The sequence below is a fragment of the Urocampus carinirostris genome, chromosome 2, assembly GCF_059441175.1.
Source record: "Urocampus carinirostris isolate Australia breed hairy pipefish chromosome 2, RoL_Ucar_1.0, whole genome shotgun sequence".
NCBI classification, from domain to species: domain Eukaryota; kingdom Metazoa; phylum Chordata; class Actinopteri; order Syngnathiformes; family Syngnathidae; genus Urocampus; species Urocampus carinirostris.
In genome coordinates, this window is record NC_142350.1 from 40,611,999 (window position 1) to 40,867,500 (window position 255,502).

Consider the following 255,502-nt stretch of genomic DNA (forward strand, 5'->3'; position numbering starts at 1 on the left):
TATTACATGTTTTTTGCATACAATTTTTATATATTTCAGCGGTATATTCCAATTATTTTCCAGAGATAATGCAGTTTAAAGACAGCCTGTCCTATCCTTGACTTCCTGAACTGTGACATCATGTGAGGAACACGCCGACCGCGTGCGTCGCCATTGGCGATCGTCGTTTATCTTTTGGCGTCAGGTGTGTCGGGGAACTTTTAGGAGGAAAATGGCGCAACTGCCGCCGAGAATCAAACATTTTTGATCATTTTGGCGCTCGATTGCCAAATTCTTCAAGTGTCTGGGCCAGGATTGGCCCAGACCTTCATGGGGCCCTAAGCAAAATTAGATCATTAGAACTCATTCCATATACTACTCTAAGGGTGGGCAACTATTTGGGGTCAGGAGCCGCATGTTACATGTTATAAGCTACTGCTTTTTAAATGGATTAGTTTCATTAAATTGGTTTTGAAACAACCTCAATTCGAGCAAAATACTTTATTAGGTCCCTGTTTTAAGCTCTTAATTTGTTATTTGGTTTTTAAGTATTACTGTGGGTTTTATTTTAGTTTTTTTTATATATTTCTGAAGTCTGATTTGTATGTACTTGGTTTTATGTTTGTACTATTTTTGTGGTATTTCTGAAGTAATTTTTATTTAGTATTTCCATATGAGTGCACTGCAGGAAAGGGGTCTAAACCTAGTGGAACCTAGAGCTCTTGTTGATGATAGGAATGAGTGGAGAAGTGTTGTAAAAGGATAGTGGGATGTTTGGACGTGTTTTAAGGGATGGGCAGGGCACCTGTATGATGCAGCAGGGGTAAACCAGTGAAAGCTGTTGGGCCCTGCTGTTGAACAGAAGAGTGTGTTGTGTCACCCTGACCCGAGTGATATGGCCGCTTTCTTGTGTCCCGTTTCATCTGGAGGGACAAAAGCATGACCAACTTAGGTGCCGAGGTGCCTAACTTGTTTTTGGGCATTTGGGTTGGCCATGGTCCAAACTGTTTGCGAGTGTTTGTTGCTATTTTTTTCCCTTTTTTATTTTCTTTGTTATTATATGTGTTTGTCTTGCTGTCAGTCACCCCTCTTGAGGGGTATAACCAAGGTAGATAGATAGATAGATAGATAGATAGATAGATAGATAGATAGATAGATAGATAGATAGATAGATAGATAGATAGATAGATAGATAGATAGATAGATAGATAGATAGATAGATAGATAGATAGATAGATAGATAGATAGATAGATAGATAGATAGATAGATAGATAGATAGATAGATAGATAGATAGATAGATAGATAGATAGATAGATAGATAGATAGATAGATAGATAGATTTCCATATGAGTAGTTTTTAAGTAAATCTGTAGTATTTTTTCTTGTATTCTCATCTCATCAGCTACACCGCTTATCCTCAGTAGGGTCGCGGTGGTGCTGGAGCCCATCCCAGCAATCATCGGGCAGTGGGCAGGGGACACCCTGAACTGGTTGCCAGCCAATCGCAGGGCACACGGGGACAGACAACTTTTTCTTGTATTTTGAAAGTAAATTTTTTGTTGTATATCTAGTATTTTTGTAGTAATTTTGTATTACTACAGTAAACATGACTTGACTTGACTAGTTTTATAATTATAGTATTTTTGGAGTATTACTGTAGTATTATTGTTTTAGTATTTTTGTACTATCTCTGTTGTATTTTGTAGTATTTCCATATAAGAATTTTTGTTGTATATCTCTAGTATTTTTGTAGTACAGTGTTATTGTAGTTTTATTTTTGTAGTATTTTTGTTAAGTCAAGTCATGTTTATTTGTATAGCCCTTAATCACAAAGAGTCTCAAAGGGATGCACAGATCAAAGACCACCGCAAACTATTATTACAAACCATTAACCAACATGAGGGCAAATGATACACATATTATCAACATAGAGTATAGGTTATTCATATGCTAAAGCATTTTTCACAAATCAGGCAGTTAGCAACCAGGCTAACGGGCAACCAAAATCAAAAAGCTACTACAGCGATAAACCAAAAGAATCCAGGAAAAACTGGACCAAGCTGGCTCGCCGGCCAACAACACTGTGTGTAGCTAGCGGGGGCTAACCAGGACTGATCAGTGAAAAACGGCCACAGGCTCGGTGGAAAAACACGAGGACCAAAAAGTACGCAGTGAGGAGCCAAGCTTACCAGGAACCAAGAACTGAAATGCGGTAACGAAATTGGGGTTCGGTCCAGTATATATAGGACACAAATTTAACTACACTTTACAGTCAAACCAGCTGTAAATTGCTGGAATATATTTCATGTGAAAGCTATTTTCATTGTTGAGACACTTTAGAATTAAAAGCCTCAAATCAAACGTTAACCCAACAAAAATGTAATACCCAGAAGCTCGAGGAAAGCACCTAGAGCAATTTGATTGGTTGAGTTGTAGGAATGTACTAAGCTATACACAGGACAGGACGCGCATACTCTCGCCCAGCGGCGTCTGCACTGAAAGTAAATACGAATCCTTGTTAGAACTTTGTTTGCACCTTATTTTGAAATCATTATTTAGGACAAAAATGAGCGTTAACACTCTTAGGTAACCGTGGGAGGGTAATTGGTATATTTATATTCATATTGGAAACAGGCTCTGGCATGATTATCATTTCAAAGATTTGATCAAATCAACAAACATCACACGGTGAAATGCTGAAAAATGAGCTTTTGTCTGGAGAGCGCGTTTGGCAGTTTTTTTTTAATTTTGTCTTAAAATATATGGTGTGGCTCTCTCAAGAAAAAAAATTATATTGGCTTTTATGGCTCTTTGGGTCAAAAAGGTTCCCGTCCCCTCCACTATAAAGGTTCAGTTTTTGTTCTAAACAAATGCCCCAATATTTGGGGTTATATTAAATTTGACCTACTTTGAGGAGTTGTTTGTATTAAATGAGCCAATTATGGACAAATGAGTCACCCTAGTTAGCTTATTTTTTACCAAACTGGTGTAGAAGTTTTGTAAGGTAGGTTTTTGAAATGAGGCCTGAAAAAAAGAATATGCAGTTCCTGCGGAAGTTTTCTTTACAGAATATTCCGGTCATAAATCAGCGTCAGGCAATTGCTGTAGGGATTCACAAATGAAAAGGCTGACGTGGTTTACCATCTTTCTTCGGCAAAAATATGTGCAGTCTATAAACTGATTATACCCTATTTGAGAATCACTGATTCCCCCACTTTTAATAATAATAATAATAATAATTTCCTTGTATTGTCATTCTGTGTAACAATGTACACAGAACGAAATGTCGATTGCACCTGACTCGTTGTAGCGAGCCGATTCAGCCGCAGCCAACAGAGGGCGCCGCCGACCACTTTTTAAGTCTTAGGAATGACTCGGCCGGGGCGCGAACCACCGACCTCCCAGTCTCAAAGTGGGCGCCTTACCATCTAGGCTACTATACGTTTATGTATATTTTCTTGATTGTGGCATTTTTATATAGGCAAAAATATAACAACATCAAGCACTAATTGATATAGGGAAACAATACAATATTTGCACAAAAGAGTTGTAGCTTACCATGATATAATTCATAAACTTGTGCCCAAAGGGGAGTAGGCTGAACTTCCTTAACATAATAATCATCTATGTGACTTTTAACCGTCCCAGGGCGCACTCTTTTCTTATTTTCTGCTTGTTTTTCTTACAAAAATGTTCACACAATGGCATAAAATTCCTGGGGATCGGGTCAAGAGCTTATTACTGAGGTCAGCAAATGCCCTGTGGTTAAGTGTGATCCACAAAACAAACTCTTGGTGAAACATCATCGATGGGAACTTTCTGTTCTTTGCCTTCAAGTCGCAAAGGGGAGTCGAAATGATCACTTTTTGCTTTCACTGGGAAACAAGACAAAGCTCCTTTTATGGAAATCAACTGAATTTTCAAATCGAAAACAAACACAAGGGAATTTTAAACATGAAATCCACTGATTGAGACTGCAATAACAAGAGTGAGTTTGTAGGAAATGCCACCGTTTATTACTTACACTTTGTCAAACATGACATCAATAACAAGATCTGGAACTTTTAAGACAAGGATGCTGCAATCCATTCTGGTAAGAACAAAGAACACTTTACAAATCACAGGGAATATAAGTCTTCAATATGTACAGCTATTTTCTAAGCAAACCAAAAATCCAACATAGGATCTTCATTTTGGGTTCGAAAATGGAGAGTGCGTTTGTGGACAACTTGTTTACTCGACAGCCTTTACATTGAGGCACCACCTTCCCAAACATGTGTTGTGTGGATTTTAACATTACTGTGCATGAGTTTCAGGATTAGAAAAACATGCAGTATCATACATGAACACAGAAAACAGGCCACAAGAACTTCTGAGCACTAATCTAAGACCGCTTACAAGCTCTACTTAGTGGAGAAGTTCACTCGAACAGGAGTGAGCACATACTTGTATACTTAATAAATATATAAAAACATTTTTTTACAATAACAACTTTCTACATGCCTTCATGTGTTTTTTTAAGTTCTAGTCTTTTGTTTGAAGCTTGATCGCTATAAATAAATACTACATTCACCAACATCAGATTCCACTATACGCTCTCACAGGGAATTAGCACACAAATTTACGCAAAACGGTACATCTTCAACCAAGTGTTCATGTTGTTATAATACAATAATTGTTCCAGAACACGACATTTTTTTTAATTATTAGTTGTTTTCATTAACTAATAACAATTTTAACAGGAAATAATTTACTGCACCAAGAAAATTAGCCCAAACGTAAATGCTAAACAAAGTTGTACTCAGATGGCAGCGGGAGAGCATTATTTAAAGGGACACTGTAATATTCGACCAATAGATGTTGCTGTATTGTCTAGTGTAACCGAAAATAAGTGCTACGAAGCACAAGGTAGAATACATACTATGAAGACACAAAATGACCAAACCGCACATTTTTGTACTTATTTTTTCACAAAGATTTTGTTTTTTCGAGTACTATTAGCGGCAAGATGGCAGAAAAGACTTTTGGCTCCTTCTAGGTACACCTTATGTAATGGAAAATTGAGTATTTTTTAAAAGGCATGTTTGTATTAGTGTTGATGTATTTTTTCCTAACATTCAAATCAACGTGTTTTTTTGTATGAGGGAATACTTTTTTATTTATTCTAGGAGGCGCTAGATAATACACAATCGCACAACTCTTTAAAAATCAATGCTAAAGAGAAAGAGAGAGTCGTTGTATTGGTTAATCTAATGTTGGTAATGGCCATATTTAATAGAAAGTATCGCAGATAAATTGGGTTTGAGATCCCTAATGTACACGACTACTGCTTAGGCACCCTCTAATTTGCTAGCAACCAAGTGAAGTGGAGTACAAACTCTTTAGAGAATAAAATATTGGATTGGGTAATTCTCCTGATCAAAATCAGGTAGGGAAGACTGGTCCTTGAGAGCTTTGTTCCCCCCATGTTCGATGTTGGCCTGCAACGGCTGATTCGATGAACAGAATCGTTCTCAGACTTCTACAGAGCTTCTTGATGAGCTGATTAACAGAGTTAGCTGTGTTAGAGGAGAGAGACATTGAAAACAGACACGCATGTGCCACTTCAAAGGTACAGTGTGTATTCTTTTATCAATAAATGTCACTTTATCAGGTAGGCAAAACGAGTGCTAATGAACACAAGGAAGAATACAAACAGGAGACTCAAAGTGACCAAACCACACAATTTTTCTTTTTTTCAAAGATTTTGCTGCGTTTTGGGTTTCCTGCGTACCTGTCTAAGCAAGAGGGTGGAACATTGTGTTGACTCCATTTTTGATGTAAAATAAATGTAAATTTCTCAACCTATGAGTATTTAAAAAAAATTCACGTTTGATGGTTGTCGGTTTTTTTAATTATAAATCAATGTTGCTGTTTTTTATAGGACCAAGTTTTTTTTTCCTAAAAGGGGGGGCTAAATAATACACACTGTCCCTTAAAATTGTGTTTTTCTTATTCAACAAGTTGTTTAGGGAAAAACATTGTTAAAATAAGGCAAGTCATAAGAAAAAGAATCATGTTCAATTGACTGATCATAATTCAAAATGTAGCGTAATTCCCGCACTACCCCCAGAAAACAATTATTACATTTTTCATACACATCAGACTGTAATGTGGATGAAATTGAGAGTAAAGTGGAGATCGAGCCTAAAGAAATCAATTCAGACCCAATAAACTTGATTTGAGGGACTGATTGACAAGTAAAAACTGAATTTCGGCGCCGTGCAGACTTCGGCACAGAATTGCCTACTTTGGCTGAAGTACGCACTGCGCCGAAATGCAGAGCCAAGGTGCAGCTTCATGTTTATTTCTGGCGCGGTCCCTTAAATGCACACTTCCGCCCCAAAGTGCGCCCTTTGACTACAAAGCGCCAAAGTGTGTTACTCAAGTAAAAGTACAGTTACTTCAGAATAGTATCACTTAGGTAGATGTAAAAAGTAGTCATCCGAATAATTTTTTGAGTAAAAGTAAGTGCATGCTGTGCAGATCCTCCACCAAGAAAAACTAAAACTTTGAGAGAGAAGACCAGCCTGGCACTAAATTTGGGCCAGTTTAGGGTCCAGGCCCAAGATCTCACTTTTAGACAGTAAGGGCCACTGTGATAATTGTTGGGCTCTTTATACTCTTAATATATATATGCAGACGCTCACCTACTTACGACCATTCGACTTATGTAAAACGATAGATACGAACATTATTTTCGGGATGTCAAAAAATCCCCGTACGTTAGATTTTGTATTGTGAGCACCTTTCTCCCAGTAGAGGACATAACTGTAGCGCTCCTTTTCGCCGCTGCCGGCATGTGGTGGCCCTGTAAAAGGTCACCCAGCATCCACCCCGAAGAAGAAATATGCTTCCTCTTCCTAGTTCGTGTGTAAACATGCTATATTGTATCTCCAGCACGCTAAGAACTTTGACATATTTATTGGTTGATACCTCATGCATCCATTCAATCTGGTTGAGGCAATAAAGAAGAGGCAAGCCGTTTCTTTTGAAATGAAAGTGGAATGAGAAAGCCTGATGCTGTTAAGAAAATGGTTGAATCGCTTCTTTTGGCCACTTTTTACCATGGAGGAAGTTACTTTACTCTTGAAGCTCATCTTCCAAAAGTAAGTTAAACTTAACTTTATCTTTCTAGAGCATATTATTTTATCAAACATTAATTTTTTAGTTTCAAAACAATACAGGTTACTTATACTTTACAAGCCTTAAACATACTTATATAAACCTTACACATACAAAATATAGCACTGAAGCAACTTACAAATAAATTCAACTTACGAACGATCGTCCGTAAGTCTGCAGTGTCTGTAATAGCTCAATGATTAATCAGTCGATAAACATCAGTGAATTAAACCGCAGAATGTCGTTTGCATCGGGATTTCAAACCGGACCATGGCGGTGGGGGCGCTAACACTACTACCTGATCATCAGTGGAACTGAGAAGATACAAGAAGGCTTATCTCATTATTACACTATTTTTACAGTGCCGGAAACACTGATTCGCATAGTGCAATCTGATAGTCATGTCATGCTTTATGTTTTTTTTGTATTGTCCTTTATCATGAACAGTCTCAAAGGACTGCACAGACTACCATTAAAAAAAAAACTCTGATTTGAAACCTACACAAAAGCCACAAAAATAACCTCGTGGTTAAATGTGTATACGTAGGTAAAAGAGCTTGTCTAGTATTTTACTGTAAGACTTAGTTTTCTGTTTCTGTTTTTCGCAACGTTGCAAACCCGTGTTTCTGGCACCTTGAGTAAAAATAGTGTGATAATTAGATAATCATTTCATGCCTTTTCAAACGAATTTTGATCACCTGGTGATCTAATGGTAAAACACAAAGATTTGGGCCAGTAACGGTCATTGATTGATCAAGTATTGCTCAACAAGAGTTGCTATTAGTTAAATCTCTTTTTTTTTTCATTAAATACCATATTTTCTGCACTGTAAGTCACACCTAAAATAACCCAAATTGCCCAGAAATTTTAAAGCGAGGCTTACAACCTGGTGCGCCTTATATACCGGAAAATACGATGGCTAAAATTGGAAAAGCAAAGCTAAAATAAAAAAATAAATAAATACTGCTTACGGTAACTGCTCTGCCGTTAAGACACCTATAGGTGTCCCTCTTCTGGATAACTTGTTAATTGTTTGTTACTAATAGGAAACAAGATAAGAGCAGAACTATGACAGCAAGTCAACGTTCATTGCAAATCCTTGTTTGTCGTCGATTTGGACAATATTGTCCCTAAGTATAAAAAGTATTGAGATTACTTGACTGAAGGTTTTTGTTTACGGTAACATTTTGTATAAAATGATGTACTCTTGTTTGAATTGTTGTAAAATTATACTGCATACGGTAACTGTTCTGCCTTTGGGAAACACAGAGTGGTCTTCGAGTGCCCTCTTTGTGGATAACATGCTAATTCTTTGTTGCAAAACTTAATATTAGTGGTGAAACCAGATGTCATAATAATAAGTTATGAACTATGAAAAGATTGTTATTTAATTTTATTAATTTATCTTCTGTGCAGCCCTAAATCCTGTTATTTTAATTCCATGTGCATTATAATCCAGTCCACAGAGAGAGAGAGAGAGAGAGAGAGAGAGAGAGAGTCTCCATACTGGTTAGTCTGTATGGTAATAAATATTAGTTTTCTATTTAATATTAAGAGGTGGCAGCAGCGTAGTTAGCATGTCCGCGGCACAGTTCTGAGGTCATGGGTTCAAATCCAGCTACCAGCCTTCCTGTGCGGAGTTTGCATGTTATCCCCGTGCTTGTGTGGGTTTCCTCCAGGAACTCTGGTTTCCTTCCACATTCCAAAAACATGCGTGTCAGGTTAATTAGCCAGTCCAAATTGTCCCTAGATGTGAATAAGCGAGTGAATTGTGTGCCCTGCGCCTGGCTGGAAACCAGTAAAGGATGTCCCCTGGCCCCTGCCCGAATATAGCTAGGATTGGCTCCATCCCCCCCACGACCCTACTAAAGATAATCGGTGCAAATAATGGATGGAGGTGCTTAATAATACGCAATGTCCCTTTAACCTTTAAAAACCATTGAACAGTTCTTCATGTACAAAGAATGTTTGAAAGGTTTCCTTAGCCTTTGTATCATTGTTCAAAATGGGAACGATCATACAATACAAAATGTCATTTGAAAGCATTCAATAGTTTGTGCAAATAATTTCAAACTCCCAGCACGTACTCGGATCAGCCGTGGCATCATCGACCTAATTTTTCCAATCACGGCTTGCTAGCGTGTCCTAGAATTAAAAATCAGACGCTGGTGCAGTTTGTGGAAGGCGGCGCGTCGGCCTTGCTGCGGATCTCTTTGATCTCGTTGAAGGGAACGTCTTCGGGTCCGATCTGGCACTTGAAGACCTGCTTGTAAGCCTTGCGGAAGTTTTCCGACAGGAAGGCGTAGATGACGGGGTTGACGGAGGAGTTGCTGTAGGCCAGGCAGTGTGCGGCGATCCGCAGCAAAAAGGAAGCCTGATTGAGAGGGAAATGCCCGAACTCCACCCACAGGTGAACGACGTGATGGGGGAGCCACGAGAGGCAGAAGACAACCACCACCACCAGCACCGTCTGAGCCGTCTGAGAACCAACACATGCAAATACAAGAACATCAAATTTTGTTTATTGGTTTGCCCTGCACAACTAAGGTACCAGAGGTGGGCCGCGAGGGCCTGCAAGGCCTTCTCTGCTAACCTAAAAAAAACATCTGAATCATGAGATGTTAACTATATTTTGTCCATCAATACAAATTGCCTATCAGCTTTCACATAATGTTGCCGATATCATTTATAATTTTCTTGTTATATATAAAACAAAAGACAAAAGATTAAAAATTGCTTACATTTTTTGTGAAGTACTTGTAAGTGCCTGAAATTGTTGCCATGTTTCAAGTCTGCTCTTTGCTGGCTTTTTCATGGAAACAACTTCCTGCAACTAATATACTTATACTTTTTACGATTCACCTGTGCTCTAAAAAGCATGTCTTGAAAAATGCAAACGTAGGATTAACATTCGCATATATATGTGTGACACTGAAAATACATGTATCAAACCCAACTTTCATCTTTTAATGGTACTAGAGAGATTGTAAAACGGCTTTGGAAGTCCTCAGAAAGTGCTTGTAATTGGGCTTGAAAACGGGAAACCCAGATATAGTAAAATCCAATATATCTGCTAAAATAATCAATAATAATATATAATAATAATAATATATCTTCTTAAATAATGAAATGAGTAACCTGTCTTACCTCCTGAGCCACAGTCACCAGAAATAAGATTTTTTTTAAATAAAAACATGAAACTAGTGCCAGGAATTATTTTTCAAATACCTATTAGGGATTTCTGAATGAAAAAAAAAATTGTGCATTGGCTCAAAAAAGGTTGAAAAAAAACTCATTTATCAGATATTACATTGTTAAGCTCATTTTGGGTATTTTTTCCTGATCTTGGTAGAAACAATTTCTTAAAATCTTAAAATTATATTCACGTTGGTCCATAGGATAATTAATCTTAATGATTTTTCAAATTGTTTCTGAGAAACAAAATGAATAATCTTAAAATAAAAAGTTTTTTTTAACTTTGCGTCAATTTCTGTCAGAATTTATTTTGCAGGGCAAGATTGTAGTGAATCTGTCCGAAAATGTGTTCGCTTTGAATTAGAGGTAAGATCTTGGACCGGGGCCCGACCCGAACCTGGAATTCAGGCATGGTTAAGGGCTGAAAATGTCAGTCACAAAGTTGGGCTTCTTTCGCAGTTATTTTATTACTTTTTTTTTCCTTTTCTTGGAGGGTCAACAAACATTGCACTTACTTTTACTCAAGTAATTATTTAGATGAAGAAATGCTTGCCAAATTCAGTTTATCAGTTATTTCAAAATCACTAAATCCAAAGAATTTTTCATCCTCTGTGTTGGGGTAAAAGACACGTGGCTTCCTCCTTCTACCTCCCTCACATCAGATGTCATGTCTGCTTCTTGCCAATAGCTTAAAAGCTTTTCAAACTTTCTTTTTGCCTTTTGGCTAAATATTTTACTATTTGCAGCTTGTAATCTGCAGAATTTGATTTTCCTTTCAGTGCCATTTTGTTCACTTTTGTATGCTGCACATCGCCAAGATGCGCACTTCAGCGCCAAACTGTTCATTAAGGCGCTGCACTTGCAGTGCACACTTGATTTAAGGGACCGAAACGCACAGTTTGGCGCTGAAGTGCGCACCGCCGGAGTAAAGCTTCGCTTTTCTTTTGGCGGCAAATTAAAGCTTTGGGTTTATTTCGGGCTCACTTATCAAATCAAGTTACCGTAAATTCCGGACTATAAGCCGCTACTTTTTTCCCAAATGTTCAGCCCTGCGGCTTATTCAGTGAAGCGGCTAATTTATGGAAATTTTCTAACGGCCACCAGCGGCGCTGGAGTATAAAAGGTAAGATTAGGACCAGTAGAATATGTGCGCCAAGAAAGACTGCAGTCTTTAGGTTTTAGCATATATTTTCTGTAAAGTTAAGGTACGTTCCGATACTGAGGTATATGCCTTTGATGGCGATAGTTATCAGAGGGAAGTTGTAAACGATCTACCGTTAAATTCACATTTACGGGATGCTTTTTCTTCTCAGGTATGTTTGATACAGTGCGAGCGTGATCCTACTAGCGTGTTGGTACCTATCAAAGGCACGGTTTGGGATGAAAGTTATATTGTTATCATTAAAGCTTTGAAAACTCTCTCGGTGTACCGTCTTTCTTCGTAAATATGTGTAACCATGTATAATATGTATTTGCAACTGGATATTTTTGTAAGGTATTTATTTTAGAGATTTATTCTGTTATGTGTTCTACGAACGAATCAAAAATAAGGGGCGGAGCAAACGCGGGCTGATGGGAAATGTGGTAGAGCTGAGTTACCGGTAGATCTGTCTGTTGTCACAGCGGACAATAGTGGATATATATTTTTTCCCACCCTTAACTTTGGAAATATACATTTTGTTTCCTTGAATTACTTTCAACGGGACCCGAAATGTTCAAGTCTGCATCATACGTTAATTACGGGCATCATTTTCCATTTGTGATGTCACTGTATTTCAGAATTTGTGTTACAACTGTGAAACTCACAGCCTGGCTTGGGTTAAACTTGTGAATGTGTCGCAAGCTGTACAGCAGGTGCACGCGGCTTATACTTGGGTGCGGCTTGTGTAAGTACAAAAGTGGCAAATCATTCCAAAAATAGTGGGTGCAGCTTATAATCAGATGCGCTTTGTAGTTTGGAATTTACGGTAATCCGTTGGCTTTGGGCTGTTTCGGGTTTTATACCCACGGTCCAGTCGGACTACATTTTTTTTAGGGCAGATATTACCGTTAATTTGAATCGACACTGTGTTATATTTGACACTATAGATGTATTGCTGTATTTTTAGAGCAAGTCAAAACAAGAGCTACAAAGAAAAACTAAGATTGAAAACTACCGAGACTCAAAGTGAGCAAACCGCACCATTTTCTTCTAATTTTCTTTACGCAAGACACCTTTCTAATGACAAAATTAAAGCACTTTTTAGGGACTTTCAAAGCCAATTTTCCAATTATCTAGTACCAGTAAAAGGATAACTCCAATGTGAATTATATATTTTGCCACAAATAAATCAGTGATTTTTGCATAATTTTTTATCTTTTGTGTGCATTTTAGGTCAATCGGGAATACATTTGTTTTTGAGAAAAATCTTTCTCCCATATAGGCAATGGTTTTCAAGCATACTTGTTGAGAGACATGACAACAATTTTAAACATTAAAGAGCACTTCACCCAAAATTCAAGGGCTTTTCACTCCTTGAAAACACAACATTGAAATTCAAGCATTTTTAAGAATTTCAAGCACACGTACAAACCAAGGTTATTGTTTCTTGGGGGTACCCTCAGCGGTAAGATGGCGGACAATCATGTCAAGTCAAGTCATGTTTATTTGTATAGCCCTTCATCACAAGGAGTCTCTAAGGGCTGCACAGACTACAGATTATTGCAAACCACAGACTATTATTACACCATCCCCAATCTAAAACCTACATAAGGGCGAGGTAAACTCAAAAACCTCAAGATGAGGAAAATGAAGAAACCTTGAGAAGGGACCGCACATCAGGTAATCCCCCTTCCAGGATGACCTTGGAGCAACGGATGTTGCAATAACAAATAATACCTAGATATTGTCATTCATAAGCTATAGAATAGAAGTGTGTTGTAACCATAGATTTAGAGTTGTTTATGCAATTTTTAATTGATTAGCACGTTTTTACGAGAGTGCATGGATTTTTGATCTTTTTTTTTTTTTTTTACATAACATAAGGCTAACCTACAGGGCGCTGACATAATTGTACGCCATCTTGCTGCAACAGGTACCCAAAATTTAAATAAAAGGGAGAGAAGGTGCCGCTTGGTCACTCTGAATCAGACCCTAGCTTTGGCGGCCCCTAGGTAAATTGAGTTTGAGACTCCTGCTCTAGGCAATGCAATTTCTTGGAATTGGAAAGTGATCCTTTACTGCCAAGTCCTCCAGGTTGACATGTTTGAAACCGTTTTCTTTGACAACTTTTACAAATAAACATCGTTGCTATTTTTATCTAATACCAAAAAAGCACTGGTAAGGCTCTGGAGAGATATCCAAACAAACAATAAGAGCAAGAACTCAAGCTCATAAGAGGTTTAACATAACTAAGCAAAGCAAGTTTGCAAACAGAACTAAAACAGAGTTCTTGTGGGAAGAGTGGAGGAATGTGAAACAGCAGAATATGCTTTATGCGGCCTCTTTTTATTAAGCAGATCAGTGGTCTAGCCTAGCTGGCAAAGTTTTAGAGTCGTGGGTGACATTGGGTTAAAGAAATTGGCAAAAGGGGCAGGATTGAATGAAAGGCACATCTTTTATTAAACATACTGAAAAATAGAGGTAAGATCGGGGATAAAATATCCAGCCCGACCAGACCCAGCCCAAGGGTATGCAGTAAAAGCCCAAACTTGCCCGACCAATTATCTTAATATGAGGGACCGAGCCCAAAGAAAACCCGAATTATCAATTTTTTTTTGTGAGTACTCAGGTGGAGAAAGGGTGATATGGGTCCGTCGCCCCGCTGAACGCCTGCTTCTCCATGTCCGACAGTAAAGGTGAGCGCACACACCGACGAAAGCGCATGCTGCATTGCGCTAATCATCCACAGAGAAAAATAAAAACAGAACAAATTACGGGTGCATAATTTAAAGAAGGTCAGAGAGGAGCCCACCCGGGATGAACTCGACATCATGATTGACATGCTGGGCTTTGGCCTAAGACAGACCTGGGCACTCCGGTCCTGGAGGGCCGCACGTTCTGCCAGATTTTGAAGTTTGCTCTTCTTTAACTCAGGTGATACAAATTATAACCTCGTTAGCAAGCTAGCAAGTGCTCGTTAACGATACTGGTGATTGGAATCACCTGTATTGGATCAGAGAAACCTCAAAAATCATGCAGAACATGCGGCCCTCCAGGACCGGAGTGCCCAGGTCTGGCCTAAGAGCTTACCTCAACGGCGGATCATTAAATAAAAAGGCCAAAAAACAATCAGGCACAGTGCTTGGTCAGTGGAAACATTTATCCATGTATGTACCTCTGTCCATTTTTAAAGGAAGGCAAAAACATATTAATTAAATCAAGTAAACCCTGTAAACCAAGAAAAGGCTCATTTGCAACAGTACAACAGTATGTAAATAAAATATTGTGTCGATTTTGTGAAGTACATTCAGTGGCCAACTGCAAAATCTGTGACAAATGATTTACGACCGTTTAAACAAACTAGTTCAACAACTGACGTTTGCCTTTTTTTGTAACATTTTAAACAACTGACGTTTGTTTTTTGGACTGCCTGCATGTAATTTCAAATATGTTTTTCCAGGCAAAGTCTATTTCATAGCGAATTACAGTATACGCATATAAAAGTAAAAACCATTTTGGCATGACTGTTACTTTAATTTTACCAAGACGAGCCGGACTCCGTTTCGTTCAACTGTCCGACCTGATCTCTATGGCAAGCGTTCGTGTGTCACTGAGCTACCGCCCTGATACTCAATGTCTGCTTTGCAAACGTTTCAAGTATTCTTTATATTTGCCGTATCCAGGCTGAAATGCTCCATAACTACGTACTTGATTTTGACGCCGCCATTTCTGTAAGTTATGGTACATCCAGGGACGCTATTGCACATAGGTGACTTTCAGCAGAGACTATATTCATGTAGAGATGCCTCGTTTTTGGAGAAATGTGTGTGGCAAAAATAGTCCACAATAGAATTAATGGTTGACGAAGTCTATTCAAGTTTTTTTTGTCGGCAGCATTGACTGCAGCCTTAACCTGTACACGGCTGTAGCCGTTTTCACGAGATCGGAGTCATCGCTGTTTGGAGCACAAATATGTGCTGGCATTCTAAACGACGCGTGATTAGAGCAAAACACTACTTTGTGTTTTTAGAGAGGCATCCATTTTGGCACTTTTAATTATGCTTTTTCGAAAAAAGACAAAACTATATATCCCTTAATTGGGATGGCACCATCAGAAAAAAAACCTTTTTTTAAAGTTCAGAAATGTGATCTTAGAAAGGAAATGTCAAAGGTGTAAAAAAGAAAGGTTACCTGTGTTCTGTCCAGCCAACTCCCAATTACTATATGAAGAAATGTTTAAAAAATGCTAGAAATACGTTGAAAAAAAATGAATGTACTGTATTTGGAGTTGGGCATTTTAAAAGGACGTGTTTAAATATAACCTAAAAGGTATAAACTAGCCCTGCGATTGGCTGGCAACCAGTTCAGGGTGTCCCCTGCCCGATGTTTGCTGGGATGGGCTCCAGCACCCCCGCGACCCTACTGAAGGATAAGCGGTGCAGCTGATGAGATGAGATGAGGTATAAACTATAACTATAAGAATGTTAGTCAGGCAGCTGCAATTTGTCATTTATTTGAAAATAAGAAGCAGCCGTTTCAACGATCTACATTGCATATGCATATTACATATACTGTAACATCTCTTCTCATCTGAACTAGCCACAACTAGTTTTAATCCAGAACTAGCTGTTTCGATGGGGTTCAAGATGAAGTACACTTGCAAAAGTTTTATTTTCCAAAAAGGTTTTTACCGGCCAAATCTCATCCCAAAGGGCTCTGAAATGAAACAACAAATCATGTTATGCAATGACTGCTAAGTTTAGTCGACACTCAAAATAGGGGGAGAAAACTGGCAAGTAGAACAGGGGAGGCCGAACCTCTAATAAGAAATTCCAACCTGTTCTAAAGGCCCCTTTCTTTTTCTTAATTCTCCTAGGTTACAAAAGAAGATCTTCCCTAACGGGGTATGGATATCAAAGAACAGAAACATGATTGGCCAACAGTGACAATAATGTTAACAGTGCGTAACAGTCAAAACAAAAACGACACTGGGCAACAATAGTCGAAATACCAAACGAAAGAAATTTACGGCGGTTCAGATTAACACATCCGACAGGCACAATCCAGCCCGCAGAACGTATGTCTGACATTGTCTGTCCTATGCAATCACGTAACCATGTGTGCAATATTAAAAAGAGAAAAAAACTTACCAATTGAAATACGATAAAAAATAGTTGATACGTTTAAAGTTTAGTAGACACTCAAAATAAGGAATAAAGACATCAATGGATTTTGAACTTGCAATGAGACCAGGAAAGTGAGCCCAAACCAGGGATAAGAAATTCTAAACAGAGCTCTTTCTTTTTAATAAATCACCTAGGTTATATAAGCAGATCCTCCATAAAGGGTGTGAGCATCAAAGAACCGCAACATGATTTGCCGATAGTTAAGATGATATGAAGCATTCACAATAGTCAATAACCAAAAACGACAATGCGCATTTATAGTCAAAATGACAAACTTGAGACGTGCTTTTTTTGGGACATACTCAGAGATGTATGGCAGGTCGGATTAACTCATCCAACAGGCACAATCTGGCCCGCAGAGCATACGTCTGACATTGACATGCAATTCCCTTCCCATGTCTGCCATATTAAAAACGGACAAAATTGAAATACAATCAAATCTAGTTGATATGTTTAAAGTTTAGTAGACATTCAAAATAAGGAAAGAAAAAGATCAATTGATTATAAACTTGCAAGGAAACCAGGGGAGTGAGCCCAGACCTCAGATAAGAAATTCTAAACTGTTCTAAAGGCCGCTTCCCTGAGCGCTTCTTTTCATGAAATCTCCTAGGTTATAAAAGCAGGTGTGGAATTCAAAGAACAGCAACATGATTGGCCCAGAGTTACAATGGGGGTAAACAATTGTCATGATTACCGATGGGAATCACCTGTGCCCGCTCGTTAGGCGCCAACTGCCTCGGACACTGATTTGGCTCCCTGTTCCTATTTATACCCATTCCTATCTGTCTCCTTTTGTCAGTCCGTCTGCAAACCTCAGTTTACACTAGGCAAGCCTTTTCCGACCCTGACTCCCACCTGTTTTTGCTCCCGTCTGTCCCCCGGCTTCGACCCGTTTTTGATCCTGACCACGTCTACTATACCGTCCCGGCTTTCGACCTCCTTTGTGCTCAACCACGTCTACTCTCCTTTCCTGGCTTAAGACTCACTTCCGACCCCGACCACATTTTTGCTCTCCTGTCCTGGCTACTGACCCGTTTTTTTTGTTCCCGACCCCGCCATCGCTCGCCACGGAAGATCCACTTCTGCGTTCGAAGCGACCTGCTCCCGCGTCCAGCAATCCCCGGATCGTGGGCGCAACCCTTTCCCTTTCTTCTAACAAAACGTGTGAGAAACCTAACGCAAGTGGGTCCTGTCTCCGTTCTGGTCCTGACAACAATGGATAATAGTCAAAATAACGAGCTGGCATCCTATGCCATCTTCTGTGACCAAACCAGACCGTGTTTCTTCTCATTTTTTGCCCAGTCTTTTCACAAGGTTTTTTGATTTTTTGGGTACCTATAGCAACAAGATGGCAGACAATCATGTTAGGTAAAATAACAACGAATTTCTCAACATACGAGTATTCTAAAAAGTGTAAATTTATACGATACTTTATGTATTTTGGTTTTCCAGAAATTATTTATCCGATTGTGTGTTTCTTCATTTGAAATAAGCACCCTAAGACTGATTAAGCAAAATAGGAGGTTTCTGGTTTGAGTCAATATCGTCCCAATATTCTTTTCGAACCGCAACACTCGAACACCCACAGTTTGAGGAAGTTAAAATCAATGCTTTGTTTAAGCAGCCTCATAAAATTTTCAAAGCTTTACCAACCCCTTGCAGAGGTAGAAAGCACAGATGTGTGCAAGAACTTCATTCATCAAATGAAGACGCTGCACCAACACTATGGAGTGGATTTTGTTCATTGGCCGCCATATTCCCCCTTTTAATTATGGGCAAAAGACTGATTGTTTTCTCCTGAGAATATTTCAATTCATATTACAAATAGTAATATACATTTTTACATTAACAACCAGCAAGTGCGTGGTGTCATTATGTTGTTCCCAAGAGCTTTTTAAAACAACAAATAAAAGAGAAGAAAATGAAACATGAAGACAAATGTTATCACTAAATGTGGAAACAATACAAACATCTGCTTTATGAATAAAATATTGCTTGAATTAATGTTTTTCTAGCCATTGGGGAGGCAGATTTGTGTTTGAGTAACATGATGCTTTGATTCGTTTGTAGGATTTTTTTTTCATGCATATATTTTTCAGATGTCACAACCAAAACAGAGTTAGGACCCAGATGCGTAACGTTAACCACAAGTTTATTGAGAGAAAGAGGAAAGGCAGCGCCCGCGATCCGGTGCTCGCTGAACGCGGGAGGCAAGCCGCTCACAGGTCTATAGCCGGCACAGGAGAGCAAAAACATGGTCGGGATCAAAAACGGGTCGTAAGCCGGGACGTGAGAGCAAACGTGTTCGGGGTCAAAAACAGGTATTGGCTCGAGACAAACGGGGAAATCGGGAACGGACAGGTAGAAAAACAGGTGCAAAAAGCGGGACTGACAGGAGTCAGAGTCAATTTGCTTGCCTTGTAGAAACAGAAGTTCGCTGATGGACTGACAACAGGCGAGTGAGAGGTCTAGAGGACTGAGCTTAAAAAAGGACGAGGAACCAATCAGGTAGCCCGCAGCGGTTGGCGCCAAACAAGCGGGCACAGGTGATACTAATCAGTCATCATGACATCAGATTACTTTATTTATTTGTGTAAGACGCGCATTTTTTTACCCAAAAAATAACTAAAAGTTTTGGCGCACGTTATACACGGGGATTTTCTGCACAGATTTTCAGTCGAAAATATCGCTGACCACAACTACAGATGAAACGGGAATTGAATCCAGGTTGGGAAAGCTAGGGCACCAAAATCCTAACCAGTAGACCACCATTAATGATGCAGGTGACATAAAAAAAAGCATTAGACTTTCTCTCATTAGCACACATTTTCTTTTCCTATTTTTACGACGCCATTCGTCACTGTTACCGTAAAAATAGTGACATGATGGGATGAAATCTGATACCTTTTCATGTGTCATGCTCATTACTAGCTGTCCAGTGGTTAGGATTTGGTGTGCTCGCCACCATGATCTGGATTCGATTCCGAAACAAATTTTAAATGGAGAAAAAGTAAAACAATTTATAAATTTTAATGAAAAATAGAGGTGTGTGTTAACATAAAGAAATACGGTACATCAAGTGTACAACTTTTCATGCAGGTCGTTGTATTAGCAGCATTTAGATTTAAATGATAATTATAATAGATGTAAAAAAAAATCTGGTTTGTAAGAACAGAGCTGAGGGGATCCTGCCACGGCTGTTGCTTTCTTGATTCAAGAGTCCTCGCTCGAGGAGGGTTGCTACCATTATTGTTTCGCCTGCAACAGTGTGCTGCAGATGGCTGTGTTGCCTACTGGCAACGAAAGTATGAAGCTACCTCTGCCAGGTTCTTGCAGCAACACAGTTCGGTTGATTGCTTATTGTGATATAGTAAGGAAGGGAGTGCCGGGTGCTTGATTGAGAGTGCGTTGTAGTTAAATGACTTGGCTGACGATAGGTGTGTTGATCGCGAGCCTTTCTGGAAGTGTTTCTAAGGATAGGTCTATAGTAATCAAGACTTGGTTTTGTCTGTTTTATTCTACTGGTCTGCTGTGGTAAGATCAGTGTCTGTTCGACTGATCCATCTGTTCAAACAGCCATACTGTGACCTCCATGTCATTTATCAGGTTTAACCCTTTTGAGTATGCTGTGGCCATGTTCGCTACTCATTCGCTGACCATTTGAATGTACTGTAATGGCATTTTCACCTGGATGTTGTTCGAATATCCAAACAGTGTAGATTAATGGATCTTACCCAAAGAATAAATTGTGTATTTTTGTGCCTGTTGTTATATATATGCCATGTTTTTAAGTAGTCAACCAAATGCGCGCCACTAGTGAGGCCTTCTTGATACCAGAAATGGTTATAGCACATATTTACTGGCTCTTCCCACTCAGTTTCGTATTTGAGGTCTGTATAACAGAGTGTAAATGGTGTTCTTAAAATAGATGATGGTAGTGGTCCCTGGTAAGGCTTTTTGCTCAGTCAGCGCTATCATATTCGATATTGTGTATCTTGTATTGGTATGTGTGAATGGCTTGTTTAGTATTCTAGAGTGCCCAAAGCAACAGGTTCTCCTCTGATCATTTTAAACAACCTCAAAAGGGATGAGTTGACAAAAATATGAGGAACCCAAGATAGCAGCCATGTTTGACTGTCGTAGCTTCTGAAAATAATCGGGGCAGCAAACCGATGAGACTCTCTGTATTTACATTCAATGAATAATTGACTAATCATACGAATATTGCAGATACTTGAATTATTTAAGGCCATGTAAATGCACACAGAAATCCAAATATCCTCTGATTCAGATTGCGAATGGTTAAAAGAAGCCAGTTTGGCTAGTCCATTCATATTAGGATTACTCCTTCACATGTACCGATTTGATAAGTCCGACTCCTTGTCTGCATTGCTGCGCATGTTCACCTTCTTGTTCTTCTGGGTTTTTTTCATGGGTTATCTACAAATTCTGATCTCAATTTATCGATGCACATAAACATAGCCTTTGGCTGTAGGGACAGCGCTTACGGTCATGCATTTTCAAGTATTGCCTTGCATAGAATGACATCAGCTAGCGGTCAAATCCGATTTGTGGTAGTTATGGTTAAGACTGGAGATGAGCAGCCCTAACCAAAGAGGTTGGCTGAGCACCCTGTTATTCACACTGTACACCTCAAAAAAAACGAACTGTTTCCAAACCCATCCCAAAACCACAATTGTGAAGTTCACTGACGACACCCCCTTGATCGGACTCGTCTCTGATGATGATAAGGCGGCATGCAGGAAGGAGGTGGAGACACCTACAATGCGTTGTTTGAAAAATGAACTAATAATGAACACAATGAAATCCAAACAAGTCATACTCGATTTTCGGAAGGGCAAGCACAGACGCAGATCCACTCATCATAAATAAAGAGTGAGTAGAGAGAGTTCTCTCCTTCAAACTCCTTACGATCTCTCCTAGACTGCCAACACCATGGGTTTGGTGGGGAAGGCCCAGCAAAGACTTCACTTCCTTGGAGTGCCCAGAAAGAACAAATTAGAATGGAAGCTGCTGGTGTCCTTCTACAAAGTCACAGTGGAGAGCATTCTCGCTGTGTGGTATGCTGGGAGCATGACAGCAGACAGCGCAAACTCCAGATTCATTGACAAAGCCCAGAAATTCATTGGCTGCTCACTGCACAGTTTGAAGACATTGTCGACGTTACTACAGCAGAGCCACTGGCGCTACTATGGATTACTTTAGGCGCCTTGAGTGACTCAACGACGACGACGACAGCAGAGCCATAATATAAAGGACTCTTCTCAACACAAACACCTCTTTGAACTGTTGCTCTTATAGTAGGGGCTAATAGTCCCTTAAAACGAGGACTAACAGGCTAAGAGTCAGTCCACACTATACAATCGCACAAAACTGTGAAAAATGTGTATCTTGCTAGATGGGAATTTTCGTTCCTGCTAAATATTATTGCCATTTTTTTCAATTACTACAACTTGGGCAAGTCTCCAAGCACTACTTTTTAAAAAAAATTGGACTATTTATCCAGACATTTATTTATCTTATTTTTCTCCTTTAAGTCTTTTCTATATGTTTATCCTGGAATGCCAAGTGTAATCTTGTTCCAAACACTGTTTACTATGTAATCAATGGCAATAAAGACAATTCCATTCAAATTGGATATGAAACTTCTTTCAGCATGTGGTTTCAATGAAATTCTCCCAAGTTGGACTTCATGTGCTTTGTGACATTTGAGACTGCAAAGTATATATCCTGACACACTCTGCACGAGCTAAAAATAGGATTTATAAACACAGGCCATGTGTCTCTGCGCCTGTCTTAAGTTATATCATGTCACCGTGTGTCTTATTCTTACCCAATGTCTTAGCTCCACCAGCCTCTCGTGCTTACCCCAAGAGTATAGGTAGCTTGCCATTTGCTTAATGCCTGTGTCAGGTAGGGGTGGGTGGATCAATTCAATATATCAATATTATTGAGACTAAGAAGGTACTTCATCATATTGTGCTTGGATCACTATTTTGATCTTCTACCAATGTCCTCAAATCTTCTCTACGCTGGTAGCACACACCCATCTTTCTCTTCCGGTCCCCTCTGCTGCACTCTGAGTCTATGCCTGAGTAGGTGACTGACAGGCACAATTTTAGCCACCTGGCCACAGGCTGGCCTGCAGTATTGTGCCTAAAAGCCAGAGAGGGGAGCGACGGGACAGTGACCAAGCTGCCAGACCTAGACTCTGCACCCCTACCAGAAGCTAAAAATGACATCAGCAAACAGGAAACTCAGCGTGATGCAGACTTTCAATGTGATCCGCTGCAGTGGCAACACCACAAATTTACATGAATACATATGAAGTTCACCCTACAGGGAGCGACAAAGCTTTAACCACAAATGTGAATATGTTCTATATATGTTCTTGAACAAAAACTTGTTAATCTGTTGATACGATGGCAACAGAACCAAAAGTGCTTCTTCCAGGGAGCATAATACCATCCTTGGGATGAGATACAATTTAAACTTTCTTTGCATTACTGGTATTATTTTCAAAATATTGAGCAAAATATTTGCGTTGTCTTGTTAACATTGTTTTACAGTTTTGGTATTTTTGTTACATTGCTTTTTTGTGGTTTGACTCTTGAATTTTGTTCTGAAACAGCTGGAATCGGAATTATTATTGTATTTGTATTTATAATTTTTATATACTTAAATAGAAAACCTTAAAAAAACTGTGCGCATAAGATAGTTGTGCTTTATCGTAATTATAACTCTTGGCGGAGGGGTTTATTTATTCAATGATCATGACACATCACATTACTGACCTAAAACACTATAAGCAACAAAAACTTGATAGCGTTTGAGTCATAGTCATATGGACATAAAGAAGAGTGAAGTAAGTGTGGGCAATATTAAGATTTTTGGTATCGATCCAAGTAAATACATAGTACTATCAAGCGATACAGAGTCGATACCGATACCTTTTGCCTGGAAATTCAATGTTCATTGAATAACTCAACCCTTCCCCCTTGAGTTAGTTTATAATTACAATATACAAAGCACAACATTTTTAGGCATCAAAATGTTTCATTTTAATATTAAATAACTGAAAAATTTAATAGTATGAACATAATTGAAATATTCTCATTACAATGGTTTCAGAACAAAAGCCAAGAGTCAAACTAAAAAAAGCAGCAATGCAATGAAAATATAAATACTGTATAGCAATGTAATCTATAGAACCTTCCTCTGCACAATATTTTGAAAATAAAGTCATTAATGCAGATACTTTGCCAACTGACTCTCATTGGCTCTGTTGCCATAGTGAGAATGGATTTACAGGTTTTTGTTCAGGAACAGCAACATGTTTACATTTTGGTTGCTGCACATTGCTTTCTGCAGGGTAAACTTTTTTTCATGTGTTTATTTGAGTTTATAGCAGACCACTTTACGATAGAGAGGGCACCTGGCATTGTCCTTTTTTGTAATAAAAAACCAAATCCACACCGTGTTGCGCTTCGTGTTTGTTGTTAATTTTTAGCTCCTGGTTAGGGGTGTAGGCACAGATTTAGTGTTCTCTTTTGCCTGTCAGACAGGATGCAACAGCAGGCCAGGTAAGCAAAGGTGCTAAAAAGTAGCCGGTCAGATACACACTCAGGCATACACTTAAAGCGGGGGTCAGTAACCCACGGCTCAGGAGCCGCATCCGGCTCTTAAGGGCTGCCGAGTCTCTCCCTGACGCCTAAAAAAAAAAAAAAAATTGAAAAAAATTGGGGAGGAAATGTATTTTTCTTTTAATATGTTTTCAGTAGGAGGAGACAAAAACTTGTAATATTTTCAACTCTTGTAAAAAATTGTAGAATAAACACAGGATTACATTTCACCTACTTTGGTACATTTTTCCTGTGCTTGTTTTCCTTTCTCTCTTGTTTCCTATTGCGTCTTATCCATGCACTGACTTGTTTAACACTTGCACAGATATTAAGCTTGAATTGTTCTAATTTGATTGTATTTAGCATTTCAAAGGCTGCTGTTTTATCTTTAGGAATGCATGACATAAAAATTGTATCACTTCATTGTATTTCCTTTATTTTATCAAAGCAATAAAATTGTAATTCATCAATACTGTAATGAAGTTAAACTTGAGGAGGTATCCTACAAGAGGGTAGCCACATGGTACATCATTCTCCACAGGATGTGATGCACCCAACTGAGTCATTCTGATAGTAGGCTAATATAGCTAGTATAGATACAAGAGGATGTGTTGCATTCATCATACGGCTTTTATTTTTTTGTGGCTCCAGAAATGTTCGTTTTTTTGCTTTTTTTATCCAGTATGGCTCTTTCAACATTTCGGGTTGCCCACCCCTGACTTAGAGAGTGGTTGAAGATAAGAGAGTTAAGGGCTGCTCTTTCTACGCTTTGCGGAAGCATATTGAGGACCACAGTATCGATCCCAGGACAATAGTATCGATCCGACCCGTGTTGATAATATCGATATTTGGATCCATCCACACACCACTACAGAAACCTAATCTCTCTGTTCAATTTACATTTTGAAAGTACTAGATGTGAGCGTCTAACATAAATTTGCTGAGCAAACAGCCTTTCACAGCAATGCTGAGAATTACCTTGCTCCGTCCTGCTGTTACTATTAAGTCAAGACAAATCTGACTGTAACAACTACAGCATACAAGCTTATCAAAACATTTGTAAATAATCCGATTAAACGGAGATGTAGCTTGACACTCGAGCAACATTTCTATACCATATATGAAGTATTTCTAACAGCTATAGACCACCAATTAAGGATCGCTGATACCCAGCTTCTAAACATGTCAGTCAACAGGTTGCTCCCAAGGACATGCCTAGCCATAGCCTGAGCTAAAAATATCTCACCGGTTCAAGGGACATTGTGATTTTCTCAGGATGGTGTGGAAGTGATAATTGGAAAATGTCAGCATTCCAGTCATACATCGCAAGTGGTTGAATGTGTTGACTTAAATACGTAGCTGTTGCTCACTCCTCAGTTTTTATCATTGAACAGTTGTGCTGATGATGTAACCAAGAGAACAGATGTTATTTCATGTTATTCTATATTGAGCATGCCAATTAAAAAATGACACATTGTAGAAGAAATCCAATTCAACATGATTGCTATAACTATGATTGACATGTAGTAATAAATGGGTAAAGAGAAATAGAGTCCACACCAAGATAAATCTACAAGGCTGGGATTTGGGGTAAGAAATAGAATAATCGATATCGAATGAAATTTCCTTTCTATAATACTACTGTATATTGACTCATCAAATTATGATTTGATATTTGTTGTCTAGCTATTCATTCATTTATAAGCACAGTATGTATTATTTAGCACCTCTGGCGGTGAAATCTTATTTTTTTTCATTAAATTACTATACTGATTTAAATAATAATTCAAAAAAGTGTTAAGTATTATATATACGGGCATTTTTTTAAATACTCGTAGGCTGAGAAAAAAGCATTAATTTTTTACAGTGGTGGGCCATTATGGCCTACAAGGTCTCCTATGCTGGCCTAAAAAAACATTTTTCTTATTTATTTTGCCTTCCCTCATGGACACGCGCCTGGCTATTAATGCCTACAGTTGTCGGGAATTTGTTGACCTGGGACTGAGGCTGGATTTGAACTTTTTTGATGATTACAATTACTACACCCACGAAATAACAGGGGATATTGGGAGGACCCTGGGATCTCCAGTTGCCGAACCACCAAGAAAGCAACAAAGACAGCGGAAGGAGCGAAAGCAGAAGCGAGGCTGCCATTCAGGCCTGGATGCTGGGCTTAGAAAGCTACCGCACAGACTGCCCCTCCCGAGCATCTTCCTGACCATCGCCATATCCATCACCCACAAAATGGATGAATTGGAGATACGTGTCGCCACAAAACAGTTTGTCCGGGAACGTCATTGTCATCACAGAAACGTGGTTTCACCCCCGAACTCAAATGCTGCATTCCAGCTAGTGGATCACACGTTACATTGCCGGGACTGTACCAATGAGCAAAACAAAAGGGATTGGGACCAAGTGTTTGCGTGTATAAAGAGTGGTGTAATACCAGGAGGATTGTTGACTTTCTTTGCTCTCCCTATATAGAAGCTCTAGCTGTATCTTGTAGACCTCTTCTATCTCCCGGGAGAAATTAAAAGTGGTCCTCTTGACAGCTGTTTAATTTCCTCTGGATTCTATCACTAGCACAGGGCTACATTTCCTGCTTGCTGCTTGCACACCCAGGCAGTGCTTTTATCAGCCCCGGCAACTTGATTTAGGCATGCTTAAAGACTGTCTCCTAAGTTTGTTCGATATGTGGATTGCGTAACTAATGGAAATAAACTTTGGACGATGTGTATGGTAATATGAAAGCTACACACAGAGCTGGTCCTATCCCTCAGCTGATGGATCCGACTATTCTTGCATTCGTCCAAAGTATAAGCCTTTAAGGTGAAGGACAAAGCCAATGACAAAGAACATTCTGACATGGCCTAAGGGCACTCTCTCTCAACTGCAGGACTGTTTTAACAAACGTGCTGGGAGGTTTTTGAAAGTCATGACCTGCAGGTAAACACTGATCCTGTTTTATCTTACATCAAAACAAGCATGGAAAATGTCACAAAAATCAAAGGAATCAGGGTCTTTCCTTACCAAAACCCGTTGATGATTAGCGAACTTCGAGCTCTCATCAGACAAACGTAACACCACCTACACGTCAGACAAGGCATTAGGGATACCAAGGTGGCCTATGCGATGAGGATTTAGGAACACTTTGCCGCAAATGTGTCCAGGACTAGAAATGATCACAAACATCAGTGGCCACAAACTGGTGATTGTTGAGGCTGATGATTCACTGGCAGAGGATTTAAAAATGTATTTGCTTGTTTTGATGTTGGCAAGCCGCCAGCAGCCGCACAACAGCCATTAGGAGCCACAAGCTGCAAACTATTACTTCAGGAGCATGAAGTGAGACGTATGCTTAGAACTGCAAATTCCAGGAAGGCAGGTGGCCCAGATGGAGAACTATGGAGGGGGCTGAAGAACTGCGCAGACCAGCTGGCTTGGGTCTTCGTCAACATCTTTTACCGGTCCCTGTCACAATCTACACTTCCTCCCTGCCTCAAGAACTCCAACAGCTTCCCCTTCCCTAAAAAGTCATCAATGGTCAGCCTTAATGACTACAGGCCGGTCACACGTATTCCTGCTGTCATGACGTGCTTTGAGAGGTTGGTGTTCCAGCACATCAAAGGTTCCTCACTCCCCACGTTAGTTTGACTACAGGACAAACTGCTCAATTGATGATGCGATGTACACCGCTTTTGTTGCTGAGCTGAGCCATTTTGAAAAACGCAGGAGATATGGCAGAATGCTCTTCCTGGACTTCACCGCTGCATTCAACATCATCGTCCCAGAGATCCTGTTAAAGAAACACTCCCAACTGGGGCTCTCCTTCTCCATCTGCAGCTGTTTTATGGATTTTCTCGCCATTCTCCCACAGGCTATAAAACTCAGCCTACACGACTCTTCCAACCTGGCGCACCGATTTCCCCCAAGGTTGTGTTCTGAGCCCTCTACTGTTCACCCTGTATACCTCGGAGTGTTTAATAACCCACTCAACAAACACAATTGCGAAGTTCCTTGACAACACATCAGCTGCTCTCTGCACAGTATAGAGGATATTGCCTCCTTTCGATATCGTGGCAGAGCCATTAACATTCTAAATGATAATTCTCACCCTGGCCACCACCTCTTTGAGCGGTTGCCCTCTGGTAGGCACTACAGATCCCACAAAACTAGAACAAACACGCTCAAAGACAGCTTCTTCCCCAAGGCCATCACAACCCTAAAGGAACACACAAAATGTGAAAACACATCTTATTTGTTTTTTTCCCTTTTTGTTGTTGTTGTTAAATAAAACTGTGAAAATATATAGTTTTTGCATAAAACTGTGAAAATATGTAACTTGTGCCTTTTTGGGGGCTTTTTAATTGTTGCTGCTAAATGTTATTGCACTTCTTTCCATTGCACTATTGTTACGATGCACTATTCTTATCATTACACTATTTTTATAACGCAGGCCAATTTTCTGAGCACTACATTATAATTATTGTTTGCCTATTTATCCTGATAGTCTTTTATCATTTTTCTCTACTACCCTGGAGTGACGCTTCTAACCTTGTTGCAAACAGTGTTTCGCAAAGTTGATATCAATCATAATAAAGACAATTCAGTTAAACTTTTCTGTCATCTTCCAAATATTGCTTTTCCCCTTTTCCAGATGTTTCATCTCATCCCATCTCATTAGCTGCACCGCTTATCCTCAGTAGGGTCGCAGTGGTGCTGGAGCCCATCCCAGCCATCTTTGGGCAGTGGGCAGGGGACACCCTGAACTGGTTGCCAGCCAATCGCAGGGCACACAGAGACAGACAACTCGCTCGCTCATTCACACCTAGGGACAATTTGGACCGGCCAATCCAACTTATATGCATGTTTTTGGAATGTGGGAGGAAACCGGAGTGCCTTGAGGAAACCCATGCAAGCACGGGGAGAACATACAAACTTCGCACAGTAGGTCCAGTAGCTGGATTTGAACCCACACAGGAGGTTCCCAAGACCTTAGAACTGTAACACACACGCGCTAACCACTGCGCCCTTTTCCAGATGTGTGCTTTCATATTTAAGCATCTAACCACATTTTAGCCATTAGTTGTTGCCCGGCTCAGAAATCTAGGCCTTTACAATCATACATATTAAGAAATTTACTGTGAGCCGGATAAAAAATTCCAACAAGCCAGATCTGGCCCGGGGGCTGTGTTTTTGACATATGTGACTGAAAGGTAGCTGAAATAACTGTCCGCCATCTAGCTGCTACAGGTAGCCAGAAAAACCCAAAAACTTTACAAAAAGCTTGGCAAAAAAAAAGAAAAGGAAAATGGTGCAGTTTGGTCACTTTGAGTCTCAGTAGTTTATAGTATTCCTTGTGATTGTTTTAGGTCAAATAACAAACACTGTCCCTTTAAAATAAATAATGATCCACTGCGTTATTAAATTATCGGATTTTCTGGATTATCAGGCGCACCTAAAAACACAAAACTTCTCACAAATTCAAAAGTGGGCCCTATGCGTCTTATAGGCTGGAAAATAAGATACATAAAATAGAAAATGCATCATGAATTGCTTTTACACACATATACCATTCATGAATTTATTCAATTAATTTTAGTAATACCATAGTTTCATAGTAATTATGCTCTATGAAATCTTATTTTTATAATAGTGTGGTGTTTGATGCATACGCCTTATAGTCCGGTGCGCCTTGTATATGAAAAATCTATCTTGTAAAAATACTGTTTTAGATGGTGCGCCATATACTCCATAAAATACAGTAATGTTCCATGAAAGTAATATTAAATCATCATGCCATGCTTACACTAGCAATGTGTGTCATGATTACCGTAAATTCCGGACAATAAGACGCTACTTTTTTCCCAAACTTTCAACCCTGCGGCTTATTCAGTGATGCGGCCAATTTATGTAATTTTTCTAACGGCCGCCAGCGGCACTCGAGTACAAGAGGTAAGATTTAGACTGCAACTTTTTAGTTTGTGCACAAACTAATTTAGCGTAGACATATCCTCATCATGCAAATTTCAAAGAGAAAGGCACATTACGCAACTTTCATGCTAAACGCAATCGAGCAGTCCGATATAGAAGGAAACAGAGCTACCGCACGTTAACTTTACTTTGCGTGCGTGATGCTAGCGTGTTATCGAATGAGGGAGCGTGAGATGACGTCTATATGACAAAGTCTCCTTCCCACTCTGAGGGAAGACGACTTTGATGACCTCAAGTATAAGGAGGAAGATAAGGACGGTTATCCGTGCTTGTTACAAGTACGGTATGTTTTCTTAACGGAGCTGTTTACTGTGTTGCGAGCGTGTTGCTAGTAGCGTTTTGCTACCCTTCACAGGCACGGCTTAGGATGAAAGTTATAATATTATTATTAAAAGCTTTGAAAACTCTCTCGGTGTACCATCTTTCTTTGTAAATATGTGTAACCGTGTATAATATGTATTTGCAACTGTATATTTTTGTAATGTATTTATTTTAGAAACTTATTCTGATATGTTTTGTACGAGCAAATGAGAAAGAAGGGGCGGGGCAAACGCGGGCTGACGGGAAGTGGAGTAAAGGTGAGACGTGTTTGTGGATTACTTTCAACAGGCACCTGGACTCTGCAGGTCTGCATTAAATTTTAAATACCGGGATCATTTTCCATTCATTTTGCCGGCTGTGTTTTTTGGACTGTATCGGGTATGGGTTAATTTTTTGTTTGTATTGCGTTTTTTCAATGTGGGCGCATGCGGCCAATACAGGTGCGGCTTGTGTATGTACAAAAATGGTTTTCCTCCCGAAATGTGATGGGTGCGGCTTATAATCAGGTGAGCTCTATAGTCCGGAATTTACGGTACTCATTGCACTCACCTGTGCCGCTTGTTTGGCGCCAGCTGCTGCCGGTTCCCCCTCCTATTTGAGCTCAGTACTTTCACTCGCCCTTTGTCAGTCCGTCAGCGATCCTCTGTTTTCACAAGGCAAGCATTTTGGACTCTGACTCCCGTCGGTCCCGTTTTGTCATCTGTTTTCCACTTGTCCGTTCCTGATTTCCCCGTTTGTCTCCTGCTACGACCCGTTTTTTGACCCCGACCACTTTTGATCATCCCGTCCCGGCTAACGACCCGTTTTTGACCCCGACCACGTTCTGATCTCCTGTCCCGGCTAACGACCTGTTTTTACGTCTAACTACGCTAAAATCTCCCGCTCCGGAAGATCCACTTCCGCATTCAGAACACGCTCCGATCCCGCGAGCGGCTTGCTTCCCGCGTCCAGCAAGCACCGGATCGCTGGCGCTGCCTTTCCTCTATATTTTAATAAACTTGTGAGTAACGTTACGCATCTGGGTCCTACTTCTGTTCTGGTCATGACAATGTGCATAAATAACGTTTGATTCCAACCCCCCCAAAAAATCAGTGTGTGCATTTCATGTTCTAATGCTGTACAGGACAGTCTCATTTGTTCTCAACCTTAAAATGTTGATTATAGTAGGGAGTTATTTTGAAATTACCTTTTTCTTTGATGCCTCAGACTTTTTGGACATATTTCTCAGCTTTTTGTGCAGATGCTTTAAAACCTGCAAGCAGGTAACATCATTGAGATAAATCCATGGTGACAATCATAAATGCATACCTGTCAACTTATATGTTTCCCCTGTATTTTATACATTTTTTGATCGTTTTAAAGTATATCCGCAATTTTGTAGGTTCAATTCTTTAACAATACATTTGAAAAACTCATTCTTTTTGTTAGACTGATCTTGTCTTGCCCATTTCCGGATTGTCTAGGTTACTGGCAGCAGATGACAACATCATTGTAGATTGTAAACGTTCTTGCTGTATACTAACAGATCCTGGAACACAATTACTTTTCTCAGTAACGAGTACTGTAACGCGTTATTAATAAAGCTTACTCTACTGTTGTTAAAATATGGTGCGTTACTCCGCTACTTTTTAAAAGCAGATCACGGATCATAATGATTTCCTTCTTCGCTCTTGAAGTAGCATATGACCCCCAATGCGCCAGCAACACAACGCTTGTCTCAACATTTTAAAAGGGTGGGCGTGTTTATATGTAGGTACTTAATACAACTAAATACAGTTATGGTGGTGTTGTTTCAAGCACAGACTACGAGGTCATTTAATTTCTCCCTACTTACATTGTGATAGTCTCTCTACCGCACGGACTAGCATCCAAGCCATATCCACTACTATAAATAAAATACTGAAATCAGGGGTCAGTTTATATGAATATATTTGGTTGTGTCATCAGTAGCGCAGGGTCGGCAGCGAGTTGGTAGGGAGCATGGCTTATACAGAAACAACAAAATCAATGGGGAAAACGTGAGGACTGTAAAAAAAAAGTGCAGAATTTTGTTCTTTTTAGTTGTAATATTATTTAATTCCAGGAGAGAAAGGAAAGTATTTGGAGAGTACTGAAAAATGAAGATCTTTAACTGGTTTAAAGCATAGAAACAAAATGGATATGGAGTGTCTCGGCTGTGTTGGATTGCAAACTCTCAAGGTTGCACAAGCCAAGAAATATAAAGGGTACACTGCTTTACAGGTTGTACGTGTTTTCTACTATTTTGAAGCAGATTTAGGGGGTCAGCCTCGTTGCGAATAAATACGGTAATTTGTAACTAGATAGTTACTTTCAGAGTAACGCTCTACTTTTTGGTGTCAGTAATCAGAGGGGAACGCAATTACTCTTTAAATGAAGTAACAAGTAACTGTAACTAAGTCCCTCCTTTTTTTCACCCAGTAACCTGACTAACACTGTCTAGATCAGGGGTGTCAAGCTCATTTTAACTCGAGGGCCACACATTGGACAAACATTCTCTCAGGGGCCGGATTAGTAGATTAGAGAGAAATAAAGAGAAAGAGAAAGAAACGAGAGAAAGAGAGGGAGAGAAAAAGAGAGAGGGTAGGACAAAAAAAGAGAGAAAAAGAGAGAAAAAAAAAGAAAAAAAGGAGAGAAAAGAGAGAGATGAGAAACAAAAGAGATTAAAAAGAGAACTAATGAGAGAGGGGGAAAGAAAGAGAAAGAAAGAAATTCAAAGATAAATACAAAGAGAGAAACCGAGGAGAGAAAAGAGAAGGAGAGAAAGAGAGAAAGGGAGAAAGAGAGAAGGGGAAAGCAAGAGAGAGAAAGAGAGAGAAAAGGGAAAAGGGAAGAGAGAGCAAAAGAAGGTAAAATGACAGAGAGAGAAAGAGACAAGGAGGAACAAAGAAGGAGAAAAAGAGACACAGAGAGTGAGAGAAAAAGGGTGGAAGAGAGAGAGAGAGAGAGAGAGAGAGAGAGAGAGAGAGAGAGAGAGAGAGAGAGAGAGAGAGAGAGAGAGAGAGAGAGAGAGAGAGAGAGAGAGAGAGAGAGAGAAGGAAATACAAGTAAAGCGTCTTTCTAAGAGGCACCTGGCTTTAGGAACATCAAGAGGACATATATCCACCTGCAGCTCATTTTTCTCTTGCGCTTCTCTGAGCATTGTCTCAATCCCTTAGTTCGGCGGGCCGCCTGTTTGACACCCCTGGTCTAGATCAAGAATTTATTTTTTAAATAAAATAAACTTGTTTTACACATATTATCTTTGTTTTCATTCTATAGAGTCTGTCTTACTGTGACTTACGTGCTGTATTGTCATTGAAGGATTTTTATAAGGTTTATAATAAGGGGAATTGCAATCATTAATAAGGGTAACAATTGTCTTAGGTTGACAGGTATGTAAATGGAAAATGACAAACGGGAATTTGCTTACCTTGGAATAGCAAAAAGAGATGAGCAGCAGGGGCAAAACATAACCAAAAACAAATGTGCAAACCACATAGACTTTCTTCTGGTTTTGATCCGGCCACACTTCCCAGCAAAACGTCAGATTGTCTCCCCCGTGAAAAATGTTCTGATAATGCATAATTGGCGCTGCCATGACCAAGGAGAGAATCCAAATAACAACCACACCGATAAAAGCGTGTTTTGCCACCCTTATAACGGAACTCTTTCTGGAGTGCACGATGGCAACGTACCGGTCCACGGACATAGCCGAGAGCGTAAAAATGCTCACCAGCATGGACACCGTGAAGAAATAATGGATAAATTTACAAATAAACGCACCTAGCACCCACGAAGGCATTATGTACACTGTGGACTGGAAGGGCACGCAAAAAAGCAGATAGAACAAGTCTGCGATGCTCAAATTAAGGATGAAAATGTTGGTGGTGCTGCGCGGTTTTCCAGGTTTGCTTTGCGCCAGCACGGTAATCACCAGACTGTTTCCCAGTACGCCCAGTACGAAAATGAGGCAAAAAACCACCAACGTGATCAGGTTATCCGTGCCGATCACGAATAAAAGTTTGTCTTCCTCTGTCGCGTTCGGAGTCCACAAATCCTCCATGATCCACAACGAGTCAGTGAAATTCATCATTTGATTGAGAACTTGCCGGAGGAATCGATCTTGAGGTGTTTCTGCGCCTCCAATTTTGTGCGTCACGAGAGATCCGACAAAAAAAGGAGTCGTAAAGATTAATTAAGTTGTAGAAATCCAAAGATGGGCATTTTGAGTTGCATTTTGACATTGGATTGTTGCAGAAAATGTTGGAGAATCGTCAAAATGTGAGTCGAGCACCAAACGCCAGCGAAGCGCACGCGACCGACCACTCTGGGTTTCTTTAAGAGCGCCTGCACTTTTCCCACCCTCATGATATACCAGGGGAGGGTCTGAGTTTCTACGTCATTAATTAGGATTCGGGTTTTTTTTGCATAGAAGTCGTGGATTCCCGTCATCAGCCTGTTTTTGGTGGTTTCCAACATATTGCCCCCTAAGAACACCCGAGTAGCCCACAGACAGCTTCTGAAAATAGCTCACCAGTGGGTCATTGTGAGTTCCAGGGAAATTTGATTTCTGCATGATTTAGTGGGTGACTGAGCCTATTTTAAAGCAAATTCTAATAAATACGACCTGGTAATAACATAATAATAACGTGATACGTTGTCATTTTTTAAAATGCATGTCAAACTGGTAGCCCTATGTGATTATCATTTAAAAAAGTATTTCTATCAGCTTCAAAAAGGGTTCATGACCCCTAGTTTTGTACAACAACATCAGCAAGACAATTTGTGAACAGAACCAAACACTAACTTAACTTTTAAAAGTCCGTATTGCATCTCCACCCAAGCCCCAGGGACAATTTTAGGGTCAGAGATTTGGGGGTACTGCGCACCCAGACTGTTTGTTACATTTTTTTGTTTACATTTCACGTCAAGTGATTTAGGATCATTCAATACTGTTCAGGAGTGTCACTTCGCATATGTGAACATCACTTACCCCTTTGTGGTTAGCAGAAACACTACTACAACGCCATGCCCAGTTTTTACTTATTGACTGTATTTCTCATGGGGGACATATACACATAAAGAAGAAGAACAATGGAATTCATTAGACAATGATGGAATCTGTTCAACACTTAATACTTTCACTCTAAACTTTACGGATTAAGATCAATGTTCCCTCTAAGTTTCCACGGGTCTGAGCGTTCACACAAAGTCGGTGAGCAGCGCTTGAAACAACAGTGAGCAACCATAATCCCAAGTGTGGCAGGATAATTAATTATCAAACATGTCCAAAACTTGACATCAAGTTACATTTTGCTGAGTTTCCGGATTTTGAGTTGGCAAAGTGACAGCCCTCTTGAAGGTCTCGTCAAATGTCAGCTAGGGGGCGATAATGCACCAAAGTCTATATTACGATAGCTTTTGCTTTTTACTCTACAGTGAACATTTAAATAATTAAAGCTTTGAGCTTTTTTATACTAAGCAACTTCAATGTCAAACAAATCCGAATCTCTGCAAAACACAAACAAAATGTTAATTAAAAGTATTGACTTTTAACACATCAACCCTCCTTTTAGTCATATCCTTCCGATCTCCTCTTTCTTCCACTCAGTCGCTTTACTTCCGCATCCTCTCACATTTAGTGACCCTATATCTAGGGTTTGCGAGGTGTCCCGCCCCCGTTTCTTTGCCTTGCTGTCTCTCAGGGAGTAGAGATAGAGAGGAGAGGATCCCCAGTCCCCTCGCTCCGTCCACTTTAGTCGCCTCTTACGACACGCAGCGGACCACAGAGGGAGAATTCACACACCTCCCAGAGGGAGAGGGACCCTCAGCACAGGACACGTCTCGAGTGACATAGTCCCTTTCTTGTGTCCCGTTTCATCCGGAGGGACGAAAGCATGACCAACTTGGGTGCCGATGTGCTTAACTTGTTTGGGTATTTTGGCTGGCCATGGTCAAATTTTTGGTGTTTTTGTTACATTTTCTTTTCTTTGTTTTTGTGTACGTGTTTGTCTTGCTGTCGGTCACCCTTCTCGAGGGATATGACCAGGGTAGGTAGGTAGGTAGGTCGGTTCCATAGAAAGATAAATAGATAGATTGACTTTTAAGCGCAACAAAAGATAAACTATGAAATACAAGAATACTGTAAACTTTACATTTGTCATGTAAAATACGTTATCCCTGAAAAATGCAGGAAAAATAGACAGATAGATAGATAAAATACCAAACAATGTGCACCTTTTTATACTCAGCAATCTTAAAGTCAACAACATAGAATCCTTAAAAAAACAACACATATTGACCAATCACAAGCAAAAGCAGCGTCTCAAAGAGAAATGACTCTTCATTGAAGGGGAGCCGGCTCTCATCATTCTCTTCCTAGAGCCGGCTCATTCACAAACGACACATCACTTGGGGCCATCACTGAAGGCCTAGGTGTGTAATGCACAATATCCTACTGGTATTTCTGCATGGTGGCTCACAAGGCAGCTTGCCATACTCTGTCAAATCCCTTCCTGAAATCCACAAAGACGGGATAGCAGTTTCTCTGGTGTTGTTGAAACTTCTCGCATAGGATGCGCAGTTTAAATATCAGTTCTGTGGTGCTTGCGCCTTCTCTCTCTGAAACCTGCCTGTTCTTCAGTCGGGTGCTTTCAGTCTGTTGTTTGATTCTGTTCAGTAGGACCTTTGGCATAACTCTCTTTGCATGGCTGATGTAAATGACGGTTCTGAAGTCGGAGCATAGTTGCAGGTTTGCTTTCTTTTGTAGTATAATTACTAGCAAATGTGTCCATGCAGAGGGCCACCGTCTTGTTTGCCAGATCCTTTGGAGAAATGTTGTCAAGATGTCTATGATTAGTTCATAACCATTTCGTATGATTCCTTAACGGATGTTGTCGACTCTCAGAGACTTTCCGGAAGTCAAATGGACAGAGGGCCAAATAAAGACAATGGCTAAAAGCCAAGGGCCAGACTCATCATATGTTGAACATTTTCAAAATGACTCATGGTAAAATGTAAACGATTTATGGCAATTTGATGCTGTCATTTCTTGAAGGATTTATTGGTTCTTGGCCCATTAAGGTTTTTTTAATGTAACCAGGCCTTGTTTTTTTAAACACATTCCCTCTCTCCAGACAGCAATACGAAATCATATGGACAAAAGTAGTCCCTTTAACCATCACCATTTGCTTAATGCAAAGCCATATACTCCCTTTTTTTTTTTAAAATATGTTGACTATTCACTAGTGCAGCATGGCAGCGCAGTGGTTAGCGCGTGTGCAGCACAGTGTCAGACGGGACGAAAGGAAGACTGAGATCACTTGCGCTCGTTTCTTGGTTTTATTGAAAGGAAAGAAATGACAAGGTGGGATTCTTCGATCCGTTGGTTGGCGGATAGACGGAACTTGACAGGCGGGTGAAGGCTTGGCGGGAATGGTCGCGGACAGGCGTAATCGTAGTGTTGTTGGCCGGGGCTGGAGAAGAAGGGCGTCGTAGTATACGGAAAAGAGTTCAGGAGTCAGACGGGCAGGGCAGGTCATAGGCAATTACAGAAACGGGTCGGCAATTTTATTGAAAGGAAGGAAATGACAAGGTGGGATTCTTCGATCCGTTGGTTGGCGGATAGACGGAACTTGACAGGCGGGTGAAGGCTTGGCGGGAATCGTCGCGGACAGGCGTAATCGTAGTGTTGTTGGCCGGGGCTGGAGAAGAAGAGCGTCGTAGTATACGGAAAAGAGTTCAGGAGTCAGACGTAGGCAATTACAGAAACGGGTCGGCAACGGAGATCAATCAGAAGAAAACAGGGAGCAGGCAAAGAGTCAGAGGTACGGGCTTACTGAGCTGAAGGCAACAGGTAGCGTGAGTACAATCAGACAAAGTGTTACCGGAAGCTGGGGATTTAAATGTACTGGGTGCACCAATCAGCTGTCCTGGCTGTTGGCGCCAAATCCTGAACACAGGTGTTCCCGATCCGGGTGATTGTGACACACAGTTCTGGGGTCATGAGATCAAACCTTTCTTTGTGGAGTTTACATGTTCTCCCCGTGCTTGCGTGGGTTTCCTCCGGCCACTCCGGTTTCCTCCCACATTCCAAAAACATGCATGTCAGGTTAATTGGCCGGTCCAAATTGTCACTAGGTGTCGGTCCCTGTGACTGCGACTGGCTGGCAACCAGTTCAGGGTGTCCCCAGCCCACTGCCCGAAGATAGCTGGGATTGGCTCAAGCACCCCCGCCACCCTACTGAGGATAAGTGGTGCCGATACTGGCTGGATGGACTATTCACTATTTATCTTTATATAACTTGGAATTATCGGAGAATAGAAAAATACAGGTCATCGTAGCATTTATTTACCAATATTATTTGTTTTTAAATCTCCAAAATAAAGTATTTTTGGGCTCTTTTTCATGCCCATTTCGTTCAAGCTTTTAAAAATATCCCTATTTCACAAGGTGAAGACAGATATACTTGAAACCTCCTTCCAAAAACCTTATCATGGGGTATTGATTCAAAACAATCCCAAACCTAACTCTTCTGAAGTCACTGCTTTTATGTTGAAGTGTCCTTGGGCAAGACACTGAACTTCTAATGCCCCAATTGAGCAGGTAGGGCCTTGCATGGCTGACTCCGGTGTGTTAGTTTGTGTAAAGTACATTGTAAAGTGCTTTGGAAGGTCTTCCGTGACTGGTTAAAGCAGTCCATTTACCATTTACATGTAGTCTAGTGAACTGAATTGAACCTTCTGAAAAGCTTAAAAAAACATACATTGCAAGATGTTCAGATAGACAAAGAAATATTTTCTTATGGCTCTGACAGTCATCTTTAGTTTTCAACAGGGAAAAAAATACATTCATTCAAAGTGGCCGATAGTTTCTGTTTTAGCAAAAATGGGCTGAATTTACTTCCAAAAAAAAAATTGATGAGAGAAGTTTTCCATTGTTCACTCAACTGAAATACGTTTTAAAACATAATTGGATTGAAAAATCTTTTGACCAAAACCAAGAATTTCCGTAATGAAAAGTAAAAGTACAGAAAGAAAAAATATGCAACGATTCTTAGGGTAAACTAAAATAGTGAATGAAGATCATATAAGGGAATGTAAAAAACCTGTTTATGGGGCGCGTTTGGCCCCTGACCCTTAAGTTGACATGATGCTCATTTGAAGTATCTATTTCTTGCTTTACTTTATTATTTTACAAAAAAAAAAATCTGAAACAGTTCATAATAGTACCTGATCAGTGTAATATTTGACCCTGAGATGTCACTGTATTGTGTAGTGTAACTGAAAATGAGTGCTACAAAGTACAAGGAAGATTACAAACTACAGATAATTAAGTGACCAAACCGCACTAGGAGGGGTGCGTCATTTGAGGTGTCTTTAAAAACTTTGGTGAACCCCGTATTATTTAAATTAAATCCAAATATCATGATCTGTCAGAACCAGAACAGGAGGAGGACCCAGATGCGTAACGTTTCTCACACAAGCTTTATTTTACGGGAATGGGGCAGTCTTGCACTTTAACACAAACGCCAGTGATTCGGCGATCGCTGGGCAGAAGAAGTAAGGCAGAAATCTGGCATGGAACAACAGGAAGCCAAAGGCTGACGAGATCGTTAGCAGACACTGGAGACTAGAGACAGATATCAAACAGGACGAGATAGACGGGAACGATACCCGATACTGGAGATTGTAGCAAGGTATCAGACAGGACGAGACAGACGGGATCAATACCAAACACTGGAGAATGGAGTCAGATATCAAACAGGGTGAGACAGACGGGATCGCTACCGAACAGGATACACAAGCAGGATACCGGACAGAGTCAGAACACACGTCTTGCGGGTGCAGAGGTTCGTTGACGGACTGACAAAGGGTGAATGAGAGCAGTGAGCTCAAACAGGAGGGAAGCCAATCAGTCAACTAGCCGCAGCTGGCGCAAAACGGGCTAATTGGGGACAATGGGCAAACGTGACAATGATCTACTTGTACTTAAAAATAAAAGCATGTTTATTTGATAGTTAATGTATTTGTGCTTAGTATTCAAATCAAATTTGGGTAGTTATTTTAATGAATGAAGTTTAGGTAGGTGAACTAAAAATGTGCCTGTCGGCATAAACTTGGCCGAGGGCACTGGGTGAGACAGAAGGACTGCGCTATCTACCTATAGAAGGACTGAGGAAATTGGCGGAGAGGGGAAGCATTGACCCCAGGACAATAGTGTCAATTTGATCCATGTATTTTTCTAGTATCGATTATATGAATATTCAATCCACCCACCCCTAATAACAATAAGGAGACTTGGAATGAGTAAATTTATCTACCACCTTTAAAGAACATTTTACAAGAGGATTATATCATTCAGGGGCAGCCGAGTGGTTAGCACTTGTGCGGCACAGTTCTGAGGTCATCCGATTGAACCTTCCTATGCGGAGTTTGCATGATCTCCCCGTGCTTGCGTGGGTTTCCTCCCACATTCCAAAAACATGCATATCAGGTTGATTGGCCAGTCCTAATTGTCCCTAGGTGTGAATGAGCAAGTGAGTTGTCTGTCCCTGTGTGCCTTGCGACTGGCTGGAAACCAGTTCAGGGTGTCCCCTGCCCACTTCCCGAAGATAGCTGGTATGGGCTCCAGCTCCCCTGTGACCCTACTGAGGATAATCAGTGCAGATAATGGATGGATGGATTATATCAATTAATCTACTTTATGACATTATTTTCTTAATATTTGTGTACAAAATGTTTAATGGTAATTTTTAAATATATTTTTTTTTTCAAATAGTTAAAAGAAGATTAACACAACTGCAACACAGATATCCTGAACATTTTAAAAGTACTAGTTTTGTATTGTATTAAGCAAATAGTCTACCTGAAAATGTTTTACAGTGGTTATTTACATTAGAATTGTACCGTAAGGGCAATACTTTTATATTTATGTTGTTTTTAAAGAACTGTTTGAAGTGTGCATGCTACTTCATGAATGCTCTTTATCTCCAGCAGGGTCACCAATAACTGTCCTTTATTGATTCCATTCAGCCACGTTTCTTGAAAAGTGGCAGCCGCTTTTTTCTTCCTTGTGGATCTTATCGTCCTCATCTGTCCTCTTTCCACGAGATGAAACTCAAAAAGAGGAAACGAAAACATGCTTAATATCCAAAAGCTTCCAAAGTAATCAGGCAAATGTGTTCGGATGAGGTAAAATGTCCTGAGAAGACCTCTGCAGTACAATAAATGGTAGGGGTGGATGTCTGCTTTTGGCGTTCATTACGCAAAAGATCTTTTGTGATTAAATCAAAAGAAAAGCAAGATGGTATTTTACAATTGTATTAGTCAACTTTTTAAATCAGATTTTGCGGATAATAAGGATGAGTCATGATGACAAGTTCCGCTCAACCTGCCACTTCTTTAACAACCAGCTTAGGCTTAAAACCGGACATAGACAGTAGGTGGTGCAAGAGCTTTTGCCCATTTATCTATTATCTGCACCGCTTATCCTCAGTAGGGTCGCGGGGGTGCAAGAGCCCATCCCGGCTATCTTCCTTCAGCCGTGCTGCCCGAGCTTTTGCCCCTCTTTTGGAAATCTGTGATTCAGATACGGCCCTTCATATTATCTCGGTTTGTTATTAAATCATACATCAGCAATTATATGGGGTTTTTTGTTTGTTTTTTTTACTGTTGATTACGTCTCCTTCTGATAAGTTTATTTCGTTTTTTATATTGGACACCTTCAAAGGTAGAATGCATAGGATGCCAGTTTGTTATTTTGGCTATTATTGTGCAAGGGTGTTTTTTGTTTAAACTATTATGAACTGTTTACAGTGCTGTTCAAAATAATAGCAGTGCAATGTAAGTCACACAAATATCCCTGGTTTTTAGTATATGTTTTTATTGTTACGTGCCAGACAAGTTACCAGTAGGTGCAGTAGATTCTCAGAAAACAAACAAGACCCAGCATTCATAATAGGCACGCTTCGAAGGCTGTGCAATTTGACAAATCATTCAAATTGAGGTGTTAAAAAAAATAGTAGTGCGGCAACCAATCTCTGAGTTCATTCATTTTGAGGAAGAAAAAAACAACAAAAACTGGTGTGAATCAGGTGGGACCTATATAAGGATGATGAAGCCAGTCTAAATTGAAGATGCATTTGAGGAAAATGGGTCGTTCAAGATACTACACCCTCTGTAAAAAAACAACAACAAAAGCACATGCAAAAGAGGTTACTATTCTGGCCTAAAGAAAAATGGATGAACATTTTGTGGACTGATATAAGTAAAATTGTTCTTTTGGGGTCCTGGGGCCAAAGACTGTATGAGACGAACCCCAGACTCTGAATTTAAACCTCAGTAAACATTCAGACAGTAAAGCATGGTGGTGCAAGTATCATGGTGTGGGCGTCTTTTTTCCTACACTGCTGTTAGGCCCCCTTTATCGCATACCGGGGATCATGGATCAGTTTGTGTATGTCAAGATACTTTAAGAGGTTACGTTGCCTTATGCTGAAGAGGACATTCCCCTTGAAATGGGTGTTTCAACAAGACAATGATCCCCTACAGACCAGTAGACAAGCAAAGTCTTGGTTCCAAATCAATAAATCGAATGTTATGAAGTGGCCAGACTAATCCACGGATTTCAATCTAGTTGAGAACTTGTGGGGTGATATCAGAAATGTTGTTTATGAAGAAAAAACAAGAGATGTAAATACATTGTGAAATGTTGTCAAGCAATCATGGGGTGAAATAACTGAAAGGTGCCACAAGTTGTTTGACTCTATGCCACACAGATGTGAAGCAGTTATACAAACTGTGGTCATGCAACTAACTATAGGATTGCGAAGTCCTTTTTTTTTTTTAATTTATTCTTAAATTTTTTTTTTTTTTTAGAACGGATTTGGGAATGTGGTATTGTGAGAGTTTTTTCTATTGTCTTCTTATGTTCTTATTGCAACAGCAAAATTAATTGACGTCTTCTCTGCTTTTTTCAGTTTCTACTTAACTATAAACTTAACATTTGGTCTTTCGGGCCAGATCTAATTTTGTTTTGAAAAATATTTAAGTTGAGCGAATAATAGAAGTTTGCTACTACTATCATGTTTTTCTTTGAAGACCATTTAGAAACTTCCGGCTACTGATGGTGCCTGAGTAATAGCAGCTTCTTTTATTTAAGATTTATGTTATAGGGATTTTTATATACAATAAATTTGTCTTTCGTGCCCGTTGAAAATTCAAAGATTACCTACAGTGGCATTGGAAAATGTTTGCTTTATTTATGTGATCATATTACAGTGTATGTGTTAGCTTTTCAGTAGGTTCACTAGACTGTTTGCATCATTTAAAAAAAATATCAACATTCAGTCTTGGCTTTAGTTCATAGCTCATTTTTTTATTTGGCGCACCGTCCATTTAACTTTGACACTCCCATGTAATTCCTATTCATTTTTTCACAATTGTTATTTGTTTGACAGAGCCTTGAAATCACTGTCAGGGTCTTTTTAATTAGACGCATCATTTACAACTGAGGGAAATAGCACGGCGGCGCAGTGGTTAGCGCTTGTGCGGCACAGTTCATGTCATGGGAACCTGTCGTGGGTTCAAATCCAGCTCCAGACTTCCTGTGCGGAGTTTGTATGTTCTCCCCGTGCTTGCGTGGGTTTCCTCCGGGCACTCCGGTTTCCTCCCACATCCCAAAAACATGCATTTCAGGTGAATTGGCCGGTCCAAATTGTCCCTAGGTGTGAATGAGCGAATGAGTTGTCTGTCCCTGTGTGCCCTGCGATTGGCTGGCAACCAGTTCAGGGTGTCCCCTGCCCACTGCCCGGAGATGGCTGGGATGGGCTCCAGCCCCCCCGCGACCCTAATGAGGATAAGCGGTACGGCTGATGAGATGAGATGAGATGAGATTTACAACTAAGCAGAATTTCTATTTTGATTCATTTTTTTATTCACATCTAGAAAAGAAAAAACACTCAGAAGCTGAAATTTCCTACACTATTGTGAAAAGTACTGATGCTTAAGCTGCATAGAATCCCATTGTAATTCTAATTTGGTGGTAAATTTGTGTATAATTTTGAAAGGTCTACAATTAAACATGAAATTGCTCCAACATCTGAGCATATATAAAAATGTATTTATTGTGGTTGTCATTAACTCACTTGTGATGGTATTCCTTTTCAAGGGCAGAGTTCTGTACGGGGAAAGGCAGGCAGCAAGGTAACAGTATCCAGAGCACCAGAGGCAAACAAACACTAGCCATTACACAAGTGAAAGGTTCAGTGATCCAGTATGTCCAAAAAACATGTCAACAGCCCATTAGTTCATCAGGTGGTACCCAGAGTCCAGTAAGGCAGGCTGGGATTTTTGTACACTGTGACAGTGGTGCTTGGAATGAATGAATAAATGAACGAATGAATGAATGAGAGAGAGAGAGAGAGAGAGAGAGAGAGAGAGAGAGAGAGAGAGAGCGAGAAAGAGAGAGAGAGAAGCAGAACTCAGTGTGCAAGTTTGTGATGGTCAGGGCTCCAGGGTTCGTTCAGTCCCCAGGAGTTTAGTCGGTTTGAATCTAGCTTTGTCCTTTTGTTCTTTCTGCTGTGTCCTTGGGCAAGACTTTTCCCCTTGCTTCCAGTGACACTCGAATGAAAGGAGCGTCATTGAGTGTGTCTCGAAATGTCTGACAGACTCAAATGCAGGACACAAAGCGACGTAAAACTCGAGAGTAAGACTTGAGAGGGAAACTTGAAGGGATCTTGGGATGGTGATATGTGAAAAGGAGACTTGGGAATACCTTTAAGAAGAAGGTTGGAGTGTCAGGTCTTGAAGAGGATGTATTGGGAACGAGGAAGAAACTGAAGAACAAAGTCGTTGTATAAAAAGCTAGTCATCTTGGCAAGTCAATGTCTTCAGGAATCAAAATGTTTGAGCAGTGTGAGGTGGGAGCCTGGAAAATTTATGGTAGATTATGGCTAATTGTCTGATTGGAAGCATTGGTATTGTGAGGGGGAGTAGAAAATGGTGTAATGCTGCCACCTCTTGAAGGAGGAAAGGGTCTGCATGCGCCAGACCATGACTAATTTTAATAGGTCATAAAAACGACACAGAATAGCTATTGAACCGAAAGAAAATCTAGTGGAAAATATATTCTGAATGATAAGTTTATTCTGTTGCTAATACTGGACACCAGCCCCCTACATCGGATGCCAGGGTTGTTAGTGATTTTTACTTTTATGCACTGTTTACGTTTTTGTCACTATCGGCCAATAATCTTGCTGTTCTTTGAATCCACACCCTTAAGGCAATTTTGCCTTTGTAACCTCGTAGATTGCCTAGAGGGGTTCAGATCAAATTTGGAAATTGGCATTTTGCGCGTTTTTTGTATAGTCCTCTCCCGTTCTGACTGCAAGTTCAAAATTCATGAATATCTTCTCTCCTTATTCTAAGTGTCTACTTAACTATAAACTTATCATTTGGTCCTACAAGTTGGTTACGGTCAATTAATCAATCAATCAACCTACCTAGCTACCTACCTAGCTACCTACCAACCACCCAACCAACCTCTCTCTCTCTCTCTCTCTCTCTCACTCTCTCTCCCTTTCTATCTATCTATCTATGTCACATCACCCGGATCTAGAACACCTGTGCTCAGGATTTGGCGCCAACAGCCAGGACAGCTGATTGGCGCACCCTGTCCATTTAAACCCTCAGCTTCCGGAAACAAGCTGTCTGATAGTACTATGCTACCTGTTGCCATCTGCTCAGAAAGCCCGTACCTCCGACTCTTTGCCTGCCTCCTGTTTTTTTCTACTTGATCTCCGTTGCCGACCCGTTTCCGAATTTGCCTACGACCTGCCCTGCCTGTCTGATTCCTGATCACATTTCCGAACACGACGAGGCCCTTCTTCTCCAGCCCCGACCAACAACACGACGATTCCGCCTGTCCACAACCATTCCCACCAAGTCTTTGCCCGCCTGTCAAGCTTCGTCAATCCGTCAAACAACGGATCGAAGAATCACGCCTTGTCATTCCTTCCTTCCAATAAAAACCAAGAAACGAGTGCAAGTGATCTCAGTTTTCCTTCCGTCTCTTCTGACAATCTATCTATCTATCTAGCTAGCTAGCTAGCTAGCTAGCTAGCTATAGGCTGTAAAAAAAAACAACAACAACATGAAACTGGTGCCAGAAATGAATTTCTAAACACTTTCGATGGACGGTGTGCTTCAAGATTTTTTAATGGAGACATTTTTTTTTTTTGCCTACGCTCCAAAAAAGTTTGGTAAACGCTGGTTTAGCCGAACAGAATGTAGAACCCAATTCATAAAGCAAATCCAATAAGAGCGAGACTGTGAAACGTTAAAAGATTGCTGTTTTTCTTCATTGTTACCATAAATTATAGTTTAACCATGGGGTGATGACAAAATGACTGTACACTTTTAACGTTTGTCCAATTAAGCAAATTTCAAAAACTGAAAGGAAATTAAACAACGTACAGGCCAGGAAAAAATGTATGTAACAGCATTATGTAATTAGGATACAAAAAACTAATATTATTTGTTACAGTTACAGGAAAAACAGGTCATAGTCAAAATACATATATATTTAGTTGAAGTAAGGATTACCTTGCAGGATTACAATTTTACTTAAAAGTATGTATACATATACATAATGCGTCGATAACCGAATGTTGTGTGCAATGTTCTTTTCTCTCCAGATGGGTTTAAGTCTGGCAAGTGCAGCTGGCAACTCTGGTTTGAGCTATTCTTGCCATGATTTCTGATATGGACCCCTCTTCTGAAATGACAGTTCAAATATACCTAAACTTGGTAACAGGTTCAAGCACTTGGTTGTTGAAGGTGATGTCTGTGGTGATACCTTGGGTGTTGTTGGTCATTACTTTTTTTTTTCTGTGCGGATTTGCATCCCATGCTGATTTGATGTTTTGTGCAAGAAATTGACCAGCTCTCTGAATTCCTGTTCTTTACCTGTGAGTCTGTCAATATCATCAGCAAAACAGCGGTTTGCGATGGTATAGTCCCCAAAGCTGACTGGCCATAAATCAACAGATTAAAAAAGAATTGTGTCGTTGTCAATGCTAATAACAAAAAAATTCTCAAAAACTCAATCCACTGATTTTGTCGAGCTATAAGTACAATAACTTTGAGCATTGTTGCTTGCGGCTTCCACTTTTGGCTTATGAGGTCATTGCAGGTTTTGTGAAGCACATTCATGATGCCCGGTGGAAGAAAAAAGGTACATGTAAATTCATAGGTGAATTACAGACATACAGAGCTACATCTATAGCAAATGTTGCTTTGGATTTTAGAAGATGTTAAAAAACTGGGATACATTTTCAATTATTTGAAAGTTAACAGGATATAGCAGAATGCCATATCAATCCATTTTGATATATATTTTTCTTAAATATTTAAAACATTTCCTAAAACATTGGCTGCCTCTGCTGCTTTTACCTAGGTTGGTATTTTTGATGTTACACTGTTTGAAAGTACTATTAAACATTGAGTCAAAGGGTAATTTTTGTTTTCAGTCTCTTGGCAAAGCAAACCCACATAACACGTAGATATAGCATGTCAACAAACCTTGGTGTTCAGGTTAAATAACTGAACTGCCTCTTTTGCTAGTTACCAAGGTCTGTCTGTACCAACGCAATCTTAAAGAGAATTTCATCCATCTTGTTTTGTGAAAAGGTTTCCAGGAACATCTTTTTTCATGCTAAGCAGACTGTTTGGGTGTTTATTTGTTTCGTTTTTGTGTGTGTGTGTGTGTGTAAAATCAATACTTCCCTTGCTGACTTTATGTTAAAAAAATATTCATTTTCAGGAGAGGCAAAGGTAAGAACAATTCCAAGTCAAGCACCTTAGAAAAATATTTAAAAGGATTATAAAATACCTTTTTTTTTTTTCAATTTGGCAGAGAACGTGTAGTGTTCCTCCCTACGATCATGTTCAAAAATATTCAACGCACCATGGATTTTGAGAAATAAATTTTCAAAGTAGACAGTTTGTACATATATCTCCTAGTGCTGTGATGTCACCGGATGACATCAAAAAGCAAAACAAACGGCATGTCCCGTTGAAAACAGACGATTGTAGTAATCAGCGAATGCATAGTGCTGTTTTGTTGTTGTTATCCTGACTGCTTACCGCATGTTTTTGGTCAGCCAGCCCTCCTTTTTTCTTCTGCTGATCTGTTTTGGTTCGTCCTCTATGGCAGCCCTGCCATGTCACGACTGGTTCAGCCATGTCCCGACTGGTTCAGCCCATGTTATCTCTCAGTGTTAATTTTGCCTTTTTGCCCCTTTTTGGCTGCTTGTCCAACAGATAGCTGCCAGCTGCATCCACTGGCCAGGAAGGCCCGATAAGACTTTTTCGTAAGCTTTCCCTTACCTTCGCCACTCACTAACTTACGACCACAGCTCTGATCAGCCTCTTCGACGATAGAGGCACGGAACATGGTCCACTTGGTCTCAATGTCCATCACAACGCGCATGGGTCTGCCGGGTCGGACCAGAATTTTCCCCCACCATCGGAGCAAACTCAACAATAGGTGATCGGTTGACAGTTCCGCCCCTCTCTTCCCCCGAGTGTCCAATACAAGTGACGGCAGGTCCGATGAAACAACTACAAAGTTGATCATCAAACTGCAGCCCAGGGTGTCCTGGTGCCAGGTACACATATGGACACCCTTATATTTGAACTTGGTGTTTGTTATGGACCCCTGATGAGCAGAAAAGTCCAATAAGGAAACGCGACACAGATTTAGATCAGGGGTGGCGTTCCTCCCAATCACGTCTCTCTAGGTCTCACTGTGATTGCCCATGTGGGCGTGAAGTCTCCCAGCACTACGAAGAAGTCCCCCGGTGGTGCGCTCTCAAACGCAACCTTCAAGGACTCCAAAGATGGTGGGTATTCTTAACTGGTGATTCGTGCATAAGCACAAACAAAAGTCAGGACCTGTTCTCCCCCCACCCCCACCTGAAGGTGGAGGGAAGCTACCCTCTTGTCTACCGGGGTGATCACCAATGTATAGGCACTGAGCCTTTGGGCAACTAAGTCTTTATTTTATTTTTTACCTACAACTCAGAAGACAGGGTTTAAGTTTCAAATAGCCATAAAAGAAAACCATGGAGCGGTTGCTGCTGCACCACCTGAGGCTACAGGTCCGTCACGCCATCGACCCACTGCAATTTGCTTACCAGGAGAAGGTGGGAGTGGAGGATGCTATAGTATACATGTTACACCGATCCCTCTCTCACCTGGATAGGGCTAAGGGGGCTGTGAGGATTACATTTTTGGACTTCTCCAGTGCCTTCAATACCATACAGCCTCTGCTACTGAGTAGGAAACTGACAGAGATGGGAGTTAGCTCACACCTTGTAGAATGGATTACTGACTACCTGACAGGCAGACCCCAGTATGTGAAACAGGGGGGCTGTACATCGGACACTGTGGTTAGCAGCACAGGATCTCCGCAGGGGACCGTGCTCTCTCCGTTCCTATTCACTCTATATACTTTGGACTTTCAGTACAACTCTGAGTTCTACCATGTGCAAAAGTTTGCCGACGACACTGCGATCGTGGGATGTATCAAAAATGGGCAAAAGGAGGAGTGCAGGAAATTGATTCAGGACTGTGTCCGATGGAGCGACGCAAACCACCTGCACCTAAACACCACCAAGACCAGGGAGATGGTGGTGGACTTCAAGAGAACCAGAACTCACCCGGTTCCTGTAACCATCAAAGGAGAATGTGTAGAATTTGTCCAGACCTACAAATACCTGGGTGTGCAGCTGGACAACAAACTGGACTGGACTGCCAACACAGAAGCTCTATGTAGGAAAGGGCAAAGCCGACTTTACTTCCTCAGAAGGCTGGCCTCCTTCAAAATCTGCAAAAAGCTACTGAAAATATTCTATGAGACAGTTGTGGCAAGCGCCCTCTACTATGTGTTGGGGAGGCAGCGTCAAGAAGAAGGATGCCTCTCGTCTCAATAAACTGGCTAGGAAAGCGAGCTCTGTTGTGGGCAAAGAGCTGGACAGCCTAACAACTGTATCTGAGAGACGGGCACTGGAAAAGCTGCGGTCAATCATGGACAATCCATCGCATCCACTACACAGCATTATCTCCAGACAGAAGAGCAGTTTCAGCGACAGACTGCTGTCACTGTCTTGTACTACGGACAGACTGAAGAGATCTTTTCTTCCTCATGCCATGAGGCTCTTTAACTCTACCCGGCAGAGTAAAAGCCCACAGTAAACCACACCACCTTCATTGCATATTACCGAATCTTATTGCAATATGTATTCTGTGTAGCACTATTTAGTTATTCTAAATAACACGCTACAGTGGGCATTTGCACGTCACACTGGGTATTTGTATATTGTATTCTTTTTGTTTTATTATTGTATTGTTCTCAGCGAAGGGATGCTGCTGGAAATGTGAATTTCCCTTCGGGGATGAATAAAGTATCTATCTATCTATTTATCTATCTAAATCCATTTGTATTGAAATATGAATGAGGCCTTTCAATCAGTCTAATTACATCTGTGACAAAAACAGATAAGTGGAAAAATTGAGATTTTTTTTCCACCTCAGCTTGTAATCAAGTGAAGGACCCGGGCATTCATTAATACATGAAAAACTGCAGGATGTTTGTCGTTTAGTAATTCCCCATCTGTCTATCGATATATTTCATGAAACTTTGCACCACATTGGGATGATATTGATCCCATTTGAAAATATGACAGCTTTCATCTTGCTGAGCAGTAAATCCAATTTGTCCTGATAAAAAGTCCCTTTGTTGATGACAAACAACTACCCGTCTCCCCCTCAGTTGCTGTGATATGTGATGGATAATCCATTACCTGGAGTGAGGTCTGCCTATTGCCACGGCAACAAGTAGATGTATCTATGTTGAAATCAGTCACAGCACGATGGTATTATTTTACGACAAACGGAGCAGAGTCATTTTTTGATACATGAGGTAGAGCTTTGTATAGTAAATACAAAGATTTAAGCCAACAATCATGTTTCATTTTTAATTAAATAACTACATTACAAACTTTAAAGGGGCAGTGTGCAATATGTAGTGCCCCACTAAAAGTACAAAAATCCTTGATTTGAATCATGGGCAAAATATATAGAATATCATACCAGTATTTTTCAGAAATATTCATAGGTTGAGAAATTTGTATTTATTTGACATAGCGGGATCCATACCTATTATTCGCTGCCATGTTTGTCTAGCATCTTGGCCCTGGTTTTTATTCGTATTAGACAATACACTGCCATCTAGTGGTCAAATATTACACAATACACATTTAACAATATAAAAATAAATAGAAATAATTCTATAACAACTGTTTCAGGACAAAAGCCAAGAGAGTCAAATCAAAAATAAAAGCAGCATTGTAACAAAAATACAAATACTGTATTACAATGTCAACCTCATAACTTAAATTTAGTTTATTAAATAATATTTTGAAAACATAGACAGTAATACAAATAAAGTGCCACTCGTCTCTTATTGGCTCTGTTACTATAGTGACATCAGATTTGCATCAATGGTTGCAGCTTGTTGGTCTCTATAGGGTGAACTTTTTCATGATATCACCTAAATTAGTGGTTTTGCCATATTACCATACCACCGTACTGCACAAATGACACCTGGCATTGTCCTTTCCTGTTGCTAAAAAAAAGAATGAAAGAAAGAAACCGTTCCCACAGTTCCTGTTTTCTTCTGTCATTTTTTGGTTTTGATAGAGTATGTGCATACATTTGACCCTCTCTTGTGTCTGGCAGGTGAGATGCAGCAGCAGGCCAGGTAAAGAGAAGTGCAAAAGTGAGCCTGTTACAGGCTCAGCCATTAACCCACTGGCATAGGGCACTGGGTGAGATGGGCTGCGATATCTTCATGGAGAAGTAAATAAATAAAAATTTGGGGTTTGTAGTGAAGTATCGATCCCAGGCCAAAGAATCGATTTGATCCAAGTACTTGCTTAGTATTGATATTATTGATTTTTGGATCGATCTGCTCACCCATACTTAAAGGACAATAACATTTTAAATGAACATTTCCAAGTGATCTTTATAGTTTTGTACACTCAAAATAAAGAGAGAAGACATCAGTGTATTTTGAACTTGCAAGGAGAACAGGGGAGGATTGTACAAAACACCCTTAAGGTTGGATCCCTTAACCACTAGGCTTGTAGAGGCACCTTTTCCTGTGGTGTGTCGTGGGCAAGTACAGCAATGCCAAATTCCATATCTGTTGCAAGAGCCTTCTCCCATGTACATCCGAAAGAAATAATTGATCGTACAATGCAAGCTGAATTCTTGAGGTGGAGTATTTACAAGAGCACATTCTCAAGGCCGAGCTTATCGTTACTGACGAATCAAAAGAAGCCAAATCAGTGCCGACAAATAACTTATAACAGTGTTGCTCTGGTGTCTTTATACTTTTTCGGGCGGCTTACAGCAAAAGATGGAAGAAAGCAAGTGCTTCCTTAAATTTGATTGATTTAGAAAAACCCGCTGAAATGAATCCTTTGATAGAGCAATTCTATATCATGGACATTTCTTATTCGATTAAAAGGTGATAAGGAAAACAGTTCAAGACTTTTGAGTTTGTACGGTGACCTTGACCCTGCATCCAGTCAGTTTGTGTGCACTCGCACATCATATATACCAGTCATGGGTCGTCAGTATATGGCTGACCATAATTTCTGAGTTCATCCAAAAAGAAGCATTGTCTCTAGCTCATTTCTATCAAAAGTTATGATTTTTTTAAAATAAAAACAAACCAAATGCTCTTCGACGCTATAGGGCAGTAAAAGCGTAAAATACCTGAGGTCCAGCAAAGGTTCGATCCATGTTTGGGACTACTTAACTTTGTAAACAGGTAGGTGTTCTCTGTGATAAAAAAAAAAATAATAAAAAAAACAGCACACAAGGTTAACCAACAAACACGTGAATGGCATCAGTAAATATGCCGTTTATCAAGATTTGACACCTGATTGATGCCCTTGTAAAGGCAAAAAGATGCCAGGTTTCAGGAGCCGGAAGCAGCAAGTAAACTGAATGACTGCAACGAGAGAGTGGTGAAAAATGTGTGATGGCACAAGAATTATTTGCAGGGATCATTAAAAATAAAATGTGTCTGGTTTCAAGTTAAAAATGTGGTGTGTCTTGGGCAACTACAGCCTGGTGGCGCCCATCACCCTCCAGCCCACCTCTTTATCTTTCCCTCTCTCCCTCTTTCTCCTCTCTATCCCTCTGAATCTTATCTTATTTGGTCATGCACTTCTGGATTTAATTTTGCTCCTCACAGCTGCAGCCACTTGTCATAATTTTCCTTCCATCACGACTCTCTCATGTCACTATTTAAACACTGTGTCTCCTTGGTTCTGTTCTAGTTTGTTGAATTCGTTAACTTGTCTCGGCCTTTTTGTTATTCCAGTGTACCGAATCCTTTCCAGCCCTTCCAGATCCCTAATGCGCTCTTGGACTGTTGCCTTCGCTGATTGAGTTCATGGGACCACTGACCCTTTGCCTGCATCTTGGACAATGATTGTTGCCTCGCTACCTGACTTCCCGTGTAACCTGTCGGAATAAAGACCTGTTACTGCACTAATCTGTGTTTCTATACTGTGCTTCTGCACCACCCTGAGTAGGTCCTTGGTATAAAGTGGTTGGTATCGTTGGTCTGGTGGATCTCTGTGCTGAGCGCTGTTGAACTGGCCCCCTGAGAAGACACAGAGACAGACGTTTTCAAACTTGACCTTGGCCAACGCTGTGGAATCAATATCCTAAATGCAATTAGTGATGCAGGGGATACGGCACATGGTCAATGTTGGTCAACACAATTTTGAGAGCCGCTGCTATCAGCGACACTAGGGTCAAAACGACAGAGCGGACGTCATCAGGACTGCAAAAAGCACATGATGGGAGTAAGGGCTGGGCTCAGGCTCTCACCTGGTCTCATAAGGCCCTCGTAACTCACTCTCCTGGTTCAGGTCCACTTCCATTTCACACGTTTTACGAGAATATGCCTATTTGTCTGTTGTCAGAGAGTAAGGAGGATAAGGCATCTTGAGTTAATCTTGTATTTTTATCTTTTGATATTCGAAATATAACATATACATTTATGTATACATTTTATGTATATAGTTTTTTAGATGTATTACGCTGGCAACTTTGAGGACAGCAAAGTAAGAATTTCATTATGTAGGGAATTGTGGTGCTTGCATATGACAATAAACACTTTGTATCTTGAATCTTGAAGACAAACTCTCAGAAACTGTAAAATACATATTGTGATTAAAACAATGTGATCATTTAGAAATGGACTAACAAATGCTTGTAATAATGATGATAATTTGTTTAAATAATTGTTAAAAGAAGGGTCCAAAGTTATTCTGGGGACGGGTCTCTTCTAAGCCTTTGGCATAAAACTGTCATCTTTTTTTTTCCGTTTCAGGTAATTTTATTCACTTTGTGATGTGATGTTTGTTGCAACACAATTGAAAAGAAAAAAATAAATGAGGGAAAAAAAGACATCTAGTGATGCATGAGAAATCCTTTGAGATGACAAAAATCTGCCAAAAACACATTTGCATTCGTGTCATAATATTCATTCCACATAAACAACATCACTAATCTTTTCCGGGGTAAAAAATAATTTCATGATCTGCCCATGCCAAAGATTTTGTCGACCTTTCTCGGGGCTACTACAACATCATCAAAATTATTAGAAGGTACAGCTGCAGATAAACCTGCAAGTTGACCCGGTGGGCCATCTTCCACAATGTGGCAAGAGGTCTACTTGACATGGCCAGATGTTAAAGAAGGTAAACAAGGCAAGGACGTTTCTTAAGCTCTCTGGGAAAGGTGCACGTCACCCTGTGCCATGAGAAAAGAGCACCTGTCCAGCACAAAAGCCTCTGCGGCCATCGTGGGAGCTGACCTGGGAACTCAATCTTTGCCTGGGGATCCAGCTGGGTCAGTCAAAAGAAAAAATACCACGAAAGAAAGACATGCTTTTTATATGTATCAAATAGAACTCATGTGGAGAATTGTGTACAAATCAAGTAATTTTGTTGGTCTATGAGAAGTATTTTTTAGAATTCAATTAATATAGGAAGACTAAACTGTTTTCAAAAGGTTAACAGATGAATGAACAAATTGACAACAGAGATAGTAAAGAAAAATGGTGTCATAGTGCAATTTTAGGAGTCTGTGTTTGCAAATTCAAAAAAATGATCAACAAAAAAAAGAATAGCTTTTTATTAATCTCATGCAAAAATGGCTTTGCTGACATTAATTGGTTTTCGAGAAAAGGGCTGAAAACTGTTCAATTTTAAAACAATAGTTGCCCTTTCTTAGTCTTATTGTATTCTTGGAAATCACAAATTAGTATTGATACCACATAATGAGCTTGTTGAAACATTTTTTGTGTGATCGTTTACCCTGAGAACCTCAGGGACAGGCCTTCTGCTGGTGCTCAGAGCCGGGACTAAACAGGGTGAAGCTGCGTTTCAGTTCCATGCAGCTAAACTCTGGAATAGTCTTCCTGATGACGTCAGACAGGCGTCTACTCTGACAATGTTTAAGTCCAGGCTGAAAACAGCTCTGTTCAACTGTGCATACAACTGAAAGGATTCTATCTACACTCTTCACTTTTACCTTATTTTAATTCATTGATTTTATTATGTTTTATCTGTGGTTTTAATGCATTTTAAAAACCACATTTTAAATTTTCAATGTCTTTTATTGCGTGTGTTTAACCTGTCTGCCATTCCTGTAAAGCACTTTGAATTGCCTTGTGTTAGAATTGTGCTATACAAATAAACTTGCCTTGCCTTGCCTTACTGTTTACAGATTTCTCATGTGATAATAGACTTACAAACATCTGATGAATTAGTAAGACACAATAACAAGAAAATACCTGATTTCAAAATTATATCACATACTGTACATCAGTTCTGCCATTCTCGCATACTAAGGTATGTAAGTAGTTAAAGCCATTACCGTATGCCAACACATAAATCATGGAACGTAGGATTCTAACAATTTGAGAATGGTAAAGGAAATAAAACTACGAAAATATGAGATAGTCTTCCTACCATCTCATGCATAACACAAAAACATTGGGGAAAAAAATCAGTAGTGCCATTTTCGCATTTGGCCTTATTGTCATTGATGGCAATGCAGTGAACATTGTTTTGCCTGAACTGACAAGGCGTCATGTCTAGAGGGCAAACTGTTCCAGCAATGATTCTATAAACACCGCTCTTCACACTGCAATGAGCCTTTTGAAGAAACAAGGCATCTTTGTCAGGATGCTCTTCCTGGACTTAGGCATAGCGTTCATCACAATCATCTCAAAAGAGCTGTCGGAGAAACATCGCAGAAGAACCAACAACATTATAAAGGTCCCTTAAAACGACTACCAGGATCAGAGACAGTTTCTTTCCCAGGGCAATTACCACCCTAAACAATTGTACAGGACTATGCGATACATATATATTTATATATAGTTAATGTTTGGAAAAATAAGTGTTTGTCTTTTTTTGTGACTTATTTTTGGAATTGTGTTGCTGTTAAATGTCATTGCATTATACATTTTCACCACAAGCTGGCAATGTCCTCTAGAGTGGGCAGAGGGCCACCAATATTTTTCTGGGTTGTGTTGATGACTCTTTGTAGGCTTTTCTATCCACAATCATGCCTCCATTATACCACAATGTGACAGCATATGCCAGAATGCTCTCCGCCGTGGCTCTTTGAATGAAACATAGTAAAAATACATGACATTGAATCAGGATTTCCTTTTGGCCTTTAGTCTGGAAGACAATTTCTTTTTACCAACTGTACGATGTGAAGAGTAAAAAGAATGGCAAAATGGCAAAAGTAGTACAAAAGTGGATACTTTACATATCGGTCATTATCAAGTCAAGCCAAAACATTTCATTGATCCTTCTAACTATTTCATGGAGAGACACAAAACGGGACATTTGATTAACCAATAATACTGCATCTACAAAGACAAAAAGCTTAATAACATCTTTGATTAGCCATTCATCTGTAAAATAAAATTTAAAAAGAATTTCAAGTGTATATATGTACAACCCAAGACAGGGGTGTCAGACTCATTAAGCTCAGGCAACATTGTAGAAAAAACTTCTTACAGAGGCAAAAATAGTACATAAATAGCACAATATGTGTGTCTTAACTGGAGGGCTGAGGGTCTTTTGGGGGGCTCACGATTAAATTATGATTCAGGGATGTAAGATTTGATTATAAAACGACGATGTTTTTTCCAATATTTTTTTCCCTTACTAGGTTACAATCTCTTGTAGTGTTTATAAACTGTGCATTTGTCAAACACAAAACAATAATTGAATTTATTTATATCACCATTCAGTGAACTCAAGGAAAGTCATGCAGTGTCACAATTTTGTCACTTGCCCGCTACTTGCCCTCACCTTGCGCTCACTCTTTCAACCTCAGTTGCCACTCGTTTCCTAATCATCCCTCTTCCTATTTAAGCACTTCATTCTCGGTCACTCTTTGTCCGTCAGTCAGCAAACCTCAGCACATGCAAGGCAAGCACTCTTTGACTCTGGCTCATATTTTGATTCAGACCTGTTCCTGCATCCTGCCTGATTCCATATATCGATCCCCTGTCCCTGGCTTCCCGATCATCTCCAGTTACTTGACTTGCTTCCGATCCTTGACCATGCTTCATTCTCCTGTCCTGGCAACCCGACTTGCCTCTGACCCATGACCACGCTTTGTTCTCCTGTCCCTGCTACATGACTTGCCACCTGTCACCGGCCGCGATGGCTTCCTGCTCCTCCTGCCCAGCGAGCACAGGATTGTTGTCTTTTTTCCTCTCGCCCTGGCTTCCCTGATCCTTTAATAAATCATGTGTGAAACGTTACGCATTTGGGTCCACTGCTTGTTCTGGCAGTAATATGCAGACTGGAAAGTAACAAAACTAGCACACAAACACTAATTTGAATGATTGATTTAATAATTTGAAAGTCTTCCTGATTTACATTTTATATAAATGTTTACCTGAATATGGGAAATTTGATGATAGATTTCACATATATTATAGAAATAAGCTAAATCTTCTTTCAACTGTTGCAAGGACACCCTGGTGCTTTTTTTTTGCATTTTATATTTTTCGTCTTGCCCTAAACGGCGCGTCCGTGACTTTTATTTTAAGTAAAATAACATTGGAATGGGTTTCAGTGGGTGCTTTGATAGTGCCGCCTGTCTTTGGCGACACCCAGAGGATATATTTAAAATTGCAAGACATTGTTTGACGCGACGCAGCTGGTTCGTCTCTTTTGCTTCTCAGCATGGTCCCTGGGGTCACAAAAATTTATGTGACTGGCCACGGTGCATAGGTTTGTCACGTGGTCAAGATTCTAGAGGATCATTTTTTTTTACAAATTGTACAAAATGGGAAATGGGAATTGTAAAAGCAGTAAAACACTGGATGCTTTACATATCACTGAAGACAAGCCTTAAACTTGTACTGTACCTCTAAATGATTCCACGGAGAGCCAAAAAACGGCACATTTGATTACCCAATAAAACAATGTCCACAAAGAAAAAAACTTTCATAAGATTTTGGAACAAACATCTATCTATTTATTTACCCTGATCATATCCCTCGAGAGGGGTGACCGACAGCAAGACAAACACATACACAAAAACAAAGAAAAGTAAAAAGTAGAACAAAAAGGACCATGGTCAGCCCAAATGCCCAAACACCCAAACAAGTTAGGCACCTCGGCCCCCAAGTTGAAACGGGACACAAGAAAGCGGCCATGTCACTCGGGTCAAGGTGACACAACACACTCTTCAGTTCAACAGCAGGGCCCGACACCCATAACACTATCCATCCATGTCAATCACGGCCTTCCTCTTGGTCTCCTTACATTTACTTATACTCTGTAGATCTTCTTCAGCATTTGCTCCTCATCCATCCCTTCCATATGTTAAAACCAACCGAGTACAGTGGAACCTCGGTTTTCGAACGCCTCTCAGTTCGAAGAAATCGGTGTTCGACCAAAAATTTCGAGAAATTCTGGCCTCGCTGTTCGGTCAAAATAATGCAAATGTAATGCGTGAGTGCGTATGCTAGAGTGCGATGCTGAGCGGCGTACGGGTGTAGATCGCCCCAACCCCTCGTGACAAACTGTTATCACGTGCGCACTTGCCTCTTTTTGCTTTCGCTTTTAATATCGGTGAACGGAGTGTTTTAGCCCCTAACTATGCCTCCGAAGAAGGTCGGTGCAAGCTGGACAGGTGAAAAAAGAAAAGTTGTTCGTACAACTATTGCCTTTAAGAAAGACATAATGGCTAAATATGAAAGAAGTGTGCAAGTTTCCGATCTTGTTAGGGAATACAGCATGCGCGTTCTGCTGACCACCACAAAGGTAAGAAATCCTATTCATAATTCTTTTCTTTATCTTTTTGTTTTTTTCCACGTTCGTGTTATTGTAATCTTTCGTACGGAAGATTACGAAACCACGAACGTACGATTAGCCTGGGTTAGCTTTATGATTCGAGGTAAACATTCAGGGTGTTGGAACTGAGCCCAAAATTCAGGGTGTTGGAATGGAGCCCCCTTTCCAATGAAGCGCTAGCCACTTGTGCTGCTAAATGATTTGTAAACGACCTGATTTTTAAATTTTTACACGTTCATGTTAGCGTAATTTTTCGTACCGAAGATTACGATAACGCGAACGTACGGTTAGCCTGGGTTAGCTTCATGTTTACGTTAAACATTCATGGTAAACATTCAGGGTGTTGGAACGGATTAAAACGATTTACATTATTTTTAATGGGAAAAATGATTTTGGTGAACAAATCGGTTCTCGAACAGGGTTCTGGAACGGATTATGGTCGAGAATTGAGGTTCCACTGTACTTTCTTTGTCCTTTGGTGAGGGGCCCTCTCCCCCCTGGGAGGTGTGAGAATTCTCCCACCGTGGTCCGCTGCGCGTCGTAAGAGGCGACTAAAGTGGAGGGAGCAAGGGGCCTGGGGATCCTCTCCACTCTACCCCTTCTCCCTAAGAGACAGCGAGGCAAAGAAAGGGGGGCAGGAGATCGAAAGGTCTCGCAAACCCTAGTTATAGGGTCATTAAATGTGACAGGATGTGGAACAAACATAAATTTGTCAAATGAAATAAAAAGTAACCCCTTTATTTTGGAAGAATTTATACAATACAACTTAAGACGTTGCGCTGTTCAGGTTACAATTTGTTACCTGTATGGCTGCCGTGCTGTTGCATTTCTCCATTGCTTGGCACAGCCAGCCAGCCAGCCATAAGTAGTTCAGGGGCTTGTCTGCTCTGCAGGGCGCCCATGTACTTCAAAATCAGCAATCAAATACCACTTAAGATGCAAGCCCTAAGGCTAATGCTCATGCTGAATTCGAGAAGGGTAGAAAATCAGACAAGTACAGTAATCCCTCGGTTATCGCGGTTAATGGGGACCAAAACCACCTGCGAAAAGTGAAAATCCGCGGAGTAGCGACGCCCCTTCAAAAATGCTCAGAAAAAAAAAATATATTATTATTATTATGATTTTTTTTTTAATTATTTTATTTTATTATTATTTTTTTTTAGACCTGCGAAGCTCTGAACCCACGAACGTGGAACCACGAAGTAGCGACGCCCCTTTAAAAATGCTTAAAAAAATAAGTAAATATATATATATATATATATATATATATATATATATATATATATATATATATATATATATATATATATATATTTATTTATTTAATTATTATTATTAATTTTTAGACCCGCGAAGCTCTGAACCCGCGAACGTGGAACCGCAAAGTAGGGAGGTCCCACTGTAATGTGTTCTGCATTGCATTCTGAGCATTGGCGGATCTACACGAAATGACTCCCCAGGCGAGATCCCTGCTCAATCACACACTTTTGAATACACACTAAAGAAAAGTTTAAAAATGAAAAGAAAACACAAACTACAACTCTGCTGTTAAGGCGTGTAGAAGACCCTCAGTTATTTTTTCTTATTTTAGCATTATTTGGTCAAGGCAAAGGCACGCAACCCATTTGTAAACAGGTCCCTGACCCACTTTTTGGGTGATGACTGGAGGTAAGACCTAGCCTAAAAAAGACAGCCCGAACCAGCCTGAGCCCAATCCATTTACTTTATCTGAGGGACAGAGTGTCCAGACGTGGACAGAACTGATTTGCCATCGTGGCGCCCGGAACTCAGACCAGGTTAGGGCCTGGGCCTAACATCATACCTCTAGTGCCAACCCACCAGTTGAAAAACCATGCTCTTGGAAGTCTTGTACTCTCTGTTAATAGACATTGTTGAAAAGCGGTTTGTCCCCACGGTTGCCATTACATGAAAGACAAGTCAAATTTAGTGTAATTTTAGTGTTCAAATATAACAATGCCCTTTTTAATACCGTCCATTGACCAGCCGTTAATAGATTGTCCGACATGGTGGACAATAAATTTGGGTACTGCTGCTCTATATGGTTTATGGACCCAAATGAAAGTGAATAAATTAAATATTCGTAAAGCATTGATTGTGTAGTTGTCATAGCTGTCAACCTGTACGTTTTTGCTGTAAAAAGTACGTTTATTATGCATTTTAAGACGTGTACGCCGTACAAGAAAATCTGTACGGAAAAACGCAAATTTGTCAATTCGGGAAGCACCGACGATCACGAAACGGCAAGTCAATCAAGTCAAATGAGTTTGCCGCGAAAGCCTCTATCTCTGTTTTTTTCATTGCAAAAAAAGAAATCGGTTTGATGCTACTGTGCGCATATGTCTGCCGCCTGGGGATTTCCCATCATGCATCATTCCGAAAAAAAAAAAATATGGAGTAAGATTATTTTGTATTTTGTAAGGGAAAATACGACAGTTTGTACGGGAATGGCCGTGGAGGTTGCCAGGTATGCATGCTGGACAATACATTTGTCCACCACGCATATATTGTATTATAATGATTTAAGAGAAAAATAACAAATTAACACAAATCCCGACGGCTGCGCTGTCGAGTGGTCCAAAACACACACCTGTTAGTTCAGGTAATCACTGCAAGGAATGAGGAAGTGGGCGTGTCTTCCACCAAAAAGTGCAATGCGTGATACAATGCAACAGAAATTAGAAGTAAATTACATATTTTAATTAAAAATTCGTTGAAAAGTCGCGCTCTTTTTATATGCCACTTTGTTATGAATGATCAGGTATCACCGCCACTATAAAAAAAACAACATAATTTCCAACTTTGAGAGAAAGTATGTCTCCATATGACAGTCGAATGTACATTGAATCCGTAATTTGACAAGAGTTAATATTTAACCCCTCCCGCAATATACAACGACCCATTTACTCGCTCCAAAACATGCAGGGACGTGTTATAGCTTTCCCCGGAGCCGCATTCCGCCCCACCCCTCGTAAACACCATCACTACCAGCCTACCTCAAATCAGGAAGCGCTGCCGCGCGCTGTTGTTTAATTTCTCCCTGTTGTTTTTTCGCAAACATTTCAATGAGCGCGAGAGGAAAATGAGGCAAAGGCTTGATATAATCTTCCATGTCGACGATCATTGACAGGATTGAAGGCGATGCTCATCTGTGGTTGACGGTGTAACCGAGGAGAGAAGGGTACGTGCACGCCACTTCTGCTTTGCATTAACAATATGAATACAGTACATTGGTGTGTAACACGGAATGGTAGTATGTATAAATGTGGTTGTCTTTACACGCTTCGACTGTAACAGAATGGTCCGAGTGCGTTTGTTGACGACTGACACGTCACCCGCGTTTGCGTATTGCCCACGCTTGGCTTACGTTGTATTTCGCAACAAATCGTGTTCAGTTCCGCGTCCTCCTCATGTTCAAATATGTCCAACGTCACTATCGCTGACATGCTAGCCGTGTTTCTGAAACCAAACGGGCTTTAGAATTTTTTGAATTCAACAATGCTGAAAGCAGTTTCACTACTATAGTGCGAGAAGTAATCAAAGTGATATGTTCATTTGCTATGGATTTGTATCCATATGGTTAACGAGAAGCCTCACAAAAATGTAATTCAATCCTTTTTAAATAGGATTGTACTACTTAATATAGTCTTAACTGAAATATATACGTCATTGAAGTGAATTACACCTGCTACAGTTTAGAAGCAGGAGAAAAAATATGGTTCATGTTTATATATATATATATATATATATATAGATTTGGTTTTCGGCAATTTTGAAAATCGATGTTTCTCCTCTGAATCGATTTTGCTGTTGTCATATCTTGTACGTAAAAATGAAAAATCTATCTACCTTGGTCATATCTCTCAAGAGGGGTGACCGACAAAGACATACAATAACAAAGAAAATAAAAGGGAAAAAAAAGCAAAAAACACAAATTTTTTTGGACCATGGCCAACTCAAATGCTCTGCACCTCTGCACCCAAGTTGGTCATGCTTTCATCCCTCCAGATGAAAGCGGCCATGTCACTCGGGTCAGGGTGACACAACAAACTCTTTTGTTCAACAGCAGGGCCCAACAGCTTTCACTGGTTTACCCCTCCCGCATCATGCGGGTACCCTGCCCATCCCTTAGAAGGCGCCCAATGAAAATAAATGAGAAATAAAGGAAAAAATGGAAGTGAACACAGGTAAAAAATGGAAGAAGAAACAAGAACTAAGGCTGGCGCTCGTACATTTTGAATCCAAAGTATAGACACATTTTGGTATTGTACAGTTCCCAGGAAGACTGACCTTGTGGCACCCGAGCCGTAGTTTACCCACCTCTGACATAAACAACTCAGGATGTGCATTGTTTGAACATCATTATCGTTGGCACCACTTATCCTCAGTAGGGTTGCAGGGGTGCTGGAGCAGATCCCAGCCATTTTCGGGCAGTGGGCAGGGGACACCCTGAACTGGTTGCCAGCCAATCGCAGGGCACACAGGGGCAAACGACTCACTCATTCACACCTCGATAGATAGATAGATAGATATATAGATACTTTATTCATTCCCGTAGGGAAATTCACACTTTCAGCAGTATCCTTGTGTTGAAAAATAAGGAATATAATACATCAATACCCCCCAAAAAACCGTGTTGATATAGAGTATTTAAATAGTGCTACATTAAATACACACTGTAATAAAAGTAGGGTAATATGCAAATGTGGGGGTGGGTTTCAATGTGGGCTTTTACTCCCCCGGGTGGAGTTAAAGAGCCTCATGTCATGAGGAAGAAATGATTTCCTCAGTCTGTCCGTGGAACAAGAAGGGACAATTTAGACCGGCAAATTGATCTGACATGCATTTTTGGGGAATTTGGGAGGAAACTGGAGTACCCGGAGTAAACCCATGCAAGTACGGGGATAACATGCAAACTCCCCGCAGGATTTGAACCCATGACCTCAGAACTGTGCTGCGGACGCGCTACCCACTCATCCTGCTTTTTTGAACATTGATTCATGGTTTGTTGTCCCAGAAGTGTATAATATACGTTACTTGTTTTTTTTAGGAAAGAAAATAACATAAAAATCATATTGAATCGCAATACTTGTAGAATGGTAATTATTGAGAATTGTGATATACTGTAGATCAAATCGGCACTTTAGTGGTACCGTTATCCAATCGAATCGTGACCAAAGCATATTATCCCAACCCTATTACTGTGTGAACTTTTGGAGAACAGTCTCATATTTATGGCCCAGGGGCTATTTTTTTTCTAAAAATCACAAGTAAGAATGAAAATCATGGAGACTCAGTTACTTCAAAGCACCATTTAGAGTATCTTCTATTTTTTTCTCCCAGCCTTTCGTCAGTTTATTTCGGGGGGTGGGGGGTACTTTTAGCAGCAAGATGGCAAACAACTATGATGGCTCCCTCTCGGTCAGGCTCATGTCAGGTAAAATGATTTGAAATTTCCCAATCTATGAGTTTTTGAAAAGAAGGCTACATGATAGCACAAGTATTTATGCAAATTATTTAAATCCATATTCTTTTTTTTTTTTTTTAAATGAATGACTTTTTTTTTTAACGACTAAGTGCAGCCCTTGCTGATTATGGATTAATTTATTACTTATTGATTGAGTTTCATATGAATTCTCAATGTTTTTATGCTTGGATCTTATCTTGTGTAGGGAATAAAAATATTTGAAAACATTGGAATGTTTTTTATCTTTTTTTTTTTGTTGAATAAACTATTTGGCCCAACCTCACCCAAACCTTAGTTCAATGTCCCTATCAATTTTAGCTATTTAGTCTCATCTCATTTAGAAATTCATATTACCTTTTTAGAATAAAATACTATCTGAAGAAGCAGGGAGGGATATATGGGAAAACTGTAATGTTTAAACTGCAATCTATATGCTACGGATATAAAATAACTTTTACATCTCGTCCTGCTGTGAAACATTTATACTTTTAAAGAGACATTGTGTATTTTCTTGCACCTCCTAGTGTTAAAAAAATAAACTTTAATTCATTAGAAAAACAACATTGACTTGAATAATAAGCAAAAATACAAACTATCTTTTAAACTTGCATATCTCAATATACCCATAGGTCAAAACGGGTACCCCCTAAAACCTTGTGAAAGGCTGTACAATGAGAAGAAAAATGATGTGGTTTGGTTACTTTGAGTCTCTTTAGTTTCTAATCTTCCATGTAACACTAGTTTTCGGTTACACTACACAATACAGCGGCATCTACTGGTAAAATAATTCACTGTGTCCCTTTGATCCTTCAGTGTTCCAACCTCTCCAAAAATCTAATCACTGCTTTCTAAATAATGGAATTTTAGTTTTTATGATCTCAAGCTTTTGCTCATTTAGCTACTTGCTGTTCACATAGCCCTGAGCAACTGAGAATTTTTTTTTTTAGTCAACAGCAATTGCGATATGGTCAGAGCATGTGTTGTGATTTGAGATGTTTGTATTATAATAATAATAATAATAGTGATAATACAAGTAGGCAAACTCTAAGAATGATCACTTTAGCAATTTTACAGAACAGCTTATACACAATGTGAAGATACTCTAAGTCAATATCTGTAATTTATTTCAAATATGGGAATTGAGATAATTATTGATTTTTGAAGTCGTGTAATGTCACATGACGAGTCAAAAAAAAACAAAAATACCATAGATTAAGCAGATAATTCATGTGTAATGAAATTGATAAACCATGAGAGCATAAAACCGTAGCCCCTACTTGGTGTGACGTTTTCATCCATAAAACATAAACTTTGTAAACTTCAACCCCTATTAATTTTCAGTGACACACTGCTGATTTATGTTTCAAAAACAAAGTTCATGTTGGATCACAAGCACATGTGAAAGACTTTCTGTGATGTGCTATACCTCTCAGTCTCTAGGGAACTATGAAAATACATTGTTGGTTTGGCCCAAAAAGGCTATACAAAGTAGATGAAAATATTCTGCTCATTGAAAAGGAAAATATATATGAATACAATCAATGTATGTACAATTACACACCATTTCAAACAAATAACATATTTATTATTTGATGAAGATAAATCTTAAATTCAATGCAAACACTTAGCAGTCATTGTAAAATGGAAGTCAACTGTAAATTCAGTTTTTGTTTGTTCTGACGGCAGAAATTGGACAGAAGTGGTCACGTTTTGCAGCGTTTTTGACCACATTGGTTCCTCTTAAGAAGGTCATATCCACTTCTGTGTTTTTTTTAAGAAGTGGAGTAAAATGGTGTATGCCTTAAAGCAATAGGAACTTTTCCATTTTTGTGTTGTGAATTGCGATTTATCTATTTACCATCCAAGCTACACTATGTAAAACTGTTAAAAAGAAAGAATGTGCGCTTTTGCCAACAAATGGCTGCTGAAACTAGCTTCAAGGCATGCCATGTCACTCGGGACAGCAAGAATTTTGGTTTTAGCCCTTATGGTTCAGGGGAAAATGTGTTATGATTATATTTTTAGCCTATACAGCTCATGGGGAGGGGCTTTAACATTTTAGCATCTAAGGTACACTTTGCAAAATTGTTAAAACATTTGATTAACAAAACTCATAGTCTCATAGTACTCACTTGAGAAACCAATGCAATCACAGAATGGCTTTACATGTCATCCTGAGCCATGTGACTGGAGGAGGAGACAGAACCAAGTTATGGTACTAGTTGTATGAATTAATAAACTACGATAATGAGGACCAAAAATGCTCTCAGTCCAAAAATTATTTTATTTTCAATCGGCCTTAATAACTGTACCAGTAACTGGCATGAGAGGTTGATTGGTATGTTGAAAATTGTCCCAACCAGTTCAGGGTGTTCCAGACATTCTGCCCAGAGTCAGCTAAATAGGTACTAGCACTCTTTGCAACTCTTGTGCAAAAAAACATTAACAAATAGATGGCCTGAAGCGTACCTCTAGTCCAGAGGTCACTAAATCAATGTATTGGACGGGCGCTGCAGCTAAGACTTGGGTGATAATGGGCCGCATCAGGTTTTCCACAAGAAAAGCTCAGATAAAAGCTGTTTTCTCTTATCTATTTTCCTCTCAAAATAAGATTTAAAATGAATAAACATTAACAATTAATAAAAAAGAAAACAATCCGTAATAAAGGAAATAATATTGGAGCAAATAATAAAGACTTGAATGGACGCTGCCTAACGTTTATCACTAAATGTCGCATTATTGTGTTGTGCAAATGAAAATAGCACAAGGAAGATTGCAAACTATGGAGATTAAAAGGGACCAAAAAGACCAATTTTTCTCATTTTTTCCCCATAGCCTTTCACAATATTTTTTGGGAGGAGGGGGTTACCTTTAGCAGCAAGTTGGTGGACAATCCTGTCAGTGAGCCTGTGACCCAGAAATTCCTGCAGCCAGAGAATACTGAGCAAAGGCTTGCCTTGCGAACACAGACAACTTTATGTGTTGAGTATAATCCTCACGTTTTGGTTAATGAGGATTTTTTTTATGTTTCAAATACATCAAATTTCAGGCTGTATGATACCTGAAGGACATGCGTTCACAGCTTTCTTTAAAATATTTCTGTTTATTCTGCAAGTATAAGTTCCAAATCCTTTGATTGCCATTTTATATAATGTTTGTGTGAAATTGGATTTGACAACTGGCGTTAGTGAATGAAGTTGAAGCTTAACCTTCACATAGTTTAAGGCCAAGATTATTTTTGCTTGTGACGGCTTGGCTGGGAAAGCTGCAGGAATGCATTCCTTGGCATCCCTGTGAATTTCATAGGATTATCTTGCACTGTTAGGACAAAATACAGTGTAATGTGTTTGTGTTACTTTGCCATTGCCATGTACCAGGTCCAATTATTCAAGCTAAGTAACAAATTGTATAAAAGTTCCCAAAATAAGTGGTATGTGTAGATGCATTCAACAAATGCACAAGAGTTGAAGTTGGCCAACCAGCTAACCTCAAACTGTCCCTTAGGTCTTATAAAAGGGGAAACTCCCTTCAACTTTGATTTTTCATCTCAGTTTCAAACCATCCTTCTCAAGTATTAAGGAGCATTTCAAGGAGAGATGACAGGTGCTTTTGCATTAAAAACAAAACAAAAAAAAACATCTTAAATAGTCCATAATGTATGGACAGCAGTTCCCATGAAATATAATTTTTAGTGGATTAGTGTTAGTATCCTTTGTAATTTAGAATCTGCCAGTAGATTGACAACATTTTGTCAGTACAATATATAATACAAGGAAGGAGAGATGGAAGTGAAAGAGCTGTCATTGCCAGGTGCCCACATTTTGACAAGTGCTACTGCATCGTCAGCGAGTGCTTAGCGATAAAGTCTTGTAAAATAAACGGACTGAGCTCCAGTTGGAGCAAATTCACATGTGTCGTTTTGGGTGAGTACAGGAAGTTCCTTACTTTTTGTGTATTTTTTCAGGGCTTTTCAGCAAAAAAGGGCTAACCGAAACGGAGAAGTGTGTTTTGAGAAATTCAGTCTCAAAGTTGAACATTCTAACTTTTTTTGTAGAGCTGTGATGTTGAAGGAACACAACACTCTCAAAATGGCAAATTCCATTAACACTACATGTGAGTTAGCTTGGAAACAAACAGCAATTGTAGTGAACAGCAATAGCGTACTGCTGATTTCTGCTTGTAGAAATTGTAACTTTGCCTAGCCTGTCTCTGGGGGACTTGTGACTGTTTTGTACCAGTTTTGCTGCATCAATTTCCAAAAGCTGCATGGGGTAAGTTTACCTGCCGCCATAACAGCCTGAGTTCCTTGTTTGCCTTTGCGTTCTTTTCTTAATTGGTCCTGGTAAGCCCACCGTTGGCGGCTGTGTTTTATTTGTTGCCAGTTAGCCCCTTTATTGTACCATTACTGCATCCATGTATGACACCACGCCTAGGCTCTCTTCACAAAACCTACCAAACTTCGCTTAAAACACCTTTAACCTCTTCGAATAATTAAAACATTAAATAAATTGAGGACTAGCTTGCTAGCGTGTTGCTGTTCTTTCGATGACTTCAGAGTTTAAATGACAAAGACAAGACATGCTGTCTTCAAAATGCAATATCTTGGAAAATAATTTGAATATACCGATGAAATACATACAATTTATGCAAAGAAATTGTGTATTATTTCCTCACATTTTGCATGTTTAAGAGTTTGGGATTACCTTTGATTGGAAGTAATTGTTTTTATTGAGGCCGCAAATCTGTTTTGACTCTAAAGGTTCAAATGGCAACTGTATTATTTGGATACTTTGGCTTTCAAATTATAATTTGTCCTTTATTTGCTAATAGCTACTTCAGATCCGATACGGATATTACAGGCCCAAAATATTCTCAGACTTCAATATTATCCAATCGCCATATCAGTAGGAATATCACATGCTGTTTTTTTTAGGGTTCTCCTTTTTTTCTCAAAACCAAATTGGGCACAACAAAGGTTAAATGGAGTTGAAGTGGTTTGAATCCTCTTCATCGTGTCAATTCAGTTTAAAAAAAGTGTCGTCCATCCTGAATTTTGGTCCTCTGTCTCTTTAATGTGGGTCAAAATTTGGCTAATATCGGTAAAGCTATCTCTTTAAGCTGCATGGTTGATATAATCATGTGGTCTACGCATGCCACATCAAAATACTGCTGAATAGAAGAGAAAGCGACTACTTGTATACGTGTCAATTTGAGATTTTGGTTGAACCCCCCACAAAACGTATACTGCGGCACATCTACATATGAGCTACTCGAGATATGAGACATTTTGATATGAAATGATGACAAAAATCTTGGCTGACATAAGAGGGAAAATCCGACTTCCGAGATTTTCCAGACGGTAGGTCTAGAAATAGTTTAAAATTGCCCCATCCCGTGTGCGCCGCTGCCCTCCAAGACTATACCCAGTTGCGGGTATGCACCTTCACCGCTCCCTCAACATGGGACGGGGTTTTAAAGACATTTTATTATCATATTTATCTTATTACTGGTGATTTTATGTTCAATTACTTTTTGAATATGTTTTCAATGTTGACGAAGATGTGTTTTATAGCTATGTTGGGTTAACTAAGATGCTTTGGGTAGGCGGGGAACAGATTTATCGGTTTTCAGTATTTCTGTTGGGAAAATTCGCTCGACATATAAGAAATTCTCAACACGAGATCAGCACATGATCCAGGAACAAAATAATCTCAAAATTAGAGAGGTATCACTGTATTGTTTAACTTTTATTTTGTAAGGGACTGACGTCGGAATGATGTCTAATGACAAATTGGACGGATGACTAGCTATATTGTGGCAAAGTATACATTTGTGAATATACTTTTTTGTTTTGTAAGAGTTGTGAGAGGTTGAACTGTGGAAGAAAACTTTTTCTCCCGCTAAATGTTCCCCCCTGTGGTTTTCTAAATCACAGAACACTAAATGTAAGAAGAAATGTTGACTGATGGTGCTTGTACGTGTATTCTCATTTGAGAAGTAATGCTTCTGAATCATAATTGCAGGCTTTTTAGCACACCTCACCCCTCTTCAAACACAATTTTGTGTATTTTTCCACTCCCATAATGCAACAGCTTTTTCTCGCAAGTCTCAGCAGGATCTCAGCTCAGATTGTGCAACATTCTACAGTCAAACTGACAGTGAAGCCTCACATAATATCACTGACATTTCTACGCTTGACCAACACTTTTTGCTTTGCTTCAACTGCATTGAAGTCAGACTTTGGTAGTCTTCATTTTTTCCCATTGAAGTTTTTGTTCTGTATTTTTGTTGGCTTGCTCGCGCTTCCAGAGTTTCACTCCTTCAAAAGCTTTGTAAAAATGTATTGCATTTACTTTTGCACATTATTTACTTTATGACCAAGTAAATAAAAAAGTGGCAATCATACCTCTGGAAAATCAACGCGCCAAAATTAGATTAAAAGAATAAATCCGTATCTAGAGAGTTGGTAATCGTTTCTAAGAAAGTAAAATCCATCAAGTGCAATTAGATTACATTTAAAAAAAAAGTGGTGTTAGTGAATTCCTAAAAGTGAGCGCTTATGTTTGTGACTCCGTCAACGCAAAAAATGATACTTTGACAAACCAGTGGCTGCTGTGTACAAGTTATTAAAGGGACATTGTGCATTATTTTGTCCCTCCTAGCGGTAAAAAAAACTTCATTCATTAAGGAAAAAATATAAGTTTAAATTAGGAGCAAAAATACATGACCTATCATGTAAAGGTGCATGTTTTATATACTCGTAGATTGAGAAAATAGTAGTTTGTATTCATCCTCGTGGTTTGTAACACTCGTTTTTAGCAACCTTTAGTGGTCAAATATTACACACCGTCCCTTTAAGTCAATGACGTTTAGAGTTACTGTTCTGCAATCTGTGATCAAAACCACTTTGTCATTTGTGACATTTGGTCCTCCGCGTAGCAACAAATCAAAATATTTAGCATTTTGATCTTTACTCAATGCGTCTCACATTTGGATCTTAAAAATGGGGTTACTACATATTTTTTCATTCTGAGTGTTTCAAAACCAATTTTATTAAATGAATCAATTTATAAACAAAGATAAAACTCCACTTTCTTGCTTTGGATTGCACCTCCGAAGATTTGGTCTTGGGAAATCGGTCAATAAAAATCAACTTGAGGCTTGATATTTACTGTTAATTTTAGACTACAGAACGCACCTGGTTAAAAGCCGCATGCTCAAATTAAAGAACAAAATGTTGTCTTAATACAAGCCGCCCCCGATTTTAACCAGCAGGCTTAAAGGGATACCCAATTTCTAAAACATACAAAATGATAGAAGATAGAAAATGTTTTTTGCATAATCTCTCTCTCTCACACACTCTCACACTCACACACTCACTCACACAGAGAGATATAATATTAGAGGTCATCCAATTATCAGGCGGGCCATCTATGGGCACCGATATTTGATAGTTTGACAATTATCGGTATCGTGATATTATGAATATAGCCGATATTAAGCAACAACCAGCCCGAGGTTTTTTTTTTTCCCCACCCACCCCGCACCTTCTGATTGGATGAAAAAATTGGTGGGAGTCTCTGATGCCAGAAATCCCTACTTTGCACTGTAGTGAAATTTAGGGCTTTCGCGACTAGCCATAATGAACCCACACTGTGATTTATGATGTGGGATCTTCTGTCGCTTGCCATTATCACTCTACGTGAGAGCTGCACAGCCACCTGCATATGTTTTCTTAAAGCGGTCCGAATGCATCATGTGTGTTCAAAAGAGTAGACATTGATCGGAACAGGTCATAGATCAGTGGTAATCCGTGGCAGCACTGCTAATCCTCGAAGGAATGGTGCATAGCAGAACATTTTATGCCGCCTCATCTGATTATGAGTACTCCAAATCGTGTTCAATTCGGACAGCATTTTGACCTCATCAGACAATCTAGAAATCAGTGAAGTCTCCCCTCTTTGTGCGGTATGCCGGACAGTCTGCAGGAGTACAAAGAGGGAACACAGCCATTTACAGTTCAAGGAACTATGTTGTTTTAGTTCTGTTTATTGATTTTTCAACTAGAAGGTCGTAAAAGTGGGTCACGGGCCTTGGAAAAATAATGCTAAGAAGAAAAAACGAGGGTCAATTACACTCTAACATTGCTCAAGATTTTCTCCATCTTAAGTCATTCGGCATGTTTGAGAGGTACCACATCACTTTTTATGTGATTTTAGCGGCTTTAGTTCCTTTTTTGCCCATAATAATGGTGCCCATGAAAGTTCGATTTCTCAATTTTCTTTTTTCACATCACTAACGACAATGATTGAGTCGACGAAGGAAACAATGTGAAATACGAAAAAGGTGTACGAGTGTCTGCCTTTGAAGCGCTGCTGGAAGATACTGTAAATGGTTTATAAATGTTACATTTTTACCTTTTTTACCAGCTTATTGTTCTTTATTAAATGCTTAATAAATATTTAGCGATGTTTCTCTGCACACTTTATTTATAATATTTCAAATGTGTTTTAATATGTGGCTGTTATTAAGCAGCTTTAGTGGGTCGCTTATACACAATTTATGCTTATATGCGATCTAGGCTCATATGCAAGTATATACAGTACAAAGTCGTTTTGGTTCTGCTGACCTTTTTTTTCTTGAAAATAATTCTACTACCTCTGCTTTAAACTGCACAATCATTTGGTTTTAAAAGTTTTTTTCCCTTGATTTGTGTCATCGGGGTGGAATGATAGTTCCTGAAATCAGACTGGATGAGGATTAGTGATTTAAAGGATTATTTTGTCGGTGGTTCTATAAATATGAATGAAGACAGTATTTTATGTGGTTAAGTTAGTGTTTGTTAAAATTAAAGTAGTTCTGTTTTTAGTGAGTGCCCACAAGCAGGTAGGCGAATCGATCCTAATATCCATATAATGGATACTGAGCAAGAACTTGAATCTGATTGACACCATATTGTTGGGTTTGATGCGGTCTTTCCATTAAAAGTAGCACTATAATAATATTATTAGTGGGTTGTAAGATTACACATAAAACATAACCTTTAAATTTAATCCAAAATGTGTGCAATTTATTTGCACTACTGACTTTATTTTCTGAAATATTGTGCAACGGATTTTTTAGTTGTCATATTGACAGTTATATTTGTATTTACGTTACATTGCTGAATTTTTTGTTTGACTCTCTTGGCATTTGTTCTGAAACCGTGCAAAGTTTTTTATACATTACTTGTAAAATTTGAATTGTAGTTATTAAGAAAAATAAAATATTTTAGTGCCTAAATCTGTGTGCTCTGTTTATCAAAAATGATAAATAACTCAAGGAGTGGTCAATTTTTCTATATTTTTTCCAAGCAAAATATATCGCATCGGTATTGATCTATACTACCCTTTATTTACTTGGATCATATCCCCTATGCCCAATGTCCACAAATTGCCGGTCCAAATACTGTCTGCAGAAGTGTTTAGTCACAATTTGTAGTTCGATAACTGACCTCAGAAACAGACATGCACACACACACTTTTTGAAGCGCTATAAAACAAAGTACTGTATCCCATGGTTCTGTAGACAGGGGTTGAGTTATGAAACACATTTTTTTATGTATACTTTAGGAAAGTTGCATTCTCAAGCATGCATGTCAGGTTAATTGGCCGGTCGAGATTGTACCTAGGTGTGAATGAGCGAGTGAGTTGTCTGTCTCTGTGTGCCCTGCATCTGGCTGGAAACCAGGACTGGGTATCCCCTGCCCGAAGATAGCTGGGATGTGCTCGAGCACCCCCGTGTCCCTACTGAGGATAACCGGGTCAGGTAATGGATGGATGGAAATTGTATTTGAACTCATCAAGAACCCACCATGTGTTTATTTCGTTTGACCAGAATTAAACCTATACTATTCAAACAGGAAGGGGACTTCTTTTGAATCAAATTGTCTGAGGAAATACGACTCGCTTGTGTCCTGTGTTTTACCGCATAGTGTGTATCTATGAATTCCTAGGACGCATTCATAGAATAAATGTTTTATCTACTATACTTACTCGGTAGTAGCTAACATCCTGTTCTGGGTATATTAACTTTAGTGCATTTAATGTATAAATCAGAGATTCTTGCTTCTATAAAACTCCTGTGACTCCGTTTTTTTTTATTCTTCTCTGCAGCCACTGTCGACAGCATGGGGCAACGTCTAGGCAAGAGGGAGTCACCGACGGAAAGCAAGGTGTGAAACTATCAGTGCCCTAAGTTTGTAATGTTAACTTTTATGGTTTGGAATCGGGACTCCTCTTGGTCATTCACACATTCTTTCCCTCAGATTCAGATTGTTCAACTTTGTGAAACCTTTCAAAAAAAGTGCTAAGAATGAATGTTTTTTTTTTTTTTTAAATACATGCCTCAAGGTTTATACGGGTGCTTGAAATTCTTGAAATTGCTTGAGTTCTAATGTTTTGTTTTTAAATATTGAAAAGTGCTTGAATTTTGGGTAAAGTGTTTGTAAATGCTTGAAACTGTTACCATGTTTCTCCATAAGTCTGATTGGAAATGATGCTGACAATGCTCTCTGGTGGCCTTACCATTGTATTTCTTCCACACTGTGATTAACTTTAGCTGCCATTAGTGTTTATGGCATTGTCTAATGAAATATTAACGACCCCTACGGGTCGCACCCAAGAGGACAGGTGAATACTACACCTGACCGGGGCACTTTGAAATGTGTTTCAGTGAAAAGATAAGTATTAATTATCCACATTTATCATGGGCCATGCAAAAGGTTGAGTTTCTCAGTAGTAGATTGTAATGGGAAGAATTACAACTCCTGCAACTGAAAATAATAGCTGCATATTATTGTAATTTTAACTCATCATCTACTGTATATAAGGAGGGATTTGTGTCAAAAACATTTACTCACAAATAGTTCAGATCCACCAATATATTCACGATTTACTCAAAATCCCCAAAATCATATGTCTAGATAAATGCACACACATGGTTAAAAATTGCATACTGTGTATGTACAATATATCCCAGATATATTTCTGGATCTGCAAAATACATGATTCACACCATATGGCTTATTTTTAGAAATCGAAAAATTGGCTCTGAAAATCCTTAAAAAGTGCTTGAATTTGGCCATCATAAAAGTGTACAAACCCTGATAGAAGCCATTCCTTATCAAGGGGCCACCAAGTTAAGAAAACGTTAATGGAGACTCTTGCACTTTTGATTGCCTGTCATTTCACAGAACTGGATAAATCACTTTCACACTCCTTGTGTCGTAAGCTGCAGATGCGAAAAGCGTGAGACACTCTAATCTGTGATGCTGTCGGAGTACTCGGCACATGAAATTTAATATAATTAACAACAGCCAAGTCCTTGGTGTCACCGCCTTTTAAATTCGGAAAGCCATAATGATTGTGGGCTATTACAGACGAGGCGCCTATCAGTGTTGTAAAGGTTACTGGCTTGCTATGCGTAGGCTATTGTGGGTAAGAAAAGCAAAAAAAAAAAAAAAGCAAATGTCAGAAAGCATTTTCCTGTGTTGCAAATAGTGTACTTTAGCTTATGTCTAGATATGCATGGTTGTGGCCTAATGCTCAAAATGAGTTTGTTTACATTGCGGTAAGAGTAACATCTTGGGTTACTTCATTTATTGTCTTTAAAATATATAAAAATATCTTGTCAGCCTTGTTTGTTTACTGGTTATCCAAACCGCATCTCAAGGTTGTTTGCTAAAATCCCTTCATATTTGGACTGCCTGTGCTTGTCTGGGTTTTTCTGGGTGCTCATTTACGAAAGTATCAGCTAAAGACAATTTGTCCGTGAGTGTGAATGTTTGTGTGCTTGTGCCCTGTGATGGCCTGGCCGTGAGCGGGGCCAGCACATCCCCCTCAATCGGTACAGGGAATCAATGAAAAAGCAGATAACATCTAATGCACATATGTCAAAGTGAAGGCCCAGGGGCCAGATGTAGCTCACAAATGGGGTTTCTACAGCCCCTGAGATGATATTGATATATTATTGTATCATACCCCATGAATCGTGTATTTTCTCTATATGATACCTCTACATAAAGTTTGGTTTAAATGTAAATTTACATTTACAAAATGTTTTTTTTTCTTAGAAATCAATTCATCCCACTTTTGCTAAAATAAAAACCATAGACCACTGATGGTGGCTGAATAATAGTGGCTAGCTGGCTCTAAAATTTAAAATAATGCACATAATACGCCACAAAAATAATCCTATCTTTTCTTTCTGAGATTGTAGGTACATATTTAGGTTTAGTATTTAGCAGCTGGCTTTAGTTTTTCTATCATATAGCATTTTTTTAGGGGGTCAACTAGCACAACATTAGCAACTAGCAAAAGGGTCTCAAACTCAATTTATTTATGCCCCGCAGTAACTAGATTTTGTGTGAGGTTGGACCACATTGGGTTTTCAAAAAGAAATTCACCAAAATTCCATGTAAGATGCATCCAATACCATTTAAGCTTCAGTTCAAAGCAGTGACCACCCAAGCAGCCCTCTCATGCCACATTTAAATTCAAATAAAATATTTTGTGTTTGGTTTTCAAACAATGGTCAATCGAATTTGCTGATTTTTAACAACAGGTCAAAGAGGAAGTGGCCAGGATGGGGAGTTTCTTTCATAAGGTTGATGTCTCTGCTACTGTATCGCAAGCTGGCAATGTCCTCTAGACCCGGCAGAGAGCAACTGATGATCCTTTGGGCATTGTTGATTACTCTGTTTTTTTCCTGTACGCTGCCGTGCTCTCAGCATACTAAACGGTAATGACATAGGCCAGAATACTTTCCACTGTGGATCTGTTGAAGGACTTCTGTCCCAGGGTGCTCCTCCTAAGAACTCTCAGGAATTGGAGTCTCTGCCGAGCCTTCCCCACCACAGCCCTGGTGTCGGAGTGTGAAGGAGTTCACTCCCCTCAGTCTTCATTGATGATGACTGGAGCTGGTTGTGTGCTTGCCCTCCTGAAGTCAAGCTTGACCTCCTTGGATATATTTGCCGTTTTTGTTGTTCAACCACCAAATAGTTGTAACATATTTTAAAGAGAATAATAATACTTGAATTAAAGAAATACTCATAAGGCACAACAATATTGCATGTTTAAAAATGTTTCAAACTATAAGGAAATATGTTTTCACACTGTTTAAAACACAAACGTTTAAGATCTGGTGTGCAATGATAACCATTAGGTGGCGCTAGAGCTAATACCTCTCTGACCACGTCTAAGTGACAATGTGTAGTAATTCACAACTAGAGGTCGTTGTAGCTTAAAATGTCCTGCACTTTGAGTTGCAATTTGTTTTCTGAGAAGTGCTATAAAAATACATTTTGATTGATTGCTCTACCATTGAGAACTTTGGAAATGTTTAAGTATTGTTTTTTTTTTTGTTTTGTATTGAAAACAAGTTAACTATAGCAAACTTACAAATATATATACGAGTGTAGTTATTTGCCAATAGGGGAAGATTTATTCATTTTTGGGTTGTGTAGCATATGAGAAAAATCCTCAGTAAGGCACTTAAGAAGCACTGATCTAAGTCAATAGCAGTCTTGAAAAACAAGCGGTAGTCATGGCTACCATTAGAACAAAGCAGAGCATGTTAGCTTGTAGTTTTGATCTACTTAAGGCCGATTTGTGATCTCCTTTTCGAACCAAGAGGTTGATGTCATCTTACCATCCCACTGCAACGCTTGTTTTAATCTATGGTTAATTTTAGTTAGCATAATTATTGATTTACTCAATGCGAGATGCTTTTCTTAAATTGGGACAGCTGCCAATTTTTGCTGTTTTGCCATTTCTTGTAGGCCTACCGGAAATTACGTTTTGTAGCTATACAGGCATAAGACAAAAGAAAAGAAACGAAAGCTTGAATCTTCCTATTTCAGTGGAAAAGTGAATTTCTAGCTTTTACTATGGTTTAGTAAACTACAGTTGAAAATACTCGTTTCCAAAAAAAACGTCTGAGAAAAGTCTATGTTTGTGAATGGAAGCATTTAAAGCAGAAATTTTACTTAGGTGCTTTTTTTCTTTTTGCATTTGTGATACCTGCAATATCTAAATAAAGGTTTTCATAATCAACACCAGGGTACTTGGCTTGAAAAATTACAGTTTGTTGAACTTATGCATGAACTATGCATAAACTTTAAGATGTTTTCAGCACCCAATGGTTCCGGTAAATTGATCACACAATTTCAGTCACCATGGCAATCTGGTTCCCTTGGGCGTCGGCGTTCCTGCGAAGGTGCATGCAACGTCATCCCACTCTAAATAGATGATGACTATGGGACTTAGTCATCTTTTTTTTTTAAAGGAAAAAACTCTGTTGAAGAGTTAACTGCCAGTATTTGTCCATGCTTTGCCAGTCTCACCACACTGCTTCAATACATCTACTCGCCATATGGGGCCACATACAGACACCCATTTGCCGAATAAATGAAATGGGCTTCCTCGATGTGTGGACAAAGATCTAATCAAAGTCATTCCTGCCATCTAATAGTGAGTTATCAAACTGAAACCATTCCCAGAGGCTTTTAACAATGAGCAGCACCAATTCAATCGTTTTTGAAAACAAGACAATTAAAAACACATTTTTACATTTTGGCAGTAAGGGACAATGCTTTTTCAAACAGATTTATCCGTTATGCCATTGAATGAGTTAAGTGCCACTGGGATGTATTAATTACCAGCTGCTCCTGAACAGTCATTCTTTAAAAGAAGCATAGTTTTTATTGGATTGCACACTTGTTTTTTTCTGGCACATCAGTAGAAGATTGCTACTGCTGAGTCAGTGCAGCCAAATTTTGGGTTTCGTCACTCTCAGCATCAGCATGTACTTGAGGATGCGTTTATTGGTGTGTCAATGTGTTGTCCGTAAAAGAATCTGCTCTAAGCTTGCTCACCACCAATCAAGAGCTGGGGACCTTCGAAACGCTTTTTATACTTTTGCGATTTGTCTTTGAGCATTTCATGTCCCACGAATTCTATGTTGTTGACATTTAAAAAAATGTGTTTAATGTATAAAAGGTTAAACTTTTAAGGAGTTTAACCTATTATTTGTAGATCTGTAAGTTTTTAATTGATGTTTCCTGTTTTTTGAGGGATGTGATTCACAAGTATTTTTTTGCACTTAAAATTAATTTTTGTATTTACAATATGTTTTGTTGTTTTTAGAGATTCGGAGTTGCTTGACTTTAAAGTTGCTTAGTATGAAAGAGGTTGAAAGTTGAAATGAGTTCAAATTTTACTGTAGAATGAAAAACATATTATGAATAATTCAAAGAGTAGATTTACGTAATCATTAATTGTGTGCGTAATATTAAAATAATATTGGTGTCAATATAAACCTACTAGTCACTTTTTATCAAGAAAGAAATGAGAAAAAAATATCAAAAAGGCAAATTGATACCCAAAATGTAGAGCTATATCACAAATGACATTTGAGGGAAAATGTCACATCACTGAACTATTCTTTCTTAGCAGGAGATAAAGAAATCAAGCAAAATGAAAAGGACAAAGTCTCCAGATGAGGGAGCTTGCTGCTCCCAAATTGAGCATTTGGATCAACCCACTTTTCTTGTTCCTGTCTCCTTGAGTGGGTAGTGTTGTTTTGTGACACTGACGTTTCAAAAACAAGGGCATTGTTCGCACCCAAGCTTTTTTTCTTAGTCACAGTTCTCAGAGATGTCTTGAAACCACCAGCTCCAACCAAACTACAATTAGAATCGCCTTTATTGTCATTGATAACAACGTAGTTAACATTGGGGAAAGTTTTTTCTGTTTTTAATATTGGACACCTGAAATTGTAATTGGATAGGATGCCAGTTCGTTATTTTGACTTTTACAATTCACTGTTGTTAGTTGTTTTGCATTGTCACTATCGGCCAATCATAATGCTGTTGTTGATTTTAACTCCTTTTTGTAACCTAGGAGATTGAATCCAAGACAAAGGCCTGGGTAGGAGGGAGGTTGTGTTTAGAAACGCTGGGAATTTCATATTGAGAGTTTGGTCCTGTCTTGTTCTCAATGAGAGTCCATAAAACCATTTGACATATTTTCTCCTTATTTAAATAATTTAAGATGTAAACAAATACATATTGCTCATTTAAAGTATTTTTTTTATCTCTAGAAAAAAACAAGATTGAAAACAATTGAATTTGAAAAACAGGTTAAAAATATCATAAAATCCAAAAACCGCACATAAACACTTTAGGCCACTTTGTGTTACCTATTAATGCAAAGGGCACCCAATCTGTTAGGAATTTCTAATACAACTTGTAATGTTATCACTATGTTGTAACTAGGTTATTATCATGTTAATTACTGAAAGTAGGGCTAAATGCAATCATTCACTAGAAAATCACAATGACCCAGCACTGGTGAGCTATTTTCAGAACAGCTGTCCTCGCGCGACACCACATTACAGACCACTACTTTAGACTGAGAATTGTCAGCCTTAAAAGTAAAACAAAAAAATCTGGTACGGGGAATTAATTTATAAACCATTTCAATGGACATTGTGCCTCGAGATTTTTGTTGGAAACCGAAAAATGCATTGGCTCAAAAATACTCTACACTGCATTTATGTCTATATTTAGGATTAAGTACCGAAAGACGGTACAGATTCTGCAACCAGTAACCAGTACTAACTGACCAACATAAAAACTAATGTTTTGGTGTTATTTTAAAATGTTTATTTCTGTGCCCGTATCAGTAATCATCACTAGCATATACAAGGTTCGTACGGGTGCTAGAAATCCTTGAAAATGCTTCAATTTTATTGTTGTGTTTTCTTGGTCAGGAAAAATGCTTGAATTTTGTGTGAACTGGTTGAAAATGTTTAAAATTCTTGCCATTTGATGTTTCTTGGCAGTCTGACTCAACAGACCATGCATTAAGGTGAAAATAATGTACCATAATAAATCTGCTGCTATTGCATCGCCTCCTACAGGTGCATTGGGAAAGATGTATCAGAACCGATAAATCACACCAAAATGCCAATGCTAAGGCCCTGCTTATATAGTCTGCTGAAAGCAATGCAGGAGAAGCTAAAAGCAAACTGCACCTCCTTTCATAATCTAATGGCTGTTTAATGTGTACATGGATGGTGTGGTGAGAGAGGTGAATGCAAGAGTATTTGGCAGAGGTGTAAAGATGATGGATAACAGTGGAACGGTGTGGCAGGTAAGTCAGTTGTTGTTTGCGATGACACAGCGCTTGTGGCTGATTTTGAGGAAACATTGAGAAGGTTGGTAATGGAGTTTGGAAGAGTGTGTGATAGGCGTAAGTTAGGAGTGAATGTTGGGAAGAGTAAGGTAATGAAGTGTTCACGTGATGGAGTGGGCATGGCGTTAGAAAGGTTGCATGGATAGGTGCTGGAAGAAGTTGAAAGTTTCAGGAACTTGGGTTGTGATGTGGCTGCAGTTGGTGGAATGGAGTGCGAGGTATTGCACGGAGTGAATCAAGGAAGCAAGATTTGGGGTGCTCTGAGGAGAGTGTGAGCAACAAGAATATGAGTATGGACGTTAAGAGGGGTCTGTATGAAAGTGTTATTCTGCCGACTGTGTTGAATGGTGCAGAGACTTGGAGCCTAAACGCAGATTTGAGGAGGAAATTAAATGTTTTGAGATAAAGTGTTTGAGGAGTATGTTAGGAGTGACAAGATTGGATGGATTGAGAAATGCAATTGTGAGAGACAGAACTGGAGTAGTAGTGGAACTGAGCAACTGTGTGGATATGAGAGTACTCGGTTTGTTTGGACACATGGGGAGGATGGATGAAGAGCAAATGTTGAAGAGGATCTACTGAGCTGAAGTAAATAGAAGGAGCCCAAGAGGAAGGCCGCGTTTGACGTGGATGGATGGTGTTACGGGTGCACTGGAGGAACAAGGTCTAAATGTAGTGGAAGCTAGAGCTCTTGTTGGTCATATGAATGAGTGGAGAGGTGTTGTAAAAGGATGGTGGGGTGTTTAGACGTGTTCTAAGGGATGGGCAGGGGTAAACCAATGAAAGCTGACGGGCCCTGCTGTTGAACAGAAGAGTGTGTTGGCACCCTGACCCGAGTGACATGGCCGATTTCTTGGGTCCCGCTTCATCTGGAGGGAACGAAAGCATGACCAACTTGGGTGCCGAGGTGCTTAACTTGTTTGTGTGTTTGGGCATTTGGATTGGCCATGGTCCAAAACCTTTCGTGTGTGTGTTTTGCTACTTTTTCCCTTTTTTTAATTTTCTCTGTTTTTGTATGTGTCTGTCACCCCTCTCAAGGGATATGACCAGGGTAGATAGATGGATAAAATAAAATAATACAATTAAAAAGGATGACCTTATGCAATGGATGTGCATTGTTCACATCGAAGCTTATTTCGCAGTGCATCATAAACACAAAATCCTACCACAAAATGATATGCATGATCTTTATATCAAACTTTGTGCAGCATTCACAGACAATAGAGGAAGCAAATTTGAAAACAAAAAGTCTCTTGAAGTGTATGCATAGCAGTTGAATGAACCTTTAAGAACTACGTTACTTTTCTAAAAATGGGTTATTATCCGTATAACCAATGTATGCTTTATTTGCCTAATTGGGAATTAAGTGAAATACTGAAGGTTGCAGCTGGCTAACAGATGCGCTAACACGTTAGCAGGGAACTCGATTAATACCACATCTGGAGCCGTCTGCTTAGTTTGCATAGTATAATTGTCGTGCAAGACTTACACAGAATTGATTGAAAGTGGGTACGCTGTATGCACATGTGTTCAGCGTGTTCAAGACCACACTTAGCCGGAAAACACTTAGCAACTTGGCTATACTCAGAACACTTCAAGTCTCAAGATTTCCACTCCTTGTGTAGTTGGCAGAATATTAAAAGCAAACAGTACAGTAGTCGATCTTAATACCCGTGCCTTGTTTTCATCAGGGTTTCTGAGACATGAATATCGGAACTGAAAACTCGAAAGCTCTTCAGAATGAAGCATCTGTTTTTTTATCTCCAGTCTGGTGAAACACTGAATTCTCCTCCATTCCACCTACCAATTTTCTCAAATACACTTGGCAGTGCAATTTTGTCATTTTTTAGTTATAATCTTTGTGCAGAAATTATTTAATGAATACATTTATAATCATGAGCAAGCATTTCGGCTTCTAGGGTGGAAATCCTCATTCAACGTCCTTTAAGACTGTGGTTTCAAACCCGCTGTCCTGGGGCCAATTTCAGCCTGTGGAAATCCTCATTCAACGTCCTTTAAGACTGTGGTCTCAAACCCGCTGTCCTGGGGCCAATTTCAGCCGGTGGAATGATAGTTAAAAGACCCTGCCTTAATATAAAAGTTTACAGGGACAGTGTGTATTAGGTGCCTCCTACTCGTAAAAAAAAATCACTAAAAGAACAATACATTTAAAAAAATAAGCAAATATACTTAAACTATGATATAAGCTTGCATTTTTAAATACTTGCAGGTCAAGAAATTAGCATTTATTTTACATAATATGAGACTTATGTAGAGGGAGCTGACATCATTATCTGCCATCTTCTACAGATACTCCCAAAAAAAACCTTGCGAAAGGCTGGACAAAAATTAAAAAAAATAGAAGAATGTTATGGGTTGATAGTAGTTTGTATAAATAAGAAAACTGCACGTCTATATCTGCGTATTTTTGCTTATCGTCAAAATCAATATACGTATTTATATATAATATATATATATATATATATATATATATATATATATATATATATATATAAATAAAAGTATTTGAACACCCAGCTATTTTGCTATTTCTCCCTCTTAGAAATCATGGAGGGGGCTGAAATTTTCATCGTAACGTGCATGTCCACTGTGAGAGAGATAAACTAAAAAGTAGAATCAAGAAACCACAGTGCATGATTTTTTTTAAACATTTTATTTGTTTGTAGATGCAAATAAGTATTTGAATACCTGAGAAAAGGAATGTTAATATTTGGTACAGTAGCCTTTGTGTGCTATTACAGAGGTGAAACGTTTCCTGTAGTCTTTCACCAGGTTTGCTCATACTGCATGAGGGATCTTGGCCTCCATACAGATCTTCTCTAGATCAGTCAGGTTACTGGGCTGTCGCTGAGAAACACTTGAGTTTAAGCTTCCTCCAAAGATTTTAATATTGGCTTCAGATCTGGAGACTGGCTGGGCCATGCTAAAACCTTGATATGCTTCTTACAGAGCTACTCCTTGGTTTTCCTGTCTATGAGCTTCGGGTCGTTGTCAAGTCAAGTCATTTTTATTTGTATAGCCCTAAATCACGAAGAGTCTCAAAGGGCTTCACAGATTATTACACTAAATTACACAGACTATTTTTCAGAATATTATTATACATTCCCCTGCTCTGGAGCCGACGAGAAGAGTAGGTTATTCTTATGCTATAGAGTAGAAGTGAGTTTTAAGCTTAGATTTAAACATTTCCACTGAGGTTGCAGACCGGATCTCAGGGGGAAGAGCATTCCACAGCACCGGTGCCCGGATGGAGAACGCTCTCGAACCAGCAGAACACTTCTTTGCTCTTGGGATCACCAGAAGACCGGCACTCTCAGAACGTAGGCTTCGGACCGGGACATAGGGGGAGAGCGTTGAGTTTAAAGCGTCGGTTGTCCGGCGAGGAATGAATGGTCTTCCAACACGACGAATGGGTCTTCCAACGCGACCCATCTTCAATGCTCTGACTGAGGGAAGGAGGTTGTTCCCCAAAATCTCACAATACACGGCCCCAGTCAGCTTTTCTTTAAAGCAGTTCACTCATCCCATCCAATTTGTAGGAAAACACCCCCAAAACATGATGCTACAACCCGCATGCTTCAGAGTAAGGATGGTCTCCCATCTCATCTCATCTCATTAGCCGTACCGCTTATCCTCATTAGGGTCGCGGGGGGGGGCTAGAGCCCATCCCAGCCATCTCCGGGCAGTGAGCAGGGGACACCCTGAACTGGTTGCCAGGCACACGGGGACAGACAACTCACTCGCTCTTTCACACCTAGGGACAATTTGTAACGGACAATTCACCTGAGATGCATGTTTTTGGAATGTGGGAAGGAACCGGAGTGCCTGGAGGAAACCCACGCAAGCACGGGGAGAACATACAAACTCCGCACAGGAAGTCTGGAGCTGGATTTGAACCCACGCAGGAGGTTCCCATGACATGAACTGTGCCGCACAAGCGCTAACCACTGCGCTGCCGTGCTGCCTAGTAAGGATGGTGTTCTTGGAATTGTAGTATTCATTCTTCTTCTTCTAAACACGCTTAGTGGATTTATGACCTAAAAGTTCTATTTTGGTCTCATCTGACCACAAAACTTTCTCCCATGGCTCCTCTTTATCATTCGAATGGTCATATGCAAACTTCAGACAGGCCTTGACATGTGCTGGTTTAAGCAGGGGAAACCTTCGTGCCATGCATGATTTCAAATCATGACGTCTTAGTGTATTACCCACAGAAGCCAAAATGCCTCACCTTTCTTAGAATCATTGAGACCCCACGAGGTGAAATCTTGTATGGGGCTCCACTCTGATTGAGATTGATCTTCATGTTTAGCCTCTTCCATTTTCTAATGATTGCGCAGCTGTATCATACAAATAAATTATTAAAGAATCATGCATTCTGATTTCTGGATTGTTCTTTTCAGTTTATCTCACAGTGGACATGCACCTACAATGAAAAATTTGGACTCCTCCATGATTTCTAAGTGGGAAAGATAGCAAAATAGCCAAAATAGCAGGATGTTCAAATCCTTTTTTTCTTCACCGTGTGTGTGTGTGTGTGTAAATATATAAATATACATATAAAATTACAAATTTCTAATAGTTTTTTTTACCACTAAATAATTAAATCATGTCCCTTTTATTATAATGTTCCCCCCTTTTAGTTCAATGTTATAGAGCAGGGGTCTCCAACGTGGTACCACTTGGCACCAGGGTGTTGCCTGAGCACCGCTGAGGTGCAAACGGACCTGTTCCGGAAATAGCTCACCAGTGCTCGGTCATTGTAATTTTCTCGTAAAATGATTTCTTTTTTTGTGGGCGACTGTCTATTTAACTCTAATTCCAAATACTAACCTGGTCATAACGAAGCAACAAAGTAATAATATAATAATAATAATAATAATAATTTCCTTGTATTGTCATTCTGTGTAACAATGTACACAGAACGAAATGTCGATTGCATCTGACCCGATGCAGCCGCAGCCAAGAGAGGGCGCCGCCGACCACTTTTTAAGTCTTAGGAATGACTCGGCCGGGGCGCGAACCCGAATAATTTCCTTGTATTGTCATTCTGTGTAACAATGTACACAGAACGAAATGTCGATTGCATCTGACCCGATGCAGCCGCAGCCAAGAGAGGGCGCCGCCGACCACTTTTTAAGTCTTAGGAATGACTCGGCCGGGGCGCGAACCCGAACCAAGATGTTATTTTAGAAATGCATATCAATCAGGGTGCCTTTTGCACTAATAAGTAACAAAAAAATTAGCTCTCTGCTTGAAAAAGGGAAGAGACCTCTCTTATACAGTAATGTTTAGAAAGGAGCAAATTGCTTTAAAGACTCGTGATAAAATCAAGATCGTAATTGTGTTTAAATGTAAATTTCGATTATATTTTGAAGAATACAACACATCTAACTCATTAAACGTTTTTTTCAACAATAATATAATAAGGAAATATTCTGCCTTTGGTATCCATCGCAACTCAGGAGACGTGTCCTTTTCAGAAGTGAAAGAGAAAATTCAAACACGGGTAATTTTCCAGCTTTTGTAGGATCCCAAGAGTGGGTCCCCTGCATTTCAATCTATTCTGAAGATTGCATTGTGATATGTCGAATTTTCCAGACATATGTACTGAACGTATGAATAGGTAGCAAAGATACTGGGAAAACAATCTTCTTTTTTTCCCAGATTGCAATTGAGGTATTAAAAATTAAACAAAATTTTGAGTGGGTCACATTCGCATGAAGACTAAGGTGTTTCAGAATAGATAGAATTGCAAACCCTTTTCAATACTTAAAATTGAAAAGAAATGTTCAAACATCACGCACACTTTTATTGATTAACCGACTTTTGTAGATTATATCATTTAACAAAGTATGGCATGAGAGTTTCTTACCCAATGCCAGCAATGCACCTTTTTCCGCGTGTCCAAGTAATAACACAAAAGAGCTTTTAGAGCTGTACACGGTCACTGCTAATGGTCACCTTTATGAAGGATGTGGTGCGATCATAAATTATAAGTGATTAAAGGTAATAATTGTGCACTCGTGTACTTTTTTGTTGCAAGTAGGAATAAGCATGTGTTGTGATTTTAAAAGGTCACTTGCAAAGAGCAAAGCTTAACGCTAGGAGAACAGGAATAATCATCATGTTCTGCTTGATTGGCCAGGTTCATTTGATACCATATACTTACTTTTCCACTGAGTTTTTATGTCGATTTTGCCCTAAAACATGTGATGGTGATCAGAAATACCAGCAAAGAGCTATGTCTCTCTGTAAAAGTGGGCAAATCATTTTTGTTAGGTGCCTCTATGTACAGCACACAGATGATATGTTTATTGTCAAGTATTTCGGGGTCAATAAATAATTTGAATAAATCATCGATTGACAAATTAAAGAGGCAAACTTAATATTTGTATTAAGCTCGTCAAAGAAAGGGACACGGACGCGCAACACGTAGAGCATGTCTTTTGTAACAAAATACAAGTTAAACAAGACTGTATGAACAGAAACAAAAAAAGGACAATGACGGGTGGACAATGATAATATAAAAATTAAATGAGAAAAAAGACCGGCCAACCCAAGCATGATTGACATCTTAGACCTCACCTGCCTTGAATTTCGGGTTGGCCTTGGGCTTAAGGTCTTACCTCTAGTCTCAAAGTGGCAGACACGTCCTTTTCCTGCTTGCGAAAGGCTTGCTCGCTTTGGTGTCAACCGACCTTTCTTAACGATGTTGAGCTTTTCTTGAAAAGTTTGTCTTGAAAAGTAAATCTGAAACCAAATCCTTTTTTTATCCTTCAACCATTGTGGTCTGACAAAAACGCTACTAAATCGATGCAACTATATATTTCCCTCTGTAGCTCAGGTTTAACTGCTGTTGGTGACACAACTTTGATGGACTACCGCCCTCTTGCCCATCCTAGTTTGTCAAATCACTGACATTTCCTTACGCCTTTCAGAAGCGAAATTTCCACCAATTCGGAATCTGATATGACAAACCAACATATTTATAGAACAGTGTGTTACGGTACAGAACCTTCAGGAGTCTTTGTAAAGGCTTCTGAGTAGGTTTCTTACCCTAGCAAAACCTGATGGCTAAATTGCGATCGGTTAAATGCTTAAATATGACTGCACACATCTAAAAGAAAAAGCTGTCAGATAAATTGGAATAATTAAAATGTATTCATGGGCGAAATATTAACATCACATAAATCAGATTTTATGTTTTTTTTTTTTTTTTTTGTAGAGAAGGCTTTACAGGCCCTGAGGACCCACCACTGAAGCCATCAAGGGTAGAATATGACCTTTTCATTGAAACTGAAAATCAACAGCAACATAAGTAAGCTGTTTTCCGGTATCAATTGTTGCTTTTCTCAACAGAGACAATGTAGAAATGTTCAGATGAAGTGTTGCAAAAGTTTTCTTAAAACTACCCAAATGGTGACCGTTTGAATTGGAGCACTATTTTGAATGCAGAACTGCAACTTATTTCATATTAAGTCTTATATCAGGGGTGTCCAAACTTGTCAGAAAGCGGGCCAAATTTGTTATGCTGAAAATGTGTTGGCACTCATTGAACAGTTTTTAATAAAACGACCCTCTGTGAAAGGTTTTTCGTGCTTAGCAATCAGCGTCACAACCTTGTAGCTTGCCTTTGAAGCATTTTTTATTTGACGCACAGAGTCTCATGAAAAAGGGCTAATGTGCTGTTAAAACAGCGTCCAGTTGCTTCACCTTTTCACAGTGTCCCTTTTCAGTTAACTTTTGTAGTCAACCTGTTTCGTCTGGCAGTGCCTCATCATATTATATTCTTGTCAAACAGCCACAGTCTTTAGGCAAGTTAAGCGTAAGCAGTTGTTTCGGATTTCGGTGAAAAAATACTACAGTTTCCAATTTTCCTGGAAGCAGCATCTCTGACGATCGATTTTCCTCCTTTTATTTACAGTCGCTATGTCGGCAATGGGTTGGGTTCAAATTCTCACCGAAAACCACAGCCAAGGTGGTCAAAGGGCTACTGTCATCATCATGTGAAATGGTGACTTTTTATTTTATTTTATTTTTATTTTTTTACAATTTATTTTATACTGCAGTCAACATTACTGGCAGGCCACGCCACATATTATTAAGTTTATGACAGAGGCCACAGGCCAGTAAAAATTACGTCACGGTCCGTGACTGGTCCCCGGTCCGGACTTTGGACATGGCCACCTCAAATATTAAGTGACTTCTGCTTGACGTTTAAGTGACAAAGCAAAAAGTATTATTTTTGTCTATAAGAGGAAGTCAAGCTGATGTGATCGATGATCATCCCGTTCTGCTCTTTCCAAGGTAACTGACTTTCCGAACCTGTTCTTGTTTTCCGAAGGCCTTATCACCTGAGATCCAAGATGAGGGAGGACCAGTTGCAACCACTGCTGCAGAGGAATCGGAAACACAAGATGAAGTCTTTGGTAATCAACAAAATTGCAAAAGTGCGATTGAAATATCAGCAAATTTGGGGATGGCATTAATGCTATAAAGTGACAAACAAAACCATTCGATGAGTTAAGGAAAAAATGTCGTATGAAGCATGATTTTTCTGAAAGATATTTAGGTTTATCAACTATGGAACGGAAGATCCAGTTCAGGGGATCAGTATTTGGTGTGATCACGGGCAAACAAACGCGTTTGGGATCGTTTTTATTAGGAAAAAAATCCAATCCGATCAGTAAACCCTAATATACAAAGTCACATTGCCATTATTACACTGACGAGATTGCTGCCATATTGCAATTTATTCTTTGTTTAGTTCGGTGGCCGATGCTGGGAATTTCAATATCGGCCCATTCCAAGTAAACACATAGTAGTATCGATCTGGTACCAATACTTTTTGCTTGGAAATGTCATAATCATTGAAAAATTACGTTTTTTTACAATTACAATAAGCACAGCACAAAGATTTACCTAAAATGTTTCTTTTTTTATTAAATAGCTACAATTACAACTTAAACCGTTAAAAAAAGGAAATATTTTTATCACAATTGTTTCAAAACAAAACCAAGAAAAAAAAAAGACCAAAAAAATTGGTATTTCTTTTACATACCTATTATTTTCTGGCAGCTGCTGCACTGTGCTCATTTGGCCCTGGTTATCACTTGTATTAGAGAATACAGTGCCATCTAGTGGTCAAATATTACACGATGTACATTTAACAGAATAATAAATAAATATAAATGTCAAAATACCTTCCATTGCACAATATATTGAAAATAAAGTCATTAATGCAAATTAAGTGTCAATTGTCTCTCATTGGTTCTGTTGCCATAGTGACAATGGACTTAGATTTTTGTTGTTGTTTTTGTTCAAAAACAGCAACATGTTTACATATTTGGTTGCAGTTCATTGCTCTGTGCAGGGTGAGATTTTTTTGAATAAATGAATGAATGTATTTAAATTTGTGGTGTTGGCACAGTAGCAGAACACTTTAGCACACAAATTACACGTTTTCTCTTTTGTCGGAAAAAAAAGGCCACACCTGTGTATCCTTGTTTGCCCCTGTCATTTTTTGCTTCTGGTAGGGTTTTCCACATAAATATTGCACTCTCTTCTGCCTGATTGGCAGGATGCAGCAGCAGGTAAGGAGAGGTGCTAAAAGTGTGCCTAGCCCTCGTGTTTCGGAGCCTCATAGGCCTCACTTTCCTCGCACAAACGAAGAAGTAATCGGCACTCTTTCAGACTATCAGAATTAGTCTCCCCAAAACTCAATGAGTTTACAACATATGAAGTTCTTTTTATTTACAAGCTTCAATTGTTCATCACGCATTTAGTTTTAGCTAGTTTATCCAACTTTTAATCCAAATGACTACTGTGAACCCTCGTTTTAATGATTCGACCTCATTACTCTTGGTCAATATTTTTTCTCAACACTTGTAACGCACTCAATGTCACTGATGTAATAATTGCCATTATGCTTATTGCAGTGATTCTAGTTTTGAATGTTGGAGTGTTTGCATTTTCGCGTGCAGTCTTGTTATTGAAATTGTCTCGTGGCAATCCCGCTTCATGGAAAAAGTATATTGCTGTGTGATGTTTTACTGCATTGTATTGGCTGGAAAATACCTATTTGTTTAGAACCTGTTTTAGCAAATTTTCAAGGAACATTGTCTTTTGATTGATTGATCAAACAAAGGATTGAAAGGAAAGAAGAATCGTTTAGAACAGTTTTCCAGGTAAAAGCAGGCGCCTCACACTCGCTGCTTAGGGGCATTTGCGCCCTCCAGGATGATAGTTTTAGGCCCCAGCCTTAATAAGAAATTAAAGGAGATGGAGTGTATAACATTTTAGTATCATTTTCATGCAGCTGAAAACGAGTGCTAAAAATCACAAATAAGAATGAAAATGACAAAGACTCAAAGTGACTATAAAGTACCCTTTTTCTACCATTTTTTGCCCAACCTTTCACCAGGTTTTCGTTCCTTTGGTTCCATTAGCAGCAAGATGGCGGAAAATTATGTTTTCTCCCTTTAGGTGAGGCTAATATTATGTAAAATACATTGGAATTTTACAATATGTTTACGAGTATTGAAAAAAATGCATATCTATATGATAGTTCATGTTTTTTTTGCTAATTTTTTAAAATCAATAATTTTTTTTAATGAATTATTTTTTACTGTTAGAAGGAACCGAATAATACACACTGTCCCTTTAAGTGCAGCAATAGCTGATTATGGATTAATGTATTAATGTTTCATCAAATTTAGTTTAGGATGATTTAATCCGTCTTGTCATAAATTTCTGTTCTGTCGAAAAAAGAAGTGAGTCTCTGGGTCATGTCTTTCAAAAGTTAGTTTTGTTTAAATAAATACAAACCAAATGCTCTCTTCGGCCGCTATAAGGCAATGTTGAGCAGACATGGGGACTTGAGACTTAGTGACTTGGACTCGAGTCGACTCGAGTCGCTGTTTTTATGACTTGTGACTTGACTTGGACTTGGCAATCTAAGACTCGGGACTTGACTTGTGACTTGACTTGCCCAAGAAAAAAATACTTGGGACTTACTTGGGACTTGAAGGTGAAGACTTGAGACTTACTTGAGACTTGCACATGTGTGACTTGGTCCCATGTCTGATGTTGAGTTTGTAAGGCATGTGAAGTTGGTTCAGGTGTAAAACTGCATTCACTCAACTGTTGACTGTTGACACATTCAATGCCAAACATGAAAATCTTTTTTCCCCGTTCTTTGTCAATCAATAAAGTGTCTTTAGAATAGATCCCTTGTCATCCTTGATTATAATATGTGAGGTAGTTTCTAATGTAGGCTAAATGATAAAGCATAATACTATAGTCAAGTCGTTAAGGGACAGGCGCCCATATCAGAAACTCTCCGTAAAATCGGCCATGGATCCAAGTCTGAGCATCAATGTGACTTACTACAATACTGGAAAAACAAAGCTTAAAACTTTAAGTTGATATTCTTTAACTGATTTGGCCTGCCTGAGACATTTTCCGTAGTCCGGGTAAATGATTTTAGAAATCACCACTCATTTACAACGCGTTTAAAAACGAAACTATGACAATTTAAGTTTAATTGGCCGTTGTGTAATATTTTATGACAGTTAAGTTTGTTCAACTCCTTTTTATGCTATTTTAGCGCTGCAGACACTATGGCTTGCCACTTGCTGTTTAGTGTCTGGAGGTGCTTGGATGCTCTACTTCCTGTTTTGTGGCGCTTTACCACCGAAAGACAAACACGAGCATCAGCCGCGTGGCTGTTAAAAGCTCATAATGGCTTCATTACCTCTACCAGCCTGTAGCAGGAATGCTCTCAGCAAATCAGATGCCCCGCATCTTTCTCTCTGTTTCGCTGACCCATGCAACATTATCGTCTTTCCAACATGGCAGGGAAAGCTAAGGGCAGCAGAGTTGAGGAAAAAAGTAATAGTGCTCTTCCGGTCACTCAATCTAGAGTCTGATGCATTGTAATAAGATAGCTGTTGATCTGTGAATGTGCAGTTATGCAATGTTTGTATTCTGTTTCATTCATTTTATCTTTATAAAATTGTTAAATTTTTCCCTTTGATTTCACAAAGATAAGTTGACAATCAAAATAAGAATTCAATTGAATTTGAACTTCCAAAGAGATCAAGGGAAAGAACCTAACCTCCTATGGGTAATTCCAACCTTTTGTTAAATGCTCATTTTTGTATTGACAATGTTGATTGTTCCTTTTTATTCATGGTGCATTGGAACCATCTGCTAACACTTGCAGTAACGGCAGGTTTGATGTGCGGTGATAAGAACCTGTGTTAACATACACCAACTGATGCAACCTGGGCAGATCATCAGTGATATTACCTGGGGTCACAGAGTGTTTCGGGTTATTCAAACATCATTCACTTTTACCCAGACGACCCAGCTGGGGTTGATCAGGCTTGTGTCTAGGTGGTGCTATCTCAACCATGGTTCTCTTCTCTTAACTACAGCCACCTTGAGGCAACCTCTGCTGCCTCTGTGACCTCCTTAATGGCCCTTCGCTTACTGGCCCCTGTGATTACTAAGAGACTGTAGAGACTGGCCAGCTCGTTCTCACCTTGATATGCTTTCCACCATTTGCTCCGACACTCTTCCACTGGCTTAGAATAGTTTGATTTCAGTTCCCAGTCTTGTACTGGAAGGAAGCACTTCTGACTTAAAAATGGCACCCGAAAATGGCTATTACAAAATCTGATAATTCTTTTTATGTATTCTGAAACATGATTTTCAATATTTGGTAGCAAGAGTTGGTGAAGCGGCAACCGGCAATGACAAAAGCCCAGAAAGACAGCTTGTCATGTCTATGTTGCAATATGGCACTATTCTCCTCACTATGGTTGCTTTGGCGCCATCGGCTAGAAATATAGGGCTCACGTCTGCCTTGCAATCTTGCACAATTCTCCACAGTTGGATTTCCTAGCGCTGTCGTCTTGAAAAAGAGGGCTCACATTTTGCATGACGGAGCGGTTATTCACGTTTTTTTTTCTCGGCGCAATTTTAAATAAATGCTCATTTTTGTACCGTATTTTCCGCACTATAAGGCGCACCTAAAAGCCTTTATTTTTTTCAAAAGCTGACCATGCGCCTTATAATACAGTGCGCCTTATTTATGGATCAACATTAAGTTTTCCAACTAACTTGCAGCCGCCGACTCGATTTTCCCCCGAACGCCAAGTAGTACGCGGTGGATGCTGGGATTTATTTACCGGCGTTTCATTGGCTAACCAATGTGTCAATCATCATTTGAATTGATCTTTATTGGCTAAAGTTATTCGGAGGTCAAGAGGTGGATCCTTTTTATCATTTACAGACTGCCATTGGCTCAAACGGCAAACAAAGCCTGCAATTGGCCGAAAAAGACGTGTCAATCATCATTTGAATCGATCACTATTGGCTAAAGTTATTCGGAGGTCAAGAGGCGGATCCTTTTTATCATTTACAGACTGCCATTGGCTCAAACGGCAAACAAAGCCTGCAATTGGCCGAAAAAGACGTGTCAATCATCAGTTGAATCGATCACTATTGGCTAAAGTTATTCGGAGGTCAAGAGGCGGATCCTTTTTATCATTTACAGACTGCCATTGGCTCAAACGGCAAAAAAAGCCTGCAATTGGCCGAAAAAGACGTGTCAATCATCAGTTGAAACGATCACTATTGGCTAAAGTTATTCGGAGGTCAAGAGGCGGATCCTTTTTATAATTTACAGGCTGCCATTGGCTTAAACAGCGAAACAAAGCCTGCAATTGGCCGAAAATACGTATGCGTATAGCATGTGGCTGACGGCATAGAGAAAGCATTTTTTTCTATTCTGTATTTGTAAATATCGTATTCTCCTGGATTTACTACCCTCACGGATATAAGAGGACATTGCCTGCACATTATTATGAACACAACGACTTCGGTGAGCTACTCCGGCTTTCTATATTATCCCTGTATCTTGTTTCAGACTGAACTCGATGTTTCTGTGATAAGCGGTGCAGATAATGGATGGAATGCAGTGTCTATTTTTAAATTAAACTCAATTCCAAGTGTTTATTGTCATATGCACAGTAAAGTTGCGAGCGAAAAAGAAAATAGATACGAAGGAATGGTTATCATTTATTGAATCCCAAGACTTTAACCTTCCGAATGATGGAACGATGCATTTGAGTGACATCTTACGGACACCGCATCCGCACGTGTTCTCGACACGTATTTGCGTCTTTGCAAGCTTTGGGAATGTTAAGGGGGTAATAAGTTGGACTGAACTATCTGACTGTTTTGTCCACGTTCCCATTGTAGCGCCTTATAATCCGGTGCGTCTTATGTATGTCAAAAATAGGACCAAAAACTATTTTTTCGGGGTGCGCCCTATAACCTGGTGCGCCTTATAGTGCGGAAAATACGGTAATCCCCATTTAACTCTGTGTTCCTCGCTCTTATAAATTGCCACGTAATCTGAAAACCCATGACATAGGAAACTTGGAGGAGAACTGAGAACAGCACATCTGTAAACATCTTTAGATGTGTGCGCACATTGTGCGGTTGGCGGTTTACGTAGTTTGCACCAGGTGTGCGCTGGTTTTCTGAATCCAATTTGAAATATATGGTGGGTGGGTCATATACTGACGTACTAAGCAATAAATGCATCAAACTACTACATCTCAAATGTGTGTGTAGCGGTTTTGTGACGTCTTGCTGTGCATTTTGCTTACACAAGTACTGCGCTTCAGTAATTTGTCTCTATGGCACTGTCAGACACAGTGTGACACGAGCCCCATCACCGCCATTATGAAGCTCCTCCTCCTCTCTCAAAGGATGTCATTGTTCGAGCAAAACATCCGTCACCGAAACAGTGTCCTTTGCTTTGGCACCATTGTTCACATTCGCACTTCCCTCTCGGCTCGCTCTCTCTCACCTCGGATCCTGATGTCTTTTTTGTCAGCTTTGTTGCTCTTGCTCACAAAAGGTTGAGTTTAGCTGATGGAAATTTGCTGCAGAAATAAAACTGTTTTTCTCCCGCATGGGTCTCATTGGTGTCCTCTGACAAAGATGCAATAGTTTTCCTTTTTCCAGATATACACTATTGTAATGTCACGTAGCAACCAGTGTTAGGTGTGTTACTGATAGTAATTAGTTACTTCATTTTACAAAAGTAACTCGGTTAATGTTTTCTTTTTTTCTACAGGCATGGTTTACAGTAATCCCTCGGTTATCGTGGTTAATGGGGACCAAAACCACCCGCGAAAAGTGAAAATCTGCGAAGTAGCGACGCCCCTTTTAAAAATCATTTTATTTTATTATTATTATTTTTCAGACCCAGTTAATGGGGACCAAAACAACCCACGAAAAGTGAAAATCTGCGACGTAGCGGCGCCCCTTCAAAAATGCTTAAATAAAATAAATAAACACATTTATTTTAATTTTTTTTTTTTTTTAAATTTAATTATTATTATTTTCTAGACCCGCGAACGTGGAACCGCGAAGTAGCAAGGTCCCACTGAATTGCTTAACAAATAATACAAAGATTTTCCACAATTTTACCATAAATTCTGTGCTTACCTTTTTCTCTATATATTCCCTGTTGGTTTGTTGTTCTAGCAGTGTTTCCCATATAATTTAATAAGACAGTGGTGGATGGACATTCTAGGGCGGTGCGGGTGCATGCTCCCCCCTTTGTTCAGATTCAGATCTACTTTATTGTCATTCTAGTACACGTGTATACAGAACGAAATGTCGATACATCTTACCCGCACAGTTTCCTTGAATGTACAGATATAAATAAAATGTTGTATTGAGTTGGAGTATTGAAGTACTAATAATATACTAATAATTATGGCTATGTATAGTATTTTACAGTAGTGCAAAGAATGCAAGAGGAGCAGCTAACCAGATGTGCAAAATGGGCAGTCAGGTAAACAAGTCAGGTAAACAGTAACAATAACACTGTAGTACGATAGTGCAGAGGAGAACAGATGTGCAAGGAGTGGCTAGCTATAAAGAACTGCCAGTAGTGCAAAAAAGTCAAACAAAACCAACAGATGTACAGATTAGCAGCAGTACATTGTACATTTTGAATCAAAACAGATATTTTTAGCACAAAATCAAGAAGCTGGATGTATGCTGTTGTAAACAATTGAATCATAAATAAACTAACTATAAAAGTCAATGACACAGCAAACAAGTCACACATACAAAGCATAGTAAAAACGAAACATGAGTTTAATACAAAAAAATCTGCTCTTCATCTAATTTGGTTAGTCAAGTCAAATTTATTTATATAGCCCTTAATCACAAACATGTTTCAAAGGACTGCACAGGATTACAATGACACAATTGCCTGATCTTAAACCAACATGCGGGCAAGAAACAACTCAAAACCTCAGCGTGAGGAAAAAGAAAAACCCTGAGAAGGGACCTCACAAGTGGTATCCCCCTTTCAGGATGACCAGGGTGAATTACATTTAGCATTACAGTACACAAAAATAGTAAACACTAGGTAACATGCTGAAATTTTTTCCGGAAAGTGCATGACAGCAGCGACGCCCCCAGCCTGTAAACTAGCCCAGTAGTTAGAAATAACTAGTGTTTTTCTGATGCCAATGCATACGCTGCCCTACTTACGAACAAGATCGTTCGTAAGTTTAATTTGTCCGTAAGTTGCTTCAGTGCTATATTTTGTATGTTTAAGGTTTATATAAGTATGTTTAAGGCTTGTATGAGTAACCTGTATTGTTTTGTACTAAAAAATGAACATTTCATAAAAAAATGTGCTCTCTAAAGAGAAATAAAGTGGAGTTTAACTTAACTTCAAGAGTTATTAGGCTTCTTCCTCTTCTGTGTTAAAAATTGGCCGAAAAAAGCAATCCAAACATTTTCTCAACAACATCAAGCTTCCATATTCTACTTTCATTTCAAATGAGAGGCTTGCCTCTTCTTTACACTTTCCACCAACCATATTGAATGGATGCACGAGATAATAATCAATAAAAATGTCAAAGTTCTTAGCGCGCCATAGATTCAGTACTGTATGCTTACACACGAACTAGGAAGAGGAAGCAGATTTCTTCTTTGGGGTGGATGCTGGGTGACCTCTCACAGCATCACACGCCGGTAGCGGGGGAAAGAAGCACTACAGTAATGTCCTGTAATCGGAAAAAGGTGCACACGATGCAAAATCTAACTTATAGCAATGTCCGGATATTTTTCGACATCCCGAAAAAAATGTTTGTATCTAACGTTTTTCATAACTCAAATGGTCTTAAGTAGGGAAGCGTCTTGATAAGTTTTAATTAAATGTATTATGCACATTGTGATTTGTTAAATCAGAGAATAAATATCAGTAGTGCTGCTTTGTGATTCCTGTTATGACAGGAAGCCTGTTCCTCGTCAATGGTTCACAGGAGGTTTTTGTAATGCGCAACCTATGAGCTGCAGTCAAGGCCCTTGTTTTCCTGCTCTATTTTCTAATTTTCAGAATTGCTTGCAATGGTAGCGGAAAACGGCGGCAGAGTAAGGAGGCGCTGGGTAGGCTTTCTGCGTGGAATGCTCGGCTTTAAACCAAGAGTTGAAAAAATGTTGAACTTGGGTAAAATACAAGGCTGATGTCAAGTTTTACCCAGCCGTCTAATAACAGTGCAGGCCAGGCGGGACAAACTCTGCAACAACCAAATGTCATCTTTACAAGGGTTTACCATCATTTATCCATCCATCATCCATCCATTATCTGCAGAGCTTATCCTCAGTAGGGTCGCGGGGGTGCTGGAGCCCATGCCAGCCAACTCCAGGCAGTGGGCAGGGGACACCCTAAACTGGTTACCAGCCAGTCGCAGGGCACACAGGGACAGACAATTCGCTGGCCCATTCACACCTTGAGACAATTTAGACCGGCCAATTAACCTGACATGCATGTTTTTGGAATGTGGGAGGACACTGGAGTGCCTGGAGGAAACCCACGCAAGCACGGGGAAAACATGCAAACTCCGCACAGGAAGGTTGGTAGCTGGATTTGAACCCATGACCCCAGAACTGCTGTACACGCGCTAACCACCGCGCCGCCGTGCTGCCGCAATCATTTATATTATATGAAATCTAAAAGTTATTTAGATTATTATCACATTTATATGTATTTAAAAATATCATATTTTTTAATAAAACAATTTATGAGACTCTGGCGTTACCAGTTAAACCCGGGTGGCCTGCCAGCATCTTCCTATGTTTTTGAAATGCTGTCGTATATAAGCCACACCTCCTTCTCCACACAGTGTCTACCATTCGCGACTGGTGACACACAACCACATATGCACACATAAACTTGACCCCCTGATTTTAGTATTTTATTTCAAAATTGTTAATTTGGCCTAATGTGTGTATACACGGTATGGTAAATATTTTCATGGGAAGAAATGAATCATTCTTGAACTCGTGAGACATTGTCACCATAAATGTTCAAGTGTACTTTGTAGATAAATATAGAATATAAACAGCAAAGGTTGCTGGCGGACCAAGGGTTGTATGTTACAACGTGAGGGATGCAGGAGTAGCTAGCAATCAACGTACCATATTTTCACGACTATAAGGCGCTCTTAAAAGCCTTTATCTTTTTCAAATGCTGACCATGCGCCTTATAATACAGTGCGCCATATATATGGATCAATATTGAGTTGCAAGTTCTCACAACTAAGGCAAGCAGCCGCCGACTAGATTATCCCCCATCGGTGCAGTAGTCCAAGGTGTACAGCTGTAGAGAGAAGAGAGAAAAGACAGAGAAACGAAGAGAGGAAACTGAGAGAGAGAGGGGGGGGGGGCGCACCTGGCTTTGGCAACATAAAGTGGACATATTTCAACCTGCAGCTCGTTTTTCTCTTGCGTGAATGGTAATTCATGATCTGCATTCATGAGTGTGTAATAAATCAGTAACGTACCATGTAGTATCGACAGTTGACATACTAAAATGTATTCATAAAGGGTTACAGTACTTGTTCCTGAGAAAAGTAAATGCGTCCCTTTGTAACGCGTTAGTCCAAACAATGGTAGTAACACGCCATATTTGTCTGCTCATTGTGGCAGCCAGCCATGTTTTGATTGCATCTGTGTGTCCTTGTGACCTATTGAACTGGTCATCTGCAGTTTACCAGCTGCCAGGACAATTATACCCAGTGGGTTAGTTTTTAGGTAATGATGATGTAATTGAGAAAATACTTTTGCTGACCCTTGCAGCTACATTGCACTGATTTAACACCCCCTTTGGCGGAATCATTAAAATATGGAGTGGAGTTGCTTTAATGAAATCTTTTATCAAGCAAGATGCTCTGTCATAGCAACTCTCCACTCTAATGAGTTTTCTGCTAGAGTACCAACCAGCCGCACTAGATGTTTCACATGAATAAAAGATCTGCAGTCCTATTTTTCTGTCATGATACAAATACCTGAATTTTTCATGTTAAAGAGTAAATATTCACATCACTGAAGTTATTAGTTGTATCTTCACCAGGTATTCTGCTCTTGATTATTTCTGGTTATCTTAGCAGATAGCAAACATGGTATAATACTTGATTCTAAAAATTAAAAAAGAGTTTATTTTGTCTTTTTAGTGAAGGATCAAATGTAATTTGTAGAACTGTGAACATAAACACAAACATTTTACACTTATTTTATATCTACATACAACATATTTATGTTGCCTCTTAAGTCGCTACATAAACGAAGAAAATATAAAGTCTATTGTGACCTGTTTAACATCCAAAATTAAAAATCACTGCCAGAAATTATGTTACAACAATAAACACATTTCATACTGAAGCAGTCTTAAACTGAAACTGCACAAACAATGTGTTAAAGTATTCAAATGCCTGTCTGATTCAATAAACTTACAGGTTTATATCTTACTAGTCTTCATTGTTAAAATGATCGCTCCTGCTGTCTAAAACATGCCCTAAGCTTATACGGCAAGACTGAAGGGTCAAGAATAGAATATTTAACATTTGAAAACCCAATTTCCACCACTAGCTGTTGGGCCATAATACCAGGAATTTACCGCTTTTAGGGTTACAATCACAAAAAAATAAAATATACATTTATACTGCAAGTCATAGGCTTCGGTGGAATCAATCATTTTTTATGTATTACTTGGACTACTACATGTTTCTGCCAAGTGTTAATTTTATGAAAGTCATTAATTTTTGGTCTATTCCATTTTTAGTCTATAAATTATTCCTCTTCAGATATATTTAATTATCTGTATTGGAGCAATTACATGTATTATTAACCATCGGCAGTGTTTAGCGTGTTACATCCTTTGTTTGCAGTTACTAGTAAGGCTGCACAATTAACTGAAATCTAATCGATATTGCGATGTGACCTAGTACGATTTTGTAATCACAAGACACTGACTACAAGGATTCATAGTTCCATGTTTTTTTCCACCTTTGTTATTTGAGTGATTGCATTTTTGGCCAACCAGTATTATCACAATTTTGGTTTCAATGGCACTGGCCAAACAGAGGCAAGTTTTAATGCTACTACCGAATAAAGGCGAGGCAAAGTTTGCAAGTAGTGTGTGCATGACCGGGATAGGCTGGTTTTATGCTGTCAGTTAAACAGCTGGGGTGGGCGCGGTTACATCTGGCCACCCAAACAAACAACTGCGATACGCAGAGAGAAGCCTTGGCAGCTCGCTACGTTGAAAAATAATTCAGAAATTACATCCGACTCTAAAGAAAGTCAGAAAAGCGCAAAGAAATGGTGATCACCTGCGGCGGCTTGAGGTGGCGTCAGGAGAGAAAGCAATAGCAAGGCTGCAGGTCTGGCCTAGGGCTAAATCTAGGCTACCAACTCTCAAAAGCTAGAATATGATATGGTGAAATTGTGAATGTTTAATTGCTGTTAAAAGTGTCAATAAAATTGTTCAAACCAAAAAAAAAAAAAAAAAACCCCTATTGAACCTGGCTAGTCAGCAATGCCAGATCTATTACCCATGAAACTGATGACCTGGGTAACTCGGAGACCTGGCTGATGTTGCGGTTACCCGATGCTGGCGTGCAGCTAGCCAGCCGCTCACTAAATTAATTTCTTACTCTGACAGAAGAAGCCCTCCAATTTTATTATAATTAAGTGTAGAGAGATTAAAAACCATGTATTACTCTGCAATTCTGTTTTTGTTTGTAGATCTATAGTTTTTATTTTGTTCAGTATACCCTCAGTCAGTAATAACGCCAGTTTGCATGTCACTTTGATAATGTTCTCACATTTAAAAAAAAATAGCACAATAAATGCATTGAAATTGCAATACAGGTTTGAAAAATCAATTAGGTTTTTTTTCCAAAATCGCGTTGCCCTAGTTGCAAGTTATTCCATTTAAAAAGTAATTCAGTTACCCCTTTAGAGTACTGACACTGGAAAGTAGTGCAATACTCTGATAGTAACTATCTGTTTACAATATATATACTCGCCTATAAGCTGACCTCCTAAAACTGTACACCAACCAATTAAAGCAGTAAAGCCTTTTTATTTAATGGCTTTGCAATCTTGAGAGTGTACAAAGACGAGACACTCCATTTCCATTTTATATCTGGGCTTCAAAACACTTGAAGATCCCCTCCATTTCTGGGTACTGTTCATGTTTATATCTCCCGTTTGCATGTTTTGTCTTATTTCCCATTTTCAGTGAGGTATAATTTTTCCATCGTCTGACATTTTCATCTACACCAAACATTCTTGCTGCATTCAGGTTGCTTGTTTTTCAGCTTCCTTTTTCTCCTTAGCAGTTAGCAGTATAGGACAGACTTCTTTTTTCAGGCATGGTGTATTACTTGTACTCTGTGCTTGAGGCAGCGCCGCCACTACTGTATTTAGTTGTACTTCGTGGGTATATATATATATATATATATATATATATGTATGCCCACCCTTCAGAGAATGTTGCTAGCAGATCGTGGTTTGTATGTGAAGACCTGAGTGATGCAGGAGTATTCGGGAGTCAGAAGACACTGCAATTCATGATCTGCATGAAATAAGTAGCAAAAATAATGTGGGAATGCACCATGTAGTAACGACTGTAGTACCAAAAAAAACTGAAGGATTCACTGGACGCAATATAAGCACGGGCACAGTTTCTGAGCTCTCCGATATTCTTCCAGGAGCAGTTGCGTCCTTTCCTTCCTACATAGGCTCCATCGAACCACTCCTAAATGAATTCAACGCTACCCTGGCCAATGCCCTGGATTCAGTAGCGCCCATCCGGCATAAATCACGACCTAAAAGACGCACACCTTGGTTTAATGATGAAACTAGATCCCTTAAACGAGAATGCAGGAAATCTGAAAGAAAATGGCGCGCTACCAAGCTTGAAGTTTTCCATCAAATCTGGTGTGATAGTTTGTTGAAGTATAAAGCGGCCCTGGCCTCTGCAAAATCAGCCTACCTTTCGAAGGTGATTGCGTCACAAAAGAACAATCCCAAGGTCCTTTTTGACACTGTAGCATCGCTCACTAGGCAACAGACTATCCCAGATAGCTCCACTCATTCTGCCCACGACATAATGGTCTTCTTTACTAAGAAGATCCAAAGCATACAGGATGAAATTGCTAAAGACAGTATTAATTCAACACATACTAAAGCACTCAAATCTATAGATGCACGACATGGTGGCTGTCCAGGGATTTTGTCCCGTTTTAGTGAACTGTCACTCGATAATCTTAAACAGATGGTGAATACGGCCAAACCGACGACTTGCCAGTTCGACCCGCTTCCAGGTTCACTTATTAAAGGTCTCTTTGGCGTTCTTGCACCTTCAGTTCTAAATATTTTAAACATATCACTCTCCTCAGGTGTAGTTCCAGCTGCTTTTAAGTCCGCCGTCATTAAACCCACACTGAAACGACCCAACCTTGATCCAGAAAACTTGTGTAATTATAGACCTGTGTCAAATCTACCGTTTCTTTCTAAAATACTTGAAAAAGTTGTGGCACAGCAGCTGAATGATTTCATGTCCGAGAACAATCTCTTTGAATCAATGCAATCAGGATTCAGGGCTAACCACTCTACTTAGACAGCTCTGATTAAGGTAACCAATGATCTTCTACGGGCAATGGACTCGGGCGCATCATCACTTTTGCTGCTGCTGGACCTTAGTGCTGCATTTGACACAGTGGACCATGATATCTTGCTAGAACGGTTGGAAAAATGGATTGGTCTCTCAGGAAACGTCCTATTATGGTTCAGATCCTACCTCTCAGATAGGACACACTGCGTTAAATATGGCGAATTGACATCTGAGCCATTTAGTGTTACTTGTGGTGTTCCGCAGGGTTCAGTGCTTGCCCCCCTTCTCTTCAGCATTTATATGCTTCCACTGGGTGATATTATTCGCAAGTATAATGTCAGTTTCCATTGCTACGCAGATGACACTCAACTCTATCTCCCGATGGAGGAATCTGCCACACTAAACTGTGGAAATTTGGAGGCCTGCCTCACTGAGATAAAAGAGTGGATGTCACTCAATTTCCTGCGTCTTAACTCTGAAAAGACCGAAATGTTAGTTATTGGTCCATCTAAGTCCCGTGACTTGTTCTCTAAAACCGCTGTGAACATAGACAATTGCCACATCACACAGAGCGACTCAGTTAAAAATTTAGGTGTCATATTTGACCTAGATCTATCCTTTGAAAGGCATGTAAAGAAAATGACTAGAACCGCTTTCTTCCATCTTCGTAACATTGCTAAAATTCGTTCTATACTGTCTCAGTCAAATGCGGCAATTATATTTCATGCGTTTGTTACCTCCCGTCTCGATTACTGTAATGCACTACTCTCTGGTCTCCCGAAGTCTAGAATCAAGTCTCTTCAGCTGGTACAAATCGCCGCAGCGAGGCTTTTAACTAGGACAAAAAAGTCAGATCACATCACACCGATTTTGGCTAACCTGCATTGGCTCCCAGTTAGCCTTAGATGTGATTTCAAGGTTCTCTTAGTATTATACAAAATCATACATGGACTTGCTCCCTCTTATCTTTCAGATCTGATTTCCCCCTATGTCCCGGTCCGAAGCCTACGTTCTGAGAGTGCCGGTCTCCTAGTGATCCCAAGAGCCAAGAAGTGTTCCGCTGGTTCGAGAGCGTTCTCCATCCGGGCACCGGTGTTGTGGAATGCTCTTCCCCCTGAGATCCGATCTGCAACCTCGGTGGAAATGTTTAAATCTAGGCTTAAAACGAATAACCTAAACTTCTTATATGTAATAACTTTTGAAGCCCTTAGAGACTAATTGTGATTAAGGGCTATACAAATAAAAATGACTTGACTTGACTTGACTACGAAGTTACATAATTTGATTAATATTGTTAGAGTACTCGTTACTGAACAAAGGGATTTTATTCCTTTGTAACACGTTACTCTCAACACTCACTATCACATGTCTAAACCTAGTCACATGTGTCATATATGCAGCAACGGACAAAGTAAAGCCCGGATATAATCGATTACCCTTTAAATCCAAACTTGGTACGACTTGCTCAGTCTGATTACAGTCATACCTTGGATAAGTGGATAGCACATTTGGATCTAGTACTGGAGCCGCAATTCATTATTGTAAGTCTGGATCATTATAATCTAGACGGCTTCAAGGAAATCTGAACATTAATTGGAGGAGCTTTAAAGTCTTGAATACCGCATGAATCTTTCAAGATAGTGAAGCATCTTTTGTGTGCTTTGTGGGTGCTTCGTATGTAGCAAGAATGTGGCAGCAGAGGGGTTTTCACCATTGGGTAGGAGGTTTGGTCAAAAGCCGCATCTAGATAACTCCTCGTTCTTGTTCAAAGGAATGTCTTCCGTTCCACAAACCAACAATGGCCTGCTTCACATCTTTTTCACATCTAGGAAGAGGAGGAAAACTGAGATTTAGGGCCCACTCATAGCATACTTTACTTTATCAAGATGTTGTTCCTTTCGTTATTTAGTTCTATGTCTGGTTTTATTGATCAGAGAACTTAGCCTAGTGCTTCCGTAGTGCTGTGGTCAGCACATTCGCCTAACCGGTATGAGGTCCCCGGTTTGAGACCGGGTGGAAACATATGTTAGCCTGGAGAGGAATGGGTGCCACCAGGCTGTACTTGACCAAGATTCGCCACAGGAAATTCTACTCCTATGACCCTATTGGTTGAGAGATACAATGCCGTTCTTACGCCAGATGTAACTGGCTGCTCACCTTTCAAAAGTGATTTTTTTTCTCTCATCAGTCCACAGAATGAATCGCCAAAAGTCTTGAGGATAATCAAGATGCTTTTTGGCAAATGTGAGGCGACTCTTTGTTCTTTTGTGACAGCAGAGGTTTTCACTTGGGAACTCTAATGCCTCTTTCTTATATTGGAGTCATTAGCGCTGGCCTGAAGTCGAGCTGCTTTGCTGCCTCAGGACCAAGACAACTTTCTGTGTTTGACCGAATATTAGATTCAGCTATTTACCTGAAGATCCTGAGGAAGAACAGATATTAACCACTTTAACATTATTTTTTTTCACTTTTGTTTTACTTCGTTTACCTTTCCAGAATATACAATATTATTTGACCACTAGATGTCGCTGTATTTTGAAGTGCAACCCAAAGCTAATGCTACAGAGCACAAGAATGAATAAAAGATACGGAGACTCTGATGCGGACAATTATGTCAGCTCCCTATTGGTGAGAGCCATGTTATGCAAAACACGTACATATTTCTTAACCAACGATTATTTTAAAATTGCACGTTTGTATGATAGTTTTTGTTTTTGCTAAGTATTCAAAATAATCTTTTTTTTTTTTTTAATGAATACATGTTTCAATTTGACAGCCCACTCAGAAGTATATTTTTAAAAGTGCTTTTTGTTGAGCCAACCATTTTCGTAACAATATTTTTTGTTCGCCACCAATCGTCTAGAAACACTTTAATATTGCAAAAATTTAATAGACTAGTCATGTTTTTCAAATTTGCCTGACTGTTTTACGCTTTCTCATTCAATTTGATATATGAATGCAAGAGCTTTGTTTTCTTTTCTGTTTTTAGCATTTACAAGCATGCAAGCAGAGTTATCTTTTTTGGGCATCCTGTTTACATCACCCACACTGTAAAATGAAATCCAAAGCTGGCTGAGTGAGCCATCAAGCTACCCGCTGTAATTGCCACTCATGTCGGAAATGGGGCGCATCATTGCACCCCGCATTATCAACAAAATCAAGAAAATTTTTGGGAAAGCACTTTTAGCCTTGAACACTCAAATGAGTACGATAAGTACTTGTCAGTCCTTGCACATTTACAGCTTTTTTGTGATTATTCATTTTGGAAAAAAAAGTCCAAGGCTATTTTTCGTTATAGATTCGTGTACTCTCCATATCAAATTACTTTATCAACTCATGCAAATTGAAACACATGAATACAGCTAGTATAAATAGAAAGAACATTTTTTGAAAACACACCTGCTCCCAGCAGAATGGTACATAATGAGTCCTTAGTCGTATTTGCATTTAGTACTGCTGCTGCAAAACAAGTAACTTTACAGTTATAGTTTTGCAGCAGGTGGAAAGGTCTTAAATCTTTCTTGAATGTGTTGCTTCAAATCTGATTTGTATTCATGTCTGCTTTATGCAGCATCTCCAATGAGAAGAAAAGCTTGTGATGTCATGTTTCAATTGAAATCTCAATACAGATAACCTTCTACTTTCAGATTGAAAGTGAGAGGTTGCGGCTGTCCACTTGACTTCAAATAGTGTATAGGAATAATATTCCAAAAATGAGCCGACGAATTGACAAAAAAACGTTGATTTATTCGAAAGACATGAGTGTCACAGTATTTTCCATATCGTCCTTTGTCCAGCCCACAGGATGTTTCCTTGGTATGACTTGAGATTAATGTTAAACATATACATATATACAGGTTTTTCCCCATTGTAATCTATACATTTAAAGTTAAGTAGACACTCAAAATATAGAGAAAATACATCAATGGATTTTGAACTTACAAGTAGAACAAAGGAAGAAGCCAAACCGCACATAAAATATTCCAAACCGTTCGAAAGGTGCTTCCCTCGGTACTTCTTTATTTTTTTATTTATTTTTTTTTTTTTGCAATTAAATCTCCTAGGTTACAAAAGTAGATCTGCCTCAAACGGTGTGGAAATCACAGACGGCAACGTGTCTGGCCAATAATGACAATGATGTAAACAGGACATAATAGTCAAAACAATAACTGACGATCTATGCAATCTCCTATGCCGGTGTCCAATTTAAAAAAACAAAAAAACTGAATAAACTCAGTTGAAGCATTACTGATGTTTTTCCATCATTCTCCTTATGATTTTTTTAAATTTGAAAAGCAGAGTAGTGCCTTACAGTAATCGAGACTGGAGGTAACAAACGCGTGAATTATAATCTCCGCATCCGACTGAGACAGCATAGGGCGAATTATAGCAATGTTGCGAATATGGAAAAAAGCTGTTCTAGTAATTTTCTTAACGTGTGTTTGAAAGGACAGATTTGGGTCAAATATGACACCTACATTTTTGAGTCACTCTGGGTGATATTACATTTGTCAATGTTCAGAACAGTTTATGAGAACAAGTCACGGCATTTAGATGGACCAATAATTAACATTTCAGTCTTTTCAGAGTTAAGGTGCAAGAAGTTGAGTGAGATCGATTCTCTTATCTCAGTCAGGCAGGCCTCCAAATTTCCACAGTTTAGTGTGGCAGATTCCTCCATTGGAAGATATAGTTGAGTGTCATCTGCGTAGCAATAGAAACTAACAATATACTTGTGAACAATATCACCTAATGGAAGCATGTAAATGCTGAAAAGGGGGCCAAGTACAGAACCCTGCGGAACACCACAGGTAACCCTAAAGGGCTCAGATGTCATTTCACTATATTTAACAAATATTATGATGGCTTGTTCTGCAATTTTGGTCACAACAAGGAGTTTTCCCAGAGTTGCAAAATGAGACAAGACCGTGCGGAAACATCATTGTTTCAAATGAATCCAGCTGGTCTGTAAGGCCGAAAGGCCGTGGCTCGGGAAAACTTGTGCGTTCCAGACCTGACTTGTTAAAGAGGGTCTTGTGTCCCTCATTCTTATACTTCACGCTGCACTTTGCGGATTGAACAATAAAAATATTTAAACCACATTAAACCGTTTCTACAGCAATATCTTTCCTGGGACCAATATGAACCATTAAGTTTTAGATGAAGTACAAAGTTATTTTGTACTGTTTCAACTAAAATCCACACATTAAAAAAATCATGCCGCAAAAGTAAAACTCAAAATAAGAAAAGGCAGATCTTGGAGATCTTATCTCTGCAGCGACGAAACCCCCCTGGCTATGGTGGCTAGCCCAAGCCACCTTGAAATCTAGGCTAGTAATGCATTTATCAAGTTTGGGCATACACAATTTATCAAGTCTTCATCAATTAATTTGTATTTTCTTCAGTGGGAACATAACGATGTCTGTGCTGATAGCTTAGATTTTCCTTCCTAATCTACTCGTTACTGCTCCGTTTAAGCAAGCAAATGTTGTGCTCATTTCATTCATTTGACATCTGGCATGATGAGAGACACCTAAAGATCATTCAGTCTTTCATTTTAAGTCAGGCAGTTATTTGAAAGGTTAATGGTCCAGAGTAAGAAAAATGTAGTCTGCTAGCTGGGCGGCAGTTGGCATTTATGACCACATGCTCAAAATACAGATGTTGCAACCTTAGTCAGAAAAAAATACATTCCACTTCATCAATGGCAGGATACTCATTCTAATGAAGAAACAACTCATTTATGGACATCAATGGCCATGATTGCTGAACCCAGTGAATAAAGAATTTATAATTGAGTAAATGGTTTGCCTTGAACCTTTGACATACTGAAAAAAGGATTCCAGACTTTTGATAACTGTTGAATGTCTGACTCTCATTTTCATAAAGTTCCCTACCTGCTAATTCACTTTAGAGAAACGGGTGAGAAGAAGCCTATACCAGCAAACTATAGGTACGGACGCTGCCCTATTTACAAACAAGATATGTTCCGGACGATAGTTCATAAGTTGAATTTGTTCGTAAGTTGCTTCGGTGCTATATTTTGTATGTTTAAGGTTTATATATAATAATGCATTTTATTTAAAAGCGCCTTTCAGGCCACCCAAGGACACTGTACAAACAATGAAAGAAAAAAAAAAAAAAATACAATTTAAAAAGTTGTAAACGAAATAATAAATAAAAACAAGACATAAAATCATAAAAACATAAGAAATGGAGAAGCTATGTGTTGTAGGCAGTCCTGAACAGGTGTGTTTTTAGACGGGACTTAAAAGTGGAAAGAGGTGTGCAGTTTTGGAGGTCCGGAGGTAGATTGTTCCAAAGCTTGGGAGCAGCGCGACTGAAGGCTCTGGCTCCCATGGTGCTCAGACGGGCAGGGGGCACTGACAGTCGGAGGGAGGACGAGGATCTGAGGGAGCGAGTGGGGACGTGCACCTGGAGAAGGTCGGACAGGTAAGGAGGAGCCAGGTTGTGAATGGCCATATATGTATATAAGATGAGTTTGTAGCTGATGCGATGCTGAACAGGAAGCCAGTGTAGCTGTTGGAGAACGGGGGTGATGTGCTGCTGGGAAGATGTTTTTGTGATGATGCGAGCAGAGGCGTTTTGAACCAGCTGAATTTTATGGAGGGACTTTTGGGGAAGGCCGAAGAGGAGAGCATTGCAGTAGTCAAGGCGGGATGTGACAAGACTGTGGACGAGAATAGCAGTAGTGCGGGGGGTGAGGGAAGGGCGGAGTCTGGTAATATTGCGGAGGTGGAAATAAGCAGTGCGGGTGATGGTGTTGATATGTGAGTGGAAGGTAAGCATGCTATCCAGGATGACACCCAGACTCTTGACCTGGGGGGAGGGGGACACTAAGGAGCTGTCGATGTTGAGAGAGAAGTTGTTTACTTTGGATAAAGTGGATTTGGTGCCAAGAAGGAGGAATTCTGTTTTATTGGCATTTAATTTAAGAAAGTTTGTTGTGAACCATGTTTTAAGTTCGGAAAGGCAAGAGGTGAGGGAGGGAGGTGGGAGTATGGAGTTTGGTTTGCAGGAGAGGTAGAGTTGGGTGTCATCAGCAAAGCAGTGAAAGTGGATATTAAATTTGCGGAGGATATGACCAAGAGGCAAGAGGTAGACGATGAAGAGAAGAGGACCTAAGACAGATCCCTGGGGTACACCTGTGGTGACTAGGGAGGGCTTTGAGGTGAAGGATTTCAGCTGGACAAACTGAGTGCGGCCAGTGAGATAGGAATGGAACCAACTGAGGGGAGTATGGGTGAGACCAATGGAGGAGAGTCTATTGAGGAGGATAGGGTGAGAGATTGTGTCGAAGGCGGCGCTCAAGTCTAGGAGGATGAGGATGGAGACTAAACCGGAGTCAGATGCTATGAGGAGATCATTTACAATACGGATTAGGGCAGTCTCTGTGCTGTGGCGGGGGCGGAAACCAGACTGAAAGGGCTCATAGAGAGAGTGGATCACAATTAGCATTAAGGTTTATATATGTATGTCTAAGGCTTGTGTAAGTAACCTGTATTGTTTTTGTACTAAAACATAAACATTTTATAAAATAATATGCTCTGTAAAGATAAATAACGTTGAGTTTAACTTACTTTTGGAAGATGGACTTCAAGAGATCCTCCTCCATGGTAAAAAGTGGATGAAAAAATAGCAATCTAACCATTTTCTCAACCACATGCAGCTATATTTGACTTTTGTTTCAAAAGAAACAGCTCACCTCTGCTTTAAACTTTACACCAACCATATTGAATGGATACACGAGATATTAAACAGTAAAAACGTACAGTACGTTTACACACAAACTAGGAAGAAGAAGCAGATTTCTTCTTTTGGGTGGATGGTGGGTGACCTCTCACAGCGGCACTACACACTGGTTGCGGCGGAAAGAAGCACTAGAGTAATGTCCTGTACTTGGAAAAAAGGTGCACACAATACAAAATCTAAAATACAGAAATATCCGGATATTTTTCGTCATCCCGAAAAAAATTCTCGTATCTACCGGTTTTCGTATGTAGAATGGTCGTAAGTAGGGGAGCGTCTGTATATTTTTAATCTCACTAACATTTACACCTTTGGGTTTTGTAGTTGACAAATGAGTCCCCTCGCAGTGAGGTAACTAAAGTTATTCAATTATTAACAATATATGATTTAAAATCAGATACTGAACTGTTTGTAACAAGGGAAAGGTATCTGATAAGTTTAAGTTTAGTAGACACTCCAAAACAGGGAGAATACATCAATGGATTTTGAACTTGAAAGAAGAACAGGGAAGAAAAGCAAGACTTCAGATAAGAGATTCCAACCTGTTCTGAACGTCCTCCACAGAGCCCTTCCAAAAAGCAAATCCGCCCTAAAGGGTGTGAAAATCTAAGAACAGTAGCGTGGCAGGGTGATAGTGACAATGATGTAAAAAGTCTAAAAAAGTCAAAATAACAAACAGTGAGCCAAAATAACAGACAACCGTGCCCATTAATAGACTAAATAATGAGCAAACCTGGCACACTGAGCAACCTTCTTTGCAGACATCAGATGATGAAAACAGGATAAAATGAAACGGGGTTGAATTGAAAATGTGTCCATTTTAATTACTTCATGTGTCTTCTGCAGACTTGTCATTTTCAGAATGATGGATTGGATTTGCTCATAGTTTAATTTGTAAATAGCATTTGATCATTCATGGTAAAGGAGCAATTCAATTTCATAACCTACTTGCTGGAGGATTAAATTGAGGAACACCAACAGTATAAATCATATAACCATAGTGTAAGTAACGAGCTAAACTATCACTACATGTGTCAGTAGCCTGTTCCCGAATCTGATGGGTGTCACCATGTTGAAATCCATACTTACAGGAGTTATTTTAGTGACAAAAACTCTTTGTTCTTTTGTAATAACGATGTAACTGTTACAAATGGCCATTGTTCAGCCATTTTTAGCATGCATATTGTCTTATGTAGTGCACCACAATTCCTCAACAGGACAGTGTGCATATTGTTTATTCGACTGCAATGCACCACATTTGAGGGAGATTTTCAGCAGCGAACTAGTTTTCTTTTTTGTAATCGATAAGATGAATTATGGTAAAATACAAATACAACTTTATTTTACTGTTATTTCTTAGAAAATAATTAAACCTCTCTGTTTCAACATTTAACACATGGTATTGGGATAAAAGTTTAAAAGGATTTGTAAGTCACTGTATTCTGTTCTTATCTAAAATATTTTTGCCTGCCCACTTCACAGGATGTAATTCTTGTGAACTGCCCTTTAGTAAGCTCTGTCTAGGTTTAATAAGAATCCAGATTATTTGTGATAAGTTTATGTTTATAATATTGGACACCTGTTGTTTTGACTATTATGCAGTGTTTATTGTCCGATCATGTTGTTGTTCTTTAAAATTCCACAACTTTTAGGATGGATCTGCATTAGTGACCTAGGATATTTAATAAAAACGCAAAGGTTCAGGGGGGTCTTAAAAGCAGGTTGGAATCTCTTATCTGAGGTTTTGCTTCTAGCCCCTGTTTTCCGTGCAAGTTCAAAATTAATTAATGTCTTCTCTTATTTTGAGTATCTATTAGACTTTAAGTTTAACATTGTGGAAAACCTCATGCGGCCCAACCTCGCCCAAACTCTAGCTCTGGCGGCTCCCCGATGAAATAGTCTGAGACACCTGATATATACTTTTCAAATTATAAATCCCAAGTTGGTTTTACAACCGAACTGTTTACGCTTAAAACAAAATCGCATTTATAATTCCTATATTTTAAATGTTGTTCATGACTGAGGAACGTTAATGACGATGAGATGAGATAAGTGGTTTGAAATGTTTTCTGACTGTAATTTCTGGACTAAAAGCCCCATGTGACTGTAATCTGCACTCAAGACATTTTTAAAGAAAAAACAAAACATTTTGTACATACATAAGTCGGACCTGACTATAAGCCGCATTTGAAAAATAAGCCATTTACAATGAAAGTCAGTACTCCAAAATAGTTTTACGTTTTTTTTGAATAACAAACAGCCTTCCAGATTGTGTTCCATTTCGGGCAACCTGCTTTTGTCACGCCTAAAAATATGTTTTTGACTTTTTGTATTACTCTTGTCCAGGGGTCTGGAAACATTTTAACGCAAAGAGCCATAATAGAAGAAATATTGAGATGGTTTTGTTTTTTGAGAGAAACGACCATAGCACATATTTGAGGACAAAATTCAGCAAAACCGCGAAACCCTAGTTTTCAGCGTATATTTTATTTCTCTGTGTGATAATAAATAATCATAATGCAAGAGCCTGCGATCCATATCAACAAATATATAACATTAAACTGGTCTCCCTCACAGTTTCCTAAGATTGTTTAGTCTCATTTTGACCTTCATTTTTTCCTGTAAATTCTAGTTTTCGAAACAAGGCGCACAGGGTTCTTACAGTTATAGTACGGAATCTTAAGTAAAACGTTCGATCAGCTTTCAAAAACTATTTGTGTTTGCAAAGTTACTCTTTGATGTCGCCATATAATAAAGATAAGGCTGAGAGAAGGGGGTCACTCTGAAAGACCAGTCAAGGTTCAATTTGGTTCAAGTTCTGCATATTTCTGAGCCACTTGACCTTGCAGCAGGAAGGGCATCGTCCAGTCAAAAGATCTCTTTGTGCCCTCGGGTGCCACGCAAGCCCGAGCCCATAAGTGACCCCTGTTGTTATTCCGCAGGCTTGGGTGAGACAGATACCAACCAGAACAATAGCGGCATCTCTGAGAAACCGGCGGTGACTGACTCCACGGGCGCTGAGGGCCCCCCCTCAGCCTGGACCTCCGCCAGCACAGCTGAGTCCGATGCCGCCACGCCCCGCCCCCACCTGGTCCGCCTCTTCTCCCGAGATGCCCCGGGCCGAGAGGACAACACCTTCAAAGACCGGCCTTCGGAATCGGACGAGCTGCAGACTATCCAGGAACACAGCGGAGCCGCTTCAGAGTGCGGATCCGAGAGCCCCGAGCAGGACCTAGACTAGGCTAGCCTTTTGCATTTACCGTTTCGTCCCGCTTCCATCCTCGCTTTTTCCAAAATCTCACAAGTATGGCATCCGCAAGCAGCTCCGCACAGTCCGCTTTCGGGTTGGGCCGCAGAAAGAAGAACCCCGGCGTCTTGGAACAGATTGGGACATTTTTTGGCGCTGACAAAAAGAAGAAGAGCAAGGTGAGGGTGAGGTTGTATTGAAAAGCTGCTGAGTGTGTCAGTTCATTCAATCCCTTTTTCTTCCAATGACACTTTTTACTTCCAGCGCTTTAACTGATATTGATATTATTTGGTACCAGGAAAATATTCGGAATAGGGTTTGGTTTTACCGTTCACTTTCTTCGTCACTTGTTGTTCTCAGTTGGGTAAATTTGATTTGAAAATTTAATGGCTCGGAGTGTAACGTATCTACTGCATTTGTTTCAATTATTTTCAGATAGTTTTCAATGTTCTAATGCTTTTGTTTGAATGGTACTAAAACTTGTGGTACTATGCTTTGATCGTATACAGTAAAGGTTGTACAGGGAATTGCAAGACGTTTGTTCATTTAAACATTTATGCTCTGAAACATTCCAAGTTTGGGATATCTAAAAATGAATACAAGATGGTGGCTGACCTTCTCATAAAAATGAGACGGAATCTAAAATTGCTAGAAAATATCGGCCATTTCAAGATTAAATAAAACATCCACTAATCCTCTGAATTGTTTATGGGTGATAAGTCGGCTGACCGTAATGGTCCACCACTAAAGTCAAGTCAAGTCAAATCTATTTATATAGCCCTTAATCACAAAAATGTCTCAAAGGACTGCACAGGATTACAATTACACAATTCCACAATTACCTGATCTTAAACCAGCATGCGGGCAAGGAACAACTCAAAAACCTCAACATTTATCATAAAAAATATTGCATTTCCCCACGACCCTAGTAGGATAAGCGGCACAGAAAATGAATGGATTGATGGATGAATACTGCATGGACTTATTTTCAACCTTTGGTGAAAACCAGTAAGATATAGTTTGGTAGCATACAAAAAACGCTCATCTGCGTGACCTCAATCCAACACAATGATTTCCTGCTCTAAAACACTTTGATTGAGAAATATTTGGACAATTACTGTAAAATCCCGACTAAAAGCTGCTACTTTTTTCCTACATCTTAAAAACTGCGGCTTTAAATACGACGTGACTTGTTTTTCTGTTTTCGTCTTTTTTTTTTTCCATAAGGCAGAGGGAGCAAGTGTTTGCTGCCACCTCGGAAGGGCACTTACCAAGCAGACACAAATTTGTGGTAGATTTTGCCCGATATTGAAAGTTTGGATTGTTTTGGAAAAAAAGGGCCAAAAGTAATCCCTCATAACATGATTTCTGACTCTTCTAATGGTCAAAATAACACAAGAATTACAGATGGCCTGTAGATACTTGGTCAATGAGGGGTTTAAACTGGTGCAGACCAGGTGAATCAGACTGCTGAAATAAAACAAAGCATCAAGTTTTTGACAATTGCCCTGAATGTTAAAATGAAAATAGTGAGAGTAGCTATGACTCCCTTTGCCAGCCAAATGCCTCGCCATCTAATTAATGTAGCACATAAATGGATGAACGAGATTCCCATTGTCCCTAATGGAGTATGAATGCGATCTTGGCAGAATAAGCGGAAATGTCTAGTACAAAAAAGTAACATTATGACACGACTAAGACACCTGGTAGCACGCCGTGTCCACAGCTGTCAATCTCAATCAAACAGCCCAGCAGTAGATATTAATTAAATTGACATCAACATATACATAGTAGTACGACAAAAACATTCTCAAAACTCAATGTACTGTACTGGTAAATTCAGAAGCTCGATTTGATCTTTATTTATGCAGTAGTAGCAATACTTTAATCTCTATCACATTGTTATGTGTGCAAGGGAAGGGAGGGTTTAAGATCATGCGACTCTACTAGTTTTTAATGAAAGTTTTGGGTTTTTTCATTTATCACTAAGACGTGTAGAATAATACACTGTCCCTTTTAAAGGGACACTTTCTCCTTAAATTAGTTATCCAATTAAAAATTGACAACTTTTGCATTAACGTATAGAAAACGAGTCCACATTCTCACTGTGATAAACTGAGGACTGTCCTACTATGGACCAAACACGTCGGTATTTAATTGTTGTTTTCGGTATGCGTGACTTTCTGCATGATGTCGGGACACTGTACTTTGTTGCATTTAAATAATGTAGATCATTGGGTCGAAAGGTGTAATGTCCAGACGATAAGCCGCACCAATACGTTTTAAAGGAAAAAACATTTTGTACAGATAGTTTCCACCAGACGATAAGCCGCACGAAACTGGTGATACAGTATTTACAAAGAAAGAATGTACGCAGAGTTTTCAAAGTTCCAATGACAAACACAAGCAAAAGGCACAGAGACACACAACGCAAGTGAAAGCAAAGAAACACAAAGTAACACAGTGCTAACAGGACTGCCAAAACGTCTAACCCTGTCAAAACGTCCCATCGTGGGCTGATCTCATTGCAATTCAGTTTTCTTTATAAAGATTTGAAACCATCAACACTGCAATTCCGAATGATTGCAAACAAGTGACCTTTGCTTCCCTTCTTCATTTTTTATTGGTTAAAGGCCCCCAACTTCTGAAAAATGCAAATCGTGAGGAAATAGTACATAGTTTTTGCACACAAAAAAAGAAAAAAATAATATATAATTTTTAGATTTTAGATTAGATAATGCATTTTGAAGACAGCCTGTCTTGTCTTTGATTTTCTGAGCTGTGATGTCATGTGAGGAGCACCAGCATCCAAGTAAGTCAGTCACCATATTAGTTTACCTGTTATTAGTTAAAGAGGTTACAAAGGTTTAAAGACAAACTTTGGTAGTTTTTATGGAGAATGCCTAGGTGTTGTCTCAGAAGTAGATTCGGTAATGGGACAAGAAAGGGCAAATGCCAGGCTAGCTGATTAAAAAACACGCGGTGAACAGCCAGGCTAACCAGGAACGAACAATAAAAAGCAGCAACGCCTACGGCGATAAACGCGAAGCCGGCTGTGAATAAACAAACCTAGGGACACGGCAAAACCAGCGCTAAACACAGGCTAGCCGATCAAAAAACACACAGTGAGACTGCTGGGAATCCGCCATGGGACACAGCTAAGATCCCCAATCTTGAACAGACAAAACGTAAAAACCCTCTGCAACACCAACACTATCTCGAATCTAGCCGGACAAAGTTATACCAACAGCGGCACGCGCGTCAAAAACCAAACAAAAACCACAATCACCTACCTCCGCAGAAATGAGCGGTATGCAATCGCTGTTGACTACAATCGCTGTCTGTTTCGGTGCTGGCCTCACATGTTCTGTTATTGGGATTCGCCATTTTGAAAGTTAAATGACGTTACAGCTCTAGAGGAAACAAGCAGATGGGTCAATTTTGAGACTGAATTCCTTGAGTCCCCCGGCGCGTGGAAAATTCTACAACATATTTGCATAACTCTGGGGAGGAACACTACAAGTTCCGAACCCTAATTGTAAAAAAAAAAACATGTTTGGGAATACCTTTAAGCCAAAGCATTTGAAGAATAGTCAAGACAGCCTGGATCACAATGGTCACAAATATTGTATTAAGTTATCATAACCAGGCTTTTTCAGGGCGTCAGAATTGAACATTTTAGGGGGAACCATACAATGCCATTTTGGGCAACTTTGGATTTGGACAGTGTTCGTGTTTCTCATTGTTTACGTCGCCTACGGCAGTCTAAAGAATCAAGCGTTTATTCTGAAAAATATGTGTATATTTTGATGTATGTATATGTACTCGCCGAATGTTTGCCTTCATTTAAGTACTGATCTTGTCTTGTGTAACTAAGATGCTGTTGTCCCACCTCTGTTGCCTCAACCTAAAACCAACTGGTACTTTTTTCCGTGTTCACTTTGCAATTCCATTTCAAATTTAGCATAAAGACAATTTTCCACCTAACTGCACCAAAGCTTTTAAAAACATGACTGGAAATATACCGTATTTTCCAGACTAAAAGGCGCACCTTCAAAAATAGTCCTTTGCAAAAAATACTGTATATTTTAGGCACACATGACTGTAAGGCGCATGAAAATAAAATTTTAAGAGCTAAGGATGCATTAAAAAGCCAACAAAAAACCTGATTCTACCAACATAAATAACAATTTTTGACTTTTGAAATAATGGAGTAGCATTACGTTATAATGAGGCATTTCTAATTTGATTAAGGAAAACTTTAAGTTCCTGACAATTTTTTTTTTTTTTTATGTGCCTTTTGGCCTGGAAAATACTGTGTACATATACAGGTACTGTGTATATATATATATATATATAAATTATTTTCTCTTAAAGGGACATTGTGTATTAATAATGGTTAATTATAAGAATAATGGTAAAAATTATGCTATTGGTAAAAAAAAACTTAATTCCTTTAAAAATATATAGATTCAAATAATCAAGAATACATGAATTTTCATATAAATCTAAGTTTTTTTTTTTAAATACTCGTAGATCAAGAAATCTGTATTTATTTTTCAAAACTTGAGGCTCGCCGAGACGGGGGCGGGTATGATTGTCTGCCATCTTGCTGCTATGGGTAACTTCAAAAACCTTGCGTGAAATTGGGTGGTTTGGTCACTTTGAGTGTCCATAGTTCTTATCCATTCTTGTGCTTGGTAGCACACTTTTTTTGGTTGTACAACTACACAATACAGCGACATCTAGTAGTCAAATATTACACAGTGTCCCTTTAAGGACTTGAAAATAAAAGTGCTTTACAGAATACAAAATGCTGTACTTGTCGCCTCTGAGAAAATTGAGTATTTTGATTTGATTAGAAATGTACCATGGGATTTTTTAAATTGATGCTTGGTTTAAAAAAAAAAAAACTGAACGGTCAGAAAATATAGTCACTTCAAGCAATTGGTATGCAAATCTGGTCTTTGCAAAAAACTTCCTTTCCCACGAGATTGTATCCTAACCCTGGTGTCTTGGATAGGGAGAGCAGGGGCTCCTTCCCCACCCACACATCCGTTGCTTGCCTCAGGTTCACGTCTTTGACTTTTCAAGTGTCAACTTGACGGAGATTCGTACTGTATTTAATGTGACATGTGGACTGTTCCTGACCAGATCCTTTTCTCAGCTTTTGGATTTTTGCTTGATTAAAGATATTTAACAAATTGTATGGCATTTTTGTGTGATTTGCTTTGCTGCCTAATTATGTTCTCTTGTTTTAAAGGAATTAACCTACTTTAAAATCCAGACTAAATGCCGCTATGTTTTTTTCTAGGTTTTGAACCATGCGAACCATGTACAATGATGCAGGTTATTTATGGACCAAGTAAGGCCGGTGTGGGCAAACTAGGGCCCGTGGACCACAGATGGCCTGTTAGTCTTTAAAATCTGAATATGAAAGGTTTTTAAGTTATAGTCAATTCCGGACTACATGCCGCTACTTTTTGCAACTTTTTAAATTTTGGGACTTTTAATACAGTCTGGCTTCTTCTCTCTGTTTTGCTTTCGTAGAAAAACCAAGTGAAAAGGTGCGCTGCTCTTTTCCACCATGCATGCGCTCAAAATACAAAACATCGTGGTGATGCTCGTCAAGAGAAATAAGACCATATTCTTGTTTCTTATTCATACAATACATAAGGGGTGCAAACAGGAGGTTTTTACAGTACTTTATTTAATAGTTACAGTAAACGTTATTTCAACTTTTTCTCCCACGAATCAAGTCCTCAATTTATACATTAAAATTAAGCAGCAGTGGAAGTTATCAAAAACCCTGCTTTTTCCGTATCATTGGCTTCAAAGTCAGGTCACTAAAACTTCCTTTAGACAACTGATAACGGGCAAATCCAATTTGGTCCATTACCACAGCAACCACCAATGACAACACAAAAATACACATCTGTGTTACAATCCGGCACTATTCTACATACTATGCTAGCCCTGGCACTGTTGTCTAAAAATATAGGTCTATCACAGTCACACATAGAGACAGTCATGCCCACCCAACACAAGCATTTGCTGTGTGTGGTCTGCTGCAGAACACATGTTCGATAAAAATCTAATGTAGCGAAACCGCGTGGAGTAAACTAGCAAGGGATTACTGTGATCATAATAACAGATATTGTGTTAGAGACGCAACTGCTCCATACTTTTGGTATGGTACACTTGATGTGTTCAATGACAGATTACGAACTCTCTGACCTTATTTTCTTACTATTGTCAAGACAAAGGCCCGCGACTCAAAAGTGGGTTGAGAAAAACAGCAAATCTATGAAAACAGCAAAGTATTTCGGAGGCACAAAACCAAATATTGGATCACAGCCCCTCTATTGACATTGCCAAAGGAGGTTAATAATGGCTTCATTTGCATTGAGCAGTCGCAGACTATTTCTGTGATGGAACACTTACTCTAAGTCGCTTTTTGTCCTTTGTGTGAGGCAGGTTTGAGTTTTTTTATTTGTTCTTCAATTCACTTGATTTATTTCATGAGTACCTTAGCAAGCTCTGTGTGGGTTCTTATTACATGGAAGGTCACCGATTGGATTCCAATTACATAAATACACAAGCATGATCGGCATTGACTTTCAAATGGAGCACATCTAGTGACAGAATAGACGGGAAAGGTATGGCCTTCCCCAGAATGAATTGAGAAAATGGAGAGCGCTCTTATGTTCACAGCACTTTGTGAAGTTATGGGTATCCTTATTCATAGCTTTTCAGTGCTGATTTCCATGTCATGAATTATGAAGTTCTATATGTGACCTCCTGGTGGCTTCCAACCTCGAATAGGCCCTTCTGATCATTAGCCTGCCCTTTTCTTTTATGCTACCAAACAGAAGTTGGCCTTCAACTCGAATGATAAAATGGCCAATATGATATCTTAGACAGATGCACAATTTTGTAAAGCTTTTCAGCTCTTAAAAAGAGACTATTTCGATCAGTTAACTATCGAAGATCATTAACATTTTGTTGACCTGTGAACTACATTATTCGATTTCATACAGTTTGTTTTTCATCATAAATATTGGTAATTTTATTGCCTAGTAGACACTCAAAAATGAGAAGAGAAGACACCAATAAAACTGGTGCAAACTGTATGAGAAACCCTAACAATGCCAAATTCCAAATCTGCCCGTTCTTTTTATTAAATCTCATATACACCCTAAAAAAACAGTGTGTAATAGCTGACGGACAACATTGAGGAATAATAGTCAAAATAATGAACTGGCATCCTTTTTTCAATCACTTTAATAGGTGACCAAATATTAAAAACAGAAACAAGCTGAATAAACATAATTGAATGTTAAAATGGCAGAAGGAATCTTTTGGACGAAAACCAAATTTTGTAAATATTTGTACACTCTTAAACAGACAAATTGTTTGTCAGTTAACATTTGAAGCTCATTAACTGGAATTTTGTTGAAGAGTGAACTATGTTTTTTGGTTTCATACAGTTCGTTTTTTAAAATTAATACATTCAACCCTCCTTCATTGTGGAATTACGGTCCATAACCTGCAATAGCCGAAATAAATTAAGTAGAATCTTTTTTTTTTTTTTTATCCACCGTCTCCTCGCCCCTTGGCATCCACCCAGTAACTCCACTGTTCAACTTACGTCAAACCAAAAGTAAATACAACTTCATTTTCCTTTACATGTGTCTTTATTTAAATGGTTATTTAATCATGTATGAGTAAATTACATATAAGTAGTACTTACTATACATATTCGGTTGTTTTGAAATTTTTAACTTGGGTACCAGGGGTTCAAAGCTTTCTATCCCGTGCTGTGCGGCAATTTCACTTTGCGGTCCTTACCTCAGAATGGTTTAATTTTGTATTCTGGGGGTCAATAGCACTCTCTTATTCATTAAAACCAAAGAACAAACCTTTTTACCGGCCCAATCATTTGTTTGACAAATACTAGTATTGTACACAGTACTTGTAAACATTAAATTTACCAAAACCTACTCTCTTTTGGACTGTTTAGCCAGGATGACCATGAAAGGTGAACCACACTATAGCGAGGTATTATTCTATATTTTTATTGCTGTGTGGTCATAGAAATAAACCATGACAACAGCCATTTCTTTTTCACAAAAATCCTGTTTTGATTGTGATTCAAGACCAGGAAGAAAAAAAAAATCAAGAAAGAAAGGTTTCTGTGATCTTTCAACTAATCTCAGCATTTTTTTTTCCGTTTAAGAACACACGGTAGTCATGGTTTCCCTCAGAGGGCTTCTAAATTACTTTGGAAAAAAACAGAGTCGAACAGTGCTGATGAACAATACACACTCTCACTACTGTTCAAATCCACCGAGATAATGCACAATTGACCACTGAAAACAACAAAAAAATCTTACCCTATTAGTAGGAAATGTTGTTCATTTTAAGTATACATTTGTGTATAAAAAGGAAATGAAACTCCCTCCATTTTCCAAACCCGGCAACCTGGAATGCCAAATACACAGAACCACACACACGATGGTTACAAAAAATACAAAATAAATAATGATTAAAATTAAAAAAAAATTTAAAAATGAAGGCAAGACACAGATTAATCATGTGAGGAAAGTGACCTGAGGGAGGCTTATCCACACAGAAATGGCAGCAGATGACCACAGGAAGGATTTTGAGCCATCTTTTTGAGCTTTTCAATGCAAATGATCAAATTTAGGGCCTGAAAGAGAGCTATTATATTACCTTGCTTCAATAACTTTTACCTAAAGCTTTTTATTTACAAATGAATCCATTTATTCATCATTTCCAAGTGTTTCAAAACCAATTAGATGAAATGGTCCATGTATAAACAAACATACACTGAATTATAACTTGCGCATGGAAATGTAAACGAGAGAAATTGAATAGTCTTACATTATCCTTTTTCCTCATGTATTGCCGAGGTATCGAATTCGAAACTCTCCATGAGCATATACAAACAGTTAAACACACGAATCAGCCATGTTTTAACCTCATGGGACCCGCAATTCAAAAAGTTTGCCCACCCTTGCTGAAGTCCATTATTTACAACACTAGTAAAACCACCTTAGTCGTACATGTCAAATAAGTTCAAAGCTTAACATTTGTTCAAATTTTAGAGGATAAACAGAAATCCAGTCAGGTTACTAGCTTGTTCAGCTGACAGACTTTTTTATTATGTATTGATGTTTCATAATTCTCATCATCAATAATAGCATCCTAGCGCATTTTCAGCATTGACGGAGAAAATTGAAGCAGCATTAAATGCATGAAAACTTATTGAAATTTATATTGTATATTATTTCGTGCTTCCTAGTAAGGAAAAAACTTCAAAAAAAGAAACAATATTGATAAGAATAATAGGCAAAACGACATTATTTAAATGTGGGTTTTTTTTTAAAAGGGGACTGACAAAACTGTCGGTCATCTTGCTGCTACGGGTGGCCAAAACCCAAAACCTTGCGAAAGTCTGTACCCAAAAAATGTGAGAAGAATGGTATGGTTTGCTTACATTGGCTTTCCGTTGTTTGCATTCTTTCCTTGTGCTTTGTAGCACTTGTTTTGGTTGCACAATACAGTGACATCTACTGGTCAAGTATTACACTGTGTCCCTTTAAAAAAAAAACTTCAATGAGTATGGATGTGCACTTTAATCTACTTTTTACTAGCTGAAAATAGCAAATCTACACAAAAGGTTAAGGGAACATCATAAAGACGTTACTGGCCTACCTTATACAATAAGATGGATGTGTAATTCGGACAAAATACTCGATGAAAATGCACATCAAAAAGCCCATTATAAAGCGTGATCATCTCTTAATTTGTGGTCCGCCCACCCTTCTCTTTGTTCCACACACCTCTTCTATTCACAAGCATTATTGTTCCATTAACAAGGTCAAAGAAGACTGCTCGCAAACGCACTGACGGGGTGGAAAAGTATTTTGTTTCCCTCTCGCCTGCAGCAGTAATGATCTTTGAGCATATGAACACTTGTATCTCCATTCCCTTCACCAAACTCATTCATTATCTTGCTGTAATTAACTGACACAATGAGACCACATTTTTATGTTTTATACATCACTAATAATTTGGATGGTTTGGCAAACCCACACACAAACTAAAAGGGTCATTTTATTCCACACATAGCTTGGAACGAACTAGTTTTTCATCAAACACTCACATCCAGCAAAACGCTATTAGTTGAAGGGGTGATACAGTGTCTTTCTACATATGAGAGTAATTTGTCCCCAGATCGAGCTTGTATTAAGAATTTCTCCTGTCTTAAATACAATTTCCCCATAAGAAATAACTCAAAACCGATTACCGTTCCCGGCCACCCAAATTCATCCAAGTTAATCCTAAATAGCTATAAAACCCACCGTTTTGATCACTAAGAACACATACGAATTGTAAATGACCATAAAACACAATAAAAACATAAATAAGATGATATTAAAGAAAAAAAGCAAATTTACTATGAGCACTTACCACTGAGAAAGTTGATGATTGCTAAGGGAGGTGTATGTCTGGTGGTGGAGGAGTGAGGGAGTACGAGCAGAGGTGGGCAGCCAAGAAATTTACTCAAGTAAAAGTACTGTTACTTTAGAACAATATTACTCAGGTAGAAGTAAAAATAGTAATTTAGATACTTACTTGGGTAAAAGTAAAAAAGTACTTGGTGAAAAAGTTATTCGAGTACTGAGTAACTCTAGCAACGTCGTAGTTATTGATCTTTTCCAAACAACCAATCATCTTATCATAGTCCTTATAATCGACAAAAAAAAGACATTTAATTTAAAAGGAGATTAAAAAATCATTGTTAATTCAAGTTATTTAAAAAAAATAAAATAAAAATAGTATAGGAATTTAAAAATACTCATAGAAGTACAACATTTCTCAAAACTTCAGTAAATGTAATGGAGTAAATGTATTACTAAGCATATTTTTTTCCAGTACATTAGACATCTATCTAGAATAGTAAATGTACTCCGTTACTACCCACCTCTGAGTACAAGATACTGGTCTTCTACTTGTAGCGCCTGGAAACTCTCATATTTCGGGCAAGATTTTTGCTCGTAAGCTCGTATCTCAAATTTCTCGTAACTAGAGTAGTTTGTATGTAGAGGGGTCACTATACTAAAAACTTTTTCAATTGCCAAATGGTCGGCTATCTTGTACAAACGGGTATGCAGCACATTGAACGGCAATACTCCATGACTTTGTTATCATCAACAGATATTAGTCCTCATTTTAGCTGCATTGGATCATAGTTATAGTCAAGTCAAGTCATGTTTATTTATGACGCCCTTAATCACAAGGAGTCTCAAAGGGCTGCACAGACCACAGACTATTGCAAAGCACAGACTATAATTACACCATCCCCTGATCTAAAACATAGATGAGGGCAAGGAAAAACTCCAAAACCTCAACATGAGGAAAATAAAGAAACCTTGAGAAGAGACCGCACATGAGGTAATCCCCTTTCCAGGATGACCAGGCTACAATGGATGTTGCAAAAACAAATAATACACAGATATTGTCAACATAAAATATCGGTTATTCATATGCTATAGAATAGAAGTGTGTTCTAGGCTTAGATTTAAACAGTTTCACTGAGGTTGCAGATCGAATCTCAGGGGGAAGAGTATTCCATAGCACTGTGGCCCGAATAGAGAACACTCTCGAACCTGCGGATCTCTTCTTGGCTCTTGGGATCACTAGTAGACCAGCATTGTCAGAGCGAAGGCTCCGGAGTGGAACATAGGGGGAAATTAAATCTGAAAGACATGAGGGAGCAAGTCCATGCATGATTTTGTGTAATACTAACAGAACCTTAAAATCACATCCAAAGCTAACAGGGAGCTAATGCAGGTTAGCCAAAATCGGGGTAATGTGATCAAAAGTGTAAATAGTGTTTTTGCTAACCACAAACTGCAATGTGTGTCATGTCCAGCATAGTCGCCGTGGCGACCGGCTGGCCCCACCCCCTTGGCACCGGCTGTAGCAGATTTTCTAATTTGCGTGTGTGCTTCTTAAGGGCGGGTTTTGGGGATTGCCGGTTGCGGGTTCATTGCATTACTTTCCATTATTCTGTTCTGTTTGACTTGAGGAAACCTGTTCTGAGTAAAAGCCTGTTTTGTGAGTATTCCTAGTCTGAGTTCCTGTTTGCCTGTAAGCCTGTTTTTGTTTTTGTCCCTGAGTGTTGGACGACTTTTATTTCCTTAATAAAAGTAACTGATCGTTAACACGAATGAGTTCACCCTTCCTGCCTCCTGCCTCCGATCTGGTCCGGCCCCGTGACAATGTGATGTTCACAAATGGAAAGTGACACTCTTGAACAGGGTTGAATGATCTTAAATCACTTAAAAGATCAGAGGGCACATTGGACTCTACCAAGAGCTGTTGTCAACTGTGCGTTGACGGAAACTTCAATGCTATGGTCACGTCACAAGATCATCAGGACTGACCAAGAAATTCTCCAGGACACAGTCCAAGGGGGCAGGAGGAGAGGAAGACCAAAAAAGAACTGGGCCGACAACATAAAAGAGTGGACTGGTGCCAACTTTGGCAAAACCCCAAAACAGCAAAGAAAGCTGTCCAGAGTTGCGTCCTCAGTGGTGCCCCGATGACCCATGCGGTTAAAGGATCCGTGAACCTGTAATGTAGTAGCAAGTTGCCAGACAAACATGGTTGCGACCTCTAGGTAGGGATTTCACGGTGAAAAAGAAATACCAGTTTTTCCACTTACGATTTTTTTATAATATAGATTAATATTGGTATGATCGTTCAGATATGTTTTTTTCCTATGATTCAAATCAATGTTTTGTTTTTGCTTTTGTTTGTTTTTGCTGAATGAGTTTCTACACCACTAGGCGGCACTAAGTATTACACACTGTCCTTTACGTGTAATGAAAACCAATTTGAACAGACACTCTACACCCCCAAAGTTCTGAACCTGAAATGGCCCCTGATTCAATATGTGAGCTTTCAAAATCAAAGACAAGCAATTGCATTTTTAGTTTTTCCCAAGTTCCAAACTTTTGGCCCCAGTTCCCTCCAACTTGTTTCTCATGGTCAGCTTTGTCGTCTTTCCTCAGGGTTCTTTCCGTGGTGCCCTCTCTCCTGCCCCCCAGAAAGCGTCTGCCACTCCCCCTCGGAAGCGAGGCCAAGAAAACGCGGTGGTCCATTTCTTCCGCACCATGGTCAGTGCAAGCGCCTCTCTGACGGCTCCGAAGAGCCATTTTGTTTCTATTTTTTATGTATGCTAGCAATACTATCTCACTCCAAACTTTTAACTTTCTCCCATTAAATCCCTCTCAGGTTTCTCCGGCACCCCCAAAGTCAAGGGTGAGTCGTCACAAAATGATGCACACTGATGAATGCATTGTAATCTAGCACGGGCATAAGGAGATACAAATGAGAGCGGCATTAGCAGGTTACCATCTTTAATATTTAAAAGTTAAAAAACGTGATTTAAAAAAAAAAACAAGCAATAGTTTATATTATATATTTATAACTTCAAGCCAGGCGTGTCAAAATCAATTTGACCTGGGGGCTGAATCTAGTGTCTAGATTTTGCCCCCATAGTCTAGATTCTAGACTATGGTTTCAAGTGGGCCAGACCAGTAAAAAAAATGTAAACGCTCAAATATTTTGCTTTGTCATTCAGTCGACATTTGTAACCTACCCTACAAATTATAATCACAGGTGATAAGATATATTTTCTAAGCACTTTCATTTACAAACAACGGGGAAAAATAATTTTCATGCTTGGCATTGAATGTGTTAAAACAAAATATATATTTTAAGTTGAGTAAATGCAGCTTTACACCTGAACCAACTCACTACAAACGTCACAAACGTCATCAAACACAAGTGGGAGCTATGACAAGAACTATACTTACCTCAATTGTCGTAATGCTTGGATATAAATCAAAAAGAATACAAAATAAGAGCTTTAGCACTGATCAGGCAATAACATCAGATAGAACTACAAGGCTAAGCTTACTGAAGCTGAGAAAACACTGTACGGTATTATCTTTAACATGAAACCAGACTGGATGTCAGCTATTTTACACCTTTACTGCCCTCGAGCGGCGGGAAAGAGCATTTTGTTTGTATTTCTTTGAAAAAAAATCATAACCGTTGTTTAAATTGATATAGAGACTTGGTATTTTGGGGGGACATACTCCGATATTTACAGCAGACCTGATTACCTCATTCAACGTGCCGGATCTGGCCCATGAGCCGTGTGATTTAAGCTATTTAACAATAAACTATAGGCTCTAATGCAATTATATCTTACCCTGAATGGCATGTTGTTGCTTTTTATTAATTAAAAAAAAAAAACATTTCAATCGAAAGTAAGAAGCTTTGGTGACACAAACCATATCTCAACCAGTTATTCTGCCCTGGATGCGAGTTAATGTTTTGAATTAGAAACAAAAATGATCGTGTTACAAAACCAGACTCAAAAACAGAAAAGTCAAATATTCAAAGAAAAAGCACTGGCATCTAAATGTTGTTTGTTCCAATTATATTCCAGATGTTTGACATCTTCATTTTTCTTTACAATTACGTTTTTTAAACAAGCTTCAGTTGATAAACGCTGACTGTATCACTATCATCCACACTACTGAGAAATCGAAGGGTCCCAACATTGTACCGAGTATCTTCTTGAAATGATCTCCCCTTATTTGCCAATTATGAAAAAGCAAAATGAATACATGGGAATTCATACATACATTGAAAAACTGTTCCTCTCTTTTCTTAAAGCTTAAGTTTTCTATTTGTTAGCTCAACTTCGCCCCCGTTTTTTTTGAACGACCAATCGTGCCATACGTACAGTAAATGTACAAATATATAAAATACTCACAGTTTTAGGCCATTGAAACAAATGAACACCTACATAAAATCGCATAAAACGTTTATGACATGCATTTTGTCATTAATTTGGTCATTTATATGGTCAAGTCATGTTTATTCATATGGCGCTTAATCACAAGAAGTTTCAAAAGGCTGCAAAGACCGCAGACTATTAGATATTTGGTCAATTTTGTATTCCTGTATTTATTTTGTCGTGTATTTTGTCACAACAAAATATACTTCAAATGAGGAAGCGGGTCAAACTAACTGCGCTCTTAACGCTGTTTTACATATGTGTACAACTTCGACTGCTGCCAGACACAGGCAGAAAGGGGGGGGGAGTGAGGCGACTGTTTGGCAAGCTTGTAGGCTGTATCCAGCTTCAGGTTCCCAGGTGGGCCGGATCAGTAAAAAAATAAATGTTCACGCAAAATATTTAGCTTTGTTTTTCAGTACTATACTTCATCACGGCATTTGTGGCCTACGTTACGAATTATAATCACAGATAAGGGTTACTTTTCAAGCACAACACATTTATTCAAAAACAATGGGACAAAAGATTTTGATGTTATGCATTAAATGTGTTGACTATCTTAACAACTGAGAAAAAGCAGCTTTTCATCTGAACCAACTCACCACAAACATCAAAAACCTTAAACCATTTCAAGTTGGATAAAAGTATGCTCTCCACAATTGTCGGATTTTTTTTTAAATTAATACAAAATAAATACAAAATAAGAATTTTAGCAGTGAATACCCAATAACCTCAGCTCAAAATACTAGACTGGGCCTACTGAAGCTGAGTAAATACTGCACAATATTGTCTTTAGCATGAAACCAGACTGGAAGTCAGCCCCTCCACACCTTCCCTGCCCTCTGGCAGCGGGAAGGAGTATTTCATTTGTATTTATTACTAAAATCATAACTTTTGATAGAAATGTGCAAAAGACTAGCTTTGGCTTTTTTTACATACTCATAGATTTACAAAGGGCCGGATTCTATTATCCACAGATCGAATCCGCGTGCTGGGGTTTTGACATGCCTGGTTCAACCAATCAGAATACAGAACACAAAGCACGATGAAAAAAAAGCAAATTGTAATACAGCAAGCGATTACTCTATAGGTATTACTTGATTTATTCAAGTGTTCATTTGTTTATATGGAATTGATTTGAAGGCATTTATTTTTACATTTGTTTCTAGTGATGGCAGAATGGGTCCTCCAGAGTGTTCTTCCACCACTTGTTCCAAAGTCTTTTTCCGCACCTGCTCCTTTTCCCTCCCGCATGTGATTTCTTCCCACCACTCAGACAGATTGTCAATTCTAACAATTCCTTCTCCCTTTTACTTTCTTTCTCTTGTCTCTTCCTCTCTCTCTCTGGGCTCATCCAGTGGAGAGTTCTAGCATCCAAGATAGGTCTGGTAGGTGCTTTGATTTCAAGGGAAAGTAATTCAACAGTATCATGGTTGGATTATACCGTGGGTCAGGCAAAGTCATCCTATCAAACCGTCGTGCTTGATTTAGGCGATCTGAGCATACTCATCACTGACTTTCCGTGCATTTCTATTAACACCTTGCTTATCTTGCACCTACTAAACTAATGCATTAAGCGCACGGGTTTGATGTAAATTGTACAGCAAAATGTTTGTGTTCGGCATACCTGTCAACCTGTACGTTTTTGCCGTAGAAAGTACGGTTATTATGCATTTAAAGGCGTGTACAACGTACAAGAAAATCTTTACAGAAAAACGTAAATTTGTCAATTACGGGTACCATCCGGTATACACCGACTATCATGAAACGGCAAATCAATCAAGTCAAACCAGTTCGAGTTGTGTAGTTAAAGGAAGTCCGTCTCTTTTTAGAGAACCGTTTTTTTCGGCTCAACTCATCAAAGAGAGTCGGCTCTCAAACGGCTCTCTTGCTTTGATGCATTATATTACGAATCATTACGTTGTATAAAGAAGTTAAGAAAAAAAGGAAGTATAAAAGGATAAAATGAAAAAAGACAGGTTTGTGGTATTCCTTTAATCAGTATATTACCAACAATAGTTTAATGCAGAAAATGAATTCATAATTGTAATAATAAAATGTATTATTCTACGTAATTATATTTGCTTGTATTTTTCCTTCTACAGTGAACGTCCAAGCTACTTAATTTTTGAACTTTTTTTATAATAGACCTCATTCATGTCGAGCAACTCAGTATCTCACAACAAAATGTTCATGAACAATATATGTGATATAACAAAACACATGTACAATATAACATGTTAAACTACATAAATAAACACGTATGGAAAAAAAAATGGTGTAAGATTATTTTGTATTTTGTAAGGGAAAATACGACAGTTTGTAAGGGCATGGAGCCCTGGAGCTTGACAGGTATGGTGTTTGGTGTGTTTGAAATGTTTCGAATAGAAAACAGTTTGATATCAAAATGTTTCCAAAATCCATCGTGATTGCCACAAAACGTGGTGTCGGGAAATGAACGCAAAAGGCTGTCAGGACAACAGAGAGCAGACTCCTTGTGAGCTGATTAGTATTGTTTTTCGTTCCTTTTCCGTCCTTCTGCCGGTTCGGCTAGCGGTCAGCGTATCTATTATTCTGTGTAAAAGAAGAACAAAAACGTTGGGACGGAGAGAGCACAAAATCCAATAAAAAGACATCTCAGAGAGGGATTGTGCTGGTCTGCTCTATGATTGCATTAACGATGTAGTTAATGGAAGATACCAAATTGCCCAGAAGAGAATGTAAGGTAGACTATTTATTTGGATTTTTTTGTCAATATGTCTTACTGAGGGTGGCACGGTAGATGAATGGTTAGCCCATCCGCGACACAGTTCTGAGGTCATGGGCTCAAATCCAGCGACCAGCCTTTCGGTGCGGATTTTGCATGTTCTTACCGTGCTTGTGTGGCTTTCCTCTGGGCACTCTGGTTTCCCACATTCTGTGTGCCCTGCGACTGGCCCGAAGATAGCCAGTGTGGGCTCCGGCGACCCTACTGAGGATAAGCGATGCAGATAATGAATGGATGTCTTACTGAGGACGGGACAGTAAACGACTGTTTAGCACGTCCGCCTCACAGTTCAGAAGTCCCAGATTCAATTCCAGTTACCCGCTTCCCTGTGTGGAGTTTGTATATTCTCCCGAGGCCTGAGTGTCTTTCGTCCAGGCACTCCGGTTTCCACCCACATTCCGTGTTGCTTGGTGACTACAAATTGATGCGAGTGGTGTTATGTCTGTTTACCCTGTGATTGGCCGGCAATCAGTCCTGCCCCTCGGGTGTCCCTTGCCCACTGTTTAATGTCATCTCAAATGGGGATAAGTGTCCAGAAAATGGATGAATGAATACCCTACTGATTTTTGAAAGCAGGGGTTTTAAACTCATTTCATCTCAGGGGCCATATGGTAGACAAAAACACTTATTTGGGGGCCGGACTACTAAATTAATGGAATTAAAAGTGTGCCCTTCACTGTAGGACTGGGGATCTTTTGGATTCTCACAATTTAATTCAGATTCAGGGGTGTAAGATTGCGGGATGTGTTTTGTGGGAACGGGAAGATTTTATTAGGCTTGGAGTGGTTAGTGTTTGGGAACTGCATTACCCAACTTGGCCGCCAGAGAACCGTAGAGACCCCCACTAAAGCAGGCCACACGAAATGAGATGTTTATGGTATTTATTGGGGGAGCCTTGACACCAAACCTAGCTAAAGACACTCACGAAGGCCTAAAGAACAACTATGAAAATGTTCACGAAAATCGGTTTAACTATTTTGGACTCTAAGTCAAAGGCAAACAACAATTTAATTCATTTCCACTGCGGCTTATTTAACTTATGCAAACTGGAAAGTGAAAAAAAAGTGTTGGTTTTTTTTTTGTGAAAAGGTTCATTACGGTAGAAATGAGTTATTGAGTTATTTCTTTTCATATTGTATTTTATCCAGGCGCTGACTAGTAATTTCTAATAACTGTGCATAAAAAGCGTAGTTTTGTAGCAAATGTTGCAGTTAGGAAATTTTTTTACGCACCAAGAATAAGTATAATCGCACTGCATTAAACAGCGTGTTCGCGTCTTCGGTTTAAGGTAAAATAACATCGGAATGGGCGTTTCCTCAAATGTTCGCTGGTTGATAAATAGGAGTCAGCAATTACTGCTGCAGTGGGTGGTTTGCTTTGGGTGTGACGCCTGACATTGGCGACATACAGTGGACATATTTAAAACTGCAGGTTGTTGTTTGACGGATAATTGATAATTGAGAATCTTATAACACATCACAATGCAATGCCATGTTTTAAGTTTTTTCTTTCTATTCTTGAGTAAGAAGAAACAAGCTAATCTGGTAGCTCATCAATTCTGTTTTCTCACCATCAACTAATGTTTGCTCATTCTTAAAGTACAGTATATTTCTGGAATGTATTAGTAGCAAAGAAAATCTAACTTTACGCTAAACCCTCACTGAGTTTTTATATCGTTGTTTCAGGGTGACCAGAAGTCGCAGTCCAAAGCGAAAAAGTCCGGTGGAGGAGACGGAAAAGGTTCCCTGACCCGAATCTTCAAGGTAATTAAAATGAAACATTTGAAATCAAATTTTAGAAACATGTTCTCATAGTTCAAACTTGATTTTCTATGTTTTTGTTTTTCCTACCTCAGTGATGATAACAACAAAAGCGTGAGTAACTAAACTTGCTTGTGCTCAAGGTTGAAAAGCTTGGAAAACATGCTAATCTCGTGAAATCCGCAGCCACTTTAAAACCCGCAGTTGCTTCGTGCAGGCGCTTATCTAATCCCGCTCCAGACGCCAGATTCACTTCCCATGGCAGCAACAATGGGGTGCTCAGTTCAGGCAGATTTTCTTTCTTTATCAGCATTTTCCTTTCTGGAAGAAATTTCTAACAGTTAGCATATTAGTCCATCACACTCATTTGATAAATTGTATGTGAGTAGTTAAGTCCGTATTTACTTCATGAAACATATTTCCTTGTAAAACATATAAATCACTACAGAGCTGCTCAATCAGATGTCATAATTTCACGTTATCATGACTTCGTGTTAAGTTTAAACTTTAACTAGACATCAATGGATTTTGAACTTGTAAGGAGGGCCAGAAAAGAGGCCATCAGATAAAAGATTTCCATCCCCATTCTAAAACCCTCCTATGATTAAATCTCCAAGGTTACAGAAATCAAATCAGCTGTAAGAGGTGTGGTGCATATCAAAGAACAGAAACATGATTACCCATTAGTGACAATGATGAAATAGTGTAAACAACTAACAACAGTGCACAATAATAGCAATATAAGGAACTGGCATCCTAAGAAATCTCTGTGACATTTTTTCCGATATTAAAACAGAATAAAGATACACAAGACAAGGCGGTACAGTTAGATAATATAACATTATTATTGGGATTGTATACTTTTTTTCATCCATTTTAATCAGCTTGGTGGCCTTGGGGGTGTGGCGCCCGCCCAGAGACTGGGAGGTTGTAGTTCAAGCCCCAGCCTAGTCATACCTAAGACTTAAAAACATTGGTACCTGTTGCCTCCCTGTTTGGCGTTCAGCATTAGGGGTTGGAATTGGGGGGTTTGGTCACCTAATGACTCTCAACACCTCAGTTGGGTTGAGCGAGGGGGCTGGGAATCCCCTCCTCTGAATCAATCTCCCAAAAAAAGAGTCAGAAATGGCTCTAGCCACCTCCCACTAGGGAGATATGGCTGTGGTGTATATATATATATATATATATATATATATATATATATACTTTTTTTCTTGTTGTACTAAACAAAGCTATTTTGACACACTTAGGTAAAATATACAAACTACAAAAACTCAAGTTAAAGGGAGATTGTGGATTGTTTAGCGCACTCTGGTGGTAAAAAAAACATATATTTATCAATCAATAACAATATTTATTTGAGTAATAAACAAAATATATAAATTATCCAACAAAATCGCATTGTTAAAATATGCCGAGGTGTGTATTCATTTTACACAACATGAGGGTAACCTAGAAATAGCTGACATGATTTTCCGCCATCTTGCTGCTGCGGATACCCCCCAAAAATAAAAATCTTGTTAAAGGTTGGGCAAAAAAAATGTGTGGTTTGATCACTTTGAGTCTTAGTAGTTTGTATTCTTTTTTGTGCGTTGTAGCTTGACACAATAGAGCAATATCTAGTCATGAAATATTAGACTGAGTGGCCCTTCAGGCAAAATATGTAAAAAATAAAATTTAAGAAAATAAAATCAACAAGAACAAAAATCTTACCACATCCAGAAAGATCTTTTGGAAATTTTAAATAATTGTCTCAATTTTTCTTAAATAAAAACTGTATTCAAACTAAAGGTGTCAAGACCAGAAACAAAACAGGACCCAATTGCGTAACGTTTCTCACAAGTTTTATTGAAGGAAAGGGGAAGGGCTACGCCCACGATCCGGTGTTCGCTGGACGCAGGTAGCAAGTCGCTCTGGTACTCGGATTGTGATCCGAACACGGAAATGGATCTTCTGTAGCGAGCGATGGCGGTGTCAGGGACGTAAAAACAGGTCGGTAGCCGCGACTGGGAGAGCAAGGCGTGGTCGGGGTTAATAAACAGGTCGTAAGCCAGAACGGGAGAGTAGACGTCGTCGGGGACAAAAAGAGGTCATAAGCCGGGACGGGGGAGCAGACGTGGTCGGGATCAAAACGAGTCGTAGCCGGAGACAGACGGGAGCGAAAACAGGACAGGTGGGAGGCAGGTTCGAAAAAGGCTTGCCTAGCATACACTGAGATTCGCAGACGGACTGACAACAGACGACTGACAGGACAGGGTTCAAATAGTGACAGGGAGCCAATCAGAACCCGCGGCGGTTGGCGCCAAATGAGCGAGCACAGGAGAGTCACATCAGTAATCATGACAAAAGGTAGCGCACCCATATTGTGTTTTCAACTAAAGCATCATTTAGTTAATCTTGGAAGAATTCTCAAAATAAGAACAAATATCTTCCATCCTTTATTTTAGATCATTTTGCTCCTTTTTCAGCGATGTTATCCAATTTTGCTGGAGAAAAAAGAGCAAGATGTTTCAGCCAGTGGGTTTAAATTTTTTTTTAGGTTTAGGAAAATAAGTTCTGTTCATTTTAAGTATTATTTCTCTCAGTTTTAGTAATTTTAGCATCAATCCTTTTTCTTATTTTTCTACAGTTTATCTTCAATTCTTCGAATGGAATTAGTCAGCCAGTCTCAAATTAGCGTCTGCTAAAAGTTTGAAATTTCCCAGGGGGGTTCCTTGCATTCTGGATCGTAATTGCTAAATTGTTGCAATCAAGCTACATGAATGTAAACACCGATGACAAACTGTCTAATGTGTCTAATTAACACATTCCCTTGCATCACACTAGCAATCTCTTTGTGTTGGCCAATTGAAATTCTAGTTGGGCTGTGATGGAATTTATAATTACCTTTCAAGAATGCTTCAAATCATTTATATTTAATGATTACATTCAATTTAGCCTTATCTTCATATAAAAGTAAAAATCCAGCGATTTTAGAAAAGAACATCTAAAGATTGTAAAGTTTAATATGGATAACTTTAACACTAAATAGATATTACAATTCAGTATATTTTTACTTTATAGTCCCACGATGACAGGTGAGGCACAGCCTCTCCGGACTACACGTCGCTGTTATATTTAAATAGTTCTATTCGCTAAAAGGTGGTTTACTTTTCATAAACTCACTGTTTAACAGATTTTCATCAAGTATTGTGTTCGGCATTCTGATTGGCTAAACAGTCCATTATTGGTGGAGGTATGTGTAAAAGAATATATATCACGACTGGAAATCCCTGCCAGATTGCTGACTGCCAATTTAAGAAACAAATGTTAAGTTTATACATTAATAGACATTCACAATAAGAAGAAAATATCTCAATGGATTCGAACTTGCGAGGAAACCATGGAAAGAAGCCTTCAGATAAGAAAATTCCATCTCCGTTCTGAAGACCTCCCCTGAGCCCTCACATTTTATGAAATCGTCATGGTTATGAAAAAACAGATCAGCCCTAAAGGGTGTGGAAATCGAAGAAGCTAACCCCCGCAATATACGAGGGTTCACTGTTATCTATGTATTAAACTTGTATCACTTTTGAACATTTTTTAAATCCTGCGGTAAAAGTCTTCTGAGGTAATCGGGTTGCTCCTACTTCTCCTGTGATTATTTTTCATTCTCGCACGTGTCCTTTTACCGCTTGACTATCTCATGTTTTATGCATTTGTTCATGCCACTGAAAGCAGAAAACACAGCTGCTGCATATGGAAAATGTTAATTTCAAACTAGAAATATCCCCATTAGAGCTTTGAAAGTCATTTAGTAGCGAGTGACGAGCTTGTGAAGGAGGGTCATACCTCTACTTTGCAAATTAATTTTGTTCCTGGAACATGTAGATCCCGGTGCAGATTTTGGGTTGACATGAGGAGAGTGGCCAATAAAATGTACGAGAAAGTTTTCAGGACTACACTCAAAACTCTAAACTGCAATTTTTCCGCTCTAAAGCATCCTCCTTGAAGTCAGACCCCAGGGCGGATGGCACTGAACCAAATCAAGAGACTAGAGTCTCTTGTGGCCACAATGCAAAGTATTGACCTAACCACGTGCTGACACCATGACGGACGGTAGTAACCCGTAGTATACAGTGGACAAGGCCAGTAAACAGTTGACAACAAAGGCTAAAACATCTCTATTATTCCACTCCATTGGCAATGACTAGTCAAACGAATATTGTGCAGCTGTGGGATGAGGTGGTTCACCTCGTCGGAAAGCACAAAGCGCGCTATTTTGAGAAACTGAGGATAGCATTAGCTATGCCAGCTACCAAGTGATATAGTCTTCCTCCTGACATACTCACACATCCGGAAGGATTCTCCAGTCTGCCTGACTTCAGTCCACACCCTCGGTACCACTATATTGTTAACAGAATTTCCCCATACACCGGTCCTGATGTAAATTTCTAAAAGTCTTAATGCCATTACTTCATAGCCTGTATGTGTGGTTTAGATTAGATTAACCTTTATAGTTATTGCACAAATCACAAATACAAGGCAACAAAATGCAGTTAGCATCCAACCAGAAGTGCATAGCAGCATGTAAAATTTACACTGTAAATAATAAATATTTATGTATAAGGGTGCAGGACTAAACTATATATATATATATATATATATGGCAATGTAAAAAGGACATGGCAGTGCAATAAACTTAAATATTACATAGATAGTATGGAACAGGTATGTACAAGTTATAAGCAGGTTATTGACTATGAAAGGGCTATAAAGATTAAAATATGTAAGATTAAAAAAAAGTACACTACAAGTATGTACAAAGGGGGAGGGGGTCGGACAGGTGTGTGTGGGCTCTGTTGGGTAGGGTGGCTGGGGGGTAAGTTGGGACAAAGGTTCAGCAGCGGGAGTGCTTCCTTTTGCCGGCAAATGCACGGCTTAAAATGGTACCTTTGCGCAAACATTATTAAACGACTTCATATCTAATTTTTGGAAGAACGCAATACAAGAGTAAAGTACAGGACAAAATACTTGGAATAATTTCATCTTCTGAACATCTCATTTTATCCGTTGGTAATTTGGCAGTTTATTTTGGCATAATAAACTTTATGGTAGAGCACATACGTTTTTAATACATTTGATATACCTATAATTACTTTTTTTGAAAATAAAAGCAGCTCATTTACATTGTAGGAAATGGCAACAGTAAGCCGCTTACGTAGTTAGTTAGCACTAGCTAACTTATATTAAGTGTCTTTGACATGACTCGTACCTACATAACATTAAATTGATCAAAAATACCTCAAAAATTGGTTGGTTGGTTGGTTAGATCCCTTAACCACTAGGGTCGTAGGGGCACCATTCCCTAGTGTGTCTTGGGTCAGTACAGCCTGGAAGCGCCGGTCCCTCTCCAGGCCAACATATGTTTTTACCCTCGTAACAATTGTTCACTGCCAATCCTGGAATATTTTAGGGCTGCCAGCCTGCCAGTGTTGTACCTTGGCACAAGACCAGTCCCTCCATTTGACTGCAGATAAACATTGTGGTCTTCTATCTTCATCAAAAAGGATAGAATTACAAATCGGGCTTAGAAGCTTGCCTAGCGCACAGGAATAAATCACCATGGTAAAAAGTGTTTTTTATATTATTCTGTCGTGGTTATTGGTATTTGTTTAAACTTAACTGTTAATTCAATTGTCGAGCGCTCAAGTGCCTCTTGCCGTCCGTCATGGCTGTCATTCTGCCAGAGAAGGCATGAGAAAAGGGTCAATACAGACCAATGCACAAACAAACTTACAAACCCAAAAACAAGCCTACAAACATACATACAGACATACACAGACACATACAAACTAGAGGTAAGGTCAGGCCTAAAAAGGCCAGCCCCACCCAGCCCGAGCCAGAAGGATTTAATTGATTTGAAGAACCAGGCCCAAAGTGAACACAAATTTTGACAATTTATATGTGAGGAAAAATGGGGAGTTTGGCGGTCTCTGAAAACCCGAACCCTAGTTTTGGGCCGGGGACCAAGATTTTACCACTAAAACAAACATCCAAAACTCCAAATAACCACACAAAACACACAGACTAACACACATTCAAAAACACACAAACAAATATAAACGCAAGAATACAAACACAAATAAACATACAATAACACAAAACAGAGGGACAAAAAAACACAAAAAACAAGGGCTGCACAGACCACCGATTAATATTACACCATCCCCTGATCTAAAACCTTCATGAGGGCAAGGAAAAACTCAAAAACCTCAAATTGAGGAAAATGAAGAAATCTTGAGAAGGGACTGCACATGGGATAATCCCCCTTCCAGGATGACCAGGCAGCAACGAATGTTGCAATAACAATTAATACACAGATATTGTCAACATAAAATATAGGTCATTCATAAACTGTAGACTGGAAGTGTGCTTTAAGCCTAGATTTAAACAGTTCCACTGAGGTTGCAAATCGAATCTCAGGGCAGAGCATTCCTCAACATCAGGGCTCGAATGAAGAACATTCTCGAACCTGCAGTTCTCTTCTTGGCTCTTGGGATCCCTAGTAGGCCAGAATTTTCAGAGCAAAGGCAAACAAACATTCAAACCTGAATCCTTAAGAGAAGTGCTCAATTGAGGTAATAATGTTCCCATCTCAGTATAGACAATAAATAATTATTCCTAGCTTTTTTTACAGGAAAAAAAAAAATCAAAATATATCAACAAAAACAATACATATAGGTTTTTTGTTTTGATATATTTTTTGCTGTGTGCCAGGAACTGAAAGACAGCTCAAGCGTTGACATGGCAATACTGCAACTATTGATCCAGCCACTATTGCTCCCACTGATCTTTTTTTTGATCAGTTGGTTGATTGTTAGTGGTACTTTGAGTGGAAAACCTTACCTTCAGGTATAACTGTATGCTCATCGCTTCATTTTTTACTACTGTTTAGGGGAGCCGCAGCTCTTCTCCAGCCAGACGCTGAAGTTCCCCAAAACCCGAAGGAAAAAACATGGACACCACTGAAGACCGCGGGCAAGGAGAGGAAGAAAACCAACCTTTGTGAACACTGACACCCACTTTGCTAGTGCAAACCCTGACTGTGTAAATCGTTATCGTCTTTTCCGGCTGTCCGGTAGCCACACAATCTGTCACTTGTCTATGTCTTTTCCCAAGACGTCACCCTGAAGTCACTCTCATGTACCCTGAACGAAAACCGTTGCTGTTTCTGTGTGTTCTGTCTTCTTTAAAAAAAACTAATGACTGAGCAGAATCAGTTCCTAATTTCGAGGAGGAAGACTCAGTTCCAGTTTTACACTCAAGCGCGGTCAATGATTGGGCTGCCAATTCTCGAGAGATGTCTCGTTAGTTTGTCTGTACCAAGTCCTTACTCAATGACCTCATTCCAAGAAATGATCGATATAACACTTATTATATCTCTGCAGTCATTTCGACTTCACTTTCCTGTCTGCTAAGTGTGACGTCTTCAATGTGATCTACAAGTTTGTCGTTTCAGATGTTTTCTGAAGTAAGCGTTAAAATAACTGCTTAATGTATCATTTGTAATAACTGGAATTTTCCTCTCTTTCCCGCTCAAACTGCCTGCTGTTGCTTTTTGTGGATTAGTCAAAGCAAAAATTCAAAAAAAGGTGCTCTGTGACTAACAAAGTGGTAGTCCAATGTGAGAAACCAAATAATGGCCCAACAAAGACCTCACAGATTCCAGAAGATTATTAAAAGGCAAGCATTTGTGTGTATACGAAAAATGTGGCATCAATCTACAAGTGTCTGTGAATTGACTTCCAATGCATCCTTACAATGAATGTAGTCATTTGTATTTAATTAATTGAACAGCCACTAAACTGAGAAATGAAAATAAAAACCCAATATACCTTGAATGGCGTGTACTGCTTAATGAAAACACAAATGAAAACTAACACACTCGTATCTTTTTTTGTACTACATGGAAAAAAAGATGACTCATATTTCGCATGGTTCTCAAACAAAACTAATGGGTCATACCGAGAAGGGAGAACAGCATAGAAATTCACAGTGTAGGTGGAGGGATCACTGAATGGAGAGAAAGAGCTCAAGCTAATCCGTGTTTTTTCTACAATTATACTTCTGAAAAGAAGAAGCTGCAGACTTCATTTCCCTCCTGACATAAGAGCATTCGCACATTATGTAGAAAGTAATTATTTCCGAAGATCTAATTACACAGGAGCTCTGTCTGCCATTTGAACATGTTTCTTTTATATTGAATTTCATTACATTCATTTGCAAGTTGCAAACAAGTCAATGTGAAAGTTTAATTCAAAAATAAAGCAGGACTCATAACTCAAGTTTCTTAGGGGGCACCAGAGCTAGGGCCTGGGTGAGGTGGGGCAAAGTCAGGTTTTCCTTTAAAATACACATCTCCGATTAAAAAAAGATTCGATAGTTCTCGAGCATCTTTTTTCCCTTCACAAAATAAACAGTAATAGAATTAGTTAGAAAATAAAGAGGTCAGGAATAAATAAATACAGAAATAATCAAGCAAATACGTCATAAAGTGCATTTCCTACATAAAAAATGGACTATTGTGAGAATAAATGAATCAATAAAAATGGGTTAGTTGGTTGGATCCCCTAGCCACTAGGGCTGTATGGGCGCCATTTCCTGTGGTGTCTTGGGGAAGTACGGCCTGGTGGCGCCCATCCCTCTCATTTCAGGGGCCTTGAGTGGCCCGTGAGCTGTAACTTTTAGACACTTGCTCTAAACTTTAGAGTCTAAAGGGACAGTGTGTATAATTGAATGTCTCCTTAGAGGTAAAAAAAAACAACATTGATTCAAATGACAAGCAGAAATACATGAACTATCATAGATATGATTTTTATTTTTTTTAATACACAAAGGTTGAAAAATTCGAATTTATTTTACATTAGATGACCCTTATCTAAATGGACTTGACAAAATTGCCCACCGTCTTGCTAGTACAGGTACCCAAAAGCCTTGAAAGGTTTATATTCTTCCTAGTGCATTACACCAGACAGCAACTTCTAGTGGTCCAATAATAAACACCCTGGCATTCGCGTTTAAAATGAAAAAGAGAATGTTTTACCCTTACATCGCCATGTAGATATTGATATCAATTCCTTAATTTAGAACAGTTTAAAATTAATCTATCAGCTATCATATTTATAAAGATGCAGATGCCACTGTCCAAATGCTGAAAACTGACGCCGAAGATATTTTCTCACATGCGGTGCTCATCACCAAGCAAATAAGGATTTGCGATACTGGGAATTTTGGTATCAATCCGATTTTAGTAAATTTAGGGAAATATCGGTCGATACCGATCCAATACTTTTTCTTGGAAATGTCATGATTATTAGATAACTGACCCCACCTGCCTTGTGTTTATATTTTTGATAAACACAGCACGAAAATGATGACCTAACTCCATATCAAACTTTTAAAGTATAAAATAATGGAAATATTTCAATTACAACTGCCTCAGTAAGTCAAGCACTAAAAACACAACAATGTAACCAAAATACAAAAACTGTAAAATTATGTCAACAAGACAACCACATTACCTTGCATATTTTTTTCATATATTTTGGAAATAAGGGCAGTAATGCAAATAAATTATCAATTGTCTCTCATTGTCTCTGTTGCCATAGTGACAACGGATTTAGAGGTTTTTGTTCAGCAACATGTTTTACATTTTTTTTTGCAAGTCAGGGTGAACTTTTTCATGTGTTTATGTACATTTCTGGTGTTGCCAAAGTAGCCAACAACGTTAGCATACAAATTATACCTGGCCTTGTCCTTTGCAGGAGTTGAAAAAAAGTCCTCCTGTGCTTAGCGGCACTATGAGAAAATGAGTGGAGGCACCAAGTATCAATCCCAGGACAAAAGTATCAATCCGATCTGAGTATTTGCTTAGTATCAATAATATTATTTCCCCACCAATTTTTACAGCCATCACTAGAAAATGATGTCGACAAGGATAAAAGCGTGTATGGAGGCATCCTGAATAAACACAGCTTCAAAGTGCATATATTTTTGGGAGGTAAAAGAAAATAAGACCACATATTCTAAATGAATACATGACAAATTTCAAATAGTATAAAAGTTATTTTAATCTATCCTTTCTCAAGGAGAGGAGAAAACTGAAAAAAATAGAGATATGTCAGCTTTAAAATAATCACAGCGATACAGATACTCTATAACTCTTCAAAATGAACTATACACAAATCTAAACCGCCATTTACAAAAGAAGCAAAAGAAAACAAATGTACAATATAAACCAAATGTACAATATTATCATAAATAGACGGGTATAGTTGTAAATAATACAATAAAAAGTTGGGGGATAAAAAGAAGCCACACCAGCAGCAAAGTGCACCAATGGCTGCATTCGTCCCAGCGAACGGTCAACTTAAAAAAAATATTCAAACAGAGGCTTTTTTTTTGAGCTGCACTTTTCTATTTTCTCGATGGAAGGATCAACTGATTCAGACTTTCATTCTCTTTCTAAACAAATCCTATTGGTGGAGCCCCGTGGGCCAAGTCTAAATCTAGTACTAATCAATGCAATTTCATATACCGTAAATTCTGGACTACAAGCCACTACTTTTTTTCTACATTTTAAACACTTACAATACAATGCAGCCTATCTTATTTTTTGGTGAGGCGGATGGCATGCATCAAAATCATTTTACAAGCCTACCAAGGGAGACACGATAAGTATCGGGCTGACAGTTATCGGAGTGATAACAGCCAAATATGACGTCACAATTTTTGTCCTGATTCGAAAAATATACCAAGTAATTTATTACCCGCTGCCATACTAAAATATTCAATCAGCCGACACTACTTGTGAGAAAGATTTTAAGTATTTCAGCATAATGATTTTTTAAATGTAGATTGTCTTGTACACAAGGGACGGGAGAGCTTAAGATCAGTTGCATGGCTGAGCATGTATAAGGGCAGTTGTGAATGTACAGGCCTCTGCATTTTAGTCAGAATAGTACATAAAGTTTATTTTTACACATGTATGTGTTGATGTCAATCAATATTGACTGCTGTTCTCGTTGATAAAGATTGACAGCCGTGGACACAGTTCGCAACCGAGTGTTTTAATAGCAGCACAATGTGTTACTTTTATGTACTAGACATTTCCACACTGATATTTTTTTTTAAAGTAGGAAACTGACGCGCATAAACTAATTTGTATGGCTGTTTAAACCTGCGGCTTAAAGTCCGGTGCGGCTTGTAAAAATTCTTACTTATATCCGAGCATGCGGCTTCTAATCCGGAGCACTTTGTAGTCTGGAATTTAGGGTAGAAAAGAATCTCAGAGTGTTGAAAGCTTCACAAGGAGAAAAGCAGCAATGCCTTGAAACAGAAAGGTAAATATTTCTGTTTTGATCAAAGACAACATTTGAAAAGTCTGGCAAAAGTAAACTGTAAGGCTGAACAATTCATATGTGTAGCCTCTTTGAAGTGCATCATGGGAAATCATTTTGCCAATCTCCTGATGACTCAGGAACCACTTCCAGGTCGAGCTCGGGTGTCACCCTCACTTGAGGATTTGTATCTTCCTGCCGCAGCGTTACATCTGACGTTTGACCTGTTGAGAAAAAGGATTAAAAAAAATGTATTGTTTTTTAATACTAATTTGTATTTATTTTACATCTCTTTATAGAGAGCTGACATGATTGTCTGCCACCTTGCTGCTATGAGTATCCCCAAAAACCAAAAACCTTGTGAAAGGCTGGGCAAAAAAGGAGAAGAAAAACATTGCTTTTTGGTCACTTTGAGCCTTAATATCTTGTATTGTTCCTTGTGCTTGGTAGCACTCCTTTTCCATAAAATAGTAAGACCTAGTAATCAAGAACACACACCGTCCCTTTAACGACATTCATTATGATAAGTATAATAAGGAATTTGTTTAATTGATTATTTTTAGTCATTTTGAGTCTCCGTAGTTTGTATTTTTTTTTTTTTTTTTTTAGCTTTCGTTTGGTGTTGCACAACAGAATACAGCAACGTCTAGTGTTCACATAATACAAGGGCCCTCAAACTATCATCTTTAGAAGCGGAATTAGGCTGCAAGTTTGAGATCCCAGCTTAATAGGGGCAGTGTGATATTTGACCATTAGATGTCGCTGAACTGTACATTGCAACCAAAAACAAGTGTATAAAAGGAAGAATACAAACTACGGCAGTGTTCACCAACCTTTTTGAAGCCGAAAGCTACTTTTTGTGACTGATTAGCACGAAATGCTACCAATATGATATGCAATTCTAAAAGAAAGAGTTATTTTGTTATTACTATGTTGTTACTAAGTTACTAGATAGATAGATACTTTATTCATCCCCGCAGAGAATTCACATTTCCAGCAGCATCCCTGCGCTGAGAACAACACAATAATAAAGCAAAAAGAATACAATATACAAATAGCGTGTTATATAGAGTATCTTGATAGTGCTACACAGAATACACATTGCAGTTAAATACGGTAATATGCAATGTAGGGGGTGTGGTTTAATGTGGGCCTTTACTCCGCCGGGTGGAGTTAAAGAGCCTCATGGCATGAGGAAGAAAAGATCTCTTCAGTCTGTCCGTGGTACAAGACTGTGACCGCAGTCTGTCGCTGAAGCTGCTCTTCTGTCTGGAGATGATGCTGTGTAGTGGATGTGATAAATTGTCCATGATTGACCGTAGCTTTTCCAGTGCCCGTCTCTCAGCTACTGTTGTCAGGCTGTCCAGCTCTGTGGCCACAACAGAGCCCGCTTTCCTCGCCAGTTTATTGAGACGAGAGGCATCCTTCTTCATGACGCTGCCTCCCCAACACGCTGCCGCATAGAAGAGGGCGCTTGCCACAACTGTCTTATAGAATATTTTCAGGAGTTTTTTGCAGTTGTTGAAGGAGGCCAGCCTTCTGAGGAAGTAAAGTCGGCTTCGACCTTTCCTACATAGAGCTTCTGTGTTGGCAGTCAAGTCCAGTTTGTTGTCCAGCTGCACACCCAGGTATTTGTAGGTCTGGACAAATTCTACACATTCTCCTTTGATGGTTACAGGAACCGGGTGAGTTCTAGTTCTCCTGAAGTCCACCACCATCTCCCTGGTCTTGATGGTGTTCAGGTGCAGGTGGTTTGCGTCGCTCCATTGGACAAAGTCCGCAAAGATCGCAGTGTCATCGGCAAACTATTATGTTATTACCAGGTAGTAATTACACAAGTGGGGTTAAAAATCGGGTGAAATAGACAGGAAATAACATTCCCCATGCTCACCATCATCAAAGCTTTTCTCCACTTAAAAATGCTAACCATTTTTTCTTTTAATAACCGCTTTTTCAAATTTAAACCAAAAAAAGAAGTTTTTTAGTCCATGGCGGCGTTATTTGAGTCTTTGAGCGTGAATAAACCACTCCAACGATCGCATTACATTTCCCCATTGGTGAAGGTTTGCCACATGTAACAATATTCTGGAGACTGTGTTTCGCGCGTAAAAGATAGAATGGGCGATAACATCCACCATTTTAATGTCAAAAGGTTGCCATTTATGATCTCCCCACATTGGTGACCTTTGAACTACAGAGCCTCAAAGTGAACAACCACACCATTTTACTTTTCATTTTTTTGCCCAGCCTTCATCACGTTTTTTTGCTTATTAGAGGTACCTGTAGCAGCAAGATGGCAGACAATCATGTCAGCCTTCTCTAAGTGAGCTGTACCACACAAATAAATTGTCAAAAAAATCATGCATTGTGATTTCTGGATTTTTCTTTTTAGTTTAGCTCTCTCACAGTGAGCATGCACGCACGATGAAAATGTCAGACCCCTCTATGATTTCTAAGTGGGAGAAATAGCAAAATAGCAGTGTGTTCAAATACTTATTTTCTTCATTATATGTTTAAAATATTATTATTTTATGAATACAAGTTCATGAGACTCTGGCGGGACCAATTGAACACTGGTGACCAACCAGAATCTTCTGATGTACAGTAAGGATACACTGCTTGTTCATTCTCTTGATAAAATGATGAGCGCATACCCAACACGGTTCCATATCCAATTTTAGTTTTCCAACAAGTCAGCAACAAACTACCTCAAAAGGCACTTTCATCTTTGACCTTAACACATATTGGACATATGAGGCCTCAGTTGGTTCGTTTGAACTAGGAACCCGGAGTCTGTGGTGGTCCCTGTAGCATTTATTGTCACAAATACTAAGAAAGCTGTAACATGGGAAATGAGCTGTGCACAGAATGGATTTTTTTTGGGCTCTTTGTAGAAAGCATTATCAGAACTTACAGAGTAAGGAATAACGAGGTTCCACCCTTCTTTTTAGTTCCAAAACATACTGAGGACTTTTTAGTACCAGAAGAAAATATTAAAACAAGGAAAGTTTGGAGAACACAATCATCCCTCTTGCACCGCGGGGTTTCATTCCAAAAAGACATTGGTAAAATTATTTTTTAAATTTATTTTTTATTTACTTTTTATACAACTAAATAGTTTATTATCCACTGAAACCAAAGAACAAACCCTTTTTACTGGCTCAAACATTCGTTTAACAGATAAGCGTACTATATATATATATATATATATATATATATATATATATATCCATCCATCCATCCTCAGTAGGGTCGCGGGAGCCCATCCCAGCTATCTTTGGGCAGTGGGCAGGGGACACCCTGAACTGACTGCCAGCCAGTCACAGGGCACACAGGGACAGACAATTCGCTCGCTCATTCACACATAGGGACAATGTGGACCGGCCAATTAACCTGACATGCATGTTTCTGGAATGTGGGAGGAAACCGGAGTGCCTGCAGGAAACCCACGCAAGCACAGGGAGAACATGCAAACTCCACACAGGAAGGTTGGTAGCTGGATTTGAACCCATGACCTCAGAACTGTGCCGCACACGCGCTAACCACCGCACCGCCGTGCTGCCCATTATATATATATATATATATATATATATATATATATATATATATATATATATAATTAGGTATACTGTTCAGCAGCATAGGTGTCAAATGCATTTTAGCTCAGGGGCCACATGGTGCTGTTAGATTTTTAAAATAGGTCACTGAGTATGTTATCACCATAACATGAGTTTTCCAGCTATATTAAGTATATTATTTTAACATTACAGCACTGCTTCAATAAGAACATGACACATTAAGTTGCTAAATACACTTATGTTCCTCCAAATATTAGAATTAGCAATGGTCTTCCGCCCTTATCATACAAACTTCAAAATCCACCTGTGTGCAGTTATAACATGACTCTCTTGTTCATTGAGATCCTTTCTTTTATCTTGTAATGTGAGTTTCCAGGAGAGCCTGTTAGAGTTGTATTTAAGTTTTGTGTGATCCACGCCTTTCTCCTAAAAGAGGGGCCGAAACATTCCTTTTTGCTTTTTAGTGGGAGCGCACTCTTGGCCATAGGTGGAAGGGCCCAGGGTGACCTGTACTGAGTGCACTCTGATTTTATTTTTATTCTAAAACTTTGTTAAAAATGTTCTCAACTGCATTGCTTCTGTACAGCCCTATTTTGAATACTCAGTCTGGTCCCGGAAGAGAACAGGTGGCTAGACATTGGAACGCCTTTTTTCCTTCTGTAGAAAAACAATTTGATAGTAAATCGATTCTTTCTAAGGCTCACGATTGAATTATGATTCAGGATTAAAAAAATGATTATGAAGTCATTACTGAGGGTTTGTTCCTCAATCTTTTATTTCTGTCACTAAAATTAAATCTCTTGTAGTGTTTATCAGCTTTAAAGGCTTTTTTAAAAAAAAAAGAAACAATTAAATTAATTTCCACTACAGTTGATTTAACTCGGGGAAACTCATTCAGACAGGAACGTGACAAAAAGAGCACACAAACATTAATTTCAATTGTTTATTTAACGATTTAAAATGTTGGGTTTTTAACTTTTTATGAGAATGTTTACCTGAATGACCTGTATTTCATGTTGACAAAGTCTGTGTGTTGTTTGTTAATCCTATTGCAACTTGGTCATTTTTATTTTATACTTTCATTATTTAATATCTTATTTTTAATTTCATTGTTTGTTAATACAACATCCATTGCAGCCTTGTCATCCTGGAAGGAGGATTACCTCATGTCCCTTCTCAAGGTTTCTTAATTTTCCTCATGATGAGGTTTTCCTTGCCCTCATGTAGGTTTTAAATCAGGGGATGCTACAATACTAGTCTGTAGGCTGTAATAGTCTGTGCAGGCCTTTGAGACTCCTTGTGATTAACGGCTAAACAAATAAAGATAACGATGTGAATAAGTGAAGTAGCGAACCGTAAACCGCGTTATAGCAAGGGATTACTGTAAATAACCTGTGGTAACTTTAGGGAAGATCTCAACCACATTTTTTCACTTTACAGTCTTGATTGTTGGTAGTGGAATTTTTCAGTTCTCTTTTGATATTGTTGTATTGCTTGTTAGAAGAGGTCCAATTAAAAGCTTTTTATTTTCTGTAATGAATTTGATCAGGATTGTGTGTCTGTCCAAACAGTTTTGGCTTAACTGTATTGCTAGAAATTGTATTATCTTCTCAAGGTGGCCACCTGGAACCACAACTGAGAGGTTTTCAAAATGAGTTTCAAGGCAACAATGTGTTTTGTATGCAGAAGAAAAGGAATGGGATCACAAGGTAGTTTTGTTGACCCAGGTAATCCTTAACTGACCATACTAAATACAACATAATGTTTTGTTATTGAAACGAAGTACAGTATTGAGATCTACATGTACTCATTTTATTCACTTACAAACTCCTTACAAAATCCTGTTTGAAGTTTATTTTTTCCTTTATATTTGCATAAAAGCAAGGACAGTCTAAACGCGCAACTCTGAACTGATAAATTCAAGACAATTTTGAATGCTCATTGTACCATAAAAACATGTTCGAAGGTCTGTAACCATACATTTGCTACCCAAAGTGTCTGAGATCACCATTGAATAAAGTTGTATTTTGAAAATATCTTTCTCCATTCTCAACTTTTAATTGAAAAAGCCTTGAAAACACGCTCACCGTAGCCGTGGGCTCTCTTCATGTGGTGCCTCATGTTGCTTTTCTGAGTGAATCGGATGCTGCAGATATCGCACTTAAAGGGCTTCTTTCCCGTGTGTTTGACCATGTGAACTTGCAAAGAGCTCTTTTGATTGAAGGCCTTGTCGCACTGAGGACACTTGAAAGGGCGCTCGCCTGCAACCAAAACACACTCGACTAAGACATGGCCAGTTGGCTCTGCAAAAGCTCTGCCAAAAACATGAGTGCTACTTCAAACACGAGATTTAACAACTTTCAAGAGAGATAAATGCATAGAATTAGTTGTTAAAACGTTTCTTAGTCATTAAAATTAATGTAAAGTCAATTACAGTTGTCCAACTACATGTAAGCTACACTTGTTATGAGCAATTTGAGATGCGAGATGTCTTTCAGGCAAAAATGGTGCCTGACATACAAGAGAAAATCTAAGTTGGGAGAATTTTTAGATGCAATCATAGAGGACCGAGTTCTTGAAATAGAATGGCAACGCTGTGGCACTGCATGGAGACGCAGCGAGTGCAGATACCATTGCCACCGAAGAGTTTACACAGACTGTTGGTATATGTTGGGTAAGTGGACAGCACTAATTTATGGAGGTTACATCCCGTAGTAAATTTTTAAATGAGATAAGACAGGCCTCTTTTGGGAGAAAAATGCCACGCAGGACATTCATCAATGCTGAAGGAATAGAATAGTCTTTATTGTAATTGATAACATCGTAGTGAACACTGTCTGCTATGAGATTAAACAGGGCACTACAGGATAAATAATCCCAAGGACCATCACCACCCTAAACAAGCACATACAACTGTAAAAAAAAATATATATTACCCGTTGGAATGGAAAATGGCTTTGTTGCTAAATGTAATTGCACTACTTTGTATGACAGTGTTTTTACAATGCAGCATTTTTCATTGCACTATTATTATAAAAATAATTTGCCCTCAAACCTTGGCCAGTCTCCAAGCAATAGCTTGTACTATTTTTAACTCCTTTTTTCCTGTCAAGCCTTAGTATTGGGTGCTAAAAGAAGTGGTAGAGGTGGGATCTTAGATCTTCAAGACTGGGTTCGGGCCTAAAATGTCAATCATTATGTCGGGTTCTGGCCGGGTCAGGCTTCTCCCCCACTGATTATTTTGTTTTTTTAATCATCCACTCGTAATTTGTTCTGTGAAAAATTTGTGCAGCACTATCAAACTATCGGAGTCCTAACAAAAAATTCAGAAGGAAATTCGGGTTTGCGTGGCTCTCGCTCCCTCAAATCAAATTAATTGGACGGGCTTGGTCTGGTTCGGGCCTGTATACCCCCCGGCCGGGTTGGGTCTGGCTGGATTTTAGGCGCGATTGTACCTTTAGCAGCGGTGACTACAAGTACAACACCTGCTGGTGTTTCTTTTTAGAGAAACCATACGCATTTAAGACTCAAAGTTAGCAACTCGTGACTTCCTCCATGGCAGATGCACATAATAAACGTGCATTTGTGCATTTTATTTTGAAATAGTAATAATCATTTTTCTCTTATTACTGTATTTTTATGTTCAATTACTATTTGGATGTGTTTTTAGTGATCAGGAAAAATTGCTCGGTGTTTGACAGGTACAAAAAAATGGAACATGAACATGCTATTTTTTACGTAAAAAAATTAGGATCAATAAATATCGTAATACGCCGATCATAGGTTTTTCTAAAGATTGGGGAAAAGCCAAATAATTGGAATTGGTGTACGCCTACATTAAATGTTTCATGGAAAAGTGAATTAAGAGCACACCTATTATTCCGATGCAAATATTTTTGCTGGATTTATGGTCACAAAAATGTGTGGCCATCCTTCTCCATACCAGTTGACCAGTCCTATATAAAGATTAACACAAATAAGTTATTTAGCTTATAAATGTCTATGAGAATGTATTCAGAATCCCAAAGAAGATGAAAAGTTCACTTGTACACAGATTCTAAGCCAGGTATCATGAATAATGAATACATGTTCAAATAATGGTTTCTATAAAGGCCTATGGTGCTGCTGACAAAAAAATGTGCCGCATTTTTAATGGAATGCGAATGACCCGAGAATCCTCATAATTGTTCCCAAATCTGTTAAATGAGATTCAAAGCTTTCACAATGCTTGATGTGCCAAAACTGCTCACTTCCATAAATTTAGGTCAGTGCTGTGCCGAAGCAGCTCTGCATTGAAAACAAAGAGATGGAAAAGCTTCAAAAGATGTTATGCCGCTTAGCCAGTTACATGGTTACATTGGCTACATTTACAGACCCTCATCAAAATACAGTACTTAACATAAATAGCACTGACTACAAGATTTTCTGAAATTTTGTATCCTTTTCAGAATAAATGTTTTAGATTGTATATCATACTAAAGAAATTCTATCTGAGAGCCACTAAATACAGTCTTTATTCTTGTATTACGCATACCCGAGTATAACGCGCAACCCTAATTTTTATGTTAAAAATCATTGTAACATTTTGTCTCACTTTTATCTTTGCTGTTGGATGCAATGGGAATCGTACCCAGGTTGCGGCAGTGAGAGCATCATGTTCTAACCACTGGACCAACAATGGTATAGATGACACCCAAAGAGGATATAAATTTTTACCTCATTATCACACCACTTTCCTTCACGGTACTAAAGACAAATTTTATTTTTGTCATTGGTTTCAGATGTTGCAATGACAATAAAATCTATTATTCTATTATAATCAATATGAGTGTCACATTTATTGTCATTGTAACATGTGAAATGCACAACAAAATTAACATTTGGCTATGGTACTGTAGTTTCATAATGAGATAATATCCCCAAAAAAGTGTGTTATACACAAATAAATACAGTACACATTGTTCAACTAAAGGCAAATAACACTGCTTGGGTAGATAATTTTAGGACATTAAAGGGAAACTGTTGAATATTTGACCATTAGATGTAGCTGTATTGTGTAGTGCATACGAAAATGAGAGCGACAAATCAAAAGGAAAGCTACCAAATAAACATTGAGGCGGGGTTCGCTCAGGAGGTAAAGCGCTCGTATTGGGATCAAGAGGCCGCAGGTTCGATTCCCAGCTCCTCCGTGTTATATGTCAAAGTGTCCTTTGGGCAAGACGAATCCCTAATTCCCCCGATAGCAGGTAGTTGTCTTGTACGGCTTACGATGCTATCAGTAAATTAGTGTGTAAAAGCACATTGTAAAGCTCTTTGGGAGGTCTTCATTGACTTGAAAAGTGCCATATAAGTATTGACCATTTACATTTTAACAACATCTTAAGGTATATTGTAGGTAATACAATATTCTAAATTGAAAATAAATGAAACCACAAGTAGAAAAGTCCTTACAGTGAGAAATGAAAACGATCTTAAAAGGACACTGTGTAATGTTTGACCACCAACTGAATTGTGCAGTGCAACCAAAAGTGAGTGCTACAAAGCACAAGGACAAAGCACCAGAACTACAGAGACCGTCCTTTCTAACCTGCTGCAGCCGAGGTCCTGCTCATCTTTGAGGAGCGGGAGAATAATTTAAACCAACAGCAACGGGGTTCGGATGACGAAAGTGCTGTATCTGTTTAAAGTGGGGATCAAACCTCTCCCCAAAATCGGCCAGGAGAGGGACGGATAATACCAGGCTGTATTTGTTGAAGACATAACACAGGGAATGGTGCCCCGGCGATCCTTGTGGTTAAGGGATCAGTGAACCATGAGGATTAACTTGGGTGATATCGGGAGGCCAGGGACAGATTAAATGGTATCAGTTGTTTCTTCTGGAGAGAATTTGATTAAGATTAAAGAAATTCTAGATTCGAGCTTGATCCAGGAACATATTAATCTCGTATGTTAAAAGGACCACTGTAAAACTCAAATTGCATTCAAGTGTGCGAATTCAAATTATTTATTTATATGCTAAATAATGACCTTTACAAGGAAATGTGTTTTGTTGTTATGGGAATGACAGACAATAAATCAAATGTGTTAAGAATCTGAAATCACCTGTATGTGTGCGGTTGTGTCTCTCCAGTTGACTGTGCTTGGGGAAGGCCTTGCCGCAGGAGGAGCAGCTGAATACTCTCGGCTTGAGGGAGCTTGGCGATGGACCCGGTTGGTGAACTCGTTCATGCTCCTGTTAAGATACCAACAGATCAGATTGTTGCTTGTGTGCACCAGATAGCCCCAAGGTATTCACAACAGAAACGGGTATTGTAAGGAAACATGGGTAATCAAATCTCATTCATCAAATAATTTGATTATTTTGTTGCTGTTAAGTGTTATTGCACTTCTTTTTGTATCACTATTGTTACAAATTAAATTGCACTTACAACTTAGATCAGTCTCAAAGCAGCACCTGGTAAATATTTTTGTCTGTTTATCCTGACATTATTTTATTCTATTTTTAACTTTCAAGTCTTTATTAGTAGTTTATCTTGTTTATCCTGGGAGGCCATATCTAATCTAGTTTTAAACAATTTTTCACTAAGTTGTTGTCAATGACCAGGGTTACATAGCAACATGTTCCTGGAACGCAATTATTTTTCTCTGTAACGTGTTACTGGTGAAATATTGTAACTCAACTTGTGACAATCTGATGCGTTACTTAGCTACTTACAAATGGAAGATCATAAGTCCTCTTACTGCTGTCAGCCCTTCAGCAAGTTTATACAGACCTTGAAAGTACACCTGAGGTAGTTACGTTGGCACAAAATGTACAGTAAAAGTGAGCTGAATATTTGGTCATTTTATTTGTATAAAATATTTTCATACACCATACCTGGAGAAATAAGAAAACTTCTTGGACAGGACGTAGGAATGGAGAAGTAAGTGGTCCAAAATTGATATGGAGTGTCTCGGCTAAATGTCCATTTGCAGAATCCATAGATTGCACAAGCCGGACAATGACATTTATAAAAGCTTTCCTGCTTCCACATGTTAGTATACACATTTTATCCAATTTATTTTATTATGTGGCTATTCTTAAGCAATTTTAAGAAGTCAGTTTCAATTTGAGTATTTATGGTAATTTGTAACTAGATATTTACTTTCAGAGTAACAAGCTACTTTTGGGTGTCATTAAGCTGGGCGGCAGGGGTTGGAGTAGTGTGTGGTTTTGAACGCAATTACTGTTTTCCATAGATTCATTTTCAGCGCCACTTATCCTCACTAGGGTCGCAGGGGTGCTGGAACTCATCCCAGCTCTCTGTGCCCTGCCACGCAGGCATGGGTAGAACAACCAAACTCCACATGGGGAAGCTGGACTTTCGCAACGTAGGGTTGCGTGCTTACCACTTACCCACCGCGCTGCCTGTAATTACTTTTTTTAAATTGAGTAACTCATATATAACTAAAACTGTCAATGACAAAAAAGACGGTTCCTTTTCTATTGTTAATGCTGTTTAATAATGTTTTTAAATCCTTAATCAGTGGCTTCAGGAAGACAAATATTTATGATTAATAAAACAATTATTAAGATAAGAATATTGCATAGAAAACAACCTACATATATTTAAGAAGATAATCGCGTAGTCCTGTATGCCATCTAGTTGTAAAAGGTAATTTATTAACAAAACCTATGACAAATATATTAAAGAAAAGGCACAGTCTTCAGTTTTGACCATCAGACTGCACATACATCGAAATGAGCATGTACCTTGTGAGCAAAGTAAAAGGTTAAAAAGGGGGTTGTGCTTTTTAAACAAACACATTATCATAAGCACTGATGTAAACACTCCTTGCCTTGCTATGTGCTTGGAGAGGTACTAAGTTCAAGTCCTTGATTGTTTGAACCACATGAATATCGGTCTGGCCAAGAAAGAAACGAGTTGTTGTGTCTGAAAACACTTCACACCGAAAATTGTTGCCGAGAAAATGGTAACCAAGAGTAGCAATTAGTAGGGGAGGAGACACACTTGAAAACTAAGGTCAAAATGAATCATTTTACACATCTGAGTATTTGCTGTTGATATTATGCAGCAGATTACCTCAGTCATTTTATCCAGCTTTTTTGATAAAATATCGCTATATTTTTGTAATGTATCTTAAAGCTTGAATTCTTTGAGGTGTTCACATGAGACTACAAGAGACCATTTCGATTAATGTGCATTTAACTTTGCAGCATGACATATTTACTGTATAAACCATTCGGGCATTTGATCCTGTGGACCTTTTTCGTGTAAATGTTTAGTGCATTTTAAAAAAAAAGAAAAAAAATTTACACTATGGATAGACTGCATACAGGGCATATTCCACTTCAAATACACTTGTGTTGGTTAAGAGTAATTTCACGTGCTTACTCGTTGTTTTCTTTCATTCTAGGATGAAAATGGTGAAAGTTAGAAAATGACTGTTTCAAGTCTGTATTCTACAGTTCAAATGCGAACCCAAACCCCCCAAAAATATGAAAAAAGAAACGCTTATTTGGGCACTTCTAAGAGAATCACGTACTTGCACGCACAAAACAATCAGCTTGGCAGAGGCTGAAATTCAGATTTCTGTCAGAAGATAGCGTCAGCAAGTAGAATATCGGTTGGAGAGTGACTTTATGCCTTTCATCGCAGATTTATGTTGGTGTAGCATGTAAATGCTAAAAGTAAAAAAAGGCCTGTTTCAAATACAGTCCAAACACCAACCCAAACCCCCAAAATAATGACAAAAGAATAGTTTATTTGAGCGCGTCTGAGAAATGCATGTACTTGATGAATGACCTGACAGAGGCTGGGATCATTACTTTAAGCCAGGAGGTAGTGGAGGAGAGTAACAAAGTTTCAAATCCCAGACATAACCTTTAACATCAATATTTCCTTTGTCCTGAAACCGAAACGTTAAAATGTAGTTTTAAAGGGATTGTTCTGTGTAATAAATGCATCACTAGCAAATACTATGTGTCCAAATAATTCTCAATTTTTATGTTTTGAAAAATGCAAACCTTTTGTAAGAGTCAGTCATATTATTACGATTTTTCTGTATTTATTAAATACAGTTTTGTATCAATTTATAATTTCATTCAATTCTGTAGGACAAGCTGCCACTTTTTGTTACATTTAAATAATAATAATAATAATAATAATAATTTCCTTTGTATTGTCATTCTTTGTAACAATGTACACAGAACGAAATGTCGATACACCTGACCCGTTGTAGCGAGTCGATGCAGCCGCAGCCAACAGAGGGCGCCGCCATTATACCAATTAGGTATGTCTCGCATTGTGGCTTACAATACGATGAGGCTTTTTTTTTTTTTTGTGAGGCGGATGGTCGCACTGGGTGTCGGCAATGACTTTGGACGCGCAGGGCCCTTCCTGCAGATCTTCATAGTTGCAGTGCCCGTCTTAACCCCGCGTCCATGTGGTGGCACTCCCCGCTCTGTCCAGTAGTAGTAGCAATAATTGGTCTCCTCTCGAGAGCTTAAGATCAGTCACATGACTTGCATGTGGCGTACTGTTGTGATTGTTCAGGGTTCTGAATTTTAGTCAGTACAGTACATAGTTTTGTTTAGAGAATAATTTTGTCATACTCAGATGTATATATTAATGCCAATATAACTATTATTGACTGCTGTGCTAGTTAGGGTTGACGATTACAGACCAAGTCAGCAATCGAGTGGCTTAATCGCAGCACATTGTGTTACTTTTCTGTACTAGACATATCCCCGCAGATATTTTTAAAATGTGTCAAATGGACATGAAAGAGTTCATTTAATTTTACAAACTTCAGTTACTTCCTTAAATTTGCGCATGCAGCTTTCAATCAGGAGTGATTTTGTAGTCTAGAATTTACGGTAAGTTTTGAAATTGTTTTTCATGTATCTGTCTTTATTTTACTTATATGAGTTCATTAATCAAAACCATTATTTCTTGATTGATGTCCACAATTCCCAGGAGGTGTATACAGTACTGTAGATTTTCTTGGCCACTCAGGCTCTGTGTTTCGTAATAGCACAATCTGCTCTGCTATTGACTCTTACCTTAAGATGCATTGCTCGCTTAAAGGCCTTGTTGCAGATGCTGCAGAAGTGGCACCGGTCCTTACTATGGGTTAGCTTACAGTGACGGCGTAGAGAGTTGGCATTTGGGCAAATGAGATTACAGTAGAAGCATTTGTGTTGTACTTCAGCATCAGTGGGTTGACCTTTCCTGCCCTTATCATGTCCGATCTGGAACACAATTCGAAATAGCATCAGCGCATTGTTATGCATTATAAAAAATATATATAGTTGCGTTTTATTAATAGCTTGGATGGTATTACTTCAAATGTAAATGTGTGCGAGGGAATGGGAAAATGACGACTCTCTGACAAAACAAGAGTCTTCAAAATGCTTCTCATTCTACCATCACTTTTATTGACTGCTAAAATTCATGTGAGTTGTGTTTTTGATGAAGTCCATGGCAGCTGCCTTTGGAAGTTTGGCACGGTATACATTGGCTTGCCATATTTTTACAGGTCATATATTGACAATCAGCTTTTTACAATTGCAATCGTGCTTGCAGATAATTTTACTTGAGTACTATAGCTCAGGAGGTAGAGCACTCATCTTGGGATTAAGAGATCGCAGTTCGAATCCCGGCTCCTCCGTGTTAGATGTCGAAGTGTCCTTGGGTAAGACACTGAACCCCTAATGCCCCCCCAATAAGCAGGTTAGCGCCTTACATGGCTGCACGGTAGCTATTGGGAAATGTGAAGCACACTGTAAAGCGCTTTGGGAAGTCTTGACTTGAAAAGCGCTATATAAATGCAGATCATTTCATTTCATTTCACACACAAAACCATAGAAGACATATTCCGAAGCATTTTCAGGAAAAAATGAAATTGATAGAAGGGGAACTGCAAAAGGAAATAGCCGGCAAGAAAAATATTCAAACACAGTGAAAATTATAAACAAAGGTTGACAAATAGAACTCTAGCGCTCTTTGACAACACTGATAAATAAGGGACTGTCAACAGTGGAGAAGGCTGTCCAGAGTTGCGTCCACATTGGTGCCCCAACCTCCCATGCTGTTAAGGGATCCGTGAACCGTGATCTATATATATAAAGTTTGTAACAAATAACAGATGTCAAACACTAGTTTTATTAGACAGAAGCCAGTATTTTGGGGGCCAAAAGAAGAGTCCCAAAGGGGAGCAGCAGGAAGTCAATGCAGAAAGAGGATAAGAGTTTTTTAAAAAAACAACAATGAAAGGGGAGAATGATTGATGAACACATCAAGATGTAGTAAACTATCAATTGACTGCAGGCAACCCATGATCCCCAGACAAAGCTTTTTTGTCAAATAAGGTCTCTGGCATTGAAAGAATTAAGATTAGATGTTTTGTTTATAGGCTATTAATGTTGCTTGTCCATATCTAAAACGTTTTTTTGTAATCCCTGTTCTTAGTATTGAGCACGGCATCTATTTTCTCAATCCAATGCTGTCAAAATGTGAGGAGACCCCCCCAAACCAATCCCCCCCACCCTATTCCTCCTGGCTCACTTATTGACTTACGTTATATCCATTGTCAGAAGTCCCCATCAAAGGTTGGCTGACAAGTATGACCGGTTGACCTGCAATGCTTGCTTGTCCAGATTGAAGATTGGAGTCATTCAGTACGGCAGAGAATGTCTGACCCTAAAGATAAAAAAAGACTTTGTTACCTGGAAAACTGAAAAGTTAGGAGCCACAAGATGAAAATTCTGTTGCGGAAAAAAAAAAATCAATAGTGTTTTACCTGTGCATTGAGATTTACTGTTACGCCATCCAGCATACCATGGGCATCTGCTAGGGTCAGTGTAACAGTACCATCATTTGCCACACCTCCTGGTGATAATACTAAGCTATGAGATGAAGTGGTGTGTGATAGCGAAGTGCTTGATGGAAGACTGGTCACTGTAAGAAAAATATGCAATGAAATATTTACATTTTTGTGTTTCATAATTCCAAACTCCTGAGTTTGATGGCAACTGCACAGTACAATATTGTATTGTAAGGCATTGGTCCGCAACCTTTTCTGTACCTAGTGTGGACCGGTTTATTGTCTGATTATGTTCCCACAGCTCGGCGCCAATAATAACAGTCGAGATATGAAAAAAAAACAAAAACAATAATAACAATAATGATAAGCCCAATTCCACTGTGTAATCACTTGACCACCAACTACGGTGATATACTATCGTAATACCTCGGTATAAGTGCACACCCAAATTTGAGTTTCTTTGTGCGCGTATAAATTCGGTATAAGTAAAAAATATAATGCCGTTTTCTTTGTCATCGATATTTCTAGTGGCATAGTGGTTACGATTTGTTGCTTTCACCACCACAATCCAAAATTGATTCCCGTTGCATCCAATGCTGAGCAAATGGGAAAAAACAATATTTTTGTTGACTGATCAATCGTTGCCATTTACTGTGCTTTACTACCAAACGACTTCGGTTCAACAAAGACCCAAACTTTGAATATTTTTTTAGTGAAATGAATACAGTACAAGTGAAAAATAAGGACATTCGTTTTTTATTTCTTTTTTTCCTGTTTTTGTTTATTAACATTCCTCTACTGGTGGTTGCCAAATACATCTGTAAGGTACTTTTGTAGATTTCAATTTGAGTAAAAATAAATAACAATGATATCATCATTTGAAAGTATGATATTCATTGCATCCATAGTTAGTTTTGTAATGATAGTATTTGGTATTCATGGTTACATTTTAAGAAATTTCTTATGGAAGTGTTTCGTTGAAGAAAATTTAACATGTACATTTTCTGTCCAATGTTTAAAGTATCCAGTTTTCAGGTGCATAGTCTTACCAGCCATTCCTATGTTTGAGGGGTCTTGATGCAAAAGGTGGTCATTGTTGATAGTCAGGGTGGCATTGGTGGGCTGGCCTGAGCGTAGCGATGCTAGCCTAAGGCTATTGTTTATCTCAGCGTTGTTGGTGTGCTGAGGGAGGAGATCTTGACCTGAAAATATAATATAAATGGGTGATTTATTTTGCAACAATAGAATGTAATCAAAAGTGTAGAGAGCATTTATCCACAGAGCACTAAAGGCTACATCACAGTTTTAAACTTACTCCGTCATCAACTGGAGTTTTGTGTTACATGATTGAACAGTTAAGATCATGTTTAATTTTGCGCTGATGAAAAAGCCTGGATTGCAACACAAGACATGAATAATTGAATTGAGTTTTTATAAACATCTCTTCATTTATAAAATAATTTTTTGTTAGTCATTGATTGTTTTTTTTCCCTTGTATTTCTTGCCTGAATTGGGAAATCAAGAAAGGGACTAGGGTTCGGTGTTGTGATTAAGGTGTTACACATGAACAAGTTCCTGGAACGCAATTACTTTTCTCTGCAATCAGTATGTTTACAACTTTTTAATACAATTTAGAAATAATACTGTTGTTACTACAAAGGGCATTAATGTGTCACTCTGCCACTTTTTAAAAAGAATTACAGTGTTCTATGATTGCTGAATACTTCTGGATCACTCTCGTCAAGCACAACCCTCAATCTGCTAAAAACATTAACGTATTTGCCTACAAAGTAAAACTGGATACAGTTATGGCAAGCACAGAGTGAAAGTAATCTCTCATAGCGGAGATATTCTCCCTATCACACAGTGAAGAAAATAAGTATTTGAACACCCTGCTATTTCTCCCCATTTTCCCCCATCCTCCAGTCATGTTTAGCTTCTTCCATTTTCTAATGATTGCTCAAACAGTGGACCTCTTTTCACCAAGCTGCTTGACAATCGCTCCGTAGCCCTTTCCAGCCTTGTGGAGGTGTACAATTTAGTCTGTGGTGTCTTTGGTCTTCGTCATGTTACAAGTTAAAGTCTTACTGATTGTATGGGGTGGGCAGGTGTCTATATGTGGCTAACAAACTCAAACAGGTGCATCTGACTCAGGATAATACATGGAATGCAGGTGGACTTCTATTGGGTGGACCAACAGGTCTTTCAAGGGGCCAGAATTCTAGATGATACACAGGTGTTTAAATACTCATTTGCAGTTATATCACATGAATAAATCATTAAAAAATCATGCATTGAGATTGCTGGATTTTTCTTTTTCTCTCTCAAGTGGACATGCACCTACGATAGAAAAATAGCATGGTGTTCAAATACTTATTTTCTTTACTGTATATACTTGCACCCAAGCTGTATTTACTAACAATAAAATACTGAAATTAGGGGGTCAGCTTTTATGCGCATATTTGGCTGTTTGCCACCAGTTACGAATCGTAGGCAGCGCGTGGGGAGGGGTGTGTGGCTCATATAAAATAAACGAACCAATGGGAAACCACTGGGAAGAATGTGAGCACAGAATTTACGGTAAAATTATGCTGAACTGTGGTCTATTTATTTGTAAAATACATTTTTAAATAAATCGTCCATGGGCAAAAAAAGAAAACGTTCAGAACAGTACCCAGAAATGGATATCTTCCAGCAGTTTGAAGCCCTGGGAAAAAAATTGATATGGAGTGTCTCGGCAATGTGTTCGTTTGCAGACTCTCAAGACTGCACAAGCTGAGAAATATGAAGGGTTCACAGCTTCCTCAGGTTGGTGTATGTTTTCCCCTATTTATGTGGCTATTTCAAAGCAGTTTTAGGGGTTTGGCTAATATGAGAGTATCCACGGTAATTGTAAACTAGATAGCTAGGGCTACACGATTAAAAAAAAATCAATTACTGTTTTTCATTGACATCCCTGACACTGCTAAGGCTTGATAAACCCAAAAGCCACATGCTCTGTTTATAAGTATATACCTGATATGGTGAGAGTAATCTCTTGAGGGTTTCCCACAGAGGTGTTGGAACCAGAAGCTGTTGCTTGAGCTAGCGCTTGCGTGAGGCTTGAATTGTTGATAGTGAGTGTAATCTCTTGACTGCCTGTACCTCCACTCCCCAACCCTGCGCTTCCCATGACATGATTCAGGTCCTGTGAGCCTGAATGATTAGTAAAGAGAAAGTTCATTACTTTGCAAGGGGTAAGTTTACATAAAAAAACATCTACACAGTTTTAAAAAACTTTCAAAGCCATTTTTAAATGTCTCCAGTACCATTTGAAGAAATAATATAATATGACATTGTCATTAAAAATAGGTATTGATTAATTGCCATTATCATTGTTATTATTGATCCCACCAACAGTATGTGGCTGTATGTGGAAAAAGTAAATTGTTCACAAGTTTAACTTATGTGTGAACTAAGCTACTGTAAAAATGAACATTCAAAATCCTGGCACAAAAAGGTATTTTACTTGTTACTCCTGTATGGACTGGTGTTGTATGCAAGGAAAAAGTATCCCACACTAAAGCTCCACAAAGTGGCTCTTACAATCTATGTGTAGCGCTGATTTTGAACACAATTTCAAGCATTTACAAGCACTTCACCCAAAATGTAAGCAACTTTTGAAAGCTTTAAAACACAACATTCAGATTCATCATTTTCAATGATTTCAAGCGACCATACGAACCCTGTATCTAGCAATTTTCACAGCTAAGAACCATACCTGCATTGTCTTGCTCAGAGAGGCCAGCCATCGTGACTTGGGCAGGTGTAATTGTGGAGGACTGCAGGCCTGAACTAGTCAGTGGATGAAGGACAACGTTTGTTGATACAGATGGGTCACTAGTAGACATGAGCTGATTTCCGGAGTGGAGGACAAGACCAGTATCGACACTCAGAGGCTGAGAGAGAAGTCCGCCCTGCTGGAGGGTCTGTTGGAGAAGGGCATGGTCGATCTGCCGAAAAAGACATGGGGTGTATGGCTTTATAATTAAATCTTGAGTCATAATTCGTTTAAAATCTAATATCATTACATATTCAATGTAGAAGGGAATGCATGAGCACATTGTCAATGCTATACATCCATGGCTGAATATAATTATTTAGAGTTAATTCAATATGTTTAATTGATGCTGGTATGCATGACCACTGACATGGTGATAGATCAATGGCCATATATCAATATCTAATTTAATATATATAATTGAATCGATATGTGTTTACACCTGGGTGTCAAAACTCACTTTCACCGAGGGCCACATCAGTGTAATGGCTGCCCTCGAAGGGCTGGATGTCACCTATAAATGTAACCATTTGAACATAAATAACTAATCCTTCATGTAAAATAACCCAGATTTTTGTCTTGTTCAAGTCACAGACTTTACGATTGCAGTAAAAATATATGGCTACACCTATATGTTAAATAAATAAAACAAATGTAATGTAACAGAAAAAAACATGACAATCAATCGATAGATTTATGGTTCAGGTCATCTCAAGTCAAGAAAAATAATTAGATACATAAAAAATATAAAAATATGACAAATTAAGAAAACAAAATAGTAAATAAATAATATTACATTTATCTAATAACTGAAAACAATCGAAAAGAAAAATCTGAATAAATTAATTTATTTAAAAAATAAAATAAAATTGTCATTTATTTATTCCTCAAATCCACTCTTTGGCATTGATGTGAAAACACATCCGTGTAGTGGGTTAGCCGTTACTTTGAAAGTATGTCATAGTTGACAGGTTATTTGGGTAACACTGTTTTTGATTAAAGCACTGTTGTGACCTATTTAATTTTTAATCATACATTTTAGGCTCTCATGGGTTGCATAAAATGATATGGCAGGCCACATTTGGCCTCCGAGCTAGGAGTTTGAAACATGTGAGATTACATATCACCTGAGGGTATCACCATAGCCTTTAATCAATAAGATATCCTAGAAAATGTACAGTCAACTTCACAAAACAAACATGTATAAAAAGAAGATAAACACAATATTTTATTGAGCAGAGGAATACTAGTGTATTACCATTTATAGAACGTATTGGATAGTTATTTTGCAGAAAACCCTGTTTTAATGTGGCAGTGCAGAAGATTCCCATCAATCTGAAGTTAACTTAAGGCCCGGTCACACAGCCTTTCACGGGCGTATCGAGGCTGAATCACGGCCAGAAATGTCTGCCCGTGAAGCAGACGCTGTTGGACGCTTTTGAGATCGCGATACAGACGAGATACAGCCGTGCTTTACACGCGGTAAGAAATTCACACGCAGTTGGCCGCGCGAAAAAGTTTTGCGCTGCTCAAAACTTTAGACCACGGAGAAGGTGACTTACAAGCTCCTATGGAGCAAAACGAAGCCATATTCGGATTTGGGGAGAAAGAGTAAGGACCATATCTGCCCTTTCTATTATAAATTCAATAAGTTAGAAGTAAGTAAAATACCAAGTAAAATTATTATCTTTAAATTAAAACAATGTATGTATTTATATTGGCATAGAGCTACTTTAAAATATTTAGTTAGTTATAACTATGGACGACGGTACAAAAGTTGTTCACGCACTGAGTGCATATTTCCAGGAGGGTAGCCACAACTCTCCAATTGGACTCTTGGAAGACATGGGTTTTTGTTTTTTGGGTGTGTTTTTTTTCTTTTTGGTGAGAAATTATGTGTGCTTGTCAATATGTTTGTTAGTAATTTGGTTTGTTTTGTCAATGGAGGTGTTAGTAATTAATGTAGTGTTTCTGTATGCTTCAAAAATCAGTGAGACTCAATACAAAGCATGAGCAATCTAAATATTGTTTCATATAATGTACATGGGCTAAACCACCCCATCAAGAGAAAGAAGATATTGAATCAACTCAAGACATTGCAGAGCTCAATAGCCTTATTACAAGAGACACATTTGACCGAGATTGAACATAAGAAGCTAAAAAGAGAATGGGTGAACCAGGTGTTCTACGCATCCTATGGTAAAAGGAGGGGAGTAGCAATTTTACTTGGAAAAGGGGTGGCGTTTAAAGTCGAAAAAGAAGTGAAGGACAATCTGGGGCGATATATAATGATTATAGGGTCAATGGCCGGTTGGGAAATATCAATAATGAATGTTTATGCACCAGTTGAGGAAAAGGGGACATTTTTTCAAGTATTAGCTAAAGTAATAACCAACTGTGCGAAGGGAATGTTACTTATAGGAGGTGACTTTAACACTGTACAGAATTGCAAAGTGGACAAGTATCCTTCAGTACATGGAACAAACACAAAGAGGTCGAGGATGTTGAATAACATAACTAAAGAATTGGGATTGAAAGATCCATGGAGAGAGAAGAATCCCCAAACTAAAGACTATACTTTCTATTCAAACCCGCATGGCAGCTATTCGAGAATTGATTACTTTTACGTTTCAAGACAACATATGCATACAGTAGTAGAGTGTGGTATAGAGAATATTACTATAAGTGACCATTCTCCAATTACTTTGAAACTAAGTTTAGACAATGAACCCTATTTTAGGTATTGGAGGATGAATGTATCTCTCCTCTCAGATAAAAACGTAGTACAGGAAATAAAACGGTGTATAAAAGAATATTTCCAAATCAATGACAACAATGAGGTTTCTCCATCAATATTATGGGAAGGAGGGAAAGCTGTAATAAGGGGGAAATTAATTGAAATATCGTCCCGGCTGAAACGAATACGCTTAAAGAATCAGAAGGAATTGGAGGATAAGATTAAGGAACTAGAAGAAGAACATAAAAAAACACCAAGTGAATCCAGATTACAGGTATTAAAAATAACCAGAAGCAAATTAGATGAACTTTTGACAAATAAAGCAGAAGGGGCTCTGCGCTTTGTGAACCAGAGATACTATGAAATGGGCAATAGAGCCAGTCGACTGCTCGCCTTCCAACTTAAAAAGGCCCAAACAGATAGAATTATATCACAAATAAAACATCCTATCTCTAAACAATGTTTAGTAAAACCCAAAGGTATAGCAGAAGCATTTGCAGATTATTATAAAGAATTATACAAGGACTCAGAAAATGACTTAGATAGCTACACGGCACAAAACTTTTTAGGAAAACTACATTTACCGACACTAACAGGAGGGGATACATTAGAAATTATTCGCCCCATTACAAAACAGGAAATACAAGACACAATAAATAACTTAAAAATAAATAAATCACCAGGAACGGATGGATTCCCGGGGGTGTTCTACAAAAGCTTTAAGGAAGAATTAACACCAGTACTGCAGAAAGTATTTAACTATGCTCTAACAAAAGGAGATCCCCCCAAAGCATGGTCGGAAGCCATCATAACAGTCCTGCACAAAGAAGGAAAAGACCCAATATTGTGTGAAAGCTATAGACCAGTTAGTTTACTTTGTAATGATCTAAAAATTCTTACAAGCATACTTGCAAAAAGAATGCAGAAATTTATAGCGAAATTAATTAGAAATGATCAAACAGGGTTTATTCCGGGAAGGCAGGGTGCAAACAATATTAGGAGGATACTAAACATAATTACGAGCACAAAATCTAAGACCCAACCCTCGATGTTACTGAGCTTGGATGCACAAAAAGCTTTCGATGGGGTGAAATGGAGCTTCTTACATCAATCACTTATAGCTTTTGGCTTCCCTCCAATATTTGTTGAATGGGTGAAAATAATCTATAAAAATCCTAAATCTCGTTTTAGAGTAAATGGTCACTGTTCAGATTTCTTTGAAATCAAAAGAGGAGTCCGGCAAGGGGATTGTTTAAGCCCACTCTTGTTTGCAATAAGCATAGAAGCACTCGCAGAATCAATTAGACAAAATGAGCAAATAAGGGGGATATTGGATGAAGGAGGAACAGAACATAAAATATCATTGTTTGCAGACGACCTGTTGGTAATGCTGGAGGAACCTTCGTTATCAATACCACCACTGTTGGAGAGCCTTAAAATATATGGAGAAGTAGCTGGGTATTCAAATAATGAGAGCAAATCAATAGCAATGATGATATCAGGAAAATATCCAACAGATGTGAGTGAAAGATTTGATTTTAAATGGACAAATAAAGGGTTTAAATATTTGGGGGTGACCATTACACCACATACCACACAGCTGTTTGATGCAAATTATGGAATGTTGATAAAAGAAATAAGGAAAGATTTGGAAAATGGGAAATTTTGCCCTTAAGTCTTATCGGCAGGATAGAAACAATCAGAATGAACATATTACCAAGACTATTATTTCTGTTTCAATCCCTTCCAATTCTGATCCCGGCATCCACATTTAAAATGTTAAATAAGTTGATAGCAAAATTCCTTTGGCAAAACAAGAAACCTAGAATAAAATACAAAACCCTGTTAGCTCCTAAAGAAAAGGGGGGCCTAGACCTACCCAATATTAAATATTACTATTGGGCAGCTCAAATTAAAGCACTCATCTTGTGGATTACTACAGACAAAGATACGATATGGGTGGACATGGAGCAGCGATCTTGTCCAAATATGCCTGTGGAATCGTTACCATACATATCAGTCACGAGGTGGAAGAAATTAAAAATCCAGAATGAATGGATTAAGGGAACTATTAAAACTTGGTCAACAATACAAAAAAAATTAAAAATATCAAGATCTGTGAATAGGGCTACCAAAATAGCGAAAAATCCAGACTTTAAACCTGGGGTCATGGAGGTAGGGTTTCAAAAATGGGCCCAAAAAGGACTGATGTTGATTACCCAAGTATTGGAAGCACAGGCAATGAAATCATTTGAACAACTCCAACAAGAATTTGACCTACCCAGAAATGATTTCTACAAATATTTGCAACTAAGACATTACCTCCAGAAACACGAGGAATGGGGGAAAATATGTAAGGAGCCAACTAAGGTAGAGCAATTATTAATATCGTATACAAAAGGACAATCAATAAAGGGGGTTATATCAAAACTATATAAAGCCCTGAGAATGGACCTCAGTAATGAGGACATGGCAGTTAAGGAAAAATGGGAACAAGAAACTAATGTAGCGATAAAAGACAACGAATGGGAAAAAACATTGAAAGAGGGACACAAAATAACCAACAGCCCGACATGGAGGGAGTTTAAATGGAAAGTAAAAATGTGATTCTTCTATACACCCTCTATCACTTCAAAGTATAAAAATACCTCGAATCTATGTTGGCGTAACTGTGGGGGGGTCGGAGACTTTACGCATATTTTCTGGAATTGCCCTGTAATATCAAATTTTTGGAGAAGTATCCAGAGAGAAATAAAATTAATCACTGGCTGGGAGTTGCGGTTGGACCCAAAGGCTTACATAATAGGAATTTTGCCAGAAGAATTACTATCTGGTCAACAGAAATATATACTAAGGGTAATGCTTCTGGTAGCAAAGAAAATGATCACAGTGTCCTGGCTGAAACCACAACCTCCTGACATAAAACAATGGAGAGACAAATTAAAGCAAATGTACATTATGGAAAAAATCACTGCAAGACTTCAACTGAAACTTGACCAATTTGAGAAAAGATGGAAGCCTATCACACAAATTTTACTTGATGTCTAAACACCTCCCCCTAATTATTATGTGTGTTTTTTTTTTTGTTTTTTTTTTTCTTTGGGTGTATATTTTGATGTATTAATTTATATATATATATATATATATATATATATATATATATATATATATATATATATATATATATTTCTTTTTGTATGGATTTATTGTATGAGCATTTATTCTTATTTTCTATTAATAGCATTTTTTGTTCTTTGTTGTTCCTTCTGTTATTTATGAGTGTGTCAAGTGTATATATTTTGTGTTGATGTAAGATGGGGGAATCAAACCTCTGTCAAAATTGGTGTGAGAAATAAAAAGTAAAAAAAAAAAAAAAACTTTAGACCACGGGTAACCTCGGGCGGCACAGCGATGCAGCCGCGGTTACCAGCGATAAGGACGCGGAACAGTCGCCGGAAGGACGCGGAACAGTCACTGGCCAATTTTGCACATTTCCCACCGCAGGCAACCACGGGCAAAAAAAAAAAAAAAAAAAAAAAAAAAAAAAAAAAATCGCAAAACTTTACCCGCGATACAGACGCAAAAGGCTGTGTGACCGGGCCCTTTAAATCAATGCCACTGTGATTGTGTCAATGGCAATTACTCTGGTGTGGAGATTACAAAGAACTAATTTTGTGGTCTGTTAATTCTTTTATTTCAAGTCAAGTCAAGTCATTTTTATTTGTATAGCCCTAAATCACGAAGAGTCTCAAAGGGCTTCACAGATTGTTACACTATATTACACAAACTATTTTCAACCGACAAGAGGAGTAGGTTATTCGTATGCAATGGAGTAGAAGTGAGTTTTAAGTTTAGATTTAAACATTTCCACTGAGGTTGCAGATCGAATCTCAGGGGGAAGAGCATTCCACAGCACCGGTGCCCGGATGGAGAACGCTCTCGAACCAGCAGAAGACTTCTTTGCTCTCGGGATCATCAGAAGACCAGCACTCTCAGATCGTAGGCTTCGGCCCGGGACATAGTGGCAGATCAGATCTGAAAGATAAGAGGGAGCAAGTCCATGTATGATTTTGTACAATACTAAGAGAACTTTGAAGTCACATCTTTGGCTAACTGGGAGCCAATGCAGGTTAGCCAAAATCGGTGTTATGTGATCGTACTTTTTTGTCCTGGTTAAGAGCCTCGCTGCGGCATTTTGTACTAGCTGAAGAGACTTGATTCTGGACTTCGGGAGACCGGAGAGTAGTGCATTGCAGTAATCGAGACGGGAGGTAACAAATGCATGAATTATTGTTTCCGCATCAGACTGAGACAGTATTGAACGGATTTTAGCAATGTTGCGAAGATGGAAGAAGGCAGTTCTAGTAATTTGTTTTACATGCATCTCAAAGGATAGTTCAGGGTCAAATATGACACCTAAATTTTTAACTGAGTCACTCTGTGTGATGTGACATTTGTCAATGTTCACAGCAGTTTTTGAGAATAAGTCCCGGCATTTAGAAGGACCAATGACTAACATTTCAGTCTTTTCAGAGTTAAGACGCAAGAAGTTGAGTGACATCCACTCTTTTATCTCAGTGAGACAGGCCTCCAAATTTCCACAGTTTAGTGTGGAAGATTCCTCCAACGGAAGATATAGTTGAGTGTCGTCTGCATAGCAATGGAAGCTGATATTGTACTTGCGAATAATATCACCTAACGGAAGCATGTAAATGTTGAAAAGTAGGGGGCCGAGCACTGAACCCTGCGGAACACCGCAGGTAACATTAAAGGGCTCAGATGTCGTTTCACCATATTTAACACAGTGTGTCCTATCTGAGAGGTAGGATTTGAACCACGAGAGGACAGCTCCTGAGAGACCAATCCATTTTTCCAACCGTTCTAGTAGGATATTGTGGCGTACTGTGTCAAAAGCAGCACTAAGATCCAGCAGCAGCAAAAGTGATGAAGCGCCAGAATCCATTGACATTAGGAGATCATTTGTTACCTTGATCAGAGCTGTCTCAGTAGAGTGGTTAGCCCTGAATCCTGATTGCATGGATTCAAAAAGGTTATTCTCCGATATGAAAGCATTCAGCTGCTGTGCCACTACTCTTTCGAGTACTTTAGAGAGGAAAGGTAGGTTTGACACAGGTCTGTAATTACTTAATATTTCTGGATCAAGGTTGGGTCGTTTCAGTGTGGGTTTAATAACGGCGGACTTAAAAGCTGCTGGAACTACACCTGAGGAGAGTGATGTATTTATAATATTTAGAACTGAAGGCCCAAGGACGCTAAAAAGACTTTTAATATGTGAACCTGGGAGCGGGTCGAACTGGCAAGTTGTCGGTTTGGCCGCATTCACCACTTGTTTGAGATCATCAAGTGACAGTTCACTAAAACCGGCCATTTTCCCAGGGCAGCCACCCTGTCGTGCATCTGTAAATTTCAGTCCTTTAATACGTGTGGTACTAACAATATCTTTTGCAATTTCTTCCTGTATGCATTGAATCTTCTTAGTGAAGAAGACCATTAAGTCCTGAGCAGAGTGTGTCGAACTGTCTGCGATAGGCTGTTGCCTTGTAAGCGATGCTACAGTGTCAAAAAGGGCTTTGGGGTTGTTCTTTTGAGACGCAATCACCTTCGAAAGGTAGGCCGATTTTGCAGAGGCAAGGGCCGCTTTATACTTTAACAAGCTGTCACACCAGGTTTGATGGAAAACCTCAAGCTTGGTAGCGCGCCATTTTCTCTCCCATTTCCTGCATTCTTTTTTAAGGGTTCTAGTTTCATCAGTAAACCAAGGTGTGCGTCTTTTAGGACGTGATTTTAGTTTTATGGGCGCTATTGAATCCAGCACACTAGTCAGGGTGGTATTGAACTCATTCATGAGTGAGTCAATCGAGCCATTGTATTTAGGAAAGGACGCAACTGCTCCAGGAAGGAGTTCAAAGAGCTCAGAAACTGTGCCAGTGCTTATATTGCGTCCGCTAGATCCCTCAGCTTTATTAACTTTACATTTAGTTAGCACCTCAAATGTCACTAAATAATGATCAGAGATAACAGTAGTACACGGTAGCACCATAATGTTTGAGGTTAAAACTCCTCGAGTCAGAATCAAGTCTAGCGTGTTCCCATTTTTATGGGTTGGCAAGTCAACCAGTTGAGTAAAACCAAATGCATCAATTAGAGAACTAAACGCAATAGTAAGTGAACTGTGTGGGGAGTTCATATGAATGTTAAAGTCTCCCATAATTATAATTTTGTCTGCATAGGTTACTAGTTCAGACAAAAGTTCAGCAAATTCGTCTAAGAAAGTTGTGTATGGCCCAGGTGCACGATAGATAGTTATTACATCAATTGACAATTGAGGGGACCGCATCACAAGAGCCTCAAACGTTTTGTAATTATTAGAGGTACGTGTATTAAATTTGAGCGATTTTTCAGAGATTAGCGCAACACCACCACCTCTTTTCAGCGTGCGTGCTATATGACTACTCTCGTAGTCTGGGGGAGAGGCATAATTTAGCGCTAAGTGCTCATCCGGGCGTAACCACGTTTCACAAAGACCCATACAGTTAAGTTTATAATCACGAATAATGTTATCAACAAGTAAAGCTTTTGGAGCAAGCGATCTAATATTTAACAGACCAAATTTCAGCTTTGCTGAATCATTTGACTTAGCTGAACTCTTTGTAGTCTTTGTCGAGATCTTCAAAAGCTCCCGGCGTTGTGGCCGCTCGTGAGCGCTGAGTTCAAAGCGTCGGTTGTCCGGCGAGGAATGAATGGTGGAATTAGTTACATCCTCGCGTCCATCTTGCTGCTTGGACTTCACACGCTTCACACATCTACCTGCACGGCAACCACGTTTCTGTTTTCTTTCTTTACGGGGCCGCCGCCGCCGTTTTTTAAGAGGAATAGCTGTCCACAAGGATGCCGGGTCTCTTTGAAGTTCGCTCGGTATATCATGGGCGGTATAAAAAGTGCCCGAATAATCGAAATTTAGACGCCCTCCCAACCGAATAAGTTCGTCCCTACTGTAAGTGTTTTTGGCCACACATGTGTCCAAAAGTGAAAGCAAAAAAGACAAGAGAACGGCAATAAATAGAAGATTAGCTGGAGAGCTCGCCGCAAGCATGTATCCATGCGCAGTCGCCATCTTGAATCCCAATCAATTATTCAAATAAAAGAATAATTTGTGAGAAACTAAAGAGAAAAATAAATCAACATTGATTTATAAGAGTGCCTAGTGATTTTAATTATTTCATTTTAATACAGAACGTATCCTTTATAATTCATATCCAACTAGTTGCACACAAAGCCATTACTACAAATGATTACCTAAATAAAAAGATTGGTGCGTGTTACCTGCAGAGTTATGTTGTTTAGGTTGCTTGCGTCGATGCCAGAGATCTGAACATTCGGACACACCAAGTTGGCTGGAGTCAACTGGAAGTGAATCCCTTCAAGTGTGGTCAGCCCATCTGATATAGACACATTCACATCTCCTACCACAACAAACACATATACGATCTGATTATTGAGTGAAAACCAATAATTTATGTAAAAAACAAAAGGATTACATTTTTTCAGTTTGTATGTGGTTAACTAAGGCAAAATCTAGGTTTTATTGACCCACATGTACAACTCATTTATGTACTGTAGAAATTCTGAGCGTGAGTGAACCGTTAGAAACTGTCATTAAAGCTTAGAAATTTCAAACACTACATGCAGTTGTTACCTTCCAAACCCCAAACCATTGAAATGCTGGAGTTAATTACAGTACAGTCAAGTAGATGGCAGTAGAATCTGTTACCAATGTCTGGATGTGTTATTTTTCTTTTTAAATCCCCAACGTAATGCTGAGCTGCTGGCAGAGGTATAAAAAGTATACTTGCGTCGAAAATAAAAATAAACTTTTTATTGATAAAATTGTCAAAACCCATCTCAAGGATATCGGTTCTTTAAAAAGCCAATCTTTCCAACAATCAAACGCTGGGGGAAAAGGGTAATAGAGGTGAGTCTGTGGCGATAGACCACCTTCCTTTACATTTAGAACAGACTCATCTGACATTTGGCCTGCAGCAATTCAGCAAACAGTGTCAGATCATTGGCACTTGTCTACAACTGACACTACTTATTGAACTTCAGTTCCATTTATATGATAGATAGATAGATACTTTATTCATCACCGCAGGGAAATTCACATTTCCAGCAGCATCCCTTCGCTGAGAACATTACAATAATAAAGCAAAAGGAATACAATATACAAATACCCAATGTGGCGTGCTAATACCCACCATACCATATTAAAGTGCCCGAGTTTGGTCTCAGTTGCAAGACGCAAAAAACTCAACACAATATGTACCTCACTGCTCACATTATTTTGTAAAGGAACAATTGATGCTCGCTATGATCAACCTATTTAAACAATGGGTTTCCAGCTATTCAAGTACAGACTAGACATTACAATAATATTACATTAGAACAAACGTACACAGTGGTCCCTCTTTATAAGAGCACCTCTACACACCAGAATTTTGATACACAAGTTGGTTTTTGTTTTTCCCCATAAAAATACCTCTCTCTTATGAAAGAAAAACCCACTTCATGAGCTGCCCCCTAGACTAACACTAAAGACCACTGAAGGCTCATGACCGCTCAGCGCCATCAGCCAAGTTCAGTTTGCGCATGCACCTCCCGCCATCAGGCACCTGATTCTGTGCCCTTGCTTATACCTCTAGAGTACCTGTATTCGACAGCAATTTGTTTGGATTGCATCTCTTTAATCATATTTTATAGCATCTGTTTTTTGTAAGGTGAGGAAAAAAGAATGATGACAATTGAAACAAAGCAAGAAAACAAAGAGCACAGTGTACATATGAGTGACCAAGCCAAGGAGTCCAATTGGGAAGGAGCGAGTGCTAATCACAAGGCCGCAGATGAATTAACGCAGCACTTTGCTGCAATGATTCCAGAGGGAGGTTATATTCATTGAGCAATTCATTTTTCATTATCTAATATCGGGGAAATGTGCTTGTTACACGAGCAATTTGGACTACCAGCACGATCCTGGAACGAATTAAGCTTGTATAAAGAGGTACCACTGTATTGACTACAAATTACTATAATAATACACTGGAACTAACTTTCATTATATGCAATTTTAAAGCAGACAAATACCTGACATTGAAGCTGGAAGTATTGCCGGTCCCACAAGGCCAGACTGTAAAAGATTCTGGTCAAACTGTCCTGTAAGCACTTGGTTCGCTGGGAGGTAGATATTGTCAGAGTTGGGCGTTTGTAGCAGCCCCACAGTTTGAAGTGCCTCTGACACTGTTGTATGCTGGTTTTGTCCAGAGACCCCAGAATGCACCGTGTCTTCATTATGACGGTTCTGAGCAGAAGACGAGGAAAGCCTCTTAGACTTGCGACTCTCTCCGTTAGCGCGGAAGTGGCACTGGATGTGAGTTTTGCGATGCCCCGAAGTTCGAAAGCGGAGCTCACAAAAGGGGCATTTGAAAGGTTTGGAGCCAGTGTGGAGCCGCATGTGCACTTTTAAGCTACCCTTTGTCGAGAATGAGGTGTTGCACATGTGACAGTTGACCTGTTTCTGACCTGCGGTATAAAAAAAGGGAGAAAGTGATGGTTATCCATAACACCAAATCATAACTACTATCTTGTTTCATGGACATTTTTAACCAAATAGCAAAAAACAATTCAAAAATGGTATTAATTTGTTCTTATACCGCTAATGGTTATTCATTTGATATAATAACAGCACTGTAAATTTAAGAGAAAGTCATGTAAGAACAAATGACAAAACATTATATGTGGCCTTACAAATTTAGAAACAGTACTCTGATCAATCCCTCATTTGTGGAATATATATCTTAGGAAGAAAACAATAAGTGTGAATTTTACACATGTCTGTCCTATCGCTTGCTCTTAAATTTTAATTCATCACACCTCATGGTGCACACAATCACATTCTGCAATCTGATGACTGCATTTTTTAAGAAGTATTTTATGTAAAAAAAAGAAAGTTTATTTCTCTAAGTTTAGTTAATATATATTTTTAACATAAAAAGCTTACAGTCATTTATTTTAAAGACATAATTTTAAACAATATTCCATCTATTATGCAAGATCATCAAATGTGTTAAAGGGACATTGTGTAATAGTTGACCAGTAGATGTCACTGCATCGTGTAGAGCAACCAAAAACGAGTGCTACGAAGCACAAGAAAGACAAAAACCACAAGGTGACCAAACCACAATGTTTTTCATCTTCTTGTTTTGCCTATTATCTGCCCTCATGTAGGTTTTGGATCAGGTAATGATGTCATAATAGTCTGTGGTTTGCAATAATCTGTGGTCTGTGCAGCCCTTTGAGACTCTTAGTGATTAAGGGCTATACAAATAAACATGACTTGACTTGACCTAGCCTTTTACAAGTTTTTTTTTGGTTAATCCTTATCAGCAAGATGGCAGACAATCATGTCAAGTGTCCAGACCTGAGTATTAAAAAAAGGCCATTCACGTGTATTTTTTACTAATTGTTGAAAAACAGTACAGTTTTTTTTTTAAATTAATAAAGTTTTTTGTTTTTTACAACTAAGGCGCGAAATTACACAAAATCTCCCTTTAAATTATTTTTTATCCATACTTGTGATAAGGGCACCAACTGATAGGTCAATCGTATTAATTTTGGGGATATCTGCCCCCAACAATTAGTAGAGGACCAAAAGGCCCAACTGCCTTGATACGTTTGGAAATGCGCGCCGTACTTTGGTCAACGACGGTTCAGCATTACCATTCAGAAAGGCTCTTGAAACTTTTTATTTACATTTGATAGATCAAATATGTAACTTTAAGGTTCTGTTGCTAACATATCGAGTCAAGTCAAGTCACATTTATTTATATAGCCCTTAATCACAAAAATGTCTCAAAGGACTGCACAGGATTACAATTACACAATTACCTATTCTTAAACCAACATGCGGGCAGGGAACAACTCAAAACCTCAGCGTGAGGAAAAAGAGAAACCTTGAGAAAGGACCTCACAAGTGGTAATCCCCCTTTCAGGATGACCAGGGTGAATTAGATTTAGCATCAAAAGTTTTCATGGGCTTGCCCCCTCTTATCTTTCTAATTTGATTGTGCCTTATGTTCCTCCGTTCTGAAAATACTGGCTGGTCTATAAGCAATTCCAAGAGTCGAGAGTAATCTGCAGGTTCGAGAGCATTCTCCATTCCTCTCCCGGTGTTGCAGACAATGTTCCCTCTAACCTGCGCGCGTGCGCAATCGCGCACTGCCCGCACATTCTCAGCGCACAAGAAAATCTATCCAGTGCAATGTTCCCTCTAAGCTGTGTGTGTGCAATAGCGCACTACCCAGAGCTTTTCTGCGCACAAGAAAATCTAGCCAGCTCACAATGATCAGGGCTCGAAATTGCTAATTAAGAAGTGAATTAAGTCAAAGTTACAGTCCATGAAGGTAAAAATACACGGGTTCCCCTGACGTTGTGTTCTAAATGCGGTATTTTGAAGTCAAGGTCGAAGTAGAACGAAGTTGAGTAAAGTCAGTAGTTTTTCGAGAACCGGCTTCTTCAGCTTGGCTCACTAAAAACACACGCAATAAACCTTCCTGTCCTAAAAAATCTTATTAAATATGCCATCCCAGTCCTAAACGGCTCTTCAGGTTGTTTTTGCTTCTTTCATCCCTATATGACCAAATATCATGTAAAATTATGCACAAAATGACTTAAAGGAAGGGGGAATAGAACAAAAAAGAAAAAAAAAATACCAACATGGAAAAAATAATGAAAAGCTGAGAAAAAAAAGAAACAAAGGAAATAGAAAAAAGAAGGAAAAATTCAGAAAAAAAGCCAGAAAAAAAACAAAGGAAAAAAAAGTAAATAGAGAACAAAAAGAAAAAAGTAACAGCTAGGAAAAAGAAACACAATCAGATTTTTTTAAAGTAATTAAAAAAAAAGGAAAAAAACAGGGAAAAAGAAGAAAAAACTTGTGTTGCATTCAAATAATTTCCAATTATACAAGGTCAATCTTGCCAACATCGTACTTCCACTAAAAAATGTGATTAAATACAGTTGTGTATCGTGCAACCGACTAAATAAGCCCCCAAAAATGTTTATGCGACAAAAGATACCAGGAAAAAAAAGAAATGGAAATCTTGTGAAAGAATTGTTGTAAAAACAAATGACGTTTGTAGGCCGTACAAACTTTGCAATAATACATTAGTCAATTCATTCAAAAGTGAAATTTGTTTTTGCATTGCCGGAAACTCAGCAAAATGTAACGTGATGTCAAGTTTTGGACAGTTTGATAATGACTTAGTTGTCACACTTGGGATTGCTGTTGCTCACTGTTGTTTCAAGCGTTGCTCACCGACTTTGTGTGAATGCTCAGACCCGTGGAGAATTAGAGGGAACATTGGTTACAGAATGCTCGTCCCTCTTAGAAAAGACCAGCAAAGTGATGCATTGATTATGCATTGTTAATGGATGAGCTAACATGATGTTTTTAGGGTTTCTCTATCGCCCAAAGAAAAAAAAAAAAAACATAAAAAGGGCCAGTAAAAAAATCAAGACTAACCCGTGTGTGTCTTCACATGACAATCCAAAGTAGATTTCACCGTAAAACTTTTCCCACATTCATCACACTTGTATGGTCTTTCCCCTGTGTGGATTCGAATGTGCCTAGAAAATAAAAATATACATTAAGAGTTGTGCATAGTTCCCCAGAAGATCGGGAAGATCAACTAAATATTGATTCGTCATAAACACCAGTGTTTAGCAGTGTTGGGAGTAACGCGTTGCAAAGAACACATTCCTAGAACACAAGTACGTTTCTCTGTAACGAGTACTCGAACGCGTTATAAATGACAATTTGTAACTCAACTGTTACGACATGATGCGTTACCCCACTTCATGTTAAAAGCAGGGCATGGATTATTATGTCTTCTTGTACTTGGAAAGTTTACTCCTTTGCTCTTGAAATTACATGTTACCTCTTTACAATATCTTACAATATCTACATAGGCTGGGTGTGTTTATATCTACCTACAAAATATAACTGAATTTAGTTATGGTGGCGCTGTCTCGAGCACAGAGTACGAGGACGTGGAAATTCTCTCTACTCATATTCTTCCTATCGTAGATACTCACATCTAAGCCATATTTACAACCATGAAATAAGATACTGAAATCAGGGAGTCGATTTATTTGAGCATATTTGGTTGTATGTTACCAGTAGCTTATGGTGACATGGATGGATGGTGTTTTGGGTGCACTGCAGGAAAGAGGTCTAAATATAGAAGGAAGCTAGAGCTCTTGTTGGTGATAGGAATGAGGGGAGAGGTGTTGTAAAAGGATAGTGGGATGTTTGGACGCGTTCTAAGGGATAGGCAGGGCACCTGTATGATGAGGCAGGGGTAAACCAGTGAAAGCTGTCGGGGCCTGCTGTTGAACGGAAGAGTGTGTTGTGACCCGAGTGACACGGACGCTTTTTTGTGTCCCGTTTCATCTGGAGGGACGAAAGCATGACCATCTTGGGTGCAGAGGTGCTTAACTGTTTGGGCATGTGGGTTGGCCATGGTCCAAATTTTTTTGTGTGTTTTTGCTACTTTTTCCCTTCTTTTATTTTCTTTGTTTTTGTATGTTTTTGTCTTGCTGTCGGTCACCCCTCTCGAGGGATATGACCATGGTAGATAGATAAATAGATAGATATAGCTTATGGTGGGCAGCGGATGAGGACGGAAATTGGCTTATACAGGAACAACAAAACTAATGGGGAAAATGTGAGCATAGATTTTACAGTGAAAGGGTGATTAATTATGGTCTTTTTAATTGAAAAAGTATTTTTGCAATACACCATGCCTGGAAAAAAAAACAGTCTTGAACATTACGCAGAAATGGACAAGGAAATATTCGAGTGGTTTAAGAACAAAAGACAAATTGGTTATGGATTGTCTCAGCTGTTAGTTTACAAGCCCTCAAGATTGCACATGCCAAGACATATGAAGGGTTTACTGCCTACACAAGTTGGTATATATGTTTTCTTCTATTTCTTTCATTATGTGGATATTTTTAAGCAGTTTTAAATGCTCTGCTTCGATGAGAGAATATAGAGTAACGTGCTATTATATAGTTATATTCAGAGTAATGCGGTACTTTTGAATGTCAGTAGTCTGGGGGGGTAATGTGATTACTTTTTAAATTTAGTAAGTAGAAACTGTAAATAATTCTTTAATAACTCACCCAACACTGGTTGTTCAGTATGCATTACATTCTGTACAAAACATAAAAGGTTATTATCTAAACTTTTTTGTTTGTTATTAAAAAGTGCAACCTTCTATTATTTACAAATATCAGAGCTGGTTTTTCAGACAGTTACAGAGAATCCAAATTATATAACTCTATTCATGCTTTGTTCAAGGAAATACAGTAATGTTGATATGCCTAGAATTAAACTGTATTAAAAAGGGGCTCACATTACCTGACAAGGTCACTGGGTTTCTTGAAGCTCTTGGGGCAGAAAGTGCAGCAATTTGAAAACTTGGGTTCTGTCTCTAACACCACCGCCTTGTCCTTGATCTCACTGATACGATCCCTCTCGGCAGCAGATTGGGAGAGAATTCGCTCGGATACTGACGCTTCCTCACCGGGATCCTTTGCCAATTCTGCGGTTTGCTCCTCTGTGAATGTGATTATATCCATTCCTCGTCTCTTCAATGTTTTTTGATCCGTTTCATCATCTTCATCTTCATCTTCTTCCAAATCTTGACCTTCCAGACCTGTAACTGAGGCAAAGAAAAAGTTATGAATTCCACTGACATTAGTATTAAATTAACACTATGAAAAAATACAACATACATCATTGAGTCAGACTTTTTAGCAAAATGTTCATTGAAGAGTCGGCTTTGTTTATTGTTATCATGAATTGCTTCACTCAGAGCAAGGTAAACCAAAATCTGATACTTGACATGAATCAAAAAGATGCTTGGTGCAACTAATGACTTTGCAAGTTGCAGAAATTCGCTTGCATCAATTTTTTGGCACCGTTATCAATGATGCTCTAACTAGCACAATGTCAAGCTTTTTCTTTACTTATACTGTTATTTATTTAAATAGTTACTTTCCAATTCTACAACAGGTGTGCTTGGTATTGGATTATAGGCAAGAAGTAAAACCAACATCACTTGCTCAAAAGCCACTGATGTGCAAGTACAATTCAAGTACCACTGGACTTTAAAGCAGTGGTCGGCAAGCGATGTACCGGGGCACGGGTCATTTGGTATTGGGTCACACAGAAAATGTGCCTTATTATTTGCTTACATCCCCAAAAAATCTCAAAGCTTGGGTGAGCGTTATACAGATGTTTCCCAGTTGTATATCATTGTAAATGAGCGATGATTGATTAGCTGAGAAATATTGCTGGCCTCATTTGCTCTGCATTGGATGGAATTGGAATCAAACTCAGATCGCGCTGGTATGAGTGCCGGATTCTAACCACTAGACTATCAGGATAGTAAATGATGAAAAAAACTGAAAAGTTTATTATTGGTCCGCTATTCTCTCAGCTCAGCCAATTGACTCCAGAAGTTCTCTGATAACTTATGGAATAACCAATGTCAACTTAACTGTCTAAAGATGATAAAGTCTAAGTTTGAATACATCTGCTAAGTGAAGGGATCATATGTTTGTGAAAAGCAAAACTAGAGAGATGGGCTCTGAGGTTTGTGAAAAGCAAAACGAGAGTAGAGACAACATTATGAAGACCAAAGAACACACCAGGCAGGTCCGAGATAAAATTGTGGAAAAATTCAAAGCAGAAATGGGATACAAGAAGATTTGGTAATATTTATACATTTACCAGGACACTGTGGTAGCTTATATAAAAAAGGAGAGATCATAGAATCATTGCAATCCTACGAAAACCTGGCCCTCCCACTAAACTTACAGCCCGGACGAAGAGAAAACTAATCAGAGAAGCAACCAAGACACCCATGATCACATGGATGACCTACAAGCATACACAGCTGAGGTGGGACAATCAGTGCATTAAACAACTACTAATCATACTTTGCCCTTTATGGAAGACTGGAAAGAATAACACAATTTCTGAAAAAATATATAAAGGCCGATTTGGCGTTTGCAGGAAGCCACAGGGGAGACACAAATAACATGTGAAACAAGGGGCTCTGGTCAGATGGTCAAAATGTAACTTTTTGGGCTGAATGCATAGCATTACGTTTGGCGTAACACTGCATATCATCCTAAAAACACCACCCCCACTGTCAAACATGGTGTTGGCAACATCATGCTCTGGGGTTGCTTATCGCAAGCAAGGTATGGGAAGATCCTAAGAGTGGATTCCACAGATAGATGTAGCCAAACACAGGGCAATTCTGGAAGAAAATCTATGGGAATCTGCAAGAGACCAGAGAATGGGGCGCAGGTTCACCTTCCAAGAGGATAACGACCCTAAACCAAAGGCAAAATTTACAGCAGAATGGTTTAAAACTAACAATATAAAGGTGCTAGACCAGACCTCAATCCTATAGGGCAGGGGTCGGGAACCTATGGCTCGCGAGCCATATATGGCTCTTTCTATGAGTACCTGTGGCTCGGAGACAAATTTGATTGCATGCTAATTTTCTCCATCTCGTCCAAAACGTAAGCTACTAATCCTGTTTGGGTACACACAAAGCCATACCAAAGCTGATCTTGAACCAGTGCTTGGCAGAATATATAGGGCACGTTTGTCACTACAATTTACAGTCAAGGTGTCACACGAAAAAAAAAAAAAAAAAAAAAAACTCGTTCTGGCTGTACATCACTAAAGAATCCGTTATATAAAACCTCACTATATTATCTGTCTTCAGTGTTCAGATACCTTATGATGAATCCACAGAACACACTGTAAATACGCCAAAACACCGGAAGAGAACTTAAAGTTTTTTGATTGGGTGAGTGGGAGGGATGGGTGGAGCTATGCAAAAAGTGCAAGCACTCCCTCCCATCTCTCGCCCTACGCCGTCTGCACCATAGATAAGCACATCAGGCTCCCTTTTTGCAGAATGTTGTGACGTTTTTACAAAATAACTGCTTACATCTGGTTTTGAAACCAATATGTATGAAAAAAAAAGGATCAAAGTGAGTTTAACCGATCTTGAGTAATTGCAAGAAAGACACAAGTTTAAATTGGTATGTTTGTTGATTTTGGGACACGGGCTCTGTTATTATAGCGTATTATGAACTGACCGATAACGGATAATGGATAATGAACAACGAAGATAGAACAAAAACCCTTAAAAACCCCTTTCCATAATTTTTATCAAATCATCAAAAATAAATGTGCTGAAGACTAAGTTTTTGTCTGGGGCGCGTGTTTGGCATTATAGTAAATTTGTCTCATAATATATGGCTCTTTCCCAAAATAAAATTAATATATTTTGCTTTTATGGCTCTTTGAGTCAAAAAGGTTCCCGACCCCTGCTATAGAGAATTTGTAGAGGGATCTTAAAAATGCTTTGCACAATCGATCAAACCTTAATGAACTTGATCTATATCGCAAGAAAAAATGGACAAATATTTTTTTTTCAAGATCTGCAAAACTTGTGCAACATAATTAAAAAGACGTGTCTGTTATCACAGAACAAGTAGGTTGCACAAAGTTTAAACAGAAAGGCCAATGTTTTTGCAACTTCAACTTTTTATTTTTTTAGCACAATGCATAATGTTGAATACATTTAGTTTATTTTCATGTGTCTCATATACTGTATATTCTTGGAAAATATTAAGAGGAATATTTTTATCTATAAGAGTTAAGCCTGAAATATGGCAATATGTCAAAAAGTTCTTGGGGGGCCAATACCTGTGAAAGGTACTGTACATTCTACATTTTATTGAGTATTTTCCCTCTCATTTTCCCCCTCCATTTATTCTCTTATGGTTATGCTCTCGTAACATACATTCCACAAGACCTGAAACAATATGGGTATTCTTCCCATGTAAATTTATGAATAGGATTAGACGAAAAACAACAAAAATAGCGAGCCATGCTTATAGTAGGATCATCAGTTAAAAGAGCACAAATCTTTGCAATTATCTGGGCAATGGTGTAACAAACACAATTTGAAAAAACCTCTTTGTTCATTTAAAAGCTGCAATCGAAGTTTCGATCGACTATAATTCCCTTTTTAGGGAGGTCTGCATGGGGGCTCAGTTGACTTACTTTGATCATCAATGGCATGCTCCTTTTTCATGTGCTTTTTACACAACAGGCTTGTTCTGAAGCATTCATCACACATGGAGCATTTGAATGACTTGACATGGATAATCATGTGGCGGTTCAGACTCCCATTGGTGGTGAAGGATGCTTCACAAACATTACACTTGAAGGGCTTTACTCCTGTCATTGGGGATAAAAGGCATTAAAAAGGATTATGTTAACACGAAAACAAGTAGTTTAGAGGGCCGCATTAATATAAACATTTAATTTTAGTGTGTGCAGCGGAGGTATTATATGGCTGCTCTTTGTTTATGCTGATGTATTAGACAGGGCTTGGAATTGGAAACAATTTACTGGCAAATTCGGCCAATAATTATAGTGCATGCGGGGTAAGAAAAACGGTCTTTAGTGTGCTTCAAACGCAGTGTTTGAACGTCAGTGTACTTGGATGACCTTTACCATTGAAAACATGACAGGGAGCGAAATAAACAAAGCGAGCGAGAGAGAGAGGGCGAGAGAGAGACAGAGAGAATGAGAATGATGGACAAAATATTAAAGAAAAAGCTAAATGTTCCTTCTCAAATTGTTTTTTTGAATAAAACAATCTTGAGATACTAACCTGTGTGTGTATTCAGATGTGCTTTCAAAACGCCGGCTGATACAAAAGCTCTTCCACAGAGTTGGCATCGAAAAGGCTTTTCCCCAGTGTGGGATCGCAAATGTTGTTTCAGATGGCTTGACTTTTTGAAGCCTTTATTACACCAAGTGCACCTAGAGCATTGAAAAACTGACTTCTGTAATCTTATCGACAACAAACTACACATCTCATTATACTTTTCTCCTTGTATAAATCTAAGAAAGTGAAAGAAATTCTACGAAAGCAAACTGTTGTTTGGTGGTAAGCATTGTGCAATCTTGGGGACTATGAACATTTTCCTTACTTTCTGTTAGTGCACACAACTGCACTATCCCCTCAAAAATAAACAAGCATAAAAAAAGAATAGTACTGGCATATCAGAATTTAATATTGTCACATTTCAGTGTTTCAGTGTTTTTAAGGCAAATCAGTTCTACAGGTTGAAAGCAGAAACAAGATTGTTACTTTAAAATTCACCAAGTCTTTATGTTAAGTAACAAGATGCAAAGCTTTGGCAAGCTGTTACACCTACTTTGACTGTTTGGTCCACCGTTTACTGTCAAACAATTTGAAAATGTACAGTGGCTGCAGGTGGAACTCAATAACAAGTAAAAAACTATTCATTGTTACAAAATATCTGAGGTATTAATGCTTTTGTCTGTTCGCTATCGGTTTCACAAAAAGTGTTTTGTCAGGTGCACAACACTTAACAAGAGCACTAAATCCATAGCCAGTGTCAACAGTAGATATTAAGAAAGGCAGAACAAAATATCTAGTTTTTTTTTAAACCTGTACGCTCTCTTGTTGTCTTCACTGTCCTCCTGGTAGTCGTGTGGATCCGTGTCCAATTGAAGGTTTTCTTGAGTATTCTGCTGGAGTAGCTCATTTGCCTGAATTGAAAACAACATGTCATTAACACAACTACAAATAGACACCTGTGCAACACACTTTAATATATATTGATAACAATATTGTCGTAGTGTAAAAAAATTCTAACAAGAAAAAAATACTGAAAAAAAAGTAACAATGACCACATTTATTTAGTGTAGGGACTTTTATGTACAAGGTACATATCTTAGTTCATATATGATGCGAGGCATGCAATATTGTATGAAACAACCTTTAATGGAGTGGAAATGGAAGCTTACCACTTCAGCATTGGGAACATGAAGCAAACTCGGAGGAGGAAAGCTCGATGACAGAGCCTGAGACTCCAGTGTGCTTGAATCCTGTAGCTGCTGGACAGCAGAGAACTGGCTTTGATTATAACTAGAATCTGTCATGGTGAAACCTGTAGAGTGGACATCGAATATTATATGTCTATCTCTATTTATCCTGGTCATATCCCTCGAGAGGGGTGACCGACAGCAAGACAAACTCATACACAAAAACAAAGAAACTAAAAAAAAGGGAAAAAGTAGCAAAAAAACACATAAAAAACATTTATTGGACCATGGCCAACCAAAATGCCCAAACACCCAAACAGGTTAAGCACTTCGGCATGCAAGTTGGTCATGCTTTCATCCCTCCAGATGAAACGGGACACAAGAAAGCGACCATGTCACTCGGGTCAGGGTGACACAACACACTCTGTTGAACAGCAGGGCCCGGCAGCTTTCACTGGTTTACCCTTGCCGCATCATACAGGTGCCCTGCCCATCACTTAGAGCTTCCACTACATTTAAACCTCTTTATGTGGTGGAAGCTAGAGCTCTTGTTGGTGATGAGTGGAGAAGTGTTGTGAAAGGATAGTGGCATGTTTGGACGCGTTATGTAGCCTCCTTAAAAAGGATGCAACAGCAAATGGGTCAACAGCATTTCAGGTCACACAATCTAGCAAAATAAAAAAAAGTCTTACAGAACTGTAAAATGCTTATAAAAAGCATTTTTTTCCAGATTAAAATTTGCAGTGGAAGTTAATGAATTTTAGAATATTAAAATTTGCTTTTTTTAATCGTCATTCTTTGTAACCATGCACACAGAATGATTCGGCCGAGGCTTGAACCAGCGACCTCCCAGTCTCGGAGCGGGTGCCCTACCATCTAGGCTACCGAGCTGGATTCAATGCAATGTATTATCATGCATGCAGATAAGAACAAGTTATTACTGTGCAAAACATAGGTAACAACTGCTAGGCAGACATATTTGGACAGTAATACACTCTTCATGATAAGGGCTTAGCATGCAATTACATAGCAATTAAACTGAAACTACTGGTACTAAAGAAAAAAAAATGCAGACTTAAGGCTTCATTAAAGGCTTTGAAGAGAAATATCAGGTTAAGAATGTGAAAATTGTAGCAATTCTTAAGCAAATACTTCTTATTTGGGGTTTCAAACGTAATTAGACAAATAAACATACTGGCGGCTGAGGCGTCGTAAATTTTCCAATGACTTTTAGTCTCTTGAAAGAGACGACATATTAAAAATAGTTTTTAGAAAACTTGCTTGAATTTTGATCTGAATACTCTTAAATTAGCTTGTGCTTTAACCGTATGGTAATTTTATGATCGTATCCTGAATATATTTTTGACCACAGCCAAAGAACAAAATTTATCACTGAATTTTTTTCACCTAACTTTATGAACCACACACCACAATGTCCATTTCTGAGCATTATTGTAATGTTTATAAACTGCGGTCCACATACACATCAAGCATAAATACAAAAGGGATTTCTTTTTATGGTACTCAATAAATGTGAATGTGAAAATGAATGCTTTTTTGGTGTTACAAATAGTTTGATGCACTTTTGTTTGCATTGTTAAAATGCTCAACCTCTAATAAACCAACCAGAATTTTTGAATTTGTACAGGCAACGTACCTTGTGTTAAAACTTGCTGGTCAAACGTCGCCTGAGGGAGCGTTCGTGTCTCAAATTGGGTGATGTTCTGAGGCAAACCATGTTGGGTATTCACAAAGGAGTCTGTAAACAAAGTAATAAAATAAATAAAAATGGTATGATGCTATGAATAAAGTCTCCAATAAACAAACAAACAAAAAAGATTTATTGGCATGCAAAAAAAAATCAGTGGGCAAATGCTTACCATGAAAAACAAAATAAAAAAATAAAATCCCTTGTAAAAGTGTAAATTCAGTGAACATTTTAAATAAGCAAAAGTAAAGGCAAATTGATATTTATAAAATTCTATAAATAACATATGCAACGTTTCATTCCTCAGGTATGTAATTTGATCCAAAAAAAATTCTCACAATTGGAGCCTATGTTAGAAAAATCTAGGTTTTCCATATTGTGTCAGTAATCTGCAATAATTTAGAAAGGATAATATTGTGCTATTTGAAACTGTTGTACTTTTTAAACACTGGGAAATTTCAGCTTACAGTTAAATTCATGAAAATAAAAAACAAAAACAAAAATCAATCTTACTGAAACTTTTGAGAGTGGGCAAGAGCTGAAGCACCGTTGTCTGTTGTTGCACATAATTGTTAATATTAAACCAAGGCCAAACCTTCTTATCCCTAGCAACTTCTTCCAGGCCATCTGAGGGGATCCAGGGGCGAACCTAGGCCAGCCTAGAGACATAGTCTTTCCAACATATCCGGCATTGCCCCCTAGGCTCCTTCCATGGAAGCGTCCAGAGGGTAAACAGACCAGATACCAAGCCACCTCAACTGGCTCCTCTCGATTCAGAGGAGCAGATGTGATAGTTTGTGACCAGCTGTCATGTAATTCTTAGACAGCAAGAGGGAAAATGTGGCTACCACAAGAGATGGATTAAATTGGTTGGATTTTGCTAACCTGGCATGAGTCAGATTGATATTGTGCTTCTAGGGAGTACTCCAAATCAACAAACTGGGACTGCTCCAATGTAATTTGCATAACAATGTGGGGTCATTCCGTACAACACTGAGCTGATCATGTGGAGGTTTTACACAACCTTAACCATGCTTCACTGCTAAACTTGTTGTTTGGGGATTTGGACCAGTGTAATTTCTGCTAAATACCTTTATTTCATTTTGCAGGATTGGCAGAAGAACAGTAACGCATAGTTCTGAACAATTGCCTGGACAAAGCATCAACCCAAAATAGAATAAAACTTTGCACCGAAAAAAATAAAAGTAATGACCAACAACACCCAAAGTTTCACCATCGACCACCAAAAGCTTGAACCTGACACCAGATTTAAATATCTTGGAACCGTCATATCAGAGGAGTGGTCAGAACTAGAAATAGCCAGGATACCTCACACCACAACTGCACTTTCCAGACTTAAAAACCATCTGGAGGAAGAACAAAATCACAATAAAATGAAAGATCATGCAAGCGCTGGTTACTTCTGTCTTCCTCTATAGTTGGGAGACATAGGAACTTACAGCAAAGCTGGAAAGAAAAAGAGATATGATGCTACAGCAAACTTCTAGGCAACAGCTACATAGCCCATGTGACAAATGAAACGGTGAGGAGCACCCGCAAATGTTACATTGGACCCAACGGAGAACTGTTCAACAGTGGGCAGATGAAAACTGCAGTGGTATGGTCACACCAGAAGATCATCACGACTAGACAAGACTATTCTCCTGGGCACAGTCCAAGGGAGCAGGAGGAGAGAAATACAGAAAAAGAACTGGGCTGACAACATCAAGGAATGAACCGGTGCCAATTTTGCCATGAACCAACTCAAAATTTGTAGTCAACAGCACGAGCCACCACACATTATCTAGTAGTAACACAATAATGAAGAAAACTCTAAACACTCTTATGTTACCTTCTGTTTGCACCAGTGGTTGGTCAGACAATTGTGCTTCTAATGAAACCGACTGGCTTTCATTTACACCCTCTGCTTGGGCGAGTGCCAGCAAGTTTTCTTGTTCGCTCGAAGCTGCAGGTTGTTGCTGAATTGCGTTTTCCTCAATTTCCACCTGCATGTCGTGGGGCACCGTGCCAGCTTCTAGTGGGTCGTCAGCTGATTGAGGCTGCAATTGTTGTGCCAGTTCATATCTGGTTTGAGACAAAATACAAGGGAATATAGTATATTAAAAAACCCAATGATTTTTAACTTTAAAAACCATTAAAAACTTCAAACGACAATACTGTAAAACAATTATGGCTGTACACTGTAAATAAGAATAATAATGGTAGAACGCTTTTGATTTTGCAAAAAATTGATCCAAGTTGACGTCTAAAAGCTCTCTAGAGATCTTTGAGAAATGTCACTGGTTTCATCAGCTATGTTTGGCAAGGGGGCGGTAAGAGGTGAAATTATTTTCATAAGCATTTGTATACTTTTTAAAAACTTAAATCAATCTTGTCATCTAAGAATTGAACTATAACGTTGTTATGCACACATTTAAACACTTATAATGATCAAAGTAGCCCTGTAATATCCCATACATATACTCAAAGAAACTAAACCCATGGATGACAAAGGAATAATTGAATGCTTTCCATGAAAAACAGTTTATATGTAAGCTTTCTTGGGAAGCAGGTATTAAAATAAACAAACTTAACTGAGCTCCCACGGAATTAAAACATTGTGGTACTAAGATATTTTTTATTTTCAAGCATTTTTTATTGCTTGGTTCACCACTAATTGAGGTATAAATTTTGAAAGAAGGTCAGACTAACTCTTTCTGTGAGACAGATTTTTAAAAAATAAATTCCCTAGTGCAGAGATCCCGCACACAAAGATACAACCAACTTAACCAAAATGCAACCAACACATGCCTAGATGCATCGGCTCGCTACAGTTTAACTGTACGGGTCAGGTGTATCGACATTTCGTTCTATGTGCATTGTTACAAAGAATGACAATACAAGTAAATTATTATCATTATTATTATAATCATGGATAAATTTAACTCACCTGATAATCATAAATTGTCTTGTGGGATACTATGCCAGGTAATTATTCATTTCAAATTGACTAAGAATACAAAGCGATTGCATATCTTGCCAGATTAAAAAAGCACTAACATAATAAATTCTTATAATGCGGCTCTAAGTAAGGTGTCCTCAAAAACATACAGCATACAGTAGACACAACATTTTACATTAGCATTGTTGGATACAAAGAACAAAAGTAAACTCAAACCTATGTGTCTTCATGTGTTTTCGGCAGTTTGGAGACGACTTAAAGGTCTTCTGGCAGTAGGGGCACATGTAAGGTCGTAGGTCACTATGAGTGGTCATGTGACGCCGTAGGCTTCCGCTAGTGGTGAATGTTGTATCACACATGACACACTTGTATGCCTTCAATCCCGAGTGGGTCCTGATGTGAGCCTTGAGGACCCCCGAGGAAGCGAAACCCCGACCACACTGTACACACTTGTATGGCCTCTCTCCTGTATGAGATCTTGATTAAGCAAAAGGGAAAATAAATAAAACAAGGACAATAAAACATCACTTTCCATGATACCTGATAGTTAGGATTTGGCGCTTTTACCGCCACTAACAAGGTTTGATCCCAGTTGCCACCAATAACATGCAATTGTGGTCTGCAGTCATTTTCGACTCATCAACATTTTCACAAATAAGATAATATACCAGTAAGTATTTTCATTTATTTCCATACACAAAGCAAACTGGATTATACGGCGCACGTTCAAATTTCTGGCCAATTTGTTGTTTTTGGTGCGCCTTATAGTTTGAAAAAATTGGTATCGAATCAATGACTAAAGCACCGTATAAGACATCTCACCTAATGTGCTGTTTTAGATGACTTGATTTCTTATAGGCCTTATTGCAGAACTGGCACTTGTATGGGCGATCACTGCCCACCACTTCCAGGTACTGCTGAAATGCCAGGCGAGGATTTTGAGATGGGATGAGGCCTGTTTGAAAGATGTTTTTTTAAATATGTGATTAAATTCCGCTTCATATACAGAAACGGCTCCAAAATGAATGAACAGAATGAGCAGTGTGCTCTATTTTTGTAAATACAGTGGTACCTCTTTAAACGAGCAAATCGACTGACTTTTCTACCACTTCACGAGCAGTCCCAGGGCCTACCAATAGAAACTGCTCGTCACTGCTTACCGCCGGAGTCAGCTAGTCTAGTTTGCATATGCAGAAGACAGGCAAAACATTTTTTTAAATGTGCTGTAAAATGTTGTTGTGTGTCAGTTTTTTAAAAGTTACAATTGATTTAATTTTAAGTGTACAGTAAATGCTTAGCTACCATGAACAGTCAATCTCATACCCGTCAGTCTCAGCTAATTGCTCCTCTTATTAATCTTCCTTGCACCCCCCTTTCTCGGGTGCAAACCCACAATTTTGTTACGGTGCTCATAAAAAACTCACATATGATTTTGGTGATATCTTATTCATCTCATTGCTTCATTTTTATGTTTGGTTACTATTTAATTGTGTTTTAAGTGACCAGGAAGCTGTGTTTTATAGCTATTTAGGATTCTTTTGTATGTGTTTCGGAAAATGTGAGTGGACCAATTCGTTCGTAATCATTTCTTAATGGCAAACATTGCTCGCTGTATGAGTATTTTGAGCTACAAGCATGATCCTAGAACCAATTAAGCTCGTAAGAGGAGGTACTACTGTATATAAGAGTCTTGAGTTTGACTTTCTGGACCATCTTACCAAAATCTGTAATGAGAATGGGCTCTTGCAGTGGGATGTCAGGCAGGGGTAAGACACTCTTCGACACTTTGGCTTTGTTTGTTTTACGTGGGAATCTATGCTTCTTCTGCTGTAGGCTTTTGAAGTGAGACGCTATATGTGTTTTTCTGTGTCCTGACGTCCGAAAAATCTTATCACAGTGAGGGCAGGAGAATGGCCGATAACCTAAAAAATAAAATGTAAGATTCGTGAAAATAAAAAATGGCACATTGTTGTGTAACATAATTTCATATAATGCCGATAGGGTAGACCTACTCACCCGTATGCAGTCGCATGTGTACTTTCATGCTGCCAGATGTTGAGAAACACTTTAAGCAGCATTGACACTCAAAAGCCTTTATCCCGGTGTGTGTTTTCATATGAGCTGTGAGTGTACTCTTGACAGCAAATGCTCTAAAGCACTGTTTGCACTTAAAAGGTTTCTCATGGGTATGGATGCGGATGTGCCGGACGAGGTCGCTGGGTTTTTTAAATTCCTTGGAGCAGTAAGGGCATCCATGCCAGCGGATGCCGTTTTCCTCTCTAATGGAGCCTAGAAATGAAAGTGAAAATTCAAGTGAGCATTCCAGTTAGTTATTTTGAGCAGTAATCACTAAAACACTTTTACTGTATTAGGGGTGAGTGATATAAATACTCTCAGCAATTTAGCCCTCAAAGAAATTCTCCCCAAAAATATATTTTTTTCCAATCGGGCATAGAATATGTAGTGTTCCTCCAAACAATCAATCTAATATGTTGCAAAATATTCCACGCACCGAGGGACTCGAGAAATGTAGTGTCAAAGTTAACTCCTCTGGCTTGTTTGCTGTACAGATGTAACATCATTGAAGAAACGCAACAATTGTGAAATGGTGAATCCCATTAAACCAACATATGAGGCAAACTCCGAAACAGAAAGTGATTGTACTGAACATCGATTGCGTTCTGCTCATGTTTGCTTGGAGGTAGAAAAATGTGGCTTTTTGGTTTTGGTTTGGCTTTGGCGGCGCGTGCCGCTGTTGGTATAATTTTGTCCGGCTAGATCCCGTTAGCGTCAGGGCGGCTGAGGACGTTCCTGTTTGTTTGCTCACGACTGGCACTCTTTGACCGCCCACCGTGTGTTGTTTTTGTTTGTTGTTTGTTTTTGCTTCCATACCTGGCATTTGAATAGGTTTTTTGAAAATACTTCTTTTTCTTTCTCTGACAGGTTTGTCCAGAGGCTGTGCCTTTTTTGATTCCACATTAGTGGCCTCTGATGTCTGTTTCGTAGACTCTCTGGTGTTGGCATCACCATCCTGAGTTGGGGCAACAGTGAGCCCGCTGTTTTCTAGGGCTTGCTATGAAAATATGGTTGGAATTTGTTATGACAATATAATCTTAATTGCCTAAAACAACAACCACATTATAACAGTTAAACAATATTTAGTCTAATATTCGTCTAATATGTGTGCAGGAGGTGAGGGGGAGTTGGAGTCGAGATCCACTTCTTGTCTCACCTGTAGGATGTCTTGGTTAATGGCACTTTCCATGGCAACAGCCGGCTCTTGGGGTTGGGGCTGAGGTGTCTCTCCATTAACATGCTCAGACAGTTCAAGAAGCTGCTGAATGACATCTGTTACTGCCTCTCCACCGTCTGATCCTGCAGCACCAACTGTGTCCGTCTCCTTTTGAACATGCAAGAAAACGGGATAAAATATGAAAGGAAAACTGAACTGTTGAAAGGAAGTGAATAAAAAGTCCAAATAAAATACATAAGCCGAGTTTGTTCCAGGATTATTTGCACTGACGTTATTTTTACATATGAAAAAATTAAAAACTAATTGGCCTGTTCGCGACCTCCCAAAAGCATCAATGTGAACCGTAAATACCTATAAAACACATCTTCCTTATCACTAAAAACAAATGGGAGTCACAGTGATCACAAACCTGTCAACTTGTACATTTTCCCTTTATTTTATACGTTTCTTGATCATTTCAAATTGTGTAACAAATTTAAATATGGGAAGACCAATCTTGCCCATTTTTGTTCTAATCCAGATCGGCTCTATCACTGGAAGCAGGGAACAACATCATCGTAGATTGCTAATATTGTTGCTATATTCTACATAGTCTGTCTTGCTGTTACAAGGTTCTACGCTGTGTTTGTAAGTTATTATCGCTTCATAAAGATAATCTGCAATTATTAATAAGCAGCAAAATTGGAGAGAGTTCAGAGACACAAGCTCGAGAGATTGTCGATGATACGTAAGCACTTACTGTACAGTTAAAATTAAAGTTACTGTAATTTTAAATTAACGTAAAATTCCTTTCCATGCTTTAATTAACATATTTTTTGCCTGTAATAGTTTGCATGCACAGACTGAACACTGCTGGCAGTGAGCAGTCAGGAGCTGAGTGCTCTCTAGTGGTCGCCTCTAGCACTGCTCGTTATCTGGATTTTCCTTCCTATAACAAGCACGTTTTTTTTTTTAAATTTGCAAATAAAACTCAAAAACTGAAATTCTCATATTTCGAGGTGCTTGTATAAAAAGGTACTACTGCTCAATATAGATAGATAGAGATAGATAGATACTTTATTCATCCCCGGAGGGAAATTCACATTTCCAGCAGCATCCCTGAGCTGAGAACAATACAATAATAAAGCAAAAAGAATACAATATACAAATACCTAGTGTGACGTGCAAATGCCCACTGTAGAGTGTTATATAGAATATCTAAATAGTGCTACACAGGATACATATTGCAATAAAATTCGCTAATATGCAATGTAGGTGGTGTGGTTTAATGTGGGCTTTTACTCTGCCGGGTAGAGTTAAAGAGCCTCATGGCATGAGGAAGAAAAGATCTCTTCAGTCTGTCCGTAGTACAAGACAGTGACAGCAGTTTGTCACTGAAACTGCTCTTCTATCTACATCTATAATACTAATCCAATAAGGTCACAGTTGTTTGTTTCAAATTTGTTGGGTTTATTCAACTGAATAAAGCTTCAAACAAAAATATGCCACAGCCATATATACAATATATATGTTTTGTCACATTTGTATCCATTGAAAACACAAAAACTCAAATACGGGTAGTCATAACACTGTTAAAACCAAGGTTAACTATTAAATGTCAATCTTCAATCAATGTTGGAATAATACTGTAATATAAAAAAGTAAAAAACAGCACTGTGAATACTATCCAAATGCACTTTAAGTGCAAATTTGATTTTTTTTGTTGGTGTCAATTTTAAAGCTTTAAGCTTAATCTATTGAGATTTACTGCTGCTTCTACTCTCAGCTTAACATTGCACTTCAAAATTTCACGGTTTTATAACACAGTGCTTTTTGTCCCCTCATTCCCGAATTGGATCTCCCACAATAAAAAACAAAAACAAAGTGAGAGACCATACCAGCTCACAAGGTCAGAGAAAAAATTAAAATAAAACACGCTCAACAGACTCAAAAAACTGAAAAACTGTCATACATTCCCCCACGGTCTCCGTGATTACATCTGCATGTTCCTTAAATAGCAGAAACACACATCAATTTATTCTGCTTGAGCTTACCCTACTTATAAGCAATGTTCACTACACTGTTATCAAAGTCAAAGAAAAAGAATGAAAATATAACTATAATTAATTTCCTTTTTAGATCACCAATTGCACTCCACTACGATCTGACAATTCGTCATATGTCATTCCGCGTTGCTGGGCATTCTACTTGAGCGAGGTCATTGGGGCCGTGGTTTGTTGCATAAGTGCTAGGGGCCCACTAGGAAGTGCCAAAGAGCAGTATGACCACATGCAGCTCCAGAGCCACTCTTACACGAAAGCAAATGTTTACTGATTATGTTGGTATTTATTGGGGGTACCTTGACACAAAACTTAAAGTACTACTGTGATAATTTTAACGAAAATGGGTTCAGCCACATATGAACACACACCCACGAACTCAAATTAGGATTGATATAATACTCTAAACTAGAAGTCTAAATCTAGACTAGAGAGATAGACTAAATAGACTAGACTACACAGTTGTCCTTAAAACTTGCTGAATATTTGTTATATTATATATATATAATATTATGATATATATGTTATATTATATATTATATATATATTATTTGTTAATATTTTGGTATTCATAGAGCCTAATGAAAACAAATTTGGGAATTAAACATTTTAAATCTTAACAAAAAATTTCCAAAGATTAATACGTTTAAAATAATTTTTAATCAGGCTTCTCTAATACAACATTTTTTTTTTAAAACAATAAATTTGTAAAACTGTTTTGTTAATAAAATGTCAAGTCAAGTCATGTTTATTTGTATAGCCCTTAACCAAATGCTGAACTATGAGTGCTATTTCGTCCCAAAATAAGATGTGCCACAGTACATAGAGTGTAATTTAGTCATGAATTTTAAATTAAAACGGAAAATAGAGAGCACTGCATATTCACACCTAGGAAAGGATTTTTAAAGGAATCTAGCAGCATGGATCTTAAAAGTAGTCTTAAATGTATTTTTCTTCATAATGTGGTCCCTTACCAAAGTTGCAGAGGGTACGTCAATGACAGAGATGTGCATTTTTCCAATGTGAGCATTCAAACTGCCCAACTTCTTAAAAACACAGCTGCAGTCCATACAGGGGAACAATGGCACACCTTTTGCCTGTAACAGGAATCATACACAAGTACACATTGTTGTGAGCTTTTATATCAGTTGTGTGCAATACAATATATATTTCTGTGTCAAAACCAAGCATAAAGCTTTGAAATGGCAGAATACTTGTCATTGTGTTTGTATCTTGTATGTTTGACTATTGGGGAACTGGTCACGTCCGGCCATATAGACATACAAATACAAACCACCTTTTTCTTTTCAAAACATTTTGTGACAATATCACTTTTTTCTTTAAATACATCACTCTTTTGATTCCTAAGAGTCTGAGAAGTCAAGTAGCAAGATGCTCCCACATGTCACGAAAAGAGTATGCGGTTTGTCAGTGATGTAGAATTTTAATGTTCGTTAGACACTCAAAAAAAAACAGAAGACCTCAAATAATTTTAAACTTGTAAATAAAACAGGAAAGGACCCAAACCACAGACAAAAAATGTCAACCTGTTTTAAAAGCCTGAGCTCTTTATTTTTAGTTATTCTGTGTTACAAAAGCAGATGAGTCCTAAAGAGTGTGGAAATCAAAGAACTGCATCATGACCCGCCAATCGTAACAAAAAAATAAATAGTTTGTATTAATCAAAACAACCAACAACAGTGCGCAATAATCGTCAAAATAACAAACTGGCATCTATGCAATATCCTTTGCATCTGTCAAATATTAAAAACAGTATAAACGTATCAAGAAGATAGCTAAACATGTACAGGAAATGCAGTGGTAAAACTGAGGGCCAGCCAAGTAGCACATAGACAAATGTCTGATACTGCATTTTGGACAAGGAGAAAGGAATGGCAATTCTCCGGTTAGATCAAAGAATGATGAGAGCAGAGACAATTTGTATGTGCAGTATGAAGGAAGGCATTCTGAAATGGAAGATGAGAAAATCCAGGGATAGTGAAAATAACATGATTGAATACAAATCTTTCATTTCTATTTTTTGAAAGTATGATAAGGGCTTGAAGACAGTCGTGCATATATTTGGGAAAGGTAATTATGCCATTTAGTCATAGTGGACCTTTTCATTAACCCTCTGAGGTTTGCAATGGGGTTCTATTCATGAGTATTTTGGTTTTCTGTTTTTTTGAAACACCATCATTTTAATTTGGATTGAAATACATTAAAGTGAAAAAATATATGAAGCAAAAACGACACTTCTTTCAAAGAAGAAATAATGTACGGTAAAAAAATATGATTCCTGGTGTATGATACAATAACAACTCAAGATCATCTCAGGGGCCCAAAAAAAAACCTTGTCTGGGGCAGGATATGTTGCCGGCGGGCCTCGACTTGTACATATGTGCTGTACAGTGTCTAGGTAACTTTTAAGTAGTGTCTGTAAATTAAGTAACTTTTAGGTGGTCAAGGGTGGTGTCCATAACTTCCAAATATTCGAATTGCTGATGCCATCATCATTCTGGCTGAAATCATCTTTGCAGCCTCTGTCGAGGTAGTTGTTTTTTGTTTTTTTTTACCTAACTTTCTTAAATGCGCTCGAATAAACTTTTTTTTTCATATTTTGGGGGGATTTGAGTTGGCATTTGGACTGCATTTAAACCAGTCCTTTTCTGACTCTCACCATTTTCATCCTGCAATAAAAGAAAACCGTGTGCATGCACGTGAAATTACTCTCCCTCCGCCCCCCATTCCTCCAGCCTTATGCTTCCGTGGCTGGAACACTGAGGACAAAAGATAAAAGCAGATGGGCACGGTGAAATATTATATAGAAAGGCTCTTTAAACTAAGTTGCACATTGTTAAACATACTTAATAGGGGAAATATTTAATTGTAAACTTTTTAAGAACACCTCAAACGACGCACCCCATCTTTAAGTATCTCAGCTTTAATGAGCAGTTCAAGTATCTTCTGTTGGAAAGTAAAAGCAGTTCCTCTTTTAGTGGAGCAGAAAATTACATCTCTGTCAATTGTGCATGACGTTTTTGAAAAGAAAATGAAAATAATCGCTCGTGTGTCTAGACCGCGCAGCAGGATAATTTTGTGACATCACGAGCTGACCGACCGTTTCTTCTGTGCCTTCACCCGAGCACCGCAAAACAAAAAACTACCACGCACTTGGTTGCAGGGTTTTTTTCTTTTTACTTTTGGGAGAGGAAACGTCACGCAAATAAAGAATTTAAAAACTTCAACAGCAATAGTATAAAACTTCATTCTGTTTTTAATGTTGGACAATTTGTAAAGGAGATTTCACAGGATGCCTGTTCCTTATTTTGACTATTATTGACACATCACTGTCGCTATCGGTCTAAGATGTTTCTGTTCTTTGATACCCACATCACTTGGGCTGATATGTTGTTTTGTAACTGTGTATGTTTAATAAAAAGAGGAGGCTCTGACGAAACCTTTAGGACAGAATGGAATAATTTTGTCTGAAAGCTCCTCTCCTGGCCTGCCTCCCTTGCAAGTTCAAAAGATAAAAGAAAACAATCTATGCTAAAAACTAGGAATTATAATAATTTAAAAAAAAAAGGCTTAGAAAGAAATGACGAGGAAAACAATTAAAGCATATAAGGAAAACTGAATAGGTGGGTTTTCAGTTTGGTTTTGAAAAGGTGAAGTAAGTTTATATTAAGCATGTAAGGTGGCATTGCATTTCAGAGATGTGGGGCAGAGCAGCTGAAAGACGCAGTCTCCCATGGTAACAAGTAGGGCTGCAATAATTTGATGGATGTTGTCGACAAAAATCAAAAAATAGAAATACTCGAAAATGAACTCTATTGATGGCTACAGTCGCCAGACAGGTTTTTGGAACAGGGAGAGGCATTTCTAAATGATATAAACTATGCTGGGAGTCGTGCATGGGCAACTACTTCTCTGTCTCAAGCGGTAACATAAACATACGGATATCAGTGCCAAGTGCACGTACCAAAAACTTCTAAAGTTCGGGAGCATTACAGCCTGGACACATTTAATAACAATTTACTTGCAAAGTTTGCAAAACAAACTTTGGGTATCATAGATGTGGATCAGTGATGCATAAACATTTAAAGAGCACACCCGACAAATGACTGAAAGTGAGTCTGACTCGCCTCGGTAAGATTCAAGCAACGTCAAGCAAATACGGTTTTGATGACATGCATTGTACATTTATTCCGGGTACATTTTGCTATAAAAAACAGATTGAGCGTTATGCCAGACTGTGCCTGACAAACAAATTTGAAATTAAATGCATGCAATCATAAAAACAAAGGTCAGTTGTTAAAATCGTTAGATTTCAAACTCTTGAAAATCATTAAGTTCTTCTGTAACAGACTACTGAATATACTTCACAAAATCCATATATATTTTTTATGTACTGTTCTACTGCTGCTATTGAGCCTGCTTTTGGTTTACAGGGATACCAAATTTTTACCTGTACTTAAAGAATGAACAGAGGTTTATTAATGGTTTTTGTCTCTAGTGTACTGAGCACTACACCTGATTGGTTTTAAATAGGGCCTTTGTATTTATTTTTTGTAAAAAAAATCCACAGTATGTTCAATTAAAAGCTCCTCCAATTATGCACCAATATCTAGAAGGCTGGCATCGGTATTCGTCATGGCTCGAGATTGCGACATTTCTCTTGCAAATGTTGCAAGAATTACAGTGCGTGCGGGTGAAAAAAAAGTACTGCAGTGTGTTTCAAGCGCTTGATTTGAAAATAATCCACTTTGCTGGAACTCACATTGAGAGAGCGTTAGAGAGATCAGCACACTCTTGCTTTTAATATGATAATCCGGATACTTCCTGATTTGGTCAATAGCATAGATTCACCTGCACTTACAAGGCATACGTGTGAAAGTGTACAAATTTCACAATTCAATAACAAATAGAATTAAAATGAACCACGTCATTTGTTGCAAGGTAATCACAGAACATGTTTTTTAATGGTCATTGAAAAGCCAAACGACTTGATTCATGGCTTTAACCACAATAACTTGTCTGTAAACCTTTGTTAATTTACATATGATGGATGACCTTTTTTTTAGCCACAGTGTGTTGAAGGAAAAAAAAAGTTACAATAATATAATTAGCAAATATAGCTTTAATCACAATAAATCTTTGTTGCATAAAACAGTATGACAGTCATGCTTTACTACAACACAAACGAATAGATTACAAATATTTTTTAAAAGGTCCAAAAAATCCTGAGCAACCCTTAAAAAACTCTCCACTGGTGCTTCTACTCTCTGAGTGACTCTTTACCCAATGCGAATGCAGAACACAATGCATGACACAAATCCGTGAATCAGCGAGACCTTGAAATTTGGACCAGGTTATAGCGAGGGATTGCTATCCTTACCTCTGAGTGAACCCTCTGAACATGAGAGAGCAGGTTTCCCTTCTGCGAGAAGGAAGACGGGCAGAACATGCAGAGATGAGGCTTTTCCCCTGTATGTCTCACCATGTGAGTTTGCAGTACCACCTTCTGGTTAAAAGCCTTGTTGCAATGTGTGCACTTAAAGGGTCTTTCACCTGTGTAAAGCACAGAAAGTTGTAGCATAAGAGAAGAAGGAAAATCTATTCTTTGTATGAGATTGATTAAATAGATTATGCAAATCCTGCATATACATAAGGATCTACTGCAATTCACAGTTCAATTGAGCATTTTTCGTCTCATTATATAGTGATACTATTTTTTCTTTGTGTAGCCCTAGCATTGTTTTTAAATAGACATCTACTGTAGTAATTTTCAATTAGTATTCGTCTACACCACTCCCTGAAAGATGCCCGTTTTCCATTACACAGGGGTCTGGCTGAATCCATTTTAAAAATTGAACTTAGGTTCAAAATGTCAAACGTTTAGGCTCACAAGTCAAGTCGTTTATTTGTGACACTCTTAATCACACGGCGTCTCAAAGGGCAGCACAGACCACAGACTATTGTAAACTATAGACTATTATTATTATTACACCATCCCCTGATCTAAAACCTACTTGAGGGCAAGGAAAAACTCGAAAATATATTTAAATGCATTCAAGTATTTATATTCATTTCTACATGATTTTGGCTTCCAGGTAAAAAAAAAAAAACACAAAAACAAAATAATACATATCGACATCAGCCTTTTCACTAATCTTTCTCCGACTGAGAAGCAATATATGTTAAATCCACTTTAGGATAGGATCAACACCTTTTAGAGAGTTAGGATGTCTTCAAACAAAAAAGGTATTTGATAATGCTGTAAAATTGTAATCCAATATTTTAACTTTTACCAAAAATGAACATCAGATTTAATCAATTTTATCCGCCTCTGTGGCCATCAAGTAGGGGTCCCAAACATGCAGCACTGGGGTCACTTGCAGCCCATGGGATGATACTGTGAGGCCCTCGACTAAATATACAAGTTAAATGTTAAGAGTTTGATATGGATCCTCCCTCTGGAGAGAAGATGGTCACCACCATTGAACTGAAGCTTAAAGGAAAGTGGATTCACCTTGCATTTAACATTGGCTGAGTTTCTGCCTTTCAGCCAAGTGTGTTAAACATGTTTTATGTGCTTGAGTGTGGTTTTAAAACACAACTTTGCTGTATTTGTTCCTCATTATACATTACAGGAGTTAAATGTTCAGTTCGAGACCAGGTTCGAGACCAGGTGGAAACATGTTGGCCTGGAGAGGTTTGGGTGCCAACAGGCTGTACTTGCCCAAGACACGACACAGGAAATGGTGCCCCTACTACCATAGTGGTTAAGAGATCCAACCAACCAACCACCCATACAACTTGGAACTTTTTACTCACTCCCACCATATTCTGGCTGGTTTCATCTTTGCAGCCTCTGTCAAGCTCCTTATTTTGCGCATGCAGGTACATGCATTCCTTAAGCACACTCAAATAAATGGGTTTTGGTTGTCGTTTGGACTGTACTTGAAATAGGGCTTTACTTACTTTCACCACTTTCATGCTACCCTATCAAAAAAACAAAACAAAAAAAGGCGTGGACGTCCTTCTACCTAATGTGTTCCGAACCAAACAGCTTTGCTAAAAGTAAGATGAAAGCTTGTTCTGTGGAATTTTTTTAAACTCAGTTGTGCATTGTTAACACATACTTCATAGAGAAAATATCCTACTTTCAACTTTTTAAGAACACCTAAAACAACACAACCCACCTTTATATTATTGTGCAAGAAGCCAAGTTCAGAACAGTTCGTGTTCAGAAAAAGAAAGGTTTAAAACACACATCAGAATCTGAATTATAATAATTAATTTTTTCAAATCACATGTGTAGTTTGAGTTTTTCTTATTCGCTGTATTGATACTGATATAATACATACTGATTGATTTTTCTTCATGTCAAGTCATGATTATATGTATAGCTCTTAATCACAAAGTGTCTCAAAGGGCTAGAGCTTATTTTGTGTAGAATGAGCCCCAACCCGGACCCAAGGTTTTGTGGCCCCCAAGATAATTGAGTTTACCAACCCTGCAGTAAAGAGACAGTGTGTATTTTTTGACCACTAGTGGTCACTGTATCGAGTACTTTAAACGAGTACTAAAATGCACAAGGAAGAATACAAACTATAGAGACTCAAAGTGACCAAAATGCAGCATTTCACCTTTATTTTTTTCCCAGCCCTTCTGATGTTTTTGAGTACCCGTAGGAACTAGATGGTGGACAATTATGTCAGCTCCCTTTAGGTGAAGCCCATGTGATGTAAAATAAATGCCGTTTTCTAGACCAAAGAGAATTTTAATCAATACACAATATATGATGCATGTTTTTTTGCTTATTACAGTATTTAAACCACTGGGAGGTGCTAAATAATTCACAAAGTCCTTTTATTAATTGGGATCGGGCCAGAAAAATGTAAGGGTATGTAAATTACATATAGAAGGAGACAAAAGCAATTTCTGAAAATATATTTCTGAGCATTGCATTGATGAGCCATTTTCTATTTGAAATGCTTAACAGGAAAACATGTATTCATTGTTTCTCTTACCTGTGTGTATGCGTATGTGTCTGACAAGCTGGCTGGGCTTTTTGAATGCCTTTCCACAATGATGGCAACTATTGGTGAACCCACTCCGATCAATATTTTTCTTGTAATTTCGGGAACTGGATGACAGGGGCCTGTGAGAATGAATACAAATAGACATGTTGAGGTTTTAGAGTTGTTGCTTTTTTAAACAACTGTGTGTATAACACACACTTGTGTATAACCCGCACCCCTAATTTGGATTAAAAATCTGTCTGAAATATTCTTCATTTTTTTTCTCTGCTCAAACTAAGCAAGTGACAAACATTGAATACGTGCGGGCATGATTTAAATCATTTATTGACAATGTGAACTATGAACTAAAGGCACTGTACCTCTGACCACATTACAGAGCAGGTGCATTTAAACTGAGACTTAATGACACACAAGTTCACTTTGTCATGGTTAGTCATTTAGGTCGACATTGGACATTCATAAGTCATCAGAGAACTTCTAGAGTCAGTTGGTTGAGGTGAGAGAACAGGGGGCCAATATTTTTGCAACGCCTATTTTTTATTCTTTTCACCCTAAATATAATGTAAACTGTTAAAATCATTTGATCCCACTCAGAGATTGTGTCCCACATGTTAATGATTTTCAGAAAATATTTTTATTTGTTTAGCTTTAATTTTGAACCTGAAATGTGCCAATATGACAACAAGTTTTGGGGACATAATAGGCACTGTATATGACAAACATTTCACCAAAGGGCTTTTTGAAGGTGCGCCTTATAATCAGATGTGCCTTATAGTCTAGAAAATACTGTCATCTTTTTTACTTTTCATTGTATTTTTTTTAGTGAAGCATTCTAACCTCATTTTTATATGGCATTTCATGTGCTCCTTGAGGAGAGCTGCTGTCTTCAGGTCATTTCCGCAGGTTTTGCAAGTGTAGACCTTGACCCCAGACAATTCCTTCCGGTGATCCTCTGAGTGGAGAGAGAGCTGACTCTGAAGAACAAACTCATCTCCACATTCTGCACAGATCAAGTTCTGCGGTGCAAAATCAGTCAATGTTTACTCTTTGTGGAATAACGTTTATTACTGAGTTTGTGATTGGATTTACCTCTTCCTTTTCGTGAAGCATCGTATGCGATTTAAGACTTGCGATGCGGGAAAACTTTTTGTTGCATACAGGACAAGTAAAGTCAGAGGTTGTGTGAAGGGACTTGTGGAGTGTGAGGTTGAACTCCACATTAAATGTCTGTGGACACTGGTCACATCGATGTGGCTGGCAAGAAGATCAGGTATCCAAAATGTTGTGAGATATTTATTTATTGAATCTCTATGATGCTCATGATTTCACTGTCACATTTTATACTAGTTTTAAGGGCATCAAGGGTTAAACTGCTGGTAAATGCATCAAATGGGTGACATAATACATTAGGTCTCACCTTGTCATTGATCTCATGCTCACGAAGATGTTTTTGCAGCTGGCTGTCAGTGGTAAATATCTGAGAACATATAGTGCACTTCCTGTCCTTGAACTCTCCATCATTGAAACCATCCACCTTATTTTCATTAACATCTGCATACAAAATGAAGGACAGAACACACCACTTTAATCAGTGCAGTTATTTTTAATTTGAAAGAAAAATGATTTGACATTATAGATGGAATAGAGCAGGCAAGTCAAACTCAGTCTGATACAGGGGCTGGATCCAGACTTTCTGTTGTCGGGTGGGCCAGACCAGTTTAAAAGAAAAAAGTTATTTCCAAATATTTACCTTTTTTTCTTTAGTATGCTTCATCATTTAGCATACATTAGTAGCCTACTCTACAAATTATAAGCACAGATGATAAGGGATCTTTTAATCACAAACAATGGGTGGAAACAAAATAATTTTTGGAATTGAATTTTTCAACAATTTGTTTATTTTAACAGTTGAGTAAATACAGCATTACAAATGAACCAACCCACCACAAACATCACAAACATACTCAAGTGGGAGCTATAAATAAAAATATGCTTGCCTAATTTGTCATACGGGTTTGAAATACATTTGAGAAAGGAATAAAAAATAGGAGTTTTGACAGTGAACGGGCAATAGCATCATATCAAACTACTAGGCTGAGCCTACCGAAGCTGAAAAAATAATGCACAATATTGTCTTTAACATGAAACCAGACTGGAGCACCCTTTACTGCCGTCTAGCGGTAGGAAAGAACGTTTGGTTTGTATCTATTTTTTTAAAAAGTATTTTTTGGGTTAATTAATTACCTACAGACTTGCTTATTATGACATACTCAGAAATTTATGTTGAGCCAGATGAAATCAGGCAACAGGCCGGATCAAGCCCACGAGCTGTATTGCTGGCCTGGCTGGAATACAGCATATGTGAGCTGGGTTTTAAACCACCAAAAGGTTTTATGGTCTTACATAAAGTAGTCACTATACAGGATGTACAATATTCAATTACTACTTTCTCTATATAGTATATAAGCATTTAAGCAATTTCAGTGCACAATATGCCATTTGAAATTTAACTTTTTTCTGGACTGGAGACTGTCAAACCATTCCTTTTGAAGGGATTTAACCCACTGTCATGTGGCAAGTATCGGTAAATGTATGATGCAGAGTAAAATATTATTTTGTAATCTTATACACGGTCTTATTTGAAATATTAAATATTACATTGATCAGATTTGGATATTTTCTAAATAGAGTAGAAGTTAATAGAAAATGAGGGAACATTTGGTTAAAATATTAAATACTTGATGCTGTACTTGGTGGATTTGTTGTGAGTGCAAATCTCTGCTCAAAAAAACATTTATCTCATCACATCTCATTCGCCGTACCACTTATCCTATTTAGGGTCGCGGGGGGGCTGGAGCCCATCTCAGCCATCTCCAGGCAGTGGAAACATATTGTTTTATAAAATAAAGGATTATGCATTAACTTGAATTACCTGACTTATTGAGAGCAGAAGCTAAAAGTAGCATACGAATCAAACTAAATAATTATTTGCCGATGCGTTCATCAACTACGACAGTTAGTATTTACATTTTAAAGAATGTAATATTCCTGTTCATGCTTTACCTGACTAATTTCCAGTGATGTCGCATACAAATTAAAATAATTTGTTTATGTATATTTCAACAAGTGCCATGCAACTGACTGGCAACCAGTTCAGAGTTTCACCTGCCCATCGCCCGAAAACAGCTGAGATGGGCTCCAGAACCCCCTACTGTGGATAAGCGGTGCAGATAATGGATGGTAGGATATTTCAACAATGACAGTGATACATACTGTACCTGTCAACAAATACCCTTTCCTTGTACCTTTTTTCCATCATTTCAAATTGTGTATGCAGTATAACAATTTCTTTATGTGTTGATAATGTTCAGGGTTGGGTAGGGTTACTTTAACTTGATTACTTTCAATTACTTTTGGATTACTCCAATACCAAATATGCTAATAAAAGACAAAAGAATCAAAATATGAATAAAATTACTCAATTTTGTGCAGGCTCGGGGAGTAACGGAATACATGGAACGGCAAAAATGATGTTGGCAAGCTGTTTGGATTTATTTTCATTTTGATTCTGTCAAATCTTATGTTAGTTTTACCGGAGATTAAAGACAGGAGAGAAAGCTTACCACGTGTTGTGAATCACAATTTTATTCATATTTAGTTTCTTTTGTCTTTTATTAGCATATTTGGTATTTGAGTAATCCAAAAGTAATTGAAAGTAATCAAGTTAAAGTAACCCTACCAGACCCTGATAATGTTTATCATCGCCCAGCAAGAGGAATTGCCATAATCAAAAAGGGAAGCAATTGGCTTAGAATGACAAGTATGGGGGTAGTTTCTACGTTTTAAGAAGCGGTGATATTCCCATCCAAATACATTGTGATGGTCTTTACATTTGCATTTGAACACAATCAGAAGTTGGTCCCATATTTAATTTTTAAGGAGCGTAATATTCCCGTCTATTGATTCAATTACCTGACTCATTTTCCCCGACGTTCAGCTGATAGCAGAAACTCAAAGTAGCATACAAATCGAACTAAGAATCCGTGCATTTATCAAGAATGACGGAGAAGGTGTCAATATTTCAAGGAGCGTTATCCTATAGGTTGCATTGCATCACATTAATTGTCCATCGAATCCGAACATTTATCTAATTGTTGCAATTGGGATGGTCGTGTAAGGTGTAAGTTACAAAATGTTTACAGACTCATATAAACAAAATCATAAGTTTATCCCGTTAACAGTTGTGTGTAAAAAACATCAATATCCAATTCGTCAACTAATGTTTTGGGATTAGATACGATCGGGATGTGACAGTTTGTAATAAATTGTCACTGATAAGAGCGTAGTGAACATTGTTTACAACGAGATTAGACATGGCACTCTAGAGTAAATAGTTATTTAGGAACGCACGGATGGTTTGGTTTCTCAAAAACATTGATAAACCATTTGTACTGTATATCGCCGGGTCTCGTAGTAGTTTGACAACATTGGAACAATAAGCGCTCCATTTGAGCGAGTTAGCGGCTAAGCTATATGTAGCGACGAAGGAGTTAGCAAAACATGCTAACAGGAAAATATTGGTAAACTCCGCTAGCGCATAAACCGCATAAGGGGAATAACAGCGATCAGAAGACCGTAGTTCTCTCTCGTGCGGCCAATTTCGACTGACAGCCAGCGAGTTCAGCCACCGAAATACTATTAATATCATTCCGCCTCAATCACTCCTTCGCCGCACAAAGCAAACCCCACTCTCAATTCTATATCCGGGGACTATATACACTCCACATAAGTCTTACTTCACACGGCACAGAAGTGTTTTTTTAAAAATCGATGGCTTCTTTGGGCAGTCTAAATTCTCTATTTTTTATTCGCTGCGTTTTGGTACTTATTACCTGTTTCGTCGTTGCTTTTAACTCTCAGTTTGCGAGGCCGGCCCCGCGGCATAGTTCCAGTTCTCTGAGTGGGTGTGCTAGGAACAATTTGCTTTTCAAAATGGCGTCTCTGTCATCTAGAAGATGTACAAGGGGGACATCTACTGTTTGGCCTTCTGTAATGCGTCTACAGGTGGGCTTCTCTCCCCTAAACGCAAATACTAAGTCAAATACCAAGATACGAATAAACTTCCGTACGTTAGATTATTCATGTTAGGTTTAAAACGATAGACAGATAGATATTTTAGCTCAGGGGCCACATAGTAGAAAAAAAAACATTCTTAGGGGGCTTGGCAAGTATGACTAGCATTAAAAAGTGTGCTCTAGCTGGAGTGTCTCGGAGACTCACAATTTAATTTTGCTTCAAGGGTGGAAGATTTGATTATAAACAATTATTAAGTGTCAATATTTTTCCTCCACTAAAATTGAATCTCTTGTAATTTTCAATAAGAATAAATAAAAACAACGATGGAATTAATTTAGACTATGGTATATTTAACTTGGGGAAAGTCATGCAGACTGGAAAGTGACAAAATAGCAAACACTATTTGAAAGGATTGATTTAATGATTTAAAAGTCTTTCTGCTTTTTGTTTTTATTTTTTTCATGAAAATGTTCACCCGAATATGGCAACTTTGCTGTTAGATATCATATCTATTAGATAAGGGAGCTAAAGCTTCTTAAAACTTCTGCAGACACCCTGTATTAATTTTACTTAATAATGTTTTAAACGGCGAGTCCGTGACTTTTTTTTTTTAAAGTAAAATAACATCAGGGTGGGTTTCCTCAATGGTCTCTGGTTGATTAACTGTAGTCTGCAAATACATCTACTGTGGGTGCTTTGCGGGTGGCACCTGGCCTTGCCAATATCCAGTGGACATATTTAAAAGTGCAAATCATTGTTTGACTTTCCAACTCATTTTTGTCTCGTCTAATTGAATTTGACATCCCTGCTCTATCAGAATCCCCAAACATCTGATTTCATTTTGAATGGGCCCTGAAATACTTTGGGTAACATGGTTAAAAGAACACCAGTTTAGTTAAATTTGACATGTTTCTAGAGACAGCCTGGTGCAACCTGGACACATTGTCAGTGACTCTCCCAGGGTCATCGGGTGTTTCGGATCAGCTGAGGGTGATCAATCCCACGACTTGTGTCCAGATACGGCACTTCACCACAAGCCCCCAAAACCAGAGGGAGCGTGAAGCCTTCTCAGCTGCTGCCATGATGTTGTTGATGGCTCTTCGCCTATGCAGTCCACAAATACCAAGTAGCCCGAGGACAAAGTGTAAGGACCTGCCTGCAAAGCCCCTCCAGCCCACCCCACCTCAATAGGCTCGCAACAGGCCCTCCGCCCATTCCTCCGACATTTTGCAACGAGTGTGGCATACTTTGCCCTTTCCCTCTCCTGCGCTTCATCCATCTGGTCCTCCCAGGGGACCGTCAGCTCAAGGAGCACAACTTGATTGCTGGCTCCAGAAATCGTCACCATGTGGCCCCAGTGTTGTAGCTGCAAGGATGTCTGGGAATCGCAACTGCTTACCTTTGTCCACCAGGAGCTGCAAGTCCCTTGCAGTTGTGAGCAGGCCCCCATGGGTATTCTTAGAGGGTTGAGATTTCTCTCCTGGTTGGGCAAAGGAGATTGTGCTCCGGATTTGATGTTGCTTCTTTCTGGTGTTGATTTTGATGACCCAATATGGCAAAAAACACTTTACTTCTGTATGTGTGGCCAGAAGTTCTATATTTTAATTTAGTGCGATTACCCCTTGACGGGAAGATGTTTTTTAAGCTTTAAATGTGGGTAATTGGACACAATACGTTTGATTCAAATTGTCAATTATTTATCTGTGAAAAAAAGTTTAGACTTACCAAACACATCCAGGTATCTTTCGTAAATCTTTGAACCCACGGCTTGGAGACCCTTAACCTTTTAGCGTTCATGAAAAGCCTGTCTACCTCAATGAGCAAACCTGCAACCTCAATATCTTACATGGTATTCTAAGTGATCCTAAAAAAAACCTTTCAAACTAAACTGGTCTAATTTCAACCCTTTTTCTTCGAGCGGGGATTCGTTACTTTCTTTAATTTTTACTTGGGGGCCCAACTTTGCAATAGAAAGTAGATCTGGGTTCATTCAGTCAGCCCGTCAGCTCAGATTCTTAAATTGCCTTCTCAGTGTTTGTAAATCAAGGTTAGGTGTGGGTAACATAGCCAGTGGTGCCACCAGCGTGCTGCCATGGGTGCTCACGCCCCCTCTCCCCCACCCCCCATAGATTTATTGTCCACCCCTCTTGCAGGTATATGGTTAAAGTGTTGTAGCATCAGTTATGCATTTCATTCCAAATGCACAGCCAGGCAAGCCGTTGGAACTCACAATGTTGACTGGAAAGTTATGGACTATGCTTATTAAATCTTTAGTACCATCATACATTACACAATCCAAAAGTAATTGAAAGTAATCAAGTTAAAGTAACCCTACCCAACCCTGTACCTTGGTTTACAATTTTTTACAAACAACACTATTTTGAAGGTTGTTCGATTGTCATAAGTTATCAACTGTTTTGGGGGCACAAATGGTCACGAATGCTTAATTTAGTGCTTTAAAATTCTTCCCAAAAAACATTTCAGCAATTATAAAAAAATGAGCAAATTCAACTTTTAAATTAACCACGAGTTCAGCCAAACATCACTCTGAATACTCACAAGGAGACAGGTGACAGCTTATCATGACCTTGTAAAATGACCCTGTTCTCCGAGATTTCACATTCTGCCGTTGTGTCTTCTCCCAGGTGCGGCATGATTTCCCACTGACTTGTCAGGGGCCACACTCCAGCTCAACAAAACCAATCGTTCGGTGGCATCATGAAAACCCAATGTGACAGCCACGGTCACCAGGGGCCGCTCCCCATGTGACCGTCCCCACAGAGGAGGAGCGATAAGGTAAAGTCTTATATGCTTATGTTTTTAGCTTTACTGGGTTGTGTGAAATTTCAGAATAGAAAGGAGTAGCGTTGCAAAGGAACACATTCCAGGAACACAATTACATTTTTTGGTAACGAGTAGTGTAACGTGTTGTTCATAAAACTTTGTAACTCAACTGTCGTTACTGCATTACTCCGCTACTTTATGAATATTGTAGTGTCCTCTGCTTAATGAGTACTTTTGCGTCAGTTATATTTTCACACTATATGTACCTACATAATACAACTGAATCCAGTCATGGTAGCTCCGTCTCAAGCACGGAGTACAAGTTCGCTAATTTTCTCCTTAAGTAGACATCCGTCCTGACATATATACAGTATTCCCTTTCTGAAGAGGCTTTCTATCGGAAGAGGCTTTCTATCGACAGCAATTTTGGACTTCTCCACCCCTAAACTTGATCGGAGCCGCATGCGGCTCTTCAGCCCCCTGGTATTTTTTAAGAAATGTTTGATAATGGAAAATGTTATCGTTTCTGTGGGAGAACAACAGGACAGAAATATTCTTTACGTTTTCCAATGAATATCAATGGATACAGTATTGGTTTCCTTTGTATAAGGCTTTAAATTATTGTGGCTACAGACATTTTTTCTTTATATCTCGGTCCAACATGGCTTTTTCATCATATTGGGTTGCCGACTGCTGCCTTCACTAAGGTAGAAGCCGTTTTCCATAACGTTCACGTCTTCGCGACAAAATATAATCTGAAGTACAAACATAGTGTCCTGAAATCATTTTTGCCTCTTAGTGCAATAAAGACAGAAACATTATTTTTTTTAAATTATAATTTCACATCAGGGCAGCACGGCGGCGCAGTGGTTGGCGGCTGTGCGGCACAGTTCTGAGGTCATGAGATCGAACCTCCTGCATGGAGTTTGCATGTTCTCCTTGTGCTTGCGTGGGTGTCCTCCCATATTCCAAAGAAATGCATATCAGGTTAATTGGTTGGTCCAAATTGTCCCTAGGTGTGAATGAGTGAGCCAATTGTCTGTCCATGTGTGCTCTGTGACTGGCTGGCAACCAGTTGAGGGTGTCCCCTGCCCACAGCCCGAAGATAACTGGGATGGGCTCCAGCACCCCCGCGACCCTACTGAGGATAAGCGGTGCAGATAATGGATGGATGGATAATTTCACTGTACAAAAGTTATTTCCGTAAAAAAATAATGTACTTTTCTTTGTTAAACAAATGTTTGAACCTGTAAAATTTGGTTTGCTCTTTGGTCTCAATGTATAAAGGAGTATTTGATTAATAAATAAACAGAGGTATCTACGTAGCTGGTTTTGACTTGGAAATGAAAAGGACATTGTGTGATTTTTAAATTGTTTCTTTTGCAAATCTTTGTGGAGAACTTGGTCAATACCGATAGTTCATCTCAATACTTGTGTACCCCTTCGATGGCAATAACAGGGGCCAAACGTTTTCTGTAACTCTTCATAAGCTTTTCACACACTGTTGTTGGTATTTTGGGCCATTCCTCCATGAAGATCTCCTCTAAAGCAGTGATGTTTTGGGACTGTCGTGCAACATGGACTTCAACTCCCTCCACAGATTTTCTATGAGGTTGAAATCTAGACACTGCCTCGGACATTCCAGGACCTCGAAATGCTTCTTTCGAAGCCACTCCTTTGTTGCCCTTGCTGAGTGTTAGGGATCATTCCCATGCAGAAAGACCCAGCCACGTCTCATCTTTAATGCCATTGCTGATGGAAGGATTTTTTTTTTGCTTAAAATCACTGCATACATGCCCCAATTATTGTTTCCTTTACACAAATCATTCGTCCAAGTCCTTTTGCAGGAAAACGGCCAGGAAATCAATATCAATATACAAGATAAGTTTAGCTGATACCTATTTCATGTATTTTCTGAAAAATTATCATTTATGATTGTAAGAAGGGCTCTATAGGTCACTGAATCAGTTTTGGCTCAAATAACTGGTATCAGTACTCGCTTATTCATTGAGGAAGATTGATACAAATTATTGTGTCGAGCTGTTGCCCACTTGATTTATTTTTGGAGGATTTCACATTTTTGTTTGTAAAAAGGCCACTAGAAGGCACTCAAAATCCCCATCGGTGCGTGCTCATTCACAGGTAAAAATGAAGCAAGCTATCATGTCGAGCAGATACCTACTTGATTTATATTAATGTGTTAGGTACTCAAAAATTAAAAAATGCTTCAATAATAGTTTATTTTTAGACTGAGTACAATAATAAGTTGCGAATTTCTCATTCCTGGTTGGAAAATAGCCACTAGGGGGCACTAGAAATCAGTACAGTATTGCTACCTATTACTGGTATCGGTACTCGCTTGTTCATTGTCAAGTCTAGTCATGTTTATTTGTATAGCCCTTAATCACAAGGAGTCAAAGGGTTGAACAGAACATAAATTATTGCAAACCACAGACTATTATTACGCCATCCCCGGATCCAAAACCTATACGAGGGCAAGGAAAAACTCAAAAACCTCAACATGAGGAAAATGAAGAAACCTTGCGAAGGGACCGCACATGAGGTAATCCCCCTTCCAGGATGACCAGGCTGCAATGGATGTTGCAATAGGTTAACACTGAAGGGACTGCACATGAGGTAATCCCCCTTCCAGGATGACCAGGCTGCAATGGATGTTGCAATAGGTTAACACTGATACAAGTTAATGTGTTAAGCTGATACCTACTTGATTTAATTTTGGACAATACATTATTCCTGATTGTAAAACATCCACTTGAGGGTACCAAAAATCATTGTCTGTATCAATGACTGGTATTGGTACCCACTCATTCAGAGGTTAAACTGATGCAAATTAGCAAGTCAAGCTGATACCTATAATTTCGGGATATTTTCTCATTCTTGGTTGTAAAATGGACACTAGAAAGCACTGGGAATCAATATCAGTACATGTCCAGGTATAGTTTAAAACAAACAAGTTGCCGTTTTATTTTTCAGTGTCCGGTACTCATTTGGGTTGATACCATCCACCAATACTTGAGGCTTTAAAAATTACGAGTTAATCTTCCTTGCCACGAGTTGGCATATCCTGTGGCAATTTATCACGTGAGCCAAGATGTTTAAAGATGTTCCACTCTTGGTCTACATTATATATATATTTTTTTTTATTGTGTATTGCTAATTTATTTCGGCAGATACAAATAAATAAAATACATTTTTTTTCTCTCCTTGCCCGGCCCCTCTGCTAAATGTTTGAACCCTATGCGGCCCGTGTCTGAAAAACTTGAACCACCCCTGCCTTAGCCTCTCATCAAAGGGTAGAGACAAGAAATGGCAGTGGTGAGCCATCAGGACCAGCAAGGCCTTCTCTACTGGCCTAAAAAATATTGAAATAATGTGATGTTATGATATTTTCTCCAACAATACTTATTAAATAATTCCAAATCGTCTGTCAGCTTCCTTTTTTTTCTCCACTGACTGTGCTGCTTTTAGATATGTGCTTTCATATTTAAGCATTGAACCAATCACATTTCAGCTATTATTTGCTACCAGGCTCAGATATCTGCCTGGAGGCCTTAACAAAGACTTCTGAAGGCCATGATACATAACGTCAGTGTTTGATAAAGCTGTTAGTTTAGCCAATCGGATTCAGAGTTGGCGAGTCAGTGCCTGCAAGCGGGCCCTGGAAACGTTACCGGTTTCACAAACTATGATGGGCTAGGGGGCTTTAATGGAAGTATCGCAACAAAAATGTGAAGAAAAAAATTCCGTGTCCACTGCTTCTGTTAAAGGTCCATTTTCAGCCCTAAATCAAATAAAAACCTATGCCAGAAGTATGACAGGACAGGTTTGACTTTTAGAATTTGCCTCAATTGAGCTTATTATTAATGCATCTTATTTATGTCACAGCAGTAGCTACCAAAACATTTTATGGCTTTTAAATAGTTATTGAGGGTTATATTGATTCAGCCTACTAAAGGCCTGGGTGTAAAATGCACTGCCCGCCACTGCAAAATTGTGTTAGAAAAAAGAAACAAGAAAAACCAAGTTCCATACATAATGCAAACTAAAGGAAAGACACTCATACAAAGCTCAATACAGCAAGCAAGGGTTGAAAGATAAAATAGCAATGCATGAGTGTTTTCTAATCAATAATGCATGCCTGTCCATCTTCAGTGAAGGGAAAGCCCATCCAAACACTAGAGGCATCAGCACTTTTCATTCTCTCGTACTGAAGGTCAACGTATGAGCATCCGAATTGTAATGCTACTTCACGCATGCAACTGGGAAAGCATGTACACATTTGAAATATAACGTACTGTAACTTCTGTATTACAGAGCACACCTGATCAAATGCTGCATGCTCAAATTTAATCTATGTTATTTTGTTTAAAATTGTTTGAGACTGTAAATATATGAACCAATGACCAAAGTTGAGAATTTACATTTGCTAAACATGTATTTGTAACTAAGCTTGCATTGCATTGTCCTTGACAAATAACCTAATAAATGAATGCCAGAATTCATAAACATTTATGTTTCTAACAAAACTCATCTTTCAAATTTGAATACAGGTAAAAATGTGCTGCCTGACATGAAAAACTGTGACACTTTTCATTAATAGTGTGCAATTACTAAAACCATAACAAAACTCTTATTAACATAACAATAGGGATGATGCTAGAAGCTCAAACAAAGACATTAGTGTGTCGGGATTGCAGAGGTGCTGTTATGTTCTGTTGTTCTTTGTTTTGGTTTTCTGGGTTTAGTGATGTTTTGTTCATGTGTGTCCGTCTCAGTTGCTGTCTCGTCAACTGGTATTGTATGCAGTGTCTTGGTCTATCCCCTCCCTGGTGATCAGCTCACTTGTCCTTGTGTTCATTATCTGTCCTGTTTAGGCTATGTTGATTGAGTCTTTCAGTATTTGTCAGTTTGCTGTCGCTCCGGCTGCAGCTGTAGAGCAAGTAAGTTTGTGTTTTTGGTCACATTAGTTTTGTGTGTTACTTTGTTATACCGTTTTTGTTACTTAAACTATTTATTTTGGAGTGACATTTGCCAAAGTGTACCTGATTCCCTGCCTTAGGGTCCTCTTCTTTGAAGTAACGTGACAGCTGCAGGTTTTCCAGATGGTCTGTTTGCCTGTGGATAGTGGCGGGCAAAGTGAAGCCTCATGAACCAATGAGACACACAATGGTTCACCACTCAGTATTTTATTCATCTCTTTACTGACCTCAGGTGCAGAAGTGCAGTATTGCAGCTATATTATTGAGATGTTGCAATGAGGTCCTGATGAAACAAAACTAATTGTTGATAACTTGTTTTTTATCAACAAAAAGGCATCAATACACGCCTATGATTTTAAAAACAACCTGTTATTGATTTTTGTTCCAAAAAACATTTGTGTTCAATGCAGACATAAGCTATTACGTCCCTCGATAAGAAATAATTGATGTCAACCAAACAACCAAAATCTATCTACCCTGGTCGTATCCCTCGACAGGGGTGACCGACAGCAAGACAAACACATACAAAAACAAAGAAAATAAAAAAGGGGAAAAGTAGCAAAAAACACACACAAACATTTTTGGACCATGGCCAACCCAAATGCCATAAGCACCTCAGCACCTGCCGGGGCGGCAGTAGCTCAGGAGGTAGAGCGCTCGTCTTGGGATCAAGGGATCCCAGTTCGAATCCCGGCTTGTCCGTGTTACATGTCGAAGTATCCTTGGGTAAGACACTGAACCCCAAATACCCCCAATAAGCAGGCTAGCGTCTTACATGGATGCAATACAAGGCCGCTATTGGGAAATGTGGAGCACATTGTAAAGCGCTTTGGGAAGTCATTGACTTGAAAAGCGCTATATAAATGCAGATCATTTCATTTCATTTCATTAAGTTGGTCATGCTTTTGTCCCACCAGATGAAACGGGACACAAGAAAGCGGCCATGTCACTCGGGTCAGGGTGACACAACACACTGTTTTGTTCAACAGCAGGGCCCGACAGCTTTCACTGGTTTACCCGTGCCGCATCATACGGGTGCCCAGCCCATCCTTAAGAACGCGTTCACAATCCCACTATCCTTTCACAACCCCTCTCGACTCCTTTCTATCACCAACAAGAGCTCTAGCTTCCATTATATTTAGACCTCTTACCTGCAGTGCACTCATAACACCATCCCTCCACGTCAATCGCGGTCCCTCCTCTTGGTCTCCTTCCATTGACTTCTGCTCTGTAGATCCTCTTCAACATTGTTCGTCATGTGTCCAAACCAACAAAGTACTCTCTTATCCACATGCTTGCTCAGTTCCACTACTACTCCAGTTCTGTCGCTCACAATTTCATTTCTCAATCTATTCAATCTTGTCACTCCTAACATACTCCTCAAACACCTCATCTCAAAAACATTTAATTTCATTCTCAAATCTGCATGCTCCAAGTCTCTGCACCATACAACACAGTCGGCAGTTTATTTTGCCCATCACAGGAACCCTGCTTCCCCGCCTGTGGGTCCTCTTCTTTGCAAAGAGGTGCAGGTTGTCCAAATGTTCTGTTTGCCTGTGGAGCAAAAATCAGGTAGCACTGATGGAGTTGAGGAAGAAGCCTGAGATCATTAAATAAAGTCAAGTCAAATTAATTTGTATAGCCTTTAATCACAAAAAGTCTCAAAGTGATGTGCAGCCTACCTTTACAACATCCCCTGATCTGAAACCTACATGAGGGCAAGGAAAAACTCAAAAATCCTAAGCATGAGGTAAACTAAGAAAACCTTGATAAGGGGTCACACATGAGGTGTAATCCCCCTTCCAGGATGACTATGCTGGAATTTGCAAAGGCATCAACAGACAATACACAATTAACAATAACAATAAACATAGGCAATAACCTAATTCATGCAAAAAATCGGCAATTCTCAAATCCATGTATTCTTTCAGTGTGTAGATATTTTGATGGAAACAATATGAACTGTAGATTAAATACCCCAGCAAGGGTGGACCAGACTCTTAACAGGGGGTTTTACATGCAGTGCTGAGGTAAATAATTAATGTTCTGACAGAGTACACCTCTTTCATTTTTCCAAGAGGATATTTATGACTGTTGATATGATGTGATAGTAAGCTTGCTCTGCAAAACGAATTCACTTAATATTTGTGTGTACACAAAATACATGATCGTCCCGAGTTTGCTTATTTTTAATGACCCGACTGATGACTATAAAGAATTTTGTTTGGGGGCAGAAATGCATCCATCCATCGATTAGCTGCGCCGCTTATCCTCAGTAGGGTCGCGGGGTTGCTGGAGCCCATCCCAGCCATCTCCGGGCAGTGGGCAGGGGACACCCTGAACTGGTTGCCAGCCAGTCGCAGGGCACACAGGGACAGACAATTCGCTCGCTCATTCAAACCTAGGGACAATTTGGACTGGCCAATTAACCTGACATGCATGTTTTTGGATTGTGGGAGGAAACCCACACAAGCACGGGGAGAACATGCAAACTCCGCACAGGAAGGTTGGTAGCTGGATTTGAACCCATGACCTCAGAACTGTAGGCACACGCGCTAACCAGTGCGCTGCCCGGCAGTAATGCAGATGTGACAGAAACATGCAGAATATAGGTTGGGTGAAAAAACAAATCAATGTGGACAAGTTTGTTCGTACCCCAGAAAGTCTGAAACATTCTGTCTTTTTTTTGAATTTTTTTTGAATAATATAATAAATTCACAAGCCATTGTGAAGCCAATGGTTTGGCTGATTCTGATCGTGAAAAAAGCTCCTAACTAATTTCGTCACTATTTTGCAACATTACAAAATGTTCTCAAATGTAATTTGTAGATCTTAGTGTTCCAACTATTGTTATGGTACTGTATTATGACTACAACAACAATGATTCATATGGAGCTTCAGTATAAATTCCGATTAGAATAAATTCAAACAAACAGAATAAATAATTCATATAAACACCTCAATCAGATTCAAAAGGCTAATCTGATTTTATTCCTAATCACAGGGTTTGTGGATTACTTTTGTCACCTGCGTCCGTAAAAGGGACAGTGTTTATTATTAGACCACTACATGTTGCGACTGCTAAAAAAACAAGGAAGAATACAAACTGCAGACACTCAGAGTGACCAAAAGGAAACATTTATATAGAAAACAAAATTATTTTCTTTTAATATTGTTGAAAGTTTAAAGTTTAGTAGGCATTTAAAAGGAAGCAGAAAACATCTATTGAATTCAATGTTGCATCGAGGGGTGCTTGCCTTCAGGTAAGAAAATTCCAACCTGTTCTGAAGCATCTTCCCTGAGCCCTTTGTTTGTATCAAATCTCCTAGGTTACAGAAGCAGATCCCTCTAAAGAACAAAGAGATTTTCCAATAGTGACAATGATGCCAACAACAGTAATAAAAGTCAAAATATAGTACTGGCGGGCGGCACGGCAGCTAATTGGTTCGCATGTCCGCAGCACAGTTCTGAGGTCGAGGGTTTTAAATCCAGATAATAGCGTTCCTGTGCGGAGTTTGCATGTTCTCATGCTTGTGTGGGTTTTCGCCGAGCACTCCGGGTTCCTCCCACATTCCAAAGACATGCGGCTCAGGTTAATTGGCCGGTCCAAAATGTACCTAGGTGTGGATCAGCGAGTGAGTTGTCTGTCTCTGTGTGCCCTGCAAATGGCTGGCAAACAGTTCAGGGTGTCCCTTGGCCACTGCCTAAAGATAGCTGGGAATAAGTGGATGGATGGATATCGAGTTGGCATCCTATGCAATCTCCTTTGCAGGTGTCCATTTTTAAAAACAGAATAAATGTATCAAATATATAAGAATGAACTGTATTATTTTGACCAGGCATAACAGAGGTGGGTTTGGTCAACAATAACCTACAATTTCTCCTGGATGTAAAATGTTATACATTTCATAAGAAAAAAACAATCAATAACTTGCTGTAACTAGATCATTTTACTTTTTGTGGTGGTGGCTATGTGATTTCCATCATTGTAAAGTGACCCGGAATGCATCATATTAGGGTTATAACCAGTACTTCTGAAAGGAATGTGTTATTTATTGCTCTTTTCCTATATTTTTGGTGGATGCAAAAATGTGTTTCTTTGAAAATTACCATTGTCTTCCATCTCACCAAGTTCCAAAACAAAACAACCAGCATACAACCATCACATGTTCGAAATACACGATAATTCCTGGCCTGTGGTAGAAACATTACAATGTGATTAGTGCAGTGGACAAGAGTCCTTTGTTATGGATTTCAGTCTAATGGCTTCACTGCTTGAAAATCACTTTGCTGCCACAAAACTCCTTTCTTACCAGTAAACAGAAACGCACTTTATGTGACCAGCCACATCTCAATTCAACAATTCTCCCAACTGAAACAGACAAACAATTGAGAAAACAAAAAGACTGCTTTTTCACAGTTTTTTTGTCACAGAAGATATGTCTTCTCCATTTTTGGTAATAGAAAATTAGGCAAGTATTAATTGTTTTAAATAAATATGTCCACTTAACACACAGCAGTATGGTAGTAAATGAATGAGTGATTTGCAAATGCTTTCGGGATGGGATGCTGTGAAACATCAAATGCATATTTTTCATGCTTTTAAGTCAGGGGTCAGGAACCTTTTTGACCCAAAGAGCGATAAAATCAAAATATGTTTTAAAAAGAAATTGAGAGAGCCACATCATATATTTTCAGACAAAATTGAAAAAACTGCCAAACACGCTCTCTAGACCAAAGCTAATTTTTCAGCACATTTTATTTCACTATGTGTCATTTGATGATTTAATCAAATGTATGCAATGATAATAATGCCAAATCCTGTGTCCCAAATCAATGTAAATATGCCATTTACAATTTTTCTTCCACTTTAAGTTGAAATGAAATGATCTGCATTTATATAGCGCTTTTCAAGTCAAGACTTCCCAAAGCGCTTTACAGTGTGCTTCACATTTCCCAATAGCGGCCGTGCAGCCATGTAAGGCGCTAACCTGCTTATTGGTGGTATTAGGGGTTCAGTGTCTTACCCAAGGACACTTCGACATGTAACAAGGAGGAGCCGGGATTCGAACTGCGATCTCTTGATCCCAAGACGAGCGCTCTACCTCCTGAGCCACTGCTGCCCCAAAGTTAAGAGTGTTGGGGCAATTTTTTTTCCATGATATTCGTCCTTAATAACGGTTTCAAAATAATGTGCAGGCAAAGTTATTATGTAAAAATGTCACAAATTACTGCAAACGATAAGCATTTCGTCATATTCACTTTCAGTGTAGCCTGCACTGAGCGAGAGAGAGAGAAGGAAGTGCCTTGCGCTGTGTGCAGGGATCCTCCCTCATCTACCGCTCACCCAGTCAAAGTCGTTTGCCAGCGTTTTTATTTATCAGTTTAAATAGTTTCTTATCGAACTTCTGCATTAAATTGCTTCGGCTTTATATGGACCAAAATCGGGATGAAATCACTTGACTTTGGAACGCCACAGAGAGATGTGCAATAATTACATTTAATTTCGGAGCCATGTGTACTCATGAAAAGAGCCATATATGGCTCCCGAGCCATAGGTTCCCTACCCCTGTTTTAAGTAATAAAAGAAATCTATGCTTTGTGGCTGACTATGTCCCAACCCTACTACACCATACATATATACCGTAGTTAATGAAATAATGCGTTGGGCTGTCACGGCTTGCAAGGCTTTCTCTGCTGGCCTAAGAAATATCGACATCATGATGAAGTCAACCCCTTGACGTTCCGCCGACGAGCCTTCAAACTGTTGAGAAGCAACCATGTGCAATACATACAATTTCAAAATGTACTCATCACAAAAAAATCACGATCAGCCTGAAACAAGCTAATCGAAAACTATGAATACTGGGTAGCTCACCAAAGACACCGTCTTGCAGCCATCACATTCCATGATAGTATGCAACCATGAGCTCCTTACAGCTAGAAGGGTCTACTGAATCCAATCGTGTAAAAAATTTACTCCAAAACACACAATAATGCCAACAGATTAAAAAAAAGTCCGCCCAAAAATTATTTCTGTATTGATGGACGTTCTTTGTTGCTAGCCATCTGTTTTGCTCCATAATTTCCATTTACAAATAAACAGACTGGTAAAATTATTAACCTAACTTGTGATTGACATCTTTTTTGGCCAATTGCAGGCTTTATTTTAGGGTCCACAACCCCTATTAGCCTATATGGGCCTGTAAATGTTAAAAAGGACCCGCCTTCTTTACCTCCAAATTACTTTAGGAAAAAGTGACCAATTCAAATGCTGATTGACACGTTGGTTAGCCAATGAAATTCTGAATGAATCGCTATGAAGATGTCCCCATTGTATTCAAAGTAGACCCTAAAATTAGCGTGTGTAAGGCCTCAACTGATTCATTTTTACACGACGTTTTTACTGGAAAGATAATTCAAAAGTTTACGGCTCTTTCACAATGTAAAAAACTGGCTAAAGTAGAATACACATGTGCAAAGACCTGAGTGTTGAAATCCGGTCATCTCCAAAAGCCCACTTTTGGAAACGTGTGAACCTACTAATAGAAAAATTTGTAAAATACAATGTTTAGTTTTTTAGATTTTAATCAAATTTGACAAGGTACAAGGTGAGGCTTTGTATCACCTGTCTTCCAGCTAAAACGCCCATGCTACACCAATCTGCAGGCATTTCATTGCAAAAATTCAGGCTAAAATAAAAAGCTTCTATTTCTGTGTGTTCTAACTCAGATCACTCAATGTTTGTAGCACTTGCAGTGATTAATTTTAGTTTGAGCCAAAACTTCAGAGACTTACCTTTCAAAATAGACAAAAACTGTCCATATGCGACGAAAGGTTCAAGAACAGCATTCAATTTTCTTTGGGTGCGTCTTAGATTGGGATTCTCTGCAAATTTTACACGTTAAATTATATTTCGTCCATCAATACTTAGCATATAATCAAATAATTACAAATCGTCTGTCAGTTTACTGCCATTGCTTCTGCCTGTAGTTACTGCTTCCAGATGTTTACTTACATATTTAAGCATATAACCAATTACATTTTGGCCAATAGTTGCTGCGAGGCTCAGAAATTTACCCAGAGGCCTTCACCAAAACTCCTGAAGGCCATGTACACAAACATCTATCTTTGAGAAAGCTGTTAGTTTAGCCAATCAGTTTTGAGTCTGAGTCTGAGCACCTGCTAGCAGGGGTTGGGAAACGTTACCGGTTTCACAAACTATGATCGGCTATGGCGCGGAAATCCGCCAAAGCAGCCACACCGATAGTCATTAAACTTGAATAGACGAGGCTGCACAATGAAATATATTGTTGTGTTGTTATAACCCTGGATAACCAAATAAACCTTTTCTTTTTGGAATATAAGGACCCGTGAGTTCTCCAGGAGTAAGGGATGGTCGTTCAACTACGAAGCAAGCAACCTTTTTGCAAGTTGGAAAAAGTTTCATATGCCACCTTTAGTCCAGAGGAAAGATCTTAAGCACAGGTCAAAGCCTGGCCTTAATTTCGGGATACTCAGGGCTAAAATGTCAATCATTATATTCTGGTCGGGCCGGACTTCGCTTTTGCAGATTTTTTAAAATTGTTATCCAAACATCATTGTTCTTCTTTGTCTCTGTTTATTCAGTGTTGTTTAACTTAGATTTTATTACAAAACATAAGCTGCACATGGCCTAACTGTGCGGCGCAGTGCCTTCGCAATAACTGGCCTCCTCCCCTCCGCCTGCATTCCACCTTGCCGCCCTCCCGAGAGGACCTCGTTCTGCGGACCATGTTCTGCGGACCATGTTCTGCGGACCGCGTTCGGCCCTGTTAGACCCAGAGAAGCAGGCGCGCGGCCAGGGCGGGGCCGGCACAAATCACCTCTAGTCCGCCCGAGTCCTCTCAAATTAAAAAAAAAATATATCACTTGGAGCCGATTTGTTCGTGAACGACTTATCACAAAGTCTGACTGGAGCTGAAGGCCCAGATGTAAACTGCGCAGCTCTTAACTAGTCATTGGTGATAAATGACAGACAATGGACTGTAGCCTAATGCAGGGTGGTTTTATTGGATGAGTTGCAAAAATTAGAGTGGAGTTTTCAAATTCAAACGTTGAAGTTATATGTGAAAAATAAAGAAAAGGCTGTTTATTTTTGCATTCATTTATTGATACAATCAACAACCAGACACACCCTTGATCTACACTGAAGGCTATGTGGGAAATATGTTATTGCTTCACTCAGAAATGTAATAAAAAGTAGAATCACTGACCGATTTTCTTTCTAAGGTACTGCCAACTTGTTTTAAAATATATCAATTGTGATGTGTTGTTAAAGTCGCCATAATTCAATGAAAGTTGCTGACAATAATATTTGAATTGGAATTTGTTTGGTTACTGACTTATTTTCAAAAGAGCATGTTTCTATGTTAGCTCGCTTAGGGCTAGTGTTAATACTCTTTATGCGCGTGTCTAAAAACTAGTTGGGGGTGGGTAGAATCTGATTATGGTGGTATTGGTGTTCCCCATCCCCCTACTGACCTCTTACTGTTTAAGACAGGCTAATTACAAAGTGGGTTTTAGTGCTTGGGACATAGCAAACATCTGTTTATGGCATGAGTAGAAGATTTAAACACTCACTGGTATAAAATGGACACACACATGTGGACATTATAATTCCTGCCACACAAAGAACTGTCACACAAAGAACACACTGTGTTTTATACTGATGACCACGAAATGAGCTTTTCAAATATAATATTTAAACAAATATTTATAATGAGCTGGTGTGGTGGTGGATGGGTAGCATTTCTGCTTCACAATAAACAGGTCCTGGGTTCAGTCACCCAGGGTGGAATTTGCATGTTTTTCTCCTGTCTGATGTGTTTTTTCCGGAAAGTCTGGTTTCCTCTAATGTCACTAGAACATCCTTAGAAGATCAATTGGTAAGTCCAAATTATCCCTAAGAATAAGTCCGCTTGTGAAAGTTTACCCCGATAGACGAGAGGGTAGCTTCCCTCCGCCTTTGGGTGGCGAATTGGCATTGACTATTATCTCTTATTATGCATCAAACAGCAGTTTAGAGGACCTACTCATCTTCCTTGGGCTGTGGACTCCCTCGTAATGCTCGGGACTTCAACACTCCAGTAGGCAATGACAGTGAGACGTGTAGTGATAGGGAAGAACAACCCCCTGATCTAAACCCAAGTTGTGTCTCAGTATCGGACTTCTGCGCTTGTCACAGCTTGTCCATACCAAACACCATGTTCAAACATAAGGGTGTCCAAATGTGCACTTGGCATCAGGACACCCTTGGCCACAGTTCACTGATTGACTTTAAAGTTGTTTCATCGGATGCTTTGGATACTTGAGTGGAGAGAGGGGTGCGGCTTTAAAACTGAACACGACATGGTGGTGAGTTGGCTCCGATGGTGAGGGAAGATGCCGGACCGTCTTGGGAGACCCAAGTGTGTTGTGAGGGTCTGTTAGGTACGCACAGCAGAATCTCTCGTCAGAAAGAAATGTAATTCCTCCTTCCGAAAGAACCTACCCATTTCCCAAGGGAGGCAGGGAATACTGAGTTTGATTGGACCATATTCTGTGCCTGTTGGTGGACACTGGCTGTAAATAATGCTGTCAAACTGAAGAAAAGAGTGTTATTAGGCTATTTTGGCCAGTGGGACTCCAGAAGCAGCTGTCACATATTGGTTGGCCAAGCAGAATGCGGCTCCGGTGGTCACCACAGCAAAAAAATGGACAGGGGAGGGGTTTGGCAAGGTCACGGAAGGCTACCTCTAGACTGCTTTTAGGAAATTCAGTCCACCATCCATCCAGGGGGCAGGGGGTGATATGCCATTAACACTGTGTATAGTGAAGTCGTGCACTGCTGACTTCAACCTGTGATGTTGTGAAACGGGGGATGGAATACTTCAAAGAGGTCCTCAATTCCACTGACAGGTCTTCTTGTGAGGAAGCATAGTCTTGGGACTCTGATGTGGACTCTCCTATCTCTGGGGTTGAAGTCAGTGATGTGGTTAAAAAGCTCACAACTATTATTACCCCAAAAAACTGTGCACACCACTGATGCACATTAAACATAAACAACAGCACATCTAGCAACAGCTTACATCAGGCTTCATTAGTTAAAACAATAGACGGTCGGCTCCCTTCAGATGCTTTTTTTTACCTTTTATCCAAGGATATCGTGTTGTTCACTTTAAATGTGTATTCTTGCTTTTTTGTAGTTTATTTGTTGTTGGACTGAAAAGCCAATATTTTAAATTGACATTTTGTTGTGTCACGCAGGGATGCCAGTGTGTAATATTTATCACCTCCTCTATATTCAGTCAAGGATAAGTGATTGCTGTTCAAATAAGTTTGTATCTGCCAAGAACGAAACTTTTTGTACGAGTTTTTGAGGGGATTAGACTAAATGTCGAAGTAGTGTAAAAGATTTAAAGGGGAGCTACTATAAAATGGGCATTTTTGCTTTTTTTAAAGCTAAGTAGAGATTGAAGTCAACAAAAATAAAATCCTTTTTTAGATTTGAACAACGCAAACCTTGATTATACTAGTTCGGATTCTGAATATTGCCCATCTATACGGGCCTATTTTGAAGAAAGACCAAATCCAGATGTCATTTTTCAGCAATTTTAGGATAGCTTCTTCCGTCAGGCTGTCAGGACTCTGAAGAGAGGAAGTAATTTCCTCTGTGCTGTATGTTGTGCATAGAACATGTTTGACAAAAAGTTGAAAGTTCAAGTTGAAAAGAAACACAACCGAACCCAACATCAATGTCTATCTACTACTGACTGAACTACTAAATGAAGTTCAAATTGCAGGCCAGACAATGATCTATTAGTACCATCTCAGCCTTTACTGTCAGTTTTTTTCAGTTTCCAGGCTACAATCTTTTTTTTCAATAGCAGAAACACATTTTAACTACTGGTGTAAAACCAACAGAGATCATATCAGACCAGTCAAAATGTTTGCACCAGATATTTGGTTCAGACCATGGTGTGCTGACTTTTTTATTTGTATTACTTGAAGAGTCGGGCCAATTTAAGTAATAGTGTTATTTAACAATAAAAGTTGAATCCTTCAGGGCAAGGAGGTGCAGAGAGACAAACAAAAGTTAATCAATATCATATGGTGCATGGCCTCGAGTCTAGACCGTCTTCCCCAGCATACTCATCACATGCCTCTGAGCAGTTGTCTATCAGCAAAGTCAACATCAGCCACAATGTCAAAAAGGCAAGATGTTCTTGTTAATTAGGCCACTGTTATGACTGTAAACATAGTCGTCCTCAATATGATACCTTGTCAATGCAAGGAATCTTCATGCGGCCCCGCTTCGCTTAAGACATTAATGGCAAGAACAACACATAATAAACACATAAAAAAGAGTTGAGAGAAAAATAGGCAGGGTCGAGAAGAACAGAATACATGAAACGGAGTTACGTAATTAGGATACAAAAAAAATTCATTGTATATTATTACAGTTACCGAAAGAAAGACGAAATAAAATTACAGGTACATTTAGTTAAAATAGGAATTACTTTGCAGGATTACAATTGTATTTAAAACTACAGTGGCTTGCGAAACCATTTGGCCCCCTTGAACTTTGTGACCTTTTGCCACATTTCAGTCTTCAAACATAAAGATATAAAACTGTAATTTCTTGTGAAGAATCAACAATAAGTGGGACACAATCATGAAGTGGAACACACTTTGTTGGATATTTTAAACTTTTTTAACAAATGAAAAACAAAAAAGTGGGTGTGCAAAAGTATTTAGCCCCTTTACTTTTAGTGCAGCAAACTCTGTCCAGAAGTTCAGTGAGGATCACTGAATGATTCAATGTTGATCTAAATGACTAACGATGATAAATGGAATCCACCTGTGTGTAATCAAGTCCCTGTATAAATGTACCTGCACTGTGACAGTTTCAGAGGTCCGTTTAAAGCGCAGAGAGAGCATCATGAAGAACACAACAGGCAGGCCCGAGATACTTTTGTAGAGATGTTTAAAGCTGGATTTGGAAACAAAAATATTTCCCGAGCTTTAAACATCCCAAGGAGCACTGTGCAAGCAATAATATTGAAATGGAAGGAGTATCAGACAACTGCAAATCTACTAAGATCGGGCCGTCACCCTAAACTTTCAGCTCATACAAGAAGAAAACTGATCAGAGATGCAACCAATAGGCCCATTATTACGCTGAATGAACTGCAGAAGTCTATAGCTGAGGTAGGAGAATCTGTCCATAGGACAACAATAAGTCGTATACTTAACAAATATGGCCTTTATGGAAGAGTGGCAAGATGGAAGCCATTTCTTAAAGATATCTGTAAAAAGTGTCATTCAAAGTTTGCCACAAGCCACCTGGGAGACACACCAAACATGTGGAAGAAGGTGCTCTGGTCAGATGAGACTGAAATCGAACTTTTTCGCAACAATGCAAGACGTTATGTTTGGTGTAAAAGCAGCACAGCTCATCACCCTCAACACACCATCCCCACAGTCAAACATGGTGGTGGCAGCATCATGGTTTGGGCCTACTTTTCCTCAGCAGGGACAGGGAAGATGGTTAAAATCGATGGGAAGATGGATGGAGCCAAATACAGGACGATTCTGGAAGAAAACCTGATGGAGTCTGCAAAAGACCTGAGACTGTGACAGTGATTTGTCTTCCAAAAAGACAATGATCCAAAACATAAAGCAAGAGCTACAATGGAATGGTTCACCAAAAAAACGTATCAAGGTTTCAAGATTGGCCAAGTCAAAGTCCAGAGCTCATTCCGATTAAGAATCTGTGGAAAAAACTGAAAACTGCTGTTCACAAACGCTTCCCATCCAACCCCACTGAGCTAATAGAAAAAAAATACTTAAATTAAAAGGACACCCTAAGTTACCCCACCTTCATAGTAATCCTCCCAACACTGAAATTAGAATAAAAAAGAATGTCACAATAAAAACATTTAGAAGGCAGTGCTTGCAGACTGGCCTAGGTTTAGAGTGTATCAGAAAACGGTTTCACACTAAGTAAGAGTGAGACAGTTAATAACATCAATACCTATTCAATTATTATTATAAAATTGTATTGTTTTTCCCTCAATCAAACATAGTATATAAAAACACTCACTTTTAAACATAGACTCACAAAACCCTTCCTAATTGTACAGGACCAAGCCTCACTCACGAGGTGATAATTCTGTTGAGGTAAAGACAGAGAAAAGGGAAGAGTGAAAGAGAAGGACTGGAGACAATGTCAGCGCTGCAGCATGATCCTGTTTTTTCCTCCTGCAGTCACAGCTGTTAAAAATGCACAGCTACGAAACACACGCGCACACAAACTCTCTCTCTCACCCTCTCTCTAATTCACCCACAGGAAATGGCCTCAATCATTCGAACACAAACCCGCTTTCTCACCCACTCTCTCATTCCAGATGGGATTATGATGTTATTATTGCACGATTACGCCACGTAACTATATTAACAAGAGGGCACAACCTGGAACATTTCAAACATTCACCTTTCCTTTTACACCTCCATGAGTTTGTCAGCTCCCTGCTTCACACATTATGCACGCCTTAGAACGGGGAGTCACACTTTTAAATAGGGGGCTACACAATAGAACAAACATTCTCTTGGGGGCCGGACTAGTACATTAGAGAGAAATAAAAAGAGAAAAAAATAAGAGAAAGAGAGGGAAAGAAAAAGAGAGAGGATGGGACAAAGAAAGAGAGAGAGGGAGGAAGAGATCGATAGAAAGAGAAGAGTGAGAGAGGCAATGTGAAAAACAAAAGAGATAAAATGAGAAATAGTGAAGGAGGTGAAAGAAAAAGGGAGAGAGAGAGACAGAGAGAGGGAAAGAAATGCAAGTACAGCGTTTGTGAGATGCCCTTGGCTTTGGCAACATCAAGTGGACGTATTTCAACCTGCAGCTCGTTTTTCTCTTGCGCTTCCCTCAGCGTTGTCTCGCGGGCCGGATTCAATCCCTTTGCAGGCCTGATCCAGCCCGCTGCCTGCCTGTTTGACACCCCTGCCATAGAATACTACCCAAATTAAACAACTTACTTTTGTCCTCCCTGCTGCTCCTGCTGAGTTTCTTTTTAGATAGATAGATAGATAGATAGATAGATACTTTGTTCATCCCCGAAGGGAAATTCACATTTCCAGCAGCATCCCTGAGCTGAGAACAATCGATGAGCACTCTGTAATTATATTTACAAAGAACAATACTTTTGTCTCATGAATGCGTTTGACTTTTTTAAGATTTAGGGTTGCCTGAACTTTTTCTTTTTTTTTAGCTTGTGATTTTTTGTGTGCAGTTATTTTAAAATCGCGTGAATAGAACGATGAATGCTCACGTGGGTGGATACAGCCTTTCTTCCCCTCCCTACCCTATGGAATGTGATAAGACGGGAAGGTGGACAAAGACTAGAGATGGGAAGCGGCTAAAAATAAAAGCCATGTAAGCATTTCTGAAAGATGAGGTGTGAGAGTGCAAGGAAATGGACCCAATCCAAAATCTCTGAGAAAAAACAAAATCAACTTAAGAGAGTAAAGAGAAACAATCTGCATGAGACAGTAAAAGAAGAACTATTTTTGAAAACATTTTGAGGGTGTAAGAAAACCATATAGCTGTTGTTTGTCTGATGTATCTGAAAATACATTTCTTTATCAAATTCATTTTGGTTTCATCAACTAGAATTAGACACAGTAACCAAAGGGAGGTGTTAGGATTTCTCATATTTGATGGTAATGTGATATCCCATAAATATTGCATGCAAGATACTAAGATACGGGTTGCCTCATGCACTACACAGAGCACTACATGTAGAATTTCATACTGTAAAGTACACTCCCCCCAGTTTTCATCATCTTATCGGTTCCCTGAGGTATCAACTCGAGGGCTTGTCTTGCACTCCCTTTGCCAGCTGACAATTAGCCTGCAATTTCTAATGCACTACAAGCTAATTGAACTCAAGGGGGATAAAGGTGTCAGTCACCGCAAAATGTTTGTCACAGCCGCATATCTCGTAACTAAACACTACTACTACTACAAAAGGATGAGCTCGGCAGAATTATTTCGAGCGGGGGTCTTAAACTGAGGTCCCCTGAAAGTTAATGGTAGTGCTACCTCTGTGTGAATTTGTCATGAACTCTCTCTCTACCGGTAACCAGCACCAATCACCTACCTGCTCTGTCACTGCACCCGGATCTGTTCCACTTATCTGTTCTCGTTTACCACAAGCTGTTCTGAATCCCTTGCCAATCAAGCTCTTTATTTAAAGCCCTGCCGTACACCCTACCTTTGTCAGATTGTCTTAAATTAAACCCTACACCTAGAACCTGTTTGTCTGCGCTCACCAACCTTGTTGCTTGTTTCCTCTTCGTTCCATTTTTCAAGCCATCTTCCTTAAAGATAGTCCCAAATTTATCTTCACTCCAAGACCCTCTGTCCCATTTCCCCCATCCCTAAATAAACTTTCTTAACGTGACACAATTGTGGTCCTCGTCTGTCTGATCCGTGACAGAATTAAGACAATTTGTTTGCAAATGAAGATGCAATTGCAGTCTAAGTAAAACGAAAATTACAAATGTAACTATGGTTTATGCGTCCCATATGAGCGCCACACATAATGTTCCAACGGACCGCCAGAGGCAGTGCCTTAAGCGCAGATTGAATAATGTCAGCGTAGTCACGAGGAACCCCAGAAACAAACCACACTGAGAAGCCTCGGCTGGACCAAAGACAATGCCGAGCATTGTGGGGGAGGCAACATAACAGTGCAGCAGAGATGCACTCCTGGGACGGCCTAGGAAGTAGCAAACAAAGGATGCCAAGAAGAAAGTAAAGCCAACAAAATCAAATGAGATGTGGTCCCTTTTAAAAGCGCAGATTAACTGAACAGGTAAGATAGATCGAGCAGTGCATTATTGTCATCTACTTTAAAAGAGTGTAATCGACCCTCGTTTTTTTTTTTCTCAGCATAATTTTCCAAAGGCAAAGGCCCGTGACCCACTGAAAACGGGTTTGCGACCCACTGAAAACGGGTTTGCGACCCACTTTTGGGTCTAGACCTAGCAGTTAAGAAATACTGATTGGGAGGAGAACTTCAGCAGTTAAAAATTAATGATTGTATAGAAATTATATAAAAATATGAAACAAGAAATCCTCTCCTTTTTTGGAAAAAAATCACAGCAGCGGCTGCACAGTGCCATACCTGTCAACCTGTATGTTTTTGCCGTACAAAGTACGTTTATTATGCATTTTAAGACGTGTACGACGTACAAAAAAATCTGTACGGAAAAACGCAAATTTGTCAATTAAGGGTACCATCCGGTATACACCGAATTTCATGAAACGGCAAATCAATCAAGTCAAACGAGTTCGCCACGGTAGCCTCTATCCCGGTATCGTTTTTTTCGTTGCAAACGAAGCGAGCGGTTTGATGCTACTGTGCGCATGCGTCTGCCGCCTGGGGATTTCCCATCATGCATTATTACGATCACACGTAAACAAAGCGAAAGCAGAGCAGTAGGCCTACATTACAACATAGTTTTGAATTTTCTTTGGATACCATCATCAAGTCGCAATTGCTGAACCTGAATTAAAACGCCGTAAGTCATTCTGATCCGAAAACAACAGGCGGGTTGATTGAGTAAATTTGAAATACATGTGGTCTTTAAAAACATCGGATTTCATGTGGTAGTTGTGGAGTGAAAGGAAGTCCGTCTCTTTGTAGAGAACCGGCTTTTTCGGTTCAACTCATTAAAAAGAGACGGCTGTCAAACGGCTCACTTGCTTTGATGCGTTATATTACAAATCGTTACTGTTGTATAAAGAAGTTAAGAAAAAAAAAGTATAAAAGGAGAAAATGAAAAAAGGTTTGTGGTTATTCCTTTAATCAGTATATTACCAACAATAACTCAATGCAGAAAATGAATTCATAATTTGAATAAGAAAATTCTACTTAATTATATTTGCATGTATTTTTTCCTTCTACAGTGAACGTCCAAGCTACTTAATTTTTGAACTTGTTTTATAATAAACCTCATTCATGTCGAGCAACTCAGTATCTCACAACAAAATGTTAATTAACAATATATATGATATAACGAAACACATGTACAATATAACATGTTAAAGTACATAAATAAACAAATATACGGTGTAAGATTATTTTGTATTTTGTAAGGGAAAATACGACAGTTTGTAAGGGCACAGAGCCCTGGAGGTTGACAGGTATGCAGTGCTGACTTACATACGGACTACGGACTTGACATTGGAACAATCAAACAGTACCTTTAGCCTCGTTTCCAATGATGGCCTACTGCTACTCAACTGTATTCAATCCAGCAGAGCTTTTCCCCAAAAGTAATTTCGTCTTTACAGCCCCAGTCACTCCCCATCTGCCCCTCCTCCGCTCCTATTGACATTGTACTTGGGAGCCTACACTCCGCAGTGCTCACGTGGACAGTAAAAACAATGGAGAGTGCTTGGGGCTTCAATATAGCTTGTATACCGACAACCATTTGATACAAAAAAGTATCAGGATTCGATTCGAAATTGTAAAACAATCACATTGAAATACAAAGTTAAAAACAAACTCGCCCTTCCTGATGCAGTGGAGAAGTTGGGAAGAGTCCAAACTAAATTCTGTGGTCTGTTACTGCTGTTATTTGTGATCGCCTTCATCTTCAGTGTTTTTTCCTACTTTTTTTTATTGCGTTTTCAACTCTGCTATTGCACCCAATAAACCTTGGTTATTACGAGTTCACTCTTCAATGGAAACATCTATAAATTAAAATAAAAATAAATTAAAATGGTTCCTCATTGAGGGCGACACGGCGGCTGAGTGGTCAGCGCGTCCGTGGCACAGTTCTGAGGTCATGAGATCAAATCCTCCTTTGCAGAGTTTGCATGTTCTCACCGTGCTGGCGTGGGTTTCTTCCGGGCACTCCGATTTCCTCCCACATTCCAAAAACATACATGTCAGATTAATTGGCAGGTTCAAATTGTCCCTAGGTGTGAATAATCGAGTGAATTGTCTGTCTCTGTGTGCCCTGCGACTGGCTGGCAACCAGTTCAGGGTGTCCCCTGCCCATTGCCCGAGGATAGCTGGGATGGGCTCCAGCACCCCCGCGACCTAACTCAGGATAAGCTGTGCAAATAACGGATGGATGGGTTCTTCATTGAAATTATGCAAATAGGGCTTGTCAAGTCAGATCATATTTAATTGTATAGTCCTTAATCAAAGAAAGTCTTAAGGGGCTGCACAGACCACCATTACAACATACCAGATCTGAAACTTACATGAGGGCAAAAAAACACTCGGCAGGAGAAAAATTAAGAAACCTTGAAGGGGTCGAACTTGAGGTAATCCCCCTCCCATGATAACCAGGCTGCAATGGACGTTGCAAGGGCATCAACAGACGATAGACTGTCAACGTCAATATGAAATATAGGTAATAACAGATAGTCCGGTTGACAGCCTCCTTGACCAAAATCTTGACTGATGCAGCAGTTTCTAGATGATGGCATGCATTAAGTCCAAGTGCTAGTATGGTGGCTCAAAATGTGTGCACTGTGCAACAACCTGGCTCATCCTTCTCCCTCTAGGACAAGAAGACAAGACTGCGAAGTCAACATCACTCATAGGCTTTAAAATATATGGGTCTTAAGTCTAGATTTAAATACTTTCACTGAGGTCGCAAATTATATCTCGGAAGGCAGAGCATTCTACAGAACTGGGGTTCAAAGGGAGAAGGATTTCCATTTCTTCTTGGCTCTTGGAATCACTAGTAGACCAGAATTATCTGAGCGAAGGCTCAGTATGTGAAAAAAAATAATGGTTTTGTCAACAATAAGTTCCATCAGGAGGACTGTTATTGATGGTGTTTGTTTTCGCTGTCTTCTTTATTCTCTTTCTTCTTTTATACTTTCAACTTGATTGTCAGGATTTCTCTTGAGACAAAAAACAAGTCGCTCTTCCATGGGAAAGGCTACTAGTCATAACGGTTCTTTATTGACATTTTGCAGATATCACTTCTCTTCAAAACAAAAGAATTTAATAGAAATGCAGCCACTGGAAATTTTCAAAAGGACCGTGTGTAATATTTGACCACTGTATGTGGCTGTAATGTGTAGTGCTACTGAAAACGAGTGCAACAAGTTCAAGGAAGAATACAAACTACAGAGACTCAAAGTGACCAAAAAGCGCCATTTTTCCTTTAATTTTTGCCAGGACTTTTGCAAAGAAAGAAAAAAAGGAATACAAAGAAAGCATAAAGGGGAAAAGAAAGAAAATAATAAGTAAAATTAAGAAAACATGAAAAGAAAAAGAGAACAGGCAAGAAAAAAAGAAAAGAAAACAGGAAAAAGGAGAAAAATAAAGAAATAATTGAAAAAAAAACAGGAGGAATAGTAAAAGAAAAAAAGAGAAAAAGTAAAGAAAAAAATTAAAGACTAAAAGAAAAACTAGAAAAAAGGTATTAGAAAAGGAAAAATAAAATGAAAAAGAGGTAAGAAAGAAAAAGAAGAAAAAGGGAAAATAAAAAGGGCGGAAAAGAGAGAAGAATAAAGCAAGACAATGGAAAAAAGGCCTCTACTTACAAGATTTCATAAAAAATGCAGTTTAATCAAGTTTTTGTTTACCACTAGGAGGCGATAAATGACATACAATTTCCCTTTAAACATGCCAAAATATAGTTTGTAACTAAAGAAAACCTGTCAAAAGTTAATGTATGGCAAACCATGCACCAGATACTTTAATGCAGTACAAATTTTGCTTAGAAGTGCATGTAACTTTTCAAAGATTTCCTCTGAGGTGTGCATTAGCCTAAAATGCATGTGCAAGCATCTGGCTCCACTACCAGGTAGAAATGCAGAAAGAAATCTCCCAGTATTTGCTACTGGTGCAAATAATAGTGACTGTTGTAAAGGTGTAGGTTCTCTGCGGCATGTTTTCTAAAATGCCTTGAGCAAATAGCAGAGAAAAGGGCAAGTGCTAACGATGGCAGACCTTCTTCACTGATTGATTCCAAAGGAAGGAGAGCGGGGACACCTTGGCGGAGGTTGCTCCTGATATTCATCCAGACTTGAAAGTAGCGAAAGAGAGAGGCTGATTCTATGAACACTGCTCACTTCTAGCCGGAGTTGTGAGTGCAGTACCTAAATAGTGACTTGTACTGCGAGGAGAGGTTAGCGAGAGAAAGACAACAGAAAAAGAGAAAGGAGCAGAGAGAGAGAGAGAGAGAAAGGGTGAGAAACAGAGGGAAGGTAAGAGAAAAAGGAAAAGCAGGGAAAAGGAGGCAAGAGGGAAAGAAAAAAGAAGATAGAGAAAATAGATTAAGAGAGAAAGAGAAATGAAGAGAAAGAGAGATTTAGAGCCAGATAGAAAGAAAGAGAAAAGCGGGAGAAGAGAATGAGACAGAGAGAGAAAGAGGATGGGATAAAGCAAGCAAGAGAGTGAGAGAGAGCAAAAAACTAGAGAGAAAGGAGAAAGAAACAGATGATTAATAGAAAGATTTATATATAGACAGAAATAATATATTTAGAGAAAGAAAAAGAGGGAGAGGAAGAGTGAAAGATAAAGAGAGAGAGAGATGGAGAGAAAGAGGGGTGAGAGACAGAGAGAGAGAAGAAAAAGACAAAGACAAGAGAGAAAGAGAGTAAAATGCAAGAGAGAAATTGAGAAAGAGCGCGAAGTTTAAACTCCCAAAAAAGCTTATAGATCTTGGCCTTATCATTGAAATTTAGCATTTGCCTAAAATCAACTCAAAGCTTCTCAGGTTAACTTCCATCATCTGCACCTGGGGTTGATGGAGCCTATCATAGCTATCTTTGGGTAGTGGGCAGGGGACACCCTGAACTGGTTGCCAGCCAGTCGCAGGGCACATAGAGACAGACAACACACTCGCTCATTCACACCTAGGGACAATTTGTACCGGCCAATTACCTGAAATGCATGTTTCTGGGAATGTGAATAGAATAGAATAGAATATACCTTTATTGTCATTGTTACAAATGTGGGAGAAAAATGGAGTGCCTGGAGGAAAAGCACGCTAGCACGGGGAGTACATGCTAACTCCGCACAGGAAGGCAGGTAGCTGGATTTGATCCCATGTCCTGAAAACTGCCACGGATGCGCAAACCCCTCAGCCGCTGTGCCGCCTTAGGTTAACTTCATTTGAAGTATTTCTCTTTTCACGAAAATATGTTTAGAGATGGTGGATTCAGTCTTTCCTACAGTGTTTTTTGTAAATCCCCAAAATATTAAATTGTATTAGGTCAAGTCAAGTCATGTTTATTTATGACGCCCTTAATCACAAGGAGTCTTAAAGGGCTGCATATAGACCACAGATTATTGCAAACCACAGACTATTGTTACACCATCCCCTGATCTAAAACCTACATGAGGGCAAGGAAAAACTCAAAAACCTCCACAAGAGGAAAATGAAGAAAGCTTGAGAAGGGACGGCACATGAGGTAATCCCCCTTTCAGGATGACCAGGCTGCAATGGATATTGCATTAACAAATAATACAGACGCTCCCCTACTTACGACCATTCGACTTAAGCAAATCGGGAGATACTATCATTTTTTCGGGATGTTGAAAAATATCCGGACATGGCTGTAAGTTAGATTTTGTTTTGTGTGCACCTTTTTCCGAGTACAGGACATTACTGTAGTACTTCTTTCCACTGCTACACTCACGGTCTCTTTGGAGAGCGTCACCCGTCAGCATCCGTTTATTGTAAACACACTGAACTCTCCAAAACTAAACTCGCTCTCCTACACTCTCGCATCAACTCTCATGACATTCGTCGCCTACTGACATTAATCATGCGCACCTCACATTCTACGCCTACACCAAGGGTGTCAAACTCATTTTAACTCGGGGGCCACACACTAGAACGAACATTCTGTCGGGGGCCGGACTAGTAGATTAAAGAAAAAGAGATAAAGACATAAGTGAAAGAGGGAGGAAAAAGGAAAGAGGGCTGGACAAAGAAAGAAAAAGAGAAAGGGGGAGAGAGTGTGAGAAACAAAAGATAAAAAGTTGTGAGAGAGGGGGAAAAGTAAGGGAGAGGAAGAAAGAAATCCAAAGAGAAATAGAAAGACAGAAGGAGAGAAAAGAGAAAAGAAAGCGCAAAGGGTAGGAAGAGAGAAAGAGAAAAGGAAAAAAGGAAGTTAGAGCAAAAGAAGTTAAAAAGACACAGAGAGAGAAAGATACAAAAAGCTACAAAGGAAGAGAAAAAGAGAGACAGAGAGTGGGTTAAAAGATGTGGAAAAGATAGAGAGCGAGAGAGAGAGAGAGAGAGAGAGAGAGAGAGAGAGAGAATTAAATACAAGTACAGTGTATTTGTTCGAGGCACCTTTCTTTGGCAACATCAAGTTGAAATATTTCAACCTGCAGCTTGTTTTTCTCTTGCGCTTCTCTGAGTGTTGTCTCGCGGGCCTTATTCAATCCCTTAGCGGGCCTGATCTAGCCCAGGGGCTGCCTGTTTGACACCTGTCGCGTAAAGTGTAAAGAAGTGGCGAGCCGTTTCTTTTGAAAATTGGATCAAGAAAGCTTAATGCGGTTGAGAAAACAGAGGAGGACCTCTTGAAGTGCATCATCACCAATTGTTTACTTTTGAAATTTCCAATATTTCTATTTACAAATTCCCCTACATACGACGATTCGACTTACGTAAAACGGTAGATACGAACATTTTTTTCTGGATGAGGCAAAATATCCGGACAATGCTGTAAGTCACATTTGATATTGTGTGCACCTTTTTCCGAGTAGAGGACAGTACTGTAGTGCTTCTTCCCGCTGCGTGGCGCTGTGACAGGTCACCCAGCATCCACCCTGAAGAAGAAAAAACGGCTTCTACTTCCTGGTTCGTGTGTCATCATAACAACTAGTACTGTATCGCAAGCGCGCTAAGAACTTTGACGTTTTTATTGTTTAATATCTCGTGCATCCATTCAATATGGTTGGTGTAAAGTGTAAAGAAGAGTCGAGCCGTTTCTTTTGAAACAAAAGTGGAATAAGAAAGCTTGATGCGGTTGAGAAAATGGTCGGTACGCCTTTTTTTCTGCCAATTTTTACCTCGGAGGAGGACCTCTTGAAGCGCATCTCCTAAAAGTAAGTTAAACTCAACTTTATTTATCTTTATAGAGCATATTATTTTATCAAATGTTTATTCTTTAGTACAAAACAATACAGGTTACTTATCTAAACCTTAATCATACAAAATATAGCACTGAAGACACTTACGATCAAATTCAACTTATGAACGATCGTCTGGAATCTTGTTCGTAAGTAGGGGAGCGCTATACTTGTTTTAAATAGGGATGCCACACGTTTTGAAAGTATTCCGATTTACAAGGCTGAATTAATTATTCTCACAACATAACAAAACAGTGATTGAATAATGGATTTTGAACGATTAACTGCAAAATACGAAAAGATATTCAATCAAATGTAATAAATGTTCCTGAACGCTTCACTAGCGAGCAACTACGCTGCCTGGCTGCCTCGCCCATGGTGTGTTTGAAAATACAACAGGAATGATATTACAAATATACATAATAAATGCTAAATAAATACTTTTATCAAAATACTTATAAAAAACTTCAACATAAATACTACAAAAATATCACTACAGTAATCATACAAAAATTAAATCATCGAAATATTACAAAAATACTAAAAAATATGACTATGGAACCACTACAAAAATACTACTGCAGAACTACTACAAGTCAAGTCTCATCTCATCTCATCTCATCAGCCGTACCGCTTATCCTCATCAGGGTTGCGGGGGGGCTGGAGCCCATCCCAGCCATCTCCGGGCAGTGGGCAGGGGACACCCTGAACTGGTTGCCAGCCAATCGCAGGGCACACAGGGACAGACAACTCATTCGCTCATTCACACCTAGGGACAATTTGGACCGGTCAATTCACCTGAAATGCATGTTTTTGGAATGTGGGAGGAAACCGGAGTGCCCGGAGGAAACCCACGCAAGCACGGGGAGAACATACAAACTCCGCACAGGAAGTCTGGAGCTGGATTTGAACCCACAACAGGTTCCCATGACATGAACTGTGCCCCACAAGCGCTAACCACTGCGCCGCCGTGCTGCCCACAAGTCAAGTCACATTTATTAATTCCCAAAAGTCTCAAAGGACTGTACTACAAAAATACCACAGCATTAATATTATAATACATACTGCTAAATAAATACTTATCATGTAAAAACTCATTTTACTCGAAAGTCACAATTACACAGCACTTATTAGCTAGTTTCAGAACAGACACCCATGCTATCCTCCTGGGGCACCAAGTTGGAGACCACCAATGAATGCTCAATATCGGTGGAGACGAGTGCCCTCCATTCACTCAAAAAACTACGCCCTTGGTTGAAATCAACATAACAACTACGTGATAAATGAAGTGTATTGTGTCTGTTGAAGGAACCTCCTCGTGGACCACTCAGCCACAAGGCAGGTTGTTAATTCCTAGAAAACACAATTAAAACAAAATGAATCCAACATTGAATAGCGAGTCATTGTCTTCGACTTCAGGTATTTACTTCGAAGATAAACTCAAGTTTTTTCTCATTTATTCCTCTTGTTCAGGGGGCTTCGTTTAGTTAGTGAGACGTTCATGAGAATAAGCATTTTTCTAGTGATCAGTTTGACAACACATTATACACGGTTATAACGCTTCTTCACAAGGCAACTCAAAAAAACTTTAACGTTGTTCTCAAAAACAAATACAAACAACGTGCAAATAAGCAAAGAAACACAACAAAACAGCAATGCAGTTTTAGAAATAAACCGGTAGAAGTCGACACTCATTGAACCCTTCCGTTATTTAACTTAAGGCATGACAGTGAATGACATATTATAAAACATTGTCTAATAAACAGGCTAATTAAAATTTGGAGTTAATTTATATGTCTCATCCTCTATGCTTCTGCCCAGTTGATTTTAAAGTATATAAAAACAGTCCTTGATGTCATGGAAGGCAGCACCGGCGAAACGACAGAGACCAGAGACAGACACACTCACATACACAAGAGTGGAGTGCGAGAGGAACCTGCACTCTTCCACAACATAACGAGACACAAATCCTCAACAGATAAGAATCTTTTTTTTTTGTCCTTCTAACTACTCCTATTTCTCTAATCCATGTTTACCTTTGACGGGATCCGGACTCTTGACATATGTTCGTGGGAGCGCTGCAACCGCTCTTTTTTTGTGTGTGTTGAGGCTTCGACAGTGTTTTAACTGGTAAGGAAGTGATTACATATATTTATTTATTTGAGATGGCGTGTTTGCTGCGCAATTGCTTTTAGAGTTGTTTGACGTTGAACGAGGGCTTTCTTTTATCAAGCTGTTTTTCCATAATGGTGTGGCGCAAAAGTGCGCTAAGAAATAAAGGCTCATTTTGAGGATTAGGAAACTTCAACTGACCAAGGGCAAACAATAGGTGTGTAATCATACACAAAATGAGTATAGGGTAAAGATGTACTGTATTATATTTTAATTCAAGATCCTAACTGAATGGCGCACATATAACAATAACATTTACAAGATGTCCACCCAAGAAATGTCACTAAAGTTGTTTAAGCCAGAGTTTATAAAGGAGAAGTAACGACAACTCGTGCACGTATTAATGATGGGAATTCCGGTTTGTTAGAGAACTGGCTCTTTAGACACGGCTCTCTCAAAAGAGCCGGCTCTTTCGGCTCCCAAACGGCTCTTTAGCTTTAGTCACTTTAATCAATATGCACCCAATAATTTTGTAACATTATGCACAAAATCTAGGAAAACAGAAAACAAAAGGAAAAAACGGTAAATGAGAAAGAAAAAAGCAAGAAAAAGAGGGAAAAAGTTGAGAGATCAAGAAACAAAAGAAGACAAATAGAAGAAAAAAGAGAAAAAAGAACAAGTAACAAGAAAAGAAAATGGAAAAAAAGAAATAAAAAAATACTGTTTTTCCTTCTGAAAAAAAGAGAAAGGGTAAAAAAAGATCCCTCTAATCAGTATATTCCCAACACTAATTTATTATGCACAAAATGAATTAATAAAAAAAAATCTAATATTCTCTAAAATGATATAAAGTATATATTCATGATATAATAATATTTCAGTTTATATGATACATTACATGTGTAATGTTTTACAAGATTAAAAGTCCCAACACATACCCTTGAAGGACTCCACTCCACAACTGCTGCTTATAAGACTTGTTGCGTTCATTAGTAATGGAAATTCTGGCTCTTTCGGCTCAGTTCATTGAAAAGAGACAGCTCAGTTTTTCAAAATGAGCCGGGTCTTTTGGCTTCCAAACCGCTCTTCATATATTTTTGTTGTTGCTTTAGTTAACTGATTTATTACCAATTTTTCTGTAATATTATGCATTTAATTACTTGATAATTCATTAGAAAATATAGTATATATTATAATAGCATTTAATTTTTTTACTCTACGGTGAACTTAGACTCATTAAAACTTTGATCCTTTTTATACTTATCAACTTTCAAGTCGAACAACTCAAAATCGCTGAAAAACACATTTACACACAAAACAAGATAAAATACTAATTTATTTTAACCTTCTATATTTTTAGATGCTTAAAGTCAATAACACAGAATCAATGGGAAAATGCATATTGACTAATCAGGGTGAAAAAAAGGGTCTTAAAAGTAACCGGTTCTTGATGGGTGAGTAGCCGGCCCACACTCCCAAGAGCCGTTTCGTTCGTGAACTTGCATGTATGTGTATCAAAGTGAATGTTGTTTTAACAAGAGCGATAATAATAATCTAGGCGTGTCTGATGTTGATGTTCCTGTTTTTCTTTTTGTCTTTATGACACACGCACGCGTGAGCACACACTAAGGTTTGGTGAATCGATCCAAATATCGATATTACCCATACTGAGCGAGTATTTGATCTATTGTCTTAAAATCGATACTGTCTTCCCTGTTCAACTATCATTATATTAATGTCTTTAGTGTGTGGTAAGATTATACATAGATTATAACTTTCCAATTCGGTCCAGTTGTGGTTACACTTGATTTGCACTTCTGATTTTATTTTCAAAATATTGTGCAATGAAAGTTCCTGTTTTTTCCAGACTATTAGGCACACTTGATTATAAGACGCACCTTCAAAAGTACTCCCATGTGAAATATTTTCATTTCCACATAAAAGGCGCTTCAAACTATAAGGCGCATGAGATTAAAACAGAATATAACGTATTTCATAGAACATAAATGTTAGGGAATGACTCAATTTGTATTTTTGTTACATTGCTGCTTCTTTGATTTGACTCAGAGTTTGGCTGTTGAAATTTGGCTGTCAAAGTTTGCATTTTACTTATTTGAATAGAACACAGTTTTAGCCTGATTTTATGGTTATTTCAAACTAACTCAAAGAGGGAGGGGTTCAATTGTTCAAGGATCCTGAGATTTACAATCAAAAAGCATCGGTGTCGGATCTTTACTACTCAGCATTTACTTGGATCTGATCGATACCAAAAATCCCAGTGTCGCCCGACCCTAGCGCACACTCACGAAACCAGAACTCCTGCCTGTCACATCTAGGCTTTTAGATTAGCCAATTTCCCCCCTCTCATTCTGCAACTTAGAAGAAGAAATGGTCTATTTATTCATTTCACTTGAAATAGAGGAAAGAAAGAGGCGTGTAGATCCAACACAGTATTTAGTGGACCCCCTCCCCCGTCCATCGACAGCCAGCTGCTCTCACTGTGCGATCACACGACACGGTGCTTATTTATGATTTATCGTAGCCAAGGTGACCGAGTCAATGACAGTTATGACAGTGCTCATGTTTAGTCGACCTATATCCAGTGATTGGCGTGTTACTGAAAAAAGTAATTGATGACAGTTACTAGTTACTTAATTTAAAAAGTAACCGTGTTATTCCTCCAGATTACTGACACCCAAAAGTAGCACGTTACTCTGAAAGTAACTATCTAATTACAAATTACCCAGTGGCGGGCCATGCAGTTTGCACCTAGGCCTTCAGCTCCATTCTGGTTTAGTGATGTGTCGTTCGTGAATAAATCAGTTCTATGATAAATTTTATTTGTGAGGACTCTGGTAGAGAAGTGGTCATTTGGGCCGGTCCCAGCCGCGCTCGTGGTAGCGGTACCGGCACCGTCGCCGCCAACGGACATGCGACATGTAAAACCTGTCCTAGTTAAACAAGACTCTATAAACAGAGACGAAGAAGAACAATGACGGGTGGATAATAATAATAATTATTAAAACAAATCAGTAAAAGAAGCCCAAATCAAACAAAATGATTGACATTTTGGGCTTGACCGGCCCAAAATTCGGATAAATTGGCTAAACCAACATCTTTCCTGATGGCAAAACCTCCGGATAGATTTTTGAGCCTAGCTACACCTAATTGTTGAAATGTGATTGGTTAAATGCACAATTATAAAAGCAAACACCTGGAAGCAGCACAACCAGGAAGAAGCAATGAAAGGAAGCTGGCGGTCAATTTAGAGTTGCTTAATAAGCATTAATTGACAAAACATAATTAACATCACATTATTCAGATTTTTTTGAGGCTAGCAGAGAAGGCCTTGCAGGCTCTGGCTGCCCACCACTGGAGTATATATGGAAGGGCGAATGAATATCAGTAGAGAGAAATTCTTGTACTCTGTGCTTCAGACGGTGCCACCGCAACTGGAGTTTAGTTGTACTTTGCAGGGTCATAGGAACATGCCAGTCAATTTGAAAAACGTGAATAAACGGTGTGATGCTGGTCGACTAAGGGATAACTAATCTTGAGGTGGGAACAGTTCCCTATTAGTTGCTGTTGAATTTTGTGAACTGTTTTTAACAAGTACAGGAGTAACGCACCATGTTGTAACAATTGAGTTACCATTTTTTTTTTATCAATAACGCGTTATAGTACTTGTTACAGAAAAAAATAATTGTGCTCCTAGAACTCGTGTTTCCCAACACTGCCTACTACTTTATGGAGAAAGAGAACGACAAAATATTCCACCATCTAATCCAGTTATAAACTACAAATACATTCCCCAAAATTAGATTGCAGTTTTCTTCAGTTAACAGATTGTATGGACCATAGAACTGTATTACAATAAAATAGTCATATAGTGACCCTAGATTAGCTTTTTGTTTAGAACTAACATTTTAAAGACAACAACTCCATTTCATAAGTTGATGTGTGTTATGTGCTGATCATGATCCCTAAACTCTCCTGTGGCTTTGCCACATACCCTAATTTTGTAAAGACCTCCAATCCTGCCAATACCCACCCCCACTCACCCTCACACTTAGATTTCATCCCCAATATGTGTAAAGTTTCATATGTTGTTTCCATGTATGTTTTGTTTCAATTTGCTTTTACAAGAAGGCATTTTTTAATGTGTCAAGAAACAATGTGGACAAGGCAGGTCTTTGTTATGGTGTAAATGCATGTTGAAGCTGTGTGAATGAATAGAGCCTCACATTCCAGAGCAGCAGCCCCTTTGCCGAACGGCTGGACTAACTGCTGTTTTCATTACTCATTACGACTTTGGTTTTGAATATCTTGACATTATCAAGACAACGAAATGGTGTCCGCGCTTGTGTTATGACAATGAGTTGTTTTCTTTTCTAAACTTGGTGTATTGCGTGGTAACTATTGCATGATTTTTTTACTCCTAATCATATCTGACACAGTAATTATATGCAACCCCCACTCCTTTTACTTTGTTCACTCGTATGTAGTTGCAGCGAATTAAAATACTGTACATTTCTCAAAGGGAAAATCATCTTGGTCTAAATGAAGGTCCCTAAAGATGGGGTCAGCAACCAGTGGCTCTTGAGCCGCATGCGGCTCTCTACAGGGTTCAAACAGGTGCTTGAAATACTTGAAAATGCTTGAATTTTGGGCCCGATTAAAGAAGGCTCTCGAACCTGGGGATTTCTTCTTGGTTCTTTGGATCACTTGAAGACCAGAGGTTTTGAGTGAAAGCTCCGAGCATAGGGGGAATTTAAATCACAGTTATGAGGGGGCAATTCCGTGTGATGCGTCATTGCTCTCCCTCGAGCCAAGCTGCGTGAGCATCGTTGAAGCAAAATGGTGGAATTCGTGTCAGTTTATAACTGCCCAAAGACAGAAGCTCGTTCACTGTAGATAGTAACATGCCAAATAAGAACAAAGTATGTTCATCCAGCATGATAGCAACTTTATTTTGGTGATTCAAGTCAACAAGTCAAGTCATGTTTATTTGTATAGCCCTTAATCACAAAGAGTCTTAAAGGGCTGCACAGACCACAGATTATTGTAAACCACAGACTATTATGACACCACCCCCTGATCTAAAACCTACATGAGGGCAAGGAAAACCTCAACATGAGGAAAATGAAGAAACCTTGAGAAGGGACTGCACATGAGGTAAACCCCCTTACAAGATAGCCAGTCTGCAATGGCTGTTGCAATAACAAAAAATAAATGGTAAAATGGTAAATGGTCTGCATTTATATAGCGCTTTTAAACGGATATTGTCAACATAAAATATAGGTTATTGACATGCTATAAAATAGTGTATAAAAAGTGAGTTTTAAGTTTAGATTTAAACATTTCTACTGAGGTTGCACATTGAATCTCAGGGGGAAGAGCCTTCCACAGCACCGGGGCCTGAAATTGAGAATGCCCTCGAACCTGCGGATCTCTTCTTGGCTCTTGGGATCACTAATATACATGCAAGTCCATGCATGATTTTGTATAATACCAACAGAACCTTAAAATCGCATCCAAAGCTAACAGGGAGCCAATGCAGGTTAGCTAAAATCGGGGTAATGTGATCAAACTTTCTTGTCCTAGTTAAAAGCCTCGCTGCAGCTTTTTGTACAACAAAACAAATGTTCTTTTGATTTGTTTATGTAGATTGTCTATATTGGGTAGGTAACGAGTAAAATACCTTTTTCTTCCAGGGAGCACTCTGATCTCAAACAACTAGAGAAATTAGAAAATTTGCTTTTAAAGTCTTTAAAAGGTGAATTTGGACATGAAAAAGGCGTACAAACCCTGTCTTTAGCACTGCCCTTGTGGCTCCCTGTAGCTTTTTCAGATACGTTTAAAAAGATGAAGGAAAGAATTATATATTACTTCGCGTTACAGGCTTTTGCTAACCTCAAGCCGGGAAAAGGATTGAGACACACACTACTTGCATAAAAACGTTCTGATCTGCGTTGAATATCATGACCTCAACAGTATCCCTACCAAATTAGTACCGTTCAGCATTGACTATTCCTCCACTTTACAGCAATTGTTTATTCAGATTTTATTACGTTAGCGCAATCATATAGTTTTTCTTTCAAATTAGTGAAGGAGAATAACTTTGCTAATATATAATTAACAGAGCTAAGAACATGGACTGTCTTTTCTAGACTTTACAGTAAATAGCTTTTTCTGGAGAACAATGAACTTTTTTATAGTGTGGCTGTGCTGGCAATTCATTGTCTGGCATGAATCATAGATAAAAAAAGACATTTAAAAGACGCTTTTACGTCTTGTGCTACGTATTATGCTCTAAACATGCCAAAAAGCAGCTTTGTTTCCTTCTTAACTGAAAACAATGATCTTTTTCAATGAAATGGTGCTTCAAAAAACAGTGTTTTCAATGCAGTTAGTGAAGTATTCTTGTATGCTGAAAATGACCTTTATAATTTTCTGTACCAAAGGGTAGAACAGTAGGTTTTTGCTAATTATGCCGCATAACTGCTTTGTCGACATAACGGCTTTGATTGTTAAATCTACCCAATTTTCCACATTTGACATTGTGCAATTCATATTATCGAGCAATTTATAGTCCAGAAAATATTTAACCGAGTGATAAGTGTGAATTTCAGTGGACACTTAAAAAAAGGCAGGGATGACATCAATGGGATTTAAATTTGAAAGGAGGACAGGCAGAAAAGCCTTCAGATAAGAAAGTCTAACTTGTTCTCATGGCCTAAAGGGATTGGGAATCAAAGGACAGCAACATATTGGAGAATAGTTGCGAAAAAATGACTAATATTGCGCGATAATAGTCAAGTCAATGAACTGGCATGCTATGAAATCTCTGTTTCAGATTTCCAATAGTAAAACTAGAAGAAACTTATCACTGAGCATATGACCTTCATTCATTTACTATTCATAAAAGAGATAGAACATAGAAAACATAAATTGTAAAAAGTAATTCCTATGTGAAACTTGGGATAGTAAATGGGAATGTATTTCATATCAATTAATGGGGGCCGTCCTTAATTTTTCTGTTATAATTCTGACAAATCCACTTCTGCTTACTATTTAAACATTACATTCATTTATGTAAATCACTTTCATTTGTTGGCATTCTTTCCAACTTGGAAAGAGCCACAGATGCCTACCAAGTTAAAAAAGGAAATCGATTCAAACAACACTTCTGGCACAAAGTTAGTTTTAATAAAGGTAATGTATTTATTATTTGCACTTTATTAAATTAATGGACTGAATGGTATATGGTTTATGATGCATATAGCGCCGAACTGTTACTTGCAAAGGCTGAGTTTGGACAGGGTTTCTAGTAATTGCCAGCCTAAACTCAATTTTGATACGAGGTGTACTGTATATTTTCTACCTATGGCATTGATTCTCTACTAGATGGTGGGTTTTCCAATACTTTAAAGGGCAATCTCACTCAGTTAACAGAGACACACCAAGACCCCGGATTTAATAATAAAAGAGCCCTCCATGGGAAACGCTGCTTCATGCCATGGAATTACAATTTAATGCATTTCACACTTTACAACTTGGGATTTATGCGCTGTATAGAGTAATTTACCTAAATCATCCCTAGATCACACTTTTTTGAAGATTTTTTAATAGTAGCATAGTTCAGGGTTTGTAACAAGTGCTTGACATCCTTGAAATTGCTTGAATTTAAAGGTTGTGTTTTTTTATTTAAGGATTGAAAAGTGCTTGAATTTTGGGTGAAGTGCATGTTAATCCTTAAAATTGTTGCCATGTAAATCAATAAGTCTGCTTAAAAATGTTGCTCTTCCATTGCATTTCTTCCACCCTTGTGATTAACGGCAGCTGGCATTAGTTGTATGGCATGTTCCTATGAATTGTCATTGCCCTAAATGGTTCACACCTATGGGGGATTATGAAATGTGTATTAATGCAAGAATCACATACCCATTATGGACATTTTTTACGGACCATGCAAAAAAATAAGCGTAGCGTTTACCAGCAGTAAATTGTTACGGAATGAATGTCCTGCCACTGAAAATGTAAGCCGCATTTTCCTGTAACGGGAGGACATTTGTCTAAAAAATATTTACACACGTATTGTTTCGATCCATAAATCAGGCATGAAAGAGTGTCACCATTACAAGGAATTCACCTTTTTAAGTCAAAAAGGTTGACCTATGTGTTTTAAACTGGGGAGCGGCGTATTATGAGAGTTCCCGGATTGAATTGGGCGTATGATGTTGTGTTTTTGAACTAAAATCAGTGAAGTTCGCGCGGGCAGAGTACTGTATTTATTGGTGTGTAAAGTGCATTCGATTTTTATCTCATTATGACACTATTTTTACAAATGTTAGATAAAGTGGTCCTCGAAGATATAAGTAAAAGCAAAAAACATGATGAGGGAAACATCTCCTGAGGATGAATCAAACTTTTCAGGATGTGAAATAAATGTATTTTTATTTTGTGTTCATAGTTGGTTATAAATTACTTTAATCAGGGCCCCACGATTTGTAAATTTTATTTTTATTTTGAGTTCATAGTTGGCTATAAATTATTTTAATCACGCATTCAACTTTCAATGAGTTAGAGCTGAGGAAAAGGTCACACAAAATGATATACCTATTTTAATTCAAAATCGGTGGCGCACATTATACAAAAATACTTATGATTATTCTTCCCACCTTTCTAAGCCAAGACCCATTTTCATGCCTAATAAATATTTTGGTGATTTCTTCAAGATTTAAAAATCACGTCTTGATAAATGCACGTGCTAGATTATAAATTACACATGTAAATCGCAGTTATTTATGCCCCTGCAAAATACATGATTCACGCCAGCTTCCTTCTTTAAATAGCCAAAGACATTTGAAAATTGTAGGTTAAAGTCCTTCAAAAGTGCTTGAATTTGGCCATGAAAAAGGTGTACAGATCTTTAAGAGTTAATATTTTTATTCGGGTCACATATGTGCCCTCCCATCCCATAAATAACCATGCCAAGCAAGTAAGAGAGTACATTGTAAAGCTGTCTAAATTTGAGTCTAAGAAATTGATGCAATAATCAGAGGCTTGTTTTAGCAGAGGGTTTGGTTGTTGGGTGGCAGGGGAGGTGGTGCCGTGGGGATTCAGGCACAGGGTTATTTTATTCTTCGCCTTTGCTAGCAGGGAAGTGAAAGAGGAATGTGTTGTGTTAGACTCAACTGTTGATAATACTACTATTGTTTGGTCAGTGAGGCCAGAAGTTGAACGTTTGGACTGGAATTATCTTAAACAGTGGGGCAAAGAATCCATTCAAATCAACTTAGTTCAAACAAAGAGTTGGCTCATTTTAATCAGACCTCATGCATGAGGGAAGAGTGATCTAACGTGGGCGGTTCATATTCCAATTTTATTTTTCTTTTATGAGTCGAAGCTGGCAATTATCCGGGGAAATATAGTGCAGGATTTTCAAGTAAAAACAATACGCTTCTCAAAAGGGTTGGAGAACGAATACAATTCTGTGCGACAGAATAATTGTATTAACCATTCAACCAAGGACAATTTCAGAATTATTTCTGAATGCCAAGGTAAAATCATTTTTCTAACTGTCTTAAAGTTAAAAACAAGCTGGCAAACTAAATTGTTTGATAAGGTATTAATAACAAAAGACTTGAACACAAGG

The 255,502-nt window shown here is 38.8% G+C and overlaps 5 protein-coding genes across 17 annotated transcripts in view; 3 read left to right on the forward strand and 2 right to left on the reverse strand.

Annotated features, from left to right (window-relative positions):
• Positions 1–7,751: 7,751 nt before the first annotated feature.
• Positions 7,752–34,939, reverse strand: galr1a (galanin receptor 1a). Of its 2 annotated transcripts, XM_088326500.1 has the most exons (3): positions 34,056–34,939; positions 31,812–31,877; positions 7,752–9,624 (listed from the first exon to the last, which is right to left on the reverse strand). In XM_088326500.1, exons 1-3 carry the CDS (start codon positions 34,716–34,718, stop codon positions 9,304–9,306), a joined length of 1,050 nt encoding a protein of 349 aa, XP_088182626.1. In that variant the 5' UTR covers positions 34,719–34,939; the 3' UTR covers positions 7,752–9,303. The 2 variants fall into 2 exon arrangements, with proteins under 2 accessions (XP_088182626.1, XP_088182627.1); XM_088326501.1 differs by lacking the exon at positions 31,812–31,877.
• Positions 34,940–62,725: 27,786 nt separating this feature from the next.
• Positions 62,726–116,882, forward strand: LOC148371896 (myelin basic protein-like). 6 transcript variants are annotated; one of them, XM_088326503.1, is made up of 5 exons: positions 62,733–62,816; positions 75,754–75,812; positions 90,785–90,874; positions 91,205–91,310; positions 116,584–116,882. In XM_088326503.1, the coding sequence occupies exons 2-5, from the start codon at positions 75,768–75,770 to the stop codon at positions 116,880–116,882; spliced, it is 540 nt and encodes a 179-aa protein (XP_088182629.1). In that variant the 5' UTR covers positions 62,733–62,816; positions 75,754–75,767. The 6 variants fall into 6 exon arrangements, with proteins under 6 accessions (XP_088182633.1, XP_088182629.1, XP_088182628.1 ...); XM_088326502.1 differs by lacking the exon at positions 62,733–62,816 and adding an exon at positions 62,860–63,313; XM_088326504.1 differs by lacking the exon at positions 62,733–62,816 and adding an exon at positions 62,866–63,313 and having other exon boundaries at positions 91,205–91,289.
• Positions 116,794–144,209, forward strand: mbpb (myelin basic protein b). Of its 4 annotated transcripts, XM_088326510.1 has the most exons (7): positions 116,794–117,067; positions 129,998–130,102; positions 130,221–130,247; positions 133,158–133,187; positions 136,252–136,329; positions 136,422–136,440; positions 143,264–144,209. In XM_088326510.1, the coding sequence occupies exons 1-6, from the start codon at positions 116,948–116,950 to the stop codon at positions 136,422–136,424; spliced, it is 363 nt and encodes a 120-aa protein (XP_088182636.1). In that variant the 5' UTR covers positions 116,794–116,947; the 3' UTR covers positions 136,425–136,440; positions 143,264–144,209. The 4 variants fall into 4 exon arrangements, with proteins under 4 accessions (XP_088182636.1, XP_088182635.1, XP_088182638.1 ...); XM_088326509.1 differs by lacking the exon at positions 136,422–136,440; XM_088326512.1 differs by lacking the exon at positions 133,158–133,187.
• A 2,130-nt stretch (positions 144,210–146,339) lies between these two features.
• Positions 146,340–212,684, reverse strand: znf236 (zinc finger protein 236). 2 transcript variants are annotated; one of them, XM_088326513.1, is made up of 32 exons: positions 212,612–212,684; positions 209,137–209,270; positions 208,809–208,973; positions 208,557–208,735; positions 207,708–207,838; positions 205,070–205,242; positions 200,643–200,765; positions 197,609–197,776; positions 197,269–197,449; positions 196,393–196,665; positions 196,095–196,298; positions 195,199–195,331; positions 194,593–194,853; positions 193,267–193,499; positions 191,364–191,465; positions 189,689–189,831; positions 189,330–189,430; positions 188,523–188,674; positions 187,907–188,083; positions 184,166–184,469; positions 182,264–182,367; positions 178,831–179,265; positions 177,016–177,155; positions 166,875–167,106; positions 166,130–166,309; positions 164,164–164,316; positions 163,091–163,248; positions 162,868–162,990; positions 161,352–161,540; positions 157,388–157,517; positions 153,373–153,546; positions 146,340–147,931 (listed from the first exon to the last, which is right to left on the reverse strand). In XM_088326513.1, exons 1-32 carry the CDS (start codon positions 212,661–212,663, stop codon positions 147,810–147,812), a joined length of 5,529 nt encoding a protein of 1,842 aa, XP_088182639.1. In that variant the 5' UTR covers positions 212,664–212,684; the 3' UTR covers positions 146,340–147,809. The 2 variants fall into 2 exon arrangements, with proteins under 2 accessions (XP_088182639.1, XP_088182640.1); XM_088326514.1 differs by lacking the exons at positions 146,340–147,931; positions 153,373–153,546; positions 157,388–157,517 and adding exons at positions 158,015–158,058; positions 158,163–158,242.
• Positions 212,685–245,616: 32,932 nt separating this feature from the next.
• The window catches only part of LOC148371899 (zinc finger protein 516-like), a 69,117-nt gene continuing 59,231 nt past the window's right edge, over positions 245,617–255,502 (forward strand). For all 3 annotated transcript variants that reach the window (XM_088326516.1, XM_088326518.1, XM_088326519.1), the window contains exon 1: positions 245,617–245,862. The gene's annotated coding sequence lies outside the window, so the exon portion shown is untranslated. The remainder of the gene's footprint in view (positions 245,863–255,502) is intronic.

Bases quoted from the DNA above. Each gene is read 5' to 3' on its own strand.
- galr1a (XM_088326500.1), bottom strand. From the start codon at position 34,718: ATGATGAATTTCACTGACTCGTTGTGGATCATGGAGGATTTGTGGACT. The intron at 31,878-34,055 runs GTAAGCAAATTC...ACCTGCTTGCAG, and splicing joins TCTCTTTTTGCTATTCCAAG to GTTTTAAAGCATCTGCACAA. The intron at 9,625-31,811 runs GTAATTTCAAAA...GTTGGTTCTCAG, and splicing joins CTGAGGCATCAAAGAAAAAG to ACGGCTCAGACGGTGCTGGT.
- LOC148371896 (XM_088326503.1), top strand. From the start codon at position 75,768: ATGGGGCAACGTCTAGGCAAGAGGGAGTCACCGACGGAAAGCAAG. The intron at 75,813-90,784 runs GTGTGAAACTAT...TTTTATTTACAG, and splicing joins AGTCACCGACGGAAAGCAAG to TCGCTATGTCGGCAATGGGT. The intron at 90,875-91,204 runs GTGACTTTTTAT...TGTTTTCCGAAG, and splicing joins TGTCATCATCATGTGAAATG to GCCTTATCACCTGAGATCCA.
- mbpb (XM_088326509.1), top strand. From the start codon at position 116,948: ATGGCATCCGCAAGCAGCTCCGCACAGTCCGCTTTCGGGTTGGGCCGC. The intron at 117,068-129,997 runs GTGAGGGTGAGG...GTCTTTCCTCAG, and splicing joins ACAAAAAGAAGAAGAGCAAG to GGTTCTTTCCGTGGTGCCCT. The intron at 136,330-143,263 runs GTAATTAAAATG...ACTACTGTTTAG, and splicing joins CCCTGACCCGAATCTTCAAG to GGGAGCCGCAGCTCTTCTCC.
- znf236 (XM_088326513.1), bottom strand. From the start codon at position 212,663: ATGCCGCGGGGCCGGCCTCGCAAACTGAGAGTTAAAAGCAACGACGAA. The intron at 189,431-189,688 runs GTAAGCTTCCAT...TTTTCAATTCAG, and splicing joins ATGTTCCCAATGCTGAAGTG to GCAAATGAGCTACTCCAGCA. The intron at 162,991-163,090 runs GTAAAACACTAT...TTTTATCTTTAG, and splicing joins CAGTAAATCTCAATGCACAG to GGTCAGACATTCTCTGCCGT.